General features: G+C 43.7%; 3 protein-coding genes across 18 annotated transcripts; 2 read left to right on the forward strand and 1 right to left on the reverse strand.

The window, feature by feature from the left end:
* Positions 1 to 7061: 7061 nt before the first annotated feature.
* Positions 7062 to 45231, forward strand: TMEM233 (transmembrane protein 233). Its single transcript, XM_060612416.3, has 3 exons — positions 7062 to 7386; positions 34313 to 34449; positions 43190 to 45231. Exons 1-3 carry the CDS (start codon positions 7198 to 7200, stop codon positions 43194 to 43196), a joined length of 333 nt encoding a protein of 110 aa, XP_060468399.1. The 5' UTR covers positions 7062 to 7197; the 3' UTR covers positions 43197 to 45231.
* Positions 45232 to 63199: 17968 nt separating this feature from the next.
* On the forward strand, positions 63200 to 82802 carry PRKAB1 (protein kinase AMP-activated non-catalytic subunit beta 1). Its single transcript, XM_060612427.3, has 10 exons — positions 63200 to 63642; positions 66445 to 66608; positions 67815 to 67908; positions 68193 to 68307; positions 70649 to 70782; positions 71995 to 72063; positions 72325 to 76350; positions 78546 to 78717; positions 81793 to 81934; positions 82286 to 82802. The coding sequence occupies exons 1-7, from the start codon at positions 63484 to 63486 to the stop codon at positions 72400 to 72402; spliced, it is 813 nt and encodes a 270-aa protein (XP_060468410.1). The 5' UTR covers positions 63200 to 63483; the 3' UTR covers positions 72403 to 76350; positions 78546 to 78717; positions 81793 to 81934; positions 82286 to 82802.
* Positions 78434 to 240639, reverse strand: CIT (citron rho-interacting serine/threonine kinase). 16 transcript variants are annotated; one of them, XM_078435718.2, is made up of 50 exons: positions 240553 to 240639; positions 239382 to 239631; positions 234235 to 234376; positions 227010 to 227185; positions 221093 to 221194; positions 212168 to 212236; positions 210547 to 210689; positions 209264 to 209357; positions 202945 to 203148; positions 201104 to 201257; positions 179283 to 179466; positions 163217 to 163322; positions 162163 to 162306; positions 160809 to 160928; positions 156034 to 156204; positions 155689 to 155739; positions 155115 to 155168; positions 152407 to 152547; positions 150484 to 150609; positions 147021 to 147116; positions 142045 to 142161; positions 140947 to 141056; positions 139765 to 139939; positions 135653 to 135850; positions 127191 to 127244; positions 119380 to 119577; positions 118278 to 118471; positions 115352 to 115487; positions 111100 to 111204; positions 104423 to 104563; positions 103883 to 103990; positions 102036 to 102198; positions 101594 to 101758; positions 99246 to 99383; positions 98514 to 98694; positions 97767 to 97858; positions 97128 to 97232; positions 96726 to 96895; positions 95956 to 96000; positions 95412 to 95492; positions 95146 to 95281; positions 93342 to 93481; positions 91853 to 91945; positions 90234 to 90342; positions 90008 to 90136; positions 89420 to 89500; positions 87636 to 87714; positions 87329 to 87508; positions 81855 to 82155; positions 78434 to 80849 (listed from the first exon to the last, which is right to left on the reverse strand). In XM_078435718.2, the coding sequence occupies exons 2-50, from the start codon at positions 239475 to 239477 to the stop codon at positions 80826 to 80828; spliced, it is 6321 nt and encodes a 2106-aa protein (XP_078291844.1). In that variant the 5' UTR covers positions 239478 to 239631; positions 240553 to 240639; the 3' UTR covers positions 78434 to 80825. The 16 variants fall into 16 exon arrangements, with proteins under 16 accessions (XP_078291844.1, XP_081646841.1, XP_081646839.1 ...); XM_081790715.1 differs by lacking the exon at positions 212168 to 212236 and having other exon boundaries at positions 102036 to 102153; XM_081790713.1 differs by lacking the exon at positions 212168 to 212236.
* Positions 240640 to 288358: the final 47719 nt, after the last annotated feature.

Consider the following 288358-nt stretch of genomic DNA (forward strand, 5'->3'; position numbering starts at 1 on the left):
CAATAAAACATTATTGACAAAAACAGGCAGTGCGCCATATGGTGTTGGGCCTGGATGTAGAACATTCAAGGCAGACTGCTGGGTCAGAAGATGGAGTGGAGTGGGCCTCTGGGGGGCTCAGTCGGCCGCCGACCTCGGCTCAGGTCATGATCTCGCAGTTCATGCGTTCGAGCCCTGCACCGAGCTCTGTGCTGACAGCGCAGAGCCTGAAGCCTGCTTCGGATTCTGTGTCTCCCTCTTTCTCTGCTTCTCTCTCTCTCTCTCTCTCTCTCTCTCTCTCTCTCTCTCTCCCTCTCTCTCGCTCTCTTTCTCTCTCTCTCTCTCTTAAAAATAAATAAACATTAAAAAAATTAAAATAAAAAAAGAAGATGGGGTGGAGAAAGGAAGAGAGTGTCTCCAGGGCTCAACAGGATTTATCTGGCATCCCTTCTCCAGCCACCCCATCTAAGTATCCCCTACTACAAGTCACTATCACATTACCCAGTTTTATTTCCTTCAGCACAAATTGTAAGCACCTTATCTGTTTTTCAGTAAGAGTAGGGATCGTGGCTTTATTGCTTGCCACCATATCCCTAGCACCCAAAACGGTGCCTGACACACGGTAGCTTCTCAAATAAATATTTCTGAAGGCACAGGAAGACTTAACTAATACAGTGTGACACAGCTGACAAGACATCTGGTCTCCTTAACTCAGGTGCACCAAATGATACCCTCCAAACATAGCTTTCCTCTCCAGTCCACATGTAAGTGTAATTCTTGTCTATTCCACTTCAGTCTTCCTAATACCCTCTCCAGACCAAGCCTGCTCATCTATCACCCCCAGGAACTCCCCCTCCCATTACTCCAGGTTCCAATTCCACACATCGATGTTCAACCTTTCAAACTGTAAATGGTTTGCAACCCACATTCTTTGGAAATGATTGTGCTTTAGAAGACCTCTCTCACACCTCCAGCGCAGGCAGCTGCTTGGAATGTCTCCATTTCATCCTACTTTCCAGGGTAGGGCAGTGAGAGGAGGAAGGAAGGGCTTGGAAGCATCTTTGTTAAAAAAAAAATCCCCTTTTCCTTATTAACACCAAAGTTGACAGAGCTCCAAAATTATCCAACAAGAGAAAAACAGTTATCATAAAATTTAATTAAAGTCATCAAAGACGATTCAACAGAGGATCACAACGTGGGAAGGATTTAGCATAGGTCATTAAGATAAAAAAAAAATCAAGATACAAAATTGTGTGTACACTTTCACTGCAAGTATGTGGGAATGTACCTGGATATACACAAGGCATGAGAAATTGCATGGGAAATATCAATAGCTAGGATATTGGGGTGTGGGTGACTTCTTTCTGATTTCTAGGACTACTGTTATAACATTTGCTAATGATTTGGTTCATCCAGGAGTTGCACAGGATAGTCCAAAACACAGCATTATCTTTATTATATATTATCAATTATTATGCATTATCAATATATATTATACATGTGCACATATATTATATAATATTATTGGATATTATATATTATCTATATATTCTACCTGTGTATATATATTATATTATATTATATTATATTATATTATATTATACTATACATGCATGTATGGATATATATAATGGTATACTGGTATACAAAAAATGATATGTTCTCTGGTAGAGTGGAGGACAGATGAATGGGAAAAGGATTGCGTTTTAAGTCAGAGAATTTGTGTTTTGTGCCCCTCTACCCGAAAGTGGTTTCATAAAAAGGCATGGTTTAAAAAATTAACAGTACAGAATCTGTTTCCCCCTCATACTTTCTCTCTCCAGCCTTGCTCCCCCTCAACCACCACCACTTGTGATCCTTGTGAGAAGATCAAAATTGTTGGACACTGGAAAGGTAAATGGCTTTCTAATAATATTAGCCAAAAAGACACTGTTCTTCTGCAGCAAACCCCTGAGACCATAGCAGTTACTTTATGACTGCCAGAGGCTGGTACTTGAGACTAATGCAAAATTTGGAAGCAGATGCCTTCAACGTCTTACCATTCCTAAAGATCTGGAGCCTTAACTCTTCCATTTTCACAGATCAGCAGAACCTCTCTCTCCTCCTTCTCTTTCCCTCTCCTCTCCCTCTCCTCTCCCTCTCTCTCCATCTCCTCTCTCCCTTTCCTCTCTCTCTCCTCCTCTCTCCCCTTCCCTCCTCTCTCCGTCTCCTCCCTCCCTCTCTCCCTCTCCTCTCCCTCTCTCTCCATCTCCTCTCTCCCTTTCCTCTCTCTCTCTCCTCCTCTCTCTCCTTCCCTCCTCTCTCCATCTCCTCCCTCTCTCTTTCCCTCTCCTCTCCCTCTCTCCTTTTCTCTCTCTCTCTTCCCCTACCCCTATCTCTCACTCTTTCCCTCCCTCCTTCTATTTTGGAATCCTAGACATACCTAAAACCAAAAGGCGTAGATTTAAAATCACCCTATTAAGTATCATAGATCTGGGGGTCCATTTGGCATTGAGAAGCTATTCTTTGAATTCACCTCATTTCATCTTGTTCGAATCACTTCATTTCTGTAGTCCATTGAATCTGTGACTGTTCCCTTGGCCTACATTTTAATTTTACCTTTGGTACATATCTCATGCTACAATTTCTCAACCAGCCAATCTGAAGGGTTTTTTTTTTCCTGCCCTTCCAAAGACAGATCTCTCCTCTATAAAATCACGAGTTACAAAGAAATGATCACAAATGCTAAATTGAGTACAAAGTCACAGCATTTTTCATATTTTGTTTAACAATAAAAACCCACCAAAAATAACCTAAATACCTAATGATCGAGGAATGGTTACATAAGTAACAATCCATCAAATCAATGGGAAATTATGCAGATCATAAATGTATCTGTAAAGAATGGTAAAGGTGATATAACATTGATTGAGAAAAGCAGGAAACAAAACTGTATATAATCCCACTTAAAAATTTTTTTTAACATTTACTTTTTGAGAGACAGAAACAGAGCATGAGTTGGGGGACGGGGCAGAGAGAGAGAGAGAGAGAGAGAGAGAGAGAGAGAGACAAAATCTGAAGCAGAGAGAGAGAGAGAGAGACAGAATCTGAAGCAGGCTCCAGGCTCTGAGCTGTCAGCACAGAGCCCGATGCGGGGCTTTAACTCTCGAACTGCGAGACCATGACCTGAGCGGAAGTCAGACACTTAACCAACTAAGCCACCTGGGTGCCCCTACAATCCCACTTTATTGGAGAAAAATATACACATGTAGAAAGGGAACAAGAAGGAAATATTCTCTTATTTTGGGGGGTGGTTACTATTGGATGGTAGGCTATAGGTTGAGCTCTCTTCTTATGCTTTCATTCATTTTTGAACTTTTCCAGAATGAATACACATTACTTTTACATTTGGAAATAAACTTACTTCAAATTTCAAAAGTGTAAGTTGCTATATCAGCTTCCAGAAAGCTCCAATTAAGTCTTCTCTCTCTCCCAGTCAGGCTATTCCCTCTCATTTTAAAAAAGGGAAGGTATTGTCACACTATTAAGCAATCAGGCAGTAGGCTTCATCCAAGAGTAATAAACTGACCTCTCAAGAGAAAATTAGTGAAGCTCAGGAAATTAGAGTTGGAAACCCCTACTGAGTGGTCTAATGCATCCCTCAAGAATCCGCACCATATACATTACACTTTCTGGTGTGGGCACTTTCTTTTCCATTTAATTGTAAATATTTCAAGTGATTGCAATTTCACTGCTACATTTCAGATAAGTCAACAGCTATTAAACCATCTCTCTTGAGTGGAATATAATAACTTCAGCAAACTTCAGAGATGTCCATTTAACTCTCTTGCCTGGACCTGTTAGCTGAACAAGTAGCTTAGACCTCGTTCAAATTCTGGCACCTCCACTTAGCTGTAAGACCTTACACAAGTCCCTTTACCCAGCTTGTCATAGTTCCCTCATCTGTACCTCACCAATGGTGCTGTAGGAATCAAATGAGATGATGCATCTAGGGAATGCATCAAAGGCAGACAATAGGTACTCAGTAAATGTTTGGTCATTCTGGAGTGTCGGACCAGTGTTGAACAGGTGTTTCCCTGGCAGAGGAGATGGGCCATGCTGAGTCAACAACTCCTTCTTTTGTATTTCCCTGGGTGGCACAAGTGGGTTGGAGCAAACAATATAGTCCATGACCTTGAATCAGCAAAATTCCACTGGGTACCCAAACATTGGGCTTAGTCATACCAACTAAATTCACCAGCCTCAGACCACAAACATGGCTCAGAGAGAATCCACTGAGCCTTTGCACTGTTGATAAGAGATGCAATTGTAACACTGGCCTTGGGGAAAGAGAAGAGAGAACCAAGGGAAGAGTGTGTTTGCAACAGAATCAGTAGGGTTTGGTGACTCATTCATGTAGAGGCTGAAGGAAAGAGAAGAGTTCCCAAACTGGACGACTAAATGCACAAGTTTACTGATCCAGTGAGTATCTACAGAGCACCTACTAAGGGCCAAGAACTATTCCAGGCACGGGGGATACCGTAGTGAACCGGGGGGCGGGGCGTGGGGGGTTGGGGAATCTCTGCTCTTGTGAGTTTATCTTTTCATGGGGAAGACAGACAGTGAACAGTAAACAAATAAACAAAGAGGACAGTTTCTGGTGGTGATAACTGTGATGAAGGCAATGAACAGGGTAATGGGGTGGGAAATAAGAGGGCCATATTTAGATGGTCAGGGAAGGACTGTCTCAGGAGGTAACACATGCGGTGATGGGTCCTGAAAGATGAGAGGGGCCCACGAAGTGGAGAGAAGGGGAAGCATTCGAGGAAGAAGGAGCAGCAGATGTGAGTCCCTGAGGTGGGAAAAGGCTAGGTGTATTTGAGAATAGAGCAAAAATACCTTCATTAACTGAAGTATAGTGAGAGGAGAGAATTGGTAGGACAGATGGTTGGAGAAGTGGACAGGACCTAGCTAAGGTCCAAGCCTTGAGAAGCAGGTTCTTAGGAGGTTAGATGTGTTCCCTTTGGCATACTGAGTTTGAAGTTCCAGAGGGGATCTCCAAACTAAAGATCCAAGACTTCGTCCTAAGAACGAGGGACAGTAGTGACATACAAGAAAATGTTCAGTTCTATCAGAATCGCTGATGAATGTTCTAAAAATACAGATTTCTGGGGTATCACTCAGGGAAATTCTAATTCAAGTAGGTCTTGGTGAAGATCCAGAAATCAAAAAATAATTAAATTTTTTTTTTTAAATCTGGAAATCATTTTTGCTATACTCACGGGTAATTCTCATCTATTCAAGCAGTATTCCTTGCATTCTTACTATGTGCCAGGAAAATTCTAAGTGCTGGAGACAGATCTCTGAACAGGTTACAAAGCATATAGGGTGGAGAAAGAACCGATGGTAAACACATAATCAAAGTACAATAATGATACATGTCGTAAAAAAGCTGGTAAAACGTAGGGTAATATTTACTGTGAGGACCTATACTAAATAAATCTAAAAAGAAGACCTATCTCTGAGGAAGTGACTTTGAGTTGATAGCTGAGAAATAAGGACCACCCATGTGGCCGTTTAAGGGAACAGCATTCTAGGTAGAGGGAACAGTCAAAGCAAAGACTTGGTTGAGAACTTCGTTGATCCAATGTTTTGGTTTATTACCACTTGATTAACCAACCAAACTGGGGGAGAAGGCATGGTGGAGAAGGCACTATTTCATCTTTTATGTGTTCACCCAGCAAGCTATCCAAAGCACATACTCAGTTCCAGGCACTGTGCCAGTGGTGATCCAGAGATGAGCAAGATGGTCCCCTCTCTCAGTGAGTCTGTAGTCCAGTGAGGAAGGCAGATAATGAAATCAGTATGGCCCCATGAGAAGTGAAAGCAACCCAGATAATCAGTTCATGTTCTGAGAAAGCCAAGCAGATGATTAATACTTTTGATGTATTATGATGTGAGCAACTATTTTTGAAACCACACATAATAAAATTACTTGGCATTTCTCTGTGACCGGCCAGCTCAGAATATCTGGATTTTTGGTGAAATATTTTCACCAATGGATATTGGGTCTGAGATACTGCAGAAGGACTATATTTTGCAGAAATAGTTTCCTAATAATAACTAACATGTATTGAGCACTTAGATTCACCTGGTTTGAAATGCAATTTAACAGTGTTCGACTTTGTGAACTTTGAGGGTCCCTATTACCCACTTTTTTCAGATGAAGGAGTTGGAGCCCAGTGAGGTGAAAAGACTTCCCTGAGGTCAGTCAGCTCAAATGTGACAATTTCCCACCTCTGTCTGGATTTGGAGCCTCAGTTCTGGTCACAGTCCTTCCCATGAATTGCTTAGTGATGCAATTGCTATACTCATCTGGGTTCCCAAAGTGGACCCGTCTCTCTTCTCCCCATCCCAGTTATCCACTTGAACTGTCTACACCAACCAGATCCACCTGCTTCTCCCTCCAGGGGCTCCATAGGTGGAAAAATGGAGAGGAGAGGGTTCCTTGTTTGCACAGTTGGGAAAAAGTCCAGGGCACACGGCACAGGGCAACCGGCACTGTTCTTCCATGCTACCGCTGCAGTCTCCAGAGGCCCCCTGCGCAGTGCCTGAAAGGTTGGGCCCAAAGTTTAGTACCTTGCTCCCAGACCACCTGTTGGGGAAGAGAAATTACTGGGGCTCAGTGTTCAGGGTCTGAGTACCAGAAGGGATTGGGTCAGGAAAAGCAAATTGTTAGTCAAGGGGAAGGAGGAACTCTGTGGCCACATGGATAAGGTTGCATTACCCTCCGTTACACTTAGTGTATTCAAATACAGCAGCTCGAAAAGATACCTGGTCCTCTTCAGACCTAAGGCGGGCCAGTTTGCACCTTAAAGGGCCTTCGCTCTCCCCTTCCCTGTGCCTCCTGCCATTCTGGACTCAGGAGTGAGTCTGTGCGTCTGTCTGATGGTCTCTGGGTGTGTCTGCAAGAAGTGCCTTCCCCCTGTTACTCAGGCGGGCGGGCTCCCTCTCCTCCCCGCCGCCTCTCCTCACCCCCTTGCTCCCTCCCTCCCTCTTGTGCCGAGGTTCTTGGCCCACGTCCCTCAGCCCAGGCGGAGGACGCCGGAGAAGTGAGGTCACGTCTCCCTCGAGCCCCGCGCCGCTGGCTTTTCAGAGCCTCGCCAGAGCGGGCGGCCAGAGTCCCAGACCACGCCGACCGTGCGCTCCTCCGCCCTCCCTGTGCCGCCGGCCTCGCCCATGTCTCAGTACAACGACCCCAGCGCGGACTTCAAGAGGGCTTTGGACAGCAGTCCCGAGGCCAACACCGAGGATGACAAGACCGAGGAGGACGTGCCCAGGCCCAAGAACTACCTGTGGCTCGCCATCGTCTCGTGTTTTTGCCCCGCGTACCCCATCAACATCGTGGCTTTCGTCTTCTCCATCATGGTGAGTGAGTTAGGACCTGGAGCAATCGGGGAGGGGAGACCTGGGCAGCGTTGCGCCAGTACTGGGGACCCAGCGCGCTCTCCACCGCTCCCTTACGCACTGCCCGGCGCACCCGGGGTTTTCCGTCCTCTGCGCCCCCTCCTTTTTCTCAGGCTCTCAGAACTCCGCCACCAACCACTAGCGCCTCCTCTGCTCTCCCTGGGGCGCTCAGAGCCCTGACCCAGCCTCTCCCAGGCCGGCTCTCCACGTCCTTCCAGCGCCCATGGTGGGTGCACTCTTTCCAACACGCGGAGTTCTTCCGTGGACTCTGCGGCTTCTTTCCCTGTCTCCTCTGACATCCCTGAGCACCGGTGCGGCTCTTCTCAACCTGCTTTTCTGGAACCTCCAAGTGCGCCACCCGTGCGGGCAACAGCACGCCCCACTCTCTGAGCGCGCCGGTTCTACGGCCCGCTCCGTGCCGCGACCGGGGCCCCCCTCTCCAGCGCGTGGCACTCTTTTAGCATACAGTCTTTCTGGGGATCCCCAAGAGATTTCCGACGCCCTCTCCTTGACCCTGGTCCCGTGCTTTCTTAGGCACACCCCTCCAGGCAACGGTTCCTTCTTGCTTCTTCCTACGCCAGCTCCCTCTCCTTGGCACTTTCCGCCACCACCCACCACCCACCACCCCGGCTCCCTCTCTCCAGCGGCCTGCACTCTCTCCAGGCCTTTCTTGAGCGCCCCCGCCGACATGCGCCCTCGCCTCTCTTTTACTCTTTCTGCGGCGCGCCTACCCTATCTCCGCCTCTCTTGGCGTCCCCCAAGGGCTCCCTGGCACCCCTCCACCGCTCTGTCCCGGGGCGCTCCCGGGAATGCACTGGGGTACTCCTCGTGCCCTGTGCGCGCCCGCCTCCCGAACCGCGCGCCTCTCTCGCCCAGACGCTGCTGGTGTTCCAGTCTGCCCTCCCAGAGCTGGGCTCCGCGGCCCCCTTCAGCCCCGGTGGGAACTCCCGGGAGAAACCCACCAGGAGGGCGGCGAGCGTCCTCGAGGCCCTCGCCTTATTGACTGGAGCAGCTGGCCCGGGGGTGGCGGCGGGGTGAGGTTCCGACCGGCACTGTCCCGGGACAACCCTTGCAGCGAGCTCCCTCTCCCGCGGGTCCACCTCGCCTGCAGCTGGGCGACCCAACTCCGCAGCCACAGACCGAGAGTGGGATTCAGCTCAGGAAGATCGAGCTGAAGATCCGCCCCCGTCCCCCACGCAAGTCCGCCCACACTCGCTTGGTGGGTACACACAAAGATTTCATCTGCACGCTCAGCCTGCTCTGTCCCAAACCCCGTTTGTCCGCTGTCTGCACCAGCATGCAAGCGGGCCGCCGCTGAAACTCTGACTGCCTGGTTTCAAACACGAGTTCCGACCACAGACTAAGCTGTACGATCTCCGGAAATCGCTGCACCTCTCTTACCTTCCGCCTCTTTCTGTCTGTCAGATGGGAATAATCATAGCCATAATTTCTTGACGTTGCCGTATTAATGAGATGATTATAAAACGCTTGGAACAAGTGTCCAGCATGACGCTAATACTAGATCTTTACTCAGATGTCAGTGTTGAAAATCAAAATCCCCACAAGCTCTACTCCCCTTTCCCTGCTGTTTTCCGCCCAAAGCACTTCTCTTCCATCTGATACATTGTTTTACTTATTACTGTGCTTACTGTTTGTGTCCCTTCCTTAGAGTATAAGCCCTATGAGGGTAGGGGTATTCGCCAGTGTTGTTTGCTGCTGTATCTTCAGCACCTAGAAGAGAATCTGGCAGGTGATGGATGCTCCATAAATACATGAAATGAATGCATGTGTGTGGGAATGAATGAATGAATGAATGGTGTTAATGGATCATGATGTCTGCTCAACTCCTGCTGCCTTTTTCCCCACTGGAGCCAGGAAAACCGTGGTATCAGGTTCCTTAGAACCAGCCAGCCAGTTTCCTCCCTTCCTTCCTCACCAGAGAGATATCCGGTCTTGGGTTTTCTGCAGCGAACTGGGGAGGATGCTGCAGCCAAATTCCCCAAGCAGCAGCAGACACTCTGGCTGGAATCGGTGCCCACACTCTATCCTGATTTATTAATGAATCAGCAGACAGTTCACCCCTTTCCCAGTGCCAATTATAAAACTGCCTGCAAAGGCTTTTTCCTTCATTGATCGGATATGAGCTAACACTCCAGCTGGTGGTGACAGGTTGGATACTAATGATGCCACTTGGTGTGTCCTGGGGATAAGACTGGTACATGCTTTGAATGGAAACCTCTTTTTTTGACCCCCTCCTCCCCATTCCCTCTCTCAAGACTTTTCCAGTAGTTTTATAGCAAGACACCACTCCAATGCCAGAAACCAGACACTGGAGTTGGGAATGTTGACCATGGGCAAGTTTCATACCTTCTCAAAGCCTTGGTTTCTTCATCTAGAAAATGGGAATTTGAGGGGCACTTGGATGGGTCAGTCGGTGAAGCATCTGACTTCCACTCAGGTCATGATCTCACGGTTTGTGAGTTGGAGCCCTGCATCAGGCTCTGTGCTGACAGCTCAGAGCCTGGGGCCTGCTTCGGATCCTTCTCTCTACCCCTCTCCTGCTTGCACTCTGTGTGTGTATGTCTCTCTCTCAAGAATAAACATTTAAAACAATTTATAAAAAAAAAAAAAAGAAAGAAAATGGAAATTTGAAAAGCGTTTTAACTGGAGCAAAGCTTTATAAGGATGGAACAAGATAAAGCATGTCGAGCTCCCAGCATTGTGCTAGGTACATGCAATAATTTTCAGACAGATGGATAGATCTGGAGCCTGGAAACAACATATGTCACATACGAAGCCAAACAGAACATCAAATAAATGAAACCCAAATTCTAAGAAAGAGCTTCCCACACCCTCCCCATTGCACTCCCTCTGAGGTGCTTTCCCATTGAAACCATGTGGATCTGGGCTCGACACATTTCATGATAAAGACTCCAAAGTCCAAAGAATAAAGAGGAAGAGGAAAGGTGTGCAGGAAGGAGGTGGCTGACCAACTTGGCCAGCTGTGTGTTTCCCTAGGGTGTCTTGCGGGCTTCCATCTGGCTATTTCCAAGTCTGACTTATCCACAATTTGTGGTAAAGTCAGGCACACCGTTGCTGGGAGTGATGCCATTCCCCATGGAGGCACTCAAAAACTGTGGTGTCGCAGTGATGTGGGGGCACTACCAGCATTTGTTGGAAAGAGCTAAGAGTAGTCGCATCCTGCAATGCTGGAGTCTGTCACCCAATGAAGAACTGACCTACCCCAAATATCAACAACACCCCAATCAAGAAACACGGTAAAGATAATACAAAGTCACATGAATGTGAATGTATGGAAAATATTGATAAGGCTCAAAATAACTAGTTCCCAGAACTGTAGGAAGAACCAGCAAATCTCGAAACAATCGAGATTCTTTATTAAACCAAGCCTGAGAAGCCTTCTATAAATTACCCAGTTGGAGATGTTGAGGGATAATAAAACTACTTTGAAAAATATACATTTGGAAGAACATTCTTCAAGCTGTGTGTGGGCATCTGTTATCTTCCCACCACCCCCATGTGGAGGTAGGGAAGTCCTGGGAGTTGTGAGGCAGTCAGTGCCCTACAGGTGAGAATTGGTACAACATGGCTTGTTGTATCCAAACTTTGATGAGCCAAGCATTGCCAGGGGCAGAGACATAGACATCTTTGCTTCTGCCTGCATTGAAAGTGCACTTAACCTGTACTCAATTTCAGGGACAGATGTCTCAAGAACTTGTCCCCGGCCTGAGCCACTGCTAGCCCAAATTGCACATTCGTAGGAATTTGAAAATGGCACCCCTTCTCCATACAGATGGAGCCCTGCATCAGGCCATATGGCTTGGAAAATGGAGCTTCAGGCTGGCTTTCAAGCCTCATTCCCCATGCTCCCATCCATCCCTGGGTATCTTTGTTTATTCCATCCAAAAGGAACTCCATAACTTCCATACGGCTTCTGACTCTGGAGAAAGAATGTCTGTTTGTGCAACAAATATTTCTTGAGCATCTATTATGTGCCATGCTCGATTCCAGATGTCGATATACTCCTTTACCTCTATCAAGCAGTAAATAAGATCAGCAAGATTTCTGTGCTCTTAGATGTAGAAGAAAGGTTCCAGGCAAATTGCAGGAGTGTTGGCAATTTCAGGTTGAGTTCACCATCTGTTGTTTGTGTGGCTGGTATTTGCTACCTGGCTCAAGAGACTGGAGTTGAATCCATGCTCAGCCTCCATACTTGATGAGTATGTGATACAGTCATTTGCACAGCTGAACCAATCTGGTCACTCTTAAGAGTGAATATGAAACAGCCAATGACATTTGACTGGGTGATATATAAGCCTTCTTTCAACAGAACTTCTCCCTCACACTTAGAGAACTTGTCTAGATACCAACCACTGAGGTTCAAATCCTTTTCTGCCATTTGCTACTTTTGTGATCTCATGCCACTGACTCAGTCTTTCTGAGGCTTGGTTTTCCAACCCTGTAAAATGGCCATTGTGATAGTACTTACCCAAGTACTGCTGTGAAGACTGGATGATAAAAGTTAAATGTTTTCATCCCATTGCCTAGGACACAGCTAGCATTCAATAAGTATCAATGATGATGATGATGATGATGATGATGATGATGATGATGGAGATGACGGTGTGTACATTTTAGTGATACAGCCATTGCCTTTTCAGTGGCAGTTTTTCTCTTTTTATTGAGACTAGAAAATTCAGGGGCGCCTGGGTGGCGCAGTCGGTTAAGCGTCCGACTTCAGCCAGGTCACGATCTCGCGGTCCGTGAGTTCGAGCCCCGCGTCAGGCTCTGGGCTGATGGCTCGGAGCCTGGAGCCTGTTTCCAACTCTGTGTCTCCCTCTCTCTCTGCCCCTCCCCCGTTCATGCTCTGTCTCTCTCTGTCCCAAAAATAAATAAAAAACGTTGGAGAAAAAAAAAAAAAATTTAAAAAAAAAAAAAAGAAAATTCAGTAAGAACAAAAGCAATGACAAGAAAATATGTCACTGGAATAAATAACTGTTGCAGCCTAAAAGTAAATATTAATGCTAAACTGGAATGCATACGAATAAACAAGGAAGACTTTTGGTTAAGCACAGAATATTAAACATGCTTGCTCTCCTCCACTCCCTTCCAAAACCACTTAAAATGAAAGTAAGTGAATTTAAAAGGGCACAAACACCGAAGGACAAATTAGGAGAACAGGCGAAGCAATGAAAGAGGTGACAAAATCTTGGAACATGGAAAATGGCTAGCTGAACACTGACTGACTTTACAGAGTAGATAACACTGAAATCTGAATCCTGCAGAAGAAGAAGCCAACAAGAATAAAGTCAGTGTACCCTAAAAAAACTCTAGAAAGACTCAGAAATTGGAGGCACCCATTGAAGATATCACTTCTGAAGGTAGGAATTAAAAGTAGGGCCAAAGAGAGGAGGAATCTTTGCAAGTCTGTTTAAGAAGTCATTATTACCAGAGGTCATCTGTCAGCCCATGCAGTAGGCACCTACTTCCTCAACAACCCTGACAAAAGATGGGAGATTTGCTCTCTGGTGAGATTAAACACAATGGCTCTAGACACCTGAGGTTACAGTTAAGATACCACGGAACAAGGAAGGCTCTAGCCCCTGTCCCCACTTAGTACCCCTACCCTGGCATCCAGGTAGGAGACTGGAGAACTTCTCTTCAAGAATGTGGTCATACCAAAAGAAAACAAACCTGCAGACACAAACATTTAGAAGTTCTCCAGAGAAATCATGGAACTGCCACCCAGTCATGCCAGGCCACCCACCCGTTGACAAGCCCCATCCTCACACACAAAACTTCCAGGAAGTTTTTCAGTGTCTCACTTTCAAATATGAACAGGCAGTCACAGATTATTGGACATGGGAGCAATTCTTCTGAATTAAGAGACCTGTGGTTTACAGAAGAAATGAAGTGCAAGGAAATAAATAATGCCAAGAGGCGCAAGAAAACTTCAAGGCCAGATGATGAACATCCTCAGAGAAATAAGAAACTGGGTGGTAACCGCAAAACAAGAATAGGTTGGGAAAAAAAATAAATCAGAGAAGCAAAACACAGAGCTTGGGACTTAAAAATATGAGGGTAGATTAAAAAAAAAAAAAACAGAAGGATTAGAAGTCAAAGTTGAGATAAACTCAGGGAAGTAATACAAAAATCAAAAAGATGGAAAAATGTGGCAGCAACTTAAATGTCCATCAACAGATGAATGGACAAATAAAAGGTGGTATACACATACAATGGAATATTTATTCAGCCTTTCAAGGAAAGGAAATTCTGATGCATGCTACAATATACCCCTTGAAGACGCTATGCTGAGTGAAATAAGCCAGCCACAAAAGGACAAATATTCCATGATCCCACTTACATGAGGTACATAGAGTAGTCACATTCATTGAGACAGAAAGGAGATGGTGGTTGTCAGTGGCTGCAGAGTAAGGGGAATGTGGAGTTATTATTTCATGGATACAAAGTCTCAGTTTGGGAAGACAGGGAAAGTTCTGGGGGAGGGTGGTGGCCATGGCTGCCTAACAATGTGTATGTACTGAATGTCACCGAACTGTACGCTTAGAAATAGTTAAGAGAGTAAATGTTATGTATATTTTGTCACAATAAAAAAAAAATGAGGAAGGATATTTTCTCCCCCAAAGATGAAAATACTCAAGAAAATATAAGAAAATTTGAGAATCATTCCCAGAAATCCAACATCTAATCGGAAAGTTCCAAAAGCAAACAAAGAAAATTGAAGAGAGGAAATTATTAAATAAATGATTACAGGAAAAATGTTCAGAACTGAATGCATGAGTTTCCAGATTGAAAGAGTCCCCTGATACCCAATAAAATGTGTACCAAAGCACATCGTGGTGAAATTTCAGATATTTAAGGGTAAAATTTCTCCCCAATCCTACAAACTTTAGAAGAAGAAAGAGCATGCCATGTTTTCAGCAATGTTGAAAGTTAAACAGTGAAACAATGACTTCCAAATCCCGAAGGAAAATTGTTTCCAACCTCGATTTAGACCCATCCAAACAATTGGTCAAGGGAGAGAATAAAGATATTTCCAGACATTCAAGATCCCCCCCAAAAAAACCCAAACAACAATAACAACAACAACAAAAACTATCTCCCATACACCATTTCTCAGAAAGCTATGGGAGGATGTGCTCCCCCAAAACAAAGCAGTAAATCAAGAAAGAGAAAGACACAGAATCCAGCAAAAAAAGATCCAACACAGAAAAGAGGCAAAGAGAAATCCTCCTCATAACAAGGCAATGGGTCTCATTGTGTGAGTTGGGTCCACACTTGTGTGTGTGTTCCAAGGCAGAACTTGGAAATAACAGATCTCTCAGTCCAGGAAGCTGACCCAGGAGATTTAACACTGCTCACAAGTTGGAGCTCTAAATACTGTAGCCAATAAGTTACAATAGACCCAATACTGGGTCTATTGCTACTGTAAGCTACTATAGACCCAATAGGGCCTCTCAGTTTGGGTTCTCCCCAACCCTCTCCAGCTCTTCCCACACGACTGTCAGCTGAGAAACGGGGTATTAATATTAAGAGACCCTTGTGATTTATTTCTTATGAATTCTGGCACATGCAGCTCTGAAGGGTAAAAAAACGGTTCCAGATGGTAAGAACCTTACCTGAAGTGTGGCATTGTTAGAAATTTCTGTTATAGATGCCTGCAGATTTTATAGATATGCATGTCAGCCAAGCAGCCCCTGCTTTGTTTGTTACTATGTGGCAGAGGGTGGCCACTGACATTTGTTACTTGGGAATCTAGACCTTAAACTGCTATTGGAGTCCTTTCAGTCCTAGGCTATTAGAGGTACAGACTACATCTATTTCAAGATGTTAATCTGTGTGTTCCTATAAAAGAAAACATTTTTTTGCCTCTCTAAAAGAAAATACATTTTAAATACTATTTTAATTTACTGATAAAATGATATGATGATTGCATCATAACATAATATGGGAAATATAGATAAAACAAGATTGACCACTAATGGATGGCTCGTGAAGCTGGGTCATGGGAACATTATTTTTTTCATGTTTAAAAAAATTCTGGGGGCGCCTGGGTGGCGCAGTCGGTTAAGCGTCCGACTTCAGCCAGGTCACGATCTCGCGGTCCGTGAGTTCGAGCCCCGCGTCAGGCTCTGGGCTGATGGCTCGGAGCCTGGAGCCTGTTTCCGATTCTGTGTCTCCCTCTCTCTCTGTCCCTCCCCCGTTCATGCTCTGTCTCTCTCTGTCCCAAAAATAAAATAAAAAACGTTGAAAAAAAAAAAAAATTCTGTAAGAGCTGTTTTTTTTTCTTAAACGTTTATTCATTTTTGAGAGACAGAGAGAGACAGAGCATGAGCAGGGGAGGGGCACATAGAGAGAGGGAGACACAGAACCTGAAGCAGGCTCCAAGCCGTCAGCACAGAGCCTGACGCGGGGCTCGAACTCACAAACTGGGAGATCATGACCTGAGCCAAAGCCAGATGCTTAACTGACTGAGCTACCCAGGCGCCCCCATAACACCTTTTTTTTTTTTTTTAAGGAAAAAGGAAAAAAAAAAAAAAGTCCAACCAGAGCCTATTTCCCAAAGTCATCAAACACTGCCCAGATAACAATAGCAGCTATTAAATGAGTCAGCAAAACAGGCCATGGTTGAGGGGCAGTTTGTCATTAATAAGCAAATTATTTCTGACTTATAACGTATGAATTTTAATGATGACTTCGGAGGAAACTTGTGAAGAATCATCAAGGGGAGACCAAGTAGGAGGCCTCACCTCCCACGGGAGTGCTTCTCAAATTTCAAGCACTTGAGGATCTTGTTAAAATGCAGATTTTACTCCTCTTTCAAAACTCAGCTGGAAAATCACCTCTTCCATGAGGGCCTTTTTGATTGCCCTTCTCCCTCACCCTAGGTTGTGCCCACTATACTTGGAATAGATTTCTCTCAGTGCACCTTTATTTCTTCACACCAATTTGTGCACATGTGCCCCTTGAGCTCACCTAGCACAATGCAGAGCACATTGTCAACAAGTAACATTTATTTGATAAATGAATGAATGAACTGGATGGATGAATGGCAACAGAGGCCTAAGTTTGTTCCTACCTTTATCTCTGAGGATGCTCCTTGCTTCTGAGCTACGTTCTGCATTTCTGCCACAACTTTTTTGAAAAATATCCAGGAGATCTACTAGGCTAATGCCATGATTCACCGAGAGGCTGGCCAAGGCTCGGTTCCCAACGATAACTTTCTTGGCTGGTCTGGAGCTCACCAGCATCCTCACACTGCAGACCAGTGGGTCCATGCTTAGAAACTGGTCTCTATCTTCAACTTGCTAGTCCATGGGACGACTCTCTTCAGTTCAGAGCCACTCACCCAGAAATGCGATGCCTTCAAAGCATGAGCCTGAACATATCTGAAAACCTCCAATTATGCTGGCATTAGGTTTGTATCTCAAAACTCCAAGGTCAAGAATTAAGCCAGACTTCCCAGAACCATGCTTCTTGGACAACTGGTTCTGCCCAATGTTAACAAGTTTTACCAAAAAAGGGGCGGGGAGGGGTTATGAAATTGGGAGGTCAAATGCTAAGTTTAGCAAAAGTAAACCCCTTCCTTTCCTTCAGGGTTTCTCAGAACGTGTGGCCAACACTGTGCCTTGTGGCTCTTCAGTGGCAGAGTTAACAGAGGGCATAATTTGCTTAACATGTAGCCCAGGACCCTTTGATCCTAAGGCTAATACGCCACAAAGCACACTTTGGGAAATACTGTTCTTAATGATACAGGTTCTCACTCTTAACGGACTGAGCCATTGTTAATATGGAAGTGTTCCATCCCTAACATTCTTGTCTTGTACGCCCACCTCTCCCCACTTTCTTCCAACAGAGGTGTTTTTAGTGGGTCCCCCTCCCCAAACTTCTGCTGATGTTCTTTCTCCCTCATTCTCTCTTCTCCCGTAGGTGAAATTCAGAAATTCGTCTTTCTGTTTCCTTTACTCTTTATGTGTCCTATTCTCCCAAACTGAAAGAGGCCTTCTATATTTAACTCCCTCTTCTGATAATTTCATTTGTTCTTTGTTCTGGACAATTTTGGTAGTGTGGTATCGCCATTATCATCATCATCATCACCATCATCTTATTTGTCCATATGTCTTTACTTCTCAAAGCATTTTCATATGGACACAACTTCACTTTTTCCTCACAAAATCCCAGCAAGGATATGCAAGAAAGCCGTTTGCCCCATTTATCCACAAGGAAGCAAGGCTCAGAAAGGTAACACTAAGTAACATATGGAATTGATGAACCCCTACATTGTACACCTGAAACTAATATAACACTGTATACTAATTACACTGGAATTTTTTTTTAAAAAAGGAAAGAAAGATGACACTAGTGGGCAAAATCAAACATGATAGTCTTTGCCCCATGGAGTTTATAATCTAGCCTCTTGAAGGATTATAATCAGGTGGCTATGCCTTGCTCTTTGATAGGACTTGCCCCATCAATAAAAGAAGCATCATATAATACTCTCAATCAAGCCTGGCAGAATTCCTCTCTAGCTTTTTGGTTTTAATGAGAGACGGGCAAAAGGACAATTCTCACTTGTCCTTGAAGATATTTATGGAGAGAAACAGCCCAGAAGCACGAGAAGGAGACAGACAAGCATGAATGAATGAAGGGTGATGACAAGGAAATGGGCCTTGTGGTCGACAAGCCCCATCTCTAAATTTCCAGCACTACCTTTAGGCACAGAAACTTAGGAGCAAGCAAAATCTAAATGAGAAATCTGAAAGTCATCTGAAAACTCACATTATTACTAAAGGACCCACACCCATCAAGCTATTTTGATGGAGCCTGCTACTGAGGAGTTGGGGATCTAAGACAATGCTGATCTATATAAAGAGTTCTTACGCCCGAACAAAAGTATCTGAGGGTATGTTCAGGCATTGATGTAAGTCTATACAGGTATGTGAGTCTGTGTGTGTGTGTAAGAGAGAGACAGAGAGACAGAGACAGAGAGATAGAGAGAGATACATACACAAAGAGAGACAGAGAAAGGGAGGTAACTTCACTTCCCACTGGCCAAATATGTACTAGAGATACAGGGATGGTGAAAATGAGAATGGTCTTGAAAGAAGACGTGTCTTGAAGGAAAGGGAACACGTTCCAAAACTGGGATTTCAGTACTGGCAACCCGACACATCAAACAATAACAAAAATTTCAAATGCCGTACTGTTTTCCATAGCGACGCCCACTTTTTTGTTCTGTCTCTCAACTGCACAGAGGTCACCTGATGCTCCTGAGCTACGTTCTTCATGCTTTTGAAGGACACGTGGCTCATAATGCCTTCCCTTGGGCCACACTATCTCCTAGGTATCTACCAACGAAAGTAAATGGACACTGGCCAGAACACCTCCAATACTTCAACATCCCATGAGCCCCCAAAAAAGTCCCTTCCATATTTGTGCTTGATTGTGATGAAGTCCAAAGCCCATTTTCAACGAGAAGGAAAACAGAAGAGGCAGGGGTATTGCAAACAGACATCTGTACGACCAAAGACAGAGAGAGCCTGGGCCATTAGCCTTCTCCTCCAGTTATGGGGTCCCTGACCCCTGACACTATGGAAGGAAGCTGACTGGGTGGCACTTAGCCCTGAGCTTCAAAGGGAAAAGCTGGAAAAAGGAATTCAGTTGAGGGAAGAGAGCTTTAAGCCAACACAAAGAAACATCACTTGAGTATGCCTGGTCCCCTCAGAGAAGACACCACAGCACTTAGGAACCCTCTGGCCACTTTTTCAAGGGTAGGAAGCAAGGAGCAGGGGTTCTCCCACATTCATTCACTCATTCAACAATTCGTGAACACTTACTATGTGCCAGACATTATGGGGACCCTGTAGATAAATGTCAGCTTTACACAGCTAACCTTTTGGGCATCTGTGAGCTAACTGGTTCTCAGTGACTAGAAGCAGCCCACATGTTGGGTCAGTGAATTAGCCTCTCTTCTTCCCCCAAGAGTTCTGAACTTGTTAAGAAATAAGATACAGGAAACAAATAGATGATCTGTTTGTTCATTCCAAAGTGATCTACTCTGCCCCCAAATTGAGCCAACCTACACCTACCCTATACTCTATGGGCAGCACAGAACAACCACAGCCTTCCCCTGCTTGTTGAATGAGACAGTCAAGGTCTTGGCTCTCTGAGAACTTGTCTTAGTGGGGGAAGACAGACTATACACAAGTTAGCACATAAACAAGATCATTTCAGAGAGTGGTAAATGCTGTAAAGAGAATATACAAGAAGTATGAGAGAGAAGGACTAGTGGGAGCAGGTGGTGGAGAAGAGATTCTACTTTAGAAAGTGTGGTTGGCAAAGGCTGAAGGATGAAAATAAGCCAGTCATGGCAAGATCTGAGCAGAACCAGGAAGTGCAAAGGCCCAGGGGTAGAAAAAGCATGGTGTGTTCCAGGGACATATGCTATGATATCTATGTCATCCACTGAAAATGGACCTAACTCCCCCAGGAAGGAATCCCAGAATCGGTCACCAAATAGAAAGCTAGGGCTTCTGTTATCTGATGAGGTGTCACACAAGAGCTCTTCACAGATCATTACTTTGCCCAGGCCTCAAGCCAACCTGCTCCCACGTTTAGGACCAATTTTTGGTTTACCTTTACTTCAATTCATTCTAAACTAGAACAATCACTCAGAATTAATCTGGTCAGTAAAGAAGTAAGATCTATTTCTGTCTGGGTCTCAGTTTCCCTAGGCATTAATGGGCTGTGAGTGCGAATACAGCAGACATTAATAAACAATAGCCCAGGGGCGCCTGGGTAGCTCAGTCGGTTAGGCAACTGACTTCGGCTCCGGTCATGACTTCGGCTTGGGTCATGATATCGCAGTTTGTGAGTTCAAGCCCCACACCGGGCTCTGTGCTGACAGCTCAGAGCCGGGAGCCTGCTTCGGATTCTGTGTCTCCCCCTCTCTCTGCCCCTCCCCTGCTCATGCTCTGTCTCTGTCTCTCAATAATAAATAAACGTTAAAAAAAATAAAAACAAACAAACAAACAATAGCCCAGGCTTCACTGGTTCTTGGCCCTCCCTGCTAAGGCAGCTCCCACAAAATTCCATTCTGTATTTCTGAGAGGTGCTTCTCACATTCTCACACAAAACTGCAATGTGGTAACGGTTAACTCGTGCTATCTCCAGCAGACATTGGGGTAACAGTCATATACCCTCAAGCTGCTTCTCAGCCCTGACATCATCTCTTGCCTGACACTACCAATTCTCTGGCCTCCACCATTTGGTCCACTGGAGCCCTCAAGATACAAAAGCTCTGTCACCAGGCCTTGCTTCTTAAAAAAAAAAAAAAAAAAAAAAAAAAGTATACAACTCAAGTGATTTTTATTCTACTCACAAGGTTGTGCAATCATTGCCACTATTTAAATCCAATAAATTTTCGTCACCCTCAAAGAAATCCCATAATCATTAGAAATCACTTGTCACGCCTCTTTCCCCGAACCCCTAATCTACTTTCCGTATCCATGGATTTACCTATTCTAGACATTTCGTATAAATGGAATCATACGGGGGCGCCTGGATGGCTCAGTCGGCTAACCGTCCAACTCGATTTTGGCTCCATTCGAGCCCACGTCAGGCTCTGGGCTGACAACGCGGAGCCTGCTGGGGATTCTCTCAGCCCTCCTCTTTGCCCCCCCCCACTCCTCCCCTGCACATGCACCTGTGCACTCTCTCTTTCAAAATAAATTAATACCTCTTTAAAAATAATAAAGATAAATGGAATCATGCATTATATGATCTTTTACGACAGTCTTCTTTCACTTAGCCTAACGTTTTCAAGGTTCATCCAGGTTTTAGCACGTCAGTCCTTCTTTTTAAAGATAAGTAATACTTCATTGTATGATAAGACCATATTTTGTTTTTCCATTCAGTTGTTGATAGACTTTTGAGTTGACTCCATTTTTTGGCTATCCTAAATAACATTCCATGAACGTGCATGGACAAGTTTTTGTGTATGCATGTTTTCACTTCTCTCGGGTGAGAAGTATATACTTGGGAGTGTAAGTGTGGAGTCATACAGTAACTCTATGGCACGACTCTGAGAAACTGTCACACTGTTTCCAAAGCAGCTATGCCATTTTACATTTTCACGCAGGAGGGTTCCAGTGTCTCCACGTCCTCAGTAAAACTTGTCATTGTTTGTCTTTTTATTCCAGTCACCCTCCTGGGTATCTTGTGGTTTAGATTTGCAGCTCCCTAATGACTAATGATAGTGAGCATCTTCCCATGTGCTTATTGGCCATCTGTATATCTTGTTTGGAGAAATGTCTACTCAGATCCTTTGCCCAGGTCCTTTGTCCAATTTTAATTGCTTGTTTGAATTGTTGTTTGTTTACTATTGTTGAGTTGTAAGAGTTCTTTATATATTCTGGATGCAAGTCCCTTATCCGATATGTAATCTGCAATGCTGTCTCCTCTGTAGTGGGTTGTCTGGTCCTTGTTTCTTTCACTTGCCTTGTGACCATTGGGGAGGTCTATGTGTTGCAAAGTTTTCAATGAAACGACTTTTTTCTTTTTCTTTTTTTTTTTTTTCTTTTTTTTTTTTTTTTTGCTCGGAGCCTCTCTCTCTCGTTTACTCCCCAACAAGAACTGGCAACAGATTCAAAGGCAGACACTTGTGGTTCAGGCTCTACAGTCAACTCCTAGGTTCGAATCCCAACCCCACCCCTTCATCTAACTTCTCTGAGCCTCGGTTTTCCCACCTATTCAACGGGAATGTTAATGCAGATCTCTCCACATTGTTTTCAAGATTAAATGAGGTAACACCAGGCCCTTCACACTCATTATTTCAATTAAGCCTCACAACCAGCCTGTGCTGTAGATATTATCACCCCCATTTTACAAGTGAGGAAAACAGACTCAGAGCCATCCACACAAGGCCTTATTTTCCTTTGAGTTCAGCTACTACCCTATTAAAGATCCAAACATCGGGGCGCCTGGGTGGCGCAGTCGGTTAAGCGTCCGACTTCAGCCAGGTCACGATCTCGCGGTCCGCGAGTTCGAGCCCCGCGTCAGGCTCTGGGCTGATGGCTCGGAGCCTGGAGCCTGTTTCCAATTCTGTATCTCCCTCTCTCTCTGCCCCTCCCCCGTTCATGCTCTGTCTCTCTCTGTCCCAAAAATAAAAAAAAAAAAAAAACGTTGAAAAAAAAGAAAAAAAAAAAAAAAAAAGAAAAAAAAAAAAAAAAGATCCAAACATCTATTGTAAATATTGTCTGTAATAAAATGAAGCATAGCACAATTCACATACACATATACAAGGACTGGGGTGGTGGGGTCCATTTAAGTGAAAAACTGTCAGTGACTCTGGCTTCTGAAGTGAAAGCAGATGAAATCCCTTCATAAGCATTTGACCTCAAGCCAAAAATTCCTCATTCTGCTCATTCAGACAGCAAACCCATGTCTGCTATCCTAAGGCAGAAGCCCACGCTTCAGGACTCTGACACAGAAGTTAGATGACTCAGTTTACCCTCTGTTCTGCCAGTACCAAAATGACTGGTTACCTTGGTCAGAAAGTTAAGTTAACCAACTGCTTCATTACAGTGTTTGGTTGCGTTGTTTGTGTTATTTGTTTGCTTTTCTGTCAACCTGACCTCGTCGAAGAGAGTTAAGGAAATACTGTGTCCGGTCCTCCATCAGACACTGGAAACGAATAATGAGTAAAAAGAGACATGGCGCCCACCCTCATGGAGCTCACAGTCAGATGGTGGAGTCAAACGCTCAATGAGTCAATAAGCAACAGAGTAAAATAACTGAGTCACTTAGATGCCATGAAGGAAAGAGACGAGGGCTGACTCAGCGTGTAGGTCAGGGGACTAGTGAAGACGGAGTGACCTGACCTGAGAAGGCCGCCCTGAGGAAGCAGACATGAAAGCTGAGACGGGAAGAATGAGCAGGCACTGGCCACATGAGACATCAAGGGAAGAGGGCTCCCAGCAGAAGAAATGACCAGGACAAAGACCAGGGGGCCGGAAAAAGGAAGGTGGGGAGCAAGGAGGAAGGTTCCAAGTGGGGCTGGAGAGGCAGGCGGATGTCAGACCCTGCAGGGCTCGGAAGACCATGATTAAGAATGTGCATCTGTTCCAGGGCCATGGGGAGCCAAGGATGTGTTTCCAGCCAATGCCACTCGGCACTCCCGTCCCATCCCCCCATACAAGTGACTTACGCTCTCTTCCCTTACGCATTATCAGACATCAAGAGCCTTCCAAAAAAGCTGCTTCCCGCTGTGGTGTCACTGGCTGCTGGGGCTTCTCTGCATACCTGTCCCAGGTAACAGGAATGTGCCTTCTCTGCCCTACCAAGAGGGAAGACACCTCTTGGTTTTTATGAGGTCTTTTTTTCTTAACAGTAGGCATAATCCTAGGAGGCCGCAATTGGGCAAGGGGAATATAAAGCATACTAAATAAAAGTAGAGCATATTAAATAAAGTATATTTAATAGCTCATTTGTTTTCATCTTTGTCAATCGGCATATGGCAAAATAATAATAACATCAATGTAATAGCCAATACTTACCGACTGACATGCTATTTCTCAAGCACTGCTCGAAGCATTGCACGTGTATTAACTCATTTAATCCATAAGGACCAGGAAACCAAAATATAAACAAACAAACAACTGACAATGTCTTCCATGGCTATTATTTTGGGTTTGGGGGCTAATTCTGTTTGAGGGTGAACGTGGGATTTCTGAGCACGTTTGGTGGTAGACAAGAACAAAGAAAATGAAAAATTTTTCAAAATATTTGACAGGGAGATCTGTAGCACAGATTGGAGATATATTTGCCCTATTTTTTTTTTTTTTTTTACATCAGTGGCCAAGTTTTTATTAAATTAGAATCAAGTCAGCTTCCTGAAGCCGGGTTATCAACAGTGTATTGAATCAAGCTCATAGGTTTTTGTGGACATAATGGCGTAGTTATTGTAAGAGCTTTGTCAGTTAACTTATGGTCATTTGCTTAAGTCTGTAGCCCCCTTAGAAAGTTGTCTTTGAACGTGGAAACGTTATTTGCTTCCTTGTCTCTGAGTCTCAGTTTTCTCACCTGTAAAATGGGGCATGAAATTTTTCACCCCTATGAGGGTCATTGTGAAGATTCAATTATGTGACGGCATAAACGGTCAGTCCAGGGCCTGGCATAAAATAGATACCTCGTGAATATTAACTATTATTTTACCATAATTCATTATTATTATAACTAACCTGGCCTCTGGTTTACCTCCAGCCTCTTATTTCTCTCCTTCCCCCTCCTTCCTTCACACTTACATTTCAGTCACACTGGGTTTTCTTGAGTACCTTCAACAAGAAAATTATTTCCTACCCCTGGACCTTTGCATGTGCTGTTTCCCCTGCCAGGCTTCTTCTTCCCCCACCCACTTTTTGTAGGCCTGGCCCCTTCTCAAATCTTCACATGTCAGCCTACTGCCCCACCTCAGCAAAAGCTCCCTCCCTATACCCCATTTTTCTTGCCTCAGTAAGATTCTGTAATCATCATATTGGCCTGTTTACTTATTTTCAGTCTCCACCAGAATGTGAGCTCCATGTGGGTGGGGAGCACTGTCTGGCATATAGTTGGTGCTCAACAAATAGCTTTTGAATGGATGCATGGATGTCCATCTACAACAGTGGTTCTCAACTCTTCCTAGAATAACCTGGGAAGCTTACAAAAAAGTAAGCTGGAGTCCCAGTGCCAGAGACCTTGATTCAATTGCTCTGGGAGGGGGCTTAGGCATAGGAATCTGTGAAGTCCCTTCAGGTAATTCTAAGGTCAGCTGGGGGCTGGGAACCACCAACATAGGAGAATTTAAAAAGCATGACTCTGAAGAGTTGCATCTCAGGCTTGCACAGCAGTTACCCCATAGGTGACACCATCTCATCTGGGATCACGCAGAATGTGTCAAGAGTTCTGCTCTAAGACCAGAGAGAAAGGACAAAGTGCTTTCCATATTTGTCTGGCTCAGGACAGTCGATCAGTTTTACCATTTGATGTAAGGTGTCACAAATGTCCAGAACGTTGGCTCCCCTGGTGTTCAACTCCAGTTAGCAAAATTTATGGAGTTATACTGAGTCTCTCCTTCTTGCAAATGTGGATGCCAGGAGTCGTCTGAACCTTCTGACAGGCAGCCAGGAGTCCTGGCTGTGCAGCCTCACGACACAGTCTTGCTGGTCCCTGCTACGGTTTTTTTGAAGTTGGGCCTAGAAACAGTCACCCTCAATTCTGGTTCCTGACCAACTTTCCTTCCGTGGGTATTTGAGTATCAGGTGTCCATCCAGGGAAGGGATGTATAAATAAGCCTGAAATAACTTGATGCAGTGACTGTGACATCATTAGTATTTACTACAGGAGAAAGGAACTTGCCCACGTTTCTATCAAAGTGTGACCTTTGCCGGCTCAAGGCAGCTGACCAAGACCCGGATGCTGTCCTTAGGTTTTATAATAACTATTCCGTTCTCCCAGCATAAGCCCAAGCTTGGACAACAGAGAAAATGCCCTGCTGGGGACTCTCAAGAGCCTTATAAAATGTGCGGTGAGGCCTTCTTTGCTCTATGTCCTGAGAAAGTTTCATTTGCCTCACAGAGGAAAATAAAAACTGGAAGGAAACTAAAAGTCCTTCTTTTCAACATAATTTTCATGGTGAACAGAGATGACACCTTACCACCCAGCACCTGAAAATAAGGGTGGTTGGTTTAGGGAATCATGAGGACTACAGCTCAGAAAGGAACCCCGGGCAACATCCCAGCACCACGTATACAAGTTAGAAGACAACAGACACAGACACAGGGGAAGGATGTAATATGAGAGAATTTCTTTGAGTGTGGACACTCCAATCTACGTGAGACAAAACTTCACAGAACTACACACAGAGCAAAACAACAAAAACAACAAAACAACGAACCAAAACAAACAAAAACATCTCAGTTAATAGTATCATGCCAATGTCAGTTTCCTGGTTTTTTATTTATTTATTATTTTTTTTTTTAATTTTTTTTTCAACGTTTTTTATTTATTTTTGGGACAGAGAGAGACAGAGCATGAACGGGGGAGGGGCAGAGAGAGAGGGAGACACAGAATCGGAAATAGGCTCCAGGCTCCGAGCCATCAGCCCAGAGCCTGACGCGGGGCTCGAACTCACAGACCGCGAGATCGTGACCTGGCTGAAGTCGGACGCTTAACCGACTGCGCCACCCAGGCGCCCCAGTTTCCTGGTTTTAACAAAGTGCTATGGTTACGTAAGATATCATCATTAGGAGAAGCTTGGTGAAGCATTTTGAGAACTCTTGGTACTATCTATAGTTTGCAACTTCTTATGAGCTTCAATCTATATCAAAATAGAAGTTATAATTTGGGGAAAAATGGACTGGAAGAAACTAGGGGAAAATTTTGCAATATATGTAACAGGTTAAGGTATATCATCCGCTGTGCTATTCAGTACAGTTGCCATTAGCCACATGTGACTATAGAGTATTTGAAATATGGGGCACCAAAGCTTTTAATGATATTATTTTGGATGTGTTGGGTTAAATCAAATATATATTATTAACTTCACCTATTTATGTTTAATTTTTTAATGTGGCTACTAGAAAATTCTAAGTTACATATGTGGCTCCCATTATATTTCTATTGCACAGTGGTGATCTGTAATATATAAAAAGTTCTCACAAATCAATAAGCAAAAGACAAACCAATAGAAAACTGGATAAAGGATATAAGTACAAAATTCATCAAGAATAAATACAGGTGACCAATAAACATTTATTCATATAACAAGTATTTATTGATCTCCTATGTTTCAGGCACTGTATTGGTCACCAGAGAGAGGTTCTTTTTTTAACGATTTTTTTTAAGTTTATTTATTTTGAGAGAGAAAAAGAGAGGCAGAGAGAGAATCCAAGCAGGCTCTGCACCATCAGCGCAGAGCCTGATGCAAGGCTCAAACTCACAAACCATGAGATCACAACCTGAGCCAAAGTCAAGAGTTGGGCACTTAATCGGCTGAGCCACCCAGGTGCCCCCAGAGAGGGTTTTAAATATACTGTTCTTAGAAAGTTTCTCTAAGAAGGTGACATTTGAGCAGAGGTCTGAAGGACATAAAGATAGCTCTACCTCACCATTAAACCAAAGAAATGTTATTTTGAGATTCTTTTTCACCTATCAGAGTGGCAAAAAAAAAAAAAAAAAAAGATAAACAAGGTTGGCAAGGATATGAGGAACAGGGCACTTAAATACTGTTAGTGGTGGTGTAAATTTGTCTAGCCTTTTTTTTGCAGGGCAATTTGACTCTGTCTCTCCAAACGTAACCACAGCTACCTTTTGATTCCACAGTTTCATTCCTAGGAATCCATCCTAACTAAGGAGAGACTCAAACGCGCACAAAACTCTACGAATAAGGATGTCTACTGAAGCATATTAAGTAATTGCAACAACCTTTAAGTAACTGAAATGTCTATGGGTGAGTTGCAACCATGTAAGTGACAAAGCCACTAAAAAGAATGAGACAACTACGCTGACAATTTTTCTGTAAGTTTGAAGCTATTTGAAAACAAAAAGTTACCTAAAAACAACAACAACAAAAAGTGCCATGACAAATTAAGATATTGCCCCCCAAGGATGTAAGGATAATGCAACATTAGGAAATCCATCAATATAACTCACTATTTTTAAATCATGCCTGGAGAAAGAAAACAAGAATGAGACAGACCCAGAAGCACTAGCTTGGAAAGGTGCACACCCTATATTAGTGGGAAAATGCAAGTTGCAGAACAGGATAGTATAATATCATTCATATTTTTGGAATAAAGAGAAAACAAACAGACAAACTCTGTGTGTGTGTGTGTGTGTGTGTGTGTGTACACACAGACTTTTATGTACATTATTAAAGTTAATTTCACCGATTTATTCTTATTTTTTTAATGTGGCAACTAGAAAATTTAAAATTACATATGAGGCTCCCATTATATTCCTATTGCACAATGTGGATCTACAATATGTAAAAAGTTCCCACAAATCAATAAGAAAAAGACAAACTAATAGAAAACTGGACTAATGATAGAAGCATAGAATTCATCAAGAAGAACTACATTTGACCAACAAACATTCACATACACACATCCACACTTTACCAAACTAGCTGTGTGACTCTGGGCAAATCACTTTAACTTCTCTGCGCCTCAACTTTCCCATTAGTAATATGGAAACAATAAAGCATCTACCTCACAGACCTGTTATGAGGACAAATGAGATAATCCTAGAAAAATACTTAACACAGTGCCTAGCACATATAAATGCTCAATCAGTGTTACCTGTTATCATTATTATTTTGTCAAAGAAAGACTCAGAGGCCAAAACATTTAGAAAAGAAAAAAATTCACTTGGAAAGAAATGCAAGGGAGTCCACCTTCAAAAGGACCAGCTAGCCCAATAAAAAGCACAACACAAGTATTTAAAGAAAACAACTGCGAAACTGCCAAGGTAACCAAGTTTTACAATAATCTGTTCACGATTTAAAAATAAACAAATAAACAAAGCAAAATAGTATCTTTCTCAAGAGATTACAATATCCACAAAAGTGTGACCTCCATTCGGGCACCAACATCGCAAAAGATGGAGATGAAGTTGTCTTTGCCAAGATTTATGGGAAATACTCAAGGTTTCAATATTGGAGGGATATAGGCTCAACAGACTGACCCTGTATTCTTGGTTTATCTCAGGGTACAAATTGCTATTTCTTTATCTTGACTGATAGACACGAGGTACTTAGTCATAATGGAAGCAAGAGAAAGTGTTAGCTTTCCTTTCATATTATTCGTGGGCAGGGGGTGGGAGGTGGGCTGAGGGAGGTGATGGGGGGTGGGGGGGAGGGAAGGCGGTGGATCTAGAAGCAAATGCACCAGACTGCAAACAATGGTTATCCCTGGGAAATAGGATGAGGAAAAGGACTTACTATTTACTGGCTGTTTCTGTAGCATTTGAATGCTTTACGTGTTCACAAATTACATTTGTAATCTGTAAAGGAACTAATAAGATCATATAAATGTTAAGTATCTAAGTCATCCCCTGTTTCTTTCTAGTTCTTCCACAGCAGATGGGATAGTTTGCTTTCTAAGCTTTTCAGAAAAAGATTTATAAACCACGCATTTTCTCTACAACCCATCTCCACCTCTTCAGTCCATAGCATCTGCCAGAAGACCCTTAGTATGCAATTCCAAATTGGGAGACACAAAGAATGACAGCCAATGAATGGGGGAGGGAGGAACTAATTCCTTCTCGCTTCATTATTAGATCTCCAACTTGAACCCCGAGATTCCCAACCAGTGAGGTCCTTCAGAGTGAAATCTGGGAGTTCTAAAGCTGCCACGCTCATCTCTCCATACCCTAACATTTACCCAGCAGATATGCCATAGACAGCCCCTTCCTCAAGGACCAGAGAAGGAAACAGATTCATAAGAGAACTCATGGCGGGGGTGGGAAGGGGGGTGGGCAGTGGAAGGAGAATCCATAGCTAATACTGAAAGAGGCTTTCATCTGTCTTTCAAGCCAACCAAGGCCTCAATTCTAGACGACTCAGCACCTCCCTTAGGAGCCCCAGCAACGTGGTGGTTTGCAGAGAGGAGGGTCACATACAAGATGCCAGAGCGGCAGCAGGTGACGAAGGTTGAACAAGACTCACTCATGGCTTGCACCCAAATCTCCCTCGGCCAGGTCACCAGCCTGGCTCTGCTGACCTGTAGCAAACAACTCACGTGGCTCGGGAAGCTTCCATTGCTCAGGGGCAATGCACAGATATAGATGTACCCCTCAGTATGGCACAGGCTTACTGTTCTTCCCACTTGAGAACATGGAACTGGTGTTTTCATCCAAACAGCCAGGAGTTGACAATATTCGGGGAGGGAGGAGTCTCCCTATATTTTCCCTCTGATTACATCAACACCAGTGCGTTGCCCTAACTAAGTGCATCTCAGAACTCGGTTTTCCAAAGCAACACAACAGGATAATGATCAATTTAAGAGCATTTTGAATGTGCGTAATTTTACACTGGATTGCAAAAAAACATAATTTTAAAAAAATGAACTGGACTGTGAGGTCTAACATTCTACACATTGACTTTGATCTGAAGACTATAAAACAAAGTTCCTGGGGTGCCTGGGTGGCTCAGTCGGTTAAGCATGCAACTCTTGATTTCGGCTCAGGCCATGATCTCATGGTTTGTGACTTCGAGCCCCACATCAGGCTCTGCACAGATGGTGCACAGCCTCCTTGGGATTCTTGCTTTCCTCTCTATCTGCCCCTCTTCTGCTCTCTCTCTCTCAAAAAATAAATCAACAACAACAACAACAAAAACCAAAGTTCCTCAAACATAGGTCCTCAGAGATTCTGCTCCAGCAAGAGGCAGACCCTGATCATCTGTAATTCTGGTAAGTACCCCAGATGATTCTACTGTACCCCAAAGATCTTAGTGTTGGAGGAAGAACAAGATAGACAGTGGCAATTCACAGTAAAAGCTAACATTTATTGAGTATATACTATGTGCTGGGGCAATGCTAACTACTACTGTTAAGTCGTTGGCTCCTCTATTGTGAAGGAGATGCTATTACCATTGCCCCCAATTTACAGATGAGAACTATACAGATGTATCAACCTTAGAAAGGTTGATAACTTCCTCTAATTCTCACAGGGACTAACACATGGAATTTGAACTCAGCTCTCTCTGGACTTAGAGCCCATGCTCTATTACGTGCTTCCTTGGGATAAATCTTTTTTTTTTTTTTATGTTTATTTTTGAAAGAGAGAGTGTGAGCAGGGGAGGACAGAGAGAGAATGGGAGAGAGGCTCTGAAGCAGGCTCTGCACTGATAACGGACAGCACAATGCAGGTCTAAAACTCATGAACTGTGAGACCATGACCTGAGCCAAAGCTGGACACTCAACCAACTGAGCCACCCAGGTGCCCCTGGGATAAATCGTAAGGTGGTGGGCACCTTGACCTTGTAGGGCATTAAGGACAGCTGCCTAGACCACAGGTTTTCAATTCTAAGAATCTTAAAAAAAAATTCTGCAGCAACAGCCCAAGTGTCCATCGACACATGAATAAATGAACAAGATGTGATATTATACAGACAGTGGAATGTTATTCAGCCTTAAAAAGGAAGGGGATTCTAACCCATGCTACAACAGGGCTGAACCTTGAGGACACTGCTTAATGAAATAAGCCAGGCACAGAAGGACAAATATTGTATGATTCCACTTATGTGAGGTACCTAGAGTGGTCCAATCCATAAAGACAGTAAGCAGAATGGCAGTTGCCAGGGGAGGGGCTGGGGGTGGAAGAATGGAGGGTTTAATGGGTACAGAATTTCAGTTTGGGATGATGGTTGGTGGTGATGGTCACAAAACCACTTCAGTGACTACCACTTAATGCAACTGAACCCACACTTAAAAATTGTTAAAATGAGGGGCGCCTGGGTGGCTCAGTCGGTTAGGGGTCCGACTTCAGCTCAGGTCACGATCTCGCGGTCCGTGAGTTTGAGCCCCGCGTCGGGCTCTGGGCTGATGGCTCAGAGCCTGGAGCCTGCTTCCAATTTTGTGTCTCCCTTTCTCTCTGCCCCTCCCCCGTTCATGCTCTGTCTCTCTCTGTCTCAAAAATAAACATTAAAAAAATTTTAAAAAAATTGTTAAAATGGTAAATTTTATATGTATTTTACCAAGTTTTTGTTTTTGTTTTTTTTTTTAGAAAACTGGTATTTGGTCCCCACACCAATTAAATCTGAATCTTTTCAGGACATCTATCTGTTTTTAAAACAAAGAGGGGCACCTGGACGGCTCAGTTGGTTAAGCATCCGACTTCAGCTCAGGTCATGATCTCATGGCTCACGGGTTTGAGTCCCGCGTCGGGCTCTGTGCTGGCAGCTCAGAGCCCGGAGCCTGCTTCGGATTCTGTGTCTCCCTCTCTCTCTGCCCTTCCCCTCCTCACACTCTGTCTGTCTCTCTCTCAAAAATATATAAATATTAAAACTAATAATAAAACAAACAAAAATCACTAGCCACGTGTTCGTAGTAAATACTCAGGGTTGAGCACTCCAGAATTCTGGTGCTCATGCTGCTGGAAGTTCTGGATATCATTGCAGGTTCCTGCCTCCCCCTTCACACCAGTCTTTTGAACAAGCCCCATCACTGCCGAGGCCCCCTTCACTGCTGAGGCCCCCAGCTTGTTGCTAAGGTGGCCAGAATCCAAGAATTAATGGAAGGTTCTGGAAGTGGAAAGCTCGGTGTTCTACTGGGTGTTTCCCTGGCTTGTAATTGCCTACATGTGCTTCATCCCCCTTAAAAGTCCAAGAAGAGGAACAATCTATCACTGAAGTGCGGCGATTTGGGGATGAAGAACAGAGGTTTCTACTGAAATCTGCAATTCACCACACTGATCAACCTCCGTCTGTAACTCATGAATACTTATTTCCAGACTTCTTTGAGCTGCAGCAGAACTTTTGAGGGGATCATCAGCAGTAGGAGTTATGATAAGGAGGGTTTATTAGAGGACTGTTCAGCTGCCCTGGCCATCAGCCCAGCAGCAAACATTCTCTGAGCACCTCCACTTTGCCCTCCACAAACTCATATTCTGCAGGGAAATGGATATACATCTCTCACCCACTAGCCAATACCTATTTCTTGAACTCCTACCATGCACCAGACACTGCTCAAAGTACTAGCAACTAAGGTGATGTTTAAAATATTCAACAAGTATTTAAATACGCAACTAAACAGTCAATCAGGATGGGGCCAACTGGTAACCCTGAAGTTGCTGGATCATGGGGAAGTCTGCGGAGAGTCAAAGGTGTGAGGGCCACACACGATGGCTGGGGGGCCAGGAGGGGAGGGGTAACTGCTATTTACCAGCCAACCAGAAGTAGTTCAGTATTTTACCAGCTGGGAAAGCCATATGAGTAGGTACCAGTTGAATGACAGCTTGGCTTGGGGATAGAGGTGAACAGTTCAGCCAAGATCCCTGACCTCATGGATTGAACTTCTAGTGCAGGAGAGGTGAACTTTTTCTGTAATGGACCAAACAGTAAGTATGGTCTCTGACCCACTACCCAACTCTGTTGTAGCATAAAAGCAGCCACAGATAAACAAATGAGTGTATAGTAAAACAAATGAGTGTAGTAAACAAATGAGTGTGGCTGTGTGCCCAACAAACTTAATTTATAAAAAATCAGCAGACTGGGGGCACGTGGGTGGCTCAGTCAGTTAAGTGTCTGACTTCGGCTCAGGTCATGATCTCAAAGTTCATGAGTTTGAGCCCCGTGTCAGGCTCTGTGCAAACAGCTCAGAGCCTGGAGCCTGCTTCAGATTCTGGGTCTTCCTCTTTCCCTGCCCCTCCTCTGCTCATCCTCTGTCTCTGTCTCTCTCTCTCTCTCTTAAAAATAAGCATTAAAAAAGCAACAGTAGGCTGGACTTGACCCATGGGCCAGAGTTTGCAAACCCCATTCTGTTGGACGAGACATGCATACCTGTACATTAGACAAATATTTATCAAGAATCTTCTACAGGACAAATATGGCACCAGGCACTGGTACACTGTGCTCAACACCAGACAGTGGTCCCTGCCCACATAGCACTTCTACTCTAATAGGAGAGGCCCAATCAATCATTTTAATGTGCTATGGTAAATGCTAAGATGAAAATAATCAGCAAGGGGAAGTAAGTCAGCCCAGGGAGGGTTTCCTGGAGGAGGTGATGATCAGATCAGCCTGAGAAACACATGTCTTTCCTTGTGGGTTGTCTGTCATCACCAGCTCTTCCCTTGTGTCCCCCAGTCTCTGAACAGCTACAACGATGGAGACATCGAAGGATCCAAGCGGCTTGGGAGGAATGCCAAGTGGGTGGCCATCGCCTCCATCATTATTGGCCTTCTGATCATCGGTATTTCTTGTGCAGTTCACTTCACAAGGAAGTAAGTAGGCTCTCTGAATCTGTCCCAGTGTAAAATGCCTTCTCCCGAATGCCCGTTGGAATCTGTTAGGACAGGTTAGGTTATGTTCTGGTAGCAAACGATGCCAAAGAAAAAGAGTTTTCGTTTTCATTTCACTGGTGTTATACAAACCATGTCGTTTTGTGGACAGTCTCTCCTCTGCTCAGGCACTCAGTGTCCAGGCTATCCAAAACTCCACCATCTTCTAGCTGCTCTGTGTAGAACAGGGGTCAACAAAACTTTTCCATAAAGGGCCAGAGGGTAAATATTGTAGGCCTCTGTCACCATCTCAGTCGTGACTACTTAACTGCCACTGCAGCACAAAAGCAGCCATATACAATATGCAAATGAATGAGTATGGCTGTGTTCAATAAAACTTTATTTACAAAAATTGGTATCTGGCCCATGGGCCATAGTTTTCCCATCTCTGAGAGACGAGAGAGGAAGACCAGAGAATCCCACATGGATTTTCACTGCCTCAGTCCCTTCCTCTGCCTTACCATCTGATCTGCTGAATGATTTCATGATTTTGACTCAACTAGCCGACCTGTTCTTACTGTAAGAGCAGAAGGGTTCCACATATTTTTGGTATTGCCAACGTGCTCTCGTCTCACAAAGAGATGGATGCTGTTGCTGTTTCTCTCTGGATTTGGACACATTTATCCTGATTTCTCTAACCAGCTCAGATGGGCTCCATCGGCTAGAATCAATGACACTTTCCATCAGAGGCTTGACAGGGGCAAGGTCGTGCAGTGGACAATCAAGACCTGGAAATGACAAGCCCAGATCCGTCTCTGCCTCACTGTGTAGCTCCTGGCAAGGCAGATAAGGACTCTGAGAAATCTTCTAGCTCTTCCCCCAGAGCAGGGGGTTAGCCCCCACCCCCACACCATGTCCCTCAAGCTGAGAAGGTCAGCCTCTTTGACTTGGTTTCAGGAAAGGCAGACACCCATCAGCCTGTCAAATCAGCCAACCCAACCTTGGCAGTCAAGAGGGTAGTCCATGTCACCTTCCTATCAGAGGAGCCAGACCCAGGAACAATCAGGCGGCCGAATGGAGGGGAAGATGGGAAAACAGGAAGTGTCACAGAAGGGGGGGGAAATAGATGGCTTTGACCAAAGAGAGGGAAAAGGGACACTAAAACATCTAAGGAAGTCTCTTGCCTGCAAGATGAAAATGGATGGTGTTGGTCTATGGAGAAGATGGGTAGAGAATAGATGTGCAGACACCAACTTTATCCTTTAAGGAAGGCATAATGTGCTTGTGTGTGAGTACGGGGCTGTGGGGTGTGGGGCCACTGGTGCCGGTTTGGCAACAGACTGCCTGGGCGCAGTTTCCCCCTCTGCCACTTACCTACTGTGACTGATGGTCAGCCAAGTGCTTAACCTCAGTTTCTTCTTCTGTAAAATGAGGGTTATAGTAGTATAATCCACTTAAGAAGGCTATTGTGAAGGTTAATTAGATGACCCACAGCATGTGTATAGCATGATGTCTGTTCCTTAGTTGGTGCACAAAAATTGCAGACCATTCGGGGCACTTGGGTGGCTCAGTCGGTTAAGCATCCATCTCTTGGTTTTGGCTCAGGTCATGATCTCACAGTTCGTGAGATTGAGCCCCATGTCGAGCTCTCACTAACAGTGCAGAGCCTGCTTGGGATTCTCTTCCCTCTTTCTCTGCCCCTCCCCTTCTCTTGTTCTCTCTTTCTCTCTCAAAATAAATAAATAAACTTAAATATATATATAAATGCAGGGGCGCCTGGGTGACTAAGTCAGTTGAGCGTCCGACTTTGGCTCAGGTCATGATCTCACAGCTTGTGGGTTTAAGTCCCGCATGGGGCTCTGTGCTGACAGCTCAGAGCCTGGAGCCTCCTTCAGATTCTCTATCTCCTTCTCTGCCCCACCCCTGCTCACGCTCTCTCTCTCTCTTTCAAAAAACAAATAAACATCAAAAACATTTTTTATAAAGTTTTTATTTATTTTTGAGAGAGAGAGAGAGACTGAGTGTGAGCAGGGGAGGGGCAGAGAGAGAGAGACACAGAATCTGAAGCAGGCTACAGGCTCTGAGCTGTCAGCACAGAGCCCGATGTGGGGCTTGAACCCACGAACTGTGAGATCATGACCTGAGCCAAAGTCGGATGCTTAACCGACTGAGCCACTCAGGTGCCCCAACATTAAAATGTATACATATAAATGCAAACCATTTACTAATCCTATTATTACTGCTGTTATCAACATGGCTGGGAGAGGACTTCAGAATTTAAGATGCTACCAAATAGAGCTCATGGCTTTGCACTCATGAGCTAATTTCAAAGGACAGTGTTCCAGGGGAAAAAGGCCAAGTCTTGGCCTAACTCCTGGGAACTTGTGAAAATACATACTGCCCAGATCAGTGTTGAGCTGGGTTATAATAATAGCAGCCGACACTGACATAGAACTTAATAGGCCAGCTACTGTGTAAGCTCTTACATGAATTAATCCCTGTTGAATCCCCACAGCAACCTCCCCACTTTGCAGATAAGAAAACTGAGACTCGGAGAAGAGAAATAACTTGCCTGATGTCTCACAGCTACTTAGAGATAAAGGCAGGGTCTAACCTGGGATAATCTGGCTCTGAAAGCTGTGTTCTTTTTTTCTTTTTAAACATTTGCTTACTTTTGAGAGAGAGACACACAAAGTGTGAACAGGGGAGGGGCAGAGAGAGAGGGAAACAGAGTAACCGAAGCAGGCTCTGCACTGTCAGCACAGAGCCCGGTGTGGGGCTCAAACTCACATACTGTGAGATCATGACCCAAGCCGAGGTCGGATGCTTAACCGACTGAGCCACCCAGGTGCCCTGAAAGCTGTGTTCTTAACCACAGTGCCACATTGCCTCTAAGCCAATAGCTAGTATACTCGGTAACAAAACCAGGAGATAGCACTCAACTTGTGGCTAGCTCCAGAGCTGATTTATATGGGGGTGGTATGCTGACGTTTCAACCTACAAAAAGCAGACAAAAAGCAAACAAACAAACAAAAACCTGTGATGAGACAGGACCAAGGGTAGCAAAATCAAAACACTGCAGGAAGGAAGCAGGAAGAACTGCAAGGAACACGCATGAATGTTCCCAGTTACAGCACAATATGAGTGGTGGGGACTGTGGTGTTCGAGAGCACCGTCCAGCTGATTGTTACCACTTGGAATGCAGACCCCGTGGAGCCCATTTTTCAAAAGATATTAGAAAGCTAGGTTTTCATTTCGCATCTCCTGTTTTTTAGATGTTGACAACCAATTCACATTATGTAAACACATGGTGAGACCCAAAAACAAAGCAAGACGAAAAAACATACAAAAACCACATCTCCAGCCTGGACATCATCTGCTTTGCAGTCTCTGGTAGACAATGTGGCTTTCAAAGATCAGTTTGCCCATTAGACACCATCCAAGCAGTTCTACAAGGGACACAGAAGTCTTCACATATGGGGACTTTCTCCATTCTCAATATAAATATTTCTATCCGGAGATGAAGCATCGACCCGTATATGCTTGTGATTGAGATTTTGTTAGCAGTGGTTCCTAAGAAACAGTGTTTCATTGTGGTTGGAGCCTGGACTTCAGTCCTGGCTTTACTAGGATACAAATCCTACTTCTACTACATAGACCACCCTGGCAAGTTACTCTCTCAGCCTCAATTTCCCTATCCATAAAGTAAGGATAGAATTACTTCCCATCTGTATGGTCAGGTTCCCTTCAGATACCTTTCCCTCCATGTTATCAGAGAAAACAAAAATATCTTCCAGAGTTAGAATCCTAGGGAGAAATTCAAATATAAAGGCTTTGTGTGCGTGTGTGTGTGCGTGCGTGTGTGTGTGTGTGTGTGTGTGTGTGTGTGTGTGTAGGAAAGAAACTAGCCCGTAGAGAATGAAATCAATTCTATCTTCCATTAAGACCAATAACGGGCCAATTTCTCAGTAATCCTTTGAAATAAAATTTCCCAGCCCTAGGAGGAATTGAGTGGCAATGTGGAATTACTAAGACAGAGGTTTCTAACTTTAAGCTGTATGCGAGTTACCTGGGGAAGTTTAAAAGAAGTTGGTATCGGGGCCCCATCTCAAAAGATTCCAAGTCGCTAAGTCAGAAGTGAGGCTCAAGAATCTGCATTTTCCAGCTCCCCATTCCTACCCTGGGGTTTAGACGCAGGTGGTCAGCTCAACCCTCTTGAACGTCCTCCCTCCCAACCCAGAAGGAAGAATGCGCTAACAGAAGCTGGCCTTTAACAGAGTGGCCAGTTTTCATTTACATCAGCAAAGTCATCATCCTAAACGTGTCGTATCTCATTCATTACCAAGGAGGGGAGTCAAGTTACCGCCAAGGAGAGTACCCACAGGAAGGCTCTTTTGTAACAATCCTCAAGGCAGCAAGGGCGTGCACTGAGGGGTTCTGGGGAAGTCTGACTTTAGAGGAGCCCAAGCCTGGATATGAGACAAAAAGCCTTGAATAGGTGACTTTTCTGATTCTCATTCAAAAACTGTCTGAAATAAACAGACAAGTCTGTTTAAAAACTGTCAAATCCTGCCTTTAAAAAAAATTACTCTTTATCCTTATCAACAACACCGAAACTAATCCCGAAGTCCTGACCTTTTAAAAAATTACTACGTGTCCTTATCGAGAGAACTGTAACCAATCCCTTCCCTCCCAAATGATGGAAATCCCAGGTGGATAAACTTGGGTCATAAGAGTCTTTACCCAAACTCAGAAAAAGGTCTCTTTCAATAGGATATCCATGTAAGCCATGTGGCAGTTAAAGAGAGATGGGACATCAAATCCACAAAAACTGGGAATCACTGACACTAAAATATTCAACAGCTTGGGACAGAATGTGGCACTCTCAGAAGAGAACTATTCTGGTGCAAACAGAATCAGAAACTTGCAGGCTCTCAAAGTCAGAAAATTCTCTGCTCTCCAGCTGCTGGGGAAAGGGGAGAAATGAATTGCACAGAGCTGAAAAATTTAAATGTTGCTGCAGTCTATTTATCAATCGAATCGTTCAAGTCCCCAGCCTAAATCAACCTGTCTGCGGGCTTTTACTTTCTGCTGGTGCCTTGAGGATTCAAGCAAAGTGAGGTTATTCCAATCGTGTTTCTCAAAGTCTCGGAGTCACCTGTGACAAATTCAGCTGGGATGTTTGTGAAAATGCAGATTCGTGGCCTCTAATCAAGACCCTAAGTGGTCCTGAAAGATGCATTATCATAAGCAATCCCCCCAAAAATAGTTCTAAGCATTCCAAAGTTGCAGAAACACTGTTCTAGGGCTTTGCATCTGATGGAGGAACATTCTTGCCCGTGTATGAATATGTGCCACAAAACAAGATGTTTTTTACATCTCGAGACACATCTGCTGCTTCGTCCCTACTCCCCAGCGCACTTTACACACCTCCCAAGTTTGTTCTTCCCTCTCTCCTCATGATCAGGCTCATGGTCACATATCTGATGCCCTGCAGAATTCAGTAGAATTTCCTTAGCTGCAAAAACAGTTGACTGTGACAAAGCTTGGGTATAAAGCAGACAAATGTCCCACCAGAAATATGACAAATGATATTCAGGAAGGTCTCACCTTACTGAGAGGTGAAGTTCGAACATCAGGGCATCAGGTGAGCTTTGAGTATGATCAAAATTCATCTTGGAAGCATCTACAGTGGGGGGATGCCCTATTAGAGATTCACACCCACCCTGGATCCTGGTCAGCCCAATAGACCCAGTGTTCCCACCGGTGTTGGAAGAGATGACATTCCTTGGGTTGAACACCAGCTGAAATAGTTGGCATGGCATATGTGCAACACAGGAACCACGCCCGAAAGTCACACAGAAGGTATAGGAGTCATATACCCACCCATCCTCATGACCATTGTACAGGGTGATGACCAGAATCTCCAGCTCCATTTAAAGAGTTGCTTTTTTCTTTTTGAGAAACATGTATGGTTCATTCACCACACACACACGTTCATTCACACGTACAATGCAACTCCACTGAATTTATGACTCTGGACGGCTGTGTAGGCATCTAAATAGCCAGGCAGGGCCCTACCATGTATTAAAATTGCTTGTTTGTCATTCTTAGCAATAAAAGCCTTCATGTTCCAAAGTTTTCATTCAGGAAGAACTTGGCCTCCTAAATAGATTAAGGATCCCATGTGTCTTCCATTAGCAGACACAAAGTTAGCAAATATTAAGCCATTATGCACTGGTAAAGCTTATGGCTTCTAAATAAACCGGAATGAGTCCTTTCCTGGCCTCAAAATATCCTTCATTGCATTAGGATTGGAAATAAGCATATGTGTCAAGGTAGGAAAGAAGCAAAAAGTTGGCCTTTTTGCAAAAACATAAAAGCAAATTCATCTTCTTTTCTATATTACTGGTTGGAGTAAAACTTCCTGGGGATTGGTTTCCACAGACATGTCTGCAGAGAATTTTTGTGATTCCATTACGAAAAATGGGGAACATTACCTATTCCCAAAAGGTCAGAAGGGCCTTTCTTTGTTGGTTCACATAAGCTGAAGTCAAGACAAATCACACCTAAGTCATCATCAACAATGGGAAGACTGTGGCTTTGAAAAGGATATAAACTTGTGGACTTTGACAAATAAATCAAAATAGCCGTTAAAAAGATGTTCAACCAGTGACCAGAGCAACAACAAAATACTGGGGTCTTTTGACTGTCAGATTGAAACAATTAAAAAGATGGATAATATCAAGGTTGGCGAGAGTATGAAGAATTGGATACAAAACAACACTGTTGGTGGAGGAGTAAACTGAGTCTTTGGAAGGTCAATTTGAATACATCTATTAAACTTGAAAATCCATGTGCCCACCCACTCAGCAATTCTATTTCTGAGTATCCTCCCTAGATACAAGTGTACAAATAGGCACGTGAAACAGTCGCTCTCTTCCCTGGTTACACATTAGAGTCACCTGGGGAGCTTTAAAAACTAACAATGCCCAGGGCCTACCCTGGATCAGTTAAATTAGAATCTCCAGTGATAGGACCAAGCATTCGTAGGTTTTAGGGCTCTCCAGATGACTCTAACGCAGCCAGGATGTGCAGTGATGTTCACCGCAGCTGGGAAACCATGAAACAACCTAAATGGCCATGGGTGGGAAAATGATTAAGTACCCAGTGGTTTATTCATAGGACGGGATACCACACCACAGTTTAAATATACATCGCCCATCTCCCATACTATGGCTTTAGAAGGCCCCACATGATCTCGCTGCTGCCTCTCTTTATCTCCCAGCACATCGCCCCCTCACTCCTCCACTTCAGCTATACTGAATTCCCCTCTCTTCTTTGAGCAATGCAAGTATGCTCCTGCCACAGGGCCTTTGCACTTGCTGGTCCCTCTACCTAGAATTTTCTTCCTCCTGATATCCAAGCGGCTTGTTCCCATCTATCCTTGAGACGCTTGGTCACCTGTTAGCAGAGCGGTTACCCCTGACCAACTTCTCTAAAATAGCACCCACAGCCCCACCCTTATTACCTTGGTCCTCTTATTCCAACTTTACTTTTCTTCCTAGTACTTACCACTCCTTGCAAAACTGACTGAATAATATATAATTATATGTAACTTATTATATTGACATAAAATTATACATTGTATATATTAATATGCATATAATCATACACTTTTATGGTCTATTTCCTCCTAGTAGGATGAAGACTCCAAAAACATTCTTTTTTATTTGAGAGAGAGAGAGCGCAAGCAGGGGAGAAGGGCAGAGGGAAAGGAAAAGAGAATCCTAAGCAGGCTCCACACTCAGGGCAGATCCCAGTGTGGGGCCCCAATCCCACGACCCTGGGATCATGACCTGATCTGAAATCAAGACTCAAGACATTCAACCAACTGAGCCACACAGGCGCCCCAACAACATTTTCATTTCTGTCATTGCCCATAATAATAGAGCATAACATTTTACGGTTCTTCCTTTGAAGCTAAACTGTTGGGGTTTGAATCCAGGTTCTGCCTCTAAGTAGCTGTGTGCTCTTGAGCACGTCTTTTAACCAGTCTGTGCCTCAGTTTTCTCATCTGTAAAGTGGGGATAAAACAGCACCTAGCTCACAGGACTGGGAAGATTCAATTGTGTAAAGCACAATGCCTGACACACGGTACTCACTATGTAACTGCTGGGCACTGTCATCACCAACACCTAGAGCAGGGCCTGGCGTGTAAATATTTATTGAGTAAATTAATGAATGAATATGTGTGTGTGTGTAACCCATATCTTACATATATATGATACACACATATCATATATAGATATATCATTATCCCATGTATATAAACACACACAAGATGAATTTCCAAGTGCATACTTACAGATTTAAATGTAGAGAAAATCACCTGGAAGATGCATACAAAATGCTAAACAGTACTGCTAACAGCCTTTAGGAGGAGAATGAGGTTCAGAAATGCTCACAAAGCAGTTTACTGCATCTGTATCATTTGTGGGTCGGATTTTTTTCTGTCTTTTGGGGGTTGTTGTTGTTGTTTGCATGGTCCAAGTGTAAAATCAAATATGTTTCAGATGTGACATTTCTCCAAAGGAAGCCAGTGCTTATGCAGATATGCTGGCCCAGGTCTGCACTTGTTTAATCAAGGCTGATCCCTACAGAGAACGGAAGCCCTTGGGTGGAGAAGGCCCAGGCCTGCTCTCTCTCTCACTCTATCTCCCTGTCTGTGTGTACCCCACAGCGCCTGAGCGGCCAGCAGTCAGCTGTGAGCATGGAGGACGGACCTCATCCACACACACCCCACCGGAGCTTCTGAGGAACGGACCCTTGACTTCAGACTGTGAGATCTTTTCCTCCAGGACTCTCCAGAGGCAGGTCCCTGGCAAATGAACTTAAAAAAGAAAAAAAAAAAAAAGAAAGAAAGGAAGGAAAAAAAAGTCCAAAATTAAGGAAAACCAAGCAGCACAGACAGGTCAGCCATCACAGATTTTTTTTTTTTTTAAACAAAAAGAAAAACTCAAGTCTCACTGTCTGAGTTTAGTGAAGGCCTCTGTGTCCATGCCTCTTCTGCAGAGATGAGCCTCAGGAAATCTCAGTACTTCTACATGGGGGCTGGGGGGGTCTACATGTGGGGGGAGAGGGAGGTCCCAGAAGCTGGCGTCTGCCAAGTCGAGCACAAACATTTGCAGCATGTTTAAAGTTGACAATGGAGCTGAATCTATGCTTTTTGTCCCCTTCTAATTTTACATGCCATAGCTAGAGGGTCCCACTCCATCAGTTGCTCCCCGCCACAGCCCCCAGAGTCCCCACATCACTCACCAAAGAAAACAAATGAAGGGTCTTTCTGGCCTTTTGTCCTGACCTCAATCTTCCGATGGTCCTCTCCCTTGCTTGTATCCACTGCTGCTCACCTCACTTTTCACTTCAAGACTCTGAGACTGTACTTAGTGATCAATTCTAGGTACAGGAGCACCTTCCCCATCCCAGTTTTGGGGATAAACTGGCTGTTTACGGAATGTGCTTTATTCAAACCATCCCCCCCCCCCCCACTCTTTTTTAGCAAGTCTCAGGCAAGATCTTTGATTTTCCTGGATGCCAACCTGGAAATACCACCCACTGTATTTCTTTTCTGTCAAACATAACCCCTTCAGGTGTGAGTGTACTGGCTTAATGATGCCATTATTCTGCCTGCCAGAACTTGCCAACCCCGTGTTTCTCAGATGCAGGGCAAACCACTGGTGGTACACAAAGATCATTTTTAAGTTGTTTATAGACACAACATTAAGTGATGCAAATCACAAAGTATGTTTCCCCTTTTCTATTCTTTCTCAATGCCGATTACAGCAAAGAGAAAGCTTCTGTTTAGTGCTCACGGGTCCTTAACACCTTTTCTGTCACTTTGGCTCTTTTCCCTTCTTCATAAAGGAAGAGCAGGCCTCAGGTTCAAAGTCTTCTGTCTAGATAGAATTTAATAGCAGAGTCCTGTTTTCGTTGTATTTCTTAATTACCTTCCATTTACAGTTTCCCCTTAGGGACGTGATACGTTGTTTCTATTCAAATAAATTTACTTAGGAAAAATAAGTGGACTCAAAGAAAATATCAAGGGATTAACACAACAGGTGATATGTACATGTGGCAAAAGTAACTTCAAGAACTACTATCAGAAATACAGTGGTAATGAACTTTCCTAAGCAAGAGAAAAGGCAGCTTATTCTAAGTGAATGAACAAGAGGCCGAGAATTAAAACACCTGTGTCCCAAGGCCTTTTTTGCCACTCACAGGCTATGCAAGCTGATTTTTAGGCAAGTTTCTTAGCCTCTCTGTGCCTCGAATTTCTTCATCTGGAAAATGGAAATGAGAATACCTGTCTACATACCTCAGAGTGTTGTTAACAAGAATTAATCGCCATAATAGATGTGAATGCCCCTGGAGGGAGATTCTAAGTGCTATACAAATACAAAGCAGTGTTCTTAGATTACTATGAATCTCAGGCATTTGTTAAAATCCTGGACCCCAGCAAAAAATAAATGCTGATGGGCATCAGATTCCACCTGTCATCTCAGCCGGATGTCTGTCATGAGCCAGCACTTGTCCCAGGAGGAAACTGAATCAGGGCCACGAATTCTCGGCACGCAGAGATCCTAACGTCATTCCAGTATATTGGATCCTGATTTCTGTTTCAGACATCTTGTTTCTTGTTTGTTTGTGTTTGGGTCCCTGATCTTTTACCCAGATCAAATGAAAAGTGTTGCTGAGAGGCAGAATAAAAATGGTTTTAAGTAAGCCTGTTTTCCATGGTGTATAAAGTTGTGTTTTCTCGGGGTTCCCAACCTTCTAGAGGGAATGGGCTCCTGGATCCCAGTCTAAGCCTGTAGGGAAGACAGAGAGAGGCCGGGGATGGGGCTGGAGAGGTGTCAACTTGGAACTTAGGCCTGAAATGCCCTTCCAGGAGGCATTGAAAATGTTAGACACTGAAGTCACTAAATAAGGTCCCTGGGCTCCAGAGGGGGTCTGAGTTTTGCTGGGCCTTGGGACCTGGCAGAGAGCTTTCATATTGATAAATTGGGATGATGTTCTCCTCCAGGGCTTCCTGCAAGGCTGAGATCATCCTTGTTCCACTCCAAAAAGCAGTCAGAGGGGCGCCTGGGTGGTTCAGTCGGTAAAGTGTCCGACTTCCGCTCAGGTCATGATCTCGAAGTCTGTGACTTTGAGCCCCGCATCGGGCTCTGTCTGACAGCTCAGAGCCTGGAGCCTGTTCTGGATTCTGTGCCTCCCTCTCTCTCTGCCTCTCCCCCACTCACGCTGTGTGTCTCTCCCTCAAAAAAATAAATAAACATTTAAAAAAAATTTTTTTAATTAAAAAAAAAAAAAACAGGGGCGCCTGGGTGGCTCAGTCGGTTGAGCGTCCAACTTCGGCTCAGGTCATGATCTCACAGCTCGTGAGTTCGAGCCCCGCGTCGGGCTCTGTGCTGACAGCCCAGAGCCTGGAGCCTGCTTCTGCTTCTGTGTCTCCCTCTCTCTCTGCCCCTAACCCACTCACATTCTGTCTCTGTCTCTCTCAAAAATAAATAAACATATAAAAAAAAAAAACAGCTAGAAAAAGGATTGACCAAGTGCATCAGCCAGGGTATACTTTCGGCAAGACAGTGACCAAAAAAAAAAAAAAAAAAAAAAAAAAAAAAAATTGGCTAGAGCAAAAAGTAGAGGTTACTGGTTCCTCTAACTAACTGCAAATTCCAGAAATAGCTTCAGGCATGGCTGGATCTTGGTGCTCAGCACTAAGAACTTCTACCGGTCTCTCAGCTTCAACTTCCTGAGTTCATTTTGGTTTCATAGCAGCATGCTGGCTGTCAGCAGCTTCAGGCTTCTCCTATCTGCTTAGCAATGCCTGTAGAAATGGTGTGTCTGTCCCCTAACAGCTACAGGGGGGAAAACATTCGATTCAAAATAATGCAAGGGGCACCTGGGTGGCTCGGTTGGTTAAGCGTCCGACTTCGGCTCAGGTCACGATCTCACGGTCCGTGAGTTCGAGCCCCGCGTTGGGCTCTGTGCTGACAGCTCGGAGCCTGGAGCCTGTTTCAGATTCTGTGTCTCCCTCTCTCTCTCTGACCCTCCCCCGTTCATGCTCTGTCTCTCTCTGTCTCAAAAATAAACGTTAAAAATAATAGTAATAATAATAATGCAAAATTGATTCAGAACCAGAGCCAGTCCATCAGTCTGGATACCAGCCATTAACGAACAGGCGTGGCCACCCTCCCAACACAAATTGAATCCGTGGCCAGGGGTGTATGGCACCCTCATTGGCCGCACCTGGCTCACGGCTCAGCCAGTGTAACTGAGGGTGAAGTCAGATCCACCCAAACTTTATGGGTCGAGGGTGGAGGAAAAGGATGGTTTCCCAAAGGAAAACCAAAGTGCTTTTACCAGAAGAAGGAGAGACAGAGGCTAAGCAGAAAAAACAACCACTGTCTGTATTAGGCATGCTGCCTCTTACTATGCCTGCCACAAACAGGCCAAAGTGATGTAATAGCTTTTCAGACAATTTCCCCACTCTGTTGTCACTCTCATCCACTCCCTTGTCCGATGGCTATTTACAGAGCACCTGTTCACCCATGGGTGAGGCTTTGGAGATTCCAATATGATAAAAAGAGATCCCTTGGAAGGGTTCACAGTGGGGAGCAGGCACATATACGATAATTAGAAGAAAACATTAGGATGCTAAGACAGGCATGAACAATGTTATGCTGTCACTTTGCGGGAGGGACCGCTGGCTGTACCCGAGAGGGGAGGCCTCAGGGAGCAAATGTCCCTGTCCCACTGCCCCGTGCATTGCTAAGGCTGATACGGCTACAGCCCTTGAAGTTGCCCTATCTTTGGCCACAAGTTATGGGCAGAAGCAGATGCAGACATAAAATCGCTGGCCTCAGCTCCTGGATCAGCAAATTATCTCTGGCCTACACCAAGACAGCTGCATTCAGCAAAACAGCATTATGCATGTATCTTGATACGTAACCCTAGATCCAGGCTTCTAAATATAAGAGACAGTTTTGGGCCACTGACTACAAAAAAAAAAAAAAAAAAAAAAAATTCTAAGACAGCATCCACATTCATTGCTTACTACCAATCCTTAAAAAATACTCGTGGATGTTGACTATCTGAGCCTGGAGAGTTACCTTATAAAAACAGGCCCCTGAACCCACATACTTTGAATTCCAGTTTTGACGCACGCAAGAAAGAGGCCTAAAGACTAGTCAAGCATCACCCGTCACTTCTGGAGAAGTCCCAGAGAGAAGGAATTCCCTTTCCAATACGGATTTGTTTGTTTATTATTTCTTCCAATAGAGATTTATTTATCGGGTGTCAGGAGAAAGAAGTACAGGGTTGCCTTTGTGCATTTTTGTGGGTCGGGCACCTGTGTCTCCCCTGCATTCCTGGTTCCAAACCTCAGGTGAGCGGCCAGGTCAAATCTGTGATGGTCACAACCTCCATCCCTCTTCCAGTCTGAGTGCACAGCTCACCGTCAGACACTGGCTCAGTGAGGTGTCCTGCCATTTAATTTTCCGAAGCTGTCTGCTCCTGGCACTGCCACGAGGTGTCGATCCTGCCGGATGACACGGAATCCCACGCACGAGGACTGGTTGTACTTCAGAGTGAATATATTGACAGGGGCCCAGGAAAGGCCAAATCCTGCCTCTGTGGAGGTAACGAGGGGCTTGAGGACCAGCACAACACAGGGCCTAACGCAGATCTCAACACCTAGTGGGCAAGGTGAATAAATATTTCTCGAGCCACTACCAAAGCTCATCTAAACAATTATAATAGTCTTCCGATGGGTCTCCCTGGTGTATTGGTTGCTGATTGGTCCTGTAACAAATACTACAAGCTTAGTAACTGGAAAACAACCCCCATTTATTGCCTTACCATTTGGGAGGTCAGAAGTCTGAAACAGGTCTCACTGAGCCAAAATCAAGATTCCAGGAGGGTTGTATTCCTTCCTGCAGCTTCCCAGGGAGAATCCATTTCCTTGCCTTCTCCACCTTGTAGATGATGCCCCCGTTCCTCGGCTCCTGGCCTCTTTTCACCTTCAAAGTCAGCAATCGCCACTGGACTCTACTTCACATGGCATCTTTCCCGTTGTGACTCCTCTGACTTCCTCTTCTCCATTTAAGGACCCTTGTGATTACACTGGGCCGACCCAAGTAATCCAGGCTAATCTTATTTTAAAAGCAGCTGATTAGCATCCTTAATTCCCCTTGCTGTGTATCCTAACAAACTCACAGGTTCCAGAGATTAATCCGGGGACATTTTGGGGTTATAATTTTTTTTCCCACCACACCCTGTTTTCACACTGATCCCCGTCCAGCACTCACAGCAGCCTGGGGTGATCTGGAAACCTCTGCTGAAACCCAACCCACACAACCAATGGCCTCCCAACGCAACTAAAACTCAAACTTTTAACATGTAACCCTACGTGATCAGACCTTTTTCCCTTTCAGATCTCATCTCCTACCACTTACCCTCCCTCCCTCTGCTGCAGCCCCACACTGGCCTTCTTGCTACTTTCCAAACATGCCAAGATCATTCCTGCCTCGGGGCCTTTGTATGTGCTGTTTGCTCTGCCCATAACACTGATTCTGGATTTTCTTTTCCTCTTCCTCCAAGTCTCTGGCTTCTTGGAGAGGGCTGACCTAGCCCCCTCCAAGGCAGCCTACAGTCTTCTATTTGCACGATCACACAATCCCCAGGGCGTTACTTCAAGGTCTATCACAATGGAGTTGGATACACTAATCAACTATATAATTATCATTGAATGTTTGTCTTTCCCAGCAGACTATCAGCCCCTATGAAAGCAGGAACGCTGTTCATCTTTTTCACCCCTGCTTTCACGGTGCCTGGCATATACAAGGTTTTTGGTAAGAACGAATAAATAATGAAAGAGAATAGAGGGTGTGGAAGGAAGGAAGGAAGGAAGGAAGGAAGGAAGGAAGGAAGGGCAAAAGAAAAGAGAAGGGGAAAAAATAGCTGGAAAACTTAAGGAACTAAGAAGAGATTTCAGCAGATCCTTAGTGCTGGGAGGCACAGTTTGGAGTTAAAGTTCCACCAGATTAGAGAAGCCTGGGAACCCCTCAGTCTTTCATTGAAACTCAAGAGGAGTCACACGTTAGTGGTAAAGATCACATCAAAGGACTGAAGTCTGGAACACACAAAACCAAAACAGACCCACCCAAAAGAAGTCTAAAATCATGCCTCCATTGGATAAAGAAGAGCCATCAGTAATTTCACTGTCAGATAAATCAAAATCAAAACCCAATACTTTTCTGAGGCAGGTAACAGAACCCCAGTTCTCTGCAATATATCACACGCAACGTGCGGCATGAAATTTAAAAATTACTGAACATGTGAAGCAGCAGAAAAGCATTATTATCAAGAGAAGAAACAGTGAGTAGAAACAGACCCAAAGATACTGCAGATGTTGAAATAAGTAGTCAAATGCATTAAAATAAAGGCAATAAAAAATCGAAAGGATCTAGAATAAAAGGTTAATATAATGAGTAAAGAGATGGAGAATTTCAGGAGAGATATGGAAAGTAAGAAAAACTAGAAATCCTAGATCAGAAAATTACAAATTCTGAAACAAAATTTGAAAATTTGGAAAATTCTGAAACAAAATGTTTGTATGATGTTAACAGTATATTGGACAACACAGAAGAAAAGATCAGTGAACTCGAGGACGGGTCAATAAAAATTATTCAAACTGAAGCACAGCAAAAATAAAGTTTCAGCAACTTATAGAAGAATATCAAGCATCCTACCATAAATGTAACTCGATTCCCAAAAGAGGAGGAGAGAAAGAGACAATGGAGCAGTAAAAAAATTTTTTAAAGAGATACTGACTTGGGACACCTGTGTGGCTCAGTTAGCTGAGCGCCCAACTCTTGATTTTGGCTCAGATCATGATCCCAGGGTGGTGGATCCAGCCCCGTTGTCAGGCTGCGCACTGAGCATGGAACCTGCTTAAGATTCTCTCTCCTTCTCCCTCTTCCCCTCTCCCCAGCTTGTGCTCTCTCACTTTAAAAAAAAAAAAAAATACGGACGTAAAATTTTCCAAATGTTATTAAAAATATCAGCCCACATGTTAAAGAAGCTCAAAAAAAAAACCCTTAACTGGAAATATTCAAGGAAAACAAATTGCTGGAAACCAAAGTTAAAGAAAATAAATAAAAAACCAGGGGGGTGGGAGGGAGGGGTGAATCGATTACATACACAGAAACAATAGTGAAAATAATTGACTTCTCATCAGAAACAACGGGATACAGGATACATTGGAATGACAAGTATAAAATAAACAACTGTTGGGGCACCTGGGTGGCTCTTGTCAGTTGAGCCGCAGACTTCAGCTCAGGTCATGATCTCACAGTCTGTGAGTTCGAGCCCCGCATCGGGCTCAGATTCTGGAGCTGCTTCTGATTCTGTGTCTCCCTCTCTCTCTGTTCCTCCCCTGATCACACTCTCTTTCTCTCTGCCCCTCTCATGCCCGTGCTCTCTTTCTCTCTCCCCAAAATAAATAAATATTAAAAAATAATAACAATAAATAAACAACTCTCAACCTCCAAGTGAAAATATCCTTTAAATAGAAAATGAAATAAAGACATTTTCAGCCAAACCAAACAAAGCTTAGAGAGTTGGTTTCCAGCAGAAATGAACCACAAGAAATGCTAAAGGAATTTCCTTTAGAATGAAGGTAGGAAAAAACAGATGGAAATCAGTACCTATGGGAAAAAAACAAAAAGTTCTGGAAATGTAAAATGTGTGAATAAATAGAAAAGACCATAATCTTCACCAGAATCTCAACATGACTTTTTGCAGAAACCAATCAGCTGAGTCTAAAATTTAGATGCCATAGCAAAAGACCTAGAGTAGCTGAAACAATCTGGAAAAAAAAGAGCAAAGTTGTAGGACTCACACTGCCTGATTTCACAACTTACAATAAAGCTACAGTTATCAAGAAGGTGTGATATTGGTGAGATAAGACAGACATGGAGATGAATGGAATAAGGAACATGTATGGTCAATGGATTTTTGACAAAAGTGCAAACGCTGGGGTGCCTGGGTGGCTCAGTCAGTTAAGCGTCTAACTTGATTTTGGCTCAAGTCATGATCCACAGTTTGTGAGTTCAAGCCCTGCATCAGGGATTCTCTGTCTCTCTCTCCCTCTCTCTCTTTGCCCCTCCCCTCCCAAAATAAAAAAAAATAACTTTAAAAACAATGCAAAAGCAATTCAATGGGGAGAAAATAATGTTTTCAACATGTGATGGCGGAACAGTCTGACCTCCACATGCCAAAAAAATGAACCTCAACCCATACCTCACATGGTAATATAAACTGACTCAAAATAGGTCATAGATCTAAACACAAACCCTGAGGGGCACCTGGGTGGCTCAGTTGGTTAAGCGTCTGACTTCAGCTCAGGTCATGATCTCTCAGTTCGTAGGTTCAAGCCCCACATTGGACTCTGTGCTGACGGCTCAGCCTGCTTCAGATTCTGGGTCTCCCTCTCTCTCTGTTCCTCCCCTGATCTCACACACACACACACACACATACACACACACACACACACACACACTCTCTCTCTCTCAAAAATAAAGATGAAAAAAAATTTTTTTAATAAAAACATAAAACCGGAAATGATAAAACTTCTGAAGAAAATATAGGAGAATACAGAGTAACTAGAACCTTTGAACACTGCGGGTGGAAATATAAACTGGAGCAGCCATAATGAAAACAGTACGGCAGCTCCTCCGAAAAATAAAAACAGAATTACCATATGATTCAGCAATCCCACTTGGGGGTATATACCAAAGAGAACTGGAAGGGGACTCAAAGAGGTATTTGCACTCTGATGTTCATAGCAGCAATATTCATACGAGCCACAATGTGGAAGCAACTCAAGTCGATGGGCGAATGAACATACAAATGTGGTGTATACACATAATAAGATACTATTCAGCCTTAAACAAAAAGGAAATTCTGAGCCAACTTACGACATGAATGCACCATGAAGACGCTATGCTAAGTGAAATAAGCCAGTCACTAATGGACAAATGATGTGATTCGCTTATAGGAAGTAGTCAAATTCAGAGGCAGAAAATAGAACAGTAGTTGCCAGGGGCTGGGGGGAAAGAGGGAGTAGGAAGTTATGGTTTTAATAAGTATAAAGTTTCAGTTTTGCAAGAGAAAAGAGCTCTGGAGATTAAATGGTGGTGACAATTTTGCAACAATGTGAATGCACTAATGCCACCGAACTGTACCCTTAAAAATGATTAAAATGGTTCTTACACCATCCACAAAAATCAACTCAAAATGGATGAAAGACCTAAATGTAAGACAGGAGGCCATCAAAATCCTAGAGGAGAAAGCAGGTAAAAGCCTCTCTGACCTCAGCCACAGCAACTTCTTACTCAACATGTCTCTGGAGGCAAGGGAAACAAAAGCGAAAATGAATTACTGGGATCTCAGCAAGATAAAAAAGCTTCTGCACAGCGAAGGAAACAATCGGCAAAACTAAAAGGCAACCAACAGAATGGAAGAAAATATTTGCAAAGGGCTAGTATCCAAAATCTATAAAGAACTTATCAAACTCAACACTCAAAAAACAAATAATCCAGTGAAGAAATGGGCAAAAGACATGAATAGACACTTCTCCAAAGAAGACATCCAGATGGCTAACAGACATATGAAAAGATGCTCAACGTCACTCATCATCAGGCAAATACAAATTAAAACCACAATGAGATACCACCTCGCACCAGTCAGAACAGCTAAAAGTAATTCAGCCAACAACAGATGTTGGCGAGGATGCAAAGAAAGACGATGTCTTTTGCACTGCTGGTGGGAATGCAAACTGGTGCAGCCACTCTGGAAAACAGTATGGAGGTTCCTCAAAAAATTAAAAATAGAACTACCCTATGACCCAGCAATTGCATTAATAGGCATTTATCCACGGGATACAGGTGTGCTGCCTCGAAGGGGCACATGCATCCCAATATTTATAAGCAGCTCTACTGACAATAGCCAAAGTATGGAAAGAGCCCAAATGGCCATCAATGGATGAATGGATAAAGATGTGGTATATATCTACAATGGAGTATTACTCAGCAATCAAAAAGAATGAAATCTTGCCATTTGCAACAACATGGATGGAACCAGAGGGTATTATGCTAAGTGAAATTAGAGAAAGACAAAAATCATATGACTTCACTCATATGTGGAATTTAAGATACAAAACAGATGAACATAAGGGAAGGGAGGCAAAAATAATATAAAAACAGGGAGGGGGATAAGGAAAACACAAATAATATAAAAACAAGGAGGGGGACAAAACATAAGAGACTCTTAAATACAGAGAACAAACTGAGGGTTGCCGGAGGGGTTGTGGGTGGGGGAATAGGCTAAATGGGCAAGGGGCATTAAGGAAGACACTTGTTGGGATGAGCACTGGGTGTTATACAAGGGGATGAATCACTGGAATCTACTCCTGAAATCATTATTGCACTATATGCTAACTAACTTGTATGTAAATTAAAAATTAATTAATTTTTTTTTTTTTTTTAAGTTAAAAACAGAGGGGCGCCTGGGTGGCTCAGTCGGTTAAGTGTCCAACTTCGGCTCAGGTCATGATCTCACCGTTTGTGAGTTCAGGCCCCGCATCGGGCTCTGTGCTGACGGCTCAGAGCCTGGAGCCTGCTTCGGATTCTGTGTCTCCCTCTCTCTCTCTCTGCCCCTTCCCCGCTTGTGCTCTCTCTCTCTCTCTCAAAAATAAACAAACATTAAAAGTTAAAAACATAATTACCATATGATCCAGCAATTGCACTACTGGGTATTTACCCACGGAAAGTGGAAACAGTAATTTGAAAAGATATATGCACTCCTCTGCTAATTGCAGAATTATTTACAATAGCCAAGATATGGAAATAACCCAAGTGTGCATTGATAGATGAATTAATAAAGAAGTTATGGTATACATAAGTTATAATTCTAAGTGAAATATGTCAAAGAAAGACAAATACTGTATGATTTCACTCACATGTGGAATTTAAGAAGCAAAAGAACCAATAAAGTGAGAAGTACAAAAATTTTTTTAAATGATTAAGATGGTAAATTTTATTTTATTTATATGTATTCGTCATGTTTTTCATTTTCTTTTTTTAAGTTAATTTATTTATTTATTTAGTAATCTCTACACCCACCATGGGCTCAAACTCACAACCCCAAGATCAAGTCACATGCTCTACCTACTGAGCCAGTCAGGCACCCCATGTTCTTTATTTTCTATATTTTATGATGTTTTGACATCTTGGGCCCTCAGTGACTGGGAAGAGACTGCACCTCCCAAGATTAACTGATTTCTACTGGCAGTAAATGACTTGCCTGGAATCTGCAATGCAACCAATCCAGAGTCCATACTCTGAAGCACATTCTCCATCTGGCTTTTACACTCCAGCAGGCAAAAATCTCTCTGTCCTAATCACCCCAGGGCCCAGTACCAGACAACCAGGGACCATCCCTATAGCCCAGGGCCCAACGAAACCACAAGAAGGGCTTTTTGCACATGCTCTCCCCTCACCCTCTCTACCTGTGGCCAGCCTGACTGGCGTGGCATATCCCCTCCTCTTGGGAACTGAGACTCATAAACTATCTTTTCAATGGCCATCATCTCCTGATCTGTTGACCTAACCATACATGAATAAGTCCAAAATCCTGGGTATGTTTTATAGCAGCATATTGTATATTTTTGTATATTTAATTGATTTATTTAACTTACTTATTTGCATATTATTGTATATTTTTTAAAAATAAGTAATTGTTAAGAGTATTGAGAAAGATTGACATATCAATTATGATACATCTATCCTACCTTAGTTTGGTATGGTAGCTAGGGGTGAAGATGTAAGAGTCCAGTTTCCTGCATCTAAATCCTGGCTCTACCACTTACAAGCTCTGTGAGGTTGAGCAAATTACTTATCCACTGTGCCTCAGTTTTTTCACCTGTAAAGTGGGGGTAATGATAGAATGTACCTCTTATGGCTTTGTGAGGGTTCAATGGATTCAAACAAGGGCAGTACCAGGTATACAGTAAGCACTCTATAAATGTTAACTATTATTGTTATAGACTCTGCAGCCATTTAAAAAATGAGGGAGAGGGGCGCCTGGGTGGCTCAGTCGGTTGGGCGTCCGACTTCGGCTCAGGTCATGATCTCACGGTTCGTGAGTTCGAGCCCCGCGTCGGGCTCTGTGCTGACAGCTCAGAGCCTGGAGCCTGTTTCAGATTCTGTGTCTCCCTCTCTCTCTGACCCTCCCCCGTTCATGCTCTGTCTCTCTCTGTCTCAAAAATAAATAAAAAACGTTAAAAAAAAATTTAAAAATGAGGGAGATCTGTATGTGCTGACATGGAAAAAGACACTAAGGGGGAAAAAGTCCCCACTGTGTCAATTTTTTTTAAAAGGAATGTGATATAAGCAAATACTTCTTCTGGAAAAGGTTATATAGTTATAACAAAATATGCCCCCCAAAAGCGTACTAGAAACTCTCAACAGGTTGTTTTGAGGAGAAGAAAATAGAACTCTAGTAGAAGGTGTGAGGGGAACTTTTGTATTTTATTCAGTATCTCCTATATCACTTTATGTTTTTACCATGTTCGTTCATACTTAAAAATAGACATTCAACTTTTTGGAAGACCATGGGAATATTTCTCAATGTTCTTCATTGCCACCTAGGGGGTTCTGGAGGTATTGCCTGCCATAATCATGGTCATTTGTTTAAACTTAACTATTTTAATAAGTGATACCACCTTCTGAATTTAGTATCTTACACCAAGCAATTCATAGCCTCCAACTTCCGCTAATGAGTTTTGCAACAATAACGAACACAGACCCATATTTATAAAAGTCAATAGATGCTAAAAAACAAAAACAAAACAAAAAGAAAAACAAACAAACAAAAAAAACCCACCTTGTTTGATCTACTTCACTGAAAGATTCTGGCTTCATATTATAATCTTGATCGGCCTGAACCACCGGCCCCACCCAAGTGATCTCACCCTGCACCCAGTTATCTGTCCATAACGCCTAAATTTCTACATCAACATGGTTGCCTGACTTTGAATATTGGTTCCATGACTTCCTATCTGTGTGACCTTGAGCAAGTCACTTCACCTCTTGGCTTCAGTTTCTTCTGTAAAATACAAATTATAATAATAATAGTCCCTTAAAGGATTCTTGGGAGCATTATGAGTTGATATATCAAGCACAATGCCACTCACATAATGCAGTTTGATAAACAATTTTCACTGGTAACACCTACAATCTTCAAATTTCAACGTGACGCTTCTGCCAGGAAGCCTTCCCCGATTAGCTCACATTCCCCTCATAGATCACATTTCTCCTACGTAGCATTTGTCACAGATGACTGTTGAATGATTGTATGATAAATGTCCATCTTCTCTAAGAGGATCACAAGCCCCATTAGCACAGAGCCTGGGTCTGGTTTTACCCACCATTCTCTATCCCCAGCATCTACCACAGGGCCTGGAAGATAGTTTGTGCCACACACAATTATTGATAAAGAAATGAACTAATGAGGTTAGAAAGCTGAAGGCCTCTAAATGTTAACTAGAACAGATGTCACAGACTGGTTAGGCTCCGACGGGCTGCACAGGAGGCCTGGACTGGAAGGGTCATCCAAGGATAAACAAGACAACTCTCACCTTTGTCCTAGGACTTGCCCTGTTTTTTCAGTCGAGGTGAAATTCATATAACATATATAATTAATCATTTTAAAGTGTACAATTCGGTGGTATTTAGTACAGTCACAGTGTCCTGTAACCACCAACTATATTAAGTCCTGAAACATTTTCATCACGCCAAAAGAAAACCCAATAACCATTAAGCAGACACTCCCCATTCCCTCTTAGCCCAGCCCCTGGCAACCACCAATCTGCTTTCCATTTTTATGGATTTACCTATTACGGATATTTCGTATGACGGAATCCTACATACATGTGGCCTTTCGTGGCTGACGTCTTCCACTTAGCATAATGTTTTCAAGGTTCATCCACTGTTAACAGTGTGTCTACAACTGACCGCCTTGTTAACAGCAAAAGCCTCAAGGCATTTATTGACAACCGCCCCGCCTCCCCCCCCTTCCCCCCCCCCCCCCCCAACCCCTTAGTCTACCTCTACCAAATCCAAAGCGACTCTCACAGAGGCTGCGCTTGCTGCCCTCTGAGTCCCGAGGAAGGCCCACCAAGGCCCTCAACAGCTCCGGGCCACGACCCCAGGGCTGGAGCCTTCTAGCCAGCAGGCGGGAGGCTGGGCTGAAGCCCAGGGGGCAGGGATGGCCCTGCGGAGGCAGCCCTGCGCCCTCGGCGGCCCCTTCCCCTGGCGCGGAAGTCAGGGGCTGCACCAGACACGGTCCCAACCCCACGGCCTCGCAAGGCCAAGCACTCACGTGTCGCCGCAGCTCCCGGACGTTCATCAACTGGTGCTGCACCTCCAGGTAGATGGGGCAGCTGCACAGCGCCTGCAGGCCCACCAGGGCGCGAGGGAAGGGGGGGCCTGGCCAACCTGGCTTTCCCGGCCTAACCCGTCGCCCCAGTCCCAGCCCGCCTATTGGTGGATTAAAAAAAAAAAAAACGTAGGTCGAAAGTTATACCCGGATTTTCACCTGGGAGGGGTAGGGGGCGGGGCTCCTAACCCCAGTGGTTCAAGGGTCAATTGTACTTCTCCTTTTTAGGCCTGGGTAATATTCCATTGTGTGGAATATTCCAGTTTATCCACTCGTACCTTGATGGACATTTGCGTTATTTTCACCTTTTGGCTATTGTGACGGGTGCTCTCCAATCCTGTTTTTGTTTTTTCTTTAAGCCCGCATGGTATGTCAGATCATGAAGACTGAAATATCAGTGTCCTGTCAGCCACGAACTTGTATAATTCAGCAAGCCATTTTGCCTCCTCTGCTGTAACCCAAGAGGTTCAACCAGGATTTTGTGCAAGTAATTTATTTGGAAGGTGATTCTGAGTGTTTACTTAGGAGATGATCCTAAGAAGTGACAAAGGAAAGAGAGGAAGGAAGCCAACAAATTTAGTGTACCTTTATGATCAAGTTAACTGTGTTGGGCATAAATTGGTTCAGTTCCACTGGGGATCTCTGTAGTGGACACAGTAGGGAACATATCTTAGAAATGTTCCACCCACTGGCCAAGGAGCTGCAATATCTATCCACTAACTACTGTCTGTCACTGCTGAGGACCGCTCACAAACTATCCACTGTGTGGCCCCTCTGGTCTCCCCCATGTGCATGCCAAGAATGCTCTAGAAGGCCCTCAGATAGAGTCACATGTGCTTACAGTAGGAAACTTTGGGCATACACAGAAGGATGCGTGCAGATTGCAGATGGGACGCAGGGGTCATCAACAAGGCATGTTAGAGGGCTTATCAAACTCATCCTCAGATCCCTAGGAGCTCACGTTTTAATGAGACAAATACAGATTTCTTTTTATTTTTTTCACCTTAGTTGAATCTATGCATGAAAACTGCTTTAGTTTGTCAGTCATCTTCTTGGGAAAGGGAAGAGATATACATCCTTTTCTCCTCCATTCCTTCAAAGCTTCTTGATAGAGAGTAGATTTGGAGTGAACTTTATTAAGACAGATGTGTTACCAGGGTGACTGGGTGGCTGGGTTAAGGGGCCGACTTCAGCTCAGGTCATGATCTCGCCATTTGTGGGTTTGAGCCCTGTGTCAGGCTCTGTGCTGACAGCTCAGAGACTGGAGCCTGTTTCAGATTCTGTCTGTCTGTCTCTCTCTCTCTCTCTGCCCCTCCCTCTCTCTCTACCTCTCCCCTACTCATGCTCTGTCTCTCTCTCTCTCTCAAAAAATGAATAAACATTTAAAAAAAAAACAGATGTGATACCTTGAGCTGGGCGCTTCTCACCTTGAGGTCTCAGTTTACTCTGTAAGGGAAGCTATTTCTTTAAAAATATTTTTTTTTATTGAAAATAAAACAAAGATACAGGAAACCACACAAAAGTGTGGTTTAGTGAATTATTATAAGTCAAATGCTTTAATAACCACTACCCAGGTCAAGAAATAGAATTTTGCCAGATATATCACAAGTCACAAAATGAGACTGTCTGCCAATTAACGTCTCTTCCCTGGAAGTCTACACTTATGAAATTTACAATTCTATATTTTTATAATCAGTTGATTTCTAAAATTCAGCCCTACCCCTAAATTCTATGATATTATAAAATGTATATCAATTATTATGTGAATAAGATAACATTACTCCCATACCCAAACCCTCCCATGAATTCCCACTGACTTTGAATAAAATCCAGAAAGTTCCACTGTGACTACCAAGCCCCAAAAGGATCAAGCCTTTCCTCCCGCTTTCCAATACACTCCCAAATCACCTCTATGTTTCTGCGGCATGAAAAACTCATACCCACCTCAGGGCCTTTGCACTTGCATTGTCCCTCTGCCTGAAACACTCCTCCCAAACTATTTTCTCATCTGACTCTTTCTTGTCAGTAAGGTCTCAGCTCAACTGTGATGTCCTCAGGGAGGTCCTCCATGACCACCTTATCTAAAGTAGTACCCAGTCTCTCTCTCACGTAATTTCATTTGTTTCCTACATAGAAGTAATCACTCTGAAATTATCCAGCTTATGTATGTTTGCATATTCGATTATGTATCTATTGCTACACAGGGCCCTTCAGCTTTGCAAAAGGATTGACACTCCCTTTCCTGTTATTCCTTTATCCACAGCACCTAAAACAAAGCCTGGCATAAATTGGCTCTACACAAATACTTGTGGACCGAATACCATGGAATGAGCTCATTTTACTTCTGAGCCAATGACTATCTCTCTGTCACAATGACAGTTGTATCTCGGTGGAGAGAGAACATGGGGTCATCTACCAAGAAAAGACAGACAAGTCTGCCAACATTGTGTTACTTACATCGGTGAGGTGAGTTTCAGAAGGTCTGGTGGAAATCCAGGTAGGCCAGCTTACAACTCTATCTCAACAGCTCACACACACTGCAGTCTGTCTTAGATAAGGCTGCTATTAAAAAAAGAAAAAAAAAGTGCCGCAGAACGAATGGCTTAAACAACAGAAATTTACTTTCCCAGAGTTCTGGAAACTGGAAAGTCCAAGATCAAGGTTCTGGCAGGATTCGAGTTCTGGTGAGAGCTCGCTTCCTGGTTTGCAGATGGCCTCCCATGGCCTTTCTTCTGAGTTTGCATGGTAAGAAAATGGGGACCTGGGAGATCTGGGACCCATGCTTTCACTGGGTTATCTTATCTGAGCCAGAGTAGCAGTCTTGAAACTTTCTTCATGCATAACAGCACCTGCATAGCCAGATAAAGGGTCCACAGCTTATGTGTTCATGAGCTCACCGTCCTCAAGTCCATGGCCCTCCTCACTGCCTAGTGTGAGCAAGAAAGCTCAAAGAATGCATTCTGGGTTATCCTCTGGCCTGGCTTAAGTCCCTTCCGGGCCAGTAGAACCCTTCTGCCTACCCGAATTATTGCCTTTCCGGGAGTCTGTTTCCACCTTTACTCTGTGGATTCCTTTGGAGCTGGAATCATGGCTTATTTTTGTCTTATAAAATCTGTTTTTAAATTACAAAAGTAGTACATCCTCACAGGAGAAAAATTTCAAACAATAAATGAAAAAGAGAAAGTCCCCTTTCGATCTGCTCCTGTTTCCAAACCCACTCCTCTCCCCAGGTGGGACCACTATTAACATTGTGTTGTATATATTTCCAGAACTTTCCATTCACAAGAATAATGATGCCAATAAAAGTGCTAACGTTTGTTGAATGTTTACTGAGTCAGGTGCTATGCTAAGCACTTTCTGTGCATGTTCTCAATTAATTCACAAAACAAGCCTATAAGGTCGGTGTTATTTAATTTCCTATTTCACAAAAGAGGAAACCAAGGTGGCAGTTACAAAGTGGTAAAGCCAGAATTTAAACCCAGGCTAACTTCAGGGCTCATGCTCTTAACCTCTATTGTTCTGCCACTTGCTTTGGGATTTGGAATGTCATAGACACTTCTCCATATTTACCCACAGAATTCTATTTCCTCCTTTTTTATTTTTATTTTTTTTTAATTTTTTTTAATGTTTATTTATTTTTGAGACAGAGAGAGACAGAGCATGAGCAGGGAAGGGGCAGAGAGAGAGGGAGACACAGAATGTGAAGCAGGCTCCAGGCTCTGAGCTGTCAGCACACAGCCCAACGCGGGGCTCCAACTCACAGACCGTGAGATCATGACCTGAGCCAAAGTCGGACGCTTAACCGACTGAGCCACCCAGGCGCCCCATATTTCCTCCTTTTTTAAAGTTGCTCATTATTCTATAAAATGAATTTTTAAAATTCATTTTGTCATTCTATTGCCACACCTTTTCAAATTTTGCAGTTTTTTATTTCCTTATTTCATCAAATCTAACATTCCATTGATTGTAAGGAGCACCCAGTTTCAGAGATTAAAATGTGAAATAAAATGTGCATCCTTAAAAAACATGTGCATCTTAGAATTAATGTAATATGGCATTAGAGACCCTGCGGCAGATGGACATGCTTCCATACAATTTGCATGTGTATATTTCTACAGAAGTTCCCTGGAAGTAAAATTGTGCACTAAGATGAAGGTACATTTTTTATTTTGATGGATACTATCGAATTTCCCAGGAGACCATTTATTTGTTAGTCATCTGCCTACTATTTACTTAGCACAATGCCTGGCACTTTATAGGTATCAAATAAATGTTTGTTCAGTAGACAAAATGCATGACCTGGCCCAGCAAATGCAAAACATTTTGAGATAATCACATGCGAAACAAAATACAAAAACAAAAAAAACTCACCACCACCAAAAAAAACCATGACAGTGACCGATAGATTAGAATATTTTAGGACCACAAGTGCATACACTTTTGCTAAAGCACTGGCCACGACGTGACAATCGTTAATAAATTAATTAATTTTATGCAGAATGGTGTGTCCAAAGTGATTATAACATGTCTTACAAAATTATCTATCAAAAGGCTGTGCAATCTTTTAAAAAATACACTAGTAACTAGCATTTTATAACGCCCAAACCTACTAGTCTTGAGAAATTTCCTGAGATCTTATGGTCTGTCATTTTCTCAAACACCTGCAAGACAACTTGCAGCAAAATCACCTGGAGTTCATATTAAAATGCAGACTCTACTCCAGAGCCTACTTCGGAATCATAATTTCCAGGGAATAGGACCGGGGAATCTGCATTTTATTCAGGCAGTGCTTCTAAGGCACACAAAAAGCGTGTGAGCTAGAGCATTAACCGGCTTTAATAGTATGAGTCTCTTAATTAGATTAACACTTTAAATGATCCCTTTGGCTGTCGAGTGCAGGATCAACTGGAAGTGGGTAAAGATATCTAAAATAGCTAATGGTATCACTCATTCCAGAGCAGGGAAAGCGGCCCAGACCGCCCTCGCGCTGGCACGCCCCCTGCCGGCCTTCCACAGTCTCGTCCTGACTCCGGCCGCAGCAGCTCACTGCGACTGCGCGCCCCGAGGCCCTGGAGCCTCCTTTGGGTGTGGCGGCCGCGCAGATCCAGACCGGAAGCGGAAGTGAGGTCAAGTTAGCCTAAGGCGCTTCGCCCGCTGCTCCCGCCCCCACCCCCTATCGCGACCGACTCTCAGACGCGCCGGAAGCGGAAGTTGCCAGGAGGTGGGGGAGTTGTTGGGAAAGTGTCGAGCTTATTTTCGGGTTTCCTGAGTAACGCGGGCTTGTGAAACGGCCAGTCCGTCCCGCACGCCTCAAACCGGTTACCGGCCCGGAGCCCTCTCCCGAGCGGTGTGGTACTCGGGGCTCCGACTGTTTCCCCAGGGTCGTTGTGACCCGTTAGTTGCGGGAGTCTCCTGCCCCTTCCCTGGAGTGAGGCCCCGTCCGGCTTCCCGGTGTCCCCGCAGACCCCCGCCATGGGCAACACGAGCAGCGAGCGGGCCGCGCTGGAGCGGCAGGGCGGCCACAAGACGCCGCGGAGGGACAGCTCCGGGGGCGCCAAGGACGGGGACAGGCCCAAGATCCTGATGGACAGCCCCGAGGACGCCGACCTCTTCCACTCCGAGGAAATCAAGGTGAGGGGGTGGGGGAATCCGGCTCCCCTTGATTAATGTTGAGGGGAGGAACCCCCTATTAGATTCCCCGCCACATCCTCCCAGAAACTTCGTAAGCGGGTGGGAGGAGATACTTAATTCTATGCACTTAAAAGCCAGATGGCCCTGTAAGAGCCGTCTTCGCAGTCCAGGAACCTGTGTCTAATTACCGAAGAGAAAGTCACCCCGAGGGAGGAGGAACTAACTTCGTTTAACATCATTAAGGAGAAAGCAGCTCTGGGACAGCGTTTCAAATTCTTAATTAATTAAGATCGTTGAGCTAGCAGCAGGTGAGCCCCGGTCGCTGCTTTCCGCTTAGGTATAATTAGTTTCACAGCCTTGAGAGATCTTTCCTCACATTTACGGAGACGGGCCCTTTTTGTCGGAGCTGGTTTTGCAGTTTATTGTCGATTTTGGAGAGAACCCAGAGCACACGTGCAAGCTGAAAACAGAGTTACCCAGCTGACTGCAGTTGCCAGAGGCGTTTAGTTCTCCCTGAACTTGTGGTTCCCCCAGCTTCTTTAGAGCAGACTCAGAAAAGGAATTGGACTTCTGGAGGTCAGTAGGTGAGTGAAGTGTCAGTCTGAAAAGGGGGCAGCCAGCTGCTACTCAACCTTCTCTCTCCTGTCGTGTAAAAATATGACATGATGTTTTAAACAGACCAAAGCAGACATTTTTAAAAACATTTTTTAATGTTTATTTTTGAGAGAGAGCGTGAGTGGGGGAGTAGCAGAGAGAGGGAGACAGAATCTGAAGCAGGCTCCAGGCTTTGAGCTGTCAGCACAGAGCCCGATGTGGGGCTCGAACCCACGAACCGTGAGATCATGACCTGAGCCGAAGTCGGACGCTCAACTGACTGAGCCACCCAGGCGCCCCAAAGCAGACATTTTTGCAGACCACATTTGGACATCCTAAATGTAGTCTGCTTTCATTCATCAAAACTTTAAAGATGAGCTTTGATTCCTGGTTCAGCCGTATTCCTGCAAACCGCCTGATGGGGTGTGGTGTTTCCAGCTGCAGGGCCCAGTCCAAGGACACTTAGTGGTTCTGGCAGCTGAAAAGTATGTGGTATAGCCTAAAAAAGGAAGAACGGATCCCTTAAGGACAGGGCAACAGAGCAGGCTTAGGAAAAATGGGGTCTCCCCAGGCCCAGCATGCTCTCTGTTAGTATCCAGTTTGGGCTAGTTGCCTGGCGACTCATTCCACCTTTACTCATATTTTTTTCTCAGATGTTGGGCTAGGTGATCACATTATTTTAAATCCTCACTTGGATCTTGACTTTGAGTCCCAACTCGAAAGAGCCTGCTCTTCCTGGGCGTTAAGTCCTGTGATTTGCACTTGCTTTCTGAAATTGTGCATTCCCGAGGAGCTGTGTGCAAAGTGAACTTTGAAATCCTGGTTCTCCAAAGACTTGACATCCCTTCCCCCAGAAATCATCGCGGCCCAAGGACGGCTGTTTAAGACACCACAAGAACCAAACTCCTTTCTTCAAGGAGTAACTTGTTGTTCTGCTGCTGCTGCAAAGCTCCTATAAGAAATATTTAGAATACAGAGGATCTGTGGAGAATGATTTTAAATAGTGTCCATTATCATTTCCTGAGACGTTACTGAGATGATGTAGCAGAGACACTGAATCGAATGCCCTAGTTCACCATTTTGGCCGTGGTTATCACTTCCTCATTGGCAAGTGATTTTCCAGTCTGCTATTCTTTAATCTTTAGATCTTGTTAAATCTTAAAGAATGCAGGCTCATTTAAGATAAGCTCCAGTCAGTATTCGAAATGAAGATATTAGAAACTTGCACAATGGAACCTTTTTTTTTTTTTTTAAAGAAGTTACGGTGCTTTTTTTTTTTTTTTTTTTTTAATTATTTATTTTGAGAGAAAGCGCAAGTCGAGGAGGGACTGAGAGAGGAGAGAGCGAGAATCCTAAACAGGCTCTGAGCTGTCAGCACAGAGCCCAACACAGGGCTTGCACCCACAAACCATGAGATCGTAGAGCCTGAGCCAAAGTTGGACGCCCAACCAACTGAGCCACCCAGGTGCCCCTGCTCAATGACACCTTTAAAGGTCTCTCCCAGCCTGGAACTCCTGCTCTTTTACTGTCTTTGGCTTCTGACTAGGAAATGTGTAAAAGGATCTAAAACCACATATATTTCAACCAGAGTTGGCTGTGTTTATTTCTCCCTTATTTTGGAATACCTCAGTTATACATTACTTCCCGTGCTAGAAGTTATTGTTTGCCATAAGGAGGGTCAGTCTTTGTCTTACCTTTTTCTCCCCGGTGCCTGGATAGCACTTTGTGAATATTTTTTCCCTTAGAATCTGGATTCGTGAGCTTCAAGTTGACAGCTCTGGAATTGTCTCTAATAAATTTTCACATACTTCGAATCTTGTTAATTCAGGGAAGAAAATGACATTTGTCAAGCTAGTCTTGAATTCATTGTACCCGCTTCCAAGTGAGTTCTATAGTTTCTTCTAAAATTTTGATGTAGATCTCTTTAAAAACAATATTAACAGCTTATAATTATTAAGTACATGTCAGACATTAATGCAGAGCATTTTACACGGACTGTCTCAGTCTTTCACAACAACCTTAAATAGTTGTTTTTGTTATTTTCACCTTGCAGTGGGGAAACCAAGGCAGAGCTGTTAGTTAATGAGTTTGAAAATGAACCTAAGTAGTCATCACTGCCTCTTTTTTAGAAGACTAGATAGGGTAACTGTGTGTTGCAGGGAGCCCACTGATGGCTTCCTGTCCCTGAGTAAACTGTTCCCTTTCTAGGCTCCAGAGAAGGAAGAATTCCTGGCTTGGCAGCATGATCTGGAAGTGAATGATAAAGCCCCTGCCCAGGCTCGGCCAACAGTATTTCGATGGACGGGAGGCGGAAAGGAAGTTTACTTATCCGGGTCCTTCAACAACTGGAGTAAACTTCCCCTCACAAGAAGGTAATTGCCTGGGCAATATTCACATATTTGTCTTAATCCAGGGATAGATACTCTGGTTTCTAACTGTTTTCTGCAGAGGAATAGAAAAGGATGTTTTTATAAAATGGATGCTGAATGGAAAATAAACTTGCTTAATGATTCACAAGGTTCAAATCTCATACCCAGTTAGACTCTAGGTTTAGAGCACACTTAGGAGAAAACACTTCTCAGTTATGAGTATCTCACAGACATAGGTTCGACTTCAGATAGGTTTGCTTAGGCAAGACTTCTTCCTCAGAATGAGAAATCTATTTCTAGTGCAGTGGAGAAAGAGCACTGGGCTGGGAATCTTCAAGCCCAGGATTTGGGTCCATGTTGACTAAGCTAACCTGTTGGTAACACCTGAGCCTCAGTGTTCCTGACTATAAGAAGGGAACATTAGACAGAAAATCTCTGAAGTTCCTTCTACACTTTGACACTCTTTGTATTGCCTTTGTTTGGAAGGTACCTGTTATTTAGGCATCATTAGGCATCAAGGCAAGACCATGGTAAAACCCTTGATCAGGAATCCTAGCACGGACTTCTGTCTCAAATAGTGAAAAACCATCTTCACTAGTGAGTACTCTTGGTGAAACAAAAGGAGAAATTGTGCCCTGGTGGGTGTGGCCTGATCACGGTCACAGGCCGCCTGCTTTTCCACTGGTAATGTGGGTATAGGAGGGGGACACTCAGCACAGTTAGAGTCATTTCAAGCAAAAAGCTTTCCTGGAACCTTGTTTTAGACGTAAGCAAGCTTCTTTAGAGACCTGTTTGTGGTTCTTGTGAAACTGATCCCGTCTCCTGCCCAAGGCAGACTGACGGTAAAATTCGGCAGCGTGCAGTTTATCTTGAGTTGCTGTCCTCTTTGGCCTCCCAGATGCCAAGTGGTATTTTGCGGGCAAGTTGAAAAGGACGAGTGCCTGTTTGTTGACCTTTTGATGGTGGGAATGTGGATTCCTGGCATTTGACCAAAGTGAGTCTTTAAGGAAACCTTGCAATGCTGCTTTCTTACGGCTTTTCTAGATTGAGGTCATTATGCTGAATTGCCTACAGTGGTTAAAAATGTTTATTCTTTTGCAGCTAAACTCTTCACATAAAGGTTTGGTTTCGTCCCATGGCCAGTTTTGTAAGTAAGCTTAAGTGGGCAGCTCACCCAGCTGAAATCCTCTGCTTCCTTTTTCATTGCAGCCACAATAACTTTGTAGCCATCCTGGACCTGCCTGAAGGAGAGCATCAGTACAAGTTCTTTGTGGATGGTCAGTGGACACATGACCCTTCTGAGGTACTCTTCCTCCTGCCCTTGGTCCTCTGACTGCCTTCACAATCCTAACAGCTCACTTTCCTCTACCAATTGTTGCCAGATCTCCTTGTCCTGCTGGTAAAAGTTGCTGTGTGTGGCTTAGCTAGATGGCAGTGTTAATTGTCAGACTTATGGGCAAACTTGATGGAGATGAGCAGGTTGGCCAGCCAGGAGATGAGACCTTCCAGCCAGGAATTCTAAATCCTCTAAAGAATAACTCCAGAGACCTTCCACGTTATGATTTCTGCCTGTCTGTCTCTTCCCAGCCAATAGTAACCAGCCAGCTTGGCACAGTTAACAACATCATTCAAGTGAAGAAAACTGACTTTGAAGTATTTGATGCTTTAATGGTGGATTCCCAAAAGTGCTCCGATGTGTCTGGTATGAACACAGTTACTTTATACCACGTGTGTGCAGGTGGGGCTGTGCAGTCTAGAAATAGTCCTGTTTCTCTTGCCTCTCACTCTTGAGCTTGAGCTGCCCTGTCATGTGGATGTTTGTAGCTCCCTAAAGAGCCACAAAAGTGATTCCTAACGCTGTCAGGTCAGGTTGTTGAAATCTAGCCCCAAGGGAGCTGTAAGGCATTTTTTTGGTCATCTCCAGTATTCAGTAGGCCTGCTTAGCCACAGAGAGCAGATGGTGGAAGCAGAACCAGAGCTTGATCTCGTGCCAGGGGCAGGGCCAAGAGGCCCTGGGAAGTTGCACTGGGTCAGTGATGAGCCAGCTCGGGGGGGAACCTGCCAGCTCCCTGCCTACTGACGACCCCGTCAGGAGAGTCTCAGCCTGACAGGTGATAAATGGACACTTCACTGATCTGGGCCGTCACTTATATGGCATATTAGCACCTTGCCAGAATCCCTTTGTGGGGAGAAAGAGGCTAACCACAGGAAACCGGCTAGCTGCACAACCTGCTCGTATCATCCTTAGAGAACTTTGCAAGAGTCAGCCAGGCCTTAAGCTTTCAATTAATTGCTTTTCATCCAAACCCACAGGAAGAAACGTAATACATACAATTCAGGGGCAGTGATGTTTTGTAATCTAAGGCATCAGTGCCAACTTCACTGCCCCTTTTGCAGGAGTGTAAACAATTACTTGGACCCCTGTGGGAGGCAGTGAAAAGATTGTCCAGGATGGGACCTGACAGTCTTAAGAAGACGGGTTCCGTGCAGTTTGCAGGATGATTCTTCATTGTCAGCTGGCTGGGCCTGGAGCTTCTGCCCCCATGATCTCTTACTCTTATCAGCTCAGAAACCACAGTGGTAAATTGACCATGGCGGGCTTGCTGTGGCTGAAAAGCCAGCTTGTTGAACAGGAGTTGGAAATCCCAAAATAGTGTTCTTCTCTCTGGATAGCTAACAAATCTTTTAGAGAAGCCATTTATTTCTTTGTCAGATAGGTGGGAATAGGAGGATGGAGAAAATGCCCAAGTATCCCCCACTTACTGATAAATGTAACTTTAGGCCACATACCAAAGCTTTTAGTCAAGTTTCTGCAGCATACACCACCTGGGGAAAGAAAACTGGCCCCTAACTGTTGGTAAACCAACATCAGGCTCTCCATAGACCTCATATTTAGATACTCATTTTCTTAAAATATGTATTTACTCCTATTGGCTCAGTTTTCTACGCTTGTTTTTCTCCATTTCCTGCTGTCATATGGTTGGGGCATACGAAGTGAGCCTGTACCCTAGAAAGTGACGTTGAGGGAATTGGCAGAGCGGGGGCATATCAGGTTTAATCTTCCGCCCAAGGATTGGTCGGCCAGGATCCATCCTACATGTCCTTTGACAACAGCTCAGTCCTTTCCAGCTGGTCACACATCACTAAGTGAGCTACCTCTGACCTTATGAAATGCTGCACTTCCAGAAGCTTCTTTAAAAAAAAAAAAAAAAAATTTTTTTTTTTTTTTTAATGTTTATTTATTTTTGAGACAGCATGAATGGGGGAGGGTCAGAGAGAGAGGGAGACACAGAATCTGAAGCCGGCTCCAGGCTCTGAGCTGTCAGCACAGAGCCCGATGCGGGGCTCGAACTCACGGACCGTGAGATCATGACCTGAACCGAAGTCAGACGCTTAACCGACTGAGCCATCCAGGCGCCCCTCCAGAAGCTTCTTAATATCTGTATAATCAAGACAAGCAAGGGTTTGAAAGGAACCTGAGAGTGGTGGAGTCAAAGAGCCTGTAGAGATTAGATTTATCAATTTTTTATTTTTGGTTTTAGTTTTGAAATGTGCCAATGCCTCATATAACTTGTTTTCACCACTGTGTCTATAAACAGGCTGCTACATCTTCCATTTTATTCTGGCTGGTGGTGCTCAGAGCTTGGGCTTAGCTGCTTAAGCCTCGCTTGAAGCCCTGAGCGTCTTTGCAGTATTTGCCAGCCCAGCCCAAGGCGAGCAGCATTGTTCTGCAGGGCATGTCAGGTTAGGTTACTGAGAGCAGCTTCCTTGTTAGTCTGACCCAGAATCACCAGCTTTGCCACCACCGCTATCTGCTGCCAGGGCATCTGAGTTCATGCTGAATTTTATGCCAGTCACCCAAATTCCAGAAGAGTTTTCTCATTGCCTCTACTCTTCACCTTTGGGGCCTATATATATCCTTCAAGGGAATATAAATCTGTGTTGAGGGGACGAGGAAAACTGAACGGTGCCATAAATTCAGTGAGACTGCTCCTAGACCTCGTAATTTTCAAAGTAAATGTCCTGTTACCGTCTCCCGACAGAGCTGTCCAGCTCCCCACCAGGACCCTACCATCAGGAACCCTATGTCTCAAAACCAGAAGAACGGTTTAAGGCACCACCCATTCTCCCTCCACATCTGCTCCAGGTCATCCTGAACAAGGACACGGGGATTTCTGTGAGTACACAGGCGTCTGGCCAGACCATCCTCCACCGTCCTGTTGTGCTGCTCCCCTTTCCAACTGCCTCTCGGAAGCGGTTGGGAAAAAGGTTTCAGTGTTGCCCGTTGGTATTAACTGCCAGGGTCCCCCTCTGATGTGGGAATGGGCTACCGGCGAGATGGTCCAGAGTGTGGGTGCTGCTCTCCCGTTGCACAAAGCCTTTCTGAACTTGTTTTCCTAGTGCTTCACTCTTGCCTCAACCTAAGCCCCATTCCTTGTGAAACATGACGAGAAATCTATAACCATTCCTTGTCGGTAAGCTACTTAGTGGATCTCCTCCTCTGGCCCCCAGGCTTCAGTATCTACTCTTAATCACCAAATTGTTTTCAGAAATGTCAGTGCTCTCGGATTAAAACGTGGGGGATCTGGCTGACACACATTTTCTCTGGGAAATTGATATTATTCGTAAAAAGAAGTATGTGTCCTCCAGGATCCCGAAGAGCACCCCATTATTACCTTGTTAATTTTCCATTCCGTTTCACTAAACATGCGCAGCACAGCCCTAATTCTTGGGAATCTGAATGTTCTTGTGCTTTGTCCAAGCCACCCCCTGAAAGTCCCATGTTTATGAGGTGATAAAGCAGCCATGCTGCTCGTGGACTCCACATACAAGCGGGTACACGTGTGCTACGATGCAGAGCCTTTGAAAGCATCCGTGTGCAGGCGTCTCCCGCAGCGGTCGTGGTTTGCCCTGGGGACATGGTTTCCCAGGCACCGGGTGGCCTCCCCTCCGTCCCCCCACAGTTATCCATTTCATTCTTCATGCTTTCTGAATCCTACAGACATGAGCTTGCAGCCCACTGCTCGGGAATGTTTAGTATAGATTTATCTTCCCGCTTTCTCTAAAAGTGTATTCATTGGACGGCTCTCTCTTCTTCTCTTTCAATAAGAAGATAGCCATGGCCCACACTTTAGAGGCCAAGGTAAAGCCTGACTGGAGACACACACCAGTGCATCCAACAGGCATGCAGGGAGCTCCCCTTAGTTAGACCATAAGGCACGACCCCCTCACCTCACCTGTCAGATCAGTCTTTCACTACCCAACTTAAGCAGAAAGGGGCATGAGAGCCTGCCTCCTTTCCATTGATACCTGGTGCTGTGAAATAAAGGGAGAATCTTCTTGATTTCCAAATCCTAAATGCTCATGTCTGCTTTTGTTTCTCCAACAGTGTGATCCAGCTTTGCTCCCCGAGCCCAACCACGTCATGTTGAACCACCTTTATGCACTCTCTATCAAGGTAATGACACTTCTGTTGCTGGTAGAGCTGTGTTTCTCAAAGTGTGCTGTGAGGCCCCCTAGCAGCAGAATTTCTTGGAGTACTTATCTAAAGGGCAGCTCCTGGGACCTGGTGCAGATCCACAGGCTTGGGTTCTGAAGGCAGAACAAGAGTGTTTTTATTAAGCCCTCTTGATGATTCACACACACACACACACACACACACAAAAGTTTGAGCTCTTGACTTGGTACCACCTTTGATCATTTCCACCCTCTTCCTCAGGATGGAGTGATGGTGCTCAGCGCGACCCACCGGTACAAGAAAAAGTATGTCACCACCTTGCTATACAAGCCCATATGAAGAGCTGGGAGCCAGCGGTGGGCTCCAGGGAACAGTGTGCACCACCAGGCTCCACGCGTGCATGCTTTCCACTAGAGGGAACGGACTGTAAATTTCTCATTTCACACTCTATAAGACATTTCATCCCCACCGTAGTCCTGCTTGAAGGTTTGTTCCAGGCACGGCAGCTCCCAAAGCACCTCGATCTAGAACAGTCCTCTTGGCACCCTGCGGCTGTGAGCCTTGGGGCTCACCGAGGCCGAGGACAGTGAGGGAAAGCAGAGGGTCTGCTGCCCCCACACCGCAGTGCATGAGGACAGGTGCAGTTCTGAACTGGTCGTGGAGATTCTTCTTCAGCCAGAAATGAACGCTAGCCACTCTGCTGGGAAAATCTAAGAAGCAGGGTCTGAGGCCACGCAAAATTTCTAATCATATGTGCATTTTTAAGACCATCAGTTTGTCCCTGTTGAGGCCTGGCTGTGGAGGCAACGGCAGGTACCTGTCCTCCGAAATCAAAGCAATAGATGGTCTCCTGTTCGCTGCTCCAGGGAGATATAATTTCTGTAGAAATTAGAACCTGTCTGATTTCCAGATGAAGTTGTACAATTGTTTCTTCTGCTTTTGTGCACTAAGTATTTTTGTTTTAAACCAGAGGTGGCTGAGTCTCTGGCCTTAGGGCAATTTTTAAATCACCCCAACTAGAATATAGATCATGCGAACTGTATTCAGCAATAATCTGTTCTTAGAACAGACTTTGAAAACTGCTGCCGGATTTCTCCATTAAGCTGGATGATCCTATGGACTGACCACTGTTAGCTGGAAGGTTGTCCAGCTTTTTACTCTAATCGCAATGAGGGGACAGTATTACCATGAAAACTTGGGAGGAGCACCCTACCCTATGCCAACTTGCTCAGGACCTCTGTCTTTACTTAGCAACGAAGGCTGTAGCAGTTGCTGTCGTTTATTCTGGGAGGAACTTAGAACTTGACAGCAGCCTTCTAAATTCATGTCGAGAAGACATTCTTTGGACCAAAGCAAACCTCTTCACGCTCGGCGTGGTTTCCGGGGAGATGCTGCAGACGTGCCCATTAGTGCAGGTTCCTGTCCTCAAGTCAGCAGAAGCCATGGTTCTGCCCTGTGTTCTTGCTGGGAGACGGAGGAACAAGCTCCCTGGTTGCCAGTATTTATTTGGTAAACCTGAGTCTGGGATACCCTTTTTTGTTGTTACTGCTTTCCAAACACTGAATTATTGTCACCTTGACGTACAGGTTTCAATAAAGCTTTGTAAAGATAATGGGACACATGCTTGGAGGAAGCTTTGATTTTACTCAGTCATTTGGAGAAAAGACTGGAACGCATCCGAGGTTTACTCGGTGAGGTGCTTTTCAATCTTTGTCACATCTTGTGCTCATTGAAAATGGTACGATCCTCGTGGTACTCTGGGGTGAGTGACAGGGCGGCTCTGGCTGCCCCCAGGACTGAGGACCATTCCCTTGACCTACGGGTTTTGCACGCAGAATTTGGAAGGCTGTTAAGAAGCCTGTAAAACTGAGTTCCTTTGAGCCACTCAGTTTTGAGGGGAGACTGAGGAGAGGCAACAGTGAAGGTTCCCAGTTTGGGCAGGTTGATGGCATCTCCAGGTCAAAGGTCTTGCCACCTCTTGCTTATCAGTGAGCACCACCACAGGAGCCTGGGATCTGGACACCCTTGGAAGACGCCAGGACATTCTGGAATCAGCGTTCTCATCGGCTAAAAGGAGCTCTGTTTGCTCTGCCAAACAAGATGGAAGATTACAGATGACATTGTAATAAGCCTTTCCTTCCCAAGTGCCAGGAAGTATTTAAATAAATGTATGAGAAAAGGGAACTTCTAGGTCATTTGGTTTACTTGAGGTGGAGAGTGGCCTAGAAAGCACTCCTACCTGGGTAACTGGCTGTCTCACCCTGAAAATCCAAGTGATGTGGGAACCCTAGATTTTGGGGACTATAGGGATTTTAAGTAGACTGTGGAAACATGCAAAAATCCTTTTTCCAAAACTGGATAAAGTATTTTTAAAATCCAATGGAAAAAATTTACCTAAGCTCAAAAGTATAAAAGCGATGTATTCAAGCACCAGAAAAGAAACTTGGTGAGCTGTGAGCACAGGCCCTATGCCCTGGTGGAGACTGAGGGAGGGTGCTGGTGGGGGCCCTGCATGAGTTGGCCCAGGAGGGCACTGCCCTTTCTGTGAGAGGGATTAGAGAATCTGGCTGCTAGCCTGAGTCAGAGTCAGAGCTCAGAGGAAGCCATCAACCCCAGACCGCAGGGGGAAACAGTAAGAACTTAAAAATCCACTGTAAAAACTAATTGGGAACCAGTAAACCCTGTGAGAGCTCTCTGCAGCCCAGAGGCCACAGGAGACCCCCAAGAGAGACCACCACTGTGGTGGAAGGATGCAGGCATAGCCACTCCATGGGACCAAGGTATCCGCATTCTCTACAGCAGTTTGTCTATCTAAAAGACTTCCATTTTCTTTAAAAGGCAACACAAAGGAAGTCTCCTATGGTTCGAGAGACTGCTCACAGAGCCAAGTGAAATCCTCAATACCCAAGAAGCTAGAGGTAAGGGAAGTTATTTCATGGATGTGAAATCACAGGGTCAGAGGAGACCCCAGATCACAGAGGCAAAGCCAAATGTGGAAGTGAAGTGTCCTATGACCCAGGCAGGCAATGCTTTATTAGCATTCCCATTACGGGTAAGGACTGGTTACATGGTTAAAGCTTAACCCAAATTGCTTTTGAATGAAGATGTATTTTTCCTCCCGGAAATCTATGTACAAGTAAATTTATAGAGCCAAAGGTAAGGCCTTTAAATTACTAACATGTAAAATGGTATGGGTCATTAGAATTGTATGTCAAAATACAGAAACCAGAGATTAAAGGACCCAGGCAAAGCCCTTTCCTTCAGCTTTGCTTATGGGTGTAAATAATGTAAGGGAAGTCAGTAGCACTCCGAAACCAGGTCAAACCCTGACTTCACATTAAAGTTGGCCATTCTCCCACTGTCCCCTCCCTAATGAGATTAGGGATGTTGATCCAGTTCAGTTGCTGACTAGCTGTATGACCTTGGGCAGATCACATGGCCTCTCTTAGCTTGACTTCCTCTCCTGAAAAATGAGAGGGATTGGACTAGCACTAGATGATCCTGGGGCTCTTTCCACACTGGGAGCCACAAAGCCTTTACGACATGGATGGGATGTGGCCACAAACAGGAAGTTAAGAGGCTGGAAAAGCAAAAATGCCAGCCCCCTCAACTCGCTTAATTAGGTAATTTCCAAACTCCAAAGACCAGGATTAAAAACCCAGAACGTCAGTAATCTCATCCATGGCTGAGGTCAGAGACAGCCACTTTAGGGAAGAATAAAATGCCATTTGGTTCACCTCCCATTATTTTTAGATGAACAGTTTCATTTCCAAACGTGTTCAGTTCTCCCAATACCCGATTCTCCACCAGTGTTTACAAACAGTTTGAATGAATTGATGAGGATCCAAGTCTATGGACCACTCAAATCTTTATCCAGCTTCTGAGAAATCCCCCCTTAGCACCTCTCTCGATCAGCAAATTAGTGGAGGAACAAGCCAGAGCCTTCTGACCTGGAAGACCAATGCTAATTGTCTTCAGGAGAAAATAAGGAAGTTAGGAACACACACGCATTTCTTCTGAAACCTAAGTCATCCCAGCTGTTGTAGTAACATCTGTAGGGCCTTCCTGAGAGCCATCACTGTTGTCAGACCCTTGGAGAGGATCCCAAAAGCTGGAGCAGCCAGAGTCCAATCTGTGGGGCCCACCCTGTCTCTGGGTCAGCTCCCAGTCCTCATCTTTTTCATCCTCAGCACCACTAAAGGGCCTTTGCCTGGATGATGATGTCGGCCCTCACTGCTGCCTTTTCTACCACCTTGGTGTGAATTCACCCATCTCATCTGGAAAATTGTGAGTACCCTAGGTCACCTTTAGCTTTCCTTTTTGTGGTTCTTGGAAATACCACCTGAGTTGCTTACAGTAGTGAAGTCATTTTCAAAGTTCTTTCTTCTACCTCCAACAAGCCCTTTAGTTCCATTAATCATTGATAGACTCAAAGGAAAGCCAAGTGATCAACACTGTACTATATTTCCACTAGCCCAACCCTCCCCAGCTTTGGAAAATAAAGCCAATATTTGATTAGGCAAGTGATGAAACATTTTTCTCATACAAACATTGTGTGCCTGGAGCCCCAGTCTCCATGGTGTAGACATCATAAGAAATATTTAAACTGCCCAGAGAGAAATCTGACTAGAACAGGCCAAGGTTTCTCAACCTTGGCACTATTGACACTTGGACCTGATATAATTCTTTTCGGGGGTAGGGGTTGCCCTGTTGTAGGACATTCAGCAGCATCCCTAGCCTCTACCCACTAGATGCCAATCATGACCATCAAAAAGGTCTCCAGACTTTTGTCAGATGTTCTTAGGGGAGGGGAGCAAAGTTCAGTGGTTTAGAACCACTGGGACAGGCCTGTTTAGCTGTTGTATTGCGAGTGGAAGCTTAGCTGCTCCTAGGCGTAGCCTTAATGCTTTAGACTTAAATCTGCATGGATGTCTTCTAAAGCAAATCTGATTCAAGAGGCCCAAGTTTTCTGAAGACGAATTTCAGTCCCATTAAGCAAATTATCTCTTTTTGGCCTAAGTCTCCAAAACCTAGTTTCATGGTTATGAAATTTGCTGTACAATCAGTGTCTTTAGTCTCATGAAAATTAAGCACAGAAAACGTGATGTCTGATTTTGTGCTTAAGAAACAGGAGTGGTGGCCCTGTGGAAGGTTGGGCCTCATTTTATGGTGTGGCTGAGTGATTTGTCAGTTCTTTGAAGTCATTCCTTAGGGTCCAAAGAACCTTTCTGGCACATTCCTTTTGGAACCAAACCGTATTTACTTAGAAAGTATTCCTTGGCTGCCAAGAATCCTCGGGACATTAATTGAAATGGTTGGTGTTTAATGGACTTTCCCCAGTATTCTAAGGAAAGAAAGGTTCTGACATTTTATTCATCTTCTGAGTCATTTTCATTCTTATAGTTATGACCTTTGGCAGATTTTTATCTCCAACAGTAAAGTAGAAAACAGATTTGCAGGTACAGTCCCTGTAAGAAGCATGTCAGATACGGCCCTCCCAGTCCGATTGTGACTGTGGTCAGATACCTTCATTGGAAAATAAAAATCGAAGAGTAGAAAGCAACAGGAACCATGAAAAAATTCACCATTTGCCAAAACTGATGTTTGGATCAAGCAGAGTTTATACTAACAATCATGGGATAAATTTACCTCACAGACTGTAAAAATCCATCCAGTTAAAAATAGAAGTATTTACATTTTAAATTACCTTCATCCAAACTCCTCCCCCCAAGGAAATAAATCTACATCATTAAATTCCTCACGACCGGGGCGCCTGGGTGGCTCAGTCGGTTGAACGTACAACTTTGGCTCAGGTCACGATCTCACTGTGGGTTCGAGCCCTGCATCGGGCTCTGTGCTGACAGCTCAGAGCCTGCTTCGGATTCTGTGTCTCCCTCTCTCTGCCCCTACCCCGCTTGTTCTCGTTCTTTCTCTCTCAAAAATATTTTTAAAAACTCCCCCACAACCTTATAATGGAGAGAAGTTTTAAAGTGACCTGTTTTCCTGCTTAGCTGCATTATGGGAAAATTAGGTAATCCATCCTCAAGTAATCCTTTCAAAATGGCCTGTTTGCATAAGGACCTTTCCTGTTCTGCAGTCCTATAAAGTGACCTAACAGCCAGTTTATGGTTCACTGGAAATAGTGACCAAACTTCCAACAAGGTCTTGCTCTTGGGAAAGACTGCTACCAGGCTCTTGACTCCAGGAGAGCAATGTGCTCCGGCCTCTGTGTTGCTCCCCCGACCCCAGAAAAAAGCCTCCTGAGAGGGAGGCAAGGTCCCACGCCACGGTAACAAGCCCATGCTGACACTGGCAATACTGAGGACTTTTATGGTCTCTCAAGAAAAGAAGAGGTCGTTGCACAAAAGCAAACATTTTAGATCATTGCTTTATTTCACTATTGTTTAACAACAAAGTTCATTCCTCTCAAGGTGGATCTTGAATTGTTCCTTGTGTTCTTTTCCTCATCCTGAATAAAAAAGGTAATGAAGAAAAAGCCTGTACTTTTGGAGACCTAGAATCTTACGTATGCTAATAAGCTTTTGACTGCAATTTCGTGGTACGGTATTTCCTGCTGGCATCTTGGTGGTCCCACGGAGCTCCCCACCCTCCAGTGAAGGTGGCTGTCCACAACTACCACCGTTGAAACCAAAAGTAAGTGTTGAAAAATGCACCTTTTACAATAAAAAAGTAGAAACCAATTCAATTTCCTTTTTTTTTTTTTTTTTTACGAATATAAAGTTTCTTGTAAATATGTACAGTCTTTTGAGCTAGTTCTATAGCAGGAAGCATTTTTCACAAATGAGACACACAATATACACTTTCAGGGCTCAAGAAGCCCCATTTCTCATGGAGATCCTAAATGAAATGCCAAGACTGAAAGACCAGTTTTCAGTGACCTTTCCAAATACTTGTGGACCAAGAGACAAAAACTTCAGCAAACATTCAGTCTGATCTGCCCTGGGGGAGGGAGGGGATGCAGTGTGACCCCAGAGACTCCAAGCGACACATAAAACACAACAGCATGACACCTGCCAAGGGTGCAGTAACGTGGAGGGAGGGACATAGGCGTTTCGAACAAGAAAGCACTTAGGTTAAGAGACGAGCAGGAAGGAGCTGGGATTTGGGCCAGGTTGCAATCTGGAAAGTGATCTGACGTGGGTTGAAACGTGGTCGTGTTCCCCTGCAGTGGTGGAAACAGGTCTACCTTTCAGCCTACCTAGGATGTGCCTTGGTTGTTCGAGGCATGCCTAAGAGTCATGGAGAATCAGAAGCAAGAGATGCCTTGTGGGAGATTAAAGGCAGAAGTAAGGCCGCTGTTAGCTTGCCAACTGCAAAGCCTCTAGGTTGGTTCTTTACCAGTTGCCAGGAATTTCGCATTCTGGTAGCGGGCAGAGAGAAACCATGTGAGCAGCACTGCACCTAAGGAGGACCTCCTGACCCCAGCAGAGGTGGAAGAGGGGCCGCGGCTCTCCAACTTCCTGGTCTTAGTCTAGCCCTAGGGAAAGGCTCACTTGGGAAGTCACAGTTTCGTGGGGTAGAACTGTGCTGGATTTTGTGTGAACACGGAGTCATCCACGAGGGAGGCGGCAGGGAAGCGTGAAGGTGTGAGGTGGTGGTTTGCTGAAATCCTTCTCTGGTCGTAAGGCTTGAGCGTTTGGTTTTTTGTTTGTTCAGTGCTACAGACTGCAGCTTTTTGTGGCCAGTGAACTGGCAAGTGGTCAGAGGGTCTCGATTCAGCGGGAGCGATGGTATGGTACTAGTACATTGGCAGAGCAACCCACGGGGGCAGCCAGGTCAGGGGGCAGCACATGCAGTGAAACCGCCATGCAGAACTCCCGGACGGGTCTCTTCCCATCCCAGGGTGGGGAACGACGCGCTGTCGGGGACAGGAGGTGGATGGCCCCCCGGTCCTCTCCCGGGCCCAGAGACTCATCAACGCTGGGCTCCGAGCAAGTCTATTGCATGCTTTCCTGGCCAAAGCTACATGGAAAGCAGGGACAGCAGGCTGGGGAGATGACGCTGAGGGGCGGGGAGGGAGAGCTCCTCGAGGTTCCTTGGCCCCAAGTCACTGCCTCCGAGCTGAGGCCTGATGACCTCCGTACATTCTCAGCTGGTGGGAGGGGAAGTCGTCAAGGCCATAAAAGGCAATGAGAACAGTAAACATTTGGCTAAGATGTCACCCTGGGTAAAACAGGGCCATCTGTGAGGATGGACTGGAACAAGAATGAACCTACATGAGCGCAGGAGGTTAGCCAACTGGCGGGGACTCTTCTACAATACGTTTCCGTAGCAAAGACCTGATGGTGTGATCTAGCTAAAAATGACTACGACAGGAAATACATCGCTATTCAAATCTATTAAGAATTCTGTTGTCTTTAAAAAAAAAAAAAAAAAAAAGAAAACCAACCAACCCTAGGATCTTAAAGTAGCTATTAAATAGGATTCTAACCACGTTGTAGTTAGCGCAGGTTGGTTTCCTTTGATGAACTGGTACAGGCTAGAGCCAGGTATAAAAGTTTGTGAATGCTCTGAAAGAGAAAGTGCACAGAGGGTGACTGCAGGAAGGTGCTGATGGCTCCCGAGAGCCTCAGCCCGGCACCACCTGGCTGCAGGGCATCCACACTGAGGTGGGTCTGGACCCAGCTGTGCCGTGGGGTGGCTGAGCAGATGGGGGCTGGGGTCCCCTTCAGCAAAGTTCCTTAGAGTGTTTGGGGTTTTCCTGCAGATTAAGATGAGGAGTTGGTTTTTCTGGCTGAGATTTATACTGAAGACTGGTCCCAGACCTAGGAGCAAAATAAGGAGGGGGTTTTAGCTGAGGGGGCCAGAAATGCCTGTGCTCCCCCTGCCTGATCCCAGGAGGAAGTGTGCACCACCCGGCCTCCCTGCAGCTGTTAATAGGGAGTGCTCCACAGTACGGCTCCAGCTCTGAGCTTGGGGTTCATCAGGGAATGACATTCACAGAAAATTCTCCAAAGCTGTGGATGGATCTCTGTTACACACACACACACACACACACACACACACACAAGCCCCCATTTTATCGGTAAATCAGAGGGGAGAAGAAAAAACACTGGCCTTTCCTCCTCTCTTTATCAGCAGGGGTCCCAAGAGCCAACTGCAGGTGGCCTTGGGAGAATGTGATCTAGAAAACCAGCTCCCAAGGACAGAAAGGTGGCTGTGCTGTCCAGAGGGGTCCCTGGAACCAAGCCTACCGAGGAGGCATCAAGTACTTGGGCCTCCCCCTGCTCGTCGGGGCCCCCTTTCCTTCAACACATCCCTCCATCTCAATTGCTAACCTAAAATTACACAGATAATAACGTGTATGATTTAAAGATTTCAAAAAGCTCAAAGTTCTAGAGGGCAACCACTGTTAACCAGTTTCTGTGTAGCCTTCCAAAAAATTCTTGAGGTACGTATTTGTAGATGTGCCTGAAAAAAATAAGACATAAGCGTTTTGTATAGTAGGCTATCATTTGTGTTTAAGAAGGGAGGATACACATAGATATTTGCTTATGTGCATAGAGTATCTCTAGAAACTGCGAACACTGGTTGCCTCTGGGGAAGCGAATGATATACCTTAGGGTAGCTATTCCATTTTGAGGTACACATGTATGCATTATCCATTTGCTTAGAAAGGCCTCTTCTTAAATACATTTTCTTCCTAAACTTGTTACCATGTCCTAAAAAATCTGAATTAATAATAACAGAGTCTCCTTTTTACAACAGTGGCCCCAAAGGGCCCTCAGCTCCTCAGGTCACTCCTCTGGCCTCTCCGGATGGTGCCTCACCTTGTTGACCTGGGACAGTGGGGTCCTCACGGCTCCCGCAGGCAGCCGGCCCCGGCTGCTGTCTTCAAACAGCCTCCCAGGTGAGCGTTCCCTCCGCGTGCTGAGCATCCGGCCTGGGGACTTCTCTCGCTCCAGGGGGCGGCCAGGAGACTTGTCCCTGCGCAGCTCTGTCCGCCCCTCTCGGTAGCGGTGGGGTGTGCTTGGCTCTCGTGGGTGGCTGGGGCCTTCCGGTGGCGCCGGGCTAGAGGCCACACGCTTGGTGATGTGCTCGTTGTATGTTGGCGGGCCTCGCTTGTTGGGGCTGTGGGCAACAGGAAAGGGAGGTGCGAAATGAGAAGTCACAACCTCAAAGGGGCATTTTCTTCCTCTGAGCAACCCCCAGGTCCCAATCCCACCAGGAGTTCTTCAGGCTTTTTGTTTTCTTTTGATAGGACAGGAAGAGAAAGAGGACAACAAAAGAAAATCAAGCTTCCTGGTCTCAGTGCAGGTTTTTACTGCCAGACCCTGTGCTAAGCTCTTTATGTGCCTCGACTCATTACATCGTCATGACAGCTCCACAAGCTAAGAGCAGGCATGACCCTCACAGCAGAGGCGATGTGGAGACAGGGAGGCTGAGTGCCTGGCCTAAGCTAGGGAGATGCAGAACTGGGATTCCGACACAGGTCAGTTTGACATCCTAATCCCCACCCAGTATCCTACTGACCTAAGTATTTTGCAGAGTCTATAAGGCACAGAAGGAAGTCTTCATTTAGGGGAGGAGGCTGCTCAAAGGCCCTTGATGCAAGGGAGCAATTTTGAGAAAGCCTGTACTCATCTGCCAATTCTGTCTCACTCGTCGGCCTGGTGTTTGGTCACCTCTCCTTCCAGGTGGCTTTCCAAGCATCTTTGTGGCACCCAATACTGACGTGAGAGGGATCAGGCCTGACAGAATTAGAAAACTGAGCAGGACAGACAAAAACAGTACAGTTGCTCAAAACACGGCCCTGGCCCTGAAGATTGACAGTTAATAACCAAACAATAGAAAACACTGGGGCCTTTTTGTATGGCCAATCCAACCCTCCCCCGAGCCCGGCCTGGATATTTCGAATGAAGATTTCAGCAGGTACGGCCCTAACCACCTCTCTGAAGAAGGGAGATCCAGAAACAGAACTGAGAGTTAATTCCTTCCCACCCCAACGAGCAGAAAAAGTACTCAGTCCTCCTCATCTCAGTATAATTAGAGCCAGGAAAAGGGAACCGACTTAACATGGGCACATTTTATGGAGAATATTATTTGGAGAACATATTTTGATTGATTGGAACTTTATCTCAGAAAATAAAAGTAGAAATCGGGCAAGTAAATTTATCCTCGTTATTTTTAAAATCTAAATTACAATTGGAATTACAGGCTGATTCTAAGAATGAGCCAAGTATGAATCACATACTGATTTATCTTGCTCTAATTTTTGCAGCGAAATTGTATGCTAATATGCTCGATGACATACTTTCCATCAATGTTGGACTTTTGCAGTAAAATCAGTCATTTCTTCAGAAATGTTTGAGAGAGTCACTGGTTTTCCCAGAGGCCCATCTTAATCCTTGATATTTAAATCCTTCTCTTTGGAAGGGGCCAAGTTAGTTGATTTTTTCTTCAATTATTGGTCCAACTACCAGAATCTCTTTGTCAGTGCTCATAATTGAAAACAAATGAGAAGCAAAGACACCTACTGGGGGAGGAGAGACTCTAGAGCAAGCTTGAAGGCCAAATCTGGACAGATGCACTGGTTTTATAAATAAAGTTTTATTGGAACACAGCCATGCCCATCTGGTTTTGCACTGGTTGTGTGGCTTTCATACTACAACAATAGTTGAATGGTTGAGACAACCATATAGCCCACAATGCCAAAAATATTTACTATCTGGACCTTAACAGAAGTTTGCTGATTCCTGCTCTACAGTGAAACAGAGAGGTAAGTAGAGATAATTAGATAAGTGATCAGTTCATTGTGAAGTTTTTCAAGTCATTGTCTGGCTTCTCTGTGCAATTCTGTCAAGATTCCAGATAACATGCCCAGAAAGCCAGAACCCTCCTGTGCTAGGTGGGTACAGCAGAAAAATCTGAGATAACTCAGATTTCACCATCTTGAAATGAAGGTTTATATTCATCTCTAGTCGTGTGGCTTTAAGATATGGAAGACAAAAAAAATAAATTCCAACTAGGAGAATTACATTAAGCCTATTTGTAATGGAGATGAAATTATAAAATGTGTCCACAGGGGCCCATCATAAAGCAAGTGAGAAGACACTCAATGCCCTGGGGAAGAAGGATGGCTCAAGGAAGGCCATTTGGGATGTCAGATTAATGGAATGAAAGAAAATACCCATCATTCTAGGCCAAGTGGGCAATCTTCTATCTCTGTATCCATTAATGACCAATGATCTACCATGCCAATTTTATGTTTTTTTGTTTTTGTTTTGTTTGCAAAGAGTTTCATTTCTTGCTTTGCTAAACAGACCAGGGCAATGAGGCCTGCAGTGAATCATATTCAGCCAAGCTGGGCTTCTACATTCTGACCTGCCAAAGCAGTCTGCATAAAAAGATCATTTTATAAGCCAAGAGACAACCAAAGACTGTTGATTTTCCACACGTGCCTGGCAACAGCAGGAAAGCAACAGCATTATTTCTGCCTCTTGTTCAAAGGAACCGGAACCATTTCCAACCACAGGAATAAGCAACTTCTTACAGAGACACCATATAGTCTCAGAAGGAAGGTGCCTGCCATCTAATTAGTGAGGCAGTGGAGAAAAAAAAAAAATCTAATTATGGTACTTTGATTTGTTCTTGGCATGACTTGGAAACTACTTAAAGAAAATCTGGACGTTTCAGGACAGAACTGTAGCCCTTTGAACAGTTCCTTCTGAGGCAGGGTCAAGCCAAAAGAGTTAGGAACCGCTGGTTATTTGGCACTTCTGATTTTCTAGCAAGTGCCTGGGACTAAAACCACACTGACCAAAAATTCAGACTAACTCTTATATTTCAATAGAAGAAAAACTATTCATTAGGACATAGTCTCAGAATATTAAATTTATGATTTTTTTCAAGATCTAAGCATTTTTTAATATTAGAGACAATGTGGTGGAGGAACTAAGTCCCTTGAGAATAAAAACACGTCTTCATCTGTGGATCCCCAGCTCCAGACATTGGTCTAGCACATGGTAGGGGATCCATGTAATTCTTTACAGAGTAGACATACCATTCCAGAAAAATTTAAATCCTAGGTCAGTTAAATATTCCCCTTGGGTTAAATAATCTCAGAATTTATTTGCAGACCAAGATCTTAAAGTTATATACATCAAAGCTCCACATCGACCTGGATCTGGCTCACAGCCCTCTGTGTCAAGACCAGGTCAGTCCCGCTTCCATGCACTGCTGATGGGATTGCAGATGGATCTGGCCTTCAGGGAGGAATTTTCAGCAAGATCTATCAAAATTACAAACGGATGTCTGATGTCACCCGTCAATTTTGTTTCTAGGAATTTATCCTACAGATAGATTCCTAAGCATGCAAAATGACAGAAGCACAAAATCATTTAATTTACTGTAGCAACAGTCTGTAAATAACCCTAAAATCCATTGATAAAAAAGCAGTTAAATAAATCAAGGTCACATGAAGGAATGCTATGTAGGCATAAAAACAACAATGAAGAATACTTCTGATGCCAACGTGGAGCAGTCTCCAAGGAACATTAGGTACAAGAATGTGTGCTGCGCTACCACCTGTATCAAAAAGAGGAAAAGCACTTCCAGAATGGTACAGCAAGGATCGCCGAACACCCGTTCCTCCATAAAAGCAACAAGAACACTGGCAACAGCCGTCAAAATCAACTTTTCAGAACTCTGGAAATTAACCAGACTTGTAAGAACTCTAACAGCAAGGGCATTTATGCAAGAAAAATAACTGATAATCCCAGTAAGAACAAGTTTTGTGACATGTTAATGTGACCTAGTTCTCCCCCCTTTCTCCCCAGAGCTGCAGTTTTGAAACTAAGAGCCCTGTAAGAGTAGCCTCTGGAGAGAGATCAGGATCGAAACTCCCCAAAAAGCCCCATCCCCAGAAAACAGTCTGACCTGCATGGCTACTCCCCAGAAAAGACCATTCTCGGGGCTTTTTCCTTGACCCAAGTCAGGGCTTGCTCATGAGAAAAGCCCTATTCCCAGATGTTTATCAAGAACAATCAACAGCAAGTGTTTAATCTGCCAAATACCTGAGGGAGTGCTACCAGTTGGGGAAGAGGCTGGCCAAAACACTCAAAAGGAAATCTGGAAATAAGATGTCTGCAAGGCATTTTGAAATGGTCCCTTATATTCATAGGGATTTAGAAGGCCACGCACACAGGAAAAACCTGAGAAGGCTTCAGTTCTCAATTTTGGCTGACTTTGAGCATTGAAGGTGTGCCCAACACACACGTGTACACACACACACACACAAACCCTAAGCAAAAGGTGAGAGACTTACTGATTCAATGCATTGAACAAAATCTCTGCCCTGTCATTAGCTGATAACCTAACCAAGCAGAAACTTGAATGGCCAGCCCCACATAACAAAGAATACAGACTTTACAGATTTAGTCCAGGAGAGTCACTCAATAAACAGCAACAACAGGGGCCCTTGGGTGGCTCAGTCGGATGAGCAGCCAACTCCTGATTTTGTCTCAGGTCATGAATTCTTGGTTCATGAATTCAAGTCCGGCATTAGGCTTTGCACTGTCTGTGCAGAGCCTGCTTGGGATTCTCTCTCCCTCTTTCTGCCTGCCCGCCTCAAAATAAATAAATAAACATTAAAAAAATAACACCAAAAACAGCAACAACCAAAACGGGGGAGAGTTGGGGAACTGATTTCCAGAGTTGCCACATTATAGTATTTGAAATGTTCAGCCTCCCAACAAAAAATTAGAAGACATGCAAAGAAAGAGGAAAGCATGGCCCATACGGATGGTGTTATTTCTTCTGGGAAATCTTCCCTGGCCCCCAAGTCCAAGCTAGGAACCCTGTTCTGGGCTCCCGTGGTGCGTTAAACTACCCCAGTCAGAGGCCCATCCTTCTAAGCTAGGCTATAATTGCCTGATTGCTCATCATGGCCTCTCTCCCACTGGGCTCTATCGGGGAGGGACTGCATCTGGTTCTTCAGCACCATACCTCCTGCAGCAAGCCCAAGTAGCATGGCAGAGTATCTGCTAAGCAGTGAATGCACAATTCATGATCGATTCTAGTGCCACTAAAAAACTCAACAGAGAAAGACCAGACATTTCCTTCCACCTTTTTCCAAGGGGGCATTTAAAAATTCTGATGCTTGTAAAGGGCACTTTAGTGCTATAGATCCCAAAGAAATGAGTGGCTTGAGCTTGAAGACTGGGAAACCTTTGACCAGTTTAGCAAAATTTCCTGCTATCTTACAGAAAAACACTCTGCCTCCTGTAATGGAGAAGTGTTGTACCTGCGGGAGGTGGAGGGGCCCCGGTGGTGGTCAGTGCCGGACTCCTTCACAAGGTTTCCTTTGCAGCAAATAACCCTTAATTTATCCTGGTATGAGGACGCCAGGTAAATCGCTCCTGAGGAAATTGCAGGGCCCAAGTAGCGTGGGTTCGGGATTTCCAAATACGCTCGGGCAGGGGTCCTGTGGAGTTCCAGATAAGAGTTTACATTCAGGTTATCTCCGTTGCTAGATGGAATGGAAAGAAACACACACTTGGCCCCAAGCCCCAACCGCCGAGGTTTTCAAAGTCTGAAAGGGCAATGCTTACCCCAGAGAAGAGCGTGCCTGGATCTCAATTACTTCTAGTGAGTTGAAGTGGGTCACAAACAGATAGGGTTCTCTGTAGGCTGCATGGCCACCACAGAAGAGCATGGGCAAGGAAGGGTTAAAAGAGAAACTCAAAACCAGGCTGCAAGGCCACCTTGGACCTAGCAGTCCCACGTAAAGGGATTTATCCTACACATACATCCATGTGCCAACATAATGAGGCATGTTCAAGTATACGCATTGCCATGTTTTCAGAGCAGACGATGGGAACCAACTCAAGGGGACATTATAGGGGGTCAGTTAAATTATGGTACATCTATGGAATTCTGCATAGTTGTAAAACCTGCAGGAAGCTCTCTATGTACTGATACATAAAAAAAACCTGAAGTGTACAATTTTACTTAGTGTGAAAAGCAAGATTCAGAATGTGTAAAGTGTGTCACCATACTGATTTAAACAAAAAGCATTTTTAAAGTGTGTTGGGGGGTAGATAAGAATATATTTTCTTATGCGTCTGTATTTGCACAAAGCACTGGAAGGATAAGAAACGCAAAGAAGTATTTTTTCCCCCTTTGGGGGAGAGGGAATGGAGAATTAGGGAGACAGGTTATTTGGCTGAGGCTTTTCATTGTATACCTTTTTAAAGTGTTTCATTGTATATGTTTTCAAAAAACATTAAAGATTGGGTTCATAGATAATTAAATATTTCTGGCCTTAATACTATATATCTATATCATAGTGTCACTGAAACTCTAGGATATGATGAGATCTTTTTCTGTCTTAAAAGTAAAGGAGATTATCACTACCATTCCTTTCAGTAAACTAGGACTTTGGTATTAGACTGTTAGTCATGCCTCCTGGTACTCAGGCCCTGGTGGATAGAGCCTCCTTCCCTTGAATCTAGGCTGACCCTGTGGCTGCTTTAACCAGTAGGATGTGGTGGTAGCAAGAAGGCCTGCCAGCTTGCACTTCTGCATTCTTGGAAGAAGCCCACGTGGAGAGGAACTGAGACCTCCAGCCACCAGCCCAAGCTGAGTCCCCAACAATTATACCAATTGCCTGCCATTTTGTGAGGCCATTTTGGACTTCCTACTTATCCCAGTGCCCCCACTGGAACCACATGAAGCAGAACTATCCAGTCCAGCCTCAGCATCTTAGGCAATGACAAGTTGTTGTTGTCTTGTCCGTAACAAGTTTTGGAACTTGTTATGCAGCAATAGATAAACCAAATAGCCTCGACAGGTATTTCAACCATAACGGCATTTCAGAACATTCACACAGACATGTATGTACATATTTGCACGTAGGTGTGTGCTTATGCTTTGACCCAGCAGCTCCACTTTGAGGGCTTATGAGCAGCAGGTACTATTTGACAAGTGTGCAAAGATCAGTGTAAGATGTTCATCATAGCAATGTTTATGCTTACAGAAAGAATGAGCATGATCTACCTGCTCTGCCTAATCAGAACTGATTAAACTGACAGGTGTTCAGCTATGCCATGGGATACTCTGCAGCCTTTGAAATGATTTAAATTCACAGGCAATGCTCTCCTTTCTGTCATGAGAGCCTAACAGATATTTCACAAGGCCACTGGCCTTGGCTTATGCGGTTCTTCATCAGAATCTTTGCCCTGAACACTTCTTCAGGTGACTCTCACCTGTGGCGCTTGGTGTCTAATGCAATCCATAAGCATAGTGCTTAACCCAAAAAGGAGTCCACCTGCAATTTTTTCCTAGGACACCAGCTGCTGGCAGAACAGAACCCTCCATACCTTGCATCACTTACCAAAGGCCAAAGGTAAGCGACTCCACTTGAGATCATCTGTGCGGCTACGTCTTCCATAAGAATCCACGAACACCCCAAATTCTGCAAGGAGTTGGAGCCCGGGGCATCAGCACAGCCAGAGGCATCAGTATCAACGACACATACTTTGATAGAAGAATAAGGGATTGAACCCAGGGGACCACCAGCCAGATTTAACTGGATCATTAAAACCTGAAGACCTTTGCTGAGTCACATCTCTCAGAGATGTGTTAAAGGAAAGTGGAAGAGACAGAAAATAAGAGGCAAAAGGAGGAGGAAAAGGAGAAAGAGAGACCCAGACACAAGGAGGAACAGACAGAAAGACCCAGAGATAGGAAGAAGGGGGGAAATGAAAAAGAATGAAGAGAAACATCACAAGAAAATGCAAGAAAGAAGGAAGGGAAAAAAGAGAAAGGAAAGGGAGAGAAAGAAGGGGCAGAGAAGGAAAGAAGTGGCTGCTCTCAGGAGAGAATATGAGAGAGCTGGACCAGGCAAGGGTGCTGGTAGGGTCTGGGGCTCCTGGCGTCTGCGAGCCATCAGACCAGTGGCGGGCGGGAAGCCCTGACTCACCGTGGAAGCAGAGCAGGTACTCCTCCCGCTGCCCTGCGCCGTTCACCTGCACGATTGAGACAGGGAAACTGTTGGAAGAGGAGGCAAACACAGCAGGCGCCAAGGAATGGTCATTCTTATCCAGGAATTCTGTAAAGTCAGGCGAGAAGCGGGGCTTCAGGAATGAGCTAGTGTTGGTGGCAAGGCTGGAGCAGAGTGCGGGCTGGGGGGAGGACTTGGGCCCTACCCTCAAGCGTGTACTGCTTCATGTCAATTTCGTAGAATTTATTGGTTCCAATAAGGATACTGTAATTGGTGAAGTGGATGCAGCTGCAGGGCTCTGAGGTCTCTATCTCCTGAGACAGAGGGTAGAAGAAAATGATGTGAGTTAACACAGGGCAGCCCCATTTCCACTGCTATTCCATTTCCGCCTCAACTAACCACGCCTTGGAGACGGTCACCTCTGGACTTATTCACGTTCTCAGCCACACAAAGCACACTCCATCCTTTCATGTCCCCCACGAGGGCTGATAATCCCTTTGCTACCTCTGAGTTCTCTGCAACCCCAGACCAAGAAAATAAGGTCAAATGGCAGCCAAAGAGTCAGAAACACCATTTCAACGAAAAGGTTGCAAAAACAGATCTTTAAAAATACAAATTCTTATCTGAGGAAAAGAACTGGAGAAAACAGGGTTAGAGGGAGTGGTTTTAAGCTTCCTTCTTTTGGTAAGCTAAGTTTCTAACGTGAACCTGTATCACCTATATGATTATTCTCATCATCATTGTTGTCATCTCCATTAGTGATGGGCTTTCTAATTACTTCCACTTGTTTTCAGGCCAGTCCTAATAGTAAAAAAAACCTAGGCATGCTTATTCAAAACGGTAGCCAAGAATTACAGGGAAGCAATGATTTCTGAGAAATCTCCTAAAGCTAACAGTTCAAGCTCACAATCCACACTATCATCACTGAATATTTCTGATCACCTGCTAAGTATGAGGAAACTTTTAGGCAGCATGACACAGTGAAATGGCAGGGAAAAATCAAACTTCAGTTTTGGTCTCAACTTTGTAACAGGATCTCAAGCCAGCCTCAATTGTCTAACCTGAAGATTGAGGATTACCACCCCTGCATTTCAGAACTGTTGTGGAAAGTATATAATAACCAGCTCAGTTTCTGGATGGTGGACGAACAGCCCACCCAGGATGAAACTATTTCCCTAACACAGAATGACCTCTATGTATGTTCACCCATCAGTCATTTCACTTCTGAGACTAATCGTGAAGACACCTGAAATAAAGCAGGCTTACTACAGGTGGCGCTTTCCTAGCCTAGGGACAACGGCCAGTCTCAGGAAGTGAGGCAAATGATCCAATGTGCACCTTGTCCACACGGCAGTCACCATCACCACCACTCTGCTCCAAGGACAATCAGCTCCCTAATTACACATCAGAACACAGCTAGCACTGGCTTCTCCAAAGGTTAAACAAAGAAACTTCTAGGATCTGACATAAATTCTGATAAGTGCCACCAGAGACTGCTAGCTTCTCAGAGAGATGTCCTTCCTTTTTTATGCTAATTGAAACGAAGTGTCTCTTCCATCAGCCAGCTTCCTTTCTCCCGTAACAAAGGGCTGAATTCACTGGGCAGGCTAGAGAGGCCGTTCACAAACAGAAGGAAAATGAGAGGGAAAAGGGCAGCCACTCAAGGCTCTGAAGCTTCCTCCAGGTGTGTCTGTCTCTTTCTCCCTCTCCCCCTACCTAGAGATCACCAAGGCTGAAGGGACCTGGCACACACTGTTCCCTGAGACGGCACGCTTTCCACATCAATTGGTGGGGACAGCAGGACAGGTGAGGCCCAGGACTTACTTTCCGAATGCAGTACTTGCTGAGGTTTTCATTGTAGCGGAGAATGATGACTTTGCTGGGCATGGCTGCACAGATGCAGAGCCCGTTCTCAATCTGAAAAGCAATCAGGGAAACAGAAAAAGAGTGTCAGTCGTGTGCACACTGGCTCCAGAGCAAAACTAGGAATATAACATCAATTTTTTTTTAATGTTTATTCATTTTTTGAGAGAGAAAGAGAGTGTGAGCAGGGGAGGGGCAAAGACAGAGGGAGACAGAATCTGAAGCAGGCTCCAGGCTCTGAGCTGTCAGCACAAAACCCGATATGGGGCTCGAACTCCCGAACCAGGAGATCATGACCTGAGCCGAAGTTGGACGCTTGACTGAGTGAACCTACTGAGACACCCCTAAAAAACTTTTTTTAAATAAAAAGAAAAGAATTGATAAAACTGACAGAGCACACGGTGTTTTACCTTGCTCAGTCCCTGTCTGAAAATCCTGGGCCCATCTAGCAATGTCGTTTATCAGCCCCTTAAGATTCCTCTAAGAAACCTTTTCAAATCAACACCTTTCTAGGCCAGCCATTCTCCTACTTTATATTCTGCCCCCCCCCTTTTTTTATTGCCACAATTAATCACAACCATCATATAAGTGACTAAGAAAAGAATTCCAGAGACCAAAAGTCCTCAAGAATAGTGACTAAGGTCAAGGCCCCTTCAGGAGGTTCCTAGAGTCAACCATAGCCCTCCCCCACTGGTCCTCCGTTCCTCAGCACAGAACTCTCTGAAGGCTCAGTCAGGGACACAGGATGTGTTGGGTAAATGCTGACTCAGTGGCTAAACAACAGATTCCCATTGAGCCATTTTCTGAGAAGGGAAAGTCAGTGGTTGTCAACAGGATGACTCCAGTGGCCTCAGGCAGCCTGCAAATGCCTGATTCAGATTTCATTAAAGTTAGACATGTTCATGTGTAGGCACCCACAAATACTCTTAATTTTTTCAATAAAAAAAGTTTCCCTAAAGAAGCAGGGAAGAAAATAAATGTATTTATGCACCAAAATCAATATGCTGTTAGCTACCAAACAATTAACCGGAGTTATCGTGAACTGACTTTATGTTCTATAAACGTCATAAATCAGAATTTGCTAATTTCTAGTAATAAAACATTTTTCATCCAGTCCAGGAGTGGGGATCCATGTCAGATTAAAAAAAAAAGAGAGACCCTGTCCTACACACACTGACACAGATATACACACACGTACACATTCTAAGCATGGATCTTCCTTTCAGTTTTGTTAAATTCTCATTTTTCTCTCTGACATTTCCTTTAGATTCAAAGCCTGTGCAAATTTCATGGCTACACAAATTCCTTCATGTGTCTAAAGGAAGCAACAGAAATTTAGCCCAGTTAGAAGACATACAATTTTCAAGGTCAAATTGGTAAGCTGCCTCAAAAGGAGGGAAGAGCCGATTTCAAGAACATTCTGCCAGCTGAGGCCCTGAGGAGAGCCTACCTTGCCAGCAGCAAACAAGTGACAGCCCTTCACGGCTTCAAAAACGTTGGGTGAGATGTCGGGCTGGGCGGGAAGGTGAGCCTGCGCCAGGGACTGCTTCACTTTCTTCACGTCAACAAGGCACAGAGCTCGCTCTTCTCCTGAAGGGAAAAGGAAGAGCTTCACGGTCAGTGTGAGGCAGGGAAGCAAAGGTGTGGGATGGCAGTTCTACTTCTCTTCACAAACATCCACGCGGGGCCATGCAGGTCAACAGAGTTTTCCAGACACTCCTGTGTACACAGCTTAGGTCCAAGTTTCAGATCTAAAATGAAAACATCTGGCCTCTTGGTCAAGATTCTGGGATGAAAAAAAAAATTCTGCCGACATAAAATCAGAATGTGAACTGTACTTTCAAACATGATCCCCATCAAAGTGAAGATGAGGACGGGTTAGGAACAGAGGGGACGTTTTATGAAATGACAGGCTTGGACCGTTCTGATAGGTCAGTGTCATGGAGGACCAAAGGAAGGCCAAGGATGCATTCCAGATTAAAGGAGACTAATGGGACACTACTAAATGTAGTGCACAATCTGGGACTGGATCACAAACCAAGGGGGAAAATACCAGAAAGGACGTTATTGGAGCCACAGGTAAATTCTAACTATGAGCAGTGTGTCAGACAACTGCATTCCAACGAGGGATAAATATCCTGAATCCAAAAACGGTGCCACGTGAAACGATTCTGTGTGATACTATGACAGTAGACCCATGCCACTACACGTTTGTCCAAACCCACCAAGAGTGAACCCTCACGGACACTCTGGACCCTGGCTGATGATGTGTCACTGCAAGTTCATTAGTTATGTCCAATGTCCCACTCCAGTCGGGGATGCTGATAGTGGGGGTGGAGGGTTACTGGAACTTTCTGTCCTTTAAGCTCAATTTCACTGTGAACCTAAAACGCTTCTAAAGAATAAAGTCAAGTAGGAAGGGAGGAAGGTAGGGATGGAGAGAAAGGAAGGGAGGGAGGGAGGGAGGGAGGGAGGGAGGGAAGGAAAGAAGGAAAGGAAGGAAGGCAAGCAAGCAGAAAAACAAAAGAGGCAAAGAGAGTAAGTGTTGAGAGCCAGTTCCTGACTATATTATTTCAGCCACGCCTAAAACAAGACCTGACTGTGGATGTTTTTGAACATTGAGCCAGCAAATTACTGTTTTCCATTAAAAAAAAAATAGTACTGCCAATAAAGAGAGAAAAATTTTTTTGCCATGGTTATGTGAGACAATGCCCATGTTCGTAGGTGATACGGTGAAGAATTTGGGGTCACAGCTGCAAGGGACTCTCAGACGGCTCAAAAGTTAGTGTGTGTGCGTGCACGCATGTACATTTGTATAGGAAGAGAGAGAAAATATGGCAAAATGTTAACCAGTGAACAGATGAAGGGTTTCTGAGGGTCACACAGAAATAAGAGGCAACATGCTAACAGGCAGGTTCTCAGAAGGCCATGGCTCAAGGTGGCATTGACCTCGCCACGACGCCGGCATCAAAGGGTCTGATGTTACCAGGACTCTGAGGCTCCTACTCGTCCCCTGGCTTAATGGTGAAGTGTTCTTTGGGGGTGTCAGACTGTACTGCACTGGCCACCATGGGAATAAATCTGGGCAGAGAGTGCCATCAGCTTGGGCACCAGCAGGGACACAGGGGAAAGAGCCGCTTCTGCTCCCACCTGCCTGCAGGAGGGCCTGCCTTTGTGTTTCGCAAGCGTGACACTGGCTTTCAGATAGTTTCCCTCGACAGTGAAGAGAAAGCGCCATGTCCTTGGCCTACCACCTGCTATCATGAGTAGCTTCTCCAGGTCCTTGATGATATAAATTTGGAAGACTGCTCCGATTCCTGGGACATGGGTGAGGGAGTTTTTCAAGACATTCAGAGCGTAGAGCCCTTCCTCAGTGCCTACCAACACCACCTGCAAGGAGAGAAGGTCACAAGCACAACGTAAGCATGATCACATCCCGGGGACAACCCCATCAAGGAAGAGCCCTTTCTTTCTTGACTGCAGGGGGCGGCTACTGCCAGTGTCCAGAGAACAGTGCTACCTGGTCGCTGAAGGGCAGTGTGCAGTTCATGTCTAGACGGTCATCACCTTCCAGTTTCAGCAGGGAGTTTCCAAGCAATTTCTTTTTGTATTGGAACAAATGTAAAAAAGAAGGAAAGAAAGGAAAAGAAAAAAACAAGGACATGGTAAGATGGAACTGTTCATGACCAAACCATCCAGAGAGATGAAAGCAAGAACAGAGAGAAGTTTGGTGCCAGGAAGGAAGGTTACGCCTGAAAATGCCAGAAACACACATTTGGTCTTGGCTTGCCCCGTATTTTGATCTGAGCTCAGAAGGCAAAACACGAATGGTACTGCTTATCTCTGGGGTGGTTGTTAATTAGCATCAAAGTAATGCCTCAGCTTGATGCAGAAATAAAATAGCTGTAGAGACATTTTCTGTGGTAGGAAATAAGCGGAGGCTAAAGAGATTCCACCTGCAAAGGGTTAATAAGCCACATGGAAGGCTCCTGCCCCTCCAGGCTGCAGCAAAAGTACAAAGCACAGTGTCAGCACCAAAGAAGCAAGCTTCTGAATCTCTTTACCTGAACCCACGCAGGCAGAAGCTCGTAGGAAATACAATCACGGCCCTATTGTACACATATTAACATGGATTTCAATAACAGGCTCACACAGGTAACCACAAAATAAGTCATCAAAACACTGGTCCACCCGGTGAGCAAAGCTCCGATCAGGAGGCTCATGGTTAAGAAGTTCACCGTTGTGAACCGTGAAGGTGCTTACTAGGAGCCCAGTGTTTGGTCTTTGGTGGAGAAAACACCAATGAGCAAGGAGCCCTGTTTATATCTTGGAAGTTTCCAGGAGGAGTGATGCCAATCAAGGCACACCTACAGTTCCAACATCTTAAGGGTAAGTAGGATTCCAAACCTGCCTACAGAAGAGCAGTTCGTGTGGAAGGTACGAGAAGGTTATGAAAAGCCTTCCCGAAGTTGGCATGGCTGTCGGCAGACTTTTGTGCTGCTCCACAGCCAAGCGCTTGCAAATAAACTCATCAGAGTAAACGAGAAAGAGGATTTCCATATGAGTACATTTGCTGCCGTGACCAAGATCAATCGCTGCCCCAAGAGCTGGCTAACGGCACTGACTGCCTCATTCTAAAGGGCCGCAGGGGGAGGGTGTGTGACACCAGACAGACCGCGTACAGCCTGTATCTCAGTGACACAAGAGTCCCAGTCATGACAGTCTCGGCCATCACTCCCCTGGAGAGGCGGCAAGAGGGGCCCCACCACTCAGGTCAGTTCCCAAGTCAGCCCACTTTACAAAGACAGACTCCAGCTCCTGCCTCCATACTCACAGCATCAGCTTCTGCTTTTTCCCTAGAAACTCTCCCACCTGCGACCACAGACTCTAAGGCGGTGACCCAGCGCTGTTTGTCGGGGAAGCTGGGAGCCAGCAAGTAGAGCGTTCTCCCGGGCCAGCAGGTGGTGTGTGGGTGAGACTCCATCTTCAGTATGTAGGGGACATCTAGGGGATGGGACAGAGAGCAGGGGTCCGCTGTGGATTCCTCTCACTCTTGGGAGGGATGGCCCTGAGGTGTCAGACATCGCCCAGGCATGCAAGTCCTAGACCCCACTATAAAGGGGGAGCCAAGGAGGGCGCCCCCTCCTCCCCCTGCTGATTCATCCAGCCCAGTGCCCGCCCCCACTCTCACCTCCCCACCCCACCCCCTGCCGTGGGTTCTCCGGCTTCCGCTCACCTGCTTTGGCTGTATTTGCAAGCTCAGAAGCACCAACGGCGCCATGAATAGATACATCCCCGTCGGGAAGGCACAGCTCAAATTCTTCCACCGGCCTCTGTCCAGCTTGGTGCAAAGAGGAAGGGCAGAGAGAAAACCAAAAGAACAGGAACAAGAACGAGGGGAGAAGAGAGGAAGAAAGAAACAGAGACAGAGAGAGAGAAAGAGAGAGACAAGGCAAGAGAGACAGAGTATGCGTGGAAAGAGAGGCGCACGAGAACAAAGGAGGAGGGAAAAAGGTGTGCAGAGAAGGCGGAGAGGGAAGATAAAAACAAAATAAAGTGTGTCAGATGAGTAGCACAGTCAAATTTCTGCTGACGATGCGGATTTATGGGCTAGTTGACTGAGGCAGAAGTTCTCTGAAGGTGTATTAGCAGGTAGGATCTTCAGGGCAGCACCCTGCAGGTTCCTCAGAGGGGAGACCTATAGACGTGAGTATCGTACCAATAACCTTTAGCGAAGTCATTTGGTTTTTAATTTTCAAAAATGGAAAATCGTAGAAGGCTTGCAACGCAGTTGGAAAAACAAAGCCTTCACACCAAGACTGAGAGACCTGGGTCAACCACGTGCAATGAAATTCCCCCTGAATTCTTAATTTACCTTCTCTGGCTTCGCTGTCATAAATGAGGACTTTAGATCCCTCCAGGACAATGTACTTCCTGTCCCAGCCTTGCTGTCCTCGTTTGTTATTCCTGGGGGTATAGGGATGGATAAGAACAAAGGTTTAGACTCAGGAGGGAAGGAGGGAGGGGGAATCCTAGCCACGACGCTTCCCTAGGAAACCTCAGGAATGGAAGTGCCCTGTGCCGTCCATGTATCAGGGGAGGCAGAGCTTCCTTCTCCCCTTGTGGGTTCTGTGGCTGGCCTAGGCATTCCACTGGTATCAGACAGACGAACAAGAGATAAGCATATGGTTTTTATTTTATGTGTGTGTACCTGGGAATCTCCATAAGAAAATAAAGACCCAAAAAGTAGATAGGCCTAGTGTTTGTATGCTAGCTTGAACAAAGAGTAGTGGTTATGAAAAAGCAACTAAAATGTATGGGGAGGCTAAAGGAAGATAAGGTGTTACTTTAACAAGGCTTATCTGCAGAGTTTTGTCTACAAGCCTTGCCTCCCTGCTTCTGGTGAGAATATTTCTTTCCTCCTGGAAAAGGGAGGGGTGCTCTTACACGGGAGATTTGTCTCCTGCTTTCAGGAAGAGAAAGGGGAGGTCAGAGGGGCCTTCTTAGACCTGCTGTTTCTCAAGTGCCTTTGGCTCAAAATAATCCTGGTTCCAAAGTGGCATATTTTGGGGTGGCATCTTTGCCGGCACGTGCCCCAGCCCAAGCCACCCTGTCACAATACCTGGGCACTTTCATCCACCCTTCCAGGTGCAGGCCGCTGCTGGGCTCCTTGGTCTGGAGACCCGGGGAGTTCATTTTGTCACGGCAGAAGGCCTCGGTGAAGTGCGTGGCATACTCGGCTGGCAGGCCACAGGTGGCTGGCAAGCACGTAGAGCACTTGGGATGACACATCACCTGACATTCTGGGGAAAAGCAGTGAACAACCTGAAAACACCTTGTCGAACCCTGGACCATTCCTCCCTCTGCCAGCCAAGCCCCAGCCAGGGTCCATCGGTCGAGCCCCATCACCCAGGTAAATCCCTAAGCTTTCGCAGGAGCCAGGTCCTCCCTACAGAGAGAGGAAACATGAGAGCCAAGTGCTCTCCACCCAGTTGTCCTGGCTTCTCCCCAGGCCGCCACAAACAGGCGTGTAGAGGACCCACCGGCAAGGTTCAGCTGGAGCCAGCACCCAGCCTAAAGGTGGGGAAAGGGCAGCCTGGCAAAACGGGAGGGCTGGAAATCAGCAAAGCGCAAGGCATTTTGCACACAGGGGGTGGACACGTGAGCTGGAAACATGTATAAGCTCTCTCCTTCAACGGGAAAAGTAGCGTCCTCCCACTGGAATGAAAAGCTTCAAAATGAATGCGCTATATGGTAAAACATTTTTAAAGGAAAAAACCCACACCCATCAGATAGATTTGTTTAGGGGGAGACATGCAGGTGCCCACGGCAAACACACCACTGCTTCTCTTACCAAGACATTTGGATGCCTGGCGCCCAAAGTGCACAGTATCCAGACACACGGCGCACTTTGTGGCTCGCATGTTCAATCCTACGTTAAATCGGTGAGGAATATTGTGGTGCATGCGCTCCTTAAGACGCCGACTGAATTCTGAAGGAAAATGTTTAAAAATTCATTAGGTGCTGCAAATGATACCGTCAAGAAAGTAAAAAGACAACCCACAGAATGGGAAAGGATATTTAGAAATCATCTCTCTGACAAGGGGCTTGTAGCTAGAATATATAAAAAGCTCTTACAACTCAATAATAAACAAGACAACCCAATTTTAAAATGGGCAAAGGATCTGACTAGAAGATAAGCAAATGATCAATAAGCACATGAAAAGATGGTCAACATGATTGGTCATTAGAAAAACACAAATCAGGGGTGCCCGGGTGGTTCAGTCAGTTGAGCATCTGACTTTGGATCAGGTCATGATCTCACAGTGCATGAGTTCGAGCCCCATGTCAGCCTCTGTGCTGACAGCTCAGAGCCTGGAGCCTGCTTGGGATTCTGTGTCTCTGTCTCTGTCTCTGTCTCTCTCTCTCTCTCTCTCTCTCTGCCTTCCCTCGCCCTCTCCACTACCCCCGCTTGTGCTGTCTCTGTCTCTCTCAAAATAAATAAACTTAAAAAAAAAAAAAAAGAAAGAAAAAGAAAGAGGGGCACCTGGGTGGCTCAGTCGGTTGAACGACCGACTTCAGTTCAGGTCATGATCTCACGGTTTGTGAGTTCAAGCCACGCATCGGGCTCTGTGCTGACAGCTGGGAGCCTGGAGCCTGCTTCAGATTCTGTGTCTCCCTCTCTCTCTGCCCCTCCCCCACTCATGCTCTGTCTCTGTCTCAGATATAAACATTAAAAAAATTTTTTTTAAAAGAAAGAAAAACACAAATCAAAAGCACAAGGAGATGCCACTTCACACCCCACTAGGAGGTCTAGAATCAGACACATGGAAAACAAGGTGAGGGTGTGGAGAAATCCAAATCCTCATACACTGCTGGTGGGAATGTCAGGTGGTGCAGCCGCTCTGGAAGACAGTTTTGGCAGATCCTTGAAAAGTTAAAATTAGGATTGCCCAGCAATGGTGTGACCCAGCAATGCCATTCCTAGGTATATGCCCAAGAAAGCCGAAAACATATGGAGCCACAACATACAATGTTCACAGCAACGTTATTTAGGATAGCCTAAAGATGGAAACAACCCAAACGATTATCAATGGATTAATCAACAAGATCTGCTATCCATACAACAGAATATTACTCAACCAGAACAAGGTGAAGTACTAATTAATGCTACAAGACGGGTGAGTCTCCAAAGCATTATGCTCAGTGAGACAAGCCAGACACAAAAAATATGGTATGATTTCATTTATATGAAATGTCCAGAGCAGCAAATCTATTCAGCTTACTGCTGCCAGAGGTCTGGCAGAGGGGAGAATGAGGAGTGACTGCTAACGGGTGCAGAGTTTTGTGGGGAGGGAAAGGTTAAGGCCAAAAAATGTCCCCAAATTAGAAAGTGATGGTTGTACACCCTTAATGCACTTAATAAAAAAACATCCAATCATACACTTCAAATGAGTGGATTGTATGGCATGTGACTTTATCTCCATAAAGCTGTTAAAGAACCATTACAGCAGGTTACAGAGTGTGAAACTATTTTAACACTCACAGATGCATCTCAAGTTCTATGAATCAACTTAAAATCTCCATTATCCGGTTATTAGGAGTTGGGTATTTTTTTTTTTAATGTTTATTTATTTTTGGGAGAGAGATGCAGAGTGTGAGCGGGGAAGGTCAGAGAGAAAGGGAGACACAGAATCTGAAGCAGACTTCAGGCTCCGAGCTGTCAGCACAGAGCCCGACACAGGGCTCAAACCCACAAACCGTGAGGTCATGACCTGAGCTGAAGTCAGACACTTACCCGACTGAGCCACCCAGGCACCGCTAGCCATATGTATTATTAATATACACTCTAAGATAACATTTTAAGTAAAAGAAGAAAGGTGTTTTGCAGTGTATAGCTTAGTGTGCTATGATATTTTAATAGAAAAAAGGGCTAAGGAAAATATGCCTATTTCCTCATACTCTTTAAGTATAATTATATAAGATACATGAATAATATGATATGCTTTCACATGCATGAACTATTGCTGGAAGAATACAGTGGTGGTCCCCGGATAAGGGAACTGACATCGGGGACAGGGGACTCACTTCTTACTCTTTATCCCTTAGTATTATTACTTGTCACTTTTACCGTATGTATGCATTTTCTTAGTGGATTAAAAACACTTTCAACCAAACTCCAAGGGCCCCTTGGGAACGTACCCTCTGGAGTCGATGACTCCTTTCTGCGGCTGGAGGGCGGGGCGAGCAGGCTCATGGCACTGGGCTGGTGCTCGGGCGACCGCACGATGGCGGACATGGCGATCTGCTGCCTCGCGGTGGCTGGCGTAGATGGGTGCGGGTGGTCTGTGGCCTTCCGGTGGGCAGCTGGAAAGAGACCAGTCCGATGCCTTCTGGTTAGCTGGGTCACCAAGAAGCCCAAACCAAGCGGACTGCCCCTGGGCTGTCTTTCAAGCCCCCGAGACCAAAAGGACACGCATCGTGCCAAATGGGCAATACCAAGGATGCTGTGAAGTTTTCACACTTGGGACATCTGGACTGAGAACGTATGGGCCAGAACCACAGATGCTGAACTAGTACAACCCATCTGCTTGAGGTGGGTCCTCTGCCTTTTCCAGAGACTTGGCATAGAGAGTGCCCCTACCTTCCTCCCGGGCAGACCGGAGCTCGATGCGGGTCTTCTGAAGGGCTTCCTCTAGCTCTGCACAGCGAGCTTTCTCCTTCTCCAGAGCCACCTTCAGCTCATTGTACTGCAGAGGAACCTGTGTGGGCAAAGCAGGGTCCTCTTTCCGTCGACTAAATAAACCCTAGCAATGGAAACAGAGATATCTCCTAACTCCTGGAAACTGGCACTTTAGCTGAAGGAACTCTGACTCAAGAGGAGCAGACCATGAAAGCCAGGAGCATACTCACTGTAAGCGGATTTAGTAAAAATGGCATGTGAAGGGGGAAAGGGGAGACTGAACCACAGCCCGTTCCAGCCGGCTGGAAAAAAATAGGGTTTTGGAAATTTTCAACAAGAGGGCTCAAGATGCTTGCACGGCCACCACCCCTTCCTTCGGCATTCCCAAGGAGGAGAGCCATTTCCTGAGTCTTTACCCTCAAAAAATGGAAGTGGAGGATGGAGTCAGGACGGATGGTTCGGAAATCACTCTTGCCTTGAATTTGTCTCATGACGCTTAGTTACGAGACACAGAGATGAGCATTTTTTAAAAAGGAGACAAAAAACTTGAATCCTAAAATGATGTCAAAACAAGGGGCTTACTCAAAAAAAAAAAAAAAGCAAATGAAAAAATGAAAACGTGTACTGGACATGGAAAAAGGAAAACACAGGGAATCATGTGGCTGAAAAAAAAAAAATTAACCACCAAAAATAAATGGAAACACCCTAACTACATCACATGACACAATCAGAAAACAATCCGCTGCTAAAATACAAAAGATTAAATATCAGAAGCATAACAAGCACAGACAGTCACGCGGTATGCAAGAATGTCCCTCCCCGGCAGCCACCACTGGAGGAGGCTGTTCTCGTCCCTCACCATAAAGAGAGCGCTGGGGACACGGGCACCAACTGCCCGCTCCAGCCCCTTCTCGGGTGTTCCAGGTCACTGGGGGCTGCCACTGCTCCCCCAGGGTGGGAATGCTTTGGGAAGGAAAAGGCAGGGTCCTCAGAGACCTGTTCAGACTAAGAACACCCGGCCAAACCTCCTAAGAGGGCTCTGGTGGTTTAGGGAAGCAGGTCTTGGGTGGATCCAAAATCTGCATAGGTACATCTGTGTATAACCCTGTCCATAGCTGGGTGGGTTTTTTTCCCCTTTCCTTTTCTTTTTGGTCAAAGTTTTTCATTTGTTTGTCTATTATCCTTCTAAAGGGATGGCGCAGCACCCTTGGAGTGGAGTGGTGTCACCTCACCTCCCTGGGTCCCAGTCTCCTGCTAGGACTCTGCCAGTCAAAAGGACTGGGCTAGATGATTTCCAGTCTCTTCTGGAGTTCCGTATATGTGCTCTGAGAATCCTACTACAGAACTGAGAACCACTCTCTCTTTCTCCTGAATCCCACACACATGACCTATCTCTCTATAGCCCTGTACCTGTGACCTGCTAATCCCTCTGGAGTCTTGTACAATGACCTCTCTGGAAACCTTTCTCTCTGCTATTACCACCCACCCCCCAATCCAGCTGCTTATTAAAAAAAAAAAAAAAAAAAAAAAAAAGAGAGGGAGAAAGAAAAAAAATCACTCCCTTAACAGAGACAGGCACTATAATTTTAAAGGCTATGAACACAAAGTAGTTTGTTACAGACTTGATAATGACATGCCTTCCTTAAGGACTATTCTGACGATCTCAAAACCTATTTTCAACCCAACATAAAACTAGAAAAATGTGCATTTTGTTTTCATGGATGTTTCTGTAATTATCTCTCACAACGGTATTTCATGAATCATAAGGACTGAGAAAACCTCCCGACTTTTCTAACACTCGGACCCACCTTTTTCTTTTTAGCGGGCTGGTCCATTTTGGCTTGCAGAAAATCAATGAGTTTGGTTTGTTGAGAAATAGTACCTTCCATTTTCACTTTTTCATGAGAATAGAGAACCTAAAATTCATAAAAACAAAAAAATAAGCTTGGCCCTAGAAAGAAGTATACTTGCAAATTTGGTACTTTAAACAAATAAAAAATAAAGTCATTAGGATAGTAGCAAATGAACATTCAACACAAACCACACTGCACCAATATTTACTCAGTCCTATTCTTACAGCCCAAAACAAACAAACAAAAGGAATGATACATGGACAGGTAGGTAAAAAAGTAAAACGAGCCAGGGGTTAATATTAGAATCTCGGGCATGATCATGATAGAAATTTTCCAACATCTCTGAATGTTTGGAAAGTTTCCCAATGAAATATTGGGGGAAACACACAATAACATACAATATAAAGATAGCGACCGTTTCCCCAGATGGCTTTTGGCCATCACGCTTTGCCTCCGCAGACAATCTTTAAGCCAATTCCCTCCGCTGGTTCTCACCTGAATGTTTTCCAGCTGGTACTCCAGATCGCTCCTTTCCGTCTTCAGCAGATCAGCCCGGTCTAGGGCTTCCTGCAGCCCTTGAGTCAGACGGAAGATGTGATTCTTCTGCAGATCCATCTGCTGCTGTAATTTGGCTTGCTAGTGGGGAGGAAGGCCAAGACAGAGTCTCGGTACCACGGAGAATACAGCTTGGTCCCCCACTGTTAGCTTGTTGCCAAACTAATTGCAGGCATGGCACCAAATTTGGCTTTTGAAATCATCTCTTTCCAGAATTACCGATGGTCTTCTGTTCCAAATTGGTGCATGGCACCGATAAGAAGAATCTGCCCAGAAATCTCTGATGGCCAGCAAGTCACGGGATCCCCACCGTAACAAGAAATCCAGGCTGGTGGTCTGCCTTCCCAGAGTTACAATTAAGGACATTTGGGTACGTACGATATGGCCCATCTGAGGTGCCCTCTGAGATGCTGTGAATTACTGCCATGACAGCTAAGCTCCAATTTGTCCTTGGGGTTTTGGGGTTTTGTTTTTTTTTTTTAAAGATCTGTTTATTTTTGAGAGAGAGAACGCAAGTGAGGAAGGGGCAGAGAGAGAGGGGGACAGAAGATCCAAAGTGGGCTCTGTGCTGACAGCAGCAAGCCACACGCGGGGCTCAAACTCATGAGTCGCAAGATCATGACCTGAGCCAAAGTTGGGTGCTCCACCAACCGAGTCACCCAGGTGCCCCCTGGGTGACATACTCAGTGCCACCATGCCCGGCGTACCCCAGATGTTCAAGGAATTCTCGTAATCTCTCTCCCTCCTTTGTCCTCTTTCCTTCCCTCCATCCAGTTTGGGCTTCCCTCTCACTTCCCCATCTGCCTTCCCCGTGCCAGCCTCCTCCACCAGCCTCCCCCATCAGTCCTTCATAAAGCAAGAGATACTGTCAGCAGCCAGAGATCACCTGGCCTGTGTGCCAACTTAGAATTTATGAATCAAACCAGAACCCCTAAAATGCAGGGGGGAGGGGACGCAGGGGGACAGCTAAGATTACCTCTTAAAGGGAACTATGAGTCCCTTACAGTGCAAGTGATTTCCACAAATTACCCTCTTTAGTTTCTTCCCACTATTTTAGGACAACATTAATTACTACACAGGAAGCAGAGAAACAGGAGCTGGGGACAAAAATTGGTTTGGTGACAGCCAGGCCCAAAATATTTCTCTAGAATAAACACATCAACTGTCCGTGAGCTTTCCAAGAAACAGACTGCTTATTTACTATAATAAAAAACAAGAGTGACAGGTTGCTCAGTGGAATGTTTTTCAAAGCCATTTACTTGCTTCCCAGAGAGAGGGAAATGGGGGCTATTCATGGGTCAGTGCTGGACTGAATGCAGGGCGTTGGACCTGTCCAACAATTCCACGAGGTGACAGGAGACCGGGAGGGTGCATGAGGGAGCTGGATCACAGAACCAGAGCACCAAACGACCGCGGTGGTTGAAAGGATGGATCAAAACCAACAAGAAAAAGTTCAAAAGGACAGTATTCTTTGAAAACACTGATAAACGCCAGAATATAAAGATGTTTACTCAAAAAACGCAAGCTTACAGAAGGGTTGGTGGCGATGTCACAGGTCAGTGGGTGTCAGTGGTGTGATAGAGCTATCCAAAGAGCCCAGGGTAACTGGCAGAGGCTTACAGAGCCCAGAATGGAGCTGGAAATATCCCACTGGACCCCATGTTGCTCATACCCTGTGGACTTTTAGCAACTCTCTTTGGAAAGATAAATCTACCAGAAAAGAACATCTCAAACTTGGAGGGACTTGAAATGTTTCAATTAGGTAAGAGAAGGTGGTCTGGCGTGGGGGAGCTACTCAGATATCTAACTGACTGTCACAGAAATAATAAACGTAGCTCTCTCCTAGAACTATCGCAAGGACTTTATGAGCCAAAGCATGAAAAGGGCACTTGGCGTATAGCAATTGCTACTTAAACATTAGTTTTTTGGAGGCATCTGGGTGGCTCGGTCAGTTAAGTGTCCAACTCTTGATTTCAGCTCAGGTCATGATCTCACAGTTCAGGAGTTCAAGCCCTGTGTTGGGCTCTGGGCAGACAGCACAGAGTCAGCTTGGGATTCTCTCCCTCTCTCTCTGCCCCTCCTCTGTTTGTACTCTCTCTCTCTCTCCCTCAAAAATATGTAAACATTTAAACATTATTTTTTTATTAATCAAGTAATTTGATTATTATTTGGTATTACTCTATTTTAGGTGGAAATACCAGACTCAAATGTTTCAATGAAACAGAACCAGTGGTTGGAAGTTATAGGCTTTAGTTCAAAATAAGACAGAACTTTCTAAGAATTAAAGTTGTTGAAAAAATGGGTCAGGATATCCAAAGGCACATGTACTCAGGCAGAGGTTCAACCAGGCGCACCAGTGAGGAATGTTGGGGAAGGGATTCTCTGCCTTGGACAGGAGGTTAATTTGACCAGGATTAGCAAATGGACTTTCACCTCTGGCATTACCTCTGACAGCCTGATAGTAGCTATTGAATGTCATGTCAAAAAAAGTTTCTGAAGCCATTTTGGGTCCAGGAGGAAATCTGGGAGAAAGATCCATTAGCAAAGTCTGCCAGGGCCAGGGATGAAGGGAACAATGGAACAAGGGCTGGAAATTTGGGTTCTGTGACATAAAAAAAACAAAAACAAAAACAAAAAACAACTTCTTTCCAACCCTGAGACTGTGATTCTGGCCCCACTTACAAGTCTCTATACCTAATGAAGAGGATATGGTTAACTTAAGAAGACGACAAACAAGCAAAGACAAAAAAGAGAGAGACAAACCATGAAACAGACTATTTAAGTATGGAAGACAAACTGATGGTAACTAGAGGGGAGGTAAGTGAGGGGATGGGAGAAATAGGGGATGGGGATTAAAGAGTACACATATCACAATTTAAAAAAAGACATGCTAGGAGCGCCTGGGTGGCTCAGTCGGTTGAGCGTACAACTTCAGCTCAGGTCATGATCTCACAGCTCATGAGTTCAAGCCCCACGTTGGGCTCTGTGCTGACAGCTCAGAGCCTGGAGCCTGCTTCAGATTCTGTCTCCCTCTCTCTCTGCCCCTCCCCTGCTCATGCTTTGTCTCTGTCTCAAAAATAAATAAAAACGTCAAATAAACATTTAAAAAAAGACATGTTTTAACATATCTTGAAATCAAGACATGACATCTAGACACATAGATAGCTTTTTGACAAAGGTGTCAAGAAAATGTAGTGAGGAAAAGAGAGTCTTCTCAACAGATGGTACTGGAGTAACAGAATAGCTCTATGGAAAAAAGTGAACCTCTGCTCTCCTGCCATACGTAAAAATTAACTCGAAAGACATCCTAGACCTACAAATAAAAGCTAAAACTAGAAAACTTCTAGGAGAAAATAGAGAAAATAATATCTTTGACTTTAGGATAAGCATAATTTTCTTTTTTTATAGATATAATTTATTGTCAAAGTGGTTTCCATACAACACCCAGTGCTCATCCCAACAGGTGCCCTCCTCAATGCCCATCACCCACTTTCCCATCCCCCCCACCCCCCATCAACCCTCAGTTTGTTCTCAGTATCCAAGAGTCTCTTATGGTTCGCCCCTCTCCCTCTCTGTAACTTTTTCTTTTCCCCTTCCCCTCCCCCATGGTCTTCTGTTAAGTTTCTCAAGATCCACATATGAGTGAAAACATATGGTATCTTTCTCTGACTGACTTATTTCACTTATTAGCACAATACCCTCCAGTTCCATCCACGTTGCTGCAAATGGCCAGATTTCATTCTTTCTCTTTGCCAAGTAGTATTCCATTGTATATATAAACCACATCTCCTTTATCCATTCATCAGTTGATGGACATTTAGGCTCTTTCCATAATTTGGCTATTGTTTAAAGTGCTGCTATAAACATTGGGGGTACATGTGCCCCTATGCATCAGCACTCCTGTATCCCTTGGGTAAATTCCTAGCAGAAGCATAGTTTTCTTAAATAGGACACAGAAAACATAATCCATTTTAAAAACTGATAAATTTAACTTCCCCAAAATTAAGAGCATTTGCTCTTTGAAAGATACTGTTTGAAAAGACAAGGCAAGCTATAGAGTGGGTGAAAGATTCACCATCCATACATGTGGCAAAGGGTTATTATCAAGAATTCTTTAAAAATTTTCCTCGGGGGGTGGGGGCGTATCTGGGCAGCTTAGTTCGTTGATCCAGAGCTTCTGACTCTTGATTTCAGCTCAGGTTGTGATCCAGCGGCATGGGATAGAGCCCAGTGCTAGGCTCTGCACTAAATGTGGAGCCTGCTTAAGATTCTCTCTGTCTCTCTCTCTCTGCCCTTCTCCCCTGCAGGCATATGTGTTCACTCTCTCTCCCATTAAAAAAAAACAAAAAACAACTTTACTTGGAAGTAACTACCCAAAAGATTTGAATTTACACTTCCCAAAAGAAGATATATGAATGACAAATATGTGGAAAGATGTTTATCATCACTCATTAAAGAAACGTAAGTTAAAACCACAATGTGATACTGTAATATATGCACTAGAAAGGCAAAACAATACTGTTATGGGGTCAGAACTGCCACACGAAGACTTGGACACCATTTTTCATAGATTTATGTATAATAACTAAAAAAATGACAACTATTCAAAGGTTCATTAACAGGTGAATGGATAAATGATGGTATACCCATACAATGAATTACTGCTTAGCAATAAAAAGCAATGAACGGCTAATACATTCATCAACATCAATAAATCACATAAGCATGTTCAACTAAACTAAAGAATCCAGATACAAGAGTATACAGAGTATAACTCCACTTCTATGAGATTCTAGGAAAAAAACAAAAACAAAACAAAAACAAAAAAACTATCTATAGTGACAAAAAGCAAGTCAGCGGGTACCTGGGGCCAGACCCGGAAGGTATGGACTAGAAGGGGGATGAGGAACTTTTTTAGATGATGAAAATGTTTTATATTTTCGTTGCAGTGAGGATTAACCAGGCACTTACATTAAAACAATTATATATATAATTATATGTATGTATATACATATAGAGCAAACTTAGGTTAAGCCCTTGGTCACATGCTTACAAAGTGCACACCACGACCAGGGATCCTAGCCACATTCTGGACGATAAATATCATTCTTTGTTTCATAATGGTTTCAAGTGTCAGTAAAATCTGCCTCAAACTCAGTGTCAGCCAGATGTCTGTGCTCAGCAATCTATCTGTGAAGTACAGACTGGGAAGCTGGAAATGTTCTCATGTCGTTTACAAGTGAGAAAGAGGGGACTGAATCAGGATCCCAGCATGCTATTCCAAGCCTTGTCACTGACTCACCATGTAACCCTGGACCAAAGTATTGAGCTGTCAGAGCCAGCTCTCCTTCCTCGGAAGGAAAATAGGACGGGCGAGATCATTGATTATTTCCGTTCTGTTTCCAACATGTGCCTAAAGCAGGGACATTGCCTATTCATTCCAGATAAAAGACCATCATTCTCTACTTGACCACCAGGTAGATTTTTAAATTTGTATTATAGTGTTCTTAATGCTGCCTTTGGTGAGCCTTCCACTCAGGATATATTGAGATATACCTAATTTTATTTTAAAAACCTTTATTGCGGTACAATACGCATAAAATTTACCGTTTTAACCATTTGTAAGTGCACAGTTCAGTGGCACTAAGGACATTCACGTGGTTACGCAACCCTTGCCAGCATCCACCTCCAGACCTCTCCCAAACGCCCACCCATGTTTTTTAAAGTATCATTCTGTAAGGTATTTTATTCTCACCTGCAAAATTTTCACCACATTTTCCCAAGTTGATAGTTTAGCAATATTATTTCTATCAGCACATATCATAATAAAACCTCAACTAATGAGAACAGGTAATCTGGTTAACTGAACTATCTGGCTCACTATGGGTTAAACAAAACCATCTTGGAATCTCATTTCTCATTAAATATCTTTACAAAGCATGTATGTCCTGGTTGGTCAATTCTAGTGAACAAAACAGAGTCGTCGGTGATCCAACATATAGGGCTTTGGTTGGGATCAGGACATCGTCAGCAACTTAAATAGACATTTTCAGAATTCTGTTAAAAGGTCCAGGAAATAATGTAAGGGATGGGTTCAGAAGGTCAATTTGAGCTTTTCATTCTATGTCTCAAAGGCAGGACATAATTTTTTTTTTTTTTAATGGAGTTAAATGAATGTTCAAAAGTCTTCATGAAATTTGGTACTCAACACAATCTGGTCAAGTCTCTGCCCTGTGCATGAAGCTAATTTGCATGGATGTTCTACCAGCCTGAAAACTTAATATACTTTAGATATTAACTCTAAAAGAACAATTTAACTCAATATTCAGTCACCTGTATATTTAATAAGCTTCCATGGGGCACATACTCTTCTGTGCTCTATGTTCTATTAAGCACTATGTGAGAGGACACAAGTGACAAAGGCCATCTAGCCTTTGTGACACATTCTTTGAGCCTGTTAAATACCTTCAAAAAGGTATTAAGTGACCACCTTACTTCTCCTTGAAAATTCCAACTTCAAAGATTGAACATCTAATATGGATCTGACCATCTAAACACAACAAATTTTCATCTTCAAAAGTCCACCTGGCTCCATTTCCCAGGTGTTTCACACTCACCTCTTCCAGAAGCCTCTGTTTGAGCTCCCGTTCAGTCTCCAGTTTCTGCTGTAAACTTCGGGCGTTCATTTCAAGCATGGCATGTTTCTTCTCCAGATCATTGAGCTGGGCATTTGGAAAAATTGGCCATGAGATCATATTTAGAAATGCTAGATGCGAATGACTTTTGAAAATTTCCATAAAGCTTCACATGTAAAGAATCAAGTTCTGAAGATCAGAATATAAATGTTGTTTTCTAAAAGTATAGTATCACAAAGGTCCATGTTGCAGATAAGCCTTGTACGGGGATGGGATTATTGCTAAGGGATGCATAAGTAACTATGACAAGTTCGAGGACAAGGATGATCACCTTGGCTGAATTTAATTAAACTATCAAATGCTGAATACTTACTATTGCACAGCATTATATTGGGCTCTTGTGATGAAAGAATGGACAAAGTCTCTCAAGAATCTTACAAACAGTCACAAAGTGGGAGACTGACCATAAATAGACCTATACACAATGACTGCTTTGTCACATGATATTTTCGGTAAGAGAGGTATGGAGAAGAATTATTCTTCCTGAATTACAGTCATCAAGAAAAGATTGTATTGGGGCGCCTGGGTGGCTCAGTCGGTTGAGCATCCGACTTTGGCTCAGGTCATGATCTCGCAGTTCATGAATTCGAGCCCTGCGTCAGGCTCTGTGCTGACAGCTCAGAGCCTGGAGCCTGCTTCAGATTCTGTGTCTCCCTCTCTCTCTGCCCCTTCCCTGCTCATGCTCTGTCTCTCTCTGTGTCTCAAAAATGAATAAACATTAAAAAAATTAAAAAAAAAAAAAGAAAAGATTGTATTGGGGCATCTGGGTGGCTCAGTTGGTTAGGCATACAACTTCAGCTCAGGTCACGATCTCACAGTTCATGAGTTCGAGCCCCGCATCGGGCTCTGTGCTGACAGCTCGGAGCCTTGAGCCTGCTTCGGATTCTGTGTCTCCCTCTCTCTCTCTCTCTGCCCTTCCCGCACTCACAGTCTCTGTCTCTCTCTCTCTCTCAAAAATAAATAACATTGAAAAAAAATTTTTTTAATAATAAAAGATCATATCAATGTCTAGGGTCATAAAGGATGGGAAAACTTTGCTACAGAGTCCTCTAGGAACAGTTAAGTAGAAAAAAATATTCAAGTTAAACACAAAAAGGTTCATTTACCGCTAAATACTACATTTTGTTTCCTCACGGGTTAAAAAAAAAAAGTAAGCCAGTATCGAGGAACTCCAGAGTGTTCCTGAGGGGCAAGCTCTAGCCTTGAATCCAATCATTTTATTTCTATGAAATTTTATTTCTATAAGAAAAAATCATGGATATCCACAAAGTTTATGTTCATGATAGTGTTATGTATAATGGCAAAAAGCTGAAAGAAGCTCAAAGTTCCCACACAAGTGGAATGATTTAAAAAGGTATTTTTGTCGAAAAATCTATACACTGAAAACTATAGAAAGCTTATGAAAGAAATTGAAGAAGACATAAAAAAATGAAAAAAGATTCCATGCTCCTGGACAGGAAGAACAAATATTGTTAAAATGTTGATACTACCCAAAGCAATCTACATATTCAATGCAACCGCTATCAAAATAACACCAGCATTCTTCACAGAGCTAGAACAAACAATCCTAAAACCTGTGTGGAACCAGAAAAGACCCCGAATAACCAGAGCAATCTTGAAGAAAACCAAAGCAGGAGGCATCACAATCCCAGACTTCAAGCTATACTACAAAGTTGTAATCATCAAGACAGTATGGTACTGGCACAAGAACAGACACTCAGATCAATGGAACAGAATAGAGAACCCAGAAATGGACCCACAAACATATGGCCAACTACTCTTTGACAAAGCAGGAAAGAATATCCAATGGAATAAAGGCAGTCTCTTCAGCAGGTGGTGCTGGGAAAACTGGACAGCGACATGCAGAAGAATGAACCTGGACCACTTTCTTACACCATACACAAAAATAAACTCAAAATGGATGAAAGAGCTAAACATAAGACATCCTTTTGAAGCCATCAAAATCCTAGAGGAGAAAGCAGGCAAAACCTCTTTGACCTTGGCCGCAGCAACTTCTTACTCAACACGTCTCCAGAGGTAAGGGAAACAAAAGCAAAAATGAACTCTTTGTACCTCATCAAAATAAAAAACTTCTGCACAGTGAAGGAAACAATCAGCAAAACTAAAAGGCGACTGACAGAATGGGAGAAGATATTTGCAAACGATATATCAGATAAAGGGTTAGTATCCAAAATCTATAAAGAACTTATCAAACTCCACACCCAAAAAACAAATAGTCCAGTGAAGAAATGGGCAAAAGACCATTAATAGACACTTCTCCAAAGACATCCAGATGGCCAACTGACACATGAAAAAATGCCCATCACTCATCATCAGGGAAATACAAATCAAAACAACAATGAGATAGCACCTCACACCTGTCAGAGTGGCTAACATTAACAACTCAGGCAATGACAGATGTTGACGAGGATGCGGAGAAAGAGGATCTCTTTTGCATTGTTGGTGGGAATGCAAGCTGGTGCAGCCACTCTGGAAAACAGTATGGAGGTTCCTCAAAAATTAAAAATAGAACTACCTTACATCCCAGCAATTGCACTACTAGGTATTTATCCACAGGATACAGGTGTGCTGTTTCAAAGGGGCACATGCACCCCCTGTTTATAGCAGCACTATCAACAATAGCCAAAGTATGCAAAGAGCCCAAATGTCCATCGATGGATGAATGGATAAAGAAGATGTGGTATATATATATATACACATACACACACACAGACACACACACACAATGGAGTATTACTCGACAATAAAAAAGAATGAAATCTTTCCATTTGCAACTATGTGGGTGGAACTAGAGGGTATTATGCTAAGCAAAATCAGTCAGAGAAAGACATCCTCACTCATATGAGGATTTTAAGATACAAAACAGATGAATAAAAGGGAAGGGAAGCAAAAACAATATAAAAACAGGGAGGGGGACAAAACATAAGAGACTCTTAAATATGGAGAACAGAGGGTTATTGGAGGGATCGTGGGAGGGGGCGGGGAGGATGGGCAAATGGGTAAGGGTCACTAAGGACTCTACTCCTGAAATCATTTTTTACTATATGCTAACTTGGATGTAAGTGAAAAAATAAATTAAAAAAAAAAAAAAGGTACCTCTGTGTTGTTGTTTAGGGGTTTTTTAGAACTAAATGTTCAAAAAACATTCAGTAACTCAGGAAAAGCCCCTAGTTATAGGTTTTTTTTTTTTTAAATATGCAAAGCTGCTTACATAGTAAGAATCTAAATTTGTAAAAACATATGTATGCATAAACATATTATGCAAAGGAAAAGCCACAAATAAATTCACCAATAGAACAGTGGTTCTATTGCCAGTCATTTTCTCCTTTACTTTTCTATGGTTTCTAGATCTGCCACAATGACCTCAAATGGTTATTTTTACAATCACAAAATAACAAAGAGTTATACAGAATACAAATTTTAGATTACTGCTTTGAGTGTGTGTGTGTGACAGAGAGAGAGAGAGAGAGAGAGAGAGAGAGAGAGAAAGAGCACATGTGAGAGCCTGGGTATATACATGAAATCTCTTTGATCGTCACTTTTGTTATCTGTAACATTGGGGCATCTATTCAAAATCTGTTTCAAGACTTAGATAAGTCTCCAGAACACTGGTACCTTGCTCTGTGAACATTAATATGGCGTGCTAAATGGACAGGACATGTGTATTTCCAGTGTGAAATACTGTGTGCCAGTGTGGCCGTCAGAGCCTATCGTGTCCCTGGACTCGGAGCACAGAAAGGCCCGGCTGCCTGTTACTGCAACAATGGAAGGAGCATTCGTTCTTGTCACTGAGCACTTTCCGATGCTTGACATTAAATCCAGCAATCAATCCACAACTTAAATCCAGAAACCAGTTGCCAGAAAACAAGAGCTGTGTGCCCAGATCAAAATCTGGACCTCAGGGGGCCCAGACAGGCAGATGTGAAAGAAGTCACTGGCTGACTGTGACACCCCAGTCCCCGCCACACCTCCCAAGCTATCGCCAACCAAGGATGTCCAATGGTGGACCATAATCCCAAGGCTTTACAGGACTGAGTGAATTTATGTTTGTGAAATATGTGGACCACGGACTGCACCTGAATTTGTGTCGAGCACACCTTCTAAAAGATGGAGATGAAATCGTTCTCCTAAAAGGAAAGGGATGGGCACTGACCTTGTCAGAGAGGCTCTCGGCTTTTAGCTTCTGCTCTTTGAGGGCCTGCTGCAGAGCGAGAATCTCAGCCTTGTGCTCCTTCACCGCCAGCTCCACCACCTGGCGGGACTCAGTGATCCGCTGATCGGCCCTCGCCCTGCCGGAAAAGCACAGGCCTGTTTCAGAAGCCCCACCATCACCAAGCTCCACCATCACCATCTAGAAAAAGGAAGGGGGCCCATCTCTAATTCCAATAAGCAACCGAACAGGCTGCGGGCTGGATAGATGCCCAATCCCGATTCCAAGTTCCAAATTCTGTCTTGCTTTGTCACTGCTTACAGAGCGAAGATTTGACCCATTTTAGGTCTTGGGTAAAAATACTCTTAACAGGTAAAGTTCCTGTTAGTACTCACTTGGAGGTTGAAGCGGAAATTTTTCCAAAAGCAACTGGACTGATAGGATAGCAAGACTGGCACAGCCTCCCATGGGACTGGAAAGGAAATGAGGTCCCACCGAAGGACCAGGGTGCAGAGGACCACGGGAGACCCAATGGAGCAAACATTTCCTCTCCTTTAAGCATATGCAGTAAATTAATTGTTTTGGGTGCTTATTAGGGAAACTCAAATATGATTAATATATCTGTAAATAAGGTTAGAGAATAGAAAAACTAGAAGAAAACTAGAAAAATTGCTGCCTTTCCCTATTTTAGGTCTTGTGCTTTGCTACTTCCATATCTGGGCTTCTACAGTCTCCTCCACTGGCCAGCACTCTCCTCCCCTCCCCTGCAAACCCAAATCTTACTCAGCCTTCAAGGATTAAACTCAAAAGGCCATGTCCTCCATAAAACCTTGCTCAATTACTCCTGTTGCAAGGAAGTTCTCCTTGCTCTGTATTCCAGAGCATAAGCATACTGCTCTCCTGGAACGCCCTGCTCTCTATTTTGAGGTGGTAAATATCTGAATGCATAATTCATCTTCTCTGCGAAACTTGCCTCTTGAGGACAAGAATTAAGAATTCTCTTCACTCATCTCTGTATCCCATGTAACATCAAAATGGGGAAGGGGGGGAAGGAAAAGCCAAGCTCTTTCACAAGTGCCCCCGAAAGTATACATGAAATGTCTTCCTGAGCACAGCCTGTAATTATACCTTCCATGAGTAGTTGTGTGTTTCCTGATGCTGAAGCCAGCTCCCGACCCTCAAAATTATCTCTGAGGGACTCTAGAAACAGCTCCGATAAGAGCTTCACTTGAAGGTAAGAGCGGGGGCGGGGGAGGGGGGGGGGTGTCTGCGTGAAAGCAACCAGAATGTACCATGAGGACTCAGGGTAAACAAGAATAGGAGGTCTTAAACCAGCAGCCCCTCACAGCAGCAAATACCCTGAGAGGAAGGATGTCGAAAAACCTTAGTATTTCTACCAGTGCCTCTTGAAACTTAAGGGTCTCATCTTTTGCCTCTAATCTTTTCTAGTTTGACTGACTTGGCGTAGATTAAACATCCGACACATTTGGTTGAATCTAGTACGTCCCAGTAAATGTGGGAAAATACCCAAATGAGTCTGATGGAGTCCAACTAAACGAGTGACATTTCCATGCCTACTGTATCTTGCTTAAGGAGTTCAGAGGGTCCCAGGAAAGTCAGTTTCAGAGGAAGGTGACACTAGTGAGGTTATGAAGGACGGACACAATTCCGTTGTGCAGACATGACATCATGGGGCTAACTCCAGCCAGCACACTGTGCCTCTGTGCATGCTGGAAAATGGGACCTATTCCTCAAGACCATTTATTTCTATCTGTTGGTAAACTGTCATAATATGCCCATTTTGTTAGACCAAAACACTTTCCTGCCAAGAGCTGTAACACTGTCATAAGCAATCTTCACATCTACAATGTCTTCCGTGTGGATGGCACCCCCTAGGGCTAGGAAGTATATGACCTGCAGGATCACAGCCCCAGCGGAAAGGGGATTCTATGCCAGGGGACTATGGAAGCGAAAGTGGCAGAGAAAAGATACTGTTTGAACTTATTATTATTATTATTATTATTATTATTTATTATTATATTTCCTACCAAGAAACAAAAAAATTATTCTTGTAGGGGCACCTGGGTGGCTCAGTCTGTGGGGCGTCCGACTTCGGCTCAGATCATGATCTTGTGGTCTGTAGGTTGGAGCCCCGTGCTGGGCTCTGTGCTGACAGCTCGGAGCCTGGAGCCTGCTTCGGATTCTGTGTCTCCCTCTCTCTCCGCCCCTCCCATGCTCACATTTAGTCTCTCTCTTTCTCAAAAATAAGTAAATATTAAAAAAAAAAAAAAGGTTTTTTTAACTATTCTTGTAGAGAAGCTGTTCTCAGCCAAGGGTGATTTTGCCCCTCGGGAGACACTGGACAATGTCTGGAGACGTTTTAGGTGTCACAATTTGAGGAAGGGTTGCTACTGGCACGTGGTGGGTAAAACCAGGGATGAGGCTCCCGTTTGACAACATGCAGGACGGCCCCCACAACAAAAGATTATCTGGGCCAAACGGTCAATGGTGCCAAGACTGAGTAACCCTAGTATAGATGGGTGACTAGCTTTACACATGAGCAGGATTAAAATGGTCATAGTCTTGCCATGCGGTCACAATGATAACAAACCTGAGGAAGAAGTTTCTGCAAAGAGAGGACTGAGATATTTGCCCTGCTCTGACTTGTAGGCCTCTACACAGAGCAAAAGGACACCAGCTACTAGTTACTACCCCAGAATCCAAGTGACACTGACCACACTTACCACTAGGATGACCCACCCACCCTGGGTTGTCCAAGGGTCTCCCAGCTTTAACACGGAAAGTCTTGTATCCTAGAAACTTCACTCGGTCCTGAGCAAGCTGGGACCGGTGGGCACCCTGTTCGCAACGCTCAGGTGGTCCTGGTGAAGCTGCCGGTCACTGGCTTTCTACAAACAGGAAGTCCCACCTGCTCTGCTTCTCGGTGTCCAGCATCCTCTGTAACTCTCGAACCCGACACTCAAACTGGGACTTCTCGTCACCAAGGACACTCCTCCACGCCTCCCACTGACGCTCTTTTTCCAGCAGTTCGTCGTTTAGGGCCTCCAGGTCCATGACCTGTTCTTCCAGCATCGTGCAAGTGGTCTTCAGAGCCTCCATCGTCTGCAAATCAGTACCACTCAGTTGTGCCTTGTATCAAATGAGGATTTCCTGGATGTTACTTTTGTTGGATCAGTGTCAGAAAAAGCACAAGTTTCTAACTATAGTCTGAAAATACAGTTTATCTTTTTCTTCTACAAACCAAGGGGACAAGAATGGATAAAGGGCCATTTCTGCCACCATGTAAACGGCAGAACCCAAAGCAAGCCAGAGGGAAGAGACCACACTTCCAAGTGGTCCAGGGCACCTGGGAGGCTTCAGGTCATGATCCCAGTGGGGTCGTGGGAATCGAGTCCCATGTCGGGCTCTGCACTGAGCATGGAGCCTACTTAAGATTCTCTTTCTCTTTCTCTCTCTCTCTCTCTCCCTGTATCTCCGCCCCCCTCCCCCACCTCTAAAAAATCTTTAAAAAATAAAAGTCATGTGGCTCACACTGGTGTCCCAAAACATTTTATTTTGCTTTTACTTTTTTTAAATCAAAATTAAGAAGAACGACCCACTTTTAAAAGCCACATTTCCAAACCCCCCAAGCCCTCAAAATGTAGACATGACTATGAAAAAGAGCCCCCATCTAATGGACAAGGCTCAGTCTTAGATCCCTTGGGAGAGGTGTACCAGGTGCCTGCTCTAAATTCTAAAGGGATCGGGGTGCCTGGGTGGCTCAGTCGGTTAATCGGCCGACGTCAGCTCAGGTCATGATCTCACGGCTCGTGAGTTCGAGCCCCGCGTTGTGCTCTGTGCTGACAGCTCAGAGCCTGGAGCCTGCTTTGGATTCTGTGTCTCCCTCTCTCTGCCCCTCCCCTGCTCGCGCTCTGTCTCTCAAAACTGAATAAAAGTTAAAAAAAAAAATAAACAAAATGTAAAGGGATCAAAGGGTGTCAGGGATCTCTGACACTATTTACTGTCCTCACTTGCTTCTGGCTGGTGAGCTGCATCTCTCTCTCCGTAATCTCGCGGCGGAGATGGTCCACTTCGCTTCGTAGCTGTACTATCTCATCGTTGGCGCCAGAAGCCTCGTCGAGTTGTTTGGACAAGTAGAAATTTTGGTTGTTGAGCTCAGCGTTGTCCTCGGTCAGCTGGTTTAGCTGCTCCTCCAGGTCTGTGATTACCTAAAAGAGGAGAGGAATCCAGTTCTGCATCAAGCAAGTGGATTTAAAATGAGAAGCTGCTTCTAGAGCCAATGACTTTAGAGCCTACGTGACACTGGCGGTCCACGGGCCACTCCTGTTTGCTTCTCCAGCCCCGGCAGCCAAGGCCACGCCCACCCACTTAGCACTGACACACACGTGCCGTGGGGGAAAACGAAAAGTCTCTGATTCTTTCTAACTCAGGATCCATCTGGAAGATGTGGCTAAAGTAAATCAAGCAAGAGTGACTGCCGTATGGAAGGGGCTAAACTTTAAATGAGATCAGGTTCACGGACAATAATACGATGTGGAACATGTGAGCCGAGGAAAGGCATCTAACAGACTGGTATCACAGTCAGCTAATTAAACTACAATGGCCCCGGCACCATCCACAGGACACTGGAACCGGAGATAGTCTGAGAAAGCAAAATAAGTTCTTATCAAGGAGGACTGACCCCGGAGGACACCAAGAGTTATTTTAATATCTCGGCAATAAATTTAATTTCATGCAACAAAAGAAAAAAAATTTAAGGGAAGCTCAGAATAATCCTGAAAATAGTGTACTGTGGCATCACTTGAATGGTTTTTGTTATACAGTTAGCTATCAGAAAATGGGAAGGCATGTATATGAAATTGTCATTTTATTGAGAGATGTAATCTGGCTTTGCTAAGTTATTTCCCCGCTCGATGGCAGAATGACTTCGATGTCAGTGCATTCGGCGTTTCCTATTCTCTTTGCTGAGGTTCAGTATCAGCACTTGCAGAGCTTTTATATCCAATACTTTCAAAGTTTAAGGGCAATTTTCTAATAATGGTTGGAATGAGGCACAGAGGCAGTAAATTAAATTTTACGTAACAAAAAGAAGTAAATTAAAAGGAAGTGCCTTGAAGCCTACAGTTTATTGCTTCCAATTTTCAAACCTAGAGTAGACTTAGTTTATGAAATGTTGCCACTGTTTCCATGACTAATTCCCTATTTTAACCCCCTTTGATTATCAATTTAAAAAAATCTTCCCAGGCACATAGAATTAAAGAACATCAATTAAGCACATTTGTTCGATGCGGCTCAGAAAACAGAGCTTTTCATTTTGTTAACTGAGCTGATAAGCTTTTAATGTAGTAAGTGGTCTAGTAATTTGTATTTTAATGTCAAAAGCCCTGTTAATTCCTACTGTACTGGTTTGAGGTGCGCTGTCAGCTACAAGACAGGGAATAAAGGTTATCTGGTTGGATCCTTAGCTACAGATCCTTCTTTACCGGGGGAAGAAAATAGGAAAACACTACAAGTTTGTCATCCCTAGTAGGCAGTCATGCCTCAAAAGGATCCCTGGATCACCCTTTTGGTGACATGGTTAAATCTCCTAAAACCAGAAACAATGAATAAACAATGCCCACTAGTTCCACTGGCCTCCGTCTTACATGTAGTAAAACCCATTTCTTAAGACAGTTTTCATCCTAGACTGCAAATATCTCCATTTAACTACTGTGCTGCCTTCTTATTTCCCTCCCCTCCCCAAAAAACGGAGGTAAGCCGACCTGGAACTATACTATCAAATGGAGCCTGGAACCACAAACACAGCCATTTTGAACTTTGCGGGGGGGTTGGTGTCTCCATCCATGACACAGAGGTCAATACCATATTTACTACCTCCCCTGTTTCTATTTTTTTTAATGTTTATTTTTGAGAGAGAGACAGAGCATGAATGGGGGAGGGGCAGAGGGAGAGGGAGACAGAGAATCCGAAGCAGGCTCCAGGCTCCGAGCTGGCAGCACGGAGCCCGATGCGGGAACTCATAAACTGCGAGATCACGACCTGAGCCAAAGTCGGGCGCTTAACCTACTGAGCCACACAAGCACCCCCAATGTTCTGAATTTCTGGCATACTATTCTACTTTACTGTGGCCTACAAAATTCAAGGGATAAAAAGTAATGACCAAGATAGTGCTCATTTTAATGATTATAGCGGTGCCTCTTGCAGAGCATAGAGACCCCAGAAAATCTGTCGACACAAGAATATATACGTTGCCCAAATAACTTAACTTGCCACTTGAGAACATACCTAAGCCTTTGGGTCCCACTCCCTTTCTCTGATTTATGGGAAAAACTGCAATTTATTATTAGCCCGTTTCTGCTACCTCTTCTTTCAAAATAGGTTACAAAGTGCTAAAGAAGAAATCTTTGAAAAGCTCAATGAAGGGCCAAGATTATTACTCTCACTTCAGTGGAGACTGCCCATTGGACTAAGAGGCACTCTTCTATTTCCCTATTGTCATCGAGTTTTCAAGGGGCCTCACATCTCCGATTTCTACTTACAGTTTGTGATTGTTGGTTCTATATTTTACTGTCTCTATTTTGCCTGTTCGTCAAGCTTTTAATGTTATGGAGTGTTATGTGTTTGTGTGAAGCACCCAAACACTCATTTTAGCTCACTCAGACTTTTTATATATTCTTTCCGCCTAAGTCACATGTTTAGCTTGAGACTCTATTCTGAGTTCCTGGAATTGTGGCATTAAGTGATAGTATTAGGGGTGCCTTGGTGGCTCAGTCGGTTAAGCATCCGACTTCGGCTCAGGTCACGATCTTGAGGTTCATGGGTTCAAGCCCCGTGTTGGGCTCTGCACGGACAGTGCAGAGCCTGCTTGGGATGCTCTCTTTCCCCCTCTCTCTCTCTCTCCCACTGATGCACTCTCTTTCTCTCTCTCAAAATAAATAAACTTAAAAAAACAATTAAAAAGTATTCTAATAGGCAATCTATGATTCTGAACCAGGTAATGCGCAATGAGAATTCTTAGGTCTACTATGTGTCCACGGGTGTATTCTCTCCACACCAAGGGCAACATCATCTGTTTACTATAGTATGAGTCTGTTAACCTTCCAACCCCATGGATACAGGATGAAAAAGAGAAACTGAAGGGTTGACTCCACCTTAGCAGTAAGATGAGGGAGACAGCTTCCTCACGCAGGAGCCAGCAGGGCTTTCTTACATGCCTTTTTTTGCAAATAAGAGATCACGGTACAGTTCTAAGAGAAACCAAGGGTATAAAAAATGATCTACTCTCAGTGTCCAAAAAAGAAGACAGAGAGTGGGAGAGAGATATCTCTACGTGGGGTTATCTGTTGCTTTTCAAGCAAATCTCACAGTTCTGAACAAGAACTGTTTACTTCTCACACCTAATGCAAAGACCAGCAGGGAGACCATTAATGTTCAACAGCGTGTTAGGGGTGAAGAAACCAGTCAGATAGTGAGCATCAGTCTAAACAGACACAGGGCTAAAGCCCTCCTGGAATGTCTGGTTCTTTCTTGAAGGCAGCTATTTGCATATTATTTATTTTTAATCTTATAGCTGACAGATTGATTCATAATTAAAACTGTGTCATATGTTTGCCCACCAACTCCCCTCCAAAACAGACTTAGGTAGGGTTTTAGGTGCCAGATTGGATCAAATCCTTTTTAAAAATCTCTTCAAAATATAGAAATGGTCTGAGCTGGAAAATCTTACTGTTCATGAGCTTTTTAAAAGATGCTAACTGGGAGCTCCTGTCAGTTCAGTTATTATAGGAGTTCCCATTCAGTAACAAAGATACCATTTCCTCACAGAGGCAACCTGAGACAGCGCCAGTAAGAAAAGAACATCTATCATGCCCTTCAGAAGTGTCTTTAAAGCAGCTGTTGAACCTGAAAAAGTAGAACAGAGATCTATTGCTACCAAATATTGTCCTAAAATGGTGGTTTTCAAACTTTTTATAGGGGCACACCGTTTCCTAAGCAAAAGATGGTATCGTAAATACAATATAATAAAATAATAATAGTAACCAATACTGTTTAGCATTTTCTATGGACCAGGACCTGTGTTAGCACCGGGATGCATCATCTAATTCTTGCAGGACCCCCATGAGGTAGGCATTAGCACCAAATTTCTGATTCGGTGACTTAGTGTTTCCTAAGTTCTACTGTTTCTGAAATGTGAACATATGTTGGAACTAAGCAGCTGTCTCTGTCCTTGCCAAGCACCCAAAGAGCAGTTATTAAATGACTTGTGCATCTTATCACTGACAGTATATTAGAATGGAGAATACACAATGTCAGCACCATCTCACAGGTAAAGATATGGAGGCCTGGGAGTTTAACATCATATAGGTTGCAAAGAGGCCAATTTAGAATATGAACCCAGTCTGACTGACACCAGACCGCATGGTTTGGATCACTAAACAACCCAGCTTCTCTAGCCTAAGTGTGGGTGGGGGGTCACTCTTTTGGGTTCCCCCTCCCACTGGGAGAGAACCCAAAGGTTCCTCCACAGAATGACGGAACTAAGTAAATCAAGGATTAGAAGTCACTGCTCCAGAAAAAAGCAAACGTGAGTAAGACAATATAAAAGCTACGTAAGTTGAGAAAGTAACAAAATTCAGGGTGCCTGAGTGGCTCAGTCGGTTGAGCCTCCAGCTTCGGTTCAGGTCATGATCTCACTCAGCTCATGATCTCACAGTTCATAGGTTTGAGCCCCAGATAGGGTTCTCTGCTGTCAGCACAGAGCCTACTTTGGATCCTCTGTCTTCCTCTCTCTCTGCCCTTCCCCTGCTCATGTGCGCTCGCTCTCTCTCTCTCTCAAGATAGATAAACATTAAAAAAAAAAGAAAGTAGCCAAATTCATTCTACATATTGGCATATTCTAGTAAAAAACAAACCTCTAACTCAAAAATCTAGGGGAGGGAGGCTTACCAAAGGGCACATGGAAACATTGGAGGGTAATGGATACGCTCATTAATTTGATTGTTTAGCTGGTTTCACAGTTGTGTACACATCTCAAAACTCTTGAGGTTACTGTGCTCCTATGATACCTCAATAAAGCTATAAAGATGTTTTTAAAAAAAGCTTTGTGAAGATGTGGCATCCATGTGCATGTGTGCATGTGTGCGTGCGCGCGCACATACACACACACACACACACACACATACACACTGGAATATCACTCAGCCATGTATAAAGAATGAGATTATGCTATTTTGTGACAACACAGATGGAGCTAGAGGGGATCATGTTAAGTGAAATAAGTCAGACAGAGATAGACACGTACCACATGATTTCACTTACATGAGGAATCTAAAAAACAAGACAAACAAACAAAAAGCAGAAGCAGACCCGTAAGTACAGAGAACTGATGGTTGCCAGAAGGGAGGGTGGTGGAGGGACGGGTAAAATTGGTGAAGGAGAGTGGGAGATACAGACTTCCAGTTATGGAATGAATAAGTCATGGGGATGAAAAGTACAGCATAGGGAATATAGTTGGTATTATAATAGTGTTGTACGGTGACAGATGGTAACTATACTTGTGGTGAGCTGAGCATAATATATAGAGTTGTTGAATCACTATGCTATAGAGCAAAAACTAATGTAATATTGTGTGTCAACTATACTTCAATTAAAAAAAAAACTGTTATGCCAAAAGACTAAAAAAAGAGAAAACTCCAGATGAAGGATTAACGATGTACACATTTAAAACCTATCCAAGCTTATTTTAGGAAAAAATAGTAATATAAAAAAAAATCACGGTCATAAAATGATCTATGTTTTATTCAGTGATCATTTACGAGCATGTATGTAATAAAAGCAAATAACCCTTGCACAAAATAAGAAACTGAGACGGTAAGAGACTTAAAAAAAGTGGCGGCACGAGAGTACAGGAACAGAATGCATCCGCTCCTCAAGGAAGGGAGGCAGAATGGAGGAAGTCGGGGATGCTTTTCAGGCAGGCCCACCCCTGATGCAGCCATCGGCATTGGGAGCCACAGACCAAAAATCTATCTGCCGGGTACCTGCTAGAGTCAATCAGAGGCGCATCTCATGACCCACTAGCTGCTCTGCTCTTGGGTATATGCTCATCAGAAACAGGTGTCGACAGCCTCCAAGGGACTTACATAACAGTGCTTCTACACAACTGTGTTCCTAACGGCAGTAACCCAAATGACCATCAGCAGGAGAATGGATAGACAAACTTCAGTTCTACGCATCCACTGGCAACACCACACCATACTAATGAAAGAGAACAAACTCCTGATGGATGCAACGACAGGGATGAACCCCACAGATAACTTGAGACAAAAAAACTAAACCCAAAAGAACACATCCTCTGTGATTCCCTTTGTCTGAAGTTTAAGAACTGGCCAAAGTGATCTCTGGTATCAGAGGACAGAACCGAGGTCACCCTTTGGGGCAAAGGATGATGATAAGAAGAGGGCATGAGGGAGCCTTCTGGGGGTTGAAAATGTTCTGGATCTTGATGCACGTTGTGGTTACATGTTGTCCATATGTGTAAAAATTTCATTGAACTGCACTGTAAGATTAGCGTACTTCATGCACTTTACAGTATATCTTTTATTTTTTAAACATATTAAAAGATATGTGTGTGTGTATATATATATATTTATATATATATATATATTTTTACATAAATATATATATATTTATGTTTGGGAGAGTACAGCAGGGGAGGGGCAGAAAGAGGGGGACAGAGGATCCAAATCGGGCTCTGTGCTGACAGGCTGACAGCAGTGAGCTCAATGTGGGGGCTCGAACTCACAAACCATGAGGTCGTGACCTAAGCCAAAGTCAGATGCTCAACTGACCAAGCTACCCAGGTGTCCTTACAGTGTGTATTTTGTAACTAAATGAAGGGGGAAACCATACACTGACCAGACTTAGCATCCTATTTATAGTAGATAAAGAGGAAAGAAAAAGTTCCATTACAAGGCAATAAAATATGAAAAGAAAGAAAGAAAGAAAGAAAGAAAGAAAGAAAGAAAGAAAATATGTATGTGTGGGGTGGGGTGGGGTTGGTTTCCAGACATTCACAGATGTGAATACTACAAATGGAGACAAGTTGACTGAGAACTAAGAAGGTAATAAAGTGATGACCGTACCAAATAAAGGAAGTGGAACCTTGAATAAGGAAAACATCTTATCTTCTGAAAGGGGCTTATTTCAGTCTTTTTGTATAATCAAAAACAGACCTAGCTTCTGCTGACCCTACCCCATCACATAATCTAAGCATGATACTTACCTGCTCGCAGAATTTACTTCTCTCCATATACATGATATCTCCCCAAAAGCCCTAGATTTTTATTTTGCCCATTGGGAACTTAAAATTTCTAGGTCCACAGCACGTGCTGGTCTTCCCTCTCCATAGCTGCAGCAGGCTGGAGGAGCCGTTGCAGATGCTACCTGCCTCCAGCGTCTGGACAGGGTCTGGCTGGGACCAGCTTCGGAACCTTCTACACTGGGGTGGAGGGGGAGCCGCCCTAGGACTTACAATGCAGCGACTGAAACCGATTAGTGGTTCTGCAGTGAGAATTATTTCCACCACTCCAACTATCCTTCCCCAAACATGAAGAACGGTTTTGAATTTTAAAAACTGGCAGGAACCCAAGAAACTGGAGTTATCTGGTGCTCAGAAACTCCCAATCAGTTTGACCACATTAACTGCTTCAAGATGAAAGTTTGTAACAAAAATCAGTCAGGGATATTGTAAGAGATACCCCCTCTCCCTTGCCAGTTTTAGTCTCGTGTTATTTTAATCATCTTTAGTTTTAATACTCACAGTACAGCTGTTACGAAGGGCGTCAAATTTGCGCTGGATTTCATCTCTATGTGCCTAAAAGGTAAGAAGTCGATTATAAATTTTTCACAGCAGAGGGTACAATTCTACATGCTATGGGCCAAATGAAGAAAAGAGCAATTTACCGAGAAAGCCAAGAATATTGTTGCAGCTGCCCAAACATCTGGTTTTCAAAGAACTAATTAATCAAGTCATGTCAAACATGAGAAGTTAGTTACAGGAATATATGATGCTGGGTTAGTAACAACGACTATTTAGACCACACAGGCACACCCTGTATACATACACTTAATGTTTATATGAATGCCTGGGGACTTTGGAAGAAAAGGAAAAAAAAAATGAAAGGATAAAGGTTTTACTCTCTTTCCTTTGTTTACTCCCCATTCTTAACCTTTCCCTCTTCCTTCCAGCTGACCCCTCGCTAGGCTACTCCCTGAGAGACACACACATGCATGCAAACACACACACACACACACACACACACACACACACACACACACACCAGCCAGGACAAGCTAGGGATTTTTCTTCTTGTTAATCAAAAGCTGCTGAAATTCAGAAATCCCACATTGACCTTGAGGTAAATAGAAAGGCTTTCTCCAAGGCAGAGCTGCTCTCAAACAGCAGCATTTGTTCAGTTGACCTTCAAGGACTTGGTGAGCATACATGCTATTCCATCCACTGTGGCACGACACAGTATATGTGGAGTTACCTTCCTTCAGTGGGGGAGGATGGAAAGTTAACGAGTGCATGATTACAAACAGTGACAAAGGCTCTGAAAGAAACAGGGTGCAGGAAAAAAGAATAAGGGGGATAGAAAGGAACTTACTTAGGTGGGGTAGTCAAGGAGGGCTTCTCTGAAGAGGTGCCACTTAAACTGACACCTGTAGGACAATGGGGAGCCAGCCAGGCAAAGGACAGGAAAAGGAAGAGGGCACAAATCTTGAAGTGAGAAAATGTTTGGGACATTCGATGAACAAAAAAAGGCCTGAATGGCTTTTTCAAACTTCAAGCTGCGACCCAATAGCGAGTATGACAAGTGTGTTGCTTTTCTGTTTTGGTTTATCCAATGAAATGGAATAAAAAAGAATAGACAACACTGGGATGTGCCCTTGGATAGTGAAGCACTGTCACAGAAAACTTCTGTTTCCAATACCATAATTCATTACATTTAAGATGCTATCAACTGTAAGACATGGCAATTTTATGTACCATTAAGAAAAAAAAAAAGGTGTTGTTGAATAAGCTATGACATGTTTATGTCCATGTGACTAGAGAGTCATATATCAGCTATGACTAAGATGGATCCTGATTTTACATACTTTGGAATCAATGAAAGAATATATATATGCTCCCTTGTATTAGACTGTAGGGTAAATGTATTCTCGGTGGGTAGTGGTCAAACAATTTTTGGCTAAAGCACAGCAAGAGAAGGAAAATGTGGCCCAAGATTATGGTAGAGAGGCAGGCAGGGACCAAGTCACTTGAAGGCCCAGAAAGGAGTCTGGGTTTCATTCAAAATACCATTAATCAGAAGCCAATGGAGATTTTAAAAAGTAGAGGGAAATGATCTGCTTGTCACTTTGTGGATGCTGTAGGAAGAACAGATAGAAATAGGAAACAGCACGGAAATAGAAATAGAAAGCAGCACGGAAACCAGAGGAGGCTGTTGCTGTCATTCAAGAAGGAGATGATGGTGGTCTGGAGTAGGATGGCGGCCAAGGCACAGAGAAGTGGATGGAAGTGAGTTCTCTTTTGGAAGCATAGGAAATAAGACTTGCTGCAGACATTGGAAAAGGAAGGGTCAAAGATGCCCTGAGAGATCTTTGACTTGAGAGACAGGGTATCATTTGCTTAGCTATGAAACCTCAAAGAAGAATCTAATTTGGGACAAAGGCAAAAGTGGCCTTTCTCTTAAAAAAAATTAGTCTCCACCAGAAGGTCTATAAAAGAACTAAGTCAAAAATTTTAGAGGTGTGGGGCACCTGAGTGGCTCAGTCAGTTAAGCGTCGGACTTTGGCTCAGGTCATGATCTCGTGTTCATGGGTTTGCCTCGTCAGGCTCTGTGCTGACAGCTCAGAGCTTGGAGCCTGCTTCGGATTCTGTGTCTCCCTCTCTCTCTGCCCCTCCCCAGCTTGCACTCTCTCTCTCTCTCTCTTTTAGAGCTTTGATGTATTCTCTAGTATGTCTACTTGCCATAAATTAATATTATAAATTTATAACAGCAGATAAACCATAAACCCACAGATGCAAAAAGTTCAAAGAACCCCAAGCACAAGAAACATGAAGAAAATTAAGCTACATCACCTCACTATCAAACTGAGTAAAATTAGTAATAAAGAGAAAAAGCTTAAAGCCAGTCAGAGAAAAACACAAGTTACATACAGAGAAATGGAAGTCAGATTTCTCACCAAAAAGTGGGTTAAAAAATGGGGAGGGAAAGGGGGCTAAAGCAAGTTAGAAGTCAGTAGAACATCTTTAAAGCACTGAAAGGAAAAACAAACAAACAAAAAAACTCTTAAAATTTGTCAATCTAAATTATATACCCAGCAAAAATACCCTTCAAAAATGAAGGTGAAATTAAAGACTTCTTCAGATATAGAAAAGCTGAAGGAATTTGCCACCTTCACTGTAAGAAATGGTAAAGAAAGTCCTTCAGGCAAAAGGAAAATGAAAACCAGAAATATAAATCTACACAAAAGATTAAAGAGCACTTGGAAAATGTTTTGTTTTTAGGCTGTACAGACTCACAGATTCATAAATAAAAAGTTATCATTTGGAATCAACTCTCCAGGGGTGCCTGGGTGGCTCAGTTGGTTAAGCATCAGACTTGAGCTCAGGTCATGATCTCATGGTTCATGGGCTCAAGCCCCACATTGGGCTCTGTGCTGACAGCTCAGAGCCTGGAGCCTGCTTCGGATTCTGTGTCTCCCTCTCTCTCTGCCCCTCCTCCACTCACGCTCTGTGTCTCTCAAAAATGAATGTTAAAAAAAAAAAAAAAAAAGAATCGACTCTCCACATAATTAGCCCACGTTTTTATGGAAAACTTATCAGACTATCTTTTTTCCCAAAAATCAATCTGCTTCAGGCCCAACAATCATACAAGAGATTTACTGACTTAATGGGGCATGAATACCATTTATCCAAAATGGGAACATGGTTCTACCACTGAAATCTCATCTGCTGTAAGCAGCAGCCTGGCCCCCAAAGACCATCCAACTCCCTCGAGTATACTTCCTAATCATCAAGGACAAAAGGCACGCATTCTCCCAAGGAAGAATAAGGCCCTACGTTAACAAACCTAAGAGCATGAATGAGCAAATTTTTTTCTTTAAAGGACCAGGCAGTAAATATTTTTGGCTTTGAGAGCCATTCGGTCTCTCTCACAACTACTCTGCTACTCTGATCTCATAGCAGAAAAACAGCCATACACAATGTGAAAACAAGTGGGTATTCCAATAAAACTTTATTTACATAAAAGAGGGAGCATACTGAATTTGGCCCATTGGCTGTTGCCTGCCAACCCCTGATTTAAATGACTATTTGGTGTGAAATCTCTCAAAGACAGAAACGGGAAGCTGACAGTAGAGTGAACCCCTTCAAAATGAACTTCTTCAAAGCCTAAGCAGTGACCATGAAAAAACTCACTGGCCTTGACTTAGGAAGAGAGGCCCTATTCAACTTTTTTATTAATAGATTTTCCAAATAACACTACTCCTTTAAAAACGTGTTTAACTTCCCCCAATGTAGTCTGATATTTCAATCACTAATACTGTTTCATTTCCATTAAAATCTACCATTATGAGGCCTCTGGATCATTCTGACATATCAAATGGCAGTCCTCTTTGAGGATCATTATGACTTGATTTATCATTGACTGTGAAATATAAACACAAAATGTAGAACTGATCCTATTATGACTGCTGGAGGTTCTATAAGCATTTAACAATTATTGAACTGATCTGAGCAAGAAAATGTCAAGAAACATGTTTTATGTTTCTTTGAAATAAGTTGTAAAGCAAGCACACAACAAAAGTTCACACAATACTGTATATAAAGATAAGAAAATATGTAAGACAGTCTTTAGATTCTCTTAATGAAATATTTGAGTGTTAATTGGATATCAGGTGCTACGGGGAATAAATATTTACACTCTTCAAAGGACCCTGAAGAGCTTTTGTTTATGTGGGTTATATTTATCTATATTTATCACTTAAGAAATTAAAATGGAGATTTTTTTTCAAACATTTATTCTTTCTTTTAAAATAGCATTGCTTTTGCACCACCAATGCAAATGTTAACACACTGAAAAATGCCAAATGACATCTTAGTATTATTATGAAAATAGGGGCGCCTGGGTGGCTCGGTCAGTTAAGCGTCCGACTTCGGCTTAGGTCATGATCTCACGGTCCGTGAGTTCGAGCCCCCTGTCGGGCTCTGTGCTGACAGCTCAGAGCCTGGAGCCTGTTTCAGATTCTGTGTCTCCCTCTCTCTCTGCTCCTTCCCTGTTCATGCTCTGTCTCTCTCTGTCTCAAAAATAAATAAACGTTAAAAAAAAAAATTAAAAAAAAAAAAAAGAAAATAATATGAACTTGGGGAACCCCAAGGGATCCTCTGACCCCACTTTGAGAACTGCTGACCTAAGGGTTGGGGGGCAATTAGGAAGAATGCACAGGCTACAGCCTAAAGACTAGAGAGGCACTCTTTTTTAGGAGTACTTAGGTCTTCACTGATTTAAAGAAAGTTACAAGAGGAAGAAAAAAAGAGAATTTAATGCAGTCTTGATGAGAGAAAAATTCCATGCAGAACTGGAGAAAGGAAACTAGTGTTTAGATGTCTGACCATCTTTTGGGGCCCATGGTCAGGATTCTAGAACACTCAGGCTTCCACACATGCCCCCAATTCTGTATCTTGCTTATCATGCCAGTGGCTTGCTTAATTAAATACAAGGATTGATATTTATGTAAAACAAATGAGAGTATGCAGACTCATGATTTTAACAAACCAAAGAGGATGACATTGGGATCCCATGATCACGCTATGCTGGATCACTCCTTTCATTAGTGCCTCTAGCTTTGGACTCTTGGTTATGCAGCATTAGTCATTTAACCAAATCAGTAAAAGAACGTGAGGACAGGGACACGAGGCGTGCGTCGTGGAGTCAATGCTGATGTACACGGGGCCTACACCACGCCTTTCCCTGCATCCACATTCGGAATGGCACATCACATCACACATCTGTCTGCTCTAAAGTGTGCAAGAAACATGTCAAGGAACATCAAATTCTCTTCCTCAGATGAAGGGATGGGGTCTTAAATATCAAGTCGAGGTGGAAAATTCTCTCTTCCACCAAGAAGCATTGAAGCACCTTAAAAGCATGGCTTTTTTTGTTTAAATATGACTCTCCTGTTGGCCTCCACCTTGATTCATTCTCCACTTTTGATGGCCAGTGAATCTCCAAGCAAACTCAATTGACAGGATGGCTAAAGTTGGAGTGGGTAGCAAGAAAACACGAAGGAGACCGACAGTCGCTTCCCAGTGGGCCCCAAAGCACTTCTGCAGTGGAGGGAGTCAACGGTACTGGGTTGCATCTAATCTGCTCCAGGGGCAGAAGCCAGAGTAACTGCTCCCTACCCTGGCCAGGAGATGGCTGCCTCTTAAAATTAAGCAACAATAGCCCATTTGACTATTCTCTTTTATTGGTAAAACAGCCTGCTATGAAGTTCGCAAATCTCCTAGACCATTTTAGGTCCAGCTGATTTAATTTGACTGATGCTTATGTGGGGGGCCCGAACTTGGGCCTGAACAATGAGACCGAGTCAGGGTACTGCATCTATGGCCATTTTCTCTTTCTTTCGGAAAATACATTCTTCAGAACAAATTCAACAAAGCCATTCAGGCAACAGCTGCATGGGGTCCATCACCACGTCCATGGGACATAATCGAAGAGAGGGGCAGGGGGAAGACCCATGGCCTCAAAACTGGACTGAGGCAAGTTGATATGGGGTTTGGATTCCTGCACAATAGGCTACAAACAGCTGTAAGGTATTTTTCCCTGCCATCACTTTGAAAAAAAGCCCTGTTTTCCAAGGCATCTTCATCTGCAAGGGTGGTAGAGCCCTAGTTTCTAGACTTAGGGAGGTTTGTTTCTTTATTTTTTTCATAAGATGCTCGGAGGCAGTGATCTCATCTGACTAAATTAAGTCGTGACTTGCTGCTGTGAAGGCTTCCAGCAGCCATTAGACACAGCACATTCCAACCAGCAGCAAGGCAGGATTTAAAGACTAATTTCCCCACAGATAAACAGCAGTGACACATGCTCTATTTTATACCCTCCTCCTTCTGAATGGGCAGGATAAGATGCCACCACCCTCCCTCCCAATCCCAACAGAGCAGTGAGATAAATGTGTCCTTCTCCTCCGCTCCAAAGTAAAAGGATTTGAGGAATTACAGGCCAATCCCCTGGGGAGAAAAGGCTAAAGACACAGCACTAGGCACATGGTGAGGATTCATTAAGTATGGATTAGATTACTGGTGTCTCCTCTATCTTTCAGAGCGTGGGTGGTTCATACAGGGGGGACAGTATTAATATACAATGCATTCAATATAACCGTGGTAAGATTTTAGGTGCCTCCTTTAGCAGCTAAGAAATGCTATCTGGCTGTCTCCCTCCTCATCTACCCAGTTCCAGAAAGCACATAAGTCTTCTTGGCACACAGTCTTTTATATTCATTTCATTCCTACCTCCATATTTTTCTTATATAGACTTATTTTCTCTATGCCTTTTCTTTCTTATTTTATCTTGTTATACTGTTTTATATCTTCCCAAACTGCTCTGAATCCATTTTGAAACAAGGCAGAGTATAAATAAAAAGATATCGTGACTGTTTTGTTCGCCAAACCAAGTACTGAGGACACATGGCATATCACATAATGAGTGTTCTCACGGGGACAATAGAAATTAAGGTTGCAATCAATATCTGAACTTGGTGAAAGTCCTGGAAAATCTGGGACGCACACGTACTTCCTATGCAGGAGTTAATCCGTATCCCCAGGATCCCGGAAACCCCCGTGCCCTAGACGGGTTGCCCTGGCACTGTCAGATCACGCTCCCAATTTGGTTCAGATAACGGGGTCCCCAAAGCCAACAACAGAAGGTAACTTCTAAGGATGAGATCGGTTTTTAAAAAGAAAAAGAAGTACACACATTACTTTCAAACAGGGTAAATCATAAGCAACAAATGTGCATGGCCATCTGTAGAAGTAACCCCACTCTAAGAGATGCTGAGATGTTCGCTGATGGAAATGGGGACGGCATCCAAGATGAATCAGAGTGAATAAGGTACCCACCGAGCTACCTTATTTTAGAAAACACTAAAACCCAATCAGCTGCATTGTGCCCTGCCCACGGAAGAGGGTACCCTGACCAGCAGGCATGACTGTGTCTGTGCACTTGGCAAGTACACTATGTTACTACCACCGATGTACTTGCTTGGCTGATACTAGCCATTAAACGCCTTCGGCTTTCTGTGCCGAGTCCAGGTCCACCAAGCGGCCCTTCCAGGAGAAATGAGGTTTTTGAGAAGACTTCTCTGAAAGGGGGAAAAAATGTGAAGATTAGCCACCCGGAGTATCCCAGGCAGCTCGGTGGTTCTTTTTTCCACTGGAAGTTGATACGCTGGCCTTTTATATGTAAGATTCTTGTCAGTTTTACCAGCCTGGGTCAGCCCCCATGAGAAGGATCAACTGTGGGAAATTGACCCAAAACGTCCTATTTTTAGACTTCCAGAAAGAACTAAGGTCTAAATCCAGTGTCACCCTCCCTTCTCCTCAAGTTCTACTTCCTAAGCACACTCTTCAGTTGAATAAACTAGTGTCTCACAATGAGCAGAGAGGCCAGGTCCCTCTTAGAGAAAGACTCTCATTCAGAAGAATCTTTTCCATCCAGAACATACGAGATGCGTACATAAGACTTGAAGCAGAATGTACAGCTTTAAAAAAAAAAAAAAAGTAACACAAATGAGGCTAACCAATACAAAAATAGAAATGTGGTAGAAAGACTACGATAAGGTAGAAGATTTTTTTTTTTTTTTTTTTTTTTTTTTAACGATTATTGAAACCTAAGTAGAAGATCCAGGAAAATGGACTTCGGCTCAAACTAAAATTTTAAATACAATGATGATTATTTTAAAAAGAGGGAAGACGTATAAATAGAAGAGGAACTTCTCAAGATACTAAGAAAAGGTCAGATGTTAACCAAGTGATGCAGTATACCAATTCTCATGAGGGAGGAGCTTATGTAAGCCCGCTTTCTGCTCATTACATATCTCTAAGGGATTGCTTTTTCTCTCTTGGGATTTCTATGAGGGAGCAGGTCTCCTCAGCGCCATGCTCGTGCCGGCTGAGGCCTGGAGGAGCCTGAAGGTGCCCGTCCCCAGGCCTACCGTGAGCGCCTGGATCTCTTCTTCCGCCTCCGCCGTCGTCTCCTCCAGCTCGGTCTTGGCCTGGCGAAGCTGGCTCTCCAGGGCCGCCCGGGCCGCCTGCAGGGCCGTCAGCTGGGACTCGCGCTCTTGCAGGGAGAGTTGCAGCTCTGTGAGCTGACGCTTCAGCTCCAGTTTCTGCTCCTCGTGCTCTAGACTGACCTGAGAGGGGCGGAGAGAGAGACGCACACGCTCACGGTCAGTTGACCCTAACTACAGAGAACGCAACCGACTAGTCAAGCTAACTGACTGACCCTAACTAGCTGAGACGCAACTGGCCGTTCAGCCTACATCTTGGTTGACTGATGTGGTCATGGATTCAAATTCTCAGCACTCAACTGAGAGGGAGGAAATGCCGTAAGATGGACCTGACTTCAGGAGTCTCAAAAATGACCAGAAGTAAGAACGTGTAAGAGAATGTCTATACGAAGCATCCCTTACTTCCAAATATTCAAAGGCTTGGGGAGGCTTCAGAAGAAAAAGCACACGGCAAGAGTCTCAAATGAAAAGTATGACAAATACTCTAATTAGAAAAGCATTTAAGGGGTGCTTGGGTGGCTCAGTCAGTTGAGCGCCCAACTTCTAATTTTGACTCAGGTCATGATCCCAGGGTTGTGGGATCGAGCCCTGCGTCAGGCTCCACGCTGAGCATGGAGCCTGCTTGAGATTCTCCCTCCCTTCCAATCTCTCTCTCTCTCTCTCTCTCTCTCTCTCTCTCATTCTCTCTCTCCCTGCCCCCCCCCCGCCCCTCTTCCCCACTCATGCTCCAAAATTTAAAAAAAATAATACAAAAAAAGCATTTAAAAGTAAATGGCTATAAATAACACCATATTGGTAACAAGGACACCTTTACAATTGGGATAAAAATGAAACAACCAGAATTGAATTCTATTCAACTCAATTGAATTGATTCTGTTCAGTTCAATGAATTCCTGCTCTGATTTGTTCGCATTAGGTAACCCACATTAGGTCACATTGTGAGCTAATCATTCTTTCCTCCATCTGCCCATCTATCCTTCTATCTACTCAATGTTTCATTCATTCAAGAAGAGTTTACTCAGCAACTTCCACATAAAAAGGAATATGAAGAGGAAAGACAGTTTCTGCCTCTGAGTTGGAGGAGAAATGAAAACCAACCATTACCATATATGTGGTCAAGTGTAACGGTCAGAATATGTAGGGACGTCGTGGGCACACAGTGGAGAATAAAGAAGGTAACTCTCAGTGTACTTATTGAAGAATTTACAGGAGCCAAATGAGCAAACAGGAAAGAAAATTCCAAGCAGAGGAACCAAGACATCCAAAGGCATAAAGATGTGGGAGACCATGGCCTAATCTACTGACCTAACAAACACTGACAAGGTTGTCCTAGGGACCAGACCCTGTGTCAGACTTTGGGGACGTCAAGCAAATAAGAGGTGTCTGCTGCCCTCAGAAAGTTCACTGTCTAACTGGTTCTTCCAAGAGGTACACAACGTGACGATCTAGACAAAGAAGGCCAGGGGGACGCAAAGGAGATGTTCTATCCAGAGAAGGGTCCCTGGAAAAGGTGACACCCAAGTCCCTTAAGGATGAAGAGAAGGCTTATAAAAGATTAAGCCTACAGAGCCAACAAGATTTTGTGGTGCATTTGAGGTGGGGCAAGAGACACAGGACAGAGGGGAGTTGACAGTGACACCTGAGCTTCTGGGCAGGTGCTCTGCGCAGTGAGACCACTGTTACGCCAGAGAACACCAGGGAACATGAGAAGAGCCGGTCTGAGGAGAAAGGTAAGAAATTCGGTGTTGATGTGATGAACTTGGGCAGCGAGGGAGACATCCAGGTGGAGGTGTCTAACTAACCTCTACTGGGACAGTGGGTCAGAGACTCACGAGAAAGGTGTGGGCTGGCGATCTAGATCTGGGAGCCCTTAGCCAGTCAGTCAGTGGCAGCTGAAGCCAAGGCTGCGCTCTCCCGCTTGTGAAGATGGTGGCGACCTGATGGCAGTGAACTCGGGGCTCACCCGCAAGGTGCCAGGCACTCCTTTAGCTCATCTCATCCCGTGACAACCCAGAGAGGGAGGCACTGCTTACTATCACCTCCATTTGACACACGAGCACGCTGTGGCGCTGACACACTAAGTGGCTGAGCAAATGTCACATAGCTCAGCAATGGCGGGGCTGGCTTCGAACCCAGAAGTCTGCCTCAAGAGTCTGCTACTTGCTGTTTGTCTTATTAATATGCCAGCAGTCAGAGCAGGCAGTGACTCCACCGGCGGGCTGAAACATTCCCCCGAGACCACTTGGCAGAACCAAGGGAGGCAGGTGACAGCGAGTCATGTGGAGGTGGGTGAGCAGGACGCCATGCAAAGACAGGAGGAGTCCCCCCCCCAGCCCGGGCCCTGCACCTTTGCCACTCCACACACTTCGCTAGGGAAGACCTCACACTGCACACACAGGGTCGGGGAGGCCCAGGGCCCTCTAAGGTGGAGAGGCCTCTGCCCCCAAACTCAGCAGCAGCAGGCAGCAGAGAAGGTGGACCAGCCTTGTTATGTTTAAAGCTAAGCTCCAGAACTCCCAGGGGGTGTGACAGCACTGAGCCTCCTATAAACGTTCTAGGTTGCCCCACCTTCCTTGGGGGAGCTAGCTGGATCGATTCAAAAGGAAAAAAAAAAAAAACAGATTCAAGGGAAAAGAAAAAAGCAACTCGTTTTTCCTGGGGCATTTTAATTGTCCAGATGAGCGACAGAGGCAGGACAGGTGCCGCAGTAAGAGAGACATTTGTGGAAAGGGAAGGCAAGACAGCCAGTGTTCCCACGCTCAAAGAAATCAGAGTTATTTACACTCACACTCTTAAGGCTGACACCACAGGGAAATGTTGTTAAACTTACTGAACAGTAAAAATATAGCCTGGATAATAAAACTTAAACCACCATCCAAGGCTTCCGGACAACCCAGAACCACCATTCTGGAAGTGTCAGAATCACCTGGAGACTGCTAAAAATGCAAATCCCAGCTCCCCCTGTCCCCCAACATCCTATTTCATTCAAAAAAAGCTAAGAGACCCAGGAATCTGCATTTCAAAAGACACACCAGATGATCCTAAAGGACCCATGTACACCTGGACCACCCTTGAAAAACACGAGACAATGCATTTTTTTTTCCTGTCCTTTGGGGGACTGGCCTCATTTTCACGCTGCAGTACAAAAAAAACCCATGAGTATTCCCCAAGGTTAGTCCTCAGACCTCTGTCTGCTTAACAGCCTTTTCCTTGAGAGAGACCATCTGCTCCTTGAAGAATTCCATCACAACTACCCAAGACCTACGAGGCTCCGGGAACTGTGTCTCCTCTCCCAGCTGGGATGTCCTACTCCCGACGACCCCTCTCCTGCACTCCTCTGTCCAACCAGCCAACCCTGCCTGCGAGCCGACAGCCCCCAAGACCAGAGATGGGGTCTGTCTTATCACCACTGCTGGCACATAGCAAGGCATTTAACAAATACAGTGAGTACTGTTCCACATGTAACTTCACAGCCTCAATCACCCTCAATGTGTCTACAACCAAATGTGTTGTATTTTCCTCCCCAAAACTTGGCTATGTTTCCCAGCTTCCTTATATCTCTGAAGTGAACCACCTTCCATCAAACCTAAGATTTAGATTTGTCTTTTCATCTTCCGCTGTCACTAGGAGACCGCTCCACTGTCATGAAGCCACCCTACGTACCCGAGTGCTAAACTCCCAAGCATGGACTCAGTCAAATACATGACCCTCGTGACCCTTGCTAAATCAGGATAAGGGAGGAATCACTCTGCCCTCCCGGCTCCAGTTTGAAAAACACATCCGTTTACATCATCCTCATGTGACCCTAGCGGGAAGATCCATTATCATGGCCATCTGACAGATGAGAGACCTGAAGCGCAGAGAGAACCAGGCTACCCAAGGTTACAAAACTCACAAGTGCAAGTGGGACTCTAACCCAGATCGGGGACGCATGACACCTCTCGTGTGTATACTGACTGACGGACGCTTGACACCTGGCTGGGTTTGGAGCCCCACCCCCCAGCGAATCCTCCTGGGGGAGGGCCCCTCGCTCTCACCTCCCTCAGCCTCGTCTCCAGCTCCAGCAGCCGGTTCTTGTCGCTGTGGTCTTGGTGGCTGATTTTCTCCAGCTGCTCCTCCAGCTTTCGGTTCTGGGCCTCCAGTTTCCCTGCCTGTGTCTCCAGGTAGAACTTCTGCTGCCTGAGTTCTGAAATCATCTCTTCCTGGGCCTTCCTGGTGGGGGTGGTGGGAGGAGCCAAGCAAAATCACAGTCTTGTTAGAGGTGAGCACGTTCGCTCAGAAGGGGCACACAGAAACAGAGAGCAGCACGTCTCTGTAAGTGGGCATGGATGGTCATTGCCAGGTTAGCTTGGTCTGGACTCAGCCTCGTGTGCATGATCCCAGTTTGGGGGGCTGGGGCCCATTCGGTCCTCACTGTTCAGAGGCCCTCATCTATTGGCTACAGGAAGGTCCCAGGGGATGCAAGGGACACTAACATTTCCCTCCTATGGTAGACTTTTTTTTTTTGAGTCTGTCTAGGAGCAGAAAGGGGCCACTTTAGAGTACAAGACTGCCCCAAAACTCATGAAGGCAGGCCCTGGGGAAGAAAGAGCGATGAGGAGAAGGAAGGTACTCCTTCCGCTTGTCCACAGGCCTTGCTCACCTCCCCACCAGACTGTTCACAAGTATCAGAACCTAGAATGACTTAAAGACCCAAAAGCGGCCTACTAAGCCGGTTTAGGTGAAAATGGGAATGTTTTAGATCTCTCAAGAGACGTATCTAAGGGGGGAACAAAGTCCCGGAGATGCTAATTCTTTGGGGGAGAAGATTAAAATCAAAGTTCTCCTAGAACACGGGGAATCCTTACAAACCTCATGCCCCCGGGCCTGACTTACCAGCGGGACGGATGGCCCAACCAGGCTAATCATGGGAGGCAAGTCTGGGGAACAAGGACCACAGCTTTCCAAAAGCCACCTATTAATAGCCCTCATTAGAGAGAGCAAAGCACTCTGAAATCTGTTGGCAATTTGAAGTATTTAAGAAAACCCAGCTCCAAAGAAAGGGCATGGCAGAATGACATGTAAAAGAAGGCAAAGCTACACAAGTATAACCAGGTCTGGGACAAACTACAGAAGTAATTAAATCTGCTCTGGCTTCATCAGACAGAAGAATGAAGTTTATGCCCCAGGAGAGAAGACCAATGTGTCATCATGCACGCAGGTAGAATGTGAATACTTACATGTTCCTCTGGGTAAAAAGACTGCTGTTTGCTGCAAGTTTATTGGCTTCTGAGAGTTCCACAATCCTCTGTTCCAGGGATCTGATCTTGGAATCCATAGCATTGATCATCTGAAACACAGGGCGGCCTTTGAAACCTCACACACAGACAGTTCTACCAGAATGAGATTAACTCAGGCCGTGGGGCCGGGTAAAAGGCTCCTTGAAATGTAGGTGATCTGACCAGAGGTAACAAGGGAGGTGACTGGACTGTACCCTGAGGGTCACAGGTCTTACTGCCCAGACAATGGCACTCAGTTTTCTCCAACAGAGATGACACATCCCCACACTACCCAAGCCGCCTGCATTAAAACCACATAGAAGGACCAACTTAGGAACCCGTCATTCTGTGAAGAAGCAGGCCTCATTAAACCCTGTGTCATCTGCATGGGCCCTGGGCCTGCCAGAGCCTCTAACTTGAACCTGCAAACTCATGTTTCTCATCGCCCATGGGGCTGTCGTTTTCTAAGCGATCCCTCCATACCCGGCCACCGTTGCCTAGATACTCTACATCAAAGTTTTGCCAACTTAATAAATCATAAGAATCAGGGAGGAGGAGGGGAAGGTGCTGGTTAAAAATACAACTTCCCAGGACCCTCCCTTAGAGACTCTGATGTGACAAGTCCCTGTGGGGTCTGAGGTCGCAGGTGGATTAACAAGCACCACAGGTGAACCTGAGGAGTGGAAGGTTTCTAAAACCCACGCCTACACGGGTTAGGAAGGAAAGGAGCGAATGCGCGTAGGAAGGAGGCACTTAAGGATGACCTAGGGCCACTGGGCTGTTTGTCAGGTGGCCTTGTGAAGGACAACGCTAATCATAGACCAGCGTGAGTCCTTCAAGAAGAGTATGAAAGGCAAAATTGGCCACCCTGAGCCACCACCCCTACTGCTTTTAGGAGAGGAAGGAGCTGCAGAGAACCTTCTGTGGGCAAGGAACTCCACAGGATTAAGCAGGAAGAATAATTCATCAGCTGGAACGGACTCCCCTTGCGTGTGTGTGATTCCAGGCATGTTTCAAAACCCTCCTTTGAAAACTGGCTTTGTGATTCCTTATACCTACCGCCTTCTGCTCACTGAGAATTTTGCCCTTCTCGTGGGCCTCCTCTTCGTGTCTCTGCATCAGATTCTCCAGAGTCTCTTTATCGGCCAGGTCTTTCTTTATCTGGTTGTCCAACACCTATGAGAAACAAAAGAAATCAGTGTCCTGAGTAGCAAAGTTGAACAGGGTAGACTAACCGGGGGCACTCGGGAAAAGAAAGAGGAGGAATGAAGAGGCCAAGAAAGTTCTGGGGCAAAGAGGGAGACTAGGAGTTTGCTTATGAGCTGGGACGAGGGTAAGAAGTCAGATATGACCATCAAATGGCAAGTAATAGCAGACTTGAGCTAAGAACTTATTTTAAAATCAGCAGCCAGGGGTGCCTGGGTGGCTCAGTCAGTTGACAGCCCGACTTTGGCTCAGGCCATGATCTCTCACTTCGTGGGTTCGAGCCCCGCATGGGACTCTGTGCTGACAGCTCAGAGCCTGGAACCTGCTTTGGATTCTGTGCCTCCCTCTCTCTCTGCCCCTCCCCTGCTTGTGCTCTGTCTCTCTCTCAAAAATAAGTAAACATTACAAAAAAAATAAATAAAATCAGCAGCCAAAAAGACTCAAAAGAGGTATATCCTCAGTGGAAGGAGACTCCAAAATGAGAGAAAAAAAGCTCTCTCCCCAGAGTTTACAATCTGCAGATATTACCTCAGGACAACTCTATCGTAGTCAATGCACCAGTTTTCAGAACACTGCCTGCTCTTAATCTGTGCAGATTTAATCTAGATATCTCCAAGGCTGTGTACGGAAGGACACAAAGCTGAAAGCCGAGGGCGTCCATGTGACCAAGGCTGATGTTCAGAAAGAGACGCAGACAGGAGGATTCTGCCCACCGATAAAGTAGGTGGAGAGTCAATAGTTTGAAAAGACAACATAAAAGAGAGAGAGGAAAAAAAAAAGCCTCTTTCCTCCGTTCTTTCCTCTGATCCAGCTGGGAGTTGGTGGGGGGGAAGGCACTGGAAAGAGAAACCTTTTCTCAGGGGAAGAGAAATCATGTGTTCTCAGGGCCGAGAACGCCACTGCAAGCACCTACTGTTCCCAAGAGGAAAAAATAAAACAGTAATGGTGTCACCATCTACCAGCTTGATCTAATGTTCCGCGAGGCACACACAGCCCGACCAGTTGCCAAAACAACGAGTGAGAAAGAAAGGAGAAAAAGGAAGACGACGTCACATAACTTGCCCGAGCCTTTGACCACTGCCCTGTATTTCTCAACACAGAGAATCCACTCTGCCTTTTCTGAATGACACCAACTGCTTCTGATATTGGGAAGAAGCTGAAAGAATTGGGGTCACAGAGGGGATTGAAATCGGCCTTTCCCACAATGTCTATTGTGAAGGGACCTTCGTAGCTCATGGGATGTCGTCCCTAAAAAGAGCCAGTCAGCAGGGAGGGGGTTCGCATGATACAGAAAGGAAAGAACAGATTTCAAAGAGGGCTTTAAACTAGAACCGACTGATGAAAAAAATAGAATGAGAGTTTGTGGAGAAGAACAAAAGGTGGAGGACAGGTCAAGGGAGGAGGGGAGCAGCTCAACAGGATAAGTGGCCCGTTCTCTAGGATGGCGGGGTGTGATTCTAAAATTACGAACAAGAAAAGGACAGAATCTAGGGTATGATCAGAATTATGACTAAAATGGCCTTAGAGAGGCTGGAAACAGGAAGCACAAAGCAGAGCAGGCTAAAAAGAAATGGTTTCATAAAGATTCCCAGTAGGGAAGACAGAAGAAAACAAGTCTTTCCATAACATTCCCCAGGATCCATCAAGCAAAGTTCTTCCCATCTAGAAGGCTGTGGAGACCACACAGTATCTGGACCAGGCATGCTCCTGCTTATCAGGTGCTAAAGCAACGAAGCACATTTGCAGGATGACTCTGCTCAGAATAAAACCTCAGCTCTGCACCGTGATGGATACCAATGAGAGGTATAGAGGAACAGGCCTCGATCAAGAACTCACGCACCTCGGCTCTGATAGGGTTAAACTGGCAGAAGGAACAAGAGGAAAGATGCACGGGGGGGGGAAGCAAGGAACTTGAAATAGGAGAACCACTGTAGACATTTATAGCAATTTAAGACAGAACATGGCTTTTGGACAGGAAGGTCAATATACTCACCCAAATTACAGAATTAATTTTTTTTACATGTATTTATTTGAGAGGGAGAGAACGTGTGCATGTGCAGGCAGGGGTGGGACAGAGAGAGTTGAGAGAAAGAGAGAGAGAGAGAATCTCAAGCAGACTCCACATTTAGCACAGAGCCCGATGTGGGGCTCGAACCCACAAACCGTGAGATCATGACCTGAGCCAATATCAGGAGTCAGACACTTAACCGACTGAGCCACCCAGGCGGCCCCAGAATGAATTTTAAGAATGGTTATTTTCATCGTGCACAGGTGCTAGTGGACTACATTCTCACAATTTTCTGGAAGTTGGTTTATTCCAAAGGTAAAAGTTGGGAAGCCTGTAAGAACGCAAACCAAAAGGACTGGTATATAAAGTTTAAAATACACTGAGTAGGGGGTCATACTACAACACATTGAGGTCACTTCTGGGTTAATTTTCTATATTAAAAAAAATTTTGTTTAATGTTTGTTTATTTTCGAGAGGGAGAGAGACAGAGCATGAGCAGAGGAGGGGCAGATAGAGGGGGAGACACAGAATCCGAAGCAGGCTCCAAGCTCCGACTGTCAGCACAGAGCCTGACGCAAGGCTCAAACTCACAGACCACGAGTTCATGACCTGAGCCGAAGTTGGATGCTTAACCGACTAAGCTACCCAGGCACCCCTCTGTATTTTTTTTTTTTTAATTAAAAATAACCAAAAGTAACACCAGGGGTTAAAAAAAAAAAAAAAAAAAAGGGGGGGGGGCAGGGGGATGACCAGGGTGGTGACGATGCTGATACTGCGTGGGCATGTACATGTTTGGTTCTCCAAAAAAGGAACAGAAAAGACCAACCGAATCAATAACAGGATCATCAAAAAATTAAAAGCCTCCTTTAATTGTCTGATTTGGAAGCAGAAGAGGCAATATTTGAGATGTAATGACCAAGGTCTGATTCTCAGGAACACAAAAACTGAGTTAAAGACTTTGTCCAAAAACATAATGAAAATGTGATGTGCTTTTAAAAGGAAACAGATAAGCTCGCGTTTTTTCTGATCAGTGAATTAATAATAATTGAATTGAAATAATAACTGAATTTAACAGCTCTTCTATGGAAAATGATTTAAAATACTAGATAAAATACAGAAAACATTTTCCCAAAAGTTGGCAAGAGAGTAAGAAACTAGATACTAAAATCCTAAGTGAAAGCAGAAACCTGGAGAGTTAAGAAGGACACGAGCTGTTTTTAACTTGAGGCATTTGCTGAACCAAATAAACTCGAGCTTCATTTTTAATAGCTTCAAAGAGTAAGAAGATAGAGAAATCTGAGCCCAGAACCACTCCCAAAGGGGGCACACATCTGCGTTCAAAGTCTCAAAGAATTCTCATTAATAATTTTCAAAGGAAAATGAGCAGCTGACCAAGCACACAAGAAGACAGGCACCATGAGAAACAACGAAGAAAAACACTGGAGCAGAAACAGACCTTCAGACAGAACAGATATTGGAATTATCAGATAAAGAACATAAAAAACTATGCTAATGTGTTTAAAGAAACAGAAGACAAGCTTTAAAATGAATGTAGGGAATAGAAAATTATTGTCTTAAATAATCTAGTAAACTTGCAAAAGAGCCAAATAAAAGGTTTAGAAACCAAAAATACAGTAACTGAAATGTAAAACTCACTGGTAGGTTTAACAGCAGATTTGACAGGTAAGAATTAGTAAACTAGAAAATCAGCCAGAACTTACCCACAATGTGCACCAAAAGAGAAAGAAATGGAAAAATATGAAAAAAGTTAGAGGTGATGCCTTCTCAAATTCTCAAAAAGGAAGAAGGAAGGAGAAGAGACAATATGGGAGATATAGTGACCAGTGATTTTCCAGAATTGATAAAAGATAGGGGCACCTGGGTGGCTCAGTCAGTTAAGCATCCAACTCCGGCTCGGGTCATGATCTCACGGTTCATGTGTTCAAGCCCTGGGTCCGGCTCTGTGCTGACAGCTCAACGCCTGGAGCCTGCTTCAGATTCTTTGTCTCCCTGTCTCTTTCTGTCCCTCCGCCACTTGCACTCTGCCTCTGTCTCTCTCTCAAAACTAAACATTAAAAAAATTTTGTTAAATTTAAAAGATACCAATATATTTAAAAGTCCTGTTTATCTCAAGCAAGATAAATAATAAATCTGCATTTAGATGCATCACACCAAAAACTTTAGAAAACAAAAGACAGAGCAAAATTTTAAAACCAGCCAAAGAAAAAAGATCAACACTTTCAAAGTAAGCAACAGTTAGACTGACAGCTGACTTCTCATTAGCAATAATAGAAGCCAAAAGTCGATGGGATGTTATTTTCAAAGGATGTTCTAAGAAATCACTGCCAACGCAGAATTCTGTCCCCAGTCAAAACACCTTTCAAGAATGAGGATGATACAAAGATTCTTTCAGACACACAGAACAGAGAACTTGTCACCAGCAGGTCTTCACTCAAGAAAGTCATCTGGGATATGCTTTAAACAAAAGGAAAAGGATCAGGTCTGAGATGCCGGAAGGAAATTAAAAGCAAAGAATGGTGAGTCTGTGGCTAAATCTAAATTACCATGGACCAAATGACAGTGGGGTGAAAATATGTTAAAGACAGAACTGAGACTAATAACAAATTTTTTTAAAAAATTGTTTTTGAACATTGCATATCAAGACCCCCACATGGGTAACACCCCGAAACCACCCACCATGGCCTGAGGACAGCATTCACCCCAAACAGTCCTCTAGTCTAGCAAGAAGTGACCCAAAGTGCCCAGGAAGCTATGTCGTGCCATAGGAAGAATGCTGGGGGAGATCAGAAAGTGTCTTTACTTTAATTTTTTCTTCGTAGTGCTGTTCTTTCTGTTTCAGGTGCACCTCTAGGTGCTGGGCTGAGACCTGGGCCTCGCGGTGCTTCTCCTCCAGCTCCTGGACACAAAAGAACAGGCGGTCAGGTGTGCAAAGGGGAAGACATAGCTCATGTGTGTAGACATTCACAGGAAACATGACTCTGGCACCGGTACCACAAGCAACAGGCACGTGTTCCTTCGTTACTAGCCCTAAGGCTCTTGGGAAGGAAACCACCACCCATCCTTGGCCCTGGGTTTTCCAGGTCCAAGTAATCACACACATACACACATAGCTGGTGGGCTGGGATCAGAACTCTGTCAGTGTGACAGGTCAGACAAACAAAGGCAGCTCTTCACCTGTGCACAGAGAAATGACAGTCACAAGGCAACATTTGAGAGTTTAGTGCAGCACAAAGCCCCTGACCACTGTCTTGAGCCTCAGGCCATTTTCACTGTCCCTTAAATGAGAAAAGTATCTTTAATTTCTTTTAACTTCCAAATTGCATTTTTATGATAAAAAATATTTTATATTTTCCTGATTATCAACATGACTGCTCAAGAGCCCTAGCTGTGAAGAAAACTAATGTTACAGTTCAAACACTTGGAAGTTGGAATGATTTTTTTTTCTTTTTTTTAACTGGCGTGTGGAGAATGTGACTGTCTGGGGACATTCACATCATATCACGTTTATAGGATACAGAGCTAATGGAAACAGTAGAACATAAAATACACTGATAATAATGACGTAAATATGTATGCATATATATTAAAGATGGGAAGAGAATTTGGAGGAATATAAATAGTTTGGATTCAATGTTCCCTTCATTCTAAGATTTCTGCTTTTAAACAAAATTGTAATTCATTTGGAAATTATACCAATTCATTTGCTAATGTATCATAAACTGATTCTTACAAAAGGTGGCATTCAATCCACTGAAACACTCTGTAAACTGCAGATATCTGCATCTACATTAATTCTTGTGAATCTGGACCCATTAGTTAATTACTAATATCAAAAGTTATCACTCCAAGTTTTCATCTCTTCACATTGTTTTGAAATTTTTCCTTGAAGTGGAAGTAATTATGAGCATTCTGAAGAATGAGGAAATTATACAGGATGTGCCCATAAAATGGGGAAAAAATACTTTCAGATTCACATGCACATAAAATGTTACTGATTAAGCTTTTGAAATTCTAAAGTCTACAGCACTGACTTTGCTTCGGGGGCCAGTAAAGTGTTCAATTTTAAGAGCAGGTGCACAAGATCTATTGCAATGCAACAGATGTGATCTTGAAAAGTTGAATGTAAACAGGATTTTAATTAATAAAAACATACTTTAAGGGCTTTATGTGCACTAAAGGATCTCCTGCAATGACTTCTTCCATTTAAGCAAAAGATTTTGCTGTCATGAGAACCCCAATTACCTGTTGTGAAAAGTCTTATGAGAATAGCAAATATTTTAAAGCAATTGACATTTGGGGATCTGTTTCCAAGCACCATCATTATATAACAGTATTACGGACCTCCTTTGCCCGTGTCCTGGATATTTCACAGCCTGTCAGCACATGGTTCTTGAGCAACAGGCACTTTCCGATAAATGAAGGCACAACCACAAAGGTGCTTGGGCAGGTGGCAAGATACCCTTGAACAAAGAAATCTGTTTTGCTCTTTCTTTATGTTAGGAATCACTTGATAATCATCTTTTCTTAGTTTCAGTCCTCCTAAGACAGCACAGGAACGGAAAGCAGAATCTAAAAATAGGTCAAATGCTCAGATACCTGAACCTGAGAACTTTTAACACCCAGTTTCTGATCTATGTATGAATGGCAGTTTACAACACAGAATCCAAAAGTCCAGAGAAGTCTATGCTCCTACATTTTAATTGCAAGTGAATCTTTGGAAAAGTAGATATCCTAAATCTGATTTCTTGGTGGTTTGGCATTTTTTGTTGTTGTTGTCATTTTTTTAAAATGTTAACTTTCCTTATACGTATAAGATCAGACTCTTCGGTCCTGCTATGCAAACACTGTTGTTCGCTGCTACATTTCCAGCTCCTAGAACAGTGCTTGGCACATAGTAGAAGCTCATTAAATATTTGTTGAATGAATGAATGAACACATCGCCATTAAACAGAGAAACACTTTGCAACCACAAGAGACTTAACCACTTTGTTTGCACCAAGCAAGGGATAGAGTGGTGGGATCTTGGTGGGATCTAATTTTACTCACGATAAAATTCACACACTTGACAATCGCCAAGAGAAACTCTGATGAGGGAACAAGAGAACAGAAAGGGCAGACTAACGGTCACATTTGCCTCTGTGTGCAGACGTATATACGAAGACTGTGTGTCAAAGCAAAACAATTTAACCAATCTCTCTTTCACCTGTTTGCTCAAGAGCATCCGTATCTTCGTGCATATATGCAAACATAGACAGGCAAAGTTTTGAAGGGCTTGGGGGTAGTTTTGGTATTGAGGGCAGGCCTGTAAGTTGGCCATTCTTGAGTTCATTTGGCTGCAGGTGACTCAATTCCCAGAAGTGATGCAGAGATGACAGAGAGAGGTGCAGGGCCCTGCTCACCGCCTCGCCTCCTTATGGCAGAAAGGAACAGTCACCCACCCCAGAGGGTCCCCTAGGGGCAGGGGGAAGGGACCATGAACAGACTCCATGTCATCACTAAGACTCCCAAACGGGGCACACATTCCTGGCTTGGGGACTGAGATCCAAGGACAGTCCTTTCAAAAAGTTCACCTGCCTGGGACAAAACTGCAACACATCTGCAAGTACTCCCAGAGCCAGGCTTCCTTGATGAAGTTAATCTGGTCACCAGAGCCGAAAACAGAATCATGATGATTTACAAACCTAAAAAAAGACCTGCTACATCTAAGGAAATTAAGGAGGGGGGCGGGGAACAATCCTAATAACGGAATGTGGCAGAGAGAGTGAGTGGGTGAACACGGATCTATGACAAATACTACTCTGAGAAAAACAACCCTGCGTGACTAATTTCTTTCTTCTCCAAAAGCAAAAACCTGGGCTTTGGTCTTAAAGGTCTAAATCCCTGCTGTTTTTGTTTTTTTTTTTAAGTTGGCCTCGCAAAGTTAACAGCCATACAAAACTCTGCTGATGGTGGTACGTAAATGCTCCCGTAAAAACGTTTAACGGAAATGACAGAGGATGCGCGTTCGTGTTTTTAAAATGTCAGGCAGTAGCAAACAGAGCAGAAAAGTAATAATTACGGATCTGTTACCGGTGCTGAAACGTCCGACATTTCGTTATTCGTGCTATCCTAGGAATGTGGCAGACACTGAAACCACTTCTCTCCATTCACCTACTCGGAGATACCTCCCCTGTTGACGGCAGGCCGTTCTTCTTTTCACCCCCTTCCCTCTGCAACCTCTAACCTGTTGGTCTTTTAACTTTTCAGCTTTTGTTCCTGCTCACCAGAATTTTATCAGCCATCTGCTGGATCTGTTGGGATTTTGTCTGGATGTCATCCTTCAGTCTGTTTTCTCTACGCTCCATGGTCTCTAGCCTCTTTACCTTGTTCTCCAGAGAATGGCGGCGTTCCTGTAGATCATGAATCAATCAGAGAGTTTTAATGGAGTAACCGCTATGGGCATAGCGCCTGCACCGAGGGAGAGCGGCCTCGAGAAGCATACGCGCAAGGCAGGAAGAGAAGTCTCGGGCATCCGAAGCAACAGTGAGAAAAAATAAGATTTCTAGAATCCAAGTACTCGGTTGTGTGGGTTACAAGAGTGCATTCATTCATTCAAATATTTACCAAGCACCTACTATCTGCAAAGTATCACACTAGGCATCACGGAAAATACGGAGGCGAAGCCGACATAATTCCTGCCCTTGGAAAAGATAAGACAAACACAAAGAAACATAATATAGGTTAAGACGGGGAAGGGCCATACAGAAAATAGGTACAGAGTGCTGTGGGAGGCTGCAGGCAGGAGAGAGGCCTTTTCACCGAAAGCTGAAGGGAGAAGTCACAGAGATGTGAGCTTTGGAGGGCGGAGGGTGGGAGGTGAGGGTGGAAGGCCCTTCGGATGAAGGCAGATGCATTAGCAGAAATACGGAGGGGTAGGCAGCCAGTTTAGGCCGAGGCGAAGCCTCCCATGGCTCAGCATAAGATGCTTTAGGGGACAGAGTAGCAGAAAAACTGAAAGGGGGCACTTGTGAGTCAAATGGTTCAGAGTCTCATGTACCAAGCTGAGGGGTGCACGCAGGGCATAGAGAAGCTCTAAAAGCTTTGGGATGGGGCAGGGGGTGCTGATGAGCCTTGTGTTGAGGCCCGTGAGCCTTATATCATATGAGCCAGCTGGGGGGAAGGGAAGACGGGGAGCGGAGGGCCAAGAAATTACTTAGTGTGCTCATCTAAGGGAAAGAAGGCCTGGACCATGAGGAGGCCCACAGAAACGGCAAGCAGGGGTGAAGGGGAGGTGCAGGGGGAGACAGCGTGGCTGGATTTATAGGACTGAGTGGCTCACTGAATGGCAGGGGAGCAAGGAGAAGTCAACGATGTCAAAGTTTCAAGCCAGGGGGTGACCAGATAAATGACAGTGGCCCTGGCTGGCATGAGGAGATTAAGAAGGGAGCCCCACTCGTGGGGGAAGATACTGAGTTCATTCTAGAGTTGATGCACCAGCCGGCACCGAGGCAGGGAAAGCAGAGGGCCCAGCAACAGGGTGGGGGGATGGTTAAATCAACTCCGATCTGTTCTGTGGAACCATCACCGAGGCGGCGGCGGCGGGGAGGCGGAGTGAAGGGCAAGTGTTACTTTTTATTCTATATTCTTCACTACTGTTCAAATTTTTTACAACAAGATGATACTCATGTGTTCCCTGTATAATTATTTCAAAGATTTCAACAACAACAACAACAACAACAAAGAATTCGAGGGAGAGAAGAGGCCCAAAATCTAGGCCTGGGGGCCATCGACACACGGGTAACAGGTGAAGCCTTGAAAAATAATGTCATTAACACCATGGGGAAGAGGCAAGGAAAAACAAGGGTGCAGAGGGAAGAAAACTCAGGATGGAATTACACTTCATCTACTGAACATAAATCCTCGCAGCATAGTGAGGTCCGAGGAAAACAGAAAGGCAAAGCTTTTAGCAGAACATCTTTCTACCTGAAGCTGCTGTGACCCATCTCTTTTTCCCTTTTGGGGAAAACATTGCCACTCCTCTCAGGCTTCAAAGGATTTGCAGAAGGGAAAGTGGTTTGGTCAGACATAAGCGAGAGGTGGTTCTGCAGTGTCTTTCCCTCCGCACGGCCCAAAGCTGGTCAGCAGCTCACAGGCGGCCACACCGGGACCCAGGCTCAGTCCACCGCGGGCTGAGGTCCCCTGCTCACCTCGGCCTCCACCAGCTTCTTTTTTATGCCTTCAGAGGAGTCCTCACGGTTCTGCAGCTTCTCCAGCTCACGCTCGGCTCGCTCCTTTGCCTGGCGGATATTCTGCAGCAGCTCAGTGGCCTCTGTGCTGGCTTTTACAGCCTGCCCGGAGAGGAGGGACAGGAGACAGATGGCCAGATTTACTCACACGAAAAGATGGTGACAATCTCCTCAACAAGAAAAGTCAGGTAATACGAAGTATATATGTATCATATCCCTTTTCAAAACCTGTAAACATTCACTTGATTCTGTATTTTTGTCTATGCCCAAGCGCACTTATATATATTTTGAACATCACTGAATTTGGAATGCATCTTACAGTTAAAATGGACAGCAATTTTTCCTTCTTGGGGTGCGCAGATAAAGGTGTATCTGATGATCATTAGTACCTTAGCTTCAGTGCAACGTAGTAAATGTAAACAAAAAGGGTCTAGTGGACTTATCTGCCCAGGTGTTAATGCCTCACAGCATTAATTTTCACCTTACTTAATTATCTCCTTTGCTAATTAGGGATTTTTTTTTTTACTACTTTTATAAGAAAACAAAATAAAAACTATACTTTAAACTTTTTTTTCAAATAAATACCTGTCAAAGGATACAACAGCCACAGATGCACTGGTAATTCATAAATCTGTGCTTGAAAAAAAAAAAACAGCTAAACCTTTGGAAGTTAATTTTCATTTGGGTCTTAACTATACTGTAGCTCTTATAGCATCAGAGCAAAGATCTGAGCATAAGAAACCAATAGTCTCACACTTATCTGCTTTGAAATATGATTTCTAAAAAGCAAAAACTGCAAAGAAAATTTGAACACTAGCACCATCCAATATGGGAGTCACTAGCTAGACATGGCCCCTGAGCACTTACAAAGTGGTTGGTGTGACTGGAAAATTGATCTTCAGTTTTACTTATGTTTTAATTCATTTAAAAGATGAAACGGTGTAAATATTTTAGTATTGACACATGCAGCAATGATATTTTGGATATATCAGATTAAAAAACTGTATCAAATAACTTCATCTGTTTCTTTTTGCCTTTTTAATGTGGCTACTAGAAAATTTAAAACTACACCAGGAGCTGACATGTGTGGTTGGCATCACACTTGCAGTGTAGAACACAGTTCTAGACAGAAACATGAATCCTCATACAAACTTCTAGCTGAAAGAGGATGGTAGAGGCTTTCATCACTGAGCTCAAGGGTAGGTAAGAAGGGGCGGATTAAGGGATAAAGAAAATGTGGTCTATCCACACAGTGGAATATCACACGGTCTTTATTTATTTTTAAGTTTATTTATTTATTTTTGAGAGAGAGACAGAGTGCAAGCTGGTAAGGGGCAGAGAGAGAGGGAGACACAGAATCCGAAGCAGGCTCCAGGCTCCGAGCTGTCGGCACAGAGCCCAACCCATTAACCGTGAGATCATGACCAGAGCCGAAGTCGGATGCCCAACCAGCTGAGCCACCCAGGCACCACACATAGCCTTTCAAAAGAAGGAAATCCTGGGGCGCCTGGGTGGCTCAGTCGGAGAAGCGTCCCACTCTTGATTTCGGCTCAGGTCATGATCTCACGCTTCCTGAGATCAAGCCCCATGTCAGGCTCTGCGCTGGCAGTGCGGAACCTGCTTGAGATTCTCTCTCTCTCTCTCTCTCTCTCTCTCTCTCAAAATGAATAAATAAACATTAAAAAAAAAAAAAAAAAAAAGGAAATCCTGTCACACTACAATGTGGATGGACCTCAAGGACATCACGTTAAGCAAAATAAGCCAGTTAACAAAAGAACAAATATTGTATGATACTACTCATATGAAGTATCTGAGGCAGTCCACATCACAGAAACAGAGGGAGAACGGTGGTTTACCAAAGGCTAGGGAGAGGAAGGAAGGAGAATTAGCAGGTAAAGAGTCAGTTTGGCAAGATGGAAAAAGTTCTAGGGATTCACTGCACAACAATGTGAATATCCACGACACTACCAAACTCTATACTTAAAATGACAGCACTTCAGAGACAGTGAATTTAGTGTTACGTGCTTTTTAACCACAACTTAAAAGAAAAAAGTAAGAAGAGGCTCTATTAAACCAGGCCAGGAAACACATTCGCATTCCTGATGCGACAGGCATGTCTCAGAATCACATTCATTCCGGTCTTTTCGTTGGCATTTCCAGTGTTTGGCTGAGAGGAGGGTCATTAGCCACCAATGCACAGGATGGTGTAAGCCAAACGCACCCCCTCCCCCACCCCGAGCTGACTCCCCAGTTCCCCCCAGCCCTCCAGTGGGCAGGAATGCTGCCCACAGTTTCTCACCGAAAGCAGTTTGGGTCACGAACAACACCTGCCTCTCTTACAAATGTGCAGAACGGGGAGCCTGGCCCCCTGAAGGGAAAGAAGCTGGCCTCTTGGCCTCTTGGGTTCTGTCGTAGTATAATTAGAACTTTTACTTGAGTGTCTCGCACAGCTTGGTTTTTAAAAATAAACACTGCTGACATGTCTCAAAAGGAAAAAAAAACTATATTCAGAGCTCTGATATTTTCAGGTAATAGCTCACTCCCCCTTCATTTTCCTCGGTGCTGGCTGACTAATTCGGTCTCTCTCATCTTTCAGGCTCCGGGACAAGGCAACGAAAAGTATTTGGAAATGAGGGGTAAGTTCCCCCAAAAAATCACCTCAGGCTTACCTTTTCCAGCTTGTCTTGGAGCTCCTGAATTTTGAGCTGTTGCTCAGCATTGATCTATAATTAAAATCCCGGGAAATAAAGCAAAAGGTAAATTGGCATTAACGTCTTGCTACATTTAGCGCAGTTCTATTTTCTGAAGGTTTCTCTGGGGTCTTTTTGTTCTGTTTTCCAGTGCCTACTAATGGAGAGGAAGACCAGTGGCCTATCAGAGAAGCCTTTGAATGTCCCAATGCAAACCTCCATGCTGACAATCTCCCTAGAACCAACAACATACATACGGCAAGAGAATTGAAGTTGCCGGTGCCTTAAGACTATAGAAATTTTCACGTGTGTTTTCCTAAGAGTCTCGGTTTGTATGTTACTCTGATCGGGCATGATAAAAAATGAGGTGTCTTGTACCCCTCCTGGAACCATACCTAAGTTAAACATGCTTGCCCACAGATTGGCCATCAAAATAAACCTAGAAGAGAGTTCTCAGTCCATTGCAAAAGCATTCTTAACCAATGACTGGCCATGGAGAATAGCATTTAAAAGATTATCTACCAAAAATAGCAACACCAATAATGGAAAATACCTTCTCTAGTTTGGAATATTCTCCCACTTCAGGCTTCCCTTGATCCTTAGCCTGTAATTTAAGAGATAAAACATATTGGGAAATCTCAAGAGCCTTAAAGTCGTATAAAGACAACACCGCCTGCTGTACTTTCTACCAAGAAAGAAATTATTTGGCCGTTTTCTGTGGCCAAATAATGATGATGATGATAAATAAGTTATCTTCTATAAATAAGGACCAGGAGCTTTGCAGAGTATTCCATTATTCCCCAAACGTACACTGATTAAGCTAGTATTCCCTTTATTCTTGCAAAGACCATCCAGGAGTCTACCCCCCAAAACAGCCTTCTGGCAGGTGGCTGGCTACCTTCATCAGTTTATGCTGACATTCTGTGGCTTTCCGCTTGAACTCTTCAGCAGCGAGCCGAGACTCTCTCAACTCCGATTCATAGAGATCACTCCGTCTCCTCGCTGAAACGAGGTCCTCTTCCAGCTGATTCATCATTAACCTCATTTCTTCCACTTGAGCCTGGTACTCCTAAAGAGCAGGCAAGGGAAGAAGGACGAACTTTAGAACTCCTAAAAGAAAAGACAGGCAGTGAAGACAGAAGACCACGGACCACGGAGGGAAGATGCACATTGAAGGCTGACTGGCAGAGAAGAGACCTGGGGAAAAGGTGGACAGCGACAGGCAGAAGGGAGAGGTGTGGGGAGGGTGAGGAGGAAGCAAAGAACATTAAATCCCTCAACGATTTTAACGTAGATCATGTATCATTAGTAACACCCTTTGGAACACATGTGCCTGTACCTAATAAGATCCCCTGAGCAAATAATACTGCACAAGTAGCACAGAACCTTAAGGCATCTGCAACACAGGAGAGCTGAAAGGGATGTTCTTTAAACCACCAGGATAAACTGCTTACATGTAGCTTTCCTCCAAGGGTAATCACTTATATAGATTTGTCCTTTAGAAGTCATGTGCTCCTAACACAATTAGATATGGTACTAGTTTTAAAATTAACCTTTCAGGCTGCACAAGGGGATAATTGGAAATCTCCGTGGAAAGACTCTTGGAAGGTGAAACTCATCATGTCGGTTTCTCACCATTAATTTCTCTGGGCCCAAAACTGAACGATGAACTTAACGTTGCTCTTGAAATGCAAGTCACCCAGAAATCTGGAAGAGTCAGAAAGCACTGGCTCTGGTCAAAATAACTTGTGAGGACAACTCCGGAGAAAGAATTATCTTTTTCCCTTGAGCAAACCTCTAAAGTGATCCAAACAGCCTGACCTTTTCCAAAATGAATTTCTAAAATCAAAACAGAACATTTGAATTGGTTTTTCAAAAATTGGATTTACCAGGAGAAATGGGCAGTGGTTTTGAAAACTTTGGGGCGAAGTATGAAAATATTCTGTTAGCAAAACCAAAGCTTATGCATATTAGGATTTGAATGAGAATGGAGCCAGTCAAAGGTGCCTTGAGGCAGGGGTAGGGATACAAAATGAAAAAAACAAGGAATTGAATCAAGACTATCCTTGATACCCACAATATACATCTCTAAGATCTGTTCTCCCAAGAAATAATTGAAGCGGTATCACTTGAACAAGGACATGTTAACCAGTAAAAACAATAATTGGTTTTTTCAGTAGCAGGGTAGAAAGCAAACCTTTCATCCCATTGTACCAAGCAATACCCCCAGATGCACATTAAAGCCGAGGTGATATTCTTGTGAAAATTGGATAGTTTCCATGCAAGCACACCTCTCTGTATAACTGGAAAGGGAAAAAAAATGAGTCCAGAGTGGAGCATGGTCTCATTTCACTCCCTCCCACCCATAAGCATACTATTGTTGAAGGTCAAGCCCAGAAGTCACGGGGCACCAGGTTTTCTGGGTGATGCATACTAAGTGGGTGACACGGGTTATATAACCAAAGGTCTTCATAAGCTGCTCACAATTATCTGAACTGACAGAGTGGAACATGAACCGAATTATGTGAAATGATATATCCTTTATTTACATCTGTTACTTTCTAGACCCCTTGGTCAGAAATGCGCTATGACTTTTGAAAGGCTCTGGGCACCGTGCCTTCCTGCACCCCTTCCTCCATTAAAAAAAAATGTATTAAAAACTATATTTTAGAGGCATCTGGGTGGCTCAGTCGGTTAAGCGTCTGACTTCGGCTCAGGTCGTGATCTCACGGTTCGTGAATTCGAGCCCCACATCTGGCTCGCTGTTATCAGTCTGTCAGTGTGGAGCCCACTTCAAATCCTCTGTCCCCCTCTGCCTGCCCCTCCAACGTGCATCACTCTCTCAAAAATAAACCTTTTTTTAAAAAAAAAAATCTGTATTTTACAACAGCATTCATATAAAGACAAAAACATTAATATTATCTATGAAAAAGTTCCTTTGACCTAAAAGCTCGACTCTTATCTTCTGATTAAAAAAAAAAAAAAAGGTAAACATTTTATGGGTCCCTAAAACTACTGTGGCCCTGCTCACAGGCACAAACACCAAGCTGTAGTGGAAGCAAAGTTCTGAGAGAAAATCTTGGGCATCTTTTATCCTCAAGCTCCTTTTTCTGTCTGGAACTTGTCAGTGAGAAGGGAATGTAATTTTCGTGTTTTGTCAAGAGCAAGGACAGAGAGTTGTTCCGTCCCCTCAACGTTTCTCTTTCCTGAGCTGTCAGCACCCAGGGGGAGGAAGGCAAGAATCAGACAACATCTCTATCAGCATTCTGAGCTCTTGGGGTACACAGCTTATTCCACCTCATCTGTTGAGCTGCTGTTATTATGCTGCCTATATCAAGGAAATCCTATAAATCCAGCAGCTAACCAAATCCCTGCTTCAGGAAAAAGTCTGAGAGAAAAGAATCAGATCTGTTTCCAAGGAGAGAGAACAGCTGTATCTCAGCATGGGATGGATTGTAGGCCAGCGTTGAGTGGGGTCAAGATGGGGAACCATGGACAACGTTCGAGGTCCACACAAAGTAAGTCTTCTGAATGGAGCCTCAGATATCATAGGAAGATAGTATCAGACATAGTCCTATTCAGTCAGAAATCCCAAAACACCAGTGCCTTCTGTGTGACCCAGACTTCCACTTCCCTTCCTGAGGAAGGGCAAAGGGCATCAGTCATCTCTAGTAATGGTGCCTGAATCCAACTGTCATGTAAGGCTCTTAGGTGTTTTTATTTTACACCAAATGCAAACACTCTACAGGGGGTAGCTAAGCAGAAGCAAAATGTTTAGAAAATAAAATAATAAATAGCTGTATGGAAATTAGCTTTTGAGAGAAACAGTAGGGAATAAATGCCAAATCTGGGAGGAATGGACATGCTGCAAACCAACTACTATGGGTCTGCTGAAGAGCAGGAAATGCTTGCTCCTGGACTGCAGACATCCCGGTCTCCCAAAACTCACTTTAATAGATCCATCTTCCGATGAGAAATAAAATCCGAAACTGAGAAGTTTTCTGTCCCCCCCCCCCCCCGCCCCGCCCCGCCGAACTTTTAGCAATCATTAAATCTAAACCTCCACATGTATGCCAACTGTGGTATGAATCATCAAAGACAGTTCTTTGAACTCAACCACCAGCATGTACCTTTTCAAAATGTCCTGATAATTCAGTTTCTATGGAATTCACGGACACCAGCTGCTCCCTCTGCTGGCCAAATGCAGCTTTCATTTCCCCAGGACGTCACCAAAAAGCAAATCTCCAAAACACATTGAACTAATGGGAGAAAAAGAATCCTATCTCTTGAAACTTTTAGGATGAAAAACTGTGTTGATAAAAGGGGCAATGAGTCAACTGTCAGAGCAGATTTTTCAAACTCTCTGTAACCTTCAAAATCTCTAAGATTAGTATTGGTGTTCAGAACAGATTGCAACATTTCCTTTGCAGGTTATTTATAACATCTTTATCAAGCAGGAGGATATTAACTAACCACTTTAAAATATTAAGGTGATAAAGAGATCATGCCAACAAAGTCCCCAAAACAATCATTCCATCTTTAAAGAAGAGTTAATGGATCGAATGATTTGCAGGAGTCTCCTGTATTAGCAAGTTTGTGCCACCCAGAGACGAAAATGTTCATTGCCATCACTGCTTCCATTAGGTTTCCTGAAATGAATGAGAGTTGCCTGGCAGCTGATAATTCAGCTCTCCAATTGCTCAGTGCCATCTCTTCATTAAAGTTTCTATTTACAGTTTCTTCAAAGGACAGAAAAATCCATGCTAAAAAGGAAACAATGAGGCGAAGTAAAAATGAACCATCTAAAAAGAAAACCCTTTTAGAAAGGAAAAGAGAGAGAGAGGGAGAGTAAGCTTTTTAAACATCTTGATTCTCTTTTCTGAACACTCAGGGGATGGCTTTCTGCACTCAGATTCCCCGCGTTAATTCTGACTCGGCTTTCGCTGCTCAGACTCTTCTTCTATATCTTTATAGACGCTACGACTTATCCTGTCTTTTCCCAAAAACTTAAAGTGCATCTGAGAAGCTATGTAAAAGTATTTCATTTTTTTGGTGGTCTAAAGCAGAGATTGGCAAACTTTTTCTCTAAAAAGCCAGACAGTCAGCCATCTCTGCTTTGTAGGCCATATGGTCTTTGTCACCACTACCCACCCCTGCCATTGTAGTGTGATAAGCAGCCATGGACACCACATAAATGAATGGGCACGGCTGTGTTCCAATAAAACTTTGTTTATGGATGCTGAACCAAGCACCCACATAATTTTCCATATAATTTTCACATGTCTTGAAATATTCTTCTTTTCTTTTCTTTTTCCCCCCCTAACCAGTTAAAAATGCAAAAATCAATCTGAGCGTGTGGCCATGGAAAACAGGTGGTGAGCCAGATTCGCCCCATAGGCTGCAGTTTGGCCACCTTTGTTCTAAACCTACACCTTTAAGTGAAATGAGTAGCCAGGATGGGGTGCAGACCTCAAAAGGAGCTAGAACACGCGCTCCACCATTTACATAAACCATGGAGAATCTAGTTTTCAAATGACCTACATAGCTCTCTCTCCTCCTCCCAACCCCCGCTTCCCTCTCTCCACCCTCCCCCCACCCGCCACCCGCCCAAACACGCCGCTCTTGGAATCAGAGGTCCGAGGTGCAGCTCTGCTCCCCAGCATCAGGTCATACCTGCTCTTTGATTTCCTGGAGCTTCCGGCTCTGCTCTCTGATGTCATGGAGAAGCTGAAGCGCTTTGTCATCCTCCTGGGACACCTCCATCCGTGCTTGCTCCAAACTTCGCTTTAAGCTCTAAGGAAAGCAAAAATTTTAATAGGGATGCCCTGTGGTGCCTGCTCTGTTTGAAAAGATTCATTAAGGGAGCTGCAAGCTGCTTCGCGGACACCAAGACGGTTTCGGGTGACGGAGCAAAGTTGACAACTTCCAGTTGGTTGCTGGCTCCGGTTTTCATCCTGTAAAAACCCCTTGGTTCAAGAATCATCATCTCAACCTTGTGACCTCGTGGGTCCAGCCTGAAACTTCATCACAACCTGCCTCCTACCGCCATCTACCTGTCCTACCAGATACTTACTTGTACGTTCAGGACTAAAAACCAATGAGATCCCTTAGCCTTTTGTTAAACCACCATGGGGACAGCTACAGAGTCTTTTCTGGAATATCATTTATTAGAGGGCTCTCCGGTATAGGTCCCTCTTTCAAAGCAGCAATGACTTCCTTCTTCCCTAGTTGTCATTTAAGACTCCAAGAAGTCTATTTCCACCTCCTGGCTTACGTCTCCTGGACACCTTTCATCCATAAGGTTCCCTCAATGCTTCAGTGGCACTGAAATACATATCTGAAATACAACTTCACCCACCACTGAAAGGCAGCCAAATCTGGAATGGAAACATAGCAGTTATTCTTAATCAGCCACGTTCTATAGATTTCCTTCTCCCTTGTGAAAAAAACTTGAAAAATGTGGGATTCAACTTCTTAAGACTGTTTAATTGGCCACATTAAAAAAAACACCTGAATGAAAAATTTAACGAGACAATGGAGAAGACAGTCTACTCTTGTGAAGGAAAGGAGAAAAAAAAAAAAGTCACATGGTAAATAATGACAGAGGGTCTGGGTTTTTACAGGCTGAGTCTTCTTGTTGCTACACTGGTTCTAGGCGATGGAAAACTGATCTTGGGCGGATTTGTTTATTTAAGAGTTGGGTTCCTGAGGCTGATCGTGTTGGACAGGATATAGACCAGAGAGGTTGGGATGGGAGGTGTTAGGACCCTCTGTAGCTCACTGCGGTGACAACTATGACAGTATCCAGGCTCCGCAGCCTACCTGGACTCCTGGAGCCCAGTCTCGCTGTTCGGGGACCTCCCGCCTGGCTCACTGCCAATCACACACCTTGCCTTTGAATACTCCCTCTCTCTCTACTGTCTGCCATTGGCTGTGATGTGCCTCATGAAGCCGTCATGAAACAGGATGAGACACACACGACAGGAAGTGCCACCTCCGAGGGAAGGGGACTTTGGGGAAGGCTCACACTGCATTCTGTGATGTAGGTAGCAAGGTCCTGCTCCAGGAGGGATCTCTGAGTCTCAGAGGCCTTCAGCTCCACCTCCTTCTGACTAAGCACAGCCTCCACCTCTGACACTCTCCGATGTAACCGGGTCATTTCCTGCTCCATCTGAAACAGACACATCGACAGGTTAAAAGGGCCCGTGGAGGTTCGTCAGGAGCAATCAAATCTCAAGCAGCCGCCGAAACCACCTGGTGGTCTGGGCTGGCATTAATTCGCCAAAGGTTGGGAAGGAGATACCATCGCTTCTTCGCCCGGGAGTGCACAGTTCTTCGTAAGGACAGTCACCAATGCTAAGTCACTCCTCTCATCCAAGACTCGGTTCACACTTGGTCACTTCTCTAGCCCAGTGAGCAGGGAAGCCACAATCATCATTTTTCACCTGTATGCTTTTTGGGTTTAGTTTGGCTTTCTGCACACGTCACTTTAATTTTATCCCAAATCCATCTTGATCCCCCCCATCTCCTTGCAAAGATCTAGAGGACAAATCCAGGACAGGGCAAGGAGATATGTATTCGTCTGCACTCTTAGGAGTCCCAGGCAAGCAGTGGGTTTTATGAGCTTCCAGAGAGCTGCCCCTAGGCAGGAACAGTGAGCGTTAAGAGACGTTGAGCATAGTCAACACAGTGGCCGCAGTTACATAAGCAGGAGTTTTAAAGGACTAAGAAGAGAGACTTCGCATCACTCAAAGCGGATGGGATGCATCTCGGCCACAGTTGAGGACCCACGCCACCTGCCGGAAGAAGCAGACATCTGGCTGGGTCATGCTGAGGAACGGGCCGTTTTAAATCCAGGGCCTCCTCTGGTTAAGATTTAAAGGATTTACGGCAACGCCAAGGCCTGAATTCATCTCCCTCTGAGCTGCTGGAGGCGAGACTTCAGCGAGGGAGGGAGCGCCTCGCCCGCTGGGTATGGATCAGGTGGCTCAGCGCCAGCAGCGGCCCCGGGCGGATCCCTTGGCATAGATTGACGGGAGGATCCTGGAGCAAGGAGGGAGGCCGGCTGCGGAAATAAATACCTTGTGGCACTTGTCCTGGGAGTCTTGCAGCTCTTTGCTTTTGATGAGAAGTTTCTTTTCCATGGAGCTAGTCTTGGCAGGGGAGTCCAGACTTGACACAACAGACCTAGATACGAAAACCAGCGTTAAGGTGGCCAGCAGATGGTTCTGAAAAAGCCGCTTTCAGAAACTGCGGCAGAGAGGACAGACCTGCCGGAGTTCTGTGGCCGTCAACAGAGCTGGCTTGAGAAGCTTCTGATGACATCAAGGCCACGAGGCACAGAGCTGGACAGAAGCAAAAACTCTGGAGGCAGACAGACCTGGGTGTAAACTCAGTCGCCGCTGACCTGAGGCAATGATTCAGCCTCTCTGAGCCTTGGTTGCCATCTATGAACAGATAGGCACTCTGCACCTGCTCTGTTCCACAAACTGTTCCAGGTCCTGGAACAGCTGTGAACAAGATGCACAAGGCCCCTGCCCTCCTGGAGCTGACATTCACAGAGGGCAGACAGACACACACACACAAAGGTTACAGATGATGTCAAAGAAGGAGACGGGTGATATGGTACGAGAGAGGAAATGGGGTCAGCGGGCCTGGTCTAAGCAAAGGTGACCAGGGAGGGCCTCTCTGAGTGGTGACATCTGAGCTGGGGCCTGATGGGTAAGGAGGTGCCAGCCACCAATTCTCTGGAAAGAAGCAAGCTCCAGGAAGGGGGAAAACGGATGCAAAGGCCCTGAGGCAAGAGTGAGCTAACACAGCATGTGCCTAACAAACGTCATTAGTAACTGTGCTGATCAAATTACTGGCTCTTGTATCCCCAAGCTAGCCAGTTTGGTTCTGTTTCATTTTGTAAAAGCAGCTAATGCATATTACGGTGGGCCCGCCCCCACCACGCCCACGTCCCGATCCCAGCAACTTGTGGATCTGTTACCAGACGTGGCAGAAAGGGACTTTGCAATGGGATTAAGTTAAGGATTCTGAGATGGAGGAGATTATCTTGGATTTACTGGGCAGATGCAACATTATCACAAGGGTCCTTTGAAAACCAAAGCAGAGGAGGAAGGGGATGTGACAACAGAAGTAGGGTCGCAGTCAGAGAGATTGAAGATGCTACACTGCTAGCTTTGAAGGTGGAGGAAGGGGCCTCGAGCCAAAGAATCTGGGCGGCCTCTAGAAGCCAGGAAAGGCAAGGAAACAGATTCTCTCCGAGAGGCTCTGAAGAGTATAGCCTTGTCTGCACCCTGATCTCAGCCCAGCAAAACCCATGTTGGATTCCTGGTCTCCAGAAGTGTAAGGTGATAAATTTGTGCTATTTTATGCCACTTATTTGTGGCGACTTCTTACAGCAGCAACAGGAAACCGGAACACTTCCTGAGCACGGACTACCCACATGGCTCTGGGTCTAACGCTAGATATGTCTTGACTCTTTCTTCTCTATAGTTCTATGAGGCAGATACGATTTATTATCCTCATTCTATACATGGGGAGGCTGCCAATTAATAAATGGCTCCTGTTGGTCTTCACAGAGAGCTGGAGTGAGTGTGGAGGTTGACTGATGCATCCGACAGAATTCTCAGGGTGAGATCACAAAGCAGGGCAGCATGACCTCCCGAGAGAGGGGTAGAAGGAGGCCCTCTCCACAAAAAGGAGGCACTCACCCACATGTGGACATGTACCTCACACAAACTGCCACATCCCTAGAAGCCGTTAGTCATGGGCGGAGAGGATACCCATCACCCAGGGCGGCTGCCCACAGTGGTCGGCACCCTGGACAAGAACACCAGGACCGGTGAAGGGCAGGGCCCAGGGAACAGAAAGGCTCTTGTGCTCAGACAGACGTGCGCAGAGCCCACCGCTCCCCCACACACCCATCTTTGTCGCTTTGGTAACAGACCCGCAGGAGCGGTGGGTCAGTGAGCATTCACTTCTTACCAGCAGGTGAAAGTTCTGCTTTCTGATGCCCAAACTACGTCCATTTCCTGCGGCAACTCAGACCTTTCACCCTGGCCCAGTGGCAAGGGCTGACATGACAGCACTGGCTCACTGGACCCCAGGGATAGCTCCCTACATGTGCACTGTAGGGCAGCAAAGTGAATTGACACCCAGAGTCATGCTGCTCTATTCAAAATCTGACTCTGCCACTCACTGAGCCTCAGTCTCCTCATCTGTATAATGGGGATAACTCTCAACCTACTTTAAAGAGTTCGTGTGAGATTAAATGAGCTTATCTCATGGCACAGTGTCTGGCACATTACAAGGGTTCAGTAAATGTCAACCATTACTATTATCATTACCATTTTTATCATCACTACCCATGCAATAGTGTAAATAGCACATGCCTCGCAGGTCTAAAACAGTTGCTTGAAATAGTAAAACTCAGGGGGCTGAAAGTGCTCTGTGCTATTACTCACATTAAAACAAATATTGATTATTCACAAAAATGGGCAAGAGGGATTGAAATCCCAAAATAAATCTTCCTTTTTGTTTTAATGTTTATTTATTGTTGAGAGAGAGACAGAGAGAGAGAGAGAGAGAGAGAGAGCAAGCGAGCGCACGCGCGCAAGCTGGTGAGGGGAGAGAGAGAGGGAGACACAGAATCCAAAGCAGGCTCCAGGCTCTGGGCTGTCAGCACAGAGCCCGAGGCAGGTCTCAAACTCACAAACCACAAGATCATGACCCGGGCCAAAGTTGGACGCTTGACTGACTAAACTACCCAGGTGCCCCAGAAATAAATCTTTTTTTTGTTTTATTATTTTTTTTTAAAGTTTGAGAGAGAGAGCGCAATGGGGGGGGGGGGGGGGGGAGAGACAGATTGAGAGAATCCCAAGTAGGCTCCATGCTGTCAGCACAGTGCTCAACACGGGGCTTGAACATGACCTGAGCCGAAACCAAGAGTTGGACACTTAACCAATGGAGCCACCCAGGCACCCCCAGAAATAAATCCTTTTTCAGATATTACTTTTGGCTAAAAATTTTAATCAAGTTCTGCAGCTCTCACTAGCCTATTTTCCACCTAAAATCTAGCCAAAACACACACACACACACACACACACACACACACACAGTTTTTCTTTTCAATCTGAGATGAAATGGGTTGCTTGGTGTGGCCTTGGGTTGTCTTTGCTACTTCCTTTATTCCTGACATCACTCTGGTGGGTAGGCTAGAGAAGACCCAAACCACCTGAGGGAGGGATGGTCCATAGACGGGGTCCTTGGTCCTTTAGTATTCAGGAGGTACTCACATGTCACTCAGTTACACACTGACCTGGGGCAGGGATGACAGATGAGGTCACAACTATCTGCACCTGAGCACAGAACCAGCCCCTTTTAGAAGAACCAAGACAGGGGGTGCGGGATCTTGGGGTGGGAAGTGGCTGCAAAACTTCGATGACACATGGAGGACAGGATCCAGCTGTGTTCAATGTTTAAAGTGCGCTGCTGTGGGGACAAAAGCCGATTGCTTATTCACCACCCCCCCGCTCCAAAAAAAAGTGTTTCTAGGCCACTCATTAATGGGGCCAAGAATCCAGGGGACGTGCGCCCCCCACCCACCTGCACTCACGGGAGACAGCGAGACGCCCTCCTTGTCCCTGAGGCCCAACTCCCTCCTTCTATTTTGATAGCTGTTTTGATGCTTGACAAATGTTCACTGTTTAGAAGTTCTAAGTACAGCAATTAAGAGCTCTTCAGAAGCAAAGTGCTAAAGAAAATCTTTTTTTTTTTTTTTTTTTTAAGAATAAATAAAAATCACACCTAAAAAAAGCTATGGTAAGAATGCTGATTCTGAACCCAACTTGTACCAATAATCCCACAGCAGGAATGTGATTGGAGGACAAGGCTGGGGGTGGAGGGCAGAAAGGTCAACACAGCTTTCTGGAACTTCCCTGGTCTTCAACCAGTCTGCACATTAGAATCATGTGGAAAGCTTTTATAAAGTACCGATGTCGGGATGCCTGGGTGGCTCAGTCAGTTAAGCGTCCGACTTTGGCTCAGGTCATGATCTCGCGGTTCACAAGTTCGAGCCCCCTGTCGGGCTATGTGCTGACAGCTCAGAGCCTGGAGCCTGCTTCTGAGTCTGTGCCTCCCTCTCTCTCTGCCCCTCCCCCGCTCACATTCTGTCTCTCTCCCTGAAATAAACATAAATAAATAAAAAATTTAAAAAATAAAGTAGCGACGTAGGGTAGAAATACTCCATGTGATACTACTATAATGGTGGATACGTGTCGTTACACATTTGTCCAAGCCCACAAAATGCACACCACTAAGAGTGAACCCTAAGGTAAACCATGGACTTTGGGTGATGGTGACATGTCAGTGTAGATTCATCAACTGTAAAAAGAGCACCCCTCTTGGTGTGGGATGTTGATGATGAGGGACACTGTGCATATTTGGGGGCAGGGGGTAAATGGGAAATCTCTGTACCTCTTGTTAACATTGTTGTGAACCTAAACTTGCTCTTAAAAAAACAGTCTTTAAAAAACAAAAATAAAAACAAAAAAACCCCCTGATGTCCAGGGCCCAACCAGACCAATTAAGCCAGAGACTAACTGGGAGTAGGGCCTGGGCAGCACTTTTGTCAAGCTCTCCTGTGATTCTAATGTACAGAGAGGATTGAGAATCATGATGCTAATTAATAAGAATGGACCTGTGATTTAGGGTCTAGGTTTTTAAGACTCATAGTATGACTGTCCCCAACAACTGGCTCCAGGTGGCATTTTTGGCCAGGCCATTTCGTATTGGTGCCTTTTGGTCACTCTTTGAGTGGGAACACAGTTTTGAAGTTAATCATGGTGGGCTATCAATTTCAAAACAATGTACAGATTTCAGACACTGATTTAAGACTATTCCTACCCCCATTTTTAATAAGTCAACTGCAATATACCATTTCCATGAATTACTTCTGTAAAAGAAATATACTAGAGACAAGTATGGCTCAACATATTTGTATTCTATTTATTTTTCACGTAGACACCTAGTTAAGAAAGTCAGAAGTCCTGCCCTCAAACAACTAACACTGCAGGAGAGAGAATTAATGTCACTATTTGTCATCACTAATAGTGCTCATTTATTGAGCACTTAACTATGCATCAGACACTAGATACTTTACAGATTACCTCACTGAACTCACTCAACAATCCAAAGAGGTGGGCATTGTCATCCCATGGCAATGAGGCAAAGGAATAGCTGACCCTATGGCCTCTATGTGCTCCTAGCCCATCAGGACGATGTGGGCACAGGTGTGGTGCAGGAGAGCTGGGTTTTGGTTCAAAGTTGGGCTCTGGAACCCAACAGCCATGGGTTCAAATCCCAACTCCGCTACTACTCGGCTGGACAGCCCCAGACAAACCCAAGAAAAGCAACCTGAGAAAACAGCTGCATAGACCCTGAGAGCTCACAGAAGAAAGGGAAATGGATCACTCAGGGAAGGTAACATCTATCCGTGACTGGCTGTGTGCAATCCTGGGAAGGCAAATCCAAGGCTGAGCCCAGGACAGTCCGGGTGCCCAAGAACATCCATTCAGGTTAGACCACAGCCACCCCCCAAAACAGCTCAACGCACACACAAAAGCAACTCTTCCTCCCTTGTTTGGCAGCTCAGGGGGGTAATTACATAGGAGACAGTACAGACGTTAGAGGCCCGGGCTGGTTCATGCTCCGGGCTCGATGAGATGCAGTACAATGAGGATGCTAATAAAAGAACATGCAGCCTGCCCACACATTGCTTGCCTACTCCTCCTGGCCACATCTCGGATACACAGCCAGTTATACCCATGGAGAGAAAAGGCACTTCTGAGCAGCGGGTGCACGCAGCCACCCACCCACACGCAGCAGTGCTGTCTCTTCAAACATGAAGCCAAGTTTGGGTTTTCCTCTTTTTTCCAGCTTCTATTTTCTAGAAAAATTTACTCTGAAATCAACATCTCGTCCTGATATACACATCTGCTTTATAATTATAGAGGCACAAAGAGTATTAGCAGAGGTAATGGTGTATGACACACAGAGGGAAGGTCGGGCTTGGTCGTTTCCGCTGCAGCAAAAAGAATGTTTTCTTAAAATGTGTTAGATGTGACCTAAAAATTGCTTTCCATGTAACTTGAACATTTAAGTACCAATGATAAAAAGAAGTTTTCCCGATGTCTATAATAATCCACAGAACTCAAAAAAAATGCCTTAATACGCTACCAAGAGAATGCTTCATATCAAAAGAAAATACAATCTGTACTTCCATCCTAAAGAAAGTATATGTATTGAGTACTCTCTCATCACTGCTGTAATAATTAAGGTCATGCATAAGCATCAAGCCATCCATTTATTCGCTTAAGAATAGGATCCTAAGACCATAGCAGATGCCACCAGATCACTGAGAGCATAGATCACAAATCACAGATATTCTTGAGATAACCAAGAATGGATACTTGAGTCTAAACCGAGGGGATTCAAAATTAGCTCAGCTGAGGGCCCTACCTTAATTGTGGCCAACAGCACTAAAAATACATGCAACTGCAAGATGTAATATGGTGCAAAAAATAAAACACTCATCAGCATTCTGTTCCAAAAATATATTGGCTTTTAAGATTGAGCATTCTGAAATTTATGAACTAACTTTATAAGCCCATTTCAAAATACACAAGCAGTGTCCGTCATGAACACTTGGAAATATTAAAAATATTGTTCTACTAAAGTTTCAGAGTCTAGCTGGCTTTGGGGCACTCCCACCAACCCACACACATCACATATGCATACACACACACACACACACACACACACACACACACACACACACACACACACACACACACACACCAGAGCAGTGGTCTCCAGTTGGATTAGAGCATTTGCTTTGGAATGATTGATAGGTAACTCAAGAATCATTTACGGGGCGCCTGGTTGGCTCAGTCGGTTAAGCGTCCAACTTCAGCTCAGGTCACAATCTCACGTTTGTGGCTTTGAGCCCCACGTCGGGCTTTGTGCTGACGGCTCAGAGCCCAGAACCCGCTTCGGATTCTGTGTCTCCCTCTCTCTCTGCCCCTCCCCCACTGGCACTCTGTCCCTCTCTCTCTCAAAAAAATAAAAAAAAAAAACATAAAAAAAGAATCATTTATTAAAAATCACATTATTAATGAAAGCGTAGACTCGTGATTTCCAATACAGTCTCCACCTCTAAGGCAGTGCTAGCTCTGTGGGTCACCGTCACTGACAGACTTCCACCTCCTCCCTGGATGGCTGCAGTGACCTAACCAACCTCCTCGAGTCCAATTCTTGTTGCCCTTCCATCCACCACACAGCGGTCAATGAGAACCACATCTACCATGTCCCTACTCCAAACCCAAACCTGAAGACCTGTCTTGCCTCAACTCTGACCCCACTCCCCATGCATCCCGAAGCTCCAACTACCCCACTGGGCTCTGTGCTCACTGGATGCCCACAGGCTAGTCCCGGCCTCAGGCACCAGCATGGTCATAGAACCCCTATCCCGGGTTCTAATTTCTTCACAGCCCTCACCATCATCTGAAAATCTTTTATGAACTTATTTATCCTCTGTCTCCCCCAACAGAATGCTAGCTTCTTGAGAGCAAGGACCTTGTCCGTCAGTTACGCCATAAGCCCTAGAACATATTTGTGGAGGGAACCAATGCGTGAATGAAGGGTATGCCAAATATTCCTGTGCACCAGGCAGCCTCAGTTTAAAGGTTACAGTGGCCAAGGGAATCCAAACAAGTCCACCGAATTAACGTTGGCACGATAAAGCTTTCTGGCCCTCGCTCGGGAGATGCCCAGACACGCTGGTTCTAGGACAGCAGTGTCACGATGACACACACACTGTCCCCTCCAGGGGACACTCAAACACTGGAGGGGGCGGGGAGTGCATGACACCCAGGTTGGGCACAGCACCAAGTTCCAGACTCCACTGGAAACCGGATCCGACCAGAAGCCTTGAGCACGTTTTAGGGAAGGAACCGGTTTAGCCAACACATCATGGACTCCATTCAGAGTAAAAAAAATTGGATGGTGATATTAGGACATCTGTCAGGCACCCCACGTGGAGCCTGATTCTCTCAATGGGCAGAAACCAGCAAGATGTCTTTATAAAGTCAAGCAGGGAAGAAAGGAGAAGTGAAAGTATTCCTAGGCCCATCCTCATCCCCAAAATAACAAGACTACAAAATGGACACTCGCTCCGCTCCAGGTGCTAACGCTACATGCTTTGTGTGTTCCTAGCAGGTGGGCGCTGTAACAACTCCCACTTTATATACCTAAGGGGACTGATGCTGGGAGAATTTAAATGGCCTCATTCACACAGGTGGTGAGAGGCAGAGGCTAGAACCCACATCTACCTGATTCCAAAGCCCGGACTTCTAATGAGTGTACCACAGTCTGTCCCCCGAAATAAAGAATATTTATGTCAACTCTAAAGTTAAACGTGGGAAAAGTTGGCCACTCTCTGCCACACGCAAGGTGCGAACTTTAGTAAGTGACCCAAGCTCCATGAGCAGTATCTGTATCTGTAAAAGATTGGGTGGCTGAGATTAAACGAGAATGTTTGTCAAGCACTTGGAATAGTGTGTGGCGCAGTGAATTTTCAGTCAGATCCACTTTCTCACCTTTATTATTAGGCTAGCCTGCAGGTCCCGCATAATCCAGGGAAATCATGAGTGTTAGAGGCAGAAGAGCGCAGTGGTTCTGGAGGCAGCCAGCTATGGGTCTACGTCTTAGATGTGTTACTACCTGCAAGACCTCAGGAAAAGACCTTACCCCGGCTGAGCCTCAGTGTCCTCATCTGTAAAATGGGGATCACACCTGCTACCTCACAGAGTCATGGCAATACTGTGAAGACTTTGTGAGCTAATGCATGTAAATGCATTCAGCATAGCTCCGGGCACACAAGAAGTGCTCCATAGAGGACAGCATCCATTAGCACTTGTATAAACTGTGCAGAAGGAATTGGCATAATCCCTGGCTACTTTAGTGTAATTCAATTTGAAAAATGTTCTTTGAAGACCTTCCAAGGGCAAGGCACTTTTTCAGGCAAAAGGTGGAAGACATGGTCCCTGTCCTCAATGAGCACTGAGCAATGTGACCAGGCACAGGGGACAAGAAGGAGGTACGAATGAAAAAGGAAGGCTGGGGGTCTTGGCATGCCAGGCTTGAATACCAAGTTCTGGAGCGGCCATTAATTCTGTGCACACTGTGATGCCACTGAAGGTCTGAGCAGGAGAATGACATCATCCAACTTGTGCTTTGGAAGAATTCCATCCTCTGTGAAGAATGGATCAGATCTGGGAAAACTGGAGGCAGAGGAATCGGTTAGGAGACTACTGCAATAGTCCAAGCAAAATTCCATGAGGGGTGACGGTAAGGACAGAAAGACGGGCACAGATCCAAGTATCATCCTAGAGGTGTAACTTAGAGGACTTGGCAAATGATGGGCTGGTGGGGGAGATGGAACAGATCTCTTGTCTACAAGGCTAGAAAAAGTGGTAGTTTCTCAAATGAAATGAGAAAACCAAAACTGGCACCTACTGGCTTACTGAGTGAGCACACAAGTCTGTCTGTGTTGGGAGGGAACAGAGTACAGGGATGTTGAGAAACTGGTAGAACGTCCTGGCAATAATGAACACAGGACATTCTGGGAGGAAGGCCACGGGGAAAGAAGAGTGTAAGTCAAGGAACCGAATGAGATCAGCAAGAACGGGCTAAAAAGGTTAACTGAGGATGGAACTTGAGACAGCGCAACATTTCAAGGACCTGGAACAGACGATGACAGCCAAGAAGCAGTGAGATTGGCAGTCAGAGAGGTAGGAGGGAAACCCGAGTTTCCACGACGCAGAAGTGAAGCCGGCAGAAAGTTTCAAGACACGTGCGGTAACTGACGATATCGTGTGGCACGGTGGGGATCACTGGCTTTGGTGGTTGAGTGCAATCCGTGGCTTCTCAGGTAGTAATTCCGTAAGGTTGTAGAGACTGGAAAAGAGGCACAGAGTGCAGGCTATTCTTCCAGGAAGCTGGTCAGAGAAAGGAAGGTGACAGAGGTCAGGAGACAAAAGACAAGGAAAACAGAGAGAACGGAGAGAAATTCACTTAGGCGATGGAAGAAGTGCCAAACTGGCGCAGAGCTTGGGAACACACAGCACCATTTAGTCAATTACTGTCTTCTTAAGGGATCCGAGGCAACCATGCAAATTAGCATGTGTAGGCCAGCAAAAAACGCACTTGACAGATCTTTTGGAGTCTAATCTTCAGGATTGGGCTAGGCTCGTTTGGATTACATTTCCTAAAGGTATCTTTAAGACAAACAAGAAGGCGGCAGAATGGTCCTGCCAGGCCCGCGAGGCAAGCACGCACAGTCTAAATAGAGAACAGAATAAGGCAAGTAGAACAAGATGTGCTTGACTAAAGGAAAGAAGAAATGGAGTGAGTGAGAGGACAGAACCCAACTCAACAAACAGAGGTGAACATCAGGTATCCGGTCTGGATGACAGTGGAATAGAAACACCACAGGGCACTTGAGGGCAGGAACCACGGGCAGGAGCTAGTTACGGTTTTTGAAACTGGGGAAGCACAGAGGATGCACACCTTTGTGTACCAGAGCGCATTCTGTTATTGTCGCTATTTTTTTTTTTTTTTTAATCAAAACACAGACGAGGCTCTTTGCAAGGGATCTGGAGGTAGCACACACAATAACAAACAGCCCCGGGCCAGATGTGGAAAGGAAGATAGTTTTTAAGGGAAGACTCCCCACCATCCTAAGTATTTCAGTAAAAAGGAAGTAGGACTGTTTGGAGCATTCAGGCCATCTTCCCCTGGAATAAGCCATCGCCAAGATAAATGACAGAAGGTGGCTGAAAGTACAAAACATAGATTTGCATAGACATGGATCACAGAGTCACCAATAAATTGAAAGCTGCAGCCACAAAAATGATTTGGACCGATTCACCAAATGCTTATTGAGCATCTTGTATATGATCGGCCTGAAGACATGGTGGAGAGCAAGGTCAATGCAATTCCCTGTGAATTGCTTACACTCAAGCAAAGAAGAACTTTCAGGGAGAGAGTATATCTGCGTGCATTTACGTACACACACACACACACACACACACACACACACAGACACACACACACACCAGGGAAGAGTCTTGAAATGAGAGGAAGAAGAAATTAAAAAAAAAAAAAAAATCCAAGAGCTACGTAGTCTACCTACTCAAAAAATTTGCAGAGATTGAAAACAAAATCCAGCAATTAGTCTGCTTGCCAGCTCTCATTCTGCCCTGACTCCAACCCCATTGCCCATATCATTCCCCACACTGGGCCTCCACTTCCAACAAGCACGTAAACCTGGGGACCCCACACAAATCTCCTAATTTCTCCTTTGGGCAGCATTGATACTTGGCAGCACAGCACAGTGGCTAAGAGACTCTGGAGCTGCCACATTATCTGGGTTCAACTTCCACCTGAGCAACTCAGAGCTGCCTGACCTTGGGGTAAATCGCTTAATCTCTCCGTGCCTCAGTTTCCTTACACGTAAAATGGGAATGATGACAGATCCTTCCTTGTAGGCCATCGTGCAGTTTAAATGAGTCAATCTGTGTAAAATGCTTAAAATAGAGCCTGTAACAGAGTTGGTGCCCTATAAGGACAAGCCTTGTTACCACTTGACCCACTTGAAATGTTCTCTACATTTCTCTCCCCCCACCCAAATCCACTGGTTTAAAAAGTCAGATATTTTACATCCCATTAGTGGGCTCACACGCTCAGTTTCCAACACAGGCATTTACTGAGGATCTACCATGTCCTGTGCTCCAGGAGAACTGGGATCAATCAGACCCAGTCCTGCTCTTGAGATCACAGTCAACTTGGGGAAACGGACAGACATTCCAATGAAGATCATTACCGTAACTTGGCAAGAACTATGAACTGGCATTACCCATTAAGCATCTCCCGCAATGGAGGCTGCCCTCCTCTCTTGACTCCTAAAGCAGTCAGGTATCCCATCTGTACCATGATATTCTGCAGGAAAGGTGTTTGCTCTGTGTCCCCTGGACTATTTCACACATATGTGCCTTGACTTGTTCAACTTGATAGAAAGGAACCCGTTCTGGGACTGGGCCTCCTAATTCTGTCCCCCAGTCCACTCCATCCCCACGACTACCTCTTACCTACAGGTATCTGGCAAATGCATATTAACCTGTGGTTGGTTAGGATGTTTAAGCTTCTCTAGCATTAAACTTCCAGGGCCTGGGAAGCTGGGTTTCTGCTCTGGCATGACCAGACTACTTAATATTGCTGAGTTCCTTCCATATCCTCTCAGTATAAATAGGACACTATGCATCTACAGACTAACAAATTAGTAATAACAAAAATAATAGTAAATGTTTACTGAGACTTTTTCATGTTCCAAGTACTAGATCAAGTACTTCTGTGTTTCACATAATCCTCCCGAAAGCCCTAAGACAAAGGGAACATTATTACTCCACCTTTGCTGTAGAGGAAACAGACATGCAAAGAGGTCCCGATGGAGCAAGGAAGAGGCACCAAAACCTGGTTCTCTGAAAATCTGGGAAGGTAATGGTGGGAAGCCATTTCTCGTTCCTCTAAGCGTTTAGATGGCTGGCACCAAAATGAAACTTCAGATCACCCAGAAGGAAAGTAAAGAGCCCAGAGCCAAAAGGAAGTGAGAGCCCCTTCCTAAAAACAGCCTATTCAGGCACTGGCATCCCACAGATTTCAGCCTCCCTGACATCTCTTTGCTCCTCTAAGATTTCAAAGTTCTCCAAAAGCATCAAACCAGCATGTGTACAACTAGCACAAAATATAAAACCAACTGGCTTTTTCCTTCTAGAGTTTATACTGAAGGTTTGAAGACATGCACTGTTTCAGCAAATGAGGCAGTATTTCAGATCTAGGAGGAAGAAGGGATCTAAAGACATATACCCCATGCTGACAAGGGAGGGAGGGAGGGAGAACTGGGATGCATTTTATTTTTAAACCTTTAACATATATCTTTAACATATTGTAAAATTCAAGCAAACAGAGGCTCAGAGAAACATCCAAGCATTCAGAGCTTGGGGATGTGACTTGGGTTATCGTCAGTTAAAAAGAAAAAGAGGCACGAGGACAGACACTCCCTCACTCTCCAGCACCAGTTTCGCCAGAATCCCACCCCAGAGACAACCAAAACTAATCCTGTGGAACCTCTCCTGCTCCCTCCACTCAAGCTGCGAGGAACGCCCACGATCCCTCAGACACAGAACGCTGAGATCAAGATTCTTGCTAAGTCTAAAATAATGATGCACTCAATGCCTGGCTTAAAAACTGTCTGTGGTCCCAGGAAAGGATCCTAAAAAGCGACCAACGATCACAGCAATTAAAACCACTCTCACCACCAGAGTCTCCATGAAAACTCCTCATTCATTCAGCTCCTCCTCTGAACATTTCATGCAATTCACCAGTAACAGATCTGGGGTCAATTTACCCAGCCTCCACACAGCAGCATCTGCTATTTCCCCGGTGGTGTGAAGAGTGAGTAGCGGCACAGGTAATCCCTGTGTGTAAATAAAAACCTGTGACGCTGAAAACAGGGGTGGGGAGAAGGAGGAACTCGGGAAGAAATAGCAGGTCCCTGGTGGCAGTGGTGGGACCCCCAGAAAATGCCTCCTCCCACCTCTCAGTGTATTTGTATATATGTCCCCAGCACTGCAGGAGCTTCTAATTAATTTCATCACTGCCTCTTTTATGGAATTTCCACATAATGATAATGTGATCTGTCCAGGGTCACCTACACCCAACAGGTGGAGCGAACTCCTAAAATGATGCTATGGGTTTCACCCATAGGGCTGCCCGCGGCAAGAAGAGCCCAATCCAACAGCGAGATCACACTAAAAGACACGAGATGAAAGAAAATCTTTCTGATTCCAACCCCAAACTGCCATGGAAAAGACATTAAAGTTCCCCAAAGACAGGAATACTCCAACCCCATCTTCCAGATGAGACATACACGAATTCATGTGCAGGCACTTTTTTTTTTTCTTTTTTTCTTTTTTTCTTTTTTAGGAGAATCTTATTAAGCATTCTGTTGGGGCATGAACAGAAGCTCGTCTTATGCTCTAGAGATGTACCGTGAACTATCAAAGGTGAAATAGCCGATCTTCAAATACAATGAGCAGTAGAAACGTGATCGGGGGGGGGGGGGGGGGGGGGAAGAATCATGAGCAAATTAAACCAACAAATATTTATCGAGTGCCTGGGCCTGGAGACTGAGATGTCCCTGTCAGAGAGCTCCCTTAACTGAGCTCTCCATGAGAAGCAGATGCAAATTCAGGCTTCCAGAACCATATGCCATTAATCACACACCGCTTCAGATTAATTGCAATGCCTAAGATCTCCCACATCATTCTGCCCTTTTGCCCCCAAAATCGAATTCCCTCAAGTCCTCCCTAATTTTTCAGATCACTAGTACCCCAAGCAAGCTTTCACCATGAGCCAGCCAGCCCACTGCTAACCAGAACTAGAACTCTCCCCACATCTCCCTCCAGCCCGATCTGTGACCTTCAGCGTGCCGCGTGCGTCGACGTTAAGCTGCCCCCCAGCCACACGTTCTTTACCATCAGGCCTCCACCTCTGCCCTGCTCTTCAGATGCCCTGCTGGGCTATTTCAAATCCATCTGATGGCACATTCAACAGCTAGTGAGCTCTCTGCCTCTCCTCCTACCATCCAGATTGTTTTGGGGCTGCAGAGCAAATTAGTCGGAAAGGCACAGCCAACGCCACCAAAATCTAACCCCAAATATTTAGCCGGCCCCCCGGGGAAGGAGGAAAGTAGGACCATGGCGGCATCTTTCAACATAAAAATCTCTCTCCAATTGAATCACAACCCACAACCCTATTTCATATCGAGTGCCCAATTCTCCACAATGGTCTGAGATCTTTTGAGGAACGTTAGTGTCAAAATAGCACCCATGGGGAGACACCATCCAAGAACCAACGCATGCTTTCAAATCGATATCTTAACTACAAGCACAACAAATCAGGAATGGATGCTGCCAAGGAGAAAATCAAATTCTGCTCGTCTCCTAAGTGGGCAGCAACTAATTACCTAACATTACCCCAAGAGCCTCCAAGTGAGAAAGCCAGGGCATCGGGGGAATAGCACAGCTAGTCCAAAACCTTCCCGAGGAACTCGTGCCTCTGAACGCAGAATGTCATCGGATCACAGAACGAGGCAAGACACTGAGCTCCGACATCCACAGAAGCTACTGAATTTGAGAGAAATTCCAGGAGGCTGGAAGCCAGGACCCTACGGTCCTGAGTGCAGCGTTAACGCATTTTTCACGAGCTTTTTCAAGAACGGAGAAGAGACCTATCATGTCAAGAGGTTTACAGTGATGTTTATACTTCCATTTTCTAGTCTCTTGGTTTGTTTGGTTTTTTTCCCCTAAGAAGCCCAATTTCTGTGAATCAATGACTCGGCGACATCATACTCCCTCCCGGTGGCTCGCGGTAACGGGGCTCTCTCTGGTAACCAGCGCTCCGCCAGCTCAAAAAGGCTCAGCTGCCAGATCCCTGATCTTGCAGCAGACTTCGAGCGGAGCCGAGCACCATCTATCTGTTAGAGCTTGGGTACAGCCACTTGCAGCTCAGCTAAGCCATCATAAACCTTTAGCTTATGAGATCTCGCTCAATACAGCCAAGATAGCAACCTCCACCCACCCACCTGAGAGGGAGACGGATGAACAGAAGGATAAATAGACGGACAGCTCACTTGAACCCTGCACGTTTCTCCTTCCACCAAGCATTTGCACTGCTAGGTAATCCCCCACTATTTCCTCTCCTCTAAAGAAGACCAAACACTGAAAAACTAACCCAAAGTACCCAATTGACAATTATGATGCTAGGGAGAGGAAGAGGGACCTGAAACACAGCAAAATGAGAATATGAACATTCTGCCCCACCAAAGCCCAGACAGGTAAACTGCTCCTCCAATGCAGGCTGATTAACAGCTTCCCTTCACTGCACTCCCCCCACCCCGCCACCTCCCCCCCACCACCTTTGCATCAGTGCAGGTCCTCAGAAAGTCAAATTTTCACTTACTCAGATCTACCAAGAATTCCCAGTGCCTTGCTATACGAAAACCCCACAAACGGCAGTTCTTCGCCCGAGAAACCGGAGAGGTTCAGCTGGCGCGGAGAGGATGAAACCCACGAATTCTTCTCTGGTTCATCAAAATTGGAGGTGTCATCATCAGACTTGAGGGTGGGAACGAAGGGGGGAGGAGCTGGTTAAAGGAAAACAAGAAGAGGGGGAGAGGAAAATTCAGACGGATTCGACACTGTTGCGGAGAAAATCGTCTTACTCCTTCAGCGGCTCCCGATGGCACTGCAGCGCCTGCTTTCAATCTAGCTCACACAGGCAGACCCAGCCTTGGCTCTTACAGCAACAAGAGATTAACCCCTTCTCTGCCAACATGGCCACCAACCGGCAGTTAGGCTGCCTTCCCCGCCGGGGTAAAACTGAAGGAGAAACTCAAACAGGTCACTTGCTGGAACAAAAGCACTTGGGGAACTCATGTGAGCAAGCGGCTCGTTCGTGAGATTTCCAGAACGCTTCGACAGAGCGTCAGGCTGGCGGGTGCCAGCATGCCAGCTGACCTACACCTATTTGTTTGCTCTCCTGGACAGCTCTAAGTCATTAATATTTAGTGTTACCCACTGAAATAAGATGGCATGTATACATTTCGTGGACTAACCGGGATGAGAGGAAGGAGCAGGGGAGGGGATCTGGGAGGTGTGTAACTCATGTTAGGGAAGCACTGCAGTCTAGCTCATTCATATCCAGAGGAGTATGCTCGGAGCTCTTATCAACCACTTTTTTTTTTTTTTAGTTCATTATCCCTCCTCCCCACCTCAATCATGCTGCCCGAATCCACCGCAGTTTAATCAGCATAATGAAACACCAGCCAAATAAAGTTCTTCCCGATGATTTACAGCACCCCTGCGCGCTGATGGTGTAAATGCACCGATGGGCATCGGCGTCCTACCTCGTTAAGGCATGACTCCCAGCTAGGGGCATCTTACATCTTCTCCACTTCCTGCAGACCTACTAAGCTCTCTCGGTCAGGGACGGGGGACACTCGCCCATCAGTCACCAGGAAGCTGCCCATTGTGGTGGGCTCCGGGGGGTGGAGCGGGCCAGAAGCGTTACCATGGCTGCAGGCTGAGGCGTCAGTGGCGAACCGGCCGGTTGAGTTGGCAAGCCGGGCATCACAGCCCCCGCAGTGCAGGCTTCATGCTCCCCACTCTGTGCGTGCTCTGGCTGTAACCCCACCTGGCTGCCTGCGTGGCAGGGGCCAATGCTGATCCAAGTGACAGAGCCGCATGAGTCACTGCCGGAGCTTGCTACAGCGCCCCCTAGGACAGTTGTCACAGTCCAGGCTTCCTTTTTAACCCCTCGTTTTCTGAACTAAGCTGTGCACCAGACAGGAGCAGCAGTCTTGTTTTCAGCTTACAGACCCAAGAGAATCTGTTTCCAAAGTACCCCAATGACAACAATATCGGAAGCAATGCCGGGGAGCAGATGGGAGTGGTGAGGGCTTGGGGGGAGGGGGTCAGGAAAGGAAGCCTCCACCAGGAGGTCTGGCTGCTCCTGGAAAGTGCCCAGGGGCATTCGCTGAGCTTCAGGTACACCCGAGATGAGGCTGGAGACTGAAAACATAGAAGGCACTACCAGAAAATTATTTAACACCTCCAAGCTCTCAAGAGAATTTAAATCTTCCCTGTTAGCATCAGAATCTACTTGCTTAATACTTTAAAAATTAGCTGATGGAAAGAAAAATTACACTGAATGCTTCAGCCCACATCCCATGTGTACTTCCAACAATATAGCCTCAAATCCAACCTGATTTCAATTACCTCATATTTTTTTTAAGCAAAAAGAAAAAGAATGGAAATTACATTTCATAAGGAGAAAGAGAAGTTTTCCATGCCAAAAAACTTCAGATAAAGACTGAGGAAATATATGGAGATTCGCAGATGATACGAATATGGAAGCATTGTCATTAATGGAACCTTACTTTAAAATCTGAGTGGGTTCCGCCGGGGTGGCTCGGTTGGTTGGGCAGCCAACTTCAGCTCAGGTCATGATCTTGTGGTCCATGAGTTCGAACCCCACGTCAGGCTCTGTGCTGACGGCTCAGAGCCTGGAGCCTGCTTCAGATTCTGTGTCCCCCCCTCTCTCTCTGCCCCTTCCCACTCGTGCTCTGTCTCACTCTCTCAAAAATAAATGTTAAAAAAAATTTTTTTTTAATCTGAGTGGGTTCAAATCTCAGCTCCACCACTTGTCGGCTCTGTGACTTTGGGAAAGTCACTTAACCTCTCTGAGCCTCATTTTCAACATAGAGACAACTTGCTCAAAGGGCTGTTGGGAGGTTTAAATGAAAAAACTCTGTGTAAAGTGTTTGGTGTATTTCTTTGCATTCAGTAAACACTCCGTAAAGATCACCTGCTATTGTCGTTATTGCACACACGAGATACACGTTCATGACAGATCCTGCGGTTATTGAAGGCTAGCGAGACACAGCACAATCTGTGTTGCAAATTCTTCTTCCCTGGGCAAATGACACACACACTCATGTGGATGTTTGTGTTTATCATATCATTTCATTCCTAACAGAAGTTTAATTCCCTTTCCACGATATACTAATTTATCTTTGGGAGACTAAAATAGAATTCCATTTCTGAGTGAGGAGTATGATTAATATAGGGGTAGGAGCCACCCTCTGTGAAATAATTATGATTTAGAAATTCTGTACCATAAAATAAGATTTCTCTTAAAAACTCCATCATGCTCAAAGCTAGCCCATATGGTCGAGATTAGAAAAAGGGACAATCTTCAATAAAAGGAAGGAGAAGTCAACATGAAATATACCAGATGGTAACAGGTGAGATAGTCACAAGACAGATTAAAAGCTAGGGATATAAAGCTCTAGACAGGTAGTCAGTTGAGTACAACAGGAAAGTCTGAAAAGGAGGGCTTATAAGGGCCACACTTAGGCAAGAAAAGAGCCAGAGCCTCAAGCCAAAAAGAAATGAGCAAATTGGAAATTATCTATCCACCAGAAAGTGACAAGGATGTTTCCCCTTGACCAAGATCCTTTAGGGGGAAAGAAATAAACTGGCTATTAAAACTGTAATCCCAGGTAGGATGTCTGTATTTATAGTATCCTGTATAGTTTGGGAACTACAAAACAAGAGATTAACACCAATACTGGCCCAGGATCACTGAGCCCTGAGGGCAATGGTAGACACAACAGGAGAACAACTTGTGGGGACACTCACAATCCAGGGCGTGCGCGCGCGCACACACACACACACACACACACACACACACACACACAGTCCCTGCTAGAAATGAGTTTACGATAAAAAAGTAAAAACCAACAACTACGTATATTGAGGAAAAAGAAACCACACAAACCACCACAAAAGAGCATCCTCACATATAAGAAATGAGAAAATCAGCCTTCCAAAAACTGCAGATAAAACACAATCTGAAATGGGCCATAAAATAAATTTATTACCAAGGTAGATGAGTAGAAACTCCAATAAAAGAACAGGATACTCTCAAAAAAGGACCACATACATTAAAAGGAACCAAATAGAAACTTAAAAAATGAAAAGTTATTGAATTCAAAGTTAAAACTCACTGAATGCATTAAATAGACGATTAGACACAGCCTAAGAGACCTGAAGAAATCACATAGACCCACGCTTTTCAAAGTGTGATCTGCAGACTGGCAACATCAGCATCACCTGGGACTTGGTTAGAACTACAGATTCTCTGGTTCTGCCCCCACATCCACTGAGGCAGAACCTGCGTAATAACAAGATCTGCAAGTGGAGAAGTGCCAACAAAGAGACAAGACTCGAGAGATCAAGAGACAAAGAATGAGAAGGTTCAATACATGTTTTAACAGGTGCACCAGAAAGAGTAAAGTAGCTCAAAGTCTGGATGCCACATTTTGAAAGGATTATGTAAAACTTGGTCAAATCTAAAGATGACAAAGTATGTGACCACATCTGTCGTGGGGGTCTAATCCTCCTTTCATGTACCTTATAGGAAATGTTCCCTTTTTAAAAAAAATTTTTTTTAATGTTTATTTATTTTTCAAAGAGAGAGAGAGAGATAGAGCATGAGTAGGGAAGGGGCAGAGAGGGAGACACAGAATCCGAAGCAGGCTCTAGGCTCCAAGCTGTCAGCACAGAGCCCGACATGAAGCTCGAACCCATGAGCTGTGAGATCATGACCTGACCCGAAGTCAGATGCTTAACCGACTGAGCCACCCAGGCACCCCTGGAAATGTTCCTTTTTTGATTTCCATAAAATGTAATTTTTTTTCTTTAAAAAAGGTATTAATAGGTCACTGGATTTGAGTCTATGTTGATGGAGGTACATATTACATCTGAGAACATAGTATAGTGCCAGGCACACAGTAGGTGCTGAACAGGTATATAATTAAATAACTAGAAAATGAATCTTGGAAAGAGAGCACCTAGCATAATACAGGCTACAAAGAAGTTATTTGATATTTGAGTTAAATGAAGAGGCTTTAAAAGTGGAGATTTTTCTGTCTGAAAAATATGTTAATGAGTGCCTATAGTAATATTTTCTGATACTGTATTATGAAATCATCATCTCACCCCCCCATACCCACCACATTCAATAATGACAAATCAGAAGTCATATATTAAGATCAACTGTTCATTGGCAAAAGCCATTAAGGAAAAAAAAAAAAACTTTTCCTATATATTTTAAAAAATAAATCAGCCTGTGCATGAGGTCTCATCAGGGCACTTTCCCTGTAGTGGCAAGGGCTATGCAAGCAAGTTCTGGAGTGTTCCCCCACCCCCACCCCCAATTATAAGATAGATGGCAGAACAAGGTTTTCAGAAACAAAGAGCTATTTTAGGAGCTTTAGTTAATCTCTCTCCTATAAATTCTCTCTCTTTTCTTTAATCCTGACATTCATTAGAAGCTTTTGGGGGAAAAAAATTGAAATGCCTTCAAATTAAAAACAAAACAAAACAAAAGGCAAATAACAAGGAAAAGAGAACCAAATGTATTTGTCCTGTTAGACCTACTTATTTCTAACATAGTCCACCGAGCTCCATTTACCCCATTCCCACCTTTAATTTTCCAGGATACCATGCAAGCAACAATATTACAAATATAAGGGATTATCTAATTTTGGTATAGTGTTTAGTGCCTGCTTTCCCCACTGGAACACGAGCTCCATGAGGGGGAAGACAATGTCGTGCTCACGATTACACACCCAACACCTGGCTGTCCTTATTCAATGTTCAATATCTGTTCGGTTAAAGGAATGAATGATTAACAAGAACCCTAGATGTGTGGTAATTTCTTAAGCCTAATGGGCTATTTCATGCAAGTGCCGCTTTAGGAAACCTAGAGTACCTGATTTAGTCATGAAGAATTGGCACGTTAAAAAACAAGTACGACAACAAAAATCCGAACTAGATATAGCTCATGAAACTCCTATGACTTTTAATCATCACTGTGAGTTACACACACTGGTGAATTGTGTGTGGCAGAAGCAGAAGATGAATAATGGCCAACGTGGTGTCATAAAAGACAAAGGCACATAAATAAATATTGTGTAATGATATAATGAAGCAGGACTGTGCCTGGAACACAGTGGGCATTCGACATTAAATCAAAAACATTTTCAACTTTGTTCTATCTTCCATGATGTCCCACACCTTAAGAAAAAAAAAAAAGGTAATTCATTTATTAGATGCCACGTTCAAAACTAAAAGGAAGACGACCAGAAAATTAGCCATCTTCCAATTCCTTAAAATCTGAAGTACCAATGCGATCACACTTACCCATGGTACAAAGGCAGAGAACTGCAAAGTATGTGAAGAGGAGGCTATTTATGTCATTTAGAGGTCAAGGTGTGGGTATGAAAAGCAGAGATATATAAATGGAGCGCTGGCAAGTTCTGCAGAAGGGGATACAGTGAATTTTGTGTGTTCCTGTGGGAAAGTGTCATGGAGGTGATTGAATGTCAAGAGTTGGTTAAAAGGGATCTTGGCGGGCTGGAGTGGGGAAGAGTACCGCTTTAGAAAAGCCACAGAGCACCAGCCAGAGAAAGACCTGGGTAATGAGGCTGGGAATGAAGTGAAAGTGAAATCTTGGCTGGACCTTGAAGCGGGGGAACCCTGGATCGGATTGACAGAAAGGATTATCAGAGAGAGTTTTAGAGCACTGGGTGGGTGATAGTGCCAGAGACCGATACCATCGCTGCAGGAGCAATGGTTGGAAGAGGTCGATGCTAGAAACCTCTTAAGGACAAGTCTACAATAGTCAACATGACAAATTCTATACTAAGGAAGTGATAACAGAAAACAGAGAGGATGTGGATTAACAGCAGACAGGCTACAGAAAGAAGTGGCAAAATGTGACAACTGACACAAGAGCAGAGCTTTTAGGAATATCAATGACCAACTCTTAGGATGTGAACAACTCCAGGAGAAAAAGGTTCCAATGGTAAGAAGAGCAATATCCATTATCATCAGGTCATGGGAATGAGCCAACAGAACAAGTTAGGGGATAGACAAATAGAGCTAGTTACTAAATATACGTAAGTAATTCAGCCCCATCAGAACAGACTCTATTCCCTAGAGCCTCGGGCAAGTCCCCTATTTCCTCCCCAGTGGGTAGGAAGTGGTCAGGTATAGCTCCTACAAGCAACACGTTGTGGAAGAAATACAAAAGGAAGACAAACTAGATCCAGTTTCCAATAGACTCAAGTAAATAAAAACTTCTCCCATGTCTCTGCTTCCCTAAAAGTCATAAAGAGACTTTAAGGTAATGCTGATTTGGCTGGTGATCAGTTTTTACAATGGTGTCTTTAAAGGAGATGAATAAGGAAGTTAGCATTATTCAAGCACGCATCAATCGCTCAATCTCAAGGATGCTAGGGTTTGGCTGCCAACAGCTAAGCAGATTCCCTCTCTGGTGGCAGATTCCAGGTCTCGATGGAGTTGTGGGCTCTGTCCGAATCTCACTATTCTCAAAAGCCATGTTCCTACCAGGCTGCTTAACATTAAGTTTTTGGTAAAGAACTTTGAATAATGGATTTGCTTTGAGAGAATGCTTTGAGAGATGCCTTCTCTCAATTCTGCATCACACTTCAACCAGACTTCTAACACTGTAGCTTTAACTTGTTTGCCCCCTGCTCTCTGGGTCTAGGTACTCAGCAAACCTGCAAAATACCTACTCAGGCTGGAAATGCTCCAAAGAGAGAATCCTTTCAAACCGCAACTAGTTAGGACTGCGTTTCCCTGCCAGCGTGGGTCTGGATAGAGCCAGTCTGGGGCCCAGGTAGAGACTCCCAGAACATAAACAAACAATGAAGGAGCTCATCCCTCGGCTTCCATTCCCTAGGACCCGATCACTCTAGTGCCCAACAATGTTCCCTTCTAGCATCTTCCCCCTTGAATTACCTATACCCAACAACACATCAGATAGCACTCATTCTCTGCCGCCCTCAAGACCGCTGTAGTATCCTTTTCTCCAATATTTTAAAATTTATTTTTAAATACTATGAAAATCTTCACAGGCACAAAAGTAGTAAGGTAGTACAATGCACTCCCACATGCCCCTCACCCAAGTTCAACAACGAGCAACTCCCATTCCATTCCACCCCATCCCTGTCTTGTTTGCACGTTTGTTGATTATTAAAAGAAAACCCCGGACAGGGTATCATGTCACCCATAACTACTGCAGTAGATATCTCTAACATGGGGTTTCTCAACTGGGGCACTAGTGACATGTGGGAGTGAACAATGCTTTGTTGTAGGGGGCTGTCGTGTATTGGAGGGCATTTAGCAGTTATCCCTGACCTCTTCCCACCAGATGCCAACAGCACCTCAAGTCATGACAACCAAAAATGTCTCCAGCCATTGCCAAATGTCCCGTGGGGGGCAAAATCACCCCCAGTTGAGAACCACTGCTCTAACAGATAAGGACGTCCAAAATACTGTTACAATACCTTCATCACACCCAACAAAACCACGATACCTCCGTAACATTATCTAACAACACGTTTGTGTTCAATTTCTCCAGTTATCCCAAAAATGTCTCTTTACAGTTGGTTTTTCACTTGAATCAAGATCCAACCAAGGTTCACAAACTGATTTGGTTGGTATGTCTCTTAATCTATAGCATTGAATTTTTTTTAATGCCATTTATTGGTCTAAGAAACTGGATCACGTGTCTCTGTAGAATTTCCCACATTCTGAACTTGGTTTCAGTGTAAACTTGAGACATCATTTAACATGTTTCTCTGTCTCTCATGTTTCCTATAAACTGGAAGTTCAACTTAGGGCCTTCTGTACGTTCATATTCAATTCTTTTGGCAGGAATACCTCCTGGTATTCTGGATGTACTGTCTACTTAATGCATGACATTAGAGGGCATACAATGTCTGCTTGTCTCCCGCCTTCTGATGTTCAGAATGATCCATGGGTTCTGATGACATCAGCCTGATCCCTCCACCATAAAGGTCCTCCCCCCCAATCTTTCACTTAAAGGTTTCAGCAACCATTGATGAGCATTGCCTACAGCCATTATTTCATTAAGGGCTGCAGAATGGTGGTTTTCTAATTTCATCATTCCTTCTGCATTTATTAGCACATCAACGATTTGATTACCCTGAAATATAGTTCAAATAGGAAGGCAGAACAAATGCTTGGTTCTTTCTATATTTAGCAACATCCAAAGTAATGACTTGGGGGCCCTTAGCAACAAGTGCTAGAAGTGACCAGTGAGATTTCAAGTTATCATTATGAACTCATAAACTGTTACATATTTGATGCGTTTCAAGCCACTGCAGTCTTTTTGGTGCTCATATTGTCCCATCTTAGGCCAGGAGAAGCCCCTCTACTGGATATTCTTGCCAGAAAAGTCAAATCTGAATCTATTTTTAGCTTTTAGAGCTACCTTACAGTTTATAAGGGCTGAAAGAATAAGTACCACCATCATCCCTTACTGAGGAATCAGAGACAAATAGGTAAGACAATGACCTAACTTCTTCATCAAGTCAATGGCATGTATACACATGTATATGTGTGTGTATTTTTTTCAATTTAAAAAAATTGCCACTCTTCTCTGGGAGGGTGGGTAAATTTCCTGCAGCCCTGCATCAAAGGTTATCAAGCACTTGCCTTGCCAAGACTAACGTGGATATTTCCATCCCTAGCTGGCTATCGGTTCCTTGTGTGTGTCCTTTGTTAGCCAGAGTCTGAAGAACAGGAAGGGTGGGTCTTAGACCCCAAACTGCCAGTGCTGTGAGATGAATATAATCCTTTTCTTTCCACCACCAGGGAGTAACAGGGTTGGCCACATTTATTTTCTATGAGGTGAGACACTGAAAATCGTTTCCAAACCCTTGGTTGTGGACCACCTGGACCTCCTACTCTTTGTCCTTTGGTTGTAACCTCTTTTGACTCCTGCCAACCACCCTCTTTAGTTCTATCCAAACTTCACACTCAGAAAATAAGCGTAAATGCAATCGCCACGCGTCACAGAATTGACTCAAAAATTGGCTGCTGAATATAGTCCCAGATGTTTAATATCATTTTTGAATCTTTGGCCAAATGATTTCCATGTTTGATTGGTTGTAGAAGGTTTTTGGGTGAGAATTTAAGGATTGAAGACTCCAATTTATGGGCTTTCCAAAAAAACCTATTCCTCGCCTCTCCCAGGAAAGGCATTAATTTACCTCATTTGGAAGTGATTTTACTGAACTGATATTTAGCATTGCACTGTTGGATTGCACTAAGAGACACTATAAGAAGCAGTCATAGGGGAACACCTGGGTGGCTCAGACAGCTGAGCGTCCAACTCTTGATTTCGGCTCAAGTCATGATCTCACAGTTTATGGGTTCAAGCCCCGTGTCGCAGAGGGGAGCCATCAGTGCAGAGCCTGCTTGGGATCCTCTGTCTCCCTCTTTCTCTGCCTCTCCCTCTCTCTCTCAAAAATAAATAAACATAAATAAAAAAAGAAGCAGCAGCAGTCATAGAGAAATCCCCAGAGCACGTATGGGAGGGGTGAGGTCTACCATGTCACAAGGAAGTCTCACTTATGAGGAAGCCAATGATGAAATTCCTCAGGGCTCAGTATCCAGAAAATCAAGTCTCTTCTGAGCAAACCATTTTGGATTTTTCTCTCATGGGACTGAGACTCTCATACAGTTGACCCTTGAGCAACACAGGTTTGAACTGCAGCGGTCTACTTATACACAAATTTTTTTCAATAAATAAAGCACAGTACTGTAAATGTATTTTCTCTTATGATTTCTTAATAACATGTTCTTTTCCCCAGCTTACTTTAAGAATATAGTAAGAATATAGTATGTAATACACATTACAAAATATGTGTTATTCAACTATTTACATCATCAGTAAGGCATCTCGCCGACAGTAGGCTATTAGAAGTTTTGGGGGAGGGGCACCTGGATGGCTCAGTCAGTTAAGCGTTGGACTTTGGCTCAGGTCACGATCTCACGGTTTGTGGGTTCAAGCCAGGCGACAGGCTCTGTGCTGGCAGTTCAGAGCCTGGAGCCTGCTTCAGATTCTGTGTCTCCCTCTCTCTCCACCCTCCCCTGCTCACGCTCTCGCTCTCTCTCTCTCAAAAATAAATAAACATTAAACAAAAGAAGTTTTGGGGGAGTCTTAAGTTATATGCAGCTTTTTGACTATGTAGGGGTCAGCACCCCTAACCCCCATGCTGCCCAAGGGTCAACTGTAACTGTTCCCATTTTCCTTTTTGTTCTGGCCACTAGGAGGCTAAGAGTCCCAAATCTGTCCTTGTCCAGCAACTTGACCAGAACTTGTTTGTTTTTACCTTTATCTCTGACTTGATTTCTTTACTGTGCTATTTCCTTCAGCCAGATTCCTACATTTATTTATTTTTATCCTTTTGATATTGCAATTATCTCTAAAATAAGCCATCTCAACTTATCTTGGAATAAAGTGAAATACTGCATATTTTTAACATTTCTGGATGTAGCTTCTAAATTCAGACTAGAGCAGGGAAATCCCATAATCCTAATTTATAAGCAGTTAGCTCTTCTTAGCCTATTTTCTCCTATCAATAACTTGCTTTCTAAAAACAGAACAATCCCCAAGAGAGACATAAATATTTGCCTGTATAGCCCATAAGCCTGTAACAGCTACTGACTACATGTCTTCATTATTCCTTGTTTATGTTGGAGAAGCAGGTGCCCACATGCTCCTGGTCTAGTGAGTTGAGTTCCTGCCATCACTACTATAGCATCCTCCCTCTTTCTACCCTCCTCTCTCGCAGGCTGATCCCCTAAACAGTCCAGCTCCCCTTCCTCACTTCCTCCTGCCCCTGAAGCGACTGGGCGGCTGTCCAACAGGGAGATACACTTGAGCAGCAACCAAGGTGAATATAGGAGCACATCTACCAACCTCCTCGAACTAGCTCTGAAAACAAAGCATGGACAGAAACCTGCTCGAATGGTAGGAACCCAAAACAAGCAGACCTGAAAAAGACCCAAAACAAACCAACACACACACACACACACACACACACACACCACAAGCCATTGAGATAATGCTGTTCTAAAAGCAGAACACTAAAATAAATAAATGAAATATTCATGTTAAAACCATAAGGGGCTTTCATTTGTGAAGAAAAGAACACTGTTCATCATAAATCAATGCCAGAGCGGCCAATTCAAAGGATAAATAGGGGTTTTATGAAGATCTCTTCATTTGCATCAATGATGCAGGAAAATCACCTGACAATAAAAACTCCTGATTTCTTGGGAGACAGTATAGCGATGTTGTTAAGGGTATAGGCCACACTGGTGTTTACGTGAGTACAGAATATTCTGGGAAGTTACATAAGAAGCTGACAATTGTGGTTCACTTTAGGGAGACGCAATGGGCACAGGGTGAGAAGGAGACAATTTTCACTGTTTAACCTTCTGTGTCACTTGAATTTTTTTTTTTTTTTTTTTTACCACAAACTATACAACTTTTTCAAATAAATACAAGCAAAGAGAACTTGGGAGTCTGAGAGACCCGAATTTGACTTCTGCCAACTACTCGCTCTGTGACCTTTGCCAAGTGGCTTCATCTCCTCAGGCCTCAAGGTCCTCATCTGAACGGTGGGACTAATCATACCACCCATCTCATAGAGCTGTAGCAAGTAAATGGGACAATAATTTGCAGAATGTGCTTTGCAGAGCCCCTGGCACATACTAGGTACTTAATAAACAGCATGGCAATATAATACACATCTAAAAAGTTAATGAAGAAAACTTAGTCCATCTTTAATTAAAAGTAAATATGGGGGGCACCTGGGTGGCTCAGTCAGTGAAGCATCTGACTTCAGCTCAGGTCATGATCTCGCAGTTCGTGAGTTCGAGCCCTGCGTTTGGTTCTATGCTGACAGCTCAGAGCCTGGAACCTGCTTTGGATTCTGTGTCTCCCTCTCTCTCTCTGCCCCCTCCCTGTTTGTGCTCTCTCTTTCTCTCTCAAAAATAAACATTAAAAAAAATTTTTTTAATAAAAAAGGAACAATAGTAAGCTGGGTGGAGGATGTGGAGTAGAAGGCACAAAAATGCCTTTTTACAACCACCTATTTGCTATCAGCAAGTGGAGATTAAGTCAAGCCACCATCTTGAAAGATAGGAAGGTTGTAAAGTCCATCTGAGAAAAAAGCTTTAAATCCCTCAAAAGCAGAGCCTAAAACCCAGCATTTCTAAGCAGTTCCATCCACCCATGGAAGTCCTCAGCCAAAAAGCAGTCTTCCCTTCTCCCAGGCCCAGAGGACAAAATGAAAGACCCCACAAAGATGAACGAGAAACCCTAAGGCTGACAGAATGAATTTTCTCCTCTTGCAAGGCTTTGCAAATGCTAATATGCACAGGAATCTTATTTCTGGGATCTTATTAAAGTGCAGCCTCTGATTCAGCAGATCTAGAGGGGCCTGAGTCTCTGCATCTCTAACAAGCTCCCAGGTGATGCCAATGCTGCTCGTCCACAGACCACACTCCACACAACAACAAGTGAACCACAGTCTGGACTACGGTTCCACTGCTTGTTAGCAATGGCAGTCATGAGTGATTCTGATTACTGCAATATTTTCTCTCCTGGTAAAAACCTGGCCGATCCTTCCATATCAGTGGTTCTCAATCAGGGGCGGCTGTGGCCCCCAGTGGACACTGGGCAATGTCTGGAGACCTATTTGGTTATCACAAACTGCATGGGGGAGGGTGCTTCTGGCATGTATGGGAGTAAAGGCCAGGGGGTGCTGCTGAATATCCTGCACTCACACAACAGCCCCATCACAATTATCTGGTCCCATGTGTCACCAGTGCCAAGGTTGAGAAACCCTGGGTTTTGGTTTTTGGGTTTTTTTTAATGAAATTTATTGTCAAATTGGTTTCCATACAACACCCGGTGCTCATCCCAACAGGTGCCCTCCTCAATGCCCATCACCCACTTTCCCCACCCCCCATCAACCCTCAGTTTGTTCTCAGTATTTAAGAGTCTCTTATGGTTTGCCTCCTTCCCTCTCTGTAACTTTTTTTTCCCCTCTTCCCCTCCCCCCTGGTCTTCTGTTGAGTTTCTCAGAATCCACATATGAGTGAAAACATATGGTATCTGTCTTTCTCTGCCTGACTTATTTCACTTAGCATCACACTCTCCAGTTCTATCCACATTGCTACAAATGGCCAGATTTCATTCTTTCTCATTGCCAAGTAGTATTCCATTGTATACATAAACCACATCTTCGTTGTCCATTTGCCAGTTGATGGACATTTAGGCTCTTTCCATAATTTGGCTATTGTTGAAAGTGCTGCTATAAACATTGGGGTACAAGTGCCCCTATGCATCAGCACTCCTGTATCCCTTGGGTAAATTCCTAGCCGTGCTATTGCTGGGTCATAGGGTAGGTCTATTTTTAATTTTTTGAGGAACCTCCACACTGCTTTCCAGAGCGGCTGCACGAGTTTGCATTCCTACCAACAGTGCAAGAGGGTTCCTGGAGAAACCCTGTTCTAATAACCAGGAAATATGAGTTGGGTCGTGTCAATTCATCCCAAGACTATAAACCCCAATTTTGGAAGTGGGTCTTAAATCCAATACTGTCCTTTCCCAGGCCAGACGTGAAGCTTGGAGAGGTTAACAGATTAACAGGAAGAACAGGATGCCATATGTAGGGAAGGGGTCACCAGCTCATAGTCCATATTTTGTTCAAAATCAGGCACATGTGGTTCGGTAAGCCAATGAGTGACCCACTAAGCATTAATCTTTCTATGATTTCGAGCTACAGCAATTTAACAGGAACAGATGTAAGCAGACCTGAAGCTTAGACTATAAGTTCCCTGAAGGCAGGACCATATCCAAATTTGTCCGTCAACAGAGCTACGCTTAGCACAATGAGGAAGAAGGCAGACACTCGACATCATGACGAATCCTGTAGATTCAAGAATTCCAGATGTGCTAAATAGATGCAGAGACTAAACCACTCCTAGTGTGACATGGTTTATTATTTGTCATCACCACAAACACTATTACTAACAACAATGATCTACGCCAAGGCATGCCTGGTTCTGTAGAAAGAGCACGGGCTCTAGAGTCACGCAGACCTCGATCCAAATCCCGATCCTCTCACTATGTGACCTGAGACAAGTTAACATAGTGTCCACATCTGTAATATGGGCATAAAAATCCTTACCTCTGACAGAACTGTTTCAAAGTCGTACAGTGTCATGTATTTAAACAGCTAGTTGGCTACTTAACCAATACTTCCTACCATATTAAGGACGGGAGTAAAATGCCCAGTGAGTTATATGGTGCTTATTTCTGCATAGAACAGTATGTAAAGATTTCACCTGATGACACAAAGCCACAAGATCCCTTTCCTTTAAATCAAAGGCCATCATGCCCCAGGTTTATTGAACAACCACAGGACTGTGCATTTGTGGTTTTATGATGGCCATTCAGGGCCTGGTAGTGCACAATGATCATCAATGACAAAAAAGAGACCTACACAGCATGGGAACACCACCGAGTCACTCACTACCAGTGGAAGTGAAATGTACCCTCTGCTAACAAATGGTAAGGACCTGAAAACTCACAATCATTCTGCAAGAGCTAGGTCTTTCTGAGAATAGTGAAAAGAACATAATTTAGAAGAAGACTGTGTCGTAAGTAACAGACAACGTCTGAGCATTAGCCACAGACGTTCCAGGATATTTCCACAATCCATGTTCTCATTTCGCATTCCCCACTGTCAGGACATAACGGTGTTGGACGAAAGGGACAAGCATGCCGGTTCCAATAACATCACTATGTCCAGATGTGACTAGAAAAGCACACCAGGCAGCAAAACTTCCCCACTAACAGGAGCAAGTGTATGATGCCAGGAAATGGAGGCGTAACCCCGAAGGCATGAATGAAAGAGGCCCTCTGACCTCAGCATTCCAGAAGCTCAGAAAATATCAGGCTGGGTACCACCAGACTCTTGCCCAATACTGGAAACATCACTGGAAGTGCAAAGTCCAGGGCAGCCAGTATACTTAAGAAGTCTCCTACTGGAACTTGGAAAGCCACCTTGAAATAATGATGATAATAATAAGCAGCTGAAAACACAAGCTGACATCTGATCGCACAAAGGTGGGAATGAAACATCAGGGTAATGGGCACCTGGGGACCTTCACAGGGCAGTAACTCATCACAAAGCTTTTGACTTGCTGAGAGAATACGTTCCTGAACTGGGTCAGGTTCCTGGTTCGTGTACTGTTGCCCAGAGCAACCCTAAGAGGCTGGACCCAGGGGGACGCAGATGTTCCGTCTGACTTCAGTGTGAAAGCCGAGGCATGTCCTAGTTCCCCTCAGCAGCCACTCCTGATTCTGTCATTCATAAATTTGTCCAGACCCTTCTTAAACTACATTCATATATCCTGCCAGGACCACCTCTTGAGATGATGAGTTTTAGAAGATTATTACCTGCTGTGTTAAGCAGTACTTCCTTTCATTGGTTACGACAAGAAAAAGAAGAATTAGGGGTGAGGCAGCAGAAAGGCTAATGTTACTTTCATCAAGGGACAATCTTGTGTGTGAAAAGTACAGATATTTAATACCCTGGAACCACAAGGCATTGAAACAGCAACCATAAACTCGGCTTCAAGGGTTTTGCTTAATGAAAGTCACTCAACATGCATTTGTGGAAAAACCGGGACTGGACAAAGGCATAATTTCTGTTAGAGTTACCTAGTTGGAAAGTAGCCCAAAGATCATGGAGCCCAGCAATGTTTTCAATCACACAACCCCAAGTTGATTGCAAATATGCAGGGATCAGAGGTTGGTTTAAAAAAATTCTGAAAGGGAAACTCAGTGAACTTCCCTAACAGGGAAATCTCGTAGGAGAAGCTCAGTGAATACCGTGTCTCTCTGCATTGTCAGGGATAAGACAGAACCTCCAGGAAAACGCACTACCAATCCTCGGGGGACATGAAGATGCCCCTCATTGGCTGAGCTACACTAAGTATGTGCCTACTGCAGGTGCCTGCAATATGGCACCCTGGACTGACTCCTGGAACAGAGACATGAGTGGAGAAACCAGTGAAATCAGAATAAAGTTTGAAGTTTGATTAATAGTAATGTGCAAATATTAATCTTAGTTTTGACAAATGTGGCACCGTTATATAAGATGTTATAACATTAGGAGACGCTAGGAGAAGGGTATGTGGGAACTCTGTACTATCTTTGCAAGTTTTCTATGAACCTATTATTATTCCAAAATAAGGTTAATTAAAATTAAAAGACATTTTTTTAAAGCAAACATATTTCATGACACTCCAGAGCCACTGTACTGGGAGTCAGAAGCCCATGAAAGCCATCAGGATTTTGAAGAATCAAGATTCAGGGCAAAGGACGTGAAAAGACATTTTTCTAAAGAAGACAAACACATCAGGGAAATACAAATCAAAACCACAATGAGATACCACCTCACACCTGTAAGAATGGCTAAAATTAACAACACAGTAAATAACAGATGTTGGCAAGGATGTGGAGAAAGGGAAACCCCCTTACACTGTTGATGGAAATGCAAACTGGTGCAGCCATTCTGGAAAACAGTATGGAGGTTCCTCAAAGTTAAAAATAGAACTACCCTACGATCTAGCAATTGCACTACTAGGCATTTACCCAAAGGATACAAAAATACTGATTCAAAGGGGTACATGTACTCCAATGTTTATAGTAGCATTATCAACAATAGCCAAATTATGGAAAGAGCCCAAATGTCTATCGACTGATAAATGGATAAAGAAGCTAATTGAAGAAGATATAAAGAAATGGAAAGACATTCCCTGCTCATGGATTGGAAGAATAAATATTGTCAAAATGTCAATACTACCCAAAGCTATCTACACATTCAATGCAATCCCAATCAAAATTGCACCAGCATTCTTCTCCAAACTAGAACAAGCCATCCTAAAATTTATATGGAACCACAAAAGGCCCCGAATAGCCAAAGTAATTTTGAAGAAGAAGACCAAAGCAGGAGGCATCACAATCCCAGACTTTAGCCTCTACTACAAAGCTGTCATCATCAAGACAGCATGGTATTGGCACAAAAACAGACACATAGACCAATGGAATAGAATAGAAATCCCAGAACTAGACCCACAAACGTATGGCCAACTCATCTTTGACAAAGCAGGAAAGAACATCCAATGGAAAAAAGACAGTCTCTTTAACAAATGGTGCTGGGAGAACTGGGCAGCAACATGCAGAAGGTTGAAACTAGACCACTTTCTCACACCATTCACAAAAATAAACTCAAAATGGATAAAGGACCTGAATGTGAGACAGGAAACCATCCAAACCCTAGAGGAGAAAGCAGGAAAAGACCTCTCTGACCTCAGCCGTAGCAATCTCTTACTCGACACATCCCCAAAGGCAAGGGAATTAAAAGCAAAAATGAATTACTGGGACCTTATGAAGATAAAAAGCTTCTGCACAGCAAAGGAAACAACCAACAAAACTAAAAGGCAACCAACGGAATGGGAAAAGATATTTGCAAATGACATATCGGACAAAGGGCTAGTATCCAAAATCTATAAAGAGCTCACCAAACTCCACACCCGAAAAACAAATAACCCAGTGAAGAAATGGGCAGAAAACATGAATAGACACTTCTCTAAAGAAGACATCCGGATGGCCAACAGGCACATGAAAAGATGTTCAACGTCGCTCCTTATCAGGGAAATACAAATCAAAACCACACTCAGATATCACCTCATGCCAGTCAGAGTGGCCAAAATGAACAAATCAGGAGACTATAGATGCTGGAGAGGATGTGGAGAAACGGGAACCCTCTTGCACTGTTGGTGGGAATGCAAATTGGTGCAGCCGCTCTGGAAAGCAGTGTGGAGGTTCCTCAGAAAATTAAAAATAGACCTACCCTATGACCCACCAATAGCACTGCTAGGAATTTACCCAAGGGATACAGGAGTACTGATGCATAGGGGCACCTGTACCCCAATGTTTATAGCGGCACTCTCAACAATAGCCAAATTATGGAAAGAGCCTAAATGTCCATCAACTGATGAATGGATAAAGAAATTGTGGTTTATATACACAATGGAATACTACGTGGCAATAAGAATGAAATATGGCCTTTTGTAGCAACGTGGATGGAACTGGAGAGTGTGATGCTAAGTGAAATAAGCCATACAGAGAAAGACAGATACCATATGGTTTCACTCTTATGTGGATCCTGAGAAACTTAACAGAAACCCATGGGGGAGGGGAAGGGAAAAAAAAAAAAAAAAAAGAGGTTAGAGTGGGAGAGAGCCAAAGCATAGGAGACTGTTAAAAACTGAGAACAAACTGAGGGTTGATGGGGGGTGGGAGGGAGGGGAGGATGGGTGATGGGTATTGAGGAGGGCACCTTTTGGGATGAGCACTGGGTGTTGTATGGAAACCAATTTGACAATAAAGTTCATATATTGAAAAAAAATTTAAAAAAAAGTGGTAGATACACACACACACACACACACACACACACACACACACAGGAATATTACTCAGCCATCAAAAAGAATGAAATCTTGCCATTTGCAACAACGTGGATGGAGCTAGAGTGTATTATGCTAAGCGAAAAAGTCAGTCAGAGAAAAGACAAATACCATATGATTTCACTCATCTGCGGAATTTAAGAAACAAAACAGATGAACATATGGAAAGGGGGTGAGAAGAGAAGAAAGGGAAACAAACCACAAGAGACTCTTAACAATGGAGAACACAGGGTTGATGGAGGGAGGTAGGTGGGGGATGGGTTAGATGGGTGGTGGGTACAAAGGAGGGCACTTGTAACAATAAGCACTGGGTTGTAAGTGATGAGTCACTGAATTCTACTCCTGAATCTAGTATTATACTATACATCAACTAACTAAAATTTAAATAAAATTTGAAAAAAAGAAAAAGAAGACATATAGATGGCCAATATGTATATGAAAAGGTGCTCAACATCACTAATCGTCAGGGAAATGCAAATCAAAACCACAATGAGATACTGCTTCACACCTATTAAGATGACTGTGATCAAAAAGCCAAGATAACAAGAGTCGGTGAGGATGTGGAGAAAAGGGAATTCTTACACACTGTTGGTAAGAAGGTTAATTGTTACAGCCACTAAGGACAACAGTACAGAGGTTGCTCAAAAACTAAAAATAGAACTACCATATGATCCAGCAATCCCTCTTCTCGTCGAACACCCAAAGAAAATGCAATCAGTACCTCGAAGAAAGATCTGTGCTCTCCTGTTCATGGCAGCATTATTCACAATAGACAAGATATGGAAACAATCTAAGTGTCTATCAACGGATGAATGAATAAAGAATTTGTAGTATGTAAACACACACACGAGACAATATCACTCAGTCTTGAAGGAAGAAAGGAAAGGAAAGGAAAGGAAAGGAAAGGAAAGGAAAGGAAAGGAAAGGAAAGGAAAGGAAGGACGGGGTGCCTGGGTGACTCAGTCTGTTCAGCATCTGACTCTTGATTTCTGCTCAGGTTATGATTTCACGGTTCGTGAGATTGAGCCCCACATCAGGGTCTGCGCTACAGCACGGAACCTGCTTGGGATATTCTCTCTCTGTCTCTGTCTCTCTCTCTCTCAAAACTAAATGGATAACCATTAAAAAAAAAAAAAAAAGATTACAGAGATAAAAAGGCAAGGCAAGAAAAGACTATTTGAACAGCATCTAAAGAAACCTATATCAAATCCTTCTAAAAGCAAGAAAGAAAATAGCCCTGAAAATATACTATTGATTAAAAGCCCTGAACCTTGTAAGATTTGGGGATTGATGCCTGAAGATTAGAAAAATTAAGCAATGTGGCTCCCAGAAGAAAAACAAATTTGCTAAGGCAGATTTATAAAAATGTAGCCTACTTAAATATTTGGGCAGGTTAGAGAAACCATCAAAATGGCTTTCAACTGGAAAACACTGGGAAACAGTGGAAAACACTCATCATATATTAGGATTACAACATGGCTTGAACTAGAAGTCTGGTTTTGACACCTAGAAATGGATTCCACTCCCCACCTCCCCTCATCACCAAAGATAAAACACTCAAACAGGGTCACCTGGGTGGCTCAGTGGGATGAGCGTCTGACTTTGGCTCAAGTCATGATCTCACGGTCCATGGGTTTGAGCCCCGCATCGGGCTCTGTGCTGCAGCTCAGAGCCCAGAACCTGCTTTGGATTGTGTCTCCATCTCTCTCTGCCCCTCTCCTGTTCATGCTTTCTCTCTCAAAAATAAATAAATATTTTTTAAAAATTAAAAAAAACAAAAACAACCCACTCAGACCCACTGCTTTCCTACTGGCCCTAATCTATGCTAATCATTGGCACATTCAGTCAACATATCCAAAAATAAAAAATGTTTTAAAAAAATCAATTTGTTTTTTTTTTTAAGTTTATTTATTTTTGAGAGAGAGAGAGTGCGTGCACAAGTGGGAGAGGGACGCGGTTGTGTGTGGGGGGGGGGGGGGGGAGGGGTCGGGGGGGCTGGACAGAGGATCCAGAGAAGGCTCTGTGCTGACAGCAGAGAGGCTGATGCAGGGCCCAAACTCACCAACTGTGAGATCATGACCTGAGCTGAAGTTGGATGCTCGATCGGCTGAGCCACCCGTGTGTCCCCCAAAATCACCAATTTGTAAAAGCCCAAGCATTTTGGTTTTGTCAATAATAAATCAAATCTCTGTTTTTAATGAATTTCATTTGCACTAATTGATTCCAAAGCGATGTATGTATGAATGAATCTGCTGTGTGTGTCTATGTTACAGATTTTACAGGCTTGCAAGCAAAGACAAAATGTTTCTGGGGAAAACATGAACACAGAGAGGCATTTATGGGTTTCGTGCAGGCTTGGCCATTTGCAGAGCAACCTGGCACTTTGCCTCATTTTTGAGTCTTTTTTCCCAATCTGTGAAGGAAATACATACGTCCACTTTTCCTCTTAGAAGAAACTCTGTCAAACCAACCGGCAACCCTTGAACTCCATCAGTCTGCTCTTCTAACTTACTGAGAGATGATGTGAAGGCCACTTAAGCACAGAGTTTGATAAATGACCCCATTCTGTGCAAACAATTTTAAAGAAGAATTACCACTTACAGACAGCTACATCATTAGCCCTTTCTATCCCTGGAGATAATTGAGGCCCTTATTTATATAATTTATACCACCTTCTGCAGGCCAGAATAATTTCAGAACATTCTTAAGTGTTTACACTTAATCTGAACACCAGAAAGGAAGGACCGCAGCCCTACTCACAGTTACGAATGTTATTCCAGTCGATTTTGGAGAAGAAAGGGTGGCAGCAAAGGCCTTCAAACTTCAGTCTCTCTTTCTGGCCACACAACAAACTCTGAATCAGATCAAGTAATTCGCTGCTAACTTTTGGATCATCTGGAAACTTCAAAAACCGCTATTCCAAAAAAATAATAATTATTATTTCCTTAGCAAATTCAGTTTCTCATGTCCCCCCAAAAAAGTATTTCTCATATATGCAAGTTTCTTTTTGTTAAAAGGAGGAAGTTTTGTGCCCTCTTAACTTTGGACCAAAGGCATGTTCCCAAAATAAATGGCTTGTTCACATCAATAGGCCTAGTTCCTTTGCAAGAGTTCAATATCCTTCATGATTTGACCTCGGTCCTCTCTCTTGTCTCATGTAGCTACACTCCCCATCTCACTCTTTGCTGTCCAACAATGATGAGCTATTTAAAGCTTCCTGAACAAATCATGCTGTTCTCTCTGCCTAGAACGCCCTCCCCAGCCCGCACCCCTCTTCCACCAGATCACTGCCCAGCTCCACCACCCACCCCCCCGCCCCGCAATCTACTTCTACACAAACACAGTGCACTGTGATTTCCGTGTGATAACAGGGAAAGAAGGCAGAGAGAGCCTTCTGCTCGCTCAACACTGTAAACCTGGTACCTAACCGTGCCTGGTGCCATTCTCTCATTACTGAACGAATGAACTGAAATGAAGGAAATAAATTGGCCCCAAGAATCATCTAAGGGAAAACTTGAACTCAAGAGGAGACTCAAGCATAACAAGTAATATATATATATATGTATTAAGCATATAAAATATGACTCAGTCGGCTGGGTGTCCGACTCCTGATTTCGGCTCAGGTCATGATCTCACCGTCATGAGATTGAGCCATATGTCAGGCTGTGTGCTGACAGTGTAGAACCTCCTTAGGATTCTCTCTCTCTCAAAATATTAAATAAACATTAAAAAAAAGAGAAATGGGGGGGGCACCTGGGTGGCTCAGTCGGTTAAGCATCCGACTTCGGCTCAGGTCACAATCTCACAGTTCGTGGGTCTGAGACCCACGTCGGGCTCTGTGCTGACAGCTCAGAGCCTAGAGCCCGCTTCGGATTCTGTATCTCTTTCTCTCCTCTACCCCTCCCCCACTCACACTCTGTCTCTCTCTCTCTCTCTCTCTCTCAAAAATAAATAAAAAAAATTTTAAGAGAAATGGGCTTAATCTATTAGAATATACACTTATTAGAAAATAGTTTTAATTCTACTTCATATACATTCCTGTATTTCTAATTCCTGCCCCCATTTCAATTTTACTGCCATATTCGATAGCCAGTCATACCGAGAAACAGCATAGCATAACATCAAGAGCATGGACTTCCAAGCCAGACTGACTGTTATTCTAGGCAAGATGGTCTTGCTTAACCATTGTGTGCTTTGGTTTCCTCATCTGTAAAATGGAAGTAATGTCTACCTCTTCCATTGTTTGAGGATTAGCCGAGTTAATGAACCATATTTCATCAAGTCTAGGACTCAGTTATTCCCTTAACAGCACTGAAATAAAAATGCATTTTATAACCAACGAAATATCATAGATTAATTGGCAACAGTTTCTCTTTTTTAACGTTACCTAAAATAATGGCATAGGCTTACAATGACTGGCAGCTGAGAGTCAATAAAACACAATCACTAAAGCGCTTAGGACAGCTTTTGGCACAAAGTGCTTTATAAGTATTTGCTGTTGTTATTATCCAGCACTACTGATTTACATTACAAAGGTTCACTTGTACATTTTTAAATGACAGCTCTCAATATTACTTCAAAATCTACTAATGGCTCTTTACCTGGAAATTCATGATGTTATTGAAGGTTCTGGCTGACGTTCCCTCAGTGAATGGGGATCTTCCATAAACCATCTCATAAGCAATAACTCCCACTGACCACCAGTCACAATCCAGACTATAGACGCCTTTTCCGTCCCCATTCATCACAGTCAACACTTCAGGGGCCATGTAATCTGGGGTCCCAATCGGGAGTTTTGCGTTCACCTGGAAACCCATAAGCAAAATGAACACAGCAAAACTTTCAATTATTCTCGAATAGATTGCCGACAGCCACGTTTCAGACACAGGCTGATTTGCCACTGATTACTATTCTCCCAGGCACTTAAACCTTCTGTCAAGTGGCACGCTGTCAGGAAATGCAAACGATTTACTAATTAAAAAAAAAAAAAAAAGTACATAATATAATCCAAAGGCAAAAGGGCAAGAGTTGTTGATGATATACGCCCTTTGGTTACACAAATGAGAATTGGGGAAAGAACGGAAGGTGTCTTTCCTGATACATGTTACACAGTATTTCTCTTACTTATGAAAACAGCAAAATGATAATAAATCCTAAAGACGAATCTATAAGATCTATCTACCCATTATTAAAACCTGGCAGCTAGCTGGGGCAACACGATATTGCAAACGCATTGTATCTCAAGTTTAAATATTTGGAATCAACATTCCTACTTCAAGCCACCCACAGGGCAAGACATGATAAGTATCTTCCACCAGAGACCAATGTTAATGAGTTCATTTCCCTCACCCCAAACTCCTGTTCCTGTGGTTGCCTCCCCACTGTTCAGAAATCCACAGCCCTCCAATCCAGTGGCACTCAAGCACCCAACCCTCGCAAAGGTTAGGACAATGTAGTAGGTCTTTTTCTAAAGCTAAATATATCCCATTTAAAGAACTGTCCTTTCTTCTGAGAACTTGTCCTTCCGACTGTTTTAGTGTTTACATGTCCTTTGTTTCTTGAAATGAGGCCTGATAAAAGACTTTCTGCCCCCTACCCCCTTCCCTTCCTAGACAACAGAGGAAGTCAGCAACGTTTTCAGCCTTCAAAATTATTTTGAAGTCTTACTGAGCCATGAAATTTGAAGGCTAAGGATCACCTCTCTGACTTCTTCCCTATCAACACAGAAAGGGCCTGATGTTAATCATATACTGTGTTGACCAATAATCCTACAGCCGTCCAATAGCCCTGCCTTTAAAGAGGTTTCTCTCGGGGCGCCTGGGTGGCTCAGTCGGTTGAGCGTCCGACTTCGGCTCAGGTCACAATCTCGTGGTCTGCGGGTTCGAGCCCCGCGTCGGGCTCTGGGCTGATGGCTCGGAGCCTGGAGCCTGCTTCCGATTCTGTGTTTCCCTCTCTCTCTGCCCCTCCCCCATTCATGCTGTGTCTCTCTCTGTCTGAAAAATAAATAAATGTTAAAAAAAAAAAAAATTTAAAGAGGTTTCTCTCACATCAGCAGTTACATGGGCAGAAACGAACTTTCTCCCTATTAAAGGATGTTGAGTGCCCCTGAGTGACTTTAGATATTTTGTAGGTATGGCCACACCTCTTTAAGGCTGGGCTTTATATTAAGAAAGGCAATTTGCTTTGCTTTGTTTTGACCAGAAACTTAGTCCCCTTCTCTAGGGACAGACACCCAAGCTCTTCCAGCTCATAACTTTAATCTTGTCCATTCCTCTGCCCCAAAGACCCACGATTATAGGAAACAGACCCACTCTCCCTACTCCTTCTCTTTTCACCCCTTTTCTCAAGCCCACCATAGGTTTTCCAAACCCTAAATCCAGACAGCAGTGTGATGCTGTTATTCTTTACACCAGTCATCTGTTGCTTTGGGCAACGGCATTTCCACTGGGAGGACGCCTGGCTGGCCCAGTCAGCGGAACATGCAAATCTTGACCTCGGAGTTGTGAGATCGAGCCCCACACTGGGTGTAGAGATCACATTAAAAAAAAATAAAATCTTTAAAAAAAAAAAAAAAAAAAAGAATCTCCACTGCAAGTACCCACTGGGAAAGCTAGACAGTCATACCGCCCAAGAAAACCAAAGGCCATTGTTGATAGACAAAAGTGGGCAGAAAGGATACCACATCTGGTCTAAGACAGGGTACCTTACCCTTGAGGAATTGAAAGTAGCTTAAGTCAAGAGGAAGCCTCGATGCTGGGGAGCCTGAGCTAAGACTTCTATTTTTTTTTGATATGAAATTTATTGTCAAATTGGTTTCCATACAACACCCAGTGCTCATCCCAACAGGTGAAGACTTCTATCTATCTTTTAATGTGTATGTAAATGTTAATGAGCTCAGCACAGGATTCAGATTAAACTACAGGGTTTTAATAAAAACCCTCAATACTGACAATGAGAAATAAAAGTATTTTTTAAATACGAAAACAAGAGGAGAAAAACTGCAATGTCATCACTGATTAAACGCTTACCCTTTATGCCTAATTACCTTGCAGAACCATTAATATGCAATCCTCAAATATGCACTGCTTGCACTTGCTGGGTTTTATTTTATTATCACACTAGATTGTTTGGAAATATTCAGTTCTCCTTGTTTGCAGCGCACGGGGATTGGTCACTTGTTCACAACCAAAGAGTCGAAAGGAACTGGACTGGGTCACGTTATCAGCATGACCCAGCAAAGGGCGTAAGTCACCAATGCCTCATTTTCAAACTCAAGATTAGACTTATCCAAGAGCGTCAGGTAACTCCCTAACTACTGCCCTCTAACAGATATGTGATTATACACATTTATGTCTAATCACTTTATAATTTTCAAAATTTTAAGGAAAATATCCCTAGCTTCCCTTACGGACATCTCTGACATAAAGTATATTAAGTACTTAATAGTAATTAACAAAGGCTTTTAATGACAATTTAATGACTGTTAAATTTCCATTAGCTACCGACCTCCAAGCACATTAAACCCATTTAACACGTAATACCACCATCCTGACAAGGATTTTGCAAGATGGTTTCACTCTCTTCTGGTGGGAATTCACAGCCAGCTAATCTGGGTGAGATATTAAAAGTGGAGCCATGTATTGTGGGCCAGCCTGCCTGACAGTACACCATCTGATAATTAACTAGTTAATTTTCACTGTATTGATAAGGAAGAAAATACACCAATTCAGCAGGAGACAATAAGAAAATGACTAGGAGACAGAAAACTGAGTTGTATTTCAGGAAATAGAGAGGTTAAGGCAAGAAAAAAAAGGGGGTAGATTAACTTAGATTCCTTTACAAGCAGAAAGCAGATGAGAAGTAAGAAAACCACCATCTGCCTCCTCCCAATCCCCTTCCCCTAAAATGCTTATTAAACATAAAACTATTTCAGGGCGCCTGGGTGGCTCAGTAGGTTAAGCATCTGACTTCGGCTCAGGTCATGATCTCACAGTTCGTGAGTTCAAGTCCTGTGTCAGGCTCTGTGCTGACAGCTCAGAGCCTGGAGCCTGCTCCGGATTCTGTCTCCCTCTGCCCCTCCCCTGCTCATGTTCTCTCTCAAAGAATAAATAAACATTAAAAAAAATGTTTTTTTTTTTTTTAAACTATTTCAACCTAACTTTCCCCATGTAGCTGCCCAGGGCAGAAAGGAGGGGGGATGGGGGGCGTATCTCACTATGTTGTTCCTCTTGGGGAAAAGGAATAAAAGCTTTTCACTCCTACATAAATCTCAAAAAAGTCTATCTCCTATGAGTTTCCAACCACTAAATGAGGCTGATTAACACTTAACATGCTATACTGCTCTTTGTTTACAATCTCCTTACAAATGTTTGTGTGAGAGCTGAAAGAGACAGGTTGGAAGCTTCACTATTTGTCACTCTTTGAGATTCTAATAAGGTAAGGTGGGTGACCAAAGTCACACCGCAGGTCAAAGGCATATCTCAGTTCAACAGCCAAACCTCTAGGCAGTATGGCCCCGTGTTAGTAAGGAGAATACTCCAAAGCAACATTCTGACTAAGCGGCTTGGAATAACGACAATGGAAGATGGAAAACCCTATAGATCTAAGAGTCACAAATACCTAAAATTCATAGATAATATTTGTGAGCAGTAGGGAAAGGATTAATTGATTTTGGGTGAGTAACATATATAAATTTCAGTAAATGTAGATTATATATGGTATATTTTGAGTACAAAAAATATTCTGAACCCCCTTTTCACCTAGGAAACATTCTACTTAAAGGAAACATGTGCTTAACCCACCAAAAATACAACATATATTTTTTAAAAAGTATAATTCGATATCCATACTCGACTTCACCTAGATTGTAGATTATTGGTCTTCCATAATTAAATGGCCTTTGCACTGAAAACAATGCTAAAAATTCCCTCCTACGTGCTTGTCACATTCTGGCCCTAAAAGTACAAAGTTCTGGAGAGGAGACTCTTCCTCCAAGAGAAGAGGAGATGACTGTTCTCATGTGTTGGACTGAGTGCCGTCTTTCCTTCACCAGACTAATCAGGGATTGAGCACTGAGCTGCAAATAAACCTGAGTGACCCTGGAGGGCTCCCCGGAAGTGAAGGTTGTTCCAATTAGAAGAACTGAAAAGGGTAGTCTGAAGCCCTAAAAAACAGAAATCTGAAATGAAGTAAAGTCCAGTCTCTCCATCAAGGGCTCTGAAGAAAGTGATTCCAGATGCACAGATCAGGCCTTACTTTATTCCCATTTATTTACCAAGTATTGACTTTGGACCACAATCTAGTTTTCCAAGTAGATTTTCTTATTGCAAGCACGTAGTGCTGGCTCTCATTAATAAGCTTTCTGATGTTTCTCAACTGACTTGCAATCGTTCTCAACCAGGGGTGATTTTGTCCCCAAGAAACACTGAGCAATGTCTGGAGAGATTTCTGGTTTTCACAAATGGAGGGGAGGGTGTTATCAGCATCTAGTAGATATGTAGCTAAATATCCTAGAATACACAGGAGAGCCCCCTGCAACAAAGAATTACCCAGAGCAAAATGTCAGTGGTGTTGACCATGTACCTATGCTTCAATTATTAGACTATGTACCTATGTGTCAGTTTATTTCTAGATGCATGAGTTCATTACAGTCACTCATGCAATGTACAAGTTTTTCAATCCTAGATGATAAAACTTTGCATTACTTTTTTCCTCTGCTTTATTCCAGTAAATTCAAAACTTAAGTTTTCATACCTGTTTCTGAATTGCACATAATTTTTAAAACATAAAATGCTTTGATCCTATAACCTAATTCTCATTGTAATGATCAAGTAGAATCAATTACAAGAACATAATTTGGGAGGAGGGGAACCAGCACATAGGGAGACTGTTTCTCCAAGGATCTGAACACCAAGCAAATTATCTCAAGTAGGCCTCAGGTCTGCAGAACAGGGTGGCCAGCCCCTGGAGTGCAAAGAGTTAACATAACCCCAAGCCTTTTCCTAATATCAACCTAACAATATTCATCTTTCTTCCAAGGAACTTGAGCAAAAAAGGCAATTTTACATATTTCCCTTCATAAGGACTTAACTCTTAGAGGCTGGAGGGAAAGGGGGCATTTTAAAGAATAACCTCCCTAACCTCTGAATTTGTGCATTTTAACTAGAATCAGTATTTTACTGAGAAAGAATCAAATGCAAAGTTCCTAAGAATTTTGTCCAGGTCACCAAATGACTCCTTTGCAAAATAAGTCTTTAAGTCTAAGTTGATTTTCTCATAGACCTACCATTTTTTTGCATAGTTGCCATGAAAATTCACACTTTAGTATATACCAACTTTATTAGATTTTTTTAAATTTATATATATTTTTTTGCTTTGTCATCTTTTTCTAAAGTATTCTTGCTCTTGGTCTCAGCAGATACCCTCTTGCCTTCCCTTTTTAGCAGGTGGAATACAGCGTAATTTTTACCAAAGATCCAGGACATGGAAATACATTTTCAGCAGTAGGTTCTTAATGCTTAAGGATATTTGTTTAAATGTGCCAGTGATTTATTTCAATTTTGCTGCATAGGAAATAGAAATTTGAGATAAAGAAGATGATAGAAGGCAATCTATAATAAGGAAAATGAAAAGAAAAACAAAATAAGCATTTTCCCTTTTTAACCAAACTATTAAGGATGTTCCTAAAAATGTTTTGTAGGGTATTAACAGATGTTATACATAAAAGGGTGTCAAGATCAAGTAAGTCTGGGAAACAGCTCCTATCCCCCTATCCCCACCCATGGAGAAATCCTGCCATATACTGGCAGATGAAGATTCCAAAATGTTGCTCAAAGTTTTCCCATATTTTCCAAATTTACAAGGACCACAGAACACTTTGTAGCATAATCTCTATTAAGCTATCTTGCTCCATTTTGTTACCATCTTATTCGAGCTCATTTTAGCCGCTGATCCAAAATCCACAAGCTTGATGTGTCCTATTCGGTCAATGAGTATGTTCTCAGGCTTGACGTCTCTAAGAAAATCAGGGCCACAAATTAGTATTGTTTTCTCCACGCCAATCAGCAAGCAACTGTAAACCTAGGATATCAATTCAGCCAAGAATCTCAAGGTCTATGTTCTGCTATACATACCTCCTGATTGATAGATATAAATAATAAGCAAAACATTCTGCAAAACAAATTTAAGAAAAAGAAGGAGAAGAAAGAAAAGGAGGAGGATGAGAAGGAAGAGGAGGAGAAAGGGAAGTAGATGGAAATAGAAAAGAGCAGGAGGGAGAGAGGAAGGGAGGAGAAAGGAACAAATCTAAGTTATTAGATGGATTATTTCTCCTAGAGACACACATTTTACATTATGAAAGCAACAAGGGGATTTGCCTAAGGTCATGTAGCTAAGTCAATGGAAAAACCTGATATTCTATTCGAGGTCTCATGACTCCTGGCCTAACTGTGGTTCCATTCCCACAACATTCTCGGAGGTACATAAAATGTCACATGAGCAAGGATGTAAAAAAACATTTTTCAACAGAGGGTGGAACACCTGTGTGAATTACTAACTAATTCTGTAAGGTCAGAAGTACAACTCCATGGGATTCTGCCCCTACATGGTATGCCAGTTCCTTCTGCAAATCAAATTCAGTTCTTCTACCATGTAACCTGAAGAACCCACGCAAGAGTTCTCAGTCTTATCAGCTACATTAACAGATCTTATTAGCAAACTTGAGAACGTTATAATTATAGATCTATTTCACTGCTGAATGAGTAAGCTGAAAGGTCTGCCATTTTGGAAAATATACTTTCAGCCATTTACAGTTAGGACTGGTTAAAATTTGGGGGTGTCTGGGTGGCTCAGTCGGTCGAGCGTCTGACTCTCAGTTTCGGCTCAGGTCATGATCTCATGGGTTCACGAGTTCAAGCCCCGCATCGGGCTCCACACTGACAGTGCGCAGCCTGCTTGGGATTCTCTCTCTCTCTCCCTCTCTTTCTGCCCCTTCCTACACACTCTCTCTCTCACTCTCTACCCCAGAATGAATGAATAAGTAAATAAATAAATAAATAAACTTAAAAAAAAAAAAAAAAAGACTGGTTAAAATTTGGAGGGAGCATTATTTTGATGCTGAAATCATTCATCCATTCATTCATTCTACTGTGGGACTTGTTAGGTGATACAGATAAATTCTCGTATACTACCTGAGTCTCACTTACCGATGCACATATCCCATCTGATGAATGCTGTGAACAGCCAAAATCAATTCGGCTAGGTAAAACTGAATCGTATTTTCATCTAATTGGTCCTCGTATCTGTTCAAAAGTGACAGCAAGTCCCCTCCAGGCTGATATTCCATGACCTGTATAGAATACCAAAGTTATTAATTCTTCATACACCCCAGAAGGGAATGTCTCAATTAGAGCCTCAAATGCTGCCTGACGTGTTATAATTACAACATCTCCACAAAGCAACCAAGATGTGAGAGACGTATTGTAAGTCACGTAGGATGAGATCCCTGCCCTAAGGAAATTACATCCAATACCCAAGAGAATCACTATAATGAAAGACTAGTCCCAGACACCACGCACAGTGTTTGCAAGGTAAGCTTGAAAAGCTGAATTAAATCCACCCACTCACCTACCCACCCACCCAAGTTGACACCCCAGACATTCCCTAGGATTTGGTACACAGTGTAGATGGAAATTGCTGGAGGGCAACAAACCCTCTGGCATCCCTTCTGTATTTCTCTCGGCACCCAGCAGAACACAGGAAGGGTGCACCAAATGTGATACAACCTTTTCCTGCAACAGTCATCTGACCACATCTGTTACAAATTTAAATGTGAAATATATACTCTTTGACGTAATAATTCCACTTCTGACCACTTATCTCACAGGAACTTATAGTAGTTTGTAGATCAATAAGACACACAGATTCACTGCAGCATTGCTTGAGACACAGGAGAGAGAAAAAGCCTGGAAATCACCCAAATATCCATCATTAAGAAATTCCTGAAATATGACATATCTAAACCATGGGAGAAGATGTAGATATGAAAAATGAACAGACTCCCTTTATTCATACTGCCGTGGAAAGCTGCCCATGATAATATAAAGTGACATACAGGATAAAGTACAACCTCTTTTTTCTGATAAAAAAATTATTACATTTGTTAACATATACATGATATTATGTTTGAGGCCGGTTTGCCTGGGTGGCTACAAACTGCAGCCTGGTGACTTAAGCTCTCAGCCTTTCAGTTTCATCCACTGTAAAATGAGGATAAGACTAATTCCCTCGCAACACCCTGCCTGGCACCAACAAGGTCTTCAACTGCCAGTCAGGAGTCTTCCTTTCCCGACCTTCACTGCATAATCCTTTCCTGGCTGGGAGAAGCCGGGACACATTTCGACCACTCTTACTCAGCTCTCTCTCGTCCTTTGCTCTGATTTCCCATTTTGTGAGCCACACTATAAATGTCTTTTGTTTTAAGTTGTCTCAAATCCTATCTGGAAAGAGGCAAGATCCAAATAAACATCTTAAAAAAAAAAAAAAAATACTAAATCTCTCCAGCTACTGCATTCCAGAAGCCAATTTTGGGATGTGAATTCTCTCCCTCCTCCTCCAAACTCCTGTTTGCTTTTGGTCCAGAATTAGAAGAAAGCTCTAGTCGAGTGAGACATGGAGCATCTGTACATTCCACAGAGGCCCCAGGCTGGTCCAGTAAAGATTCTGCCCAGCACCGAGTCAACCCTACCCCAGAGACCGCTGGAGGAGCCAGTGACCTGCATGTCCTCCCCAAGGGCTCTGGGTCACCTGGGAGTCTCCCCCACTCACGTGGCATCTTGCATGGAGCAGAGAGTCAACCAGATACTGGACAATTTGAAGAGTAAGGTTCCATTTGCACTGTAATTATTGGGGAAAAAATGATTTATGAACTAACAAGAAGGGTGAAGTGTAGAAGGAGTGGCGGCTAAAATGCAGCCTTTATTGCCCCAAAGTTCACAGCAGATTGAAAGCTACCAGTCCCAGTCCTAGAAGAACCCACAGGAGCCACCTGGCTGCCTAAAGCTCGCCCACTCATCCCAACCTGGTTCTCCACAGGCCCTAGTTATGTCGGTGAATGTTAATTTTTATATCTGTTTTAAACATATATTGCCATTAAAAAGGTCTTAAATGCCCTCTCCCCTCCCCAAAAAAATCACCAGTAACAACAGAAGTACTCATGCTTTTAGAACGGAAACATCTTAAAATAGGAACAATGCATATTTATGACGATACATCGCAGTTAAAAACTTTCTAACCTGGCTCTATTAAAGATGTGAAAAATAGGGGCGCCTCAGTGGCTCAATCGGTTGAGTGTCCAACTTCGGCTCAGGTCATGATCTTGCAGTTTGTGAGTTCGAGCCCCGTGTCAGGCTCTGTGCTGACAGCTCAGAGCCTGGAGCCTGCTTTGGATTCTGCGTCTCCCTCTCTTTGCCCCTCCCCTACTCATGCTCTCTCTCTCTCTCTCAAAAATAAACATTTTTAAAAACTTTTTATAAAAAAAAAAAAGATGTTAAAAATAGAATGGCTGTAAGTTTAAGGATGACAAAGTCAAACATATAGCACCCACTGGCAACTTTTAGGAGCTCACAAACTGACCGCTCTGTAATACTTCACAACTTCACAACTATTCCTAGAGACTCTATTTTGTAATGACCAGTAAAATAGTTCAGAAAATAAGAACCATCTCTTAAAAGGCAAAAAGATATGTATTCTGTGTGCTTATTCAGAAGATCCAATTTCCTGAGCTGAAAATCCCCACCAAAACTAAGATCAGTCTTTTCTGAGTCAAACAACTTTTCATTTCTTCAAAACCAGGGTTGATTGGGAAGACAAGTGACAAAAATTACAACAGCTGCGAGGCAGCATGTTCCACAACATGGGACAAAATAGACACGAAATGACAAACCCCTAAATAGACTGGGTCCTTATCAAAGAACTAATCAGGCTTGAGCCACCAACACGATCCCACATTACCACCCTAAAAATTCAAGTGCCCACTGTTAGAGAACACAATTTGGACATTTACTGAGTAAATCTGTTATCCCCATCCCAAAGCTATCCTGCTGGGGTACAGTCGCTCATTCTGCCAAAATGGGGAACAGGGCTTGTGTGTGGTCAACTCAAGCTTAACCAATCATCTTGCTGTTAAGCTTAGACATATAGAACAGGACTTGGGCACTTTCAGAAAACACCTCTGGACTTTTAAAAATGATACCAAAGCAAGAGGCTCCAAAAGCATCATCAAAAGTCAAAAATTGGGGCGCCTGGGTGGCGCAGTCGGTTAAGCGTCCGACTTCAGCCAGGTCACGATCTCACGGTCCGTGAGTTCGAGCCCCGCGTCGGGCTCTGGGCTGATGGCTCGGAGCCTGGAGCCTGTTTCCGATTCTGTGTCTCCCTCTCTCTCTGTCCCTCCCCCGTTCATGCTCTGTCTCTCTCTGTCCCAAAAATAAAAAAAAATAAAAAAAATAAAAAAAATAAAAAAAAAAAAAAGTCAAAAATTAAGGGGCACCTGGGTGGCTCAGTTGGTTAAACATCTGACTCCTGATTCCGGCTCAGGTCACTATCTCATAGTTTGTGAGATCGAGTCCCATGTCAGGCTCTATGCTGATGGTGTGGAGCCTGCCTGGGATTCTCTCTCCCTCTCTCTCTGCCCCTCCCCAGCTTGCTCGCGCTCTGTCAAAAAATAAACATAAAAAAAATTTTTTAAAACAAAGTCACAAATGAAGAGCCTTTAAATCTCCTTACCAGATGGCTTGCTATGAACTAAACACCAGGGTCAGAAGAACACGATAAACCATTAAAGGCCAAAGTCACCACCCAGGCTGTCCCAGAAAACCCATTCACAGCACCTGCTTTTGTCCAAAAGTGTGACTCCGTCCAGGACTCTGACTACTCAGAGATGCCTGGTGAGGCACTGATACCCCCAAAATGTGGCTTGTCAAACCTGCCTGTCCATCAGAATCATCCAGGGAGGTGCTTTTGAAAAACAGAAAAAAACACATTCATCAAAAAAAAAATTTTTTTTTTGAGTGCCTGCTGTGTGTCAGGCACTATTCTAGATATAAGGAAAACAGCAGAGAGTAAAACAGACAAAAGTCCTTTGCCTTCATGGAGCTGGAATTCTAGAGGAATGAAAAATAGCGAACATTAAGCAGTATGAAAGGGTAAAGTAGGTTTCATTCTCACCCCAACCGGTTATTCAGGGAGCTTGTTAAAAATCCCAGTGACCGTGGGTGAGGTCCAGACACCTGCATTTTTAAGGAGCCACCGGGGTGATTCTGACGCAGCCAGCCCAGCACTGTACTGAGACCCACTGCTGAGGAAGTTGTGGAGACAACGTGGCTCCCTGCTTCAAGCGGGTGAAAAGTTTCTACAGCAAGAGGTGCCCTTGATACAGCCAACACTCCTGCTGCTTGACGTGTTTTTCAATGACTACCTACAGCCTTTCTGACCATCACGACGAGATCACCAGCAACAAAGAGCCGGAAGGTAACCAGTCCGTCAGCACAGAGGCAACAATCCTCCACGGATGGATGAGACATGTGCCTGCCCGCAACGACCAGCTGCAGGTCACCCAAATGGCACTCACCAAGGCATGGTAATCAAAGGCTGGGCGACGGGAGGAGGAAAAGGGCCCTATAGGGAAACAGCCCTAAACAATGCGGCAGCCCTGCAGATGGCAGAGAAAGCACAGCAGCTGACAAACAAGCCTGGCTTGGAGCTATCACAGACTTGCTCTTTTAAAGCAAAGACATTCAGGCCAACAGAGACAAACCCTTCTAATGGCAGCAGCTGCAGATACTAATTAAAGGGCAAATCTTACATGTGTTCGGTTTGGAAGGAGTAGAGGCCTCTCTGTTGGTGTTTGCAGCTACACCCCAAGTACAGGGATAGCAAGGGATAGCAATGCCCATCAGTTGTGTGGCATTTGAAACAAAGGACAAGAGTGTGTGTGTGTGTGTGCGCGCACGTGCACATGAATGCACATACATGCACACCTGCATGCGCTCATATCCATATGTGGGGAAGGGGTGAGTATTTAATAGTCCTTGTACCCTATTCCAATTTGCACAGGATGTCATTAGAAGCATGCTGTGCTGGCCACCCTTTCAGCAACGTGCCCTTGAAATGCTTGCACTACAATCAGCCTGCCTGAAAGTGCCACGGAAATGTAACAATGGTGTTGGCATCGTTATCTGCCCTGTGGACTGTCCCTGATCTTTGGCATCTGGGAGGAAGGAAGGGCTTCTCAAAGCAGAGTGGTCCCTGGCAGGGACTCTAAATTATTCTTCATGAAAGGCAAGGTCACCGAGAGAAAAAGAGAGAAGACCCTTTTTTTTTTTTTTTTTTTTTTTTTTTTTTTTTTTTTTTCAGAAAATAGGAATCCCAGCCTGATTCATCCATCTATTCAGAAAAATCCTCATTGAGCACTGAATCATCCAGAGTCTTGGCAAGAAACGACTGCACACTCAAACTAGGTAACTGAGGACATGAATTAATGAAGCACCCTGCCCTGGTGAAGAACCCTGGGGCTAGTTAAGAGCTGGGGAGTAGGTACCACTTGTCAACCTGAAAGAGCAAAGAGCAAGGGACAGGATCTGAGAAACTTCACCATTGTTGAAGGAGCAAAAGGAGGAAGAAGTAGCCAGAAATTAACTGTAACTATAGCCGTAGGACCATGGTTCTCCAAGTGGGGCCCCCAGACTAGCAGCAGCATCACCTGGGACCTGGTTGCAAATTCTTGGGCTCCATCTTCGATCTACTAAGCCAGAAACTGGGACCATGGGACAAGACAAACTGGGACAATGGAACAAAATTGTGACGACTAAGACTTTAAATGCATTCAGTTGAAATATGCCTCGAAAGACCAGGACATAAAACAACTATTTTGAAGGCACAAGGAACCCCTCCAAGGCAATAACATACTCAGCAACTGAATTGGGGTCAATAAGAGGTATTAATATCTCATTTCACCAATGAGAACATTGAAGCCGAAAAGGCCAATGACTCCAGAGAGACCAACCAAGGAAGAGTAATAAAACAAGAACCTATATTCTAAGTAACAGCTTCCTTCCGACGGGCAGCCAGCTTCCAAACCCAGGCTTCTGAAACAGCAACATGAGAACATGCTGGTGAGTTTTGAGACATGCCTGAAAACTGGATAATCTTTTCTGAGAGATCAAAACAGCACATGTCTCACTGTCAAAACTATCATAAGCTGCCACATTTTACGAAAATAAACAATGAAGTTGTATTTGTTAACTCTCTCCAGACTCCCAGTGTCAGCAGAGGCTAGAGCCCAACACCCACAGGCCACAGGGGTCACTGTCTAAAAACAGCCAACCTCCAAACTGTCCCTACAAAGGAAGGAAATACCACCTGTGCAACTGCTTCGGTGCAAAGCGAGACAATATAAAGAACTAATCCCAAGCAGGACTTCAGAACCGGGGACGGAACAGAAGTGCTTTGGGATGTGACAGTGTAACATAATGGGTAAAAGTATGGGAGGTGGATCTAGGGGGCCTGGCTTCAAAACCCAGATCTCTTATTGCCTACAAAAGTAGGTGTTTTAACCTCTGTGGCAGACTACAACTGGTCCCCCAAATCCATTCTTCCTGAAGCTGGAGAATGACCATGCCACTAGATGGTATAGATGTAAGGTCATATGATCAAGTTCTAGTCAATAAAATAGGAAAGGAAATGATGTGCCCCACTTTCATATCTTTCTAAGTAAAAGGAATTTGCTTGTTCTGTCCTCTACTCCTTTTTCCTACCAGCCAGGTGAAATGAGAATATGAAATACCCGACTTCAACCACATCAAAGAGGACAACATCCTAAGGGATGAGGAGCCACAAGATGGAAGGAACCTGGGTCCCTGGATTATCACATACAACAGAGCTGCTCTGTCAGTTCCGACTGTATTTTGGTATCTTTTTGTTACAGTAGCTTAGTCTATACCTTAACTAATACATCCTATGTGCAACTGGGGGAGAAAAAATTGGAATGAACAGAGGGAAGTCAATGTGAGGCCACTGTAAGGAAAGAAGATTCATGGATCGGTTGTGACTCAGAGCAAGGGCAGCCTGAAGACACATGGCATGAAAAACATCAATACAAAGCCAGCAAGCTTTAAGAATCCCACAAAGGGCTTAGATGCAACAATACTACAAGTGGTGAGTTGCAAAACAATGGTTTCTTTGTAAAGACCAGCTCCTTCCTGGAAGGACACTGGTGAAGGCATCTGTTATACAGAATTGAGCAGATTTCACCATGAACCAGACCAACAAAGCGCTGTTTCCATGGGCTGCCTGCCAGAACACAGAACTAGCCTTGTTATATAGAACCAGACATTAATACAATGGACTTCATTGAAATTTTCTATATGCCAGAAAATGGCAAGCCACATTCATTGGTATGTAACGACAAATAAATTTTTAACCATCAAATTTCAAAAGGATCCAAGTTCAATTTCCCTGCACTGCACTCCAAATTTTGAAAATCCCACTGGATCTAACTTGAATTACATACTTTAGAGAATAAAACTCATACTACTCATGTGTGATTTCCATAACACAGTAAGTAAATCTGTATGTAAATCAATTTCTATGAAATTAATCAGACATTCGTTGAATAAACGCATCTTAAGCATTTACTTGGGGAAGCACCACAGGAAGCAAGGGAAACAGAATCCCTCCATTAGTGGAGGGAGGTGTAGCCTGGTAGGGTAGCCCAACACCCACTCACGAAGAGGACAAACAGGGTGTTATGAGTATGCAGCCAGAAGGGCAACCCTCCCGGAAGAAGAGAGGCCAGGATGAGTTTCTGGAAGAAGTGATACCTGGCCCAAGTCCAGAAGGAGAAACAGGAGTTAGCCTGGGAAACAGGGAAAGAGGGAACAGCGTGGAGAAAGGTCAGAGGCCAGATCAAAGAACCAAAGGAAGGTCAGGATGAATGTAAAGTAAAAACAAAGAAATGGTAAGCAACAAGCCTAGAGGTATATATGAAAAAGGCCTTGGAAACCACATGGAAGAGTCTGGACTTTATCCAGAGGGCAGCAGGGAGTCTTAAAGGGTTTTAACAGTGGGATGACTTGGCTGCAGTGTGTAGAAGACCTGGGGGAAGGGCAAGACAGATGGCAGGGAGAACACTTAGGAGGTTACTGCAGTAATGCAGGCAAAAAAAGATGGCAGCAGGAACTCACCCAGTCGAAGCAAGAATGGAGAGAAGAGACAGCTTTGAGAAATATATAGGTCACTGATTCCTACTTGTTTTATTCACTGATTTCTAAATGTATCTTCAATTAAACTGCATTTGCATCACAAGTGAACGTTCAACTGCCAGGGAGCTTAGGATAATTTATGTTTCCCCAAACTTCAAAGGTCTGGTGATCTATAAGTGGTCAATAGATACAATGGAATTTTGGTACTTCACGATACCAATATAGATCTATGGTCCCCTTATCTTGTGGCAGAATGTATTTCCAGATGCAGAAATGTTCAGATTTTAGAAAAGTAAAATGGTGCATTTACTTTATGTTATCTAACACCCTAGGGTATGGCTTGAGATATCACCCTGTAATCAAATGCAATCAAAATCACAATTTTTTGGCAAAATTACAAATAGTCATACTAAAGGGAATGAAGAAGAGATTCAGGTCAGGTTTTGCTGCCAAATAAGTAACTAAGGAACTTGAGGTTATTCAGAGCTCTGGGCATTTCAGAACTGCAGATAAAGAATGGGGGATCTATAATCATATCTTAGTTCCAATGCTGAGTTTGGATATTTATAAGAAAACTGTACCCTTAGCAAGCATTTTACTCCAAATTACCAACATACTTGAGAAGAGAATGCAGACAGGGAAATAATTACAAGATCCCATCAGCAATACCCAACTGAGCTATGAAAGAAGGGTGTAAAAATGTCATTGCAGCCAGGTATCAATGTGCTGAGGCAACTAGAACTCCAGGAGACAGCTGTTTTGAGATCATTCCCCTCTTGTAAGATGGCGGCTAGAAAACCTGGAAAGATGGTCATTAAGCTAGGAATGCCAATGCCAGGGGCAACATCCAGATGGAAGCCCCACGGACAAAAGGCCCACAAAAGGAAGCCCCCTGCCACTGGGAGGTCTCTTAGCAGAGGAGAGGCTGATATTCCCAGACCATAAGGCATTCCAGTTAGGCTGTGCCCAAGCGGAAGTCCACAGCAGTTAATTACACGATTAAAAAGAAAAAGGGAAGGTCTACCACTAGGACAAAGTCAATTGGTAGGGATAAAAATGGTGGCACCGAAGAGGTTAAAATTTTTGAAATGACCAGGTATTACCCTCTTGAAGATGCACTTTGAAAAGTGTTGAGCCATGAAAACAAAAATAGAAACAAAACTACTAGTCAACACAAAGGAAACTACGAGCTGGTATCACTCCCAGGGCCACTCTGGTCATCCTCATTGGCCACCCGAATACAAGCAATGTCAACCACCAGTTGTCATCACTGTTACATAGAACACTTAGAATTTGTCATCACCTCTACCATGTGGTTAGTGCAAGGCCAATCTCCTAATGCGTTTGTATGTAAACATTCTTGCTCAGAAGGCTAGGTGGGGCTGGGGCTCAGAAGGCTGTGGGGGGTACTTCTCTACCAGCAATAGGTTCTCAACTAATAGGAAACCAAATAAAGTGCTTATTACAGGTCACAAATAAAGGCAATAAAGTCCCCCAAAACTATCCAGTGGAAGTTTGAGATAAATTGGAATCCAACCCTTTCTTACCCTTTCCTCTTACATGAGCCTCTATAAGAGTTTCTCTCCATTCAAGGTAATAGTATGATAGTCTTGTTTTAAGGGCTTAATCAGGAACAAAAATTGTTTCTGGGATAAATTTTTTTACTTTAGGAATCTAAGCCCCCAAGAACCTAAACAAGGCTCCAGAATTAATTTTAGTATTGTGAAAGTTATGCTACACGTACATCAGAAATACTATGGCATTGTTCAAAAGAACAAGGCAGATCTGTATGTACTGACATGGAAAAATGTCCAGGGTAAATTGCTGAAAGGCAAAAAGCAAGCTGAAGAAAAGAGTAGAAAGTAATATACGAGTTTCATAAAACAAACTATATACATGTGTTATAAATATAGACATGGAAATATTTTTTCCATGAGGGTCAGGAAGAACATACATAACCAATAATAGGTTCCCCTAGGGAAAGGGATTAGAAAGAAAGGTAGAGAACTTTCCCTATTTCATACAGTTCTGCAGTGTTTGCATCTTCTTAAAATAACTGTGCATTATCTCAATTTTTAAAAATTAAAAAATTTAAATGATGTTCACTAGACTTAGTGGTTGATCATTTCGCAGCATATACAAATACTGAATCATTACACTGTACACCTGAAGCTAATGTAATGTTGTATGTCAATTATGTCTCAAAAAAAAAAAATTAAAGCAAGAGTCTATTAAAGGTAGTATCAGACTATTTCCAAATAAATGATTTCTCATTATTGCCCTTTAAGCCACAGCTACAATACTCAACAATAAATGGGGCTGTTTCTAAATGGGATAGCCCTTCATCTTTAGGACAAGGAGAACAGGGAGACACCTTAAAGTCAGGACAGCAACTCAACAGAGCATATGGACAAGAAACACATCCAGTTCTATGTCTATGATATCTGAGTATCAGCATTGGACTAATTCCAGAGAGATGGATGAAAAGACTCACCAGATAAAGGTTATTTTTGTCCTGAAAGGCGTACTGTAACTGGGGAATCCAAGGGCTTGTGCTCTGAGATAATATGTTCCGTTCTTCCTCAAAAAATGAAACCTAGGGGGAAAAGAAACCCTTTAGACAATTATAATATAAAGAACAAAGTGTTGGGGGAGGGGTGAATGTCCCAACCTCTCTTTTTTATTTATTTATTTATTTATTTTTTATTTTTTAATATATGAAATTTACTGTCAAATTGGTTTCCATACAACACCCAGTGCTCATCCCAAAAGGTGCCCTCCTCAATACCCATCACCCACCCTCCCCTCCCTCCCACCCCCCATCAACCCTCAGTTTGTTCTCAGTTTTTAACAGTCTCTTATGCTTTGGCTCTCTCCCACTCTAACCTCTTTTTTTTTTTTTCCCTTCCCCTCCCCCATGGGTTTCTGTTACGTTTCTCAGGATCCACATAAGAGTGAAACCATATGGTATCTGTCTTTCTCTGTATGGCTTATTTCACTTAGCATCACACTCTCCAGTTCCATCCACGTTGCTACAAAAGGCCATATTTCATTTTTTCTTATTGCCACGTAGTATTCCATTGTGCCAACCTCTCTCTTTAAGCCTAAACTGATGTCTCTAGTTTAAGAAAAGAAAAACCATCCCTTAGCCCAGCACTCCACAAATTTCATTCATTCGTCTACTTTGCTCATGATTTTTGCCAGATCTGTGTATTATCTGTCCAATTATTTACTTTTGTCCTTAAAGCAACTCACTTCTTTTGAATCTAAATATCTCCCTCTTTTTCTTCTTCACCTTCTCTCCCTGAATAATTCAGTCCTAAATCCATTAGGTGGAACAGAACAAGGTAAGCATCCATAACAGGTAGTAGGGAGAGTGGGACACAGTGGCCCAGAACAGGGTGCCAAGCCCAAGCAGGGTGAGGAGGGCGGCAACTATGTGTGGGGGCGGGGGGGGGGGGGGGGCAGAGGGAGGCAGTCCAATATCAGGTATCAAGGGCCCAAATAGGGTGAGGAAGCCATCCACATGCAGCGATAGCCTGGAACAGGGCATCTAAGCCTACCAATGAGAAGAGTGGCAGCAAAGACAGTAGACTGGATACACAGAGATGCATAAAATAAGCTAAGATATTATGGGTGATATCAGAGAAGGGAGCTACAAACACAGAAAGGGTGAACACTAGAATACACTCAGGGAAGTTGGACTGAACCTGGACGTACTGGTATGAACACATGGTTTTTCAATATACAGAGATGGAGAAATAGAGAAATAAATGTGTGTGTGTGTGTGTGTGTGTGTGTGTGTGTGTGTGCGCGTGTGTGCACGCGCACGCAAGTAGCTATATTAAAAACCTGAATTTCTATTCTCTAGCTCTGCTCACTGAAAGGGATCTGGAAGCAGTGACACTCCAACAGCAATAAGGACACCTAGTACCCGGATCTTGGTTTCTAAATACCATTTTACACTAAAAGAAACAGGCACCCTTTGAGAAAGGTCTGATTGCAAGGGTGGGGCAGGCAAGGTAAAAGTACAAGAGCTTTAACATCTTGCACCAGAAAGACAGTAACTCAAAGATGGGGATGCGTCAAAAGACACAGAAATCAACCTGAAGAGATTCTCATGGCCCAGCTTAGAGGACGATTTGAGTATAAAAATACATAATGACAGGAATGGCTTCTAATTCATTGACTTAAACAGGAACATGCAAGTCCATACAGCTATAAATTAAGAACCTGAAAGTTTTATGAGGATCGGGTATTTCCACAGTCTGAAAGCACCTCCCTACAGAATACTCATGTAATGACGAAGAAGAAAGGGGTGGCCCTACAGTGGAGAAGCACGGCCGATACCTAAGTGAACATCGACATGAATGTGACAAACTGAAATGGGGTCACCCGGTGGGACTCAATGAGAAGAATAGAACATCGTGTCTGTGATATTCTTGCCAAAGATCTATAACCTGAATGAACCTGAGCAACATTAAACATATCTGTATGTTTACAAAATAACTGGCCTGTAATCTTCAGAATGGCCAAGGTCATGAGAGTCCAGGGAAAACTGAGAAGCTGGTCCAGACTGAAAAAGACTAAAAAGACAGGACAACTAAATGTTATGTGTGATCCTGAGCTTGGCCCTTTTGCTCTAAAAGACCATGAAACAGTTGGTGGACCATGAACGGGGTCTTAGGATTAGATGGCAGTAATGCAGCATTGTGTCTTTTCCAATAGTGATGGCTGTATTGTGGTTCACAGGAGAGCGTCCTTCTTGTAGGAAATGCACACTGAAGTCTTTGGAGGTAACAGGGCACCACTGGCAACATGTTTTCAAATGGCTCAGGAAGAAAAACGTTGTTCATAGTTTGTGATAGTTTTACATGTCAACTTAGCTAGGCTATAGCACCCAGCTAATCTCAAGCATTGCTGTGAAGATATTTTGTAGATATGGTTAACAAGTCAACATCTACAAACAGTTGATTTTAGTAAAGGAGATGATCCTTCCTGGGTGGGTCTCAGCCAATCGTATGAAAGAACAAAAGTGAGGCTTCCCTGATAAAGAAGAAATTCTGCCTCAAGTTTGCATTATCAGTTCTAGTGCAAGAGTTTCCAGCTTATTGGCCTCCCCTACAGATTTCAGACTTTACAGTCGTTACAATTGGGTAAGTCATCCATACACATGTATGTATGGATATTCAATGTGTATATGTATATATATTTAATGTGCATATTTTTATATATTATAGAATCCTGGCTGATACACTGTGCTTGCAACTTTTCTATAAATCTGTGACTATTTCAAAATAAAAATTATTTAACTTTAGGGGCACCTGGGTAGCTCAGTTAAGCATCCGACTCTTGGTTTTGGCACAAGTCACGGTCTCATAGTTCGTGAGATCAAGCCCTACATCGGGCTCTGTGCTGACAGAATGCAGCCTGTTTGATTCTCTCTCTCCCTCGCTCTCTGCCCCTCTCCCGCTCTTGCTCTCTCAAAATAAATAAAACTTCAAAAAAGTAGTAATAATTTAACTTTAAATATGCCTTCTTCCATTTATTTTAACATCTATAAAACTCCCGGGTTTTAACACGCTAGTTAATATTAGACTACTAAACACCTCAAAATAGTTTTGTCCATGTACTACCTAAAATCATCTTGCATACCACCAGTGCTATATCGAACACATTCCAGAAACAACCCAACTTCTGTAATCTCCTGCACCTGATCTGTGGTCCTTCTTTCCTGGCACATAAAAGGTGTTCAGTGAAGGTTGGCTGAACTGAGAAGGCTACATCTTCATTTGCTCACCATTGGCTCCTCATCTGACCCCTGAAGCCTCCATTAAAATAAAGTCTCAGGTGCCTGGGTGGCTCAGTTAAGCATCTGACTTTGGCTCAGGTGATGATCTCACGGTTCGTGAGTTCGAGCCCCCCATCAGACTCTGTGGTGACAGCCCAGAGCTTGCTTCAGATTGTGTATCTCCTTCTCTCTGCCCCTCCCCCACTTGCACTCTGTCTCTCTAAAAAATAAACATTAAAAAATTATTTTTATTTTTTTAAAATAAAATAAATGGTCTCTGAGGACTCTTCTGGTTCTCACAGAGCCCTGAACAGGTGTGCTGGCCTCTCCTAGGTGATAGGTCTTGCTTACAGGATGTCGCCTCTCTCTACCTCCTTCTCTGGCATTTCCTTTCATTCACACCCTGTGCTGGTTTTTCTCTTCTCATGCCCTTAAATTATGAAGCCTTGCCATGGCTCAATTAAAGACTCTTCTTTTATTCACCCTCTTAAGGAATGGTTGGGTAGCTTTTATTAGTTCCTAGATGTGTATTATTTTTAAAATCCCCCAGCCCACACCTCACACAGGGTCATCGTGAGTCATTCACCGGAAGGAAGGCACCCTATCTGCACATCTCTGTCGCTTGCCTGCAGTGCAGTATATTAGATTGTTTTCTTTTTACATGCACTACTTCCCACCTAAAACAGAAGCGTGCAAGGTCAGGGCTACACTTCATGCCTCCCCTCAAGGACCCAGAAGCACACCACACACAACAGGTGCTCAGTAAGTTTGTACCGAGGATAGGTGGCTGCTCAGATACTGGGAGGTTAAGTGAACACCTCCCATTCCTCCCTTCCAAATGATCGGCAACGTCCTGTCATTTCTCCTTCCCGTGAAGTAGCTCACATTTCACTGCTAAACACAGGCTACATCATTCTCGGACTCTGACAAGCAGCTTCCTGCCCTCCGCTGCTTCTTTGACTGGAGGCCACGCAAAGCCACTGAGTCCTCAGACTCTGATCCCAACCTCCTCCTTCCAAAAGTGTAAATGATCCCCAGCTGCCTCACAAAGTGAGCTGCCATTCCAAACAGTTCTTGGGGGAATGAGGAGTTAACATTTAATAGGTACAGAGTTTCTGTTTGGGAGGATGAGAAAATTCTAGAAATACTGGCTATGGTTGCACAACATTGGTAAATGCACTTAAGGCCAGTGAATTGTACCCTAAGAAGGATTAAAACAGTTAAAACCCTAATTAAATAATTACAACCCTAATTTTAGGGGCACCTGGGTGGCTCAGTCAGTTAAGTGCCCAATTTTGGTTCCGCTCATGATCTCATGACTCAGGAGTTTGATCCCCGCATCGGGCTCTGTGCTGACAGCTCAGAGCCTGGAGCCGGCTTCAGATTCTGTGTCTCCCTCTCTCCCTGCCCTTCCCCCACTTGCGCTCTGTCTCTCTCTCTCTCTCTCAAAAATAAAAAAAAAAATTTAAAAAAAATTTTAAACAGTAAATTTTATGTTATGTATATTTTGCCACAATAAAAAAAGGTTCATCAGATTTCCCACCAATTACCCTCTCCCCACCCAAATGTCTCATTTCTCCCCATTTCCTAGTCCCATCTGTTCTAAACCACTAAGGAAACACACACACACACACACACACACACACACACACACACACACATCTGTACAGCATTCTAGTACTCAAACCTCCAGAACGTCACACATACACTTCCACCTGCCACACTCCTGTCACGTCTCTCCGCCCAGAACCTGCATTCGCTTTCAGCAGTGTGAACCTCCCCTAACCGTCCCTGGCTCACTCACATCTCTCCTCACTCCCCAGCTGGTGAATTTGCTAACTGCTCTCCCTTCTGTGATGTTTAGCTGCTAAGCGCCTGCTTTATACATTTGCATTTTTTCTCCACTTTCCAAAGTTGTTTTTAAAACCCTGCAACTAACGGCCATGGAGCTTCAATTCCTTTCACGGGCTTCCCACGGAGCCGGGTACATTATCAGACACATGATGTGTGCTCGGACGTCTGTAACTAATAAATTGCTCTGAACGCCAAGGCTGATGGCAGTCTCTCCAGAAACTCGGCAAATGAATCGATATGTCTGGAGCAGCAGCCTTGTTTAAAAGAAAGAAAAACACCATGACCATAAAAAAGAAGTTCTTACCTGCTCTCAAACAAGCAACACTCTCGCCACAGGACGATTTTATTTAATTTCTTCAAAGGCCTGTTTTAAAATCAAACACATATGCCCACAACACAAGTATAGAAAATGTGCACACAACCATATGCTGCCTAACCCCACAATATGCACATGTCGAAACTGCCAGCTGACGGTCATAAAGGGTCATCTTAAATTCATTAGTTAAAAGGCCACGTTGATTCTGAATAAAATACAACTATAGAAACACAATAAAGCCATCGCGGGAAGCTTGTGAGCCCTCAAAATGAGTCAGTATCAGTTCAAGAAAAGCTGAGAACAGGAGAGCTCTTTCTGCAACTGTAATTAACCAAAGAGTCGCCGAGGAAAACTTGCTCAATCCCAGATGTCAATTCAGCAGATGATTGCCCCTGCAGTGAACATCCTGGTACAGAAAGGGGAAAGGGTGTGGTGTGAAAATGCTCCTACCTGCTCTTGGGCCAACAAGGCCGTCTTCTTCATGACCTTCATGGCATAGACGTCGCCAGTTGCTCGCTCTCTTACCACCTGCACTTCAGCAAAGTGGCCACAGCCCACGAGACTTCGGAATTCAAAGTCTTTTGCTGAAGGCTGGAGCTCCTGTAACTCAGCGATGGTGTCGGAATCTGCAAGAGATGTAAGAGTTACTCCCAGGTGAGTGAAGCACTTTCCAATACACGCATCTTTATGAAAGCACAAAAAAAAAAAAAAAAAAAAAAAAAAGAAAGGAAAAAAGTGTTCCTATGTGTTCCCTCGCTGTCAAAAGACATTTTAGTCACTTTCCCATCCGTCATGAATAATTATAAAATCAGCACAAAAGTGTTTTTATATGTTAAGTTTAAAATTAAGGGCTCCAGAAATTCCAAAGCAGTTTCCATGGTAGCTACGATTTGAATCCTGTAGACTCAGAAAATAGGAGGAGAACACAAATCAGGCTTTTCTTCTTCCTCTCTGAAGGCCACAGGGCAGCGTTTGGTCAAACGCGCTTATCAGCATTTAGACTGGTTCATAATGTGACGTAAGCAACACGATTCCCAACTCAGTCGACTTTAGAACTGACCTCCGGCTTATCCCATTCTAGTGCTACTGCGCAGTGTTATCCCACAAACCCATCTCTTTCGGATTGTCAGTAATACCTCCTTTCCCTTAATATGGAGCAGTGCTACCAAAAAGAAAAAGAAAATGGAGCCCTGACATTTGCTCTGCAGCACTGACAGGTCACACACCTGGAAGGGTTTGCAACTATCTGTTTCTTTGCCTATGGTCGTACTCCTTTTTCAAGTGCAATCTCTCAGTCAGTATCTTAGTCTGCTCAGGCTGCCGTAACAAAATACCATAGATGAGGTGGCTTAAACAACAGGCATTTATCTCTTACGGTTCTGGAGGCTGGGAAGTCCAAGATCAAAGTGCTGGCAGACCGAGTTCCTAGTGGGAACCCACTTCCTGGCTTACAGACAGCCATCTTCTCACTATATCCTCACAAGATGGAGAGAGACAGAACCCTCGTCTCTCTTTTTCTTCTTCTAAGGACAACAATTCCATCACAGAGGCCCCACCTTCATGACTTCATCATCATATGAATTTGCAGGGGGACACAAACATTCAGTCCATAACAGGTGGAGATCCTGAATGTATGAAGTATGGATTAAATGGATGGCAGATTTGGAATCTACAGTATATTGACTGACACTCTAAGAACAGTAAGCTGGGACATCACTGGATATGCAATGACTCTCTAAGGATCTGAAAGAGGGAAGTGGAACAGCTGTAGCTGACTAAAAAATTCAATCCTGCACATTACAGAGAAGCTGCATCAAATATAGGGGTTATGCTCCAAAGGAAGACAAGAGGAACACGGAATCAAAATTATTCCGGAGAATCCCTCAGAAAGGTGCCATGATGAGACCAAGAGACTCTTGATATCCCAGACAGACACTAAAGTCCTCCAGGCATTAGGGCAGGTTGCCCTTTCCATGGTTGGGCACCAAATAAACTTGGGAGCTACATTCTAGAGCTACGCTCAGCAAGTTATTCACACAATAGGAGGAAGTTAATCCAACAAGGGGAAAAGTCATTTCATTACCTATAGTCATTGAGCAGAATATTGATAAATTAGCCAATACAATGTTAATTGGTATCCACCTCCTTTCTTTGTTGTGTGGGTGGAGTCGCATTCACTTGGATCAAAGGTACACATGATGAACTCCACTGTACTGAGTGCCTTCCCACCTGTCTCTTCAGCCAGTCATCCTGAAAGCATTTCCCTTTGGTCCCTGGAGGAATCAGGCAAGCGTGGTCGGCACATCCGAATATATTCATCATAACCATTGCGAAAAATAAATCTGGAGCACCTTTGTGGAGAATTCATGCAGAAGCAAGACTGAACGCTGCACAATATCTTCCTTCTGCCCTGCCATCCCTGTGCCAAGCCCTGTCTCTCTTCCCTGCCATTTTTCCAAGTTTCTTTCAGGTCAAGTATTTGAGTTTTGAATTATAATTCCCCAAATATGCTGGCTTGCAACTTCCTGGGTTGAACCTGATTTTATTACTGCTTGCGCATGAAGCCAGCCTCTCCCAATTCTCTGTTAGGCCTTGGGTCCCTAAGTTGCTTACTGCATTTGTCCAACTCAACTCTGGATCCATCGCTGTAACCACCAGGCATTTCAGTCACACAAGTAAATAAACCGCTATACACAGAACCACAAGGATACTCAGAATTCTGAGAAACCTTACCAAATTTTAGGTCTTATTCCAAAGGCTTTGAATTATTAAGGTGAATGATTGAGATACTAAACTCAAGTCTATGACTATTAAAAAAAAAAAAAAAAAAAAAAAAGACGATTCACAATTTCCCTCCATGCCAGCAGCTTCTGTGATTCCAAAACCACATCACACTTCAGCCCTGCACACTGTTAGTTACAGCATTTAAGTACCGAATATTGAGGTGGAAATGAAGACCCAAAGCATGGTAATGAAAAGGCAGTCAAAGCGTGACCTTGTCAGATAAACATTTGGACCCAGGGGCAAAAGCCAATACAGCACAGTGTATCGCTTCCTTTTCTGCAACTCAGTCATTCAACATTTCAATTTCTAGGAATTTGTCCTTCACAGAAACGTTAGCAGATGTGCTCGAAATAGACAGGAAGATATTCATCATGAGCACTGCTTGTAACAGAAAAATAATCAGAAATGACCTAAAGGTCCATCAGCAGGGAAGTGGAATCGACCTAAAAGTCCCACCCACATAAAACCATATTAAGCACATGAGGTAGCTCAATCTCCACTAGAATATATTACATATTCTTTAAGGGCAGGAATTTTTGTCAATGCTGATCACTACTGTGAACACAGTACCTAAAACGGAACCTGGCACACAGCAAGTGCTCCGTATTTGTTGAGTAAATACAATGCTAAGTGAGCAAAGCTAGTAGCAAAATATTACATACATATGATCCACTTTGTGTAAAATTAAACAAAAGTAATGTAAGAACATACACGCAAAGGGTTGATAACTGCTTGTTGACTGGTACGCATGAGCTCATTACATTATTCTCTTTACCTTAAGACCCACTTCAAAATGTCCATAATAAATATTTTATAAGGACAAAAAAATTGCAACACTATGCACCAAACTGTTAACAGCAGTTATCTTAGATAAGATTTTGAGGGATATTCTCTCATTTTGACCTTTTATTTATTTTTATTTTTAATTTATTAGACAGAGAAAAAGGAAGAGAGTGCAAGAGTAGGGGAGAGGGGCAGAGGGGGGAGAGAGGGAGAGAGATAGAGAGAGAGAATCCCAAGCAGGTTCCAAGCTCAGCCCAATGTAGGGCTCGATCCCACGACCCTGGATGGTGACCTGAGCCAAAATCAAGAGACTGATGCTCTAACTGGCTGAGCCATTGAAGCACCCCATGTTTATTTAATTTTTTTTATCATTTGGACCTTTTATATATTTAACTTTGTATTATGTTTAGAATTGGAAAAAAAATTTCTTATAGTTATAACTCGCCCATACATACTACAGTTGTTAACATACAGAAGCTTTTGCCTACAGTAAATGTAGCTGAAATAGGATTAAAGCTACCGTCAAACCACCAAGAATAGTCCAATGTCAACAATTATCAACACTTTGTTATTCATGTTTTATTTTTTTAAGTTTATACACACACACACGCATGCACGCACGCACACACAAGTGGGGAGGGGCAGAGAGAGAGAGAGTGAGAGAGAGAGAGAGAGAGAGAGAGAGAGAGAGAATCCCAAGCAGGCTCCACACTGCCAGGGCAGAGCCTGACACAGGACTCAAGCCCACGAACCGTGAGATCATGACCTGAGCCGAAGTAAGACGCCCAACCGAGCCACCCAGGAACCCCCATTCATGTTTTAATATCAGTTTATTTTTTACACAAATTCTACAATACAATACTTACAATTTTGCCCCTTAACTTTGTTCACTCAGCAACATAATCATTCGACCAATATTTACTGAACATCTATCATGTGCCAGACACTGTTTTAGGCACTGGGAATAGAACAGTAATTAAGAAACAAAAATCTCTTCCCTGGGTTCCCAGATGTGGGTTCCCTGTCCTACTTTGGCTCCAGCTAGGGATACCACTTCAGGGCCATACCCACTGTCTCATTTCCTCCAACGGTCTCCATGCAGTAGCAACTTTTGGGCCCTTCTACCCATGTAAGAACACTTAGATTCCAAAACAAACTTAAAAAGAGGTTGGGGGGGGGCGGGGGAACCAGACATACTAACGTAATCACCCTTTTCCAATCACAGCCTCTCAGCTGTACTCTCCAGGAAGCCTCTTCAAAAATATGAAACAGTTCCTTGCAAGAGAATTCTATTAGAAAAATCTACATTTCGCTAAGCCTAAGCCCCCTGATTACTGAATGAGTCTAGAAGATCCACTACTTTAAAGTAACCAGAGGGCAGACTCAAGACTAATGAAGGAGCCGGTAGATGGCTTGATAAATTAGTCTGTCTCATAATTTCCCTTCCCCTCCCACTCCCTATTTGAGGATTTAAATATTCAAGAAAATAAGGTGGGAGTTTATTCAAAAAAAATATGGAATAATGAATAGTACCCAAGTACATTTCAAAGTTAAAGACCTACAATATATTAAATATACTTGGAGGCTGGTGGCTACCATTACTGGTTAACATTTATTATCTCCTGTGTGCCAGGCAACGTAAGCCTAATCTGTGCACTAACTCATTCAAGCCCCACACAGCTTTATTGGATATGCATTTTCCCCATTTTGCAGATAAGGAAACAGAAAAGACAAGTGGACATACACTAATTTTATCTACTGAAAACTCTCAGCTCCTTTGGGCACTTCCACATCCCCCATTCCATGAGACCCTGGTAATTGCAGTGCCCTGAACCCCTAGGCACCCAGAGGAGGCCCATAACACTTGACATCCTGGCCTGGCCCCTGGTCACGGGGTAGACAGATGACCCAGAACAGAACCAGTTAAAATCTTTCCTGGGGATCCTATTAATATAGAGAGTGGAAAATAAATATTGCATAAGGTGTGGTAGCCATCTCCAAAGATGGTGCCAACGAATCATACACACACCTCCTGGAACTCACGCCCTTATGTCTAGACTCCCTGGCACATGGAATCTGGGCAGCCCCACGACTCACTTCAAACAAGACAATGCAGCCAAAGAGATCTTACGTCCCTTCCACACCTAAGCCCTGAGAAGTCCCAGCAGTTTCCACCGTGGTGCTTTTGAAAGCCCTGAGCTACCATGTAAGAAGTCAACATCTCTACTAGAGAGACCATGTAGATCAGAGGTCAGAAAGCTTTTCTTTAAGGGCCAGAGAATAAATATTTAAGGCTCGGTAAGCCATATGGTCTCAGTCACCACTACTCAAAGGCCTTGTAGTGGGACAGCAGCCACAGGCAGTATGTGAACAAATGGGCCTGGCCAACACCTTCCAGTAAAACTTGCTTTACAAAACAGGGATCCCAGGCTGTAGTTGGCTAACCCTTGATGGAGAGACCACACAGGGAAGCCACTTGGAGAGCAAGAGGCCTGGAGACTTCACAGAGACAGGGAAAGTCCCCGTCATCCCAGAGTCCCAGCCTAGTCCAGCCCTCTAGGCAACATACCAGACACTGTGCAGGCCATCTTGGACTTTCTAGACGAGGAGAGTCCTGGGTGCCTGCAATCTTAGCCCAAGTCACATGGAGTGGAAACATCCTCAACCCACAGATTCATGAGGCATAATACAACGATTATAGTTTCAGACCACTATAGTTCAAGGTGCATGGTTACACAGCAAAGTCGCATAAGGGAGGGTTTCTCAAACTCGGCACTACTGAAATTTTGGGCCAGATAATTCTATGCTATTCTGTCATTGCAGGAAGGTCAGCATTATCTCTGGCTTCACCCACTAGATGCCAGGAGCACCCTTCCCTTCAAGTTGTGACAACTGAAAATGTCTCCCAAACATTGCCAAGTGTCCGGGGTGGGGGGGTAGGGAGGTGCAAAACCACCACTGGCCAAAAAACACTGATGTAAAGTAATAAAATACAAAACTGGGACACCAGCAGCCCACTCCCCCACATTGAGTAAGACACGAACAGGGTGTGGCCAAGGCTGATTTATGACTTTCATAGGGCCTAGGTACATCTGCCTTCATCAGCCTCTTCCTCCATTAAAAAAAAAAAAAAATCAGGGGGCGCCTGAGTGGCTCAGTTGGTTAAGCCTCCAACTTCGGCTCAGGTCATGATCTCACTGTGGGTTCGAGCCCCGCATCAGGCTCTGTGCTGACAGCTTGGAGCCTGGAGCCTGCTTCGGATTCTGTGTCTCCCTCTCTCTCTCTGCCCCTCCCCTGCTCACGCTCACTTACTATCTCTCTCTCTCAAAAATAAACATTAAAAAAAGTCAAAAATTGTATTTTATGATACCACTGACAAAAGGATAAATACAACCCAAAATCACTATAATTATTTTGTTCATAGTTTTCTTGTTTCAAACTAAATTTAAATTAAATTAATGAAAATAAGTGCAATTTATTAAAATTAAATACTGTGCCTGCTATGCCTGCAGGATTATCGGCCCTGAGTGGATATAAGGATGGAGCCAGTGGGGCGCCTGGGTGGCTCCGTCGGTTAAGCGTCCGACTTCAGCTCGGGTCACGATCTTGCGATTCGTGAGTTCGAGCCCCACGTCGGGCTCTGTGCTGACAGCTCGGAGCCTGGAGCCTGCTTCAGATTCTGTGTCTCCCTCTCTCTGACCCTCCCCCATCCATGCTCTGTCTCTGTCTCAAAAATAAACAAACATTAAAAAAAAAAAAAAAAAAAAAAAAAGGATGGAGCCAGAGGACTAACTCACATATCTGGATCCAGCCATGCCTAAAGTTTGACCCATCCCTGGATGGGATTCATGAGCTCGGTTTCATGAGCCATAAATTCACTTATTTGGCCTAAGCTAGTTTGAGTTGAGTTTCTGTCACTTGCAACCAGGAGACCTGACTTATCTGTTCTCCCAAATGCAACAGGTGGAAACTGACCTTAAAACTGAGTCTGCCTTCCTCAGAGCAGAGTTCCTACTCACTACCACCAACCACTAACTCATTCTGCCTGGGGCATTTTTGCAGTTTTCTCTCCCAGAACACTTTTCCAGAAAAACCTCTCCAAACTTACATTTGCGGACAAAGTTGCTCACGTGCTTAATCTTCATCAGAGCAGGCTGACTGCATTCTTCAAAGAGAACGAAGAGGGCATCTAATATCCCTTCTCGGGAAAGAGGAGACATCTGCTGTTGAGTCAGAAAGGGTGGTTTCCCCTAAAAACAGCAAACAGCAGATGGAGACACTGTCAATAATGAAAAGCTTTGATCAATAACATCCACACAGAGTAAATTACAAGCTACCAACTCTAACTGCTCACGACACACGCTAACAGCACAATTCTGTGGCTTCATTCTTTAAAGCGACATCAATGGAGAGTCATTAAGTTATCACTTGTACAATTCCATTATTGTGGGCTTCTTTCACCGGTGCCTGGGAAGAAAACCTTCACGAGCGTGCCGTTGATAAGAAAAGGTCCCTCCTTCTTAACAGTCTGAGGCTCACGGGAACATTTACTCCGGACCCTGCTGGTTCTGACGTGTTTCCATGTCTCTACAATAGGACACAATGATTGCTACATCTTTCAAGTGCGCCCAGAGGTTTGCTAATATAACTGCAGTTTCTTTAATTTACTTGAACAATCTAAAGTAGTGTGAACGAAGTGCCCACACTGAAGCTGAATTTATTCATGACCTAGACCAACAGTTCCAAACTGGCAGACTGTATCTAGCCCACAGACATGTTTTGTTTGGCCTGCGGCATTTATTTATTTTTATTTTTTTTTAAGTTTATTTCATTTTTGAGAGAGACAGAGTGTGAGCAGGGGAGGGGCAGAGAGAGAGGGAGACACAGAATCCAAAGCAGGCTCCAGGCTCTGACCTGGAGTCAGCACAGAGTCAGACTCAGAGCTTGAACTCACGAACCGCAAGATCATGACCTGAGCCAACAGTATGATCAGACGCTTAACCAACTGAGCCACCCAGGCACCCCAGGCCTGCAGCACTTAAATTCGAATTTTCTGCCAATATTGAAAAATCAGGAAATTCCATTCAAAAGAAAGGGTGGGATTTGAGGGTTCTCCTAAAATACTGGAGGGTTGGGCAATATTGTCCCACATTCCCGTCTGGTGATGCTGAGCTGTGGTTGAGTGATGCTGCCCCTCTGTAGTGAATGTGTTCAGCAGTTCACTGCAGACCTCACTGCCAGTCTTCCATCTGGCCCATGTGACTCACTTATACTCACTTCCTGGCCCCTAGGGACATGAGTTTGCAACCTCTGGTCTAGAGCAAAGATTTCCATGGGCCAGGCTATGGATTGTGTGGGGTCTCTCTGCCAAGATGGCCACCAACAGGCCCTCTAACTCTGTAGGTGCTGCTGCCACTCCCATCGAGAGCCAGAGTCTATTTCTCCTCCCCTTGAATCTGTACTTTCTCTGTGACTTGCTTTAAGCAACAGAAGGTGACACAAGTGACACTGTGCCAGTTCTGGGCAGAGTTCTAAAGGAGCCTAGCACCATCTGCTTTTCTCTTTGGGGAAGCCAGTCGCCATGTAAAAAAGCTTAGACCAGACGGGGGTCAGCAAACTATGGCCCATAGGCCAATCTGGCCCACTGCCTGTTTTTATAAATAAAGATTTATTGGAACACAGCCACACCCACTCATTTACATACTGTGGCTGCTTTTGTGCTACAGTGGCAGAGTTGAATAGTTGGAGCTACTCCCAAAGCCTAAAATATTTATTATTTACAGAAGAAAGTTACCAGCCCTGGGTTAGATTACTGAATAATGAAGGACTTCATAGAGAAGTCAGCTAGAAGAAAAGTCAGATGCCCCAGCCAGCAGTCAGCACCCAGATGTTCCAGTCCTAGCCAAGCTCCCAACATAATATGGCCCCTTGAGTGACCCCAGCTGACATCACAGGGTAGAACAGAACTGCCTAGTTGAATCCAAATAACCCACAGAATCAGAAGAAAAATAAATCATTGCTGCTTTAAACTTTGTGAGTGGTTTCTTACACAGCACTGGATAATAGAAACAGACTGGTTACATTGAATCACCTGAAGAACTTAGCCAAAAAACAACAAAAAAATTCTCTGGTGCTATCCCCGACCTACTGAGTGAGAATTTTCCAGGTTGTGGCTTAGAATCTGTTTTTTTGTTTTTTTATGTTTACTTATTTTTGAGAGAGGGAGAGACCAAGAACAAGCAGGGGAGGGGCAGAGAGAGAGGGGGACACAGGCTCCAAGCTGTCAGCACAGAGCCCGACGCGGGGCTAGAACTCATGGACCGCGAGATGATGACCTGAGCCGAAGTTGGCCGCTTAACCGACTGAGCCACCCAAGCGCCCCTTAATGTTTATTTTTGAGAGGGAGAGAGACAGAGCATGAGTGGGGTAGGGGCAGAGAGAGAGGGAGGCACAGAATCCTAACTAGGCTCCAGGATCTGAGCTGTCAGCACAGAGCCCGATGTGAAGCTTGAACTCATGAACTGGAAGTTCATGACCTGAGCCACCCAGTCACCCCTGTTGGTGTTTCTTAAAATGTCCCTTATTTATTAAAAAAAAAAAAAAAAAAAAAAGTCCCTTATTTTTGAAGTGAAAGGACTGGAGATAATAGGCCTTTCTCTGTACATCCTTTACTTGGCAAAATAAAAAGCTGACAAACCTAGATTAGCCCAGCAAATTTGTGAAATTTTGCTGGCTCAAAAACCTAAAAATCTGCTGCCCGCCAACAGAGAAGTCGTTGGAAAGTTAAGCAGAATGTTAGTAGAAGCTAAGACCCAATCTAGAGTACTTACCTGGATGGAAAACAAAATCACTGCTCTATCTAAACCTTGGTAAAATAGCCCTGTACCGGAAAGAACAGTATCCAGTGCCTGTTTAGACAATTGTCATGTGTATGCTACAGTTGCAAACACTAGCAGTTGTGGGGGCAGGAAGGAACTCATCATTAAAAAAAGATGAACTGGGGAGAAGCACAATCCTTGCTTCTATAATGACACTTAAATATAATATACATTTAATAAACTCTGACACACACTGGCAATGTCGCCAGTGGTTACATGTCTGATCTCTGGAGCTTGGCGCTGCCATTTACAAGCTGCATGATCCTGGACAAGTCCTTGCCTCTCTTGCTGCCTGTCTCCTCCTATTTAAAATGTAAGTCAAAACAGTCCTTACATCTGTTCTGATGCGAGATAATCAGGAGCACGCTGGCCCTGTACCCAGCTCTCTGGAAGCCACACTTGTTACATAATGAGCACACTATAAGCCCTTAGTAAATTTTGTAAGAAGTTGGAAAAGTTTTGGAGTAAATGTAGAGGGGCTAAAATGTGGCAGTACTCCAGTCAGCTAGGGTCAGAGGCAGACTATTCATTTGTGAAAAATATCTCATGGCTTAAAATGGCAACAGGGAAGATGGCATAGAACAACCTAAGCCTTCAGTCTGTCTCCACTGATCTGTTTGAACATTCCCCAATACCAGTATTTTGGGGGGGAAATGTCATCAAAAAAGTATTAGTATTTATCATCATACAGGCATCCATGCATAAATACCCTCCTAAATATAATTACTGTTAAGTAAACATAAAATTTAAAATATAATTTAAATAAATGTAAATTAAAATAAAATTTAAAAATAGAGTTACTGTTAAGTAAACATTACTGGGGCACCTGGCTGGCTCAGTCAGTAGAGCATGCAACTCCTGATGTCAGAGTTGTGAGTTCAAGTCCCACATGGGGTGTAAAGATTATTTAAAGTCTTTTTTTAAAAATGTATCATTACTAGGGTGCCTGGGTGGCTCAGTCACCTGGGTGGCTCAGTTGGTTAAGTGTCCAACTTCAGCTCAGGTCATGATCTCAAGGTTCATGAGTTCGAGCCTCACATCGAGCTTTGTGCTGATAGCTTGGAACCTGAAGCCTGCTTTGGGTTCTGTGTCTCCCTCTCTCACTGCCCCTCCCCTGCTCGTGCTCTCTCTTTCAAAATTAAATAAAAACATTAAAAATATTTTTTAAATTTATCATTACCATAACTAATATCATTTCTACACTTAACATTAATAATAGTTACCATTTATAACTATTGGCTTATCAAGAGCTAAGTGCTTTACGTAAATTATCTCATTTAATCCTCATGACAACCCTCTGAATTTGGTGCTCTAACCTCTATTTTCAAGAGTGGCAAATGCAGGCACCTTAGTAATTCAGTTGGTTGAATGTCTGACTCTTGGTTTTCAGCTCAGGTCACGATCTCATGGTTTGTGAGTTTGAGCCCCCACATCTGGCTCCACACTGACAGTACAGAGGCTGCTTGGGACTCTCTCTTTCTTTTTGCCTGTCACCCATTCATGCACTCTCTCTCTCAAAATAAATAAAATAAAACTTAAAAAAAAAAAAAGAGTGGCAAATGGGTTCAGAGAAGGCAAATGAGTCACTCAAGGTAACACAGCTAACTAGTGTGGGGCCAGGATTCAAACCTAAATCTTCACTACTATCCATATTGTCCCCCTGACTTGTGAATATATAAGTCAAACAAGGATTTCTACACGAACAATGTTTCATCTACATCAAAAACAAAAGAATTAGAAATCCACTTGGAAATTATTTCCTGATAGTAAGCTTTAATACTTCTGGGGTGATAGAAATGTTTTCTATCTTTCTTTCTTTCTTTCTTTGTTTTTTTTTTTTTTTTTTTTTTTTTTTTTAAGTAGGCTTCATACCCAGCACAGAGCCCAACATGGGGCTTGAAGTCAGGACCCTGAGATCAAGAGTCAGATGCCCAACCGACTGAGCCACCCATGCAACCCAGAAATGCTCTATATCTTGAATGGACTATGGTTTTCACAGGTGTGGGTATTTATCAAGCTTCGTTTTGTTTGTTTTAAATAAACATCTCTTGAATGAAAATAGGATTACACCTATAGCAATTATGGTCAAATATTTTCTCGATAAATTTTGTTTTTCTTTCTTTAATAAAAGGACAACAGTATAGATGTGTAAAGTGTGAGAAATGATTTTTTTTAAAAAAAGAGAGATCTCCTTTCAAGGACAAGTTCAGCTATCTACTCCTCTGTCCGTACAATGGCTCCTTTTTCCAAAACTATCAGCAATATAAAACATCCAATGAGATTTCTCCTAGAAGATTAGCCTCAGTCCTATAAGGATAAGAGCAACAAGGAGGGGCCAAGGGAACACACGCAGGTGAAAGAGTTGGCAGCCTGTTACCTGGAAGAAATGATTCAACCTGGAGGCCCGGCTGGCAATGGGTTCAGCAGCACCAGCGTCCAGCAGATTCCTTGCTCCATATTTGAACTTCAACATCTCTCCAAAGGTGAAGAGATACAGGAGCAGAGCAAGTGTGTGCTACCAATTTGAGGAGGAAGAGCCTGAAAAATCCTGATCTTCTTCAAGATGTTGGGCACAGGGAGGTAAAAACAGTCACCACACAGGTCTTAGGAAGTTCAGTCTGGCAAATCTGGCATTAAAGAGCAGATTTTTATTCACTATAACAGGAGGTAATACACTTATCTGACATAGTCTCTTACTTATAAATAAATTTATTATCTACTCCACCTATAGTGTAAGCCCTTGTGGAGCTCCACAAGGGCTTACACAGAGCCAGGACACATAGCAAGTTCTAATAAATACTTACAGAATCAATGACTTAAGTAAATGACATAGTATGTTGGAAAGTAATACGTGCTACAGGGGTTAAAAAAGGAGAGGGAGAGAGCAAGGTAAGGGCAATTGGTGTGTGTGAGCAATTTTTAACAGTGTAGTCAGAGTAGACTTCACTGAGAAGGTAACTAACATTTGAAGCAAAACCTGAAGTAGGTAAGTAGTAAGTCTTGCTGATGGGCGGGAGAGGGAAGAAAAGTGTGCCGGGCAAAGGGAACAGCCAGAACTAAGGCTCTGAGGCAGGACCTGGCCTTCGCTAACAATAGCAGGGAGACGCGAGTGACTGGAGTGGCTGGAGCAGGGGGAAAGGCACTGGAAGTAGGAGGTGACGGATGGTACCAAAAGTGAAGGCACAAAATTGTCAAGATCACACGGATAATAGGGAGCTGCCGCGCTCCACTAGCCGGAATAATGCAGTTAATGCGGACAGGTAAATGAGGCAGGGCGGATCACACACGGGACCCCACCCTGTTTAAGAAGGATCTCACAACTCCTCCCGCCCCACGGCACCACCTGCAGACCTTTCAGCTCCCTCGGAGGGGGACCCGCGCACCTCCAGCCTGGGAAGACCCTCAGGCCCCCGGCAGCCTTGGAGGCGGCAACACCGCCCTCCCCGCAGCGGGGGGGGAAAGCCGGGACTGGTGTGGGTGGAGGCGGCCTATCCCCGGGTTTGCAGAGTGGGGTGGGGGAGATATGGGCGTGCGGGGTTCACACTCACGCTCCGCCGACCCAGCCAGTGCGCGTTCTGCTCCGCCCGAGGTCTCCCGCCTCTGCATTTGAACCCCGAACAGCGTGGGCGGGGTTCAGCCGTGTCCGGGCCAATCAGAGTGCCCGCTTCTAGGAGGAACAGCTGCGTGTCAACAAAGTTCCGCCTATGTCCTAAAAGGGATAGAGGAAGTGGAAGGGAGAACCAATCAGATTGTTACTTCCTTTGACTCGTGACCAATGGAAAACGGGCAAGGGCAAACGCGGCCGGGCAGGTCCTGGAAGTTTGAAATTGACGGTTAAGCAGGGTGCTGCATTTATGGAATTGTTTGTGTCTAGGATCCCTGAGGAGGTCGCCAGGGCGCTGTCCTCTGTCTCCTTGCGAGGAGGAAGACAGCCAGGCAGCCCTGATTTTCTTGTTCCTTAAATCTGGCCAAAGTAGGGGGCACCTGGGTGGCTCAGTCGGCTAAGCCTCGGACTTCGGCTCAGGTGGTGATCTCACGGCTCCTGAGTTCGAGCCCCGCCTTGGGCTCTGGGCTGACAGCTTGGAGCCTGGAGCCTGCTTCGGATTCTGTGCCTCCCTCTCTTTCTGCTCTTCCCTCGCTTGTTCTCTCTGTCTCTCAAAAAATAAACATTTTTTAAAAATTGGCTGAAGTAAGAAGTGTTTGCTATTTGGGGAAATCAATTTGTTCTGTGCTACAGCTAAACCAGCTTGAACTTCAACGTGCCTCGGTTCCTGCCACTTTGGGCTGATTGTCCGGCAACAAATAGGTAAACACATTGAAATTGTCAGAAAGGACATTTTAAAATCACTTAAACGCAGGAGATTTCAACAGGCACTTCACTAAAGAGGAAATCCATATGGCCAACAAACGTATAAAAAGGTGCTCAATCTCATACATAATCATGAAACAGTGAGATATAATAACACGCACTCCTCCCCCCAAAAAGGGGAGGAAGTTCTCGCAGTGTTTTTCAAAGATGTGGAGCTTCAGTCATTTATACATAGCTGACTATGAATTAGTACAGTGTCTTTGAAAAAGTTTGGTTCTATTTGCTGTTGAAGACAAGCATATCCTACGGCTCATATGCCCAAGAATGGACAAATAATATTGTATCCCATAATGCCAAAAACAAAAATAAAAACAAAAACTAGAAGCAATGCAAATGTCCCATTAGCAATACAAAGTATACTGGAGTGTTTTCATACTATAATGAAAAGGAATACATACAGCTAAACACAATGACATGAGTTTTGACATGATGCTGAATGAAGGAAATGACAACAGAACAAAGGATGATTTCATTAATACAAATTTCAAAAGCAGACTGTTTCCAAAACTGCAAGGGAGAGATGTGCGCACAGGTGGTAAAACCATAAGAAAGCAAAAGCCAGGATAGTGGCCCCCTGGGGTGAAAATGGAGGCTATTCAAGGTGTCAGGGTGCTATGATCTATTTCTTAACCTGGATGGTAATAATGTGGATGTTTGCTTTATAATTATTAAATTGGGTGTGCATGTACATGTACGCATGTTCTTTTTATGTATATAAAGGAGGAGACGGTCTTTGCTGTACTCTTCCAATTCCTACACTAGATAGAACTGATGTTCTATCTATGAAGATGTCTTTTCACATGCATATGTGTGTGTCCATCAGTACAAAACCGAAGCTATAGGCTTCCTTAATACACTTTTTTTCCCCCACCTGTAACTTGTTCTTCCTCCCTAGGACGATAATGATATTTATCAAGCCCCCTCCCTTACTAAGCAATTTATCTCATTTGATCCTTACCACAACCCTAAGAGGAAGGAACTATAATCCACATTTTACAGATGGAAAAACTGAAACTGAAAGAAATGCATTAGCTAATCTTGGGTCATTCAACTTTAGATGGTGGAGCAGGATTTGGAACTCCTGGACTATCTGACCCCAAATACTTTCGTCGGCACAAAACCTGCTTGTCAGAAGACATTAGAAATTCTCCTAGCCTCCGCTTTTGTCATGTTGCAAGGGCTGACCCAGTATAGAAAAATGGAAAACAAAAATAAGAAATGCTTCTAATGACACGTTGGGGATGGCAAGGGGAGGGGAGGTGCAAAATGGGTTGTAAGCAGCTGTTGACTTGATAAAAAGAATCACAGAAAGGTCTGAATGTGGATCTAGTCAATGCTTCTGATTTTTCTAGTCCAGCCAAACCTGTTAGTTTCCTGGTATCAGAAATAGAAGCCTTTACCAGAATCTTGGGACTTGTTCATCCTAAATTAGAATGCAGTGTTAGCAGCGCTGTTGTGCGCTGCCCTGAATCCTGCCTAGATATCCTAATTTCCTGTTAGAACAATTACTGGCCTTTGCAAACCCTTTGTGAAACAAGACAGGAAATAAACAACAAATAAAATGAATACAGAAACATACAGCAAAAAAAAACACATTAGCTTCATCAATTTTCTTTCAAGAGTAGTAGCTGCACAGAAAGTGCATGGGGAGTATAACGAATAAGAAGGGACCGAGAGTGGATATGCATGTACTAAAAGGATAAGGGGCACCTGGGTGGCTCATCGGTTGGGCATCCGACTCATGAGGTCAACTCAGGTCATGGACTCACAGTTCGTGGGATCAAGCCCCCTGTCAGGCTCTGCTCTGACAGCATGGAGCCTGCTTTGCTTTGAATTCTCTCTCTCTCTCTCTCTCTCTCTCTCTCTCTCTCTGCCTCTCCCCCACTTTCTCTCTTTCTCTCTCTTTCAAAATAAACTCTTTTTTAATTTTTAAAAAAAGGATAAGACATTGCCAAATAGAACTGTCATTAAAACTAGACAGAGACCTGGGACCATACGTTTGTTCTTGCACAAAATGAAACAATGACCATTCCGTTGCTGAATATGAATCCAACACGACTATTGTGATGAGGATTTTGGAAGAACATAATCACAACTGAGTCACAGTGAAGGACCTTATGACATTCCATCATTCATTTATCTGAAAAATATTCATGTTGCCAAGCACTGAGGGTACCGCCATGAAAAAGACATCCTTCTTGTCTGATTTTCAAAGGCTGAGCAGAGTGGGGAAATGGGGCTGTGAGCAAACAATTGTGAAACACTCAGGATAAGTTCCTACAGCAGTGGAAACTATAGAGCACTGTGGCAACCCAGACGGGGGAGGGTAGGTGGTATTGTGACAGCAAATATCCAACACTTGAAAATCGAAGAAATGTGATCGCCCTCAGAGAATCCAACTGGGAGATATAACACAAGCACAGAAACTCCAAGGCACCTTAAAGGAAAGACTGCAAGACTTAAACCAGACTTTAGCGGAACCTTAAGAATTATACATAACCATCCCCCAAAGAACAGAAAAAGTATCTGAGGAACTAACCCCATTTCAGATATAAAGAGATAAAACTATTCTGGTCCTTTTGGCAAGGAAGAGTTCCTCAAGCTATTTTAGCTGCAGGTAACTTCTAAATCATGAAAATAACTACCATTAACAGAGTGCTTTCTAACAGCAAGCCACAGCCAAGGTATTACCTGTTTCCCAGAGATGTGTCCCCACCACTGGTATGAGGGACAGTTTCAACTCACATACAAATGTCACTTATTTTTTAAATTATACACTTTACTAGATTAGGAACAATTACAACCAGTTCATCAAACCAGGTAGTGCAGGATGTTTAGCAGACTCTTGGCCTCCACCCACTAGATGCCCCACTCACTAGCATGCACTCTCAGGGGTGACAACCAAAAACATCTCCAGACCTTGATAAGGTCCTCTGGTGGGGGGAGTGATTGCCCTGGATTGAGAACCACCTGTTATAACCAGATGATGTGAAATTCTCCAATGAATAAATATACTGCACTTTATTTAAACCAACAGAACTCACACATCAAAATGTTTTCTAGATTTTAAATATTATGAAAATGTTAACCAATTGTTAGAAATTTCATTCTGACACCATTACTTTCCAAATGTTTTCTCTGAACTTGAATGATTTTTTTAATGTTTATTTATGAGAGAGTGAGACAGAGCGTGAGGTGGGGAGGGGCAGAGAGAGAGGGAGACACAGAATCCAAAGCAGGCTCTCAGGCTCTGAGCTGTCAGCACAGAGCCCAACGTGGGCCAGAACTCATGAACCATGAGATCATGACCTGAGCTGAAGGTGGACGCTTAACCAGGCCACCCTGGCACCCCTGAATGATTTTTTCTTTAACACAAACTAGGCTCCATGCCCAACATGGGGCTTGAACTCACAACCTTGAGATTAAGAGCCACATACTCTACTGACTGAGCCAGTCAGGTGCCCATGGATGATTTTCCATCTATATTTTCCTTCTCTGACCTAAGACAAATCTTCTAACAAGGAAAGGTGAATTTTCAAAGTTCAATTAAATGGCAATTAGACTTCCTGCCATTTGATTCTAGACAATTTCTCTATGACGCTTGGGCATGACAGTTAATTGTGTTTCTTCAAAAATGTTATAAACTGTTAAACATACCTCTAATCCCTTAGCACACTGATTTCAGGAGTGTCTTATAATTTCCAGTCCATTTATACTGTAAGAAATTCAGGCACCTGACTCACAACTATTCCCTAAGAACAACTAGGAAATAAAATGTCACCAAAGTCCTCTGGAATTCAAGAGAATGGAAAGAAAAGCCACAGACCGGGGAGATATTTGCAAAAGACACATCTGACAAAGATCCAAAATATACAAAAAAAAAACTCCACTTAAAACACAACAATAAGAGAACAAACCAATGTAAAAATGGGCCAAAGACCTTAAAGGACACCCCACTAAAAAAGATATATACAAATGTCGGGATGCCTGGGTGGCTCAGCTGGTGAAGCATCAGACTTCGGCTCAGGTCATGATCTCGCAGTTCGTGGGTTCAAGCCCTGCATCAGGCTCTGTGCTGACAGCTCGGAGCCTGGAGTCTGCTTTGGATTCTGTGTCTCTCTCTCTCCGCCTGTCCCCTAGTCACTCTCTCTCTCTCTCTCTCTCTCTCTCAAATAAATAAAACATTTAAAAAAGATGCACAGATGGCAAAAAAGGAAATGAAAAGATGCTCCACATCCTATGTCACCAGGGAAGTGCAAATTAAAACAACAGAAGCTATCACTGCACACCTGTTAGAATGACCAACATTCAGATCACAGACAACACCAAATGCTGGTGAGGATGTGGACAACAGCAACTTTTCTTTATTCCTGGTGAAAATGCAAATGGGAGATGGTTTGGCAGTCGCTTACAAAACTGAACACCCCTACCATACGATCCGTCAATTACACTGCTTGGTATTTACCCAAAGGAGTTGAAAACTGCATACACGCACACACACACACACACACACACACACACACACACAAATATGGATGTTTAAAGCAGCTTCATTAATAATTCACAAAACCTAGAAGCAACCAAGATGTCCTTCAGTAAGTGAGAGGATAAATAAATTGTGAAACATTCCAGACAATGGACTATTATTCAGTGCTGGAAAGAAATAAGCTATCAAGCCATGAAAAGACATGGAGGAAACTTAAATGCATATCGCTAAGTGAAAGAAGCCAATGTGAAAAGGCTACACACTGTATGATTCCAACTATATGACATTCTGGAAAAACTATAGAGACAGTAAAAAAAGAAATCAGTGGTTGCCAGGCATCGGGAGGGGGGGATGAATAGGTGGGTGGAGCACAGAGGATGTTTACAGGAGCACAGGCGTTCTGTTTCATATCATAATGAGGGACACATGTCATTATGCATTTGTCCAAACCCATAGAATGTACAACTCCAAGAATAAACAGTAAGCTGTGAACTTTGGGTGCTGATGATGTGTCCATGCAGGCTCATCAGCTGTAACGCATGTGCTGCTCTCGTGGGGAATGTTGATAGTGGTGGGGGGGGGGGGCTTAGAATGTGGACATCTTTGGGGGGTCCACTGTTGGTCCTACCACAACCAGCAAGGTTGAAGAAGAGTTGATGCAGGCAAGGATAGTGGGAGATAAGGTCAAAGATGTTCCTTTTTAGTAACTAAAAGCATACTCATTAAAAAGAATGGTCTTTGTGATTTCATTCTTTAAAACTAACTGGGGGTGGTGGGTGGTGCCTGGGTGGCTCAGTTGGTTGGGCACTCGACTCTTGATTTCGACTCATGTCATGATCCCAAGGTTGTGGGATTGAGTCCTATGTCAGGCTCCACTCCAAGAGTGAAATCTGCTTAAGATTCTCTCTCTCTCTCTCTCTCTCTCTCTCTCTCTCTCTCTCTCTCTGTCTCTGTCTCTCTCTCTCTCTCTGGGGTGCCTGGGTGGCTCAGTCGGTTAAGTGTCTGACTTCCGCTCAGGTCATGATCTCACAATTCGTGAGTTTGAGCCCCGTGTCGGTCTCTGTGCTGACAGCTCAGAGCCTGGAGCCTGCTTCGGATTCTGTCTCTCTCTCTCTCTCTCTCTCTCTCTCTCAAAAATAAATAAACATTTTTAAAAAATCAAAAAAGATTCTCTCTCTCTCTAAAATTAAAAAAAAATTTTTTTAACCAACTGGGTCAGCCCTTTCCACAGTAAATTACATTAAGTTGTACTTTTCTAGCTCCTTCCACCATCAGACTGCCTTTGTAATGTTCTCTTTCTTTCTCAATGTCTCATAAAGTTAAAACACTTGGAGAGATGATAGTATGAATTCTATTTCAGCTTTGTATATGTGGATGTTGAGAGAAGCCGTCCATTCCCAAAAAGCAAACCTAGCTGAGACAACTTTGTGAAGAAAGGAAACACAAAGCATGAAGTGGGTACAAAAAAAGTGTATTCTGTTGTTCATTCACATCACGTTGCAGAAGAGCCCAAGATCTCTATTTGGGGGCTTGTGTATGTTGGGGAAGACACTGGCCAGTCTTGCATAGCTTTTCTTTTTTTTTTTTATTTATTATTTAATTGTAATTAATACGCATAACATAAAACTTACCATCTTGACCATTTGTAAGCATACAGTTCAGTGGCACTAAGTACATCCATATTGTTGGGCAACCACACCACCATCCATCTCTAGAACTCTTTTCATCTTGCAAAACTGAAACTCTGCACCCATTAAATACTCATTCCCCGTTCTCCACTCTTCCAATCCCCTGGTAACCTCTATCATTTCTGTCTCCATGAATTTTCCTATTTTATGTATCCCAAGCTAGTGGAGCCATACAATATTTGTGTGTGTGCGTCTGGTTTATTTCATGTAGCATCATGTTGCCAAGGCTCATCCATATTGTAGAATGTATCAGAATTCCACTCCTTTTTATGACTAATATTCCATTGCATATATATTTTGTTTATCTATTCATCTATTGATGGACCCTTGGGTGGTTTCCACCTTTGGGCTATCATGGAATAGTGCTGCTGTGAACATTAGCATCCAAGCATCTGTTTGAGTCTCTGCTTTCAAATCTTTGGGCGTATCTGCTTAGGAGTTGAGTTGCTGGATCATAGGGTATGCTACATTCAACTTTTGGAAGAACTACCAAAGCTTCCGAGCTTTTCCACAGCAGCTACGCCCTTTTACATTCCCACTAGCAAGGCATCAGGGCTCCAGTTTCTCCATATCTTCACCAGTGCATGTTATTTTCTGTGCTGGTCTTTTTATATTAGCCATCCTAGGGGTATCAAGTGGGCATCTCATTGTGCCTATTTATTTTTATTTTCCTCGCTTAGTAAAAGAATCTTTTATATGAAATTCAGGCATTCCTCCAGATCGCACTCATTCCGCACTGTCTAATAAACCCCTATACTTCACTTCCAGTAGGCTTTAGGCTCCTGCCTTCAAAATTACTTCAGTCAGTGACTTCTTTACGTTTAAAGTACTGAAAGCCCCGCGGCTTGTTTTGCATTTGCCTCACCGAAGCAGAGGCGCTATCTAGTGGCCCAATAGGGTAACTGCAGGATTCAGCCCCCTTTGGTACCCATGCCGGTCCGAATACAGAATCCTTGATTATATTTTATTTTCCTGGTGATGCCCATGTGATAGCACCATGAAAGGCGAAATCCAACTCCCATTCAGAAAGGGATGCTTTTAAAAAGATCAAATAGACGGGCTTTCACCCCAAATGACAATTCCTTCTCCTGGGTCCTCTTAATTGCACCCCTTCCTAAAATAGGAATAATAGAAATGCAGCTGACATTTTAAATGCAACTGGTTTGTTGAATGAGTGTTCCAAAAAAGAAGCAATTTAATTTTCTTCCAGTTTCTTCCTTCAATCATTCTCTGTCAAACCTCCCTTTTACACCCTTCAAAGTCATACCTAGCAAACCCTAGTTTTCAGGTTTCTTCAAGTTTCCTCAGTTCCTTGTAGTGTCATCTAATATTTTACCTGCCCCCTCCCCAGAACAGGTCAGAGTAAGGAGGGTGGTCTGTGGGGGTGGTCTTCTCTTTTATGCTCTTTCCACTCTCCCTTCTTCCTTTAAAACTCCTCTGAATGGACAAAATGAATGAAGCAGATTAGAGACACCAACTTCCAGTTACAAATGAGCCATGGAAATGAAAAGTACAGCATGGAGAATATAATCAATAATATTGTGATACACTTGTCATGGTGGGCATTTAGTAATGTATATAATTGTTCAATCACTATACAGTATACCTAGAACTAACTTAATGTTGCATGTCAACTATTCTTTTTGTTTTTAACATTTTTATTTATTTTTGAGAGACAGAGTGTGAGCGGAGGAGGAGAAAAGAGAGAGAGGGAGACACAGAATCCGAAGCAGGTTCCAGGCTCTGAGGTGTCAGCACGGAGCCTGACACAAGGCTTGAACCCACAAATTGTGAGATCATGACCTGAGCCGAAGTTGGATGCTCAACCAGCTGAGCTACCTAGGCACCCCAACATTCAACTATTCTTCCCCATCAACTATTCTTAACTTTTACTTTAAATGCTAGAAAAAAACTTTTTTAATGTTTATTTATTTTTGAGGGAGAGACAGAGCGTGAGCGGAAGAGGAGCAGAGAGAGAGGGAGACACGGAATCTGAAGCAGGCTCCAGGCTCCGAGCTGTCAGCACAGAGCCAGATGCAGGGCTCAAACCCACGAACTGCGAGATTATGACCTGAGCTGAAGTTGGAAGTTTAACCGACGGAGCCACCCAGGTGCCGCCAAATGCTAGAAAAAAAATTTAATTAAAAAACAAAACAAAACGGAACAAAACAAAACAACTTCTCTGATGTTTGGAGCTATGACTAGAAATTTCTCCTACCCAATTTTCTGACATTGGAAATGGACTCCTACTTGGACTTTTCCAACTACCCTCCCTCGGCTCATACCATTAGCTAAGTTCCAAGGTGTCCACTTAATCCATTCATGCCCCAGCCAACAGCGAGAGCTGAGGCTACTTCGTTCTGCCCCCTTTCTGCCTCTCTGCCTGTACACCCCAGCCATTTCTTTCCCATTTTTTTCCCTTTCTTCAGAAGTCACAAGAACAAGAAAAGGAAGTAAGTATCACTCTTAGAAAAGAAGATAGTGTTATCATTAGGTAGGACTGTAAGCTTAAAAAATCCAGAAGACTCAAAGAAAGTATTAAGACCAACAAGAGGTATAAAAGATAGTCCAAAATAAGATGAACGCAAAGAAAAATCAATTGCTTTCCATTATACCAGCAGCAGCCATTGAGCTAATGTGATGGAGAAAAGATTCTATTCCAGTAATAGCAAAATATCAAGTTCCTAGAAATAAACTCAACAGGAAAAGACCAGAGGCCACATAAAGACTATAAAACTTGACTACAGACACAAACAAAAGACTTGAGTAAGAAAATGAAGAGGCTTGGCTTATTCCTAAATAGGAAGCATCAGCCTGGTAAGAATTCTTTTTCTTCCCAAATTAACATAAAAATGAAGAGCAGGATAAATAAATAATGGTCTACCTACACAATGGAATTCTACTCCGCAGTGAGAAGGAATATATTTTTGATAGAGGCAACAACATGGAGAAATCTCAAGATCGTTACACTGAGGGGAAAAAGTTAGACACAAAAGAGTACACACTGTATAGTTGCATTTATATAACATTCTAGAAAGGGGAAAAAATGAAAGCAGCTGGGGTTGGGGGTGGAGAAGAGGATTAATTACATACAAAAGGACATGAGGGACCTTTCAGAGGCTGATGAGAACATTCTATATCTTGATTGCACAGGTGGTTACATAGTGTATACATTTGTCACAACTCATCTAAATGTATCTCTAAAATGGTGTGTTTATTGTATGTAAACTATACCTCAATACAGTTGAAAGGAATGCAACTGCTATGGAAATGCAATTCAAAAACACCCCAACTTTAGGGTTTGGGGGAGAGGTGTGGCAGAGACTTAAGAAACTAAAATAAAATTCTCTGGCAAGGAGAAATGCAAGAGATCAGCCAAGAAAAAAGCATACGCTCAGAGAGCGCATTAAGTTCACAGCCCAAATAGATGACCACCCTGGAAATGAGATGCATCCGGGGCCTCCCTTCTGGCAAGTACCCTTCATCCCTTCATCTCTAAGAAAAGTTCCCCATGGGGTAGGGGCGGTGAGGGGGAGGGAACAGTGTCAGCCCTTCCCCTGTCTCTACCCCCCACACAGCCTGGAGTGGAAGTCTGAGTGTGGCTGCAGATAACAAAGAAATTTGCTACCTTCTTAGAGGAGAGAAGATACCCCAATTTTTTCTTCTCCCTCTCTCTTTTTTTTAATATTTATTTATTTTTGAAAGAGAGACAGAGCATGAACAGGGGAGGGGCAGAGAGAGAGGGAGACACAGAATCTGAATCAGGCTCCAGGTTCTGAGCTGTCAGCAAAGAGCCTGATGCGGGGCTCAAACCCACAAACCGTGAGATCATGACCTGAGCCAAAGACAGACTGAGCCACCCAGGCGCCCCTTTCTTTCTCTCTTTTAAGTATGGGGTCCATGAAACTTTTTTTTTTTTTTTTTTTTTTTGTCCACAGCTTTGAGTCCCAGCTGCCTCCTCCAGAGTCATTCTATTACAAAGGCAAGCACGAGGTTCAAACTCTTTTAGGATGCTCCTTACATCATAGAGACCTCCAAGAATATATTGTTTCAGGGCATAAAAAGAAGGTCCACCTGTAAATCACAATAAATTCTAGGGATTTAAAAGTGGAAATGTGCAAACATTAGATAGTAGATTCTAGTGCACACTGAGCAGGAAAGAGAATAGGATAAATTGATTTGGTAAACTCCCACGGTTTGCTGTTATTTAGCGTGAAATCCTTGAAAAGGAAGAACAATGGATTGATGCATCAACATACTTCGTGTTCACTGCTGACAAAAGCAAGGCAGTGCCTTAATGTGACCAATTTTTCTGGGCATAAAGATTTTCCACAACCATTAAAACATTTCTCTTTCAATCGGTGTGCTTGGTGGTATATTTTTAGAATTGAAATTTCTCGTTAAGAGGTGATGTGGTTTGAAGATGATCACTCTTCTGAGCTGGTTTTCTCTGTTTGCCATTAGTGGGGTCTAAAGGAGCAGACTTTGAAAATAAAGGCTTTGTGACTTCAGGAGCATAACTCCCAGATCGCTTTCCTTTGCCAAGCTAAAAACTGTTTCAGCACTAACACAAAGGCATTGCATCTGAGATTCTCTACCAGTTTTTCACTCTGCATCGCTACGATTCTTCAAGGTACAAGGAATCGTTAAGATTTGAAATTTATTGGAAATACTCATGGCAGCCAACCAATGACAGAAATTGGGCCCTATCACACCATGGTAACTTATGGAGATAGTCTTTTGTTTTCTGAACCACTAGAATGTCTTTCCATTCACTGCTACTCTATAAAATGAGAACAACCCTGTAAGGTGCTGCAAATTAAAAGGAGTACATCACTCAGGCCTGTCTGTATTCATTATCTAATGCTGCGTGGAAATATCGCCACCAACTTAGCAGCATAAACTAACACACATTTATTACCTCACAGTTCCTCTGAGTCCAGGCACAGCTGAGCCAAATCCTCTGCCAAGATGTAGCCAAGGTTTTGGCCAGGGTAGCGGTCCCATATCAGGATTTGACTGGGGAAGAATCTGCTTTTTTTTCTTTAATGTTTATTTATTTTTGAGAGAGAGAGAGTGCAAGCAGGGGAGGGGCAGAGAGAGACGGAGACACAGAACCTGAAGCAGGCTCCAAGCTCTGAGCTGTCAGCGTGGAGCCTGATGCAGAGCTCAAACTCATGAGCCATGAGATCATGACCTGAGCCCAAGTCGGATGCTTAACTGACTGAGCCACCCAGGAACCCGGGAAGAATCTGCTTTTAAGCTCATGCGGCTGCCAGCAGCATTCATTTCCTTGAAAGCTATAGCTGTAGTTTCTTGCTGGTTTACTGTGGAGGTTGCCCTCAGTTTCTTGCCTTGTGGCCCCATCCACAGAGAAGCTCACAAGATGGCAGCTTGCTTCCTCAAGGCTAGAAAGGGTGAGTCTTCCAGCAAGACGGACCTTGCGATCACAGGTAGCTGAACCACCGACATGACAGCCCATCACTTTTGCCGTATTGTCTTGGTTAGAAGCAAGTCACAGGTGCCACACACACTGAAGGGGCAGGGATCACACTAGGACTTGAACATCAGGAGGCGAGGATCATGGGAGTCACCTTAGAGTCTGTCTTCTGAGTTGTCTAAACTGACTGCTGACGGCACCTTAGTATAAATGGTCCTGACTTGGTTTAAATGAAGATGACTCCATCCCCATGATTGACAGGTGGATTGTCCTCTGCTGTGAATCCTTTAATTCAAGAATAGCATTTACCACACAATTGAAGGCCATCTTGGAAGATTCTCTTATCTTCTTATCTGCTCCTTCTTCCTCCCTTTCGTAGTTACCTCCCCTCTGAATACTGAGAATCCACACTGCTACTCTACAGGGAGCACGTCCCCTGTAGGCTTGGATACCCCTTCTCCCCCCCCCCCCCCCCAGTCGACACACACCTCTCTCTATGTGTTCAGAGAGGTCTCTACCATCACCACTATCACCAGCTCAGTTGCTAGTGCCTCTTCTGGGCAAAGAACAGTGTTAGCCATAAATTGGTGAAGCAAAGAATAATGAGGCATGATCTCAAGATGTTTATAACCCAGATGGAAACTGCTCTACAGCCTTAACTAAGAGAGGACAAAAAGACCATAAGCCCAAAGGATATCGTGGACAACTTTTGTCCACCGTGTTTGAATTTTTAAATAATGAGCACACAGGAGATGAGAGTAGACATTTCTGGTGTTTTTATTTTTTACTTATTCTTGAAAGAAACACAGAGACAGAGCACAAGCAGGGGAGGGACAGAGGGAGAGAGGGAGACACAGAATCCCAAGCGGCTCCAGGCTATGAGCTCTCGGAACACAGCCAGATGTGGGGCTCGAACTCACAAACCGTGAGATCATGACCTGAGCCAAAGACAGACGCTTAACCGACTGAGCCAGCCCGGCACCCAGAGGGTAGACATTTCTTATCCTACCTTCTGGAAACAGAATCCCAAATGTCCGTTGTTTGGGAGCCCCCTCCTTCCTACATCTTCTCAACCAGAAGCTTCCGGTGGGATTAATCCCGCCCTCCAGAGACTGACCTATGCCTAGCATCAGCCAATCAGCTTACCCCATACCTTTCCCCTACAGTGATTGGTTCACAATTGAAGCAGCAGCCCGACCGAAGGCAATGAAAAGTAAGAAGTTTACTGGGGCCTCTGGAAAAGAAAATACCTTGACTCTTGAGGAAGTCTCCAGAAGAGGCTCTTCCCCTGCACCAATGCTATCCAGTAGAAATATAATGTGAGCTTCATACGCAAGTGTCAGTTTCCTAGTAGCTACATTTTAGAAAGCGAAAAGAAACAAGTGAAACTAATTTATGTTAATAAATTATAATATGTTAATTTGTGTTAATAAATAAATAATATGTTAATACTATGTTATTCTATTTGACCCAATATACCTAAAACATTATCATTTCAATATGTAACTAGTATAAAATTATTAATAGATATTTATGGTTTCTTTCATACTAAGGTTTTTAAAATCTAAAATGTGTAGGGGCGCCTGGGTGGCTCAGTTGGTTGAGTGTCCGACTTCAGCTCAGGTCACGATCTCACGGTCCGTGAGTTCCAGCCCCGTGTCAGGCCCTGTGCTGACAGCTCAGAGCCTGGAGCCTGCTTCGGATTCTGTGTCTCCCTCTCTCTCTGCCCCTCCCCTGCTCATGCTCTGTCTCTATCTGTCTCAAAAATAAGTGAAAATAAAAAAAATAAAATAAAATAAAATGTGGGGGGCACCTGGGTGGCTCAGTTGGTTGAGCATCCAACTTCGGCTCAAGTCATGATCTCATGGTTCGTGGGTTCAGCACAGAGCCTGCTTCAGATCCCCTGTCCCCCTTTGTCTCTGCCCCTCCCCCCTAAAAATAAATAATAATTTTTTTTAATGTTTTAAATGTGTTTTACATTTTATACTTATAGCACACCTCAGTTTGGACTAGCCACATTTCTCAACAGCCACATGTGGCTATTGGCTACTGTACTGCCTGTCCACCCTGGACAGCAGAACACGAAGATGGGAAATTAGATATGTACTAATGTTGATGCTACAAGTCTGTGAGGGAGAGGAAGCTTAGGATGAAACTGACCACGTCTAAGGAAAAACACTGGAAGTAAACTGGGTTCTTGGTGACATCATTTGAGTCACCGAATTAAGCATCACTTGAAATTAGCATAACCTCAGAACATTTCAGTTATGTAAGCCAATAAGTTCCCTTTACTATTTAAATTAATTCAAATCAAAAGTTCTGTCACTTCCAAACAAAAGGACTAATACAGAGGGTAATCGATAAAGTAAAACCATCCAGTATGTGCCCAAACTGAAGAAAGAACAGGAAGCATAAAGTGTTCAGAGAAGGGAGAAATCAATCGAGCAATAGTAGGGCTTCTCAGTCTTAGCACTTTTGACATTTGGGGCTGGATCATTCTTTAATATGAAGGGCTTCCCGTGCATTGCAGGATGCTAAGCAATATCTCTGGCCTCTACCCACCAGAAGCCAGCAGCACCCTCCACCTCCAGTTGTGACAAACAGAAATGTCTTTAGATATTGCCAAATGTCCCCAGTTGAGAGCCACTAAGCTAGGGAGTGGATTTGTAATAAATCTGGAAGAATGGGTGGGATGTACTTATGTGGGAAAGACATTTCCAGTGGGCACAATGAGATGAGTATAGGAGCCAGGAAGAGGGAACAGAAGGCTCATGAGGAAATCAATCAAATCATCACTGCTAAGGCCCAGCTGTGGCTGCCAACAACAATCAAAGCATTAAATTTTATCTGAAAAGTCATTTTTTAAAACAATCCTATCATACACTGTAGTGGAAACCTTAATCAGCAGAAACCTTTTCGGAGGGCAATTTTGGCAATACCTATAAAAGTAGAAAATGTTTTTGACCTTTTGTCCCTGCAATTCTTGCTCCGGGAATTTACCGGGGGGGGGGAGGGGGGGAACACCTTTACCTAACAGAAAATAATAGTAATAACTGAAAAAGACAAATCTGCATTCATCAGGACTGGGTTAAATTAATTATGGCAGAGCCACACAATTAAATACTATGTATCCATTTTTAACAATGACTTCATGTGCACAAAGGAAAATATCCAAGATTCCTCCTTAGATTAAAAAAAAAAGAGTAAGATATAAACAAAATATGTGGTTTAATCCCATACAAATAACATGAATATCTGTTAACATATACTTGGGGAAAATGAGGGAAATATATACACAACTAAACAATAGTTATCTTGGGGATAATTCATGTTGTAAAGTGGTAAAGAAATGAGAGTTATACTTTCTATATACATTATATATGTAACAGTATGGAGAAAAGCTCTTATTTTCTTGGCCTCAGAAATTATCTTCCACCCCCACCGCAGCCCCGGGCACTGCCTTCTGCAGAAGAAAACCTGTTTCTATTTGGTGAAACTCTTATATGCCTGTTGCAGGGTGGATCCAGTGGTGTGCTGGTAAATGTTTAAATCTAGCTCTTTGGAGGTGGGGACCCTGATTTATAGTGTTTGCCAATTTCTGTGATGTAAATACTCAAACCGTAGCCCATTTCAAGCTACCAGCATGATTTCGCTGAATGCAGGACTGAGAAGATAAACACACCATCAATCGGGTCTCCCAAGCCTCCCTCTCCAGCCGCCATTCCCAGCCTTTCTTGACAAATAGTTGATGGATATTGAACTGCTTCCTTCAAAAAAGGATCAGAGTAAGATGAGCCATCTACTGAGCTTTTGTCCTTTTGAGTAGGATAGACAAGTTGAGAGCCAGAAAGAAGTTGTCCTAAAAATCCAGAGAGGATTTAGGTTAGGAGAGGGAATAAAGACAGAGACAGGGAAGGAGGAAGGGGAGGGAGGAGAGGAGGCTGACATTTAGAGAGGAAATTTTAGGGGCACTTGGGTGGCTCAGTTGGTTAAGCGTCAGATTCTTGGTTTAGGCTCAGGTCATGATCTCAGTTTGTGAGTCTCAGCCCCATGTCAAGGAACCTACTTGGGATTTTCTCTCTCTCTTCCTCTCTCTCTCTTTCTCTCCCTCTCTGCTCTTCCTGTGCATGCACACACTCTCTCTTAAAATAAAATGAAATGAAATGAAATGAAATAAAATAAAATAAAATAAAATAAAATAAAAACTTAAAAAAAGAGGAGGGGGAGGGGGCATCTGGGTGGCTCAGTTGGTTAAGCATCCAACTTCATTTCAGGTCACGATCAAACAGTTTGTGAGTTCGAGCCCTGCATCAGACTGTCTGCTATCAGCACAGAGCCCGCTGCAGGTCCTCTGTCCCTCTCTCCATCTGCCCTCCCCCATTCACACTACCTTTCTCTCTCGAAAATAAATAATTTAAAAAAAAAAAATGTTAAGAGAGAGGAAATTTTAGCGGAACGAAGACATTTAAAGGGAATTACAGTGAGGTTTTGCCATGTGGTATGCAAGGTAACACTTCTTTCCCCCACCTTCTCAAAAAAATCTTCAGTCAAGCTGTATCACTTAGTAGTGTGTCACCAACTGGACCTGGTTTGCTAGGATTGCACTTATGTGCTGAATGTGGCCCCAGGGAGGCTGCAAGGTAGGAGCTGTGGCCATCTTGGGGGCCTTGCTACATCTGGGCCACACATATTTCAGTCTTTTTATTTTTTTTTTTTATTTTTAAGTAATGAGCATGCATTATTTAAGTTATCAGCAAAAAAAATACTTTTTTTAAGTTACCTGCACCTAAAAACATGGAGTTGAGAGTTATTTTCTTTTTATGTTTATTTATTTTTGAGAGAGAGAGAGCAAGGGACGGTCAGAGAAAGAGGGGGATAGAGGATGTGAAGCCGGCTCTGTGCTGACAGCAGACAGCCCGATATGGGGCTCGAACTCACAAACCGTGAGATCATGACCTGAGCTGAAGTCAGACCCTTAACCACCTCAACCACCCAGGTGCCGCGAGAGTTATTTTCTTACCTTACTCAGTAGAACATGGCATAGAGATCCTTGTGCTTATGGCGGGGAATTGAGTCCTGCAATTGGTTATAAACCAGTTGGGTCTGTTTAGAAGAGTGTTCTGGGAGCACCTGGGTGACTCAGCCAGTTAAGCATCCGACTCTTGATTGGACTCAGGTCATGATCTCACGGTCGGTGAGTTGGAGCCCTGCATCGGGTCCTGCACTGACATCACGGAACCTGCCTGGGATTTTCTCTCTCCCTCTCTCTCTGCCCCTCCCCTGTCTGCACTCTCTCTCTTGCAAAATAAATAAATAAACATTTTTTAAAAAGGAGTGTTCTGTTACAGAAGACAAGCTCCCTAAAACTGCTTGTCTCCTACTATTGTGGGTTTAAATTTTTTTTTAAGTTTATTTATTTATTTTGAGAGAGAGAAAGAGAGAGAGAGCAGGGGAGGGGCAGAGAGAGAGGGAGAGACAGAATCCCAAGCGGGGCTCAGTCTCACAAACACGAAATCGTGACCTGAGCCGAAATCAAGAGCCAGATGCTTAACTGACTGAGCCACCCATGTGCCCCTACCATTGTGCTTTGATTACAAACTTTTGACAGAACCTTTTTGCATGTGTTCAGAAACCTCAAACGTACTGATAAGACCTCCTCAAAACCAGCTGTGTAAAGACATCAGCACAAACTTGCCCTGTGGTTCACGTTCCTGAGATAGTGCTGATCCTGTAGACTAGAAAGCTTGGGACGGAAGGCATTCGGGTGTCTGGCATGTTCCTCCAACAGGATGTAAATATGGTTTCCTATTACAGCTCAAGTAGGAAAGATAAGGTCCAGGCCCTGGACCTTTGAACAGCAAAGTTTTATTGCGGTATGATTCACAGATCATTAAAATTCACCCATTCGAAGTACTTTCTGGTGAGTTTATTGAGATGCACGACCATCACCATAACCCAGTCTGGGAACAGTTTTTACCCCTTCCCCTACCCATTTACAATTAACCCCCACTCCCACTCCCAGCTCCACAAACAACCACTAACCTACTTGCTGTCTCTATAATTTGCCTTCTCTGGGCATTTCGTATAAAGGGAATCATACGGTGTGTGTGTGTGTGTGTGTGTGTTTTCTGTTTGGCTTCTTTCCGCGAGCATAATGTTTTGGGGGTTCATCCACATTGTAGCATGTGTCATTCCTCAATTCCTTTTCATCGCTAAGTAGTGTGGATAGAACACATTTTGTTTATCTGTTCACCAGTTGATAGATTTTGAGTTGCTTCCATGTGGTGGCTATCACGAATGCTGTTGCCGCTGAACATTCACGTGTGCTTCTGTGAGTGGTGGTATGTTTTCATTTCTCTCGGGTAAATACCACGGAGAAGGATTGCTGATGAGGAGCGAGGTTTCAGCACATGGTAAAATGTGAAGACGTATCACTATGTTAAATAACAGGGCTTTGTTGTTATTCATGACTATTCTAAGGTGCAGGGATGTCGTTATGACTCCTGTTCTATCTGCCAGTACTAGTCCCGTTAGATCAGGGTTCCTTTGACCTCAGCGCTATTGATATTTCAGGCCAGATAATTGCTTTGTTGTTTGGGGTGGGGAGAGGAGGGTGTGGGATGTTGAACAGCACCCCTGACCACTATCTGCTAGATTCCAGATTCCCTCCTCCTGCTCCAGTTGTGATAACCAGAAATGCCTCCAGACATCGCCAAGGGGTCCCTGGGGAGAAAAATCGCCCCGGGACAAAAATCACTGTATTAGACTTCACTTAATAAATGGAAGATATTCCAATCCCACTTCTGCTCACTGGCTGAGCACATGGCCAGTTCTGGCTTCCACACTCAGAGTAGGTGTGTGGGTCCTGTCTTGGAATGCTCAGCATTGACATCCTACATGTTACTTTATTTAATTTGTTCTAAATCAGTAGTTCCCTTGTGGTTTGGTGTGTATGTGTTTGTTCTCAAACTGGGCCAAGAGAAGAAGTGGAGGGTTGCAGATGGCACAGCCTGTAGTCTCTGTCTATTTAATTCAGATGAGTCTATCCTGGTGGAATTTATTCCAAAAGTATGAGTTTAAGACAACATGTAATAGGTACCCAGAGTGTTTACACAGCTCTGCTTACAAGAAGCACGATACAAAATAAAGTGGATATTTGTTGGTTTTGTGTGTGTGTGTGTGTGGTTTGTTATACTGCCAGGTATATACTTCTCTCTTAACAAACAGCACTCTGCTTGCATTTTGAGGAACTTCTCCCTGACTGTGGGCAGCTGGTTGGTGGAGCAGAAAATCCAGCCCAAAGGGGTTCTGCAGCCCCTGCTGACAGATTCCTCCTCTCCAGCTCCATAGGGTGGACACATCTTTCAGTTATCTATTGCTGTGCAACCAACAATCCCAAACTTAGAAGCTTAAAACAACAATGATCTATAATTTCTTATGATTCTGTGGATTAGCCATCTGATAGATCTTCTGGTCTCGCCTGGGCTCATCCACATGGTTGCCTCCAGTTGGCTGGGCTGGGCTGAGCTAGATGATCCAAGAATGGTCTCATTCAATACTTGACAGTGGGTGCTGACTATATCATCTGGAGAACCCCAGTTCTCTTGAATGTAGCCTCTCGCTCTTCAGTAGGCTACTCCTACAGCATGGTAATTTTAAGGTTTGGGGAGTGTAAGGGCAGAGGTTGCAAGGGTTCTTAAGACCTAACCTGGAGCTCACCCATCATGTCTGCCATCTTCTGTTGGTCAAGGCAAGTCATAAGGCCAACTCCAATTCAAGGGGGTGGAAAAATAGACTCCACTCCAGCAACATCACATTACAAAGAGGGGTGACCAGAAGAAAATGTGATTAATTGAGGGCTATTCTTACAGTGATCTAACACAGCAAGTGACCCAGCCCATTCCAATTAGATACTCTCTCCTAGGACTCCAGAGCAAGTTCTTCAGGCTCTCTTGACACTTTAGAGAGTATTCACTCTCTAAGGGATTTCTTAAGTCTCTTCAGATGTGTGTATGTGTGTGTGGTGGGGGGGGGAGGGGAAGGGGGTATTTGGCTTGGGTTGGCCAGCATTGATTTCTGTCACTTGCAACCAAAGAATTCTAATTATAGTATATTGGGTCTATTGAGTTGAAGACCCTTCCCAGATATTGCCATATAAGTACATACACTCACTTTTCTGTAAATTGTAGGAGGTAGACACCAAGTTCTGGAGAATTATTTTGTCCCCATTCCCGAGTCCAGTGGTGGTCCCCTTTGTCTATGTCTATACAACGTGATCCCAACTCCTTGACCATAGTTTTTGGGACGAGAAGGAGAAACTGACCCTACCGAGCCCAATCAGATTACTTCTCCCAGCACTTGAAATCAGGACACAAAAGTCCATCAAGCTCTACTAACCCATTAATGAGGCCTTGTAAACTCAAGGACTAAAGATGGTTACCTTCTACTCAATGCAGAAAAAGAGAGAGAGTAAGCTGATGTGCAGAAAGAAAAAAGGTTCTGAGAGGAGAGACTTGAGAGACCATGTAGCATCTGAAAAGGAACCTGAGAGATGTTTGACTTCTGAGAACTTTCTGGTCCCTGGTTCTTGTCTCGGCCATAGGGATTGGTTCAGGAATCAGCAAAGGCTGAATTCAGGTCAATAAGAGAGAATGAATTCCTGAACTCACATAAGAGATATCAGAAGATATATTCTTTCTTCCCCCTGATGGTGTGGCATGAAGATGTGAAATGTGCTAAAAATAGCAGAATCTGGAACAGTCCTAGGACCACTCAGTAAACTCTGAAGAAGATGCCAACACTACAGAAGTTAGAATGAAGAGGTCGAAAGAAAGCATGTGCTTGGAGACAGTTTGTGAGCCATTGAATCAAGCCTTACCTGGAGGGATGTCTGCATATAGACTTTCAGTTATGTGAGCAAATAGCTAACAAATTCCCCTGTATTGTTCAAGCCATCTGGAGTTAGGCTGAAGCCAAAAGCATCCTCATTGACAACTATCTCTTATAACCTATTACTTTTTTAGGGAGTAACAGATGGGAGAAAATTCAAGCCATGTGCCATTGAAGAGGACCTAACTCCCAAAGCAAGACTTGTAGGCTCTCTTTGCCCTATAAGGGGTATTCACAGATCCTGGGTGAGCCCTTCAGTTACAGAAACCACGTGTGTGAGTCTCCAATGGACCCTATTAGATTGCCCTACATATGCAAGAACTCAGTAAATGTGCTGATTGATTGGAAATTTTCATTCTGATCTAGTCTTTGAAAATCATTCCTGGGGCACCTGGGTGGCTCAGTCAGTTAAGCATCCGACTCTTGATTTTGGCTCAGGTCATGATCTCACGGCTTGTGAGTTCGAGCCCTATACCGGGCTCTGCTCTGATGGTGCGGAGCATGCTTAGGATTCTGTCTCTCCTCTCTGCCCCTTCTCCACTTGTTCTCTCTCTCTCAAAATGAGTAAATAAACATTAAAAAAAAAAGAAAATCATTCCTATGGTTTGGGTCTTTAGGTTTGAAGAAGTAGGCGAAAACAAACAGAGTATGTATCTTAGGGCTCATTCTGGACTCTTGCAACCCACCAAAAGCTCAGAAACTCATTTATTTTGCATCTCTGGCCATTGATAAACATAACTCTCCTTGCACAATGTTGCCCCACAGGAAGGATTCAGAAACGATTTGGGACCTCCAACTATAATCAGAATCGTGGCTGAGCTTGTGGGAACTGATTAGATAATTCACTTTAATCTCTTTCTGCTGCTAATTGATGAAAAGGAAGTGTGTGCTCCATTTTATGGATAAGGCAAATTGAGGCATATGGTGGTGACAGACTCAGCTATGGAGTGAAAAACACTAGCAAGGACACTCACATTTGATGCTGCACTGAGCTATTAAATCACCTTTGTAAATCATATATTTTCTACCTGCCAAGACACCTAAAAATAGAGCTGGAGGCTCCTGAGGGGCCAGAAGGGGCAGGCCAAAAAGGAGAAGAAAAAAAAAAGGCCAGGGGCATCTTAAAATTATAAATCTAATTTAAATGATCAGGACATGCATTATAGTGACACAGTGCAGGGACCTCATTAGTGACTGACTTTTAAAGAGTTATTAGAATTGTCCAAAAATGAATACTGACCCTTCCACAATTTCACGGGTAGAATCAAATATCATAAGTATGCAAACTAGCAGGTGCTCACATGCTCAGGGTCTAAAGAAAATAAATCAAGAAGCTATTCTAAGATACCTTTCAATAAATTTTGCTTTCTCCTTTCCTAGCATTGGGTTCCATTTAGTTCAATAAGCATTTATTGTCTGCTACATGCATAGTACTGGGCATTTTGCTTCCATTTGTATGATGGTCAGCTGTTACCTCAATGTTCTCATTAAGTTCTTCCAAGTAGAATACCCTATGAGTTTCCTAAGGTTGCCATAACAAAGTACCGTAGACGGAGCAGTGTGAACAATAGAATTTATTCTTTTACAGTTTTGGGGGGCTAATAGTCCCAAGTAGAGGTACCTACAGATCCATGCTCCTCCCAAAGGCTCTAGGGAAAAAAATCTCTCTTGGCCTCTCCCAGCTTCTGGTGGCCATGGTGTTCCTTGGTTTGTGGCCGCATCACTCCAGTGTCTGCCTCTGTCTTGAGGTGGCCTTCTCCATGTGCATGACTTCTCTGTGTCCTCTCCTCATCTTATAGACCCCAGTCATTGGATTAGGACCTGCCTAAATCCGGGATAATTTCCTCTTGAAATCCTTAACCAGTTAGATCTGCAAAATCCCTATTTCCAGATAAGGTCACATTCTGAGGTTCTAGGTAGACATGGATCTTTGCACAACCTTATGCCCACCTCTACATATGATGACAAGGCTCCTTCCCCTTTCTAAATACTCATCCTAACCCTAAATAAAAAGAACCCATTCACTCTTGCTCAGGGATCATGGCTTTGGAAAATATTCCCCGTGAACTCCTTTTTTTTAAAGTTTTTATTTACTTTTAGAGAGAGAGAAATAGAGAGAGAGCAAGTGGGGAAGGGGCAGAGAGCGAGAGAGAGAATCCCAAGCAGCACGGAGACTGACATGGGGCTCAAATTCACAGAGCATCAGATCATGACCTGAGCTGAAATCAAGAGTCAGATGCTTACCCAACTGAGCCACTCAGGTGTCCCACTGCGATCTCCTTATTTGCTGCAAATAAAGTTTCCTTGTGTGACAACTTTCCTTGGTGTCGTTTCCATCACAAGGAGCGAACTCACATTTAGTAGTTACACATTGACCCCCTGAAGAATTCTGGAGCTGGGATAGCCCTTCAGTGCCCTTATGTCTCCCACTGATTATTGGATTCCCAGGAAGGGGGCGTGACCTACGGTGAGGCAGCTCTCTACAGGAAAGGCAACCCCCATGAGGGTCTGGCAGCTTAGGGCCGCCAGCCAGCAGTAGTCCCAGCCCCTGGAGGAGACATCACAGTGTCTACCAAACCTCCATTGTTATTTTTCTCTTCCCGTGGCTGCTATCAGTCAAGTCTCCTTTTTTCTCCTGTCTCCTAATAGTGCTGAGGGCCCCTCACATTCCTCACCCCCACTGAAGCTTCTTCTTCCAAACCCACCCACAAAGAAACTGAATTACTGTTAGCTAGAATGCAAAGGGAAGTTGCTCCAATAAGAAGGTTGTCTAGTCACCGTTAGCTAGGATGCAAAGGGAATCCAGTAAGAGGACTGAAAGCTATCTGCAGAAGGGAGGATGGAAGGAATGTGTTTTGTTTTGCAGAACCAGCAGCTCCAGCCAAGGAAACAACCACTAAGTGTTTTACCTGATGGCCTTTTGCTAGGGGTGTCTCGCTTGATAGTCCCTTACCTGAGCCAGTTTGAGCGGGAGTGGAGCTGAGAACCAATGCAGAAGCCTCCCTGAGTTATCCGGAAGTTACCTTTAGCTAATTATAATACTAAGATTTCTATAGATTACGACTATAATACTAGGAGTTTTCCATCATTTTTTGAACGTATGAAATATGGGCTAGCATGTTGACACGCTAGGAATGCCCAATTGTACCAAAAATGCCTACGCAATCTCCCTTCCCCGCACCCCCCAATACAATGAATGAAAGCTTCATGTACTAACCCCATGGGGAGACGGTGCTTTGCGAGCTATCTTGTTGTCACCTTACTTGTAACAAGTCATAAAAAAGTCTTTGTTTTCAACACTTCCTTCGGTTGTGTTCAACATGATGCACCCCAAGTGGCGAACCCCTTGAGTTTGGTTATATTAACACTGATGCTACCTTCTTAGAAGACATTGAAGGGAGTAATAAATGGCAACCAAGGCGTCTGTTAACGCTGCTTATTGCATAATGAAGTGAGTGCTGGATTTTGAGGACGAAGACAGAGTCTAAGTGCTAGCTCCACCACTAGCTGTGTAACCTTGGGAAAATCACTAGCCCCTAAGACTTGAGGGCAAGGACCATGTCTTTTTTATTTGTCATTGATTATGCAGCACCCAGGATCATGCCCAGCATGTAGCAGGTTTTTAGTAAATATTCCCTGAGTATATGAAGGAAGGAACAAGGTGTGCCTGAGTATCGGTTTCCTTGGAGTAATATTTGATTAGTTAAGGATAGGCTACGCAGTTATGCCCAAAATGTGGTCCCCATACCACCAGCAACAGCGTCCAGGAACCTGTTAGAAATGCAGATTATTGGACCCCACCCTAGATCTGCTGAATCAGAAACTCTAGAGTAAAGGTCCAGCATTTTTCATTGAGAACCAGTGGGCTAGGTTATAACAAGGTAACCAACTCAAAATCTCAGTGGCTTAATATAACAAAGCTTATCTCTTGTTCATACCATCTCCTGTTGGCAAGTTAGTCATCATACTTATTCAGGGTTTCAGGCTGCCATCTTGAAAGCTGATGGTTTCCAAGACCAAGGGAAAAAGATGGTGAATCATGGACTAGTTCATTAAAGCTCCACCCAGGTGTGCGTGATGTCATTTCTGCTCACAATTCACCATCCAAAGCAAGTCACAAGGGCACATTCAACTCCAAGAGAGAGGGGAAGAGCACCACATCTATTCTGTAGGACTGTTGAAAGAATCAAGTTAAATATCAAATAGAGAAGCCTTCTGAGAACTGTTAAAAGCTATCACAATTTAAGGGATTATTTCTGTTATTTCTACTCTTGGTATAAAAGGGTTCTCTGGCTGTTTTGCTCATTGTCACTTTGTTAAGGAATGGCTCAGAATGTGGAAATATAATGTTGAATTCTAAAGTAGGAAGTCACTAAATAGATGGATAGATAGGGCAGGAAGTCACAACCCGTAAGATAAGTTCAGAATTTACCAGATATTTCTCTTAAAAGAAGCTGGCTTTGAGAAGAAAAAAATGATAGAAATCTGTAAAAATCATGATCCACAGAGTACTCGGCACACAGAAGGTATTTGATACGTTTTGTTAGGCACATTTTGTGATTTTTTTCCCCCAACTATTGATACAAATTATTGGTCTCACAGTTGCAAAGATTGGATTGTTTGGAACAAGATTCTTGCTGCTGATCAATTAGATGTAGGGTTCATCTGACTGGCTCCTTGGACAGTATATAGAAGTGGAAGTCCAACCAGAGCTTAAATCCCAGCTCCCACTTATTAACTGGGTAACCAGAAACAAGCTATTTAAACTTCTCTCTCTCTCTCTGTTTTATCTGAAAAATGAGGATAATAATACTACTTGCTTCACAAGTTTGTTTTAATGATTAAATGCAATAAAAGTTGTTAAATGCTTAGAACAGTATATGTACATAGTAAGTATACAATAAATGTAATCTATTACATTATGTTAGTTTTAAACTTAGAATAAAATCCAACCCGTCTACCAATAACCTACAGAATCTGCTAGAACATTTCCCACATTTTTCACCTTGTCTTCACTACTCCTTACTACTAACTTACCACTCGAAAACTACACTGACCTTCTCTGCCTTTTTTTTTTTTTGTAAGATTATTTACTTATTTTTGAGAGAGACAGAGATAGCGTGAGCTGGAGAGGGCAGAGAAAGGGAGAGAGAGAGGATTCTAAGCAAGCTCTGCACCATCAGAGCACAGCCTGATGCAGGGCTTGAACTCACGAACCATGAGATCATGACCTGAGCCAAAAACCAAGAGTCAGACGCTCAACCGACTGAGCCACCCAGGCACCCCTGACCTTCTTTTTCTTAAATATAACAAGCTTGGTTCCTGTCTCAGGGCTTTCGTACCTGCCCTTCCCTCTCTGCAGATGGCTAGCTCCAACTTGTAGTTCACTATTGGTCCAAATATGCCCTCCTTATTCAAAGATCAAATCATCATGTTGCACACCTGAAGCTAATATAACGTTCTATGTCAATTATGTGTCAATTAAAAAATGTGTCCTCCTATGGGGCGGGGTGGGGGGGGCACACAATCCGAAATTAGCCATACTAGTTATTTAGTGTTCTTTCCCATCATCCTGGCATTTTTCCTCTCTATAACCATCTTGTTCATCTGTTTACCAGTTTATCTTTCTCATCATTTATATAATACCATTTTCTTAAGAACAAGAACCTTGAATGTTTCCTTTACCCCTGGAACTAAAAACTCCTAAACAATGCCCAAAGCACAAGACAGCACCCTATAAATGTATGTCGAATGAGGGATTCAGGGCTCTGCTTCCCTTTTGAGATATTGGCACTCGGCTCTGTGAGAATATCTCCTCTATAAACTTGAGGTGACAATGAATTTCTGCAGCAGAAACATTTTTCACATTAACTGGATGGATCCAAAAATGAAGTGCATCTTGGAGCCATGTGTTGAGGAAGTGCCATTTTTAATAAAGGGCTTGCAGGGTCACCCTTCCAGCTGATCCACATCACAGCCTCGCTACAGATGCCCAGCAAAATATCGTACTCACAGTCAAATTATTTTTGCACATTACTATACGAGAGCCATACACGATGTCCTAACAATTGTGTATAGATTTGTGTAGAGAAAAATAACATTTCTTGTAGGTTGTTTGTTAATATTCTAATTTCAGAAGAATTGCAAGCTCGTTGTAAAAAATTTGGAGGATAGAGAAAAGCACAAAGAAAACACCAATCTTCCAAACAGTGGAATATTTTTATGTATGTACTTTCCAATTTTTTTCTATGGATGTTTTAAGAACACAGAATGTTTTCTATGAATTTTTTTTTTAATTTTTTTTTTCAACATTTTTTATTTATTTATTTTTGGGACAGAGAGAGACAGAGCATGAACAGGGGAGGGGCAGAGAGAGAGGGAGACACAGAATCGGAAACAGGCTCCAGGCTCCGAGCCATCAGCCCAGAGCCTGACGCGGGGCTCGAACCCACGGACCGCGAGATCATGACCTGGCTGAAGTTGGACGCTTAACCGACTGCGCCACCCAGGCGCCCCTCTATGAATGTTTTAAAATCTGTACTAAACTGTCTTGGAGTCAAAATTTTCCCTTAGATATATATCATGGATGTTATTATTTACTTTTCTTTCACAAAAAAAGTTTATATATTATGATCTACTGAAATAATTTTAAGTTATATAAAAATATATGCCCATGGGAAAAAAATTCAATTTTAGAGAAGAGTAGAAAAGGCAAAAAACAACAACAACAACAAACCTTCATGCTACTCCTGCTGCAGAGGGTTTCTTCTGTATCCTTCCAGAATATTGTTTCTATATACACACAAATAAAATCACTGTATTGTTGTTCAACAAGTTATTATTTAATGTAACAATATATTTTATATATATTTCTATGGCTGCATGGTGAACTGTTACATAAATACGCAATATTTATTTATTTATTTATTTAAAATATTTAAATATTTTAATAAAAATATTTTTATTTTATTTAAATAAATAATGTTTTATTTTTAGTTATTTTGAGAGAGACGAAGAGAGAGAGAGCAGGGGAAGTGCAGAGAGAGAGAGAGAGAGGGAGGGAGAGAGAGAATTCCAGCCAGGCTATGTGCTTACAGCAGGGGGCTCAGTCCCAGGAACCATGAGATCATGACCTGAGCTGAAACCAAGAGTCGGATGCTCAGCCATTTGAGCCAACCAGGTGCCCCAATAGGCAATGATTTTTTTTAACTAGTTTCCACTCTGATACTTTTGTAATTCTTACTTCTTTGATATTATACACAATGATGATATATTCTCCTTCTCTGTTGCTCTGTGTGTCTTTCACAGGTTGATAGACATGCATGCAAGGTATCTATCTGTCTATATCTCTTGTAAATTGCTTCCAACAGTGCCCACATGTAATGTGTGGTGCAGAGTAGTTTCTTAGTCTCACCAATACTGACATGTTGCACCAGGTAACATTTTGTTGCAGGGAGATTTGCTGTACTTTGTAGAATGTTTACCATCACCCCTGGCCTCTACCCATGAGATGCCACTACATCGTCCTTCCTAGTTATTGCAACCAAAAAGTGTGTCCAGACATTGTCAAATGTCCCCTGGGTACAAAATGCTCCCTTACCTTCCCAACCCCCATCCCTTGTGGAGAACCACCGAGATCCTGTTTTTAACTCCCCAAGTGAATCTGATATGCAAGCAAAGTTGAAAATCACTGATGTAAATAATGCTACAATAAATGTTTTGGTGCTTTTTGTTTGTTTTTATTTTAGTTTTTAAATTTTTAAAAGGTATAATTGACATACAACATTATATCAGCTTCAGGGGTACGAGATAATGATTAGATATTTGTATATATATTACGAAATGATCACCTAATATATCTGGTTAATATCTGTCACTGTATATAGTTACAGAATTTTTTCTTGTGATGAGAACTTTTAAGATCTACCCTCTTAGCAACTTTAAAATACTCAATACAGTGGTACCTGGGTGGCCCAGTCTTTTAAGCATCTGACTCTTGATCTGGGCTCAGGTCCTATTTTCACGGTTCATGGGATTGAGCCCCCATCAGGCTCTACGCTGACAGCGACGAACCTGCTTGGGATTCTCTCTCTCTCTCTCTCTCTCTCTCTCTCTGCCTCTCCCCTGCTCACATGTGCGCTCTCTCTCTCAAGATAAATAAACTTAAAAAAAAATAAAATAAATCTGCAATACAGTATTATTAATTACAGTCTCCATGCTGTACATCACATTCCCATTATTTATTTTATAACTGGAGGTTTGTACCTTCTCGCCCCCTTCACCAGTTTTGCCCACTCCACCCCTTGCCTCTGGCAGCCAGCAATCTGTTCTCTGTGTCTATGAGCTTGTTTTTTAGTTTTAGTTCTAGATTTCACATATAAGTGAGATCACGTGGTATTTGTCTTTCTCTGTCTGACTTATTTCACTTAGCACAATGTCCTCAAGATCCATCCATATTGTAGCAAATGGCAAGGTTTCCTTTTTAATGGCTGAATAATATTCCACATGATACACATGTGCACACACACATTCACACACACACACACACACACACACACACACACCACATTTTCTTTATCCATTCATTTGTTGATAGACATCTAGGTTGTTTCCATATCTTGGCTTTTGTAAATAATACTGTAATGAACATAGGGATATGTATATCTTCTTCAGTTAGTGTTTTCATTTTCTTCATATAAATACCCATTAGTTGAATCATATGGTAGTTCTATTTTTCTTTTTTAAAATTTTTTCAAGTTTATTTATTTATTTTGAGAGAGAGGGAGAGAGCACAAGCGGGGGAGGGGCAGAGAGAGAGAAGGAGAGAGAGAGAATCCCAAGCAGGCTTCCCACACAGCATGGAGTCTGTCTCAGGGCTCAATATCACAGCCACAAGATCATGACCTGAGCCAAAATCAAGAATCAGACGCTTAACTGACTGAGCCACCCAGGCGCCCCTAATTCTTTGTTTTCAATAAAATTGATGGAGGACAAAATTGAATTTAGCTGAGAGTTCAATGTAATAATTTTATTTATTTGTTTGTTTATTTTTAATGTTTTTATTTATTTGAGAGAGAGTGAGAGTGGGGAAGGTGCAGAGAGAGAGGCAAACCAAGGATCCAAAGCGAGCTCTGTGCTGAGACCAGAGAACCTGATGCAGGGCTCAAGTCACGAACAGTGGGATCATGACCTGATCTGATGACACTTAACTGACTGAGCCACCCAGGCACCCCCAGAATAATTTTTATGGTAAGAAAGCCATTTAATACTTAAATGTATATAATTTTTTTTGCAGGGTAGCCTATTAGGTAATCAATAGTAGACTTTTAAGCACAAAACTGTTTACATTGGAATAAAACTCTTCAGGGAAAGTAGAATAGAAATATAACTTAGAAAGAGAAATGAGTAAAATTTTTGGTTTTTAATAAAGAGCTTGTTGATTTTTTTTAATGCTTTACTTTTTGAGAGAGAGTGAGAGAGAGAGTGCGTGCATGCCATGGGAAGGGCAGAGAGAGACAGGAAAGGAGAAAATGCCAAGCAGGCTCTGCGCAGACAGCACAGAGTCTGACACAGGGCTCAATCTCACAATCATGAGATCATGACCTGTTGCTCTCTGTGAATTTAAAACAAGAAACAAAATGAGACACCTGGGTGGCTCGGTCGGTTAAGTGTCGGACTTCAGCTCAGGTCACAATCTCACGGTCCATAGTTTCAAACCCTTGCATCAGGCTCCGTGCTGACAGCTCAGAGCCTGGAGCCTGCTTGGGATTCTGTGTCTCCTTCTCTCTCTGCCCCTCCCCCGCTCATACTGTCTCCTCTCTCAAAAATAAATAAACATAAAGAAAAAAGTTTTTAAATAAAAAATAAAACAAGAAACAAATAATTGACTTGCTGTGTTTGCCAATTTCTGTGGTGTAAATAGGCCCATTGTGGACAACTTCAAGTTATCAGTGTGATGTCAACGAACAGGGAGGTGGGAAGAGATGTATACAGCTGGCTCTTGGTGGCTGGTGGGGTCTGGCTCCAGCCCACTATGGCCTCGTACAAATGTTTGAAATGATTGTAGAATTCAGGTCCAGGTCCTGCATCTGATAGTGAGAACTTAATGTATTCCCATTAGATTGAGTCTATGTTAGCAAAGTAGACAACAGACAATTAAGTGATGAATTTGGCCCATGAGTTCAGATGGTATAACGAACATTTTGAAAGAGAACAAGGATGGCAAGTAAAGGTGAGGGCCTCTGTCCTCCGAAGTGCTTATTCTGAATGCCCAGTGTCCTAGAATAGTGTCAGCCCACCACTTAGCATAGTATAACCTGACTTCAGAGACTCTAGCCTTGACTTTGACATCTGCAAGATATCCAGCCTTGAGCAGCCCAGCTCCCTTACATTTCTGTGCCTTATTCCCGCCCCCCCCCCTATGAACTGGGGAGGAAAAGAGGTATATTTTTTCACCAGGGAGCTGTGCAGAGCAGTCCATGGGACCAGGTACTGCAGAAAGGTCATTCGCCCCGCCAATTCACACAAAGCCCCAGAATGACAAGTCAGCTGACTCCAGCTCTGCCTACACTCAAGACGATTTCGAGACTTTAATAATCATTGCACCCAGCACAGAACAGAATTGCATCACTTGGCTTGCTAAGCAGTTTCCCACTGACAGCAGTCAAAATAAGAATGAGTTTTCCTCCTTCCCAACATAAAAAAAGCAACATATAAGATCAGGTTCCAGAGAGAAAATCACCTCCTACCTGCAGAAAACATTCAATTCCATTGTTCAGGGATTGTTTAACCAGTTTAAGAATTTCCTAAACCAGTAGTTCTCAATCGTGCCTGCAAACCAGAATCACCTAGAGGGTGATTTAAAAAATACAGGGTCCCACCTACAGGGATTTGGGCTCAAGTGGTCTAGGGTGGGGTCTGGGAATTTTTTTTTTTAAATGTTTATTTATTTTGGAAGGGGGAGGGGCAGAGAGAGAGGGAGAGACAGAATCCCAAGCAGTCTCCACACCGTCAGTGCAGAGTCTGATTCAGGGCTTGAACCCGCAAACGGTGAGATCATGACCTGAGCCGGACGCTTTAACCAACTGAGCCACCCAGGACCCCCCTGGGAATCTCTCTCTCTCTCTCTCTCTCTCTCTCTCTCTCTTTTTTTTTTTAACCTATCCAGGTAATTCTTATGTGCAACCAGATCTGAAAGCCACTGACTTAAACCAGTAGTTCCTAAACTTTAACATGCAGCAGAGTCACTTGGGGAAAGCTTATTAAGCATTCAGGACCTCGGTCCCTGCCCAGAGATTATAATTGGGCAGGCTTAATGTAGGGACCCTGGAATCTGCAGGTATTCTGATGCTGTCTTCCACTGTTATTTTTAAGGTCTTTTTTTTTTTTAAAACCATCCCAGTCATATTTGCAATAGAAAGAGAAAGAGAAAAGGAAAGCAGTTGATATTTGAACCCATTAGTTTTGTAGATTCTCCAAAACGCATTGAGGGACCTGGGTGAAGGTATGGACTGTAAAAAGGTTTGGGATAAGCAGTCAAATGCACTTTAACCTGGCAGGGCACACACTCGTGCACACGTACACATGTTTCCTGCCATGAAGCCAATATGTCCACACTGATTGTTAAAATGTTGAAACACTTCCATCCCAGTTAGTAAATAGCTGCCCCCTTCAAGGTGTTCCTCCTGCCCTCCACCCCCATGCTACTCTTGAGGCAGAATAGGGAAAGCAAGAGGGATTTGACTCCTGCGAAGCCAGTGATTTAAGGCAAGCGTTAAAAGGTACACTTAGAGACAAGTACCTCCTTCTGGGAGAGAGGACAAATAAGAGAAAACAGCCATTGGGGAGTAGTGGTTGTCTGGGCAAAATTAGAAGTCACAATTCAAAGCCTACTTGCACAAGTATTTCCCTGAGCCCTGAAAGAATGTCCACCTTGGAAAAAGGCATCCTGTGGCTGTCTTGTGTCCACCAAAAAGTAACGACCATAATATAATGACCATGGGACCAATGGATGCTTATCCACTCCCAGACCCCCACCCTTTGCAAAAGTGCCTTTATAGGCTATGCAGGCTACCCTTTGGGGAGCAACTTCTTTTCTCTTGTCAGCTCCCTTATATACGAGCTATCTCTAATAATAAATCCTGCCTGCTTTCTTTCTCTTGAGTTCAGTGTTCCTTTCTATGACATTGAGATTCAAGAACCCAGTCTTCGGCATCCAGTAACCCTACTACCCAGTCCTTCCTGCAGTGATTCTCCCCACACACCCGACACAAGAGCATCTCAATCTTCTGAGTTCTGATTGACCTGGTCAACGTGCCCTACTGCTGTTGAATATATTAAACATCCCACCCACCCCTCTCTACAATAGAAACATGCTACTGGAAGTTTCTACCGAGGGGTATGGAGGCAAAGAGAAGGGAATGATTAACTTCTACCTGGAGGAGTCAAGGAAAGACTTGAAAAATAAATAGCTTTTGAATTAGACCCCAAAAGATGAGGAGGTTCTCAGCAGGTGGGGATAAGAAAGTATTTTAGACAGTGAGCAAATGTACAGAGGTGTGCACTGTAGTGAGGAGAAGGGGGTAGCTGACAAGAGGAAGAGTATGGGACAAGAAGAAGGTTTGAAGAGGGTTGAAAGAGAGGCGCCTGGGTGGCTCAGTCAGTTAAGCATACGACATTGGCTCAGGTCATGATCTTACAGTTCGTGGGTTCGAGCCCCACGTTGGGCTCTGTGCTGACAGCTCAGAGCCTGGAACCTGCTTTGGATTCTGTGTCTCCCCCTCTCTCTGTCCCTCCCCTGCTCATGCTCTGTCTCTCTCTCTCTCTCTCTCTCTCTCTCTCTCTCTCTCAAAAATAAATAAACATTCGAGACTCACTGTTAATTTAGACAGTAGGGAATGGTCCAAAGATTGAGCAGTGATGGGATCTGATCATATTGGGATTCCAGTGAGATAACTCTGGAGAGGAGAAAGCCAGGCATACCCATCAGAGAGCCCCAAGCAAATGGTTCTGGCCTGAAACAGGAGACAGAGGATGGAGGCTGGACGTGGGACAAATGTGGGAGGCAGTGGTAGCAGGATTTGGGGATTGACTGGAGAATGAAGGAAGGAGAAGAACGAGTCACTGACAACCCCACAGTTTCTCCATTCATGACTGACTGGATGGTGGTGCAGGATGTAGGAGCAAAACCAAACTTGGAGAGAAGAGAAATGTGTTCGGTTCCGACACACTGGAGATGCCTCTGGAACAGTGAGAGACTAGATGGTCGAGTCATCAAGAAAGATGGTGGGACTGGACCCCCCCCCCCCATTGGGTGCCATTGGGACATGGGTAATAATTGAAGAAATGGAAATGAATGAATTCACTCAGGGCCAACTCCTCCATCAGGCATAGCATGCCCAGTGCCTAGGGGACCACAAAAATATTTTAATTGCTTTTAAGCTGAAGAAAAATAAATTCTATAATAACAAATTCATCCTGGGTCATATTCATTTTTATACCCCTGCAATCATAGAATATAATTTTTAGTATCTTTATGGAGGAGGGGCCCATAGAGGTAAAATTGCCTCAGGCTCACAAAAGTCCTAATGTGGCCCCAAGTCCATTCAGAGAGAGGAGAGCTGAGGCCAAGCCCAAGGAGCTCTTAGGTTTTGCAGAGGTTTCTTGCCTTTCTTGTGCCTGGCATCACTTTGGTTGTCCTGGGAGGGTGAGTGACCGTTCTCAGAATGTTTACAAATGCCTAAAATAAAGCACACAGGGTTACAAAGAAATCAGTTATATTGAAACACACTTATCAAAATACTTTGAAAAGCTAGTTAGGGGACATAATAACATGCATGTGTGTCTTCATTAATGCCCTACATAACAAGATCCATGTGACTTCTGCTGGTGACAAAGTCAGAGGCACCACTAACACACCTGGGGCATTTTGCTTATGTTCGTAATGGAAGGAAATGTGCTGATGTCAGTGAGAACTTAGTGAAAATAAAAGAAGTGATTTCTTCCCCCATTCAAGTTCATGGATGCCTGAATGCTATCCACAGTCCGCTTGAGTGTCTATGGATTCTGGTTAGGGCCTCCCAGTCTAGTGAGTATGGGGGAAGAGGTGACAGGGAGAGATCAGAGGAATAGAAACAGAAGCAAGAAAGTCATGACCAAAATGTGGAAATGTTTCATACATATGACCCTGGAAGTGTTAAGACAAGGAATGTGAGGGGGGAGGCAACCATTGTTCCAACTAAACTATCAGCCCTTTGAGGACAGGGACTCTGTCCTGTGTGATCCAGGGATAGAGGGTCATGGAATCGTCATGACGGCTCTGTGAAATCAATGCAGACTGTCACCAGCTAAAGACTGAATAAATGTGCCTCCTGAGTACACATGGTTATGTATAGATGATGTCATCATAACCAAAATAAATAAAATTGAAGAAATCTATTAAGTGTCCTTGAATCCTGGTAGCCTTTGGTCACTGCACATTTTCTCAAATGGAGTGCTCTAAAATTATACGGTCTCTGGGCCATCAGTACACTGTTGCCTCAGCGTGGAGGGCCCTTACGCACTCCCTCCTCTCCCCCATTCCTTTGCCTAGTCAACTCTTACTCATCCCTGGGTCTCAGCTTAAGCATCGCTTTCCCAAGGGAGGCCCATCCCGACCTCTCCCCAAATTAAATCACCCTATGACACATCCCCATGTTTTTCTGGGTGGGTCATATCACACGTGTAATTAATTACTTGTCCAATATTTGTCTCTCCTTTCTCCATGAAGATTGGGACCACATCCGTATTCCCAAGCCAGGAGTAAATGTTTGTTGAATGGATGATGGGTTGATGGATGGCCCACCTGGGATAGGAACTTAGAGAACAAGTAATCTGCTTAAATACTTCCTTTGCCTCATCAATTTTCACCCATTTTGCCTGAAATTTATCTCATAAATCCCCTACTTTGAATCCCCATTACCAAGTCATATTTAACTCCAGGCTCTGAACACAAAGATTGCTGTCACTTCCAGTTTGTCCCTCAATGCTCGCTTGTTTGCTTGCTTGCTTGCTTTCATAGCATTCTCATGGTAGGACATATGAGTGGGTTTGGAGAAAGGAAGAGTTGGGAGGGGATAATGAGTGAAGGGGAATCAGCCTGCCGGAGTTCAGGGAGAACCATCAGTTACTTTATTCCCCTTGTGAAGCCCTCATGGGCTGACCAGAGGGAGCCTCTGAGGGGAAGCTTGCTCTTTGCTGCCATCTGGTGGCTATTATTGGAGCAGTTCCCACAGGAAAAAAAAAATTCTACCCAACAGTTATGTGGGTAGTTACGGTGTTCAAGGCTCTGTGCCAGGCAATCTAGAAATAATTCCTCATGTTGTTATGTTCCTTTATCAATGATGAAGCATGTTCACATACAATATTTCAACACCTTCATAGCCTTGAGTAGGTAAAATTATTCCCATTTTGCAGATGAGTTAAATTGAGACCCAGCTTGCATAGGGCAGTGCAGCTGGTCAAAAGCAGGGTTTAGATGAGGCTAGAACTCAGGTTCTCTGACTGCCAGCTCACTGACTACAACAAAACAGGTATTACTTCTTTGGTTTTACCCAGGGTAGAAAACAAAAAAAAATTGGGGCGCCTGGGTGGCTCAGTCGGTTGAGCGTCCAGCTTCGGCTCAGGTTATGATCTGGCGGTTTGTGAGTTCGAGTCCCGCATGGGGTTCTGTGCTGACAGCTCAGAGCCTGGAACCTGCTTTGGATTCTGTGTCTCCCTCTCTCTCTGCTCCTCCCCTGCTCATGTTCTGTCTCTCTCTCTCTCAAAAATAAATAAACATTAAAAAAAATTTTTTTTAAATTACTAAGTTCTCCAGCAGTGAAGGAACATAGACTCTGAAAAGTGACAAAGAAAAGGAAAACAGACCACAAGTAGAGAGGAGGAATAAATGGCATCTCTAATTTTTTTCCAGCTCTAAATTTGTTGGTTTCAATTAATATCCCCAAAGGCTAATATTTCAGATCAGTGAGAAACAAATAAGAATCAACTAAGATAATAAGTACTGGGGATGTAATATACAGCATGGTGACTATGGCTAACAATATCTAGTGCATATTTGAACGTTGCTAAGAAAATAGATCTTAAAAGTTCTTATCACAAGAAAAAAATTGCAATTATGTGAAGATGTTAACTAAATGTATGGTAATCATTTTGCAGTATATAAATACAGCAAACCATTATGTTGTATACCTAAAATTAACACAACGTTATGTGTCATTACATTTCATTTTAAAATAAATAACTTTTTTTAGTTTTTTGGGTTTGTTTTTTTTTTGAGAAAGATACAAACAGCAAGCCAGGGAGGGGCTGAGAGAGGAGACAGAATCCCAAGTAGGCTCCACGCTGCCAGCACAGAGCCTGATGCAGGACTCGATCCCACAAACCGTGAGATTATGACCTGAGCCAAAGTCAAGAATCGGATGGCCAACCGACTGAGCCACCCAGACACCCCTAAATTCTTTATGTATGTTAGCTATTTAACCCTCACAGCAACTTGACGAGGAGGTATTATCATCATGTCCATTTTACAGATGAGAAAATTAAAGTTAATTAAGTCATTTGCCCAAAATCACAGCAATGGAAATTAGTAGAGTCAGGATTTGAATCAAAGCAATCTGATTCTGCCCTTTATTGTCTCATTAGATTACTTCTAGAAATAAGAAGCAGTTGGTAAGATTATTTGGGGTTGATGGGTGGAGTGAGGCAGTGAGAAATGTGGAGAAAGATGCAAAACAAGGAAGCTGAAAGTGACATTATTTTCTGTTGTGTAATTTGCTAAAACCAGACCTGTTAGTGGAATTTTGTTACATTCTATTTTGTCATTCATTAAATTCCCATAATGATAGTATATGACTATCATTTTCCAAGGGGCAGAATAGAAATATACATTAGTAATTCTTACATCCAGTTGTAATCTGCACTATCCCTCTTTTACTAAAATGCTTTAAACACCACCCTTAAAGCAAAGAGTCCAGCAGACCCTGGAAGTTTGGGTTTTCTAAGCAGTTTAGCTGGGCACCTTGAAAACTTTTACCTGCCGTGTCAGCGCCCTCCTCCCAAACTGGAAAATAGGACCTCAAGTGTATCTCCATATACACCAAGACCAGACATAGAGTGTGCTGCCGAAGTTTTTTTTGCCGAGGCAGTCTTCTTATCGAGACTACTTTATATCCGAAAATAAAGACCATATCTGTTTCTAGAGATCAGGGATTCTCAACCTCGACACTATTGAGATTTGGGCAAGACAATTGTTTTGTTATGGGGAGCTGCTGCTGTCTGTGCATCACAGAATGCCTAGGAGCATCCTGTCCTCCTACCCACTAGAAGCCAGGCCAGTAGCATCGCCCCAGTTGGACAATCAAGAATAATGTCCCCAGATATTGCCATTATCCCCCGGGAGGGCAAAATCACCCTTGATCGAGAACCACCAGTATAGATCAATGACAGTTTACAGTTAGCAGGGTACGTTAGCACAAACCCTTTGAGGAGCGATTTTGGAAGTAGGCTTTGGAAAGCAATCATTAAAATATTCAAAATATTTGCATTTGGAAGGAAAGGATTTACTATTTATAGCCCTGAAAATGTAATAGATTCATGAGGAATAAACATTTGACAATGTATAAGACTTTATTTTCCCTGGGTGATAGACACAGATCCAGTGGCTGCCAGCTCCCCCACAATCCCTGAAGCCCCCTGGATAATTGATCTGGGGTGTGGGTGTCTGGCTTAACTGACTTAGTCTACACATTATTCCTTGGACTGCAGTGGTCGGTCCAAGGGTGAGCCAATCAGAATACTTCCCTAGGGTTCTTCCAGGGAGCATGGTGGGAGAAGAGGGTGTCTTACCTCTCCGGTCACAAGGCTGTGAAGATGAGAGCCCAGCATCCAGTAACCATGTACCGCTCTCACCTGGTAAAGAAGCCACTGCGAGAAAATGAAGCCCATATACGGAGAGCAGCATGGGTGAGAGGCATGGAGAATCCTCGTGCTAGTCAAGTCTCAAGTTCTGGCCATCCCTGTAGCCACCTCCAACCAGGATGTTCCCATAGTTCTGTTATGTAAACTAATTTACTTAAGCGAATTCATGTTGGATTTTTGTCTCCTGCAACCACTAGGTTTTGACTAACACACGCTAGCAAAGATGTAAAGAGAAGTCACATAATCACTGGGAGCACGGACAAAAACACTGACTTGGAAATGTCCTGTGGAAAGAATCTCTGTGCAAACTGTGGTGTGTGTGTGAGTGAAGGGGTACAGATTCACCTATAGACCTATTTTGTAAATCTTGTCACGGCTCTTAAAAATTCGCAGTCCGTACGCCTCCCTTTTTCCATATATAGATAGCCTCCACGATGACTCCCATTTGTTCAAAGGTTTTATGCTCTCACATTCATTACCTCATTCACCTTCCACCATAATTCAACCAGACAGAGAAGGAGACTCTACCATCCCTGTTTCCAGGTGAGAAAATGGGGACACCATGTGGCTAAATGACTCTTTTATGTAATGCAGGGATTTGGAACGAGATCAGCAGTTCTCAAATTCAATCAGTCATGAAATGTGTCATGAGTGATTTGATGCTAATGGTTAAAGTACCGAAGCTTGAGAATGATTCATCTTTTTTTAAATAATACATTATCTCTATAACAACCTAATTCTCGCCAGCGTTCAATATGCTCTCCCGAGCGCGATCAAAAGGAGCATAGTTACAGCTGGCATATTGGGAATTCCCATGGGGATGTCAGGCACGTGAATGCCCGACCGTGTGCATCGTAATAGAAAAAACGTTAAGAGTCAATGGATTATCCAGACCGGAAGTTGCTTCCAGCAATAAAATTTGATGATTCACCCTAAATAAGCAATGAATTGATGGCGTTCAAGATCAAAGCGAACCGCTTTCCCCATCCATGTTTCCTATTGAGGATCACCCGCTTTCGAACTGTGGTAGGATGATCATCAAATATGTCATCCCAACCAAGTACTTTTAAGAGGAAAAGGGCATCAATAGAATGGAACATCAGGGCAGCAGATGAAACAGGAACTGTGCTGAGCAAACCAGAATCTGATCCCCTTAAATACATGTAACTCAAGAAAAGTAAACTTATATAACCGGAAACCGTCAGACCTGCCCCTAGCTAGGATCATCCCTCTAAAGAAGAGTTGGATATGTCTTGGTGTCATTCCCCCGGAAGCAGACACAGAGACAAGGACTTAGGTGCAAGTATGTAGTTTATTTGGGAGGTTGAAGGAAGTATCCATATAGGAGAGTGGGGAAGTGAAACAAGAGAAGAAATGCAGCCAATAAGAGCGTGTTGTCAAGCCAGATACTGCTGTGGCTACCGGAACACTCTTCCCGTGGTCTTCACAGAGACGTGCCACCCACGTCCCCCTTCAAGGAAGGACTTGCTGTCCAGCTGCAGGGAGGGTAGTCAGCAGATGGCCCCGGCCGTCATCTCCTTCAGGGTCTGCCTCAGGGGCTGAGGGCTGCCTGGCTCAAGGTTATGCCCTTCCCAGAGCAGCCTGTACCCTCCTCGTAAGCGTCCACTTGCAGCGAAGCTATCCTTAAACCATCCTTTAGGGAAACTCAGTGTTTTGATCAGATTTTTCTCTTTTTCTGTATCTTACGATGTTTTCACATTTCGGGGGACTTGGGGAGAGACGGCCACTACCAGGGCTAGCTAATCCCTAGGACTGGTGGACAGCTTGCCTGGAGCATGCCCAATCACATGCAGACTACAGGATTCAGGGCCATGACCACCTGCTTATCTAACTTTCGCGCACCCAGCTGATATGTCCCCTTCCCCGAATCAACCCAGAACCAGGCACCAGACAACTGGGGACACCTCCTATGCCCCAGAGCCTGCTGGAATTATTATTCCAACTAGCCAATCCTGTTTATCCTGCCTCACCTTTCCTGTAGAACCAGTAACGGCTCTGGCTCAGGCTTTCTCCTCCTTCCCTCCTCTGCCTTCTGACCCAAACCTGATGCTTCTTCTGTGGCTCTGCGTGGTATAGCATGCTCCTTTCTTTTGGGAATGTAAATAAAAAAATCTTTCAAAGGCATTGGCCTCTCCGTGTCGTCACTCAATCACTGAACGTCTAGCACCTTTGTTCACAATTGCCAAAAGCTGAAAGCAACCAAGTTGTCCTTCAAAAGGTGAACAAACGAGCAAAAGAAGCCAATCTGAAAAGGGCTCAACACAGGGTGAAACTAAGTCCATGACACTCTGGAAAAGACAACACTATAAAAACAAGTGAAAGGTATTACAGTTAAAAGAGATAGTAAGAGAACAGAGGTTGCCAGTGGTTTGGGGATAGAAGGAAAAGAAAAATAAGTGAAGCATAGACAGTCTTTTTTTTTTTTAATCCAAGTTATAGTGTAATAATGATTTCAGGAATAGAATTTAGTGATTCATCACTTACATATAACACCCAGCGCTCATCCCAACAAGTGTCCTCCTTAATGCCCATCACCCATTTAGCCCATCTGCCCCCACTCAACACCCCTCCAGCAACCCTCAGTTTGTTCTCTATATTTAAGAGTCTCTTATGGTTTGTCTCCCTAAGCATGGACAACCTTTAGGACAACGAAACTATTGTGTATGGTTCTATAATGGTGGAAATAGGACATTACATATTTGTCAAAACCCATACAATCACATGGCACCAGGAATGAACTCTGATGCAAACAAGGGATTCAGTTAATAATGTATCAATATCGTATCAAATATGTCACACTAACGTATGACCTTTCTAAGAGGGCAAACTGAGCGGAGAGGAGTATATATGCTAACTCTGTGTTATCAGCTCAATGTGCTATAAATGTAAAACTGTGCCAAAGACAAACCAAAACAAAATTTAAAAGTATGGGAAAGAGGGAAGATGGAAAACAGAACAGTCCATGGAATGCTCCAGAACAGGGGTACTTGGGTTCAGGCAAGACAGGAAAATTAAAGCTTTTTCCAAAAAGTAACAGAAGTAACCCATAAGACACCACTTCACACCCATTAGAAGGGCTATAATTTAAACAGGCACACACAGGGCACCTGGGTGGCTCAGTCGATTAAGCATCTGCCTCTTGATTTCAGCTCAGGTCATGATCTCACGGTTTGTGGCTTTGAGCCCTGCATTAGGCTCTGTGTTGACAGCACGGAGCCTGCTTGAGATTCTGTCTCCCTCTCTCTCCTCCTCCCCCACTCACCTTCTCTCAAAATGAATAAATAAACTTATAAAAAATTAATAAGCAAGCACACACAATAACGAATGTTAGCAAGGATATGGAGAAACCCAACCCCTGGTGGGAATGTAACGTGGTATAGCCACTTTGGAAAACAGTTCCTCAAAGAGTTAGACATAAAGTTACCACATGACCAGCAATCCCACTCCTAGGTATATACCCAGAGGAATTGAAAGCAGGGATTGAACAGACACTTGTATGCCAATGTTCATTGCAAGATTACTCGTAATAGCCGAAAAGTGGAAACAACCCAAGCGTCTGTTGAGGGATGCTACACTTGACCTTAGTCAAAAGGCTGAGAAGCGATATTGAGGGATGAGTGGGTGACCTAATGTGGTATATCCATTTTCCAATGGAATATTTGCCAGCCATAAAAAAAGGAAGTACTGATACATGTTACAACACGGATGAACCTTAAAATCATCATAGGAAGTGAAAGAAGCCAGACGTGAAAGGTCACATAAGGTATGGCTCCATTTATATGAAATACCCAGAATAGGCAAATGCTTTGAGGCCGGGAAGAGGGAAGGATAGGAAGTGAGTGCTAATGGGTACAGGATTTCTTTTTGGAAAGATGGAACTATTCTGGAATTGGACAGTGGTGATGGTTACATAACCTAGTGATTATACTAAAAACCATGGATTATTCACTTTCAAGGGATGAATCTTGTATTATGTAAATTATGTCTTAATTAAAAAACCCATAAATAACAGAAGTACCAAACCATCTCTCCCTCCTCCTTTGCTAAGATCTACGTGAAAAGGAAGCTTCTTAGAATAACCTACTTATGGGTAATTGAACAGCAAGAATTTCTCTTTCAAAGGCTAGACTTTTTAGTTTCTACTTAGTGTTTTATTAAACAAAACTACTGTGCTTGCCTCTTAAAGGAAAAATATTACAGCACAAAACTCCAGATACCCACAGGCCTGTGGCCCACCACTTAAAACAATTTCTTTCTGATTCATGGGATGTAAAGCAGTCACTCAATTTCTAGCATCTAAGATTCCTGGGGAGCCCAGTTTCCAATACTGCTGGCAATTCTTTTCTCAATAGGGGTGTTACTGAGAACAGCTTGCCAGGACACCTACAAGCAAAGATTAGGTTTATAAACAGGGTGTGTTTGAATTACCATTGGGTGTTTTTAGATGCACATAACCTGCTGGGTATACACTTTAAAACACCATCTCTAGATCTATCTTTAGCCCCTACTTTCAAGCTTGTGCTCATGAAAATAAGTGCATCCACATGGTTGTAATTTCAAGGGCAACCTTGACCTTATGAAACACACAATCCCAGTATGTTGGTAGATTTCTAACTGGTGGTGCTTAGGAAGCTTCACTGTATACAGGTCCTATAAATCTCATTTGCTCATTTCACAAATGTTTAGTGGGCACCTACTGTGTGGCAGGCACTGTTCTAATCACTGGATTCAAGAAAGAAGGGGCCATAGAGTCCTATGCCTCTGTATCTGCATCTGGTCACAGAGCTGGTTTATAAACAGTCTGTGTATCTTTGTCCTGTGTGCCATTCTACAGAACAATAATCAAATGCTTTCAATGCTGAGCACAAGTGAAGAAGGCTCTGTTCCAAGAAGTTCAAAGAAGGGGGCAAAGGGTCAATAAATAAAGGAGAAAATGTTAGACCTCCGTAGTATGTATGCATGTATGTATGTATGTATGTATGTATAATAAATAAATTCTGCTGTGTTCAGGAAAAGATTTAAGGCAGCTTACGAGGATGCATAAAACATAGCCAGATCGCATAATGATAAGAGGAGAGAGGAATGGGGCCAGAAATGAGAGTAACATAAAGATCAATGTGATAAATTCGTCTATGCTCACAGCCACTAGTATAGTCGATGCTGTGGGGGCCCCACCCAGAGCCCCTCAACACTCATCTCTACACATCAAAGCATGCTCATTGCTACCTACACCTGTGGCTCTCTGAATAAGGGCTTTGCTCTGGCTTCTGGGATAGCCCAGAGATCACAGAGAGTTCGTGTTCCTAGAAACAGCCCCATGCAGTGGTGGAGAGGAGCTGGTAGATGGATATTCCAGCTTTTTCTCCCTACACTGAGATCACATGAGGCATGTTCTCCACAGTTTCCCAGGGCTCCCAGGGGCACCGAGCTCCAATCCAGACTCCAACCAAATATAAACCTTGGGGGTTTTTTGTTTTTATTTATTTATTTATATTTTAAATAGGCTCCACGCCCAACGTGGGGCTCAAACTCATGACCCTGAGCTCAAGAGACATATGCTCTACCGACTAAGCCAGCACCCCGCCCCCACCCCTACTTTTTAAAATTTTTAAACCATGTTTTGAGTCAAACTTGTCTGACTGAATTTTTCTTTCTTTTTGATGAGTTATCTCCTGGGAGGTCCCTAGGTCCCTTGTGCAAACAGGATCCATGTAAAATGTACAAGGTTTCTTGGTGTATGAGATTATTAACTAAAATACTGTTGAATATTAGAGGACATCTACCAAAATCATCTGTTCTTAGGTTTGCTCTGGCATTAAAGAACAGAGCTATTCACTGAATCTACTACTGGATCATCTGTATGAAAAATGCATCTAGTTACTCTTGTGCTCTAAAACCATCAATGGCTCCCCATTACCCTTAAAATAAAATTTAGATTTCTTAATATGGTCTACTGGCCCCTGTTTGCCAACCCCTTCTGTTCTCCCTTTCCCTTCTGCTCATCTCATCCAGGCTTTCCTTTCTTGTTCCTCAAATGCATCAAACTCCTCCCCATCTCAAAGTCTTTTCCTCTGTTGTACCTTCTGCCTGAAGTGTTCTTCCCATGGCTCTTCTGTATGGCTAACACCTTTTTCCTCAACTGTCATCTTCTCAGAGAGATTGCCCAGCTCCCTTAGGTAAAATAGAGGACTCCCCCTCAACTTCCCATCATTTGATACAATTACTTTTTATCAAATCAATATTTTTTTTCACAGAACTTATCAGAATCTATGATTATCTCATTCATTTGTTTTCTGTTTCCATTTCCTGGAATATAAGTTCCATGAGGGCATTTTTCTTTACACTGAAATTCCCAGTATCTACCATAGTGCATAGCAGACAATATCCAGCCAATATACTGTTGGTGAATGAATGTGTGTGAGAAAGTCCTTATCATTCTGTTCTCAAGAGCCGAAAGGCATATATTTTTGATTTATCCAAAACCAATAGTATATCATTAAAGTATGGGTTAAAAAGCAGGGAAGCCAGTTCATATCCCTTATTTTCCCTTATTGAAAACACTTTAATGGTTGTCTTATAAGACCTTTCCTACTAATTCTGTCTCTCTTTGAGCATCAGTAGCTAGCAAAAAAGGGGGAAAGCTTCATCAAACTCCTGCAACTTAATTCATAAACGATTTATGGCCCAGGCTAGAGTCAAAGGAAAGGTCAGCAAAATTGGCAAGCAAATTATTCCTAACCAGTCTTTTTCACATGGCAGCAAAAAACTACATGAGTTCATAGCAGGTGCTCAAAATAATTGTTTTGAATTAGTGTCTAGCTTGAGTTAGATCTTTGATCAGACCAGCACCATCCAATAGAATTATAATGTGAGCCACATGCATAACTTAAAAATGTCTAGTAGCTACAATGTAAAAAGGAAAACGAAAACAGTTGAAATCAATTTTAGTAATACACTTCATTAAGCCCAATATATCCAAAATATTGTTTCAACATGCAATCAATATATTTAAAAGAAATATTTTACATTTTTTCTTATACCAAGTGTTTGAAATCTGGTGTACGTATAATTTTACACTTACGGCACATCTCGATTGGGATGATAAATCTGAATTGGAAATAATTGCCCTGCATTTAAATTTCAAAAATTTACAGTGGAAAAAGTAGACTCATGTACCCAAGCAATTCCAAACATACTTTAAAATTTTGCAATAAATGAACTGAGTATCAGTCTTTAAATTTAAAATGGGAATTAATTACATTACGCTAAGTAAAAGAAGCCCGACACATAAGGTCACATAATGTATGATTCTATTTATATGAAATGTCCAGAATAGGTAATTCCATAGGGATGGAACAAAGCTCAGTTGGATGAGTGTCCGGCTCTTGATTTCAGCTCAGGTCACGATCGCAGGATTGTGGGATCGAGCCCTGTGTCAGGCTCCCAGCCTGCTTAGGATTCTCTCTCTCTCTCCCTGCCCCATCCCCACTCACATTCACTCTCTCTCTCTCTGTCTCAAATAAAAGATACACACACACACACACACACACACACAATCTTAAATAAATAAATAAATAAATAAATAAAATGGTTAATTTTATGCTATATGAATTTCGCCATGATTAAAAATTCAAGTAAAATTACAACTTGAGTTCTCCATCACCCCAGCCTCAAATCTAAGTGCTCAACAGCACCAGACTATGACATTGTACAACACAGGACCAGACTACTTATTCCTGTGCAGAGGCTGTGGCTTTTTCAAACATTTATTTCTGTTTTTACAGGACCTGGCTTCCCAGCACTCACACAAAGCTTTCAAGGTGAAGTGTCCCAGTTTATTTAAGCACCACCTGGCAGCCGCTGAAGTGTCACGTTTCTATTTCACAAGAGGTAGCCATGAATCTGATTGCTACTGTTTCACATGATTAGCACGTTTTGGGTGACAGATTGTTAGGTTCGCCACACTTCTGAGCATGTCGTGATTCTTTCATAGTTATTCTTAAGGGCGTGAGGCATCCAGAAGTTTGCGGTCTGTGCTTCAAGAACTGACTTACAATGATTCCCAGCAAACCTCTCCTCCAGGGAGTTGAAGAGGCACAGGCGAGGAATGAGCTTTCACAGAGCAGGCATGTGCTGGTGGAAACACATACTAAAAGAATAGTTTAAATGATTAGGTGTATGGGGCGCCTGGGTGGCTCAGCTGGTTGAGCATCCGACTTCAGCTCAGGTCATGACCTCACAGTTCGTGGGTTCGAGCCCCGCATCAGGCGTGCTATTAGCTCGGAGCCTGGAGCCTGCTTTGGATTCTGTGTCTCCCTCTCTCTCTGCCCCTCCCCCACTCATTCTCTCTCTCTCCCTCTCTCTCAAAAATAAATAAACATTAAAATAAAAAAAGAAAGAAACCCCAAGGATATAAGGGGCACCTGGGTGGCTCAGTCAGTTAAGTGTCTGACCTCAGCTCAGGTCATGATCTCACCTTTTATGAGTTTGAGCCCTGCATCAGGTT

The sequence above is a fragment of the Panthera onca genome, chromosome D3 (assembly GCF_046562875.1).
Source record: "Panthera onca isolate mPanOnc1 chromosome D3, mPanOnc1 haplotype 2, whole genome shotgun sequence".
In the NCBI taxonomy this organism is placed as follows: domain Eukaryota; kingdom Metazoa; phylum Chordata; class Mammalia; order Carnivora; family Felidae; genus Panthera; species Panthera onca.

Excerpts from the sequence above, each read along its gene's own strand:
- PRKAB1 (XM_060612427.3), top strand. The coding sequence starts at position 63,484 with ATGGGCAACACGAGCAGCGAGCGGGCCGCGCTGGAGCGGCAGGGCGGC. Across the intron at positions 66,609-67,814 it reads AAACTTCCCCTCACAAGAAG|CCACAATAACTTTGTAGCCA; the intron begins GTAATTGCCTGG and ends TTTTCATTGCAG. Across the intron at positions 68,308-70,648 it reads AAAGTGCTCCGATGTGTCTG|AGCTGTCCAGCTCCCCACCA; the intron begins GTATGAACACAG and ends GTCTCCCGACAG.
- CIT (XM_078435718.2), bottom strand. The coding sequence starts at position 239,477 with ATGTTGAAGTTCAAATATGGAGCAAGGAATCTGCTGGACGCTGGTGCT. Across the intron at positions 103,991-104,422 it reads ACCAGCTGGAAAACATTCAG|GTTCTCTATTCTCATGAAAA; the intron begins GTGAGAACCAGC and ends TATGAATTTTAG. Across the intron at positions 95,282-95,411 it reads CACTGCCCTTCAGCGACCAG|GTGGTGTTGGTAGGCACTGA; the intron begins GTAGCACTGTTC and ends CTCTCCTTGCAG.
- TMEM233 (XM_060612416.3), top strand. The coding sequence starts at position 7,198 with ATGTCTCAGTACAACGACCCCAGCGCGGACTTCAAGAGGGCTTTGGAC. Across the intron at positions 7,387-34,312 it reads CTTTCGTCTTCTCCATCATG|TCTCTGAACAGCTACAACGA; the intron begins GTGAGTGAGTTA and ends TGTGTCCCCCAG.